The 211,286-nt window shown below is 37.8% G+C and overlaps 13 protein-coding genes and 2 long non-coding RNA genes across 28 annotated transcripts; 8 read left to right on the plus strand and 7 right to left on the minus strand.

Moving 5' to 3' along the window:
* The first annotated feature begins 7,132 nt into the window (after window positions 1-7,132).
* anxa3b (annexin A3b) lies at window positions 7,133-14,022 on the plus strand. Of its 3 annotated transcripts, XM_058790146.1 has the most exons (15): window positions 7,133-7,256; window positions 8,250-8,311; window positions 8,756-8,797; window positions 8,937-8,984; window positions 9,070-9,157; window positions 9,300-9,394; window positions 9,469-9,582; window positions 9,690-9,780; window positions 9,882-9,961; window positions 10,065-10,121; window positions 11,239-11,332; window positions 11,463-11,558; window positions 11,728-11,786; window positions 11,920-12,042; window positions 13,526-14,022. In XM_058790146.1, the coding sequence occupies exons 3-15, from the start codon at window positions 8,783-8,785 to the stop codon at window positions 13,586-13,588; spliced, it is 1,023 nt and encodes a 340-aa protein (XP_058646129.1). In that variant the 5' UTR covers window positions 7,133-7,256; window positions 8,250-8,311; window positions 8,756-8,782; the 3' UTR covers window positions 13,589-14,022. The 3 variants fall into 3 exon arrangements, with proteins under 3 accessions (XP_058646129.1, XP_058646128.1, XP_058646130.1); XM_058790145.1 differs by lacking the exon at window positions 7,133-7,256 and having other exon boundaries at window positions 8,169-8,311; XM_058790147.1 differs by lacking the exons at window positions 7,133-7,256; window positions 8,250-8,311 and adding an exon at window positions 8,543-8,681.
* Window positions 14,023-15,349: 1,327 nt separating this feature from the next.
* On the minus strand, window positions 15,350-20,117 carry paqr3b (progestin and adipoQ receptor family member IIIb). Of its 2 annotated transcripts, XR_009273117.1 has the most exons (8): window positions 19,958-20,117; window positions 19,274-19,472; window positions 19,041-19,203; window positions 18,740-18,895; window positions 18,329-18,526; window positions 18,131-18,221; window positions 16,316-16,460; window positions 16,095-16,233 (listed from the first exon to the last, which is right to left on the minus strand). XR_009273117.1 is itself a non-coding variant. In XM_058789553.1 (7 exons), exons 2-7 carry the CDS (start codon window positions 19,456-19,458, stop codon window positions 16,091-16,093), a joined length of 936 nt encoding a protein of 311 aa, XP_058645536.1. In that variant the 5' UTR covers window positions 19,459-19,472; window positions 19,958-20,116; the 3' UTR covers window positions 15,350-16,090. The 2 variants fall into 2 exon arrangements, 1 of the variants encoding a protein (XP_058645536.1); XM_058789553.1 differs by lacking the exon at window positions 16,316-16,460 and having other exon boundaries at window positions 15,350-16,233; window positions 19,958-20,116.
* Window positions 20,118-21,091: 974 nt separating this feature from the next.
* antxr2b (ANTXR cell adhesion molecule 2b) lies at window positions 21,092-32,077 on the minus strand. 2 transcript variants are annotated; one of them, XR_009273116.1, is made up of 19 exons: window positions 31,625-32,077; window positions 31,292-31,363; window positions 30,795-30,866; window positions 30,616-30,697; window positions 30,424-30,528; window positions 30,139-30,207; window positions 29,442-29,522; window positions 29,298-29,358; window positions 27,897-27,995; window positions 27,517-27,586; window positions 26,993-27,071; window positions 26,209-26,304; window positions 26,059-26,109; window positions 25,879-25,974; window positions 25,625-25,798; window positions 25,442-25,522; window positions 21,672-21,738; window positions 21,500-21,589; window positions 21,092-21,429 (listed from the first exon to the last, which is right to left on the minus strand). XR_009273116.1 is itself a non-coding variant. In XM_058789551.1 (19 exons), exons 2-18 carry the CDS (start codon window positions 31,768-31,770, stop codon window positions 21,700-21,702), a joined length of 1,473 nt encoding a protein of 490 aa, XP_058645534.1. In that variant the 5' UTR covers window positions 31,771-31,773; window positions 31,883-32,077; the 3' UTR covers window positions 21,092-21,589; window positions 21,672-21,699. The 2 variants fall into 2 exon arrangements, 1 of the variants encoding a protein (XP_058645534.1); XM_058789551.1 differs by having other exon boundaries at window positions 21,092-21,589; window positions 31,625-31,773; window positions 31,883-32,077.
* Window positions 32,078-32,253: 176 nt separating this feature from the next.
* si:dkeyp-41f9.4 (uncharacterized) lies at window positions 32,254-37,119 on the plus strand. Its single transcript, XM_058789552.1, has 4 exons — window positions 32,254-33,832; window positions 33,913-34,080; window positions 35,081-35,288; window positions 35,813-37,119. The coding sequence occupies exons 1-4, from the start codon at window positions 33,530-33,532 to the stop codon at window positions 36,553-36,555; spliced, it is 1,422 nt and encodes a 473-aa protein (XP_058645535.1). The 5' UTR covers window positions 32,254-33,529; the 3' UTR covers window positions 36,556-37,119.
* Window positions 37,120-38,632: 1,513 nt separating this feature from the next.
* rasgef1bb (RasGEF domain family, member 1Bb) lies at window positions 38,633-48,837 on the minus strand. 2 transcript variants are annotated; one of them, XM_058790268.1, is made up of 14 exons: window positions 48,547-48,837; window positions 45,811-46,000; window positions 45,597-45,719; window positions 42,843-42,980; window positions 42,271-42,495; window positions 41,507-41,581; window positions 41,295-41,387; window positions 40,927-41,029; window positions 40,726-40,805; window positions 40,031-40,126; window positions 39,836-39,931; window positions 39,629-39,752; window positions 39,193-39,265; window positions 38,633-39,064 (listed from the first exon to the last, which is right to left on the minus strand). In XM_058790268.1, exons 2-14 carry the CDS (start codon window positions 45,991-45,993, stop codon window positions 39,043-39,045), a joined length of 1,431 nt encoding a protein of 476 aa, XP_058646251.1. In that variant the 5' UTR covers window positions 45,994-46,000; window positions 48,547-48,837; the 3' UTR covers window positions 38,633-39,042. The 2 variants fall into 2 exon arrangements, with proteins under 2 accessions (XP_058646251.1, XP_058646250.1); XM_058790267.1 differs by having other exon boundaries at window positions 48,522-48,837.
* A 12,730-nt stretch (window positions 48,838-61,567) lies between these two features.
* On the plus strand, window positions 61,568-77,334 carry LOC131547842 (chondroitin sulfate proteoglycan 4). 2 transcript variants are annotated; one of them, XR_009273032.1, is made up of 11 exons: window positions 61,568-61,847; window positions 63,154-63,317; window positions 63,962-67,480; window positions 67,574-68,047; window positions 68,650-68,826; window positions 69,245-69,443; window positions 69,535-69,666; window positions 69,966-70,141; window positions 73,433-73,610; window positions 73,732-75,921; window positions 76,007-77,334. XR_009273032.1 is itself a non-coding variant. In XM_058788544.1 (10 exons), exons 1-10 carry the CDS (start codon window positions 61,763-61,765, stop codon window positions 75,813-75,815), a joined length of 7,188 nt encoding a protein of 2,395 aa, XP_058644527.1. In that variant the 5' UTR covers window positions 61,568-61,762; the 3' UTR covers window positions 75,816-77,334. The 2 variants fall into 2 exon arrangements, 1 of the variants encoding a protein (XP_058644527.1); XM_058788544.1 differs by having other exon boundaries at window positions 73,732-77,334.
* On the minus strand, window positions 63,169-82,233 carry snx18b (sorting nexin 18b). 2 transcript variants are annotated; one of them, XM_058788545.1, is made up of 3 exons: window positions 80,644-82,233; window positions 78,379-79,304; window positions 63,169-63,303 (listed from the first exon to the last, which is right to left on the minus strand). In XM_058788545.1, the coding sequence occupies exons 1-2, from the start codon at window positions 82,085-82,087 to the stop codon at window positions 79,057-79,059; spliced, it is 1,692 nt and encodes a 563-aa protein (XP_058644528.1). In that variant the 5' UTR covers window positions 82,088-82,233; the 3' UTR covers window positions 63,169-63,303; window positions 78,379-79,056. The 2 variants fall into 2 exon arrangements, with proteins under 2 accessions (XP_058644528.1, XP_058644529.1); XM_058788546.1 differs by lacking the exon at window positions 63,169-63,303 and having other exon boundaries at window positions 79,268-79,304; window positions 80,574-82,233.
* Window positions 82,234-83,697: 1,464 nt separating this feature from the next.
* arl15b (ADP-ribosylation factor-like 15b) lies at window positions 83,698-129,861 on the plus strand. 3 transcript variants are annotated; one of them, XM_058788548.1, is made up of 6 exons: window positions 83,698-84,131; window positions 103,750-103,894; window positions 104,128-104,187; window positions 108,655-108,863; window positions 125,634-125,742; window positions 128,203-128,369. In XM_058788548.1, the coding sequence occupies exons 1-6, from the start codon at window positions 84,024-84,026 to the stop codon at window positions 128,217-128,219; spliced, it is 648 nt and encodes a 215-aa protein (XP_058644531.1). In that variant the 5' UTR covers window positions 83,698-84,023; the 3' UTR covers window positions 128,220-128,369. The 3 variants fall into 3 exon arrangements, with proteins under 3 accessions (XP_058644531.1, XP_058644532.1, XP_058644530.1); XM_058788547.1 differs by lacking the exon at window positions 125,634-125,742 and having other exon boundaries at window positions 83,715-84,131; window positions 128,203-129,861; XM_058788549.1 differs by lacking the exons at window positions 104,128-104,187; window positions 125,634-125,742 and having other exon boundaries at window positions 83,713-84,131; window positions 128,203-129,861.
* On the plus strand, window positions 94,204-98,035 carry LOC131547846 (uncharacterized). The gene is made up of 3 exons (XR_009273033.1): window positions 94,204-94,667; window positions 94,746-96,308; window positions 97,143-98,035. It is a non-coding gene; the product is annotated as an uncharacterized LOC131547846 (long non-coding RNA).
* A 5,531-nt stretch (window positions 129,862-135,392) lies between the features above and the next one.
* Window positions 135,393-141,629, plus strand: LOC131548176 (uncharacterized). The gene is made up of 3 exons (XR_009273101.1): window positions 135,393-136,528; window positions 137,980-138,137; window positions 141,495-141,629. It is a non-coding gene; the product is annotated as an uncharacterized LOC131548176 (long non-coding RNA).
* On the minus strand, window positions 138,574-144,580 carry fstb (follistatin b). Of its 2 annotated transcripts, none has more exons than XM_058789274.1 (5): window positions 143,738-144,580; window positions 142,754-142,945; window positions 142,354-142,593; window positions 141,475-141,699; window positions 138,574-141,188 (listed from the first exon to the last, which is right to left on the minus strand). In XM_058789274.1, exons 1-5 carry the CDS (start codon window positions 143,820-143,822, stop codon window positions 140,950-140,952), a joined length of 981 nt encoding a protein of 326 aa, XP_058645257.1. In that variant the 5' UTR covers window positions 143,823-144,580; the 3' UTR covers window positions 138,574-140,949. The 2 variants fall into 2 exon arrangements, with proteins under 2 accessions (XP_058645257.1, XP_058645258.1); XM_058789275.1 differs by having other exon boundaries at window positions 142,354-142,572; window positions 143,738-143,822.
* A 4,585-nt stretch (window positions 144,581-149,165) lies between these two features.
* On the plus strand, window positions 149,166-151,269 carry LOC131548174 (molybdopterin synthase sulfur carrier subunit). Of its 2 annotated transcripts, none has more exons than XM_058789277.1 (3): window positions 149,166-149,853; window positions 150,022-150,146; window positions 151,130-151,269. In XM_058789277.1, the coding sequence occupies exons 1-3, from the start codon at window positions 149,842-149,844 to the stop codon at window positions 151,254-151,256; spliced, it is 264 nt and encodes an 87-aa protein (XP_058645260.1). In that variant the 5' UTR covers window positions 149,166-149,841; the 3' UTR covers window positions 151,257-151,269. The 2 variants fall into 2 exon arrangements, with proteins under 2 accessions (XP_058645260.1, XP_058645261.1); XM_058789278.1 differs by having other exon boundaries at window positions 149,189-149,853; window positions 150,025-150,146.
* A 151-nt stretch (window positions 151,270-151,420) lies between these two features.
* Window positions 151,421-153,871, plus strand: LOC131548173 (molybdopterin synthase catalytic subunit). The gene is made up of 4 exons (XM_058789276.1): window positions 151,421-151,537; window positions 151,639-151,792; window positions 151,888-152,011; window positions 152,819-153,871. Exons 1-4 carry the CDS (start codon window positions 151,423-151,425, stop codon window positions 152,903-152,905), a joined length of 480 nt encoding a protein of 159 aa, XP_058645259.1. The 5' UTR covers window positions 151,421-151,422; the 3' UTR covers window positions 152,906-153,871.
* Window positions 153,872-154,017: 146 nt separating this feature from the next.
* Window positions 154,018-182,979, minus strand: itga2.2 (integrin, alpha 2 (CD49B, alpha 2 subunit of VLA-2 receptor), tandem duplicate 2; the record flags this gene model as incomplete). The annotated part of the gene is made up of 29 exons (XM_058790213.1): window positions 154,018-155,239; window positions 155,325-155,441; window positions 155,780-155,869; window positions 155,951-156,061; window positions 156,315-156,425; window positions 156,533-156,643; window positions 156,764-156,866; window positions 157,906-157,989; window positions 158,108-158,184; window positions 158,261-158,350; window positions 158,670-158,814; window positions 159,542-159,624; window positions 160,450-160,709; window positions 160,801-160,964; window positions 161,347-161,477; window positions 161,555-161,752; window positions 164,547-164,690; window positions 164,779-164,924; window positions 165,399-165,537; window positions 165,617-165,696; window positions 165,845-166,010; window positions 166,111-166,261; window positions 167,338-167,486; window positions 167,586-167,713; window positions 168,359-168,473; window positions 168,681-168,775; window positions 168,922-169,031; window positions 178,845-178,968; window positions 182,934-182,979. Coding segments are annotated over 29 exons (3,564 nt in total), but the record flags the coding sequence as incomplete, so codon positions are not given.
* Window positions 182,980-187,777: 4,798 nt separating this feature from the next.
* Window positions 187,778-207,050, minus strand: LOC131548203 (integrin alpha-2). 3 transcript variants are annotated; one of them, XM_058789323.1, is made up of 30 exons: window positions 205,741-206,094; window positions 204,873-204,996; window positions 204,036-204,145; window positions 203,763-203,854; window positions 203,508-203,622; window positions 203,296-203,423; window positions 203,069-203,217; window positions 202,838-202,988; window positions 202,396-202,549; window positions 202,201-202,274; window positions 201,955-202,093; window positions 201,179-201,324; window positions 200,947-201,090; window positions 200,656-200,859; window positions 199,927-200,057; window positions 199,685-199,848; window positions 199,441-199,589; window positions 199,205-199,315; window positions 199,028-199,110; window positions 197,493-197,634; window positions 197,316-197,402; window positions 197,151-197,227; window positions 196,965-197,048; window positions 196,180-196,282; window positions 195,956-196,066; window positions 195,696-195,806; window positions 195,176-195,289; window positions 194,989-195,078; window positions 188,586-188,702; window positions 187,778-188,474 (listed from the first exon to the last, which is right to left on the minus strand). In XM_058789323.1, the coding sequence occupies exons 1-30, from the start codon at window positions 205,784-205,786 to the stop codon at window positions 188,388-188,390; spliced, it is 3,537 nt and encodes a 1,178-aa protein (XP_058645306.1). In that variant the 5' UTR covers window positions 205,787-206,094; the 3' UTR covers window positions 187,778-188,387. The 3 variants fall into 3 exon arrangements, with proteins under 3 accessions (XP_058645306.1, XP_058645308.1, XP_058645307.1); XM_058789325.1 differs by lacking the exons at window positions 187,778-188,474; window positions 188,586-188,702 and adding exons at window positions 194,291-194,669; window positions 206,905-207,050 and having other exon boundaries at window positions 205,741-206,054; XM_058789324.1 differs by lacking the exons at window positions 187,778-188,474; window positions 188,586-188,702 and adding an exon at window positions 194,291-194,669 and having other exon boundaries at window positions 205,741-206,095.
* Window positions 207,051-211,286: the final 4,236 nt, after the last annotated feature.

Below are 211,286 nucleotides of genomic sequence, written 5' to 3' on the forward strand. Positions count from 1 at the left end.
AACAAAAGTGAAATGAATGAACCGCAGGCTGATCAAGTGCCTCTTCATTTATTCATGAGGAAGTGAGGACAGGACAGGAGAGCTGTCAGTGAATAAATGGGAAAACAAAGCAAATTGCATTTGAAAAAGTAACTTGTAAGTAAATTTGGTTACACTTTATTTCTATAGTCCACTTTAGACATTCTACTAACAGTGCAACAACATGTCAACTAGCAGTCGTTAGAGTATTAGTAGACTGTCTGCTTAATATCTTCTAACATTTTATTTTGATGGGTCCACAACATACAACATTCAGACTATGAGAAACTTTAAGTATGTCAACTTATTCTACTAACCCTAAACATACCCTACAGAGAATTAGTTGCCATGTAGTTACAAAGTTACTTATAGTTAGTAGAATGTCTAAAGTGGACTATCGAAATAAAGTTTAACCGTAAATTTCTTGAAAATGTAAACGTAATGCGTTACTTTAGGCTACTTTAAAAAAGTAATCTGATTACGTAATCGCGTTACTTGTAATGTGTTACCCCCAAAACTTGAGTACAATGACACAAACTGTAGTTCGTGAAGAATATTCGGAACTCACAACTTTCATGGAATTTTTGTCAACTTTTTTTCTTTCGGAAAGACGATTTCATTAGCCAACAATCGGTATGTTGTTAAACAACAGCACAATCCATTGAACGCGCTTACTTTAGCTTCATTTTCATTCCTGTCATAAATTAAATATGGCGCAAACCTGACTAAGGTCTATTATATTTGGGATTTTAGTCTGTGGAAATAGTTTCCTTCCGGTTGCCCTCCATCCAACCTGAACGACCTAAACCTGCGCTATATGTGCAATTACATCCCGGCCCAGGGTGCGCTCATTAGATGAATCCTATTGAACAGAAACGTCTTTGAGTTTGAAGTGGTTAAACTGTCATTTCAAATCGTCTGGACCTTGTGATTACCGGCACGGGAGGAATTATATATTTAGCTTTAAGTCCGTAGCGATTTCCTGCCCCTGTCTTGATCCTAAGTGACTGGAGCTCTAGATACCCCCATCTCCACGGAGTCTCGATATCCCCGCGGGAGGACTGTAATCAACGGCTCAAAGCACGGAGAGACGCGAGATGAGGCGAGTGGGGGTCACGGCATAGGCCTGCATGCGCACATGCACAAAACTGTCTGTGCTAAGCGCGTATTATTCATAAGTCTTTACTGCACAAACGAGAAGGGAGGCACCTGCCATGCAAGTTAGTTAAAGGGACACGCGACTGGGGTGAGAGGCCTCTCGCTGAGCTCGTGATCACTAGTGACAGTGCCGCTAATGCTGAGGGGAATGAAAGTGGACTGTAGTTTTGTGTCGCGAACAGATTTAAAGATTGGTAGTGGTGTGACCGCTGTCTAAGGCCACCAAGATTTCTCAGCCGGTAGGATCTAAAAATACACTTTACTTCAGGAGTTTGAGGTGGTTGGAGTCTCACACATTGACTAAAAATAAAGGTTCCAAAAAGGGGTTTTCGAACGATTTTTGTTCCGAAAAGAACCTTTCAGTGAATTGGGGCCGGTTGCACAAACGGTTAAAAAGTTAGTCATCATTTTTTTTTTCCTTCGAGACTGGTCATAACTTTTTTAATTCGGTTCTGAAAAGGCAGATTGGTGTTATTTGTATTGGAAAAGTAAGACTGATTACCCCTTGGCAACTGCCAGTGGGTCAAACTAGTTCTTAAGACACAGTCTTAACATGGCGGCTAAGTTTATGCAGCTGGCCACAGTTTTTAGAACTTTTTTTTATTGTCTCAATGTGAAGAACATTTTAGTAATCTAAAGACACTTTTATCCACTGGGAAGGTTTCGTGGACGTTAAAGGTGCTTCACTGAACCATTAATGCCAATAAAGAACCTATATTTTTAGTGGCATAAAGTCTGGTCAACTTTGTAGCGAATTAACTGCCATTGTATTTTGTTTTTATGTGTCCTTCAGAGGAGGTTCATCTGAAATGACACCAGAATAATAGGCCAGCTTAGAAATAAATAAAAAAGGCAGTCATTTTTGTGTGGAAGAAATCGGCGCAAATCAGGAAAGATCTTTATATATCTATCAAGTGTATAACACATGCCAAGTTCTTAGTAAATCTAGCCTCTTTTTTGAATAAATCCAAAATTATTGATTCAATCCAATGACTAAAAATATCATGTGGTGCAACAATCAAGTAGAAAGTAATACCATATTTTCCTTACACTGAGTGTACACATCTTAGTCGTTATTAAAAAAACAAATAAAAAAGATTTTGTATGTTTTTCAAGGAAAAAAAAAAAATATATATATATATATATATATATATATATATATATATATATATATATATATATATTTAATATCATGAATGATTAATTCTTTATTAGTATTACATGTTAAGGAATCACATCATGACATTTTAAAAATGGAAATAACTTTGTCTATGCATAAAAAATCTAATTATGTGATGTTTTAGGTGATTTATTGATCTTGACAGACAGTCATAATAAGGGTCTGCGTGGTCCTCTCCATGATCATTTCCTGTTTTTATGCTTTTTTATTTTTTTTACATGTTGCTGATTTTTTTTGCTTTTGAATTTTAGTTAAAATACTTCAAGTTTTTCTTCATTGTGATATCACACTGTAAAAAGTGATGTTGACTTAACTTAAACAAATTGAGGAAACCCGTTGCCTTAAAATGATTAAGTACATAATAATTTTTTTTTAAAAAGTTAAGTGAACTTGACAATTCAATTAACTTATTTTTTTAATTATCATTTACTTAAAAATTTTAAGGCAACAGGTTTCCTAAATTTTTTTAAGTTAAGTCAACATCACTTTTTACAGTGCAGGATGGTTGTATCACGGTTATATATTTTTGATACATGCTCTTTATAGATACAAGTCTTGGTATTTTTTTTTAAATGTATTTTTAGATAAATGAATAAATAGGACAAAAAAATCCATATGTTAATTAGTCATAATGTGAAATTAGTCATAGGCTAATGCCCCCCAGAGTTCAATGTCATCAGAGAGCAGACTCATGATGCCTTACAGAACCTCTCTTATCAAAGGCTAAGTCACAAAGGAGAAGGATTAATGCATCTGAGTCCAATACATGATAAGCTTCATTAAAAAGAATTGTCTTTTCGAGGGAAAATGCACGGAGTGGACAGGAAGTCTACTAATCTGTAACCTGATGCGCAAGGAAGGAAGGACTCAGGAACCAGCCTTCAGAGCTTTCACCAATCATATTCATCACAGAACCCAGTCCAGCCTCATTAGACCACAGCGCTGCACTTAACTAAACATCTTTTCCATAAAATAAATGCTTCCAGGTTACCCTCCGAGCAGGTCGCGCTCGCATCTGATCTCAATTACCGCCGTGCAGCGGTCGAGGCCCGAGCCCAGCCAATGGCGCAGTGTTGGACCTCTGAATTCACCGGCTGAACGCGTCAACTGTGGCGTACATACGTCCTGTATGTCACATTAAACAATGGGGGCTGGGGGTCTTATTGAATAATTGGTTCCTCATGGGTTCTTTCTTGAGGAATATTAATTACGAGATGATTAAAACCTTTTTGGGGTCTTTGGGTGAGCGTTGTGAGGGGAAGTGAGGCCTAGTGCAGCGACGGTGCACCGTTTGATGGGTTTAACTGTCATTTTGGGAGGAGATCGGACGTTTAGTTTGTAGCTGAAGAGGAGGCATTTCTCGTAGAGGGTAGATAATTTCATGTGGATTGAGGTTTTGGCAGTGTTTCCTAAATTATTAGAGTCTTTCAGCATCTAATTTTTCTTACGGTCGCTGGAAATGAAGAAAAGAAAAGAACAACTAAGAGCTGCACTGCATATGCTTTCTGCTGGCACAGGAAAAAAACTTGTTTTCTCTCAAATAGGACGCCAAAATACCAACAAAAAAAAAAAAAAGCAGAAAGAGTTTGTTTGTCTATGTCTCCTGTGGTCCTTGGATCCTTAAAGATGCATATCAATCTTTCGTCTTTTTAGTCTCGCTGTGGTTAGTCTTAAAAGCAGCAAAGGCTTCATTTTAATGTGTTTGTTATGAAGGAGAATGAATATGCAATTGTAGCCTCCTGATTTAGGCAAGACTCCACCATGTGGCAACAGACAGAACAACAGCCTCTCTGCTAGTCATCTGTTATCATTTTTATAGGATTTGAGCAATTTTAGTATTTTGTTCTGATGCGAAGATGACTAAATAATGTTTTGGGGGTCTGTATTCAACAACTTTCTTTTTTTCAAAATTTGCTTACATTAGAGTTCATGCACTTTAATGGCATGATTAACAGTAGGTACAGTACATCGGGCTCACTTTGTACTCAACTGAATATTTTTTGAGGATATACAGTAGGTTAATAAAGAAAAAAACAACACAGTTCATTTAAAACACGATACAGTAGTGTGCCATAAAAAGCAACCTGCTATTAAAAGGCATATCATAGACTTTTTAGCTACAATTAAATCGTAAAACACTTTTGAAACATAAATCAATACATTAAGCAGCCAAAAAAAAGTACATAAAGAAAAAAAAACATTTAGGCATGAGATATTGTAGTTAATACATTTAAAACAATGTTAATTTTATTATTATATTTTAAAATTATTTTACATTTATTCCAAAACATGTCAACTTGCTCCTGACAAAAAAAAAAAAAAATCCTTTGTGTTGTCCTGAGAATACAACCTTCACTTAAAATCTATTCCATAATTATAGTTGTTGATTGTCTGAATGTCTGCTAGTGTGGTTTTATTGTTTTCATTATAACCCAGCTTTAGCAAAAATCAGAGTTTTCAAAGAGGAATATTAGTTTTATACATTTTTTTTATTGAAAAATATTTTTTTTAATACATTTTTGCCCGTATTTACACAAATTGTGAAATAATAATTGCAGAAGTCAATTATTATTATTATTATTATTATGTAGTAGTAGTAAGCATTATTATGGAAAGTATAGTAAAAGTTTGGCGGATGTATGTATGTTTGGTAGAAGTTTTATGTGCAAAAATGCTGAAAAACAGTCATTTTAAAAGTTCAATTCATATGCATTTCAGTATGCATTCATTCAGCAGATAAAATAAAATTTTATGAACACATTTAAAAAAAATAATAATAATTATATCAGAGCACTTTTAAAAAAAAAAATATATATATATATATATATATATATATTGGTTTATGAGTAAATGGTTTTGCCAGCGGCTTACGTTTTTAGTATAAACAATACAATATGAATACAAATACATTTTTTAAAAAGATTTTTGTCATATGTTCTAAACACTAAAAAACTCAACTCTAAAAATCCCAAATCTGATATCTAATTTAATATACTTTTATTTTTTTTATCTCAAATGTGCTTACTTTATCCAGAATAAAATTCTATATATCATATTTCATAAATGGAAGTAATTGACTCTGGATTTGGGATTTGCCTCAGCTATAGGGCACAATCTTCTGCGAGCACCAAGCTCTTCTGGGCTCTCTGGGACAGATTTGGTATCCCACAGTGTTCTGGATCAATCTGCACTTAAGACGTTATTCTGGCTTGGATCCTTCAACCCACAATTTCCTCGAGGGTGCTGCACTGGAGATTAGACTATAGATAAAAGAGGACTGGTGTTTTACATACACTCAGCTGTCCTCTCGTGAAATTGAAATATTAATGTATCTACAGCAGTGGTGTGGAGAACAGGTGATTTAGCGAGGCTGTAAACCTCAACAGCTCTTGACAAATGAGAGCTGAATCAGTGAAGCTATAGACTTTCATCAAGCTCTTTGCTTTTCACACTATATCCGTTTCTCGTTTCTCAGAGATTTCCACGAGGTCGGGGCTTTCGAAAAATAAAGCTCATTTTGTATTTTGCACAGTAATGACCAGCAGAGGGAGACAGCAGACAGTGTTAGAACCATGTCCCAAACTAAAATCACAATATATTTTTGTAATAACTGTAAACATCTGATCACAATAAAACTACACGATGAAGGTTTTTTGTTTTGTTTTTTTAACTAGGTTAAACTATTTTATTTAGACAAGATTTTTGTTAATGTCAGGTTGAGGCTAGATGTCTAATATAAGTTGTTTTAAATGTTTACATTTATGCATTTGGCAGATGTTTTTATCCAAAGTAACCTTCATTGCATTCAAGGTAGGCAACATAACTAATTATTTTTATTATTATTATTATTTAAAAAAGATAAAAGTAATAAAAAAAAAATGCATATAAAAATAATAAATTCAATTCAACACCCCCCACTATTTCCATTATTGATATTTCATGAATTATTTTGTTTTTCATAATTATTTATATTTTTAACATTCATTACTATTTATTTTTCTGAAAAGCCATTAAATAGCCTAAATTAAATACACTAAAAAAATAGATTTACTTTGAAATTATTTTCCACTCAGAAATTGCTAGTAAATTTCATAAAAGATTTTTTTTTTAAAATGCAAAGACACTGAATTGAAAGAAATTTTGCATCACACTATTTTCTTGTAAAAAACAAACAAACAAACAAAAAAACACAATTTTGAAAAATATTTTTTTACATTGTACAATTTGAATGTAATTAATATTTGTATGTTGTGCAAGATTAACTTTAATGTTTCAAAAAATGTATTCTTCTCAAATGAGTGTCAATAAACAGAGTCTTCCCATTGTGACAACTTACCCCGTACAGTATGCCAACATAGTTAACATGTTTAATGAACTATATTCTTTCTCCTGATAAATCTTTGCAACGATTCAATATCTTTTTGTAGCAGAGACTGCAGAAATACATTGTTTGGACACTTTTATGTTCCAGCAGTCAGCAGTACTTTTATGCAAGCATGTCATTTCCTGTGTATATTCCTTATTTATGTGTGAATGTGAATTGAGATGTGCTCCACATAAATAATATAACGGTTTGTGTTTGTTAAGAACTCATTTTTATTACTCCCTCATATTTTTCCATGACGTCAAAGTGATTTTTGTAACCCCACTATCAGATACTTCACTCTCATGTCTGCGTTTTGTCCTGAAGTAAGGATGCAGATGGAACCTGCGGGTAACCTGTTGCTGTTTGTTCTGTATGGGACGGTCATATGGTCGGTGGTCTCCATCTATCTTCTCATCTGTGTCTACCTGCTCTGCACTTCACGCTGTAGGATTCAAAAAGAGGAGAATCACATTGAAAACAACGACTTTGGAGACATCTTATAATGAGCTTGTAATTTGCTTACATCTGTCTCTGGTGAGTATTGTTGTTGGGCTTGTAAAGATCACAGAGTTGGCTACCGATTGTGACTGATCATTTAAAACTGATATCTTTCTTTCCTCTGGTTTTATATATTTAGAATGACTTCCACAACTTAATTGAACAGGAAAGGACTAGTTAAATGCATTCTTTGTATAGTTGAACATGAGTAAAATAAAGCTTATAGAGTTTCTTCATACTGTTATTACTTTTCAGGAAAAGATACTCTACATAAATGTTCATTTCTTCCCACCAAGATCTAAGACTTCATTAAAATGATGTACTCATCAAACAGGAACGTTCAGTTAGCTCATATAAACATATTTTAATTTTAATTTTATGACTGTGCTAACAGCTGCTGGTCCTGGCAAAAGACCCAAAGTTAATATTACAATCAATCAACTTCCTTGTTTGCACAGGAAATTATGAAGTGTTGTTTGATTTTAGTTAGGGTCACTTTCCGGAAATGAGGTTTCTTGCTCATTTTGGCATCAATATGCTCCCACGACTCACTAAACTTGTGTGTAGCCATGTAAAATATGGCCTTCGTATGTCACAAACTACAGTCCATTGAGACCAGGTCTAATGATCTCGACTTCACAGAAGTGTTTGTTCTGGGAACATGAGCTTTTCTTTCTGAAAACACGTATTTATTTATAATAGTTGGAAAAGAATATTAAAAAATAAATATTTGCTGAATGGAAATGAAACTTTATTTTCTACTACTTTTGTAATAATAATAACAACAAGAAGTTTCAAGCAATTTATGATGTTGAAAATATCATTTACAAGCTAAAATATATATATTTATAGGCCTATTTTAAAATACGCAAATGCAAAATAGAAGCCACAAATAATCTGAAATATTTGGCCCCCACTGCACATTTATCACATAGGCTTTGTGATTTGTGGCCACCTTGTAAAACTGGCGTGATACACGAGCTCATGATCTCATTTTGATCTCATATCCTCTGGTGTGTTTGGGTGTAGTCCACAGACACAGAGACCCGTGAAAGGTGTGGCTTATAGTGGACGGAGACGCTTTAGCAAAGGTAAAGTTGAAAGTTTTGTTCCTTTATCTCTAGAAACCAGTGTTAAAGCCAATCGCGCACTTACCAGAATAGTCGAGTTTGATGTTTTGTTTGTTACGATGTGTGTTGCCAAGTATTCATCTGTAAAAGACGCCAGATTTTCACGTTATGTTGGGTTTGCTCTCAGCGAGCACATAGTGATGTTAGCGGATTTTGTCATGCTCTTGTGAATCGCATATGAAATCGCATCGAGAATAAATTTTGCAATGTGACATGTAATCGGGATCTAATCCTCAATTTGATCGCATATTTCATTAATGCGTTAAAAATGCGCTGCGTTAGGAGAATTACATGCTGCTTAATGCTTTTGAAAACATCCAAACTTTTGTTAGTGAGTAAAAGCATATGTAACTAAAGTATCATTTAAATTTATGTGTAATATAACTAACTAATATCTGGTTACAGAACTGAAACCCACTCACAACAGCAGGAATGTCTAATGTATGGGTCAGTACGGCTGTTTATTTCATTTTTACATTGAACCATTTCAGGATAAAGTGACTCTACATTTACATTTCTTGCTCTGAAAGTGATATTTACTGAAGATGATCATTTTTCAGGAGACTTTCCTATTTTCTGTTTTCAGGATGATTTGGATCTTCTCTTGGACTCCCCCTCCTCTTTGACTGTAAATGTAAGATTGTGATTGTATACTGTTATACATTTCATATAGTAAGCTAAACAGGTTTGTATATCAACATGATTCATGTTTTATTAAGTCAACAGTACGTGGCACCATTAAGGAGAAGCCGGGCTTTAATCCAGGCGAGGATGCTGCCGCTTTAAGGAAAGCTATGGAAGGCATTGGTAAGTCACTTACCTGGGTGTGGACGTGAACTTACACTGCACACATCCAGCTGAGATGTTGAAATCCTGTTGCTTTCTGTTTGCTGGCTGTTGGCCTTATGTCACAATGAGGAACTGTGTGTTTGCGTTTGTAATTCCTCAGGCACTACTGAAAAGACTCTTATTGACATTCTGACTCAGAGAAGCAATGCCCAGCGCCAGCTGATCTGTAAAGCGTATCAGGATGCCACTGGGAAGGTAAAACACCAATGTTGAACAAACTATTGAAGGTTGTCTGATATTTAAAAACATGCGTATGTTTTTCATCTTAGACTCTTTGCGACGACTTGGAAGGTGATACACACGGACAGTTTGAGGATATTTTGGTGGCCCTGATCACTCCTCCTGCTAAGTTTGACTGCCAAGAGTTCATACGGGCTATAAAAGTACACAATGCATTTTCTTTTTGACTGCTAATAGTTTAGATGTCTGTATTTGGAATTTACCCAAGATTACGTCAATGAAGTTGTTAACGGACTGAGTTTGATCACAGGGTGCTGGTACAAACGAAAGCGTTTTGATAGAGCTGTTTGCATCTCGCTCCAACCATCAAATCAAGGCTATGTGTGATGCATATTTGGCTGGTTTGTATTTTTTAACGTTATTTTTAATTTTTTTGATATTTTTTACAATATTCTATGGTTCTTTGACACTGGATCTCATTTAAGTGTTGTCTATTTTCCAGAAACCGGAAGAGCTCTAATTCAAGACCTGAAATCTGAGGTGTCAGGGGACTTTGAAAAGTCCTTGTTGATCCTCGCTGAGGTTCAGTCAAATCAGTTTTTTTGGTCCTGCATCATATTTAAATTCATTCAAATAAGTGACGCAGCTGTCTCACTTACAATTTGTTTGTCTTTCTAACTAAAAGGGCAAGAGGAATGAAAGTACCAATGTTGACGTGGCAAAAGCTAAAGAGGATGCCAAGGTGAAGTGAAAACACTTTTGCTGATGTTTTATCAGGCGTATACATAAGTACAACCAAACTCAGCTAAGAATGAAATAAAAAACAATATACATCCACATACCACATAAGTTACTCTGCCCATGTACGCCTGTGTAATGAAAAGTCTTTCATCATTTATTCACCCTCATGTTGTTCCAAACCTGTATGAGTTTCTTTATGTCATGATAACTCTCGGAGAGTTTAGCATATACGTGATAATGTTAATGTGTTTGGTCTTCGCGGAATACATCTGCTCTGCTGCTGTACTGAGACTTGCTACTGCCAATACATCCACAGATATGTAGAATGTAGGAAATACTGCTGCTTCACATATGTGGCCCTGGACCACAAAACCAGTCTTAAGTCGCTGGGGTATATTTGTAGCAATAGCCAAAATTACATTGTATGGGTCAAAATTGTCGATTTTTCTTTTATGCCAAAAATAATTAGGATATTAAGTAAAGATCATGTTCCATGAAGATATTTTGTAACTTCTTACCGTAAATGTATCAAAACTTAATTTTTGATTAGTAATATGCATTGCTAAGAACTTCATTTGGACAACTTTAAAGGCGATTTTCTCAATATTTAGATTTTTTTGCACCCTCAGATTCCAGATTTTCAAATAGTTGTTTCTCGGCCAAATATTGGAAAGCTTATTTATTCAGCTTTCAGATAATGTATAAATCTCAATTTCGAAAAAAATTGACACTTAAGACTGGTTTTGTCATCCAGGGTCACATATATGAAATGACCTCATAGCAGATCTACACAGGTGGAGCTGGGGAAGGTGGAGGGTTCTGAGGAGCACTGCAACTGCTACAGCAAACACTGGCCAAGTATTTGAATGTTGAGCAGCAAGCTCATTGGCTGCTGATGTGACCGAAACCATTTAGTAGCGCCATGTGAATAATGATGTGATTATGTCAGTTAGAACCTGTCAGCCTGCGCCATCTAGAGTTTCATAACACTTCTTCTGCAGAACATGAAAGAAGATCCCATTATACTATTGTTCATTCAGTTGAAATCAGTGGGAACCAAAACGGTTTGGTTGCCAACATTCTTCAAAACATCATCTTCTATTTTTCCCACTGTGCAGATCTTGTACGAGGCTGGAGAGAAAAAGTGGGGAACAGACGAGAGCAAGTTTATCGACATCCTCTGCCACAGGAGCGTTCCTCAACTCAGACAAAGTACACCTGCTGGCTTAGTTTCATATCCCTCATTTTATAAACTGTTTTGTAATAATTCTGAATGAACTGTAAACTAAATGTGACAGAGTCATACATAAGAACTGTAGTTTAATGTTGTTTTATCTCTCAGCTCTGGTTGAGTATAAGAGTCTGAGCGGAAAGACCCTTCAGGAAAGCGTTGAACGAGAGATATCTGGAAGACTAGAGGAGATTCTGGTGGCTATAGGTGATTATAAAGGGCTTTTTATAATCTGGAGTTTGTTAAGGCACTTACTATTCCTCATAAAATGCATGAGTATTTTCAGTTTATGTTTTCAGTTTTGTTTAATTGGATTTTATTGTTTCGTACTTAATTTTGTTCTTGTAAAATCTAATTGAAAATGTCTCTGCTTTAGTGAAATGTGTGAAGAGCGTCCCAGCATACCTTGCGGAGCGTCTGTATAAAAGCATGAAGGTTAGAACTGTCTTTCTGTATTCAGTTCCCCTATTCTGTCACATTACAAAAAATGATGTACAATGAAACAAGATTCTACAACGCCTCTATAAGCAAACTATTTTTGAGCAAGAAACATCTGTACTTTTTTCAGGGTGCTGGTACCACTGAGTCTACCTTAACTAGAATCATAGTGAGCCGTTCAGAGATCGACCTGCAGGACATCAAGGCAGAATATAAGAAGCTCTTTGGCACTTCTTTATATTCTGACATTGAGGTAAGGAGCATTCATTGAGAACTTGTACACTGTACATAACAGATAACACTGAAAAAATATGCTGTAGAAACATTCACTAGTTCCAGTGCAAGTAAACGCATTGAAATTACATGTGAAATTTTGAAGTAGAAAGACTAAAATAGTATTTTGTTGTAAAAACATTCTCTGTAAACTTCAAAAAAAACTTTTTTTTACAGTGTAAGTCTAGAATGTCTTTGTCCAAAATCCTTTTCTGCTCCTATTCATGTGATTGTAACAAGACCCTGTTCCATTTTCGTACGTACACCTAATATCGGAACGGCTCTGGTTAAAGTGTGAGGTAGGCGGTAACTTTGACCAGTGTCTGATAAGGATTTGCAGATGAAATGATTGACATCCTCAGTGGGCGGGACTGGTGATTAGCCCCGCCCTGTAGGGCCTTGTGTGTGTTCTCTTGGCTAATGCTGCATTCAAGTCATGTGTTTATCTTCATATTTTCAAATTGAGTGCACATGATGCCACTATAATGGTGTGATTACCAGAGGGAGACTAGATTTTCATTAACCGAGTTGGGGCGTGTCAGTGAAAAAATGATGATGAGGATAATTGTATTGGTCGTAATTAAGTTTTAATTGTGTTACATTTATTCATTTGGCAGATGCTTTCATCCAAAGCGACTTACAGTTGAATGAATTTTGTGCACTGTTAATGAAGAATAATTCTAAAGCTCATCATAAATCACTAGCAGGTTTTTGAGGTGATGGGTTTGTGCAACTAAACGTTTACCATCATTCACTGTGGCTGCGCAAGAATTGTAAAATGCATAGAAAAGCATGAGTTGTACATCCTTTCCTTTTCAGTTTGCTTAAAAGCGTCAAAAAGCGTCCCATCTTTGTCAAAAAGTGAAAAAGGGAGAATTAAATATGAAATTGTCAAGCAAGTCCATTATTTTCTGACCAAAATCGCTTGTAGTCAGGACTATGACTTCTGAACACGCACAGTAGGCTTCTCAAGGCAGCATTTGGCTGATGCATTTTGAAGGGGTTCATAAATTGAATTAGTTAATTCAATTGACTGCATGACAACATCCAAAGTCATACCGATTTCTCTGAGGTTCAGCGTAAAACCAAATGCGAAAACATGTGAGTTTAACATTATACTGCAGCATTCGTTTGACCAGCATGTGTGCCTCTACATACTCTCTGTTAGACCATCAAACACGCTTTGCATTGCGACCTGACATCCCTATTGTAATCACAAATCTGCTGCTTTAAAGCATTGTCATGTTTCCTTTCCATACTTTACTGTTCCTACTTTACTACGAAGTTGCTTTTGCCCTCCAATCTCTTCATTTTTGCCACACTAAAACCAGTGCTTTTAGCAAAGATCATAAATATATTTCTAAATGATAAATAAATAAAGATTGTAAACATTTAGCAAGTGCAGTATGAGGTTAAATGTCAGTAGTCACATTAATAATGTCCTTTTTATATCTTTATTGTAGTCTGAAACCTCAGGGGATTTTCGTCAAACCCTGCTGAAGATCTGTGGTGAAGATGGGAAATGAATGTATCCACTGCCAAAGAAGAATACATCACAGCTGAAGTGCTATAATGTGAAAAAATGTCCAAATATAACTTTATTACAATTAAAATACTGTCAATAAATCAGAAGAGCTTTATGAAATGTATTAATCACTAACTTGATTGTTTATAATCATAGATAACTTGAATACTTGGTTTCATAGTAACCCTAATATAACAAAATATTTTTAGTATCAGAAAATGTATTTTAATTAGTCAAAAAAAAATGTTACACGCTATGTCTACATAATGAATGAATAGCTAAGTTACTGAAGAACAAACTTTTTTTTTTCTATGACATTTTGCGTTTAAGATGTCTTCAATGTGTAGTTTTGTCCCTGATCCAGCAGGTGACAGTGAAGTACATGTATTTGGTACCAAAGGGGTCAACGATTAAAATCTCAGTGGGACAACCATTTAAGAGACTGCTCATTTTGCCTTGTCACTCACTCATAAGTACATATAAAAACAGAATTAGGATGACATTTGGTCACAATTCAACTGCTGAAATTAGATTTTGGAGATTATTAATATCTAATCCCCCAAGACAATGCAGATTGTCATGAGAAAGTGATGTTTGCAGATGCTGCTAAAGCCAACAAAAGATTCTTAGCTCCTTTCACCAGTAAAGAAACCACTGATAAGACTTGAAACAGGTTTTAATTTGCTGTGGAGCATCTGTGAGGTCAACGACAGATTGTGAAATGATTTGAGGCACAGAAGTATGATTTTGTGGGAAAGTCATTCTCATGAGATATAATATTACACTTGGAGATAAAGTAAGACAGTATTATGAGCAGTAAAGAAATGTTTATGCAATGAAAACTGATTTTGCATACAGTAATTTGGGTTTTTATTGAAATTCATCGGAAAGCATGTCCAAATTAAGATAAGCATGTGTACAAACAGTCTGTAGAAGTGACTCAGATTTTTTTAATTACTGTTCATAATATACAGCTGTTATTAAGTCAAAGAAAACCTGACCTCTAAACCACATTCTCTCTTTTCAATTAGTCTTCAGTACAAGAAAAGAACAATGCCCTGGAAAATCCCTAATGCCACTAGAGTAGAACAAAACACTCGGATTAAAACAGATTTCAGTATGATTAAGATAATTCAGCTCTTTTATTATGCCAAAACTCCATGTATGATGGTGTCATTAAGGGATTAAAGACAGGCCATGACACAAGGTCAACTTTCACATGGCATACATAACATTGATTGTCCTGAAGGATTACGATATTGAAATAATAACTCACGAACAAAAGTTGTAAAATACAGTATACTGAATTGTGATATTCAGTTCTACGTAACGAAATCGGATTCGTTCTTTTGTTTATTGAACCGATTCTTTCACGAGTTCGACTGCATCGTTCAACTCAACATTTAGGTGAATTAAAGATTTCACTTACGAACCGTTTTTATACTTTTAACATAATTCTGAAATGTTACAAATGAAGCGTACTGAAAATATGTTTAAGACTTGAGTTTGTTAAACATTATTTTATGAACCTTATTTTTTCAACGCGGAAGTAAGCCGTTTTCTGTGAATGTGCGAGACTTCCGGTTTATTAGTCGCTGTAGGGAAATACCGAGAACAATAATAAAGTGCAGTAAACGGTATGTTTGCACTACAAACCAGTGTGTTCGTAATTAAGACAATACATTAAAATAACATGGTAAGACACAACAGTTTGCGATATCAAGCAGCAAAACAAGCAGTTTTGTACACAATACACACGAGGTACAAACCAGATTTTATTCAGTTTCACAATTCAGATAGATATTCATTCAGTTTACAGGCAGTTTACATCATATCAAATAAAGAAAATTAAACCACCAACAGACGTTTAAAAAAGATGAGATGGAGAAAGTATAACACCAAAGGTTTTGTAGCGGCCGCCTCGAAATATGTTCATAATCAGTTCAGTGCAAGTATAGTGATTTTGACCTATTGTTCACAAAAAGTACTAAAGTAATGCTTTCTTGGTCATTTGAATGCCCAATTTTCAGTGCTGCTTTATACATGAACTCAAATGTGTTTAATACATCAAACAACTCCTTTTACAAGCATTAAAAAAACGACAAAATTACAGTATTACCCTCTACCATAGAATTCATCAGCCACTGAACAGTGATAGTTAAGAGCATTTCAATCAAGGACATTCCAGAAAAGTGAGGCAACATATTATCAGCATGTATAGTTTTACAACCCCAATGATACTATGGGAAAAAGGCTCAATAGAAAACAAAATACATGAAGTAACAGACAAAGACACTTGATATCCAGCAGAGAATATGTATGAAACATTTGTTCAGGCAGAGGAACTCAACTGATTGCACGTAACCCTACAGCAGGGTGTTCGAAGGCAAATGAGAGGTAAAGTTTCATTGTTTGATTCTATTAGCACAACTTAAAATAATGCCAAACAAAAACCAAATGAATTTGTTGAACATAAATGGCTCAGGTGATTTTATAACAGTGTTTAACCATGACTGCTGTAGTCCGTGCAGGGCTGATTGTGTCTGTACTTCATGATGTAGATAGCGGTTTGGTGCCACCAGTAGAACATGACCACCACCAGCACATGCCAGAGCTGATGACTGGCTCCAAGATAGTTCAACTGGCCTGTGAGGACAGACATAAAAAGGTGGGTAAATATTTGTTTTGACAATGTATCAATGTGATTCTTAGAATAATAATTCATTACATTTATATAGCGCTTTTTCTAGGCACTCAAAGCGCTTTACATTGTGAGGGGGGGTCTCCTCATCCACCACCAGTGTGCAGCATTCACCTAGAGATGATACGAAGGCAGCCATAGTGCGCCAGAACGCCCACCACACACCAGCTTACTGGTGGAGAGGGGACAGAGTGATGAAGCCAATCAGTACATATGGGGATTGTTAGAAGACCATGATGGTCAGAGGCCAATGGGTGAATTTGGCCAGGATGCCGAGGTCACACCTCTACGCTTTTTTCAATAGACAACCTGGGATTTTTAATGACCAGAGAGTCAGGACCTCGGTTTAACGTCTCATCCGAAGGACGGATTCTTGACTAATTTGGTCAATTTTATTTGATTAGATTATGATTCATTAAAAAAACAAAAAAACATGTAACCAGAATTAGATTGGTGATCTGGATTAGATAGTTATTAACAACTTAAAATCTAACATCAGTATTTGTGGTAAATATGTGGTAGAAAGAAGGGTAAAAGATTTTTTTTTGTTTAAAGGAATACTTGTATTCCCTCTCAGGCCATCCAAGATGTAGTTGAGTTTCTTTCTTCATCAGAACAGATTTGGAGAAATTTAGCATTACATCACTTGCTCACCAATGAATCCTCTGCAGTGAATGGGTGCCGTCAGAATGAGAGTCCAAACAGCTGATAAAAACATCACAATAATCCACACGATGCCAGTCCATCAGTTAACATCTTGTGAAGTGAAATGCTGTGTGTTTGTAAGAAACAAATCCATCATTAAGATGTTTTTAACTTCAAATCGTTGCTTCTGGCTAAAAGTCCTCTATCCATAATACTGCATCTGAATCAGGAGAGAAATATGCAGCTAAAATGCTTTGATGATGGATTTGTTTCTTACAAATGCAGCTTTTCACTTCACAAGATGTTAATTGGAAGTTAAAAAGCACAATACGTAAACCACTAGAACAGTGTCTTATATTTTGCGGACTTTTGTACTTACATTATCCCAAATGTTTCGAAGAATGTTTAAATCCAGAGAAATAGCCATTTTAAATAGTGGCTCGTCCCTGGTCATTGTGTCGCCTGCCAAAGACATCATGCACCCTCGATTTTCGGTTTTGTTTTGTAGAAAACATGGAAACACCAAAGACACTTTAATATGTTATGCGTTTTATTAGACAGGCGTCGACCGCACAGAGTAGCATTATAACAGAACTTTCAAATGAATCTAGTATGATAAAACAGAGCTGCTTTACGAAAGGAGCAGAAGCGGTCGACTGTGGCATAATAAATGCTCCGCTGCTTTCGAGCCATGTGTCACGCTCGTTCAGTGGCCTCGTTTCGCTTAGACGGCTTTCAGCCTCACCCTGCTTCATATTACAACGTTAATAAATATTTAATACATTAGCTCATGCATGAACATGATTTCTGCCCGAGTCCCGTCGGATTGCATCAGCTGTGGGGATGAAGACGACAACTCCCATGAATCCACACTCAGTCACGGCGTCATCAAACTACGCCTTTGTTTGTTTTGAATATGCGCCCTCTAGCGGCGAAACTTACATATTGTGCCTTAAAGACTGGAGTGGTGTGGATTACTGTGATGTTTTTATCAGTTGTTTGGACTCTTATTCTGACGGCACCCATTCACTGCAGAGGATCCATTTGTGATCAAATGATGTAATACAAAATTTTTCCAAATCTTTTCACATGAAGAAACAAACTCATCTACATCTTGGATGGTCTGACATTTTCATTTTGGAGTGAACTATTCCTTTAATAAAATAGGCTACAGTAATTTAGTATAGAAAACATCACCTGGAAAGTATCGTTCTGGAATTTTACTGACGTAGAAAAGGAATGCTGAGGCGGCAATCAAATACATGATCATGACTCGAGGAAAAAACACCTGCAAAGAGATGAAAGTGATCAATATTAATAGTACCACAACCCTCGTTGGTAGAAGTGATATATTGCCATTTCCCTCCTCACAGTGTCTCAATGCAAATATATCACCTTTACGATTTCAGAGTCAAATCCTCCGTTGAGCCAGACCCAGTGGCAGGCTGGGATGATGCCGTATCCGGCCACTGAGCAGAACATGACAGAGCGCAGTTTCTTCCACTGCTGGGTGAGGTAGAGCGGATGAATCTGAGCCGCAAACACAGCCAGGATGAAAGCCAGCACCGTCAGCAGGTACACCTGCCTCCAAAACTGAAACAAACATCACGGAGTAATGATCAGCTTTGCATCACAGGATTATATTACATTTCAAAATACTTTCAAATATAAAACAGCTGTTTTAAATAGTAATAATATTTCACAATGCTACAGTTTTACTGTATTTTTGATCAGATAAATGCAGGCCCATAAAATCCATCCATCCTCAGACTTGAAGTCCGCTCTTATAAAACACATCTGTCATACACTGTTGCAGTAGAAGGCATAGAAGACTCCAGGCACATAACATCCCAAAATCCCCACGGATATTCCAGCATAGTCCAGAGCAAGCCAGCGGCGACACGTCTTCTCCGAGCGATGACAACAGAACAAGTGGTAGCCCACAGAGCAGAGCATGCAAACCTGACCATAGAATAAAAAAAGAAAATCCGTGAATTAATATGTAATACTTATTTGTTTCCGGTGTATTACACATGATTATCCAAGCTCTGTCAAAGCACAATAATAGAAATATTACCTATTTCCTACCGCACATTTTATATATTACCTGAAAGCAAAACAGTCCGATTGAATAAATGACATAGTCCTCTCGTGACGCCCCCGCAGATGGCAGAACTGTGGCCATGTCATTCACTCCCAGCGAGAAGAACAGCAGGAACCCAAGCAGATGACTCCAGATGTTCACCGTCTCATTGGACAGAATGAATATGCTGTGGGATATGAGAAATAATGAGTAAATGAATGGCAACACATCTAAACTATCAAAAGAGAAAGAAACACCTTTTGAGGCACAGTTTGGATGGCAGGTGTGCTCTGTATCCATCTGTGATGTATGGATTCTCCTTCAGAAACACTGGGATTTGTTCATAGGTGTATAATCGGATTCCTCTCGGCACAAGCACAGGCCAGTACTGATAGCTGCCCAGCTCAATGTAATGAGTGCTCTTGAGGATGCTCTGAGGCATCTTGGTTCATGTGGCTGGAGGAACAAGGCAAATATGTGTCTTATTCGTTTCAACAAGGCTGTGTCTCAAAACAGCTCCCTCCCTCCCTAAACACACACACAGTAGCATTAAAGCCCAAAAATCAGCTCCAACAAAAAGCCCTAAAAGCAGATCAGCAAGATAACTGTCAAGATTTAAACTAGGACAAACTGTACTACTGTTCGAGTTGGTTTTAATAACTTTGCATGTATTGAAATCTGTGGCTAGTAAGGTTCATTCAATTATAAAAGTCTCTATATTTTCCTGAGAACTAATATATTATAAACACAACCAAACAAGCAATAAATTACCGTATATTGCTCTAAAGATTTGTACATACATAAATGTTTAGTTTGTGCCGCTGATGTCTAACGTTAACTAACAACAACTGCTCTTTGCTAACAACAATGGCTCTTTAATGAGGATTAGATTAGGCTTTTAAATCCATTAGATCCCAGTGTAAGTACAGCAAACCTCTCACCTCCAGGTAAAGACCTGCCGTCTATCCCATTCAGCTCTATTTGTTTCTTAATTTCTGCTTAATAACAGAATATGAGCGTCATGTTGATGACCGGCGGTTAGCCGACCAGCTAAAGGCTAAAGAGGCGAGTGTGTGACATTAAAATCCTGCGACAGACACGCAATGCGACAGCTTCATGAATGATGTTTTTTAATGGAAAAAGCATATATATGCCAAAGAAATGAAACAATTAAAAAACTTAATGTTTTAAAAAGATGTTACAAAAAGGTAACATTTTTGTAAATGAAATTTTCATTTCTTTGCATATATATGCTTCTTCCATTAAAAAACATAATTCATGAAGCTGTCGCATTGCGTGTCTGTCACTTAATGTTTTAAAAAGATGTTACAAATAGGTAACATTTCGTATAGACTTTATATATATATATATATATATATGTATGTATTTAAATAACGTGTCTGATTCTCAACCCCCCTTTTACCTTTCAGCAAAATAATCTCTCATAAAATATAAGAGATTAGGATTATAATTTTGAATATCCAGACATTGTAACATGCAATAATCAGACATTATACAGTCTGTTGATTGTGTTTCAGACTAATCCCTACCAAACTATGATATTTCATCAGATGTTCACTACTAGGCTATATTCATATTCTATCAGACCGTTGTAAAAAAGTTTATTTTTAAGGTAATACAAGCTGTTTCATTATTACATAATAAATCATATGCTCAAAAGTGAACTACTATAATTTAATGTAGGCCTAATGCATATGCCATTTACATCATTAACAAACAATGTCACAATTTAACTGATGAATTGAATGTACCTGAAAAGAGTCACATGATCCTTCAGAAATTATTCATATATGCTGATTTGCTTCTCAATTATTATTGGACATAACTGTTCTTATTATTATAAGTATTGATATAAAGTTTATATAGAGTTATAAAGTTTCTGCTGCTTGATATTTTTGTGGAAATCATGACATTTCTTTCAATATTCTTTGATGAAGCGAAAATTCAAAATGATTTGAAATATAACAATAATCTGTTGCAACATTTGTCTTTTTTGATAGGCAATTTAATGCAGAATATTAAATATTAATTAAAGGTTTATTTATTTATTTTAAATATTATTTAATGTTTGAACTGTAATGTGTTACAGTTTCCACAAAAATTTTAAGTGAACAAGTGAACTACGATCATTTATTTAATTGGATTTATATGCAAACAGTGTCAAAACATGTAATCTATAAATATAAGAACAAAAAATGATATACACATCTCCATGAATTTACTGGATAATTAACATCTTTACTACTAATAATGAAAGAAATAACTATGGAAATGAAAATAATAATTTACATTTTCTTTTCTTGACAAACTCATTCATAATACACTCACAAGAAGGCACTGTATTGGTTTGTAACTAGAAAACCTTAAAAAATGAATTGTTATAAAAGCAGTGAATTCAAACATATTTAAAGACATGCAGAAAAAAAAAATCAGCAGGATAGATTTAAACATGTAAGAATTAAAATTCAAAGGTTTTATTCAGAAGTAGCTGCAGCTTTTCACACTGTGTCCATATAGATGTGGATCCCTCAATCCTTTTTGTCTGAACGTACCTGAAAAGTGACATTTATTGTGAATCCTACATCAGAATTTCTGGGCTTTCCAAATAGTATCTTAAAATTGACAAGAACTTACTTTAAAGTAAAGGACACATCGTGTTTGGTCAGTGAGTTTGAACTCGGTTGAATTTGATGCAGCGCCCCTGAAAGACAGCATGAAAGCAGGATGTTACTCTGCATTTACCGATTACAATCACACTCATCTCTTTACCCCATTATCTCTTATAATTGTGAAATATGACAAATCAAATCCCCTAATGTCTCTGCCTCATGTTACTAGCTAGCTGTCCTCATCGTTCACCCACCATTCACTGACTAGTCCATATCACATTAACTCGGTACTCAAGCTAAATCATCCACATTGGATTTTTTTAATGCATCTCATATGGTAAAAAATAATTGTTTTGACAATATTTTTGTCACGCTGACATGTACGATAATTTGGAATAATTGAGTTCAATTGAGAGAAGGTTTGATTTTAATTGGCGGTAAGGAAGCAGGAATGATGGAGGTCAGGCAGGTTGATCAAGCAACACTAATGTTTGACAAACCCTGTTTGGACAGATCTGGTACCATGAATGTAGAACAGGTACCAGTGTTAATAATTAAGCTCTATTTACAGCAAGTCTGAATCTTTGGTGTGAAAAAAACATGTATAACAAGAAAATGAGGGGTGCTTGTCCTTGAAAATCCTGCCACTGCATTGCAATGGCATTGCTATGCAGTCGGTTGCTTGGTGGCTGTTTATTGATCCAAGGGCACATTTTATCATTCAGCAGACAAAAAAAAATTTGCATGCATTCACGTCATACTTGGTATGAAAAGGCTTTAAGCACATAAAAATCCTAAAGATAATAAACAGGGAATAATATAAGAAAAAGATGAAAAAATATTTATATCTGTTATATATTTTTTAAATCTTTTTGTTATGTATTTTAAGAAGAAAAAAAATATATATAGACATTTTAGAAATCAAACTTGGTATGAACAGGCCTTAAAAACATAAAACTCCCATAGGAATTTTAGTAAAAGAATTGGTCCCACTTTATATTAGGTGGCCTTAATTACTATGTACATTTAAATTAATCATTTGGTGCAATGCACTTATTGTGTACATACATGTGTTTACATTGTACTTATATTTTTAAAAATACCTATATGTAATTACATCTGTAATTAATTTCTGTAATTACATTTATAATTACACTGTTGACCCATCCCTTAAACCGACCCATACCACCAAACCTGTCCCTAACCTTACCTGTATCACACCTCAATAACAGCAAAAGTGTTTTGCAATACAATATGAACACAATAAGTACATTGTACTTATTTTTTGATGTAAGTACATAGTAGTTAAGGCAACCTAATATAAAGTGTGACCAAAGAATTAATTAATATTTGTGCAATGATTTATAGCCAAACACTTCAACAATATTCTCTTTGTGCCCTAGAAGGACGTTCAGTTAAACTCAAACTAAGTGTGACAGTGCAATCAGTGCGAGGTCAGAGGTCACTTTTGGCAGTGAAGTGTCAGACACTGCCGACACAGAGTGCCACATCATGACAACTTGAACTCTGACAGTCAGGTCAACCTAATGAGTGTAATAGTGACGACTCCTCTCTGATGAGTGTGTGTTTGAGGGTCAGTTCATGACCAGTCGGAGCACCGCACACAGACGTACCACCGTAACGAGATGTATGACGAGAGTGTGATCTGGTCTGTCTGTGACAGGACTGTCAGCCTCGTTTGTGCAGCTTATTAGTACTAATGAGCCTTTTCAGCGGACCAAATGAGGGACTGAACTAAGCGGATGCATGAGCAACACAATGCTTCTGTTCTACAGCCTAGTGAGATTTCTACATAAGCAGCGTTTTAAGGCATCATAGGCTCCCCTGTTGGAAAAAACAGCATATGCTGGTTACTAAGTATGTTTTGAAGCATGGCTGCTGGTTTAAGCTGGTCATGTGCTGGTCCTAAGTAACTAGCTCCTGCTGAGGACCAGCTTAAACCAGCTCAAACCAGCAGCCATGCTTCAAAACACACCTAACCAGCATGTCCTGACCAGGGGTGCGTTTCCTAAAAGCATCGTTAGGCAAGTTGGTGGCAAGTTCCGTCGTTGGGGTTTCCCGAAACCATAGTTCAAACGAACATTTGCAAACAGCGTCGCAAACTTGCGTGTTTGTAACTACAGCCTTCGACCTGTGGTTAGAAGCATAGTTTCTTGTTAGCAAGACATGTGGACTTAAATAAATGATGCTCTTGTGCACAATAAGCAAGCTAACATGCAGTACAATCTATATCTTCCATTTTATCGAAATATATACATAAGCTCCGAAATTAGTCATCAGGTGACATGTTCAACTCAGCAGCTAGCTTTTGGATATTTTGATAACAAACTAGTGGATATTTTGCTAATAAAATGATAGTGCCAGAAGAATAACATGAGAACTTTATTACGTCTGATCTCTCAGTATCATCTCAATGCACTTTCATTACATTTTACATATACGCAGTAAGATGATTTAAGCATTTTCCAACATTTAAGTGTGGGGATGAAAAACTTTTGGAAAATGCTTTAAAAAGCTGGTATAGACTGACAGTGTTTTGTTAATTAAAACACTTTCTGTATCCGGATTAATGTAGACGTAGTCTGTTACCGTACCTCCTTTTGCCAAATTACAGATTGCTTTACAAAAAGAACAATCCCATAATGCACTGTGACAAGCTCAGTGAAAAAAATATGAGAATTTACCATTAAAGTGCCCCTATTATGGGTAACGAAAGGTTCATATTTTGGTTTTGGGAGTCCCCAACAACAGGTTGACATGCATGCAAGGTCAAAAAACACTTTAATTGTCTTATAATATGCATTTATTTTTACCTTACTTGTTCAACGACTCCCAAATGATTTGCTCAACAATTCATTTCGCTAATCTGCAGTGATTGGTCTCATTTTCATTTCATCATGCCTGTGTAATGCCTGATAAAGCAGCGTTTGTGAGCCTAGTGCTGCTTTGTGTACAGCGTTACCGGGGAAAGCGTTACCAAAAGTGGCACCTAGTGGCAAAGAATGAATTTGCATTTTCATTCAGACCAACTCTAAAAGACCCACAAGTGGGCGGGTAATATGCTAATGTTTCATGTTGAGTCAACATGAAACGGCTTGGGATTCATTTTTAAAACGACTCGTTTCAACGATTCAGCGTCGACTCTTTCTTTTGAGAGACAGTAACTTTATACACGGTGTACTTTCAGATTTAAAACTTTGCTGGATGTTTTCATTCACTTAGAGCTGTGTTACACACTGCATGAAAGGTAATTTTCAAAAATCCATAATAGGGGCACTTTAAAAATATACATATAATTATAAACACTAAGTATAAATATAAAGTATCAACAAAAAATATATTCAATTTGAAATTTGTGTTCTGTATTTTAATTTTTTTGTTTGTTATAGTATCACGTTATTAGCTTAGCAACATACACCAAATTTTATTAAAAGCTATAGAGAACTAGAGAATTAACAGTGACAACTTTGTAGGTGGAGTGCTATTTGTGTGACACAAATTTGTTGTTCCCTATGTAGAGCGTTCCAAATGGTCACTTATGAGGTTTCAGTTACATTCTGCAAAACTAGTACTTCCTTGTATTTGTCTTCACAACTACATACTGTAAAATATCAAAGAATATCAATTTACTGTTTTCTTCACTCTACAAATATATATATATATATATATATATATATATATAAAACTTTATTGATAACCAAGCAATTTAATTAACAAAAGCTATTTTCCTGTTGTTTATAATATACAGATTTGCATAAACCAAAGCCACCGTACCTTGTCATTTGCTGTGGGTCTCATGATAGCAACTCTGTCGTATTGTCTACGCAGCAATGCTAACACAGCATCAAAACGCCCCTAAAACATTCACAACACAGAAGCACAATGGCATTTGCAAAAATACATACATTACCACAGTCATCCAACAATGGAAAGCCAATGTGTTGACAGGAAACTTACTTTAATGGGCGTGTACCATTTGTCTGGGACTGGGGCCTGATATATTGGTGGTGGTCTGGGTGGGGGTCTTTTTACAGGCTCTTCAAACTCCTCCTCTGGCATTTTGACCACAGCATTTTTGGCTTTCGCTAACCGGGTCCCTTCCTCTGTAGAGCCCTTCTCACCCCAGCGAACCTGTGGATGTTGTAAGCTTCAGCGTATATCCATAGAACTTTTTTTCTGTTTTTTTGGATTGCATTGGATTGTTAGGTCACCTCCATCTGTGTGATGCCACCAGGCCCTCTGCCACCATAATAAGACGCATCCACCGTAGGCCATTTCATCTTCGGCAGAGGGTCCTCCTCAGGTTCCTGTAAGATATATACCATGCTTTTCAAGAAATCGTCAGTTCTCCAGATTCAAATTTATTTCAAGCCCCAATGTACTGTACCTACAGGTATTGGGCATGGAGGCGGAGGGCGAGATGGGGGTGGATCTCTGATTACCTGTCACAGGAGTAGAAAAACAGTCCGTATAAATGGTAATATCTCATTAATATACACATTTGTAGAAAATAACACAAGATGTGTATCTGTAGTGCTCACCACCATGCAGCAGAGAGGCCAGAACCACCAGAGCACAATTAAACCCAACAACACCAGCAGCACCAGGATGACAATCACTATCACTATCCCATCAGACTAGAAGAAATGACAAAATATGTGTTTGATTTAGAATCATAAAAGTTGTGTACAAATGTTGTTCAGCAAGAATGCATTAAATTGATCAAAAGTGACAGTATAGATATTTAAAATGTTATAAAAGCTTTCTATTTCAGTTAAATGCTGTTCTTTTGAACTTTCCATTCATCAAAGAATGAAAACATGTACACAGTTGTTTTCAACATTGATAATAAACAGAGATGTTTCTTGAGCAGCAAAATCAGCAAATTAGAATAATATGTCACATGATTACTGTTTTTGCTGTATTTTGGAACAAATAAATCCTTGGTGACCAGGAAAGCTTTCTTTTCAAAGCATTATTATATATAATTTAAATATATCTGAAATATATTTAAAAAATAAATAGTACATGGGGAAAAAGCTAAACAAAAATTAGAAATTAGAAACTAAAATAAAATAACTTGAAATACTAAAATTACTTAAACTGAAATAAATAATAAAATTTTAAAAAACTAATAAAAATAAAAAATGGAAAACAATAACTAACATTTAAAAAGAAAAAAAATTATAAATGAAAATAAAACGTTTACTCAAATATTACAAAAATACACTACTTTGGTTTAATTATGTTCCTATAACCAGATTGTTTATTGTGATATTTACTGACCTTTTTGGCAAATGTATGCAAACTGTATTGTGTACTTACACATGTAGTTGCATATATTGTGATTGGACTTGAAATGAAAGACTGGCCATTATTCAGACTAATGAGCACTTCGAGGGAGCTGTTGAGAGAGGGAAAGTCCGTTATTACAGGATTAAATGCCAGAGGCAGAGCATAGTTCATCATACAAAAAGACCAACAGCGCTGCACTAAAGTATTCTTTTTAAAACAACAAGATGAATGTCTCTTGAAAAGTATCTTTCATCTGTTCAAAACAAACTTGGCCATGACACAAAGCAAACGGTGGCTCATTTTGCATGTCTCTTTAAGGCAGAGCACTACGGCAAACAAAAATGTGCCGCCGTGACACACGCTGCTTTGTTTCAGCCCTGCACTGAGCCTGCTCCTTATCAGTTGTCTATTAGCTAAGCTATAAACAGAAACCGAGATAAAATCCCCCGGGAAAAGACGATGAACTCGTTGCCTTTGCATGTCGGCTTGTAACAGCTGTGGCTCTGAATGGAGAGCCACTGTTCTCCAACTGAAGCTGGTCCAATGCCACTTACTGTCCAACCTCGGTCAACACTGGCGCTGGACACAGCACGTAATTATCCTTCACTGCACTCGGCTTCTCATCTAGAAGGAAGAGAGAGCAGCATGAGATTGCCGTAAAATGCCAAATACAGCCTAAAACACAGAGGCTTTATTTAAGGATGTGGCTGCATGAAACTTCCCCATCGGCTAAAAAGAGCAAGAGCCTCTGGAGGCCATGCAGAATTTAGGACCTCTTTCCCTAGCAAATAATAATAACATTGTGGTTTAATGTGCTATTTATTCATTTGCTGAATGGGGAGGTGAATTATATGGCTTGTTTTGTAAGGCGTATCTTTGTGGATAGGGCGTCTTGTTATGTTTTATAATAGATGGAATGCATTCAGTGGCTTACTGTAAGGATCCTGTTGATTGACAGATAATGTGCAGACCACACCTTCTGAGGTTCTTCCCTGCGTGAATCCCGTTCCTCGCAAAACAATGTTGAAAGTTTCTAAACACAGAGTTTTACACTGAAATTAGTCATGATCATGAGTTCAAAAGGATAAAAAATCAGGTTTACATGGACCTTTTAGGCTGCATTTACACTGCAGGTCTTGATGCCCAATTCCAATTTGTTGACTCTATCCAAATTTTTTGACTTTTAAAAGTGACCCATATCCAATATCTGCATTTATGCTATACTCTTGGTGAAACAACCCAAGTTAGATGTTGACCCATAAACAGGGTTGCCAGGTCTGCAAAACAAAACCACCCCAACTGTTAATCAAAACTAACCCAAAACAAACACAGTCATGGTTTTTCTATTGTTTTCCCCTCCATCAAGGGTCCCTCAAAATCACATTCTGGGGTGAGGTGAAGATCACTTTAACATGCAAACTAAAAAACAACCCACAGCAACAGCGTAACACTGTGTCTACACTGTACATTCACATGATCACTTCATTCGTCAATCACATTACTTTTCTGGTGTTGCATGAATGCAATTGGCTAGGGTATTTGAATAAGGCGATCTGATTGGCTGACACCTTGAAAAGTTCTGCCTTAAGCAACGCCAATGGTGCAACACAACGTATCCACAATTCGGTTTGGCAACGCATAACGTCACCCTTTCAAAGTAAATGAGAAGCATAAACGCAGATGTCCCGTGTGAATGCACCGTAAAGGCTGTCTACACTGGACGTGGTAAAGCGACCATTACAAATCATTTGTACTTTGTGTCAGTACGGATCATAATTACAACGAGGCATCAGTTTAATGCCAGGGATTTGTTGCGTCGTACCTCACCACACAGCACTACTGAGTATAATGTGTTTTATTGTCTTTTGTTGCGTCGCATCACGTTGCGCCACTCACGTCCAGTGTGGACACGGTGTAAAAGTAGGCCATTCCTGCAAGAAAAGAGTCCACCTGAGTTGACGTCAGTTGCCACTGTCGTTTTTTCAATGACGTACAACTCGCATTGACTGGGGAATATCCCAGTGTTGCCATGTCCGCGGTTTTACCGTGGAATTGGGCTACTTTTACACTGTTGCTCTTTCAAACTATTTCAACAGAGAAAAAATGCAATTGGCCTAGTTTTAGGCTATTTCAATAGCAGTTGGGTTTTGACCTGTCAACCCTGGAATATCCACTTATATTGTAGATGCAAATGCATGTATCTGATTCATATCTGATTTATTTCAACGGATATTTCAACGCAATCCATGTGCTTTTTTTCCGGCTTACATGGGAGGAAAAAAAATCAGAATTGGGTCACTTGAACCATGTAATGTAAATGCAGCCTTAGACGTACCATTCACGCAAATGCTGGAGGGCTCAAGGTTAAAAATCTCTATACAGGATTTCTTTAAAATCTGTAAACACAAATACAAGTCAATTAGAAGGCAGCATACAAACCACATGTAAGAAAGCACTCTTTGTTTGTGCTAAACCTCACCGAATTTACAATGTTTTTGAGGGCCTGAAATCCATCCACAACAGGGAACACTTGATCTTTGCTGTCTGCAATATCTGTAAGCTATGAAAACATATTAAAACTGGCGTATTATGTCAGAAATTAGTTTTCTTTTCATAATTTCAGTTCACTGTAGCTGCCAATTCTTGGAGCAATCTTGCTACCATTTCCCAAGCCAGAATCAATCTCTTGCTAATGTAAAACGGGCCGGATATGTGCTCTGCAGAATGCAATTACACTTAGCATCCTGCTCGGACAAGCTCATCCACCAACATAAAGATAAAGGATCCCTCTGTTACACTAATGCTGTTACTAATGCACATGAAAAAAAACAATACCGTCATGACAGCAACATTCCCGTGACAGTGATGCACCAACAACTGATTAACTATAATAGAAAATAGATTATTATTTTTTATTTTTTACATTTTCTGAAGAAAATTTGTTTTGCTTGCCAGTGTGAAATGCACCAATCATGCTAGGGTTTCTAGCTGATTGCTTAATGATCCAAGTCAAAAGAGTCCACTTCCAAGTTTATATGATATTGTAGTCTCTAGATATAATATACAATGTAAGTCAATGGGATTGTCTGTTTGTTTTTGTTATTCAGTAGATTAAAATTGTACATCTTTAATATTTAGGCTACAGCAAGTTCCATCTCTCTGATGAACAGTCTTACCTGGTTTGCATCAAAGTCCTTCACGCCAACACAGTATACCCGAGCACCATACTGTCTCGCCTGATCAGCCTGAGAAAGCAAATGGGGAATTCATTAAATAGTTTATTAAAAAATGAATATGCATAATATTAATATAAACCTAGAACATGTCAAACCTATATTGCAAAACAAGGTGGAAAATATTAAATATCTCATAATTGTATATCAGTTCAAACATGCAATAGCTTCCATGTAATAAATGCTTATGCAATATTAATATTTCATATATGTGGTATGCTGCTTTACTTCTTTCACAGCAAGATCATGTAGATAGACCTCCAGCTTCCCATCAGTCAGTGCAATAATGATGCTGGATGCTCTTGCGCCCTGGGTAGTCATTTGTTCTAATACCTAAAATGTTTTTATTTGTTATGATCTCTGATATAGTAGGAGCAAAAAAGATGCAATGCTTTTGGTGATAATATATCATCTACTTACCTTTATTAACCCCTCATGCATGTAGGTATCACCAGCAGGTCTGATCTTGCTCAAACTTTGCAGACCATTATCAATAGCTGCCCTAAACACCCAGGCAAATACATCAGCTTTATGCTTTTTATCTGGATTTATACTAACAATATTACGGTATGACTCAAAACAGACTGAATGAAACACACCTGTCTCCAGTGAGAGGCAAGACTACTTCTGCTCTAGAGGAAAAGACTATAAAGGACACTCTCATTTTTGGGCTGAAGGAAGTAGAAACAATCAGTTAGGAAGTATAAAATCAAATTTACTCTCTGGGTGGGTAAGAAAAATAATATGTTTTCTGAAAGAGCCTGATATGTAACTTTATAGCAGTGCAGTGATTGGTGTAAATTACTACCGTGACACTATTTGAGGTTGACCATTGTGCCCTAACTTGCATTAACTAGGTCACCATACCACACACTAATCCAAACATACATTTTACACTGACTGAAGTTAAATATAGTCATCTAAAATTAAGTTTATATTTAGTTCCACACATGTGCAAGAGCTTGAGACTCAGACAAGTGGTTTGTACCATGCAAGACTATAGTGTGGCAGTGCTGAAGCTCTATATCCCAGTCAATAGCTTTTGGTATTTGTTAGTTGGTTATAAAGAAACAACTTTTAACTTATAGTTTCTTACCTAACAAAACGATTAGTCAGTTGTTCCACAAATCCATAGATCTCCATCCAGTTGTCAGACACACTGCCCGACCTAGAATGATGGTGAACATTTGGTGCATAACAAGATAAACAGGGCCATATAAGGGCTCCTGAGAGCTATGTAAGAAAGAAAAAAAACTGTAGGCTACCTAAAATACCAGGACTAATAATGAGCTCACTGGAGTTATTTTTATTGATAATATTTCAGTTAGATAAGTACACGCCGAAAGAGAGAGGTGTGCGCATGTGTTTGCACGTTTCATAATCATACAGTCTACAAAACATATAGACATGTACAGCAATTGAAACTCACCGATCCAAAACAAAGTATAAATCAAAGGCTCCGTGGCAGGACCCATCTTCTCCTTTCCCAAAGGAAGTCAGGAGAGAGATGCAGAAAAGTTGGAGGACCCAAGTGGCTTTAATGGCATGGTCGCTGTCTCCTCTCATTCCTGTCATGTGCTGCGTGTTGTTGTTATGGGAACAGGTCAAATCCAGTGATAGAAATGCAGTTGACGCGCGTGGATTATTTCACTCCTGCATGACTCGCACCACCGAACAATAATACTACCTTTAAACGCCACTCCTGCTGCGGTCTTCGGGAACTGTTATTCGTTTTCTCCCGTTTTCAAATATCCATGTGCTCCACTCCAGATTAATTTCATTCCGCGAAGTTCTCGTTTTTTATTCAAAGCGGGTCAGGTTTGCTTGATTTCAGTGCGCATGCGCTGAATGTGGAGTTGCGCTCCTTACACAACAGCGTGTGATCTTAAAAGAGCAGGGATCGTTTTGTTGGGACAAAAGAGAGCACCATAAAACGAATATATACGACATGAAAGGCAACAATAGCAGAAGGGTGCTGGCCATATAGGTAATTCCTACAACATTTGAGCTTTGAAACTTTTGAAACGTTTTCAAAAAGTACGGACCCTGTTACGGACCTGTAATATACTATTAATATTTTCCATTAATCAAGAGATATCATGCCACCAGATCTTATTTTATACTAGATTACCCTATACCCTATATACATGTCATGCTAAGTATACAACAAATACATTTACATATTTAAGTACTTAAAAATACCCTGCAGTTGTACTTTTGGCATAGTATTAAACTGGTATAGGCTACTTAAAGTCTGCTAAATTAGAACAACTCATTTTAATTCACTTGTGGAAGTAGTGCTGAAGTCCAACTAAAGATATAGTGAAGTATATTTGATTGTGCTAAAGTGGAACTATTGCAAGTATACTTCAGGTAGAGTTTAACTGCATTTAAAGACCATTTAGACCAATATCATGCAATCCTCATCAATAGTGACATTTTATTGACACATTTTAGGCTTAATATTAAGAAATGTGCATTGTGCACAAGTAGTACTCCAAATAAAGTTTTATTATAATTAGTAAGTCTCCAGCAACATGTCAATGAATATGTTAAAAGATTTGAACTATACTTAATACAGTATATTACTTTTTTACTAGGGTAGTGATGTGCTTTTTCCCCAAAACATTACAATCTCTGTTTACTTTAAAAGTAGAACTTACTTTTTTGAAGAACGAAAAATTAAGTAGGCTATATGAATAAAAATAATTATCATATTAACATTATGTTATAAATTTCAGAATATGCTGATTGTTATATAATTTGAAATTATATATATTTTACATTTTATTTTATTATATATTATATTAAAAAAAAAAGAAATGTGTTGGCTGCATGACCACACACGACTTAAATCATAAAATAAAATAAAACAAAACACAATTTTGAAACAGTAGCCTATTAAACACTTTAGAAAGCTCCAAATATATTTTAAAATGGCACAAAATTATAGGTCAAAAACTATAAACAGTTAATTTGAAAATTAACCGCAAAAATGCTTTTAAACAATGTAAATATGCAATAATCTTTAGATAACTTTATTTAATGTATTTGTCTGCATGCAAGTGAACACTGCAGTGGTAAATCAAAATGATTTAAATGGGTAAAAAATAGTTTTGGACCTCTAGGGTAGAGTTTAATTTTCTTTTTAGAAAGCTCACAGACTAGAATATTCAATGCATTCCAGAAAAGACCAGATAGATAGATAGATAGATAGATAGATAGATAGATAGATAGCGCACCTCTGCATCGGGCCTGTGTGTGAAGGCTCATAATAGCCTGCAGTCATAACACTGGTCAGTGATGATTTACGCCTGAACGCACTGCTGTTAATATGACAGTAATGAGCTCATCTCAGCGATCTCAGGTTAGACGTTTGAGCCAAAGATCGGTGCTCAGGAATCAGCCGCACATATCCACGATTAGCGACACTGACCCAGAGCGACTCACATTAGAGATAAGAGCACAGAGGGAGCAGGACAGGTCAGGAGGATCGGGGGCGGAGTCTCCTCATTGTTTCCCGCAGATAAATGATTGCGTTCATAATTTAAAAATCATCACTCAGAGCATCCATATGAGGACTCGCTTCAAGACACCGACTCAGCCGAGAGGATTTTATATGCCTGAGATTAAAATGGTAAAATGCGTTTATGATGATAATTAAAACTCTATTTAAAAATACAGAAAGTGAAATTGATTTTCATATTGTTGTCTCAGGGACCAGAGGAAAGCGCGCGTTTTCTGAGCAGCATCAGCACCTCTCGAACCGTGCCTGCAGGAGCTGTGCTCGGTCCATGTGCTGCGACACACACCTCCCTCTGTGACAGCGTCGCGTTCATCGCCTGCAAGTGCGCGGACAGACGAAAGACCGCCTATTTGCTGCAGGTAATTTAAATAAGTAAATGACTTATAGATCGGGTGAATATTACGCAGTGAATATTTATTAGTATGAAACTTAATTTCTCTCTCTCTGTGTGTGTGTGTGTATATATTATATATATATATATATATATATATATATATATATACACTGTAAAAAAAAAAAAAAAAGTTGAGCGAACTTAAAATATATATTTTTTTTTACCAGCTTCAGCAGATTTTTGAGTTTGCTCAACTTATTTTTGTGGGAGATTCTCAAATTTTTGTTTGTCCAAATAAAGTTCTTAGCAATGCATATTACTAATCAAAAATGACGTTTTGATACATTTACGGTAAGAAATTTACAAAATATCTTCATGGAACATGCTCTTTACTTAATATCCTAATGATTTTTGACATAAAAGAAAAATGGATAATTTTGACCCATACAATGTATTTTTGGCTATTGCTACAAATATACCCCAGCGACTTAAGACTGGTTTTGTGGTCCAGAGTCACATATACTTTAGGGTCTTTGCTATAAAGAATATATTGAAATTTTCACCATTAGTGCCTATAGGAAAAATAGTATGAACAAGTAGAAACAAGTATTTTTGGGAACTGCAATTATGTATAAACTAAACAAAAACATATTAAACACACGTGACAACTTCCCCAGACCTGACATTAATAAAACATAAAATAAAGGAAGATTTTCTCTGAATAGTATAAGTAGCGCTAATCTGTGTCATGTTAACCCAGCTGCAAAAATATGATATGAAATTTTACTTTCAATATAAGATACAAACACCATACAAATCCACTGCAAGAGAAAATCCGAATTTGTGTAAAAGCAATTTTAACATTACAAAGATATAGTCTTTGTGGCCACTTCACCATTTGACAGCTGTAGCCAATGCCTCCAATCTCAGCTATTATGAATTATGCAAATAATTTTTTGTTGTATTACAAATAGTTAATGTATTAATTTTCAGATATTAAGGACATGTTCTTTTGCACTGTTCAGATGGACCCATCAGTGTCCAGCAAATGTCTGCAGATGATTCAGTCAGCCAGGAATGCAGAGGAGCAAAATCTAGAGGCGTATATGAAGAACGGACATCTGTTTTTCAGAGCCATAAAGGATATTCCTGAAAACACTGAGCTTTTAGTTTGGTATGGGAGAGATCTAGCCAAACTGCTTGGCCTCAGCACAGAGCAAAAGAACACAAAAGGTTTGAATGCATTATATATTTATATAACCACGTTATATTAAATGCAGTGAATGAATAAATCAGTTAAGTGAATAATTCAATGACTCACTAAGACTTGTCATTTGTTTCGTTCATGAATACATCGGTGTTTTTGAACAAATTGGCTGAATGAATGATTCAGTGAATCACCCATACATGTTTCATTACCAAATGAATCAGTGTTTTTGAATTTTATCTAAAATAATATGTCTTTATCAATTATATTAAAAGCTGTTGTTATGAAACGGTAAAACCAGCGTTAGACCCATTTTAGGAAATTGTAATTACATTTTTTAAAAAACAAACCATAAGAAATAAAGCACATGAATCTGTTGAATGTCAATTCAATGATTCACTCATGTTTGTTTCATTCTTGATTTTGAGTCACTCAAAAATGAACGAATCAGTCTTAAACGAATGATTCAATGACTTGTCGCCACCTAACTGCCAATACATAAATGTTTCACTGTAACATAAAATGACTTTTTATTTGATTTCTCTTTTAGGTTTAATGTGCTCTGAATGCAAACAGAGTTTTCTCTTTCAATTCCCTCTGTTGGCACACAAGCGATTTTTCTGCATAAAGAAACCTACAAGTTTCTTGAAGAAAATCACCATCCCAGAAATTCGAAGTAGCAAACCTGCCACAAACTTCCACAATTTAGCACGAGATCTGGAGAACTGCAGGAAAAATCGTCCCACAGATGCAAAGAGCCCTAAAAGAAGATGTTCTCTTGAATCAGACACAGACGAGAGTGATGGCGAACCGTCATCTTTTGACACCCGTGGAGACGAAAAGGTATTAGTGAAAAGGTTTTGTGTTAATGGAGCGAATAGATGTTCCTGGTCATCCTCCAGTGAAAAGTCTTTCAGCGAGGGCCAAAATTCTCCATGCAGCCAACCACAATGCCATGACAGCTGCACAACAGACCCAGACAACCAGGATTTGAAGTCTAGTACAATAGTGACCAAGTCTGCGTTCACCACTAGAGTGTCAAACGATGTTCAAGGTGACAAGAACAAGAAAAGCGCGTTCACGCAACCACCTCCTCATATCCCGCTGATGTCAACCAGTCTTACCAACAACCGGACATCTATCCTCCCCAGCATTCTCCCACTCAGCTTCCACAGCTCCGCTTTACTAAACACAGATCTTCCAAAAATTTGGCTCTTCTTCCCAGTGCAAACCTTTGGCCCAAGGTCTCCCATCTGCTGCATCCACACACTAATCGTCTGCAGTCGCTACTGACCCCCTCTCTGTCTTCTCTTGGGATACCTATCCAGAACTGGTGCGCTAAATGTAACATTTCTTTCCATATGACATCGGACCTGGTGCAACACATGAGGTCCCACCACAAGAGAGCGCTGTCAGATGAGAGACAGTCGAGGCCCAGGGACGAGAGGCTGAAGTGTCCGATATGTAACGAAAAATTCAGAGAGCGTCATCACCTATCACGTCACATGACCTCTCATACATAAGCTTATATATATATATAAAAAAGATATTGTCTTTCAAATGTTTCTCCAACATTTCCTAGAACTAGATCTAAATAAGCATTTTAAGTAAAAAAAAAAAAAATAGTAATGTATGTCATTCTCAAATTTCATTGTAATTCTCATAAACATTGTTATATATTTTTACATTAGTCAATGCCAATGCCATCATCAGGAAATGTGGAGAGGCATCACTTTCTAAACATAAAAGTTAGTGTTTAAGATTTAGATTTATTAGGTATTTCTTCTATGTTAAATAAGTGTTTGAGAAGGCTTATTCAGGTATTGTATTTTTTTTTTGTATTGTTTTTTATATGACACACTGTATTTTACTTGTGCTGCCACTTTGTGATGCACGATATTTAAAAAAAAAACTAAATAAATGCCATTTGAAAACATCAGTTATTTGTGTGTTTTGTTTAATTGTGTATTGTGTCAGAAAACTATTTGATGCCATCATTTTGTTTACAAGTTTTATTGTCCCTTTTAATACACACACACACACACACACACACACACATATATATATATATATATATATAATTTATATATTTATTTTTTAAATAAGCAACATTTTTTGTATGCTATAACCAATAGCTTTTTAACTGTATAACGGCATTAAAATGTACTTTTTTGTGTGGGGGAAAATCCTAAAAAGCCAAACAGATTATTGGATTCATTTGAATGGTACAAAATTGTATCTAAAGTTTATCTAAATTGGTCACCTCAAGTTGTAGCATCAATACTAGTTTGGACACTAGGTGGCGCAAGAGTACTTCTTTATTTGCTATCCATCTCTGCATTTCACAAACTATTAGTTTTTTTTCAGCTGCTTACAGACATTTTTAAAGATTTGCCTTTTTTTTTTAAAAAAACTTTACTCACAAATCCAAGAATTGCACACACAAAATGCCTCACATCTCTTGCAAAATGAAGCACTGCATTCAAAATATCACAAACACATCTCAAAAGCAAACATTTGCAAACACCTTTGCCATAATACTAGGTTTTTTTTAGTTTTTTTACAATTGCTTACACACTAAAATGAAAAATAACACACAGTTAGTGAAACCTGACACTCAAAGAGCAAATCAGCACAACTATAAGCACATTCTCAGCCTAACGCTTTTTGCAAAACACTACACACATTGTTTTGCATGAAACTAAAAAGAGTTTTCTACATTAATAGAAGAAATGCATTACCTGTGATATGGATGAAGTGGCCATATCCAGCTATACGAAGAGATGATGCTAAGGTGGTAAATATTTTCATGAATGTGCAGTACTTGCTTGGTCAATATTTTAATATACTTGTAATATCTCACAAAAAAAAAAAAAAAGAATAATTTTACAAGAATATTTTACAAGTATTTAAGATTGAGCACAGCAGTGTGTAAGTGGTTCAAACACAATCCAACTGTATGAACCATGTGTGTGCCATAAAATTAAATTATTGTAAAGTTTTGAATGAAGTGTTTCGTTTTGCAAAAGATCTGATGTGTTCCGATTCTTGTGTGGATATGTGAATTGTGTTTAGTGTTTTGACAAAATGAGCCTTGTTTTTAAAATTGTGCCTAAGCAATCGTAAGAAAAAAAAACACTGTAATTACTGTTAGATTGTGTGTTACATAGAAAATTGTGTTTTGCAAAAAGTGTTTTATGAAATTGAGTCAAAGGCCGAGAATTAGTTTATGGTTCTGCAGATCTGGTGTGTGCTTCTGGCGTTTGAGTGTCAGGTTTCAGAAATCATGTGACAAGTAAAGATTTTGTGTGCAAGCAGTTAAAAAAAAAAAAACTAGCAGATCACAGAAATAAAAAACAAACACCCAAAATCAGCTTAATTCAGAGATCCTTTATAGGGAAACATATACACTGATCACATGAAACTATAATAAACATAAAAATATCTTTTTTAATGTTGTAACAAATATGTTCAGTACACAAACTATTAATACCACTCACCAAAAGCAAAAAACAAAACAATGTAACAGCAGAACAGGTCAGCCAGCGACATGCTCTTAATTCACCCAGGAGATCTATAGCATATTTACAACACATTTCATTAAGGTACTTGAGGTAAATGAGATGAGTATGTTTCCTTTAGCATAGTGTTACTGTCACAATGAGAATCCAGCCTCGATTTCACCAATGAAACAACAGAAAAGTGTAATGATTATAAAAGTCCTTCAAAGTCTTCAGTGCCATCGGTCCTTGTGTTAGGACACAATCCCAAATTCACCGTTCACATTCTACTGAGGGACGACCTACAGCAATGACAAACAAACCGCATATGAAATTGAGTGTGCATATACAGTAGTGGCTAGTCACTGTTGTTTAAAAAGTACAACTTGATGTCTTAAACAAGGGTTTTCAAAAAAAAAAGCATTCAGACCTGAGTGAACGGCGCGTGTCTCTCTCCAGATTGTTTTCAGGACCTTCACTCTCATATGAAGCGAGCTGGAGCTCTGAAACACAACAAATACATTTATTCCTCCCAAAAGCACTAGAAATGCTGGCAACACTTTATTGTAATGTGACCGTTACATATACTTACTATAGTAATAACAGGAAATTATGCATAATTACAAGCAACTAACCGTAAACCAAACTCTGTAGTAAGTACATGTAGAGAATTAATATTACTCAATACTTATTTGCAATTACACTTTAATGATGTTACCTTACAATAAAGGTGAAATATTCACTAAATTAACTGAAGCATCTATTACGGAAATAGGCATCTTTGTATGATTTGAATACTGAATTGTGATTGGTTCTTTCTTTTTTCAAAACACCTATTTTTATAGATGGAAGAAGCGACGGCTCACCATCTTCAATGAATACTGGTGCGCTGATGAGATACTGCAGGGTTTTCCTGTCCCTCTCAAAAGGACAGATCACCTGCCTCCAGGACAGAAACTCACTCACTTGCTTGGCCAACTCCCAAAATTTCTGTAAGATGAGTAAAGAAGAGATTTTCAAGCGACTACATAACCAAGCGATATAGCATTATAGAGTATTAAATGTCAATTTACCTCAAAATTGATTTGGCCGTTAGGCAATCTGTTGACACAGCCTTCATTCAGGAAGTAGATATCCTTTATGAACAAGCTGAAGAACGGGATAACAATCTGAAAGACAGGAACAGTGAATTCATATTACCGTAAATTCACATGCAATTCTTAAGTGTTAAAATTAAAATTTTGTATATATAAAAAACACAAAATTACCATTTCTTGGCTTGTGTGTGCTGTACTAGACCTCTGAGTTGCTCCCCGCAATGCAGTGCGGTAGTTGTAGAAGTTGCTAGATGGGTCCATTTGGTGCTAAAATACCAAAACAAACATTAAAATTAACTGAGTGCATAGAAAAACAAGCATAGTTTAAAGCATCCATATAGTGAAGTCTAAAAGTCTGAGACTACTAGTCATTTTTCCTAATGTAATTCCATTTAAAATAAAATTCATTTTTACAATGTCATTGTGACAAATTTGCTAATTTGTATGGTGATCATTTTCTCTCAATGTTTCGGTTTTAAAAACAACAATGTTGTGTATTTCCAAGTTTAAATTATTCAGTGGTATCATGCTGTGCGCACAGCAAACGTGAATCTAATTGTAAGTCAATGAAAAGATGTGAATTTGCACGGGGCAACACAAATGACACGAATTGGGCATCTTTCACGCAAGTTGAAAATGTTCAACTTCAGCAGAAAATTCGCATAACACGGTTTGCAAACCAATCAGCAAAGAACTTCTTGACAGAACTTTTGTCCGGTTGTATTGGAATTTTTTTTCCCGCAAGTAACGCAAAAAAACATCCCACGATTAAACTACAGTGAGTAATGCAAAAATTCGCTTCGCGTTAGCTGTGCAGACACCATTAGACCGTTGGACCCTACTGCATATCTTTCTCTCTTCCTTACCACCAAGATGTCAAACTTGTCCGTGTTGACTTTATTCCAGGTTTTCTTCAGTCTGGATACAGGGTTCATGTTCATCCCAGCTACACAGTAAAACATTGTTAATAATGTGAAATCACTTCAATGCAAATCAAGACTATGGCTAAGAAATTGTATTTTCAACATAGCATTTTAAAATTCATAGTTAATTCAATATGTACTCACTAATAATGGCCATTAATGAGTTGAAGTTGCCGATGTTGAAGCATTCCTGTGCCACGTCTATGAAGAACTCCAGCACTCTTGCTCTGTGTTTCTTCTTCACCGGCTGAAGACAAACCAGCAGAGGGCAGCATAGTGTCAGCGATTGCAAATCATGCGTGGTTACAAACAGCAGTGTTCTCAATAGTTTTTGCTTCAGGACACAGATTTTACATTGGAAATAAAGTAGAAAACCACCACCTTCGGATCATTCAAAAGCATTATACAAGTGACAGAGCAGTTACACAACCTTTGACGTCAACAACAGATAAGATTTTTGCCTGCTAGCACTACTTTGCTTTATTCCCAAAATAGAGGAAAGGTGTGCTCACCATGCAAATTTCTGTGGCTGTCAGGTAGCTCAGTCTGTTGAACCATTCAACGTAAGCCTCCAGGTTACTCGCTTTTCTTTTGCTGAAGAAACTCTGAAGGACAAAAGTTCAACTGTCATTGAAATAGTCAAGTTGCTTCTTAATCTGTGGCCATTCTGTTTCCATTTACAGTGTTTTACGTAATCTTTGACTACAGCTGTGTAGTACCTTACCTTATGGTTGTCCGAGGGTCTTTTCTGAGCAAATGCTCGAACAAATTCTTCAGGGCCAATATAACTGAGTCTCTCCTAGAAAACACGAGAGCAGGCTTAAAGAAGTAGTTTATATGGTAATAAAAATGTTCTGAAAACTTCTCAGGTTGTCGATGTAGATGATCTTATTTCTTCTCCAGTACATATTTGGACAAATTTAGCATTACATGACTTGATCCTCCAATGGATCCTCTGCTGTGAATGGGTGCCGTCAGAATGAGAGTCCAAACAGCTGATAAAAACATCACAATAATCCACACTACTTCAGTCCATCAGTTAAATGTCTTGCAGTGAAAAGTTACGTGTTTGAAGGAAACAAATCCATCATTAGGATGTTTCTAACTTTAAATCATTGCTTCTGGCTAAAATACAAGTCGTCAATCCATAATACTGCATCTGAATCAGGTGAGAAATATGCAGTTACAACACCTTAATGATGGATTTGTTTTTTACAAACGCACATCTATTCAGATCACAAGGAATGGTGTGGATTGTGATCATTTTTATCAGCTGTTTGGACTCTCATTCTAACGGCACCCATTCACTGCAGAGGATCCATTGGTGGACAAGACATGTAATGCTAAATTTCTCCAAATTTGTTCCCATGAAGAAAAACTCGTCTACATGTTGGATGGCCTGAGGGTGACTAATTTTTAGGTGAACTATTTAAAAGTGCAGAACATCAATACTGACAGCCAACCAGATTGAATCTTGCCATCACTCACCATCTCAATGTGCGTCAGCTGTTGGGCAAAGACGAAAGGGTCATCGCACAGGTTCAAAACGCACTCTTCTCTGCGTACTAACTGCTGCTTGGACTTGAGGGCGAGTGGTCTGTCGATGGCGGCAGCGGCAGCGCTGGATGTCGCCAGCGACTCTTCGTACTGTCCGAGGGTGGTCAGTTTGCGTAAGAGGCGCTGAATGAGTCTCTGCATGGCCCTCCGTGAGAGCTAGTCAAAAACAACACAACCATTTCCTACGTCAGCATTATAATATCCATTCATGTCTGTAGCCAAAAATACCATTTGGTAACTGTAAGCTGTTGTGTTGATATCACAGCTTGAGCAAAAAGGAAATACGTCAGAGGGTTTGAAGCCAAACAGCGTACATGCAAATCCAACACATTTGCATTTGGCTTCAAATCCATGTCATGCTGTTATCCAATATATCCATATATCCATACAAAAGCTGTTTAGAATTTAGCCATACGTCATTATTTATTCAAGATTCAACTCAAGATCAAGTTCAAAAACAAACAATAACATGATGAAATCAGGAAGGCATCGTCTCTGCTGACCTCATCTCCAAAGGCAAGACGATGGGTCATCTCTTTGAGGCTGCGCATCATGCGCTCATCCCTGAAGTCGTACGGAAAGGTCTCGGTCCATTCTGTGAGCAGCTGCACGATTTTCGGTGCTATTTCCCGTATTCTTTTCTGTTGAGTAAAGCAAGACAATTTAGCACTGAATCATCTACAGTTTGCTATAAGATAGTAGCTATTGGGTACAACTATTAGGAACTGATTGCTATTAGCTACAAAAACATTTGTTTACTAAATCTGACATTTTCAAGTAGGTTTTTTTTTAGTAAAGTGAATTGTTTAAACTGGCAATTAATAATTATTTTAATGCACAATGAATAGATTTTATTTATCTGTATAATATATGTATTGCTTTGGCAACATTGTGATGCTACACAGTCATGCCAATAAAGCTAATTTGAATTTGAATAAATCATATATATACACATATACACATATATATATATATAGAGAGAGAGAGAGAGAGAGAGAGAGAGAGAGAGAGAGAGATTAATATTAAGATGCTTAATACTTTTTATATATTATTACTATTATTCTTTTTTTTTTTTCCTCTTTGTTAATACATATATGCACTATCTGTAAGAAGCCCAGCTGCAATTGCTTTGGCAATACAAATGTATAGTTTTTGTCATGCCAATAAAGCACCCCTTGAATTGAATTTGAGTGAGTGAGTGAGTGAGTGAGTGAGTGATGGGTAGATTACTTGCAAATTGTAATCCGTTACTGATTCCAGATTACATGACAAAAATTGTAGTCAGTAACGTAATCCATTACATTTTAGGTAATATAATAAGATTACTTTTTGATTACTTTTGACCTAACTCGTTTATCACATTGATTTAAACAGGATAATCTTGTACCATAATGATGTAAAAATACAAAGAGTGAGAAAACATATTCCTTTCATTGTACGGTAATTAACAACATGAAGTGCATTAAACATTATATTCTGTCAAGGTTTCCCAAACTGGGGTTCGTAAAGAAACTGCAGGGGGTTTGTGAGTTTAATGAAAGGCTAACAAGTAACACTTTTTAACTTTAGTTAGTGTATAATGTTGCTGTTTGAGCATAAACATCTGCAAAGTTATGATGCTCAAAGTTCAATGCAAAGGGCGATTATTGTCTTTTACAGAATTGCTGATTGACCACCCCTTTAAAGTAAATATTAGGTGAAAGAGGTTCAGATGACAAAAAGTTTGAGAATGTCTACAAATAAGAAATAACGAGAATTTGTGCATTTTAATGAGTTTGAAAGACAAAAGCCTTTCAATAATACATGGTTAAATAACCTACAGAGTGATAATTAAAGTAAAAATGAATGTGTTCATCAGTAGTTGGTGCAATATTGAAACACTTCTCAAACCGGAAATTATTTTTGTAAATCCATCGGTCAAATACTGTGTCGCCACCTGACTAATGACTGATCTCTGTGTGAATGTCCACAAAACTGGACTTTCTGAGTGTATATAAGCAGTATGCCATTTTAGAAAGGAAAATTTAAAAGATAAAAAAAAGAGAGGAATTAGAGAGAATCAAATGAATCATTTATTGCCATTGTGTGAATAATATGTAATCATGTAATCAAAGTAACTGTAGTCTGATTACGAGTATTTTAAAGTGCAACTTACTCTAATTACATTGTATATTATTAAATTAAGTCATTGTAATTATTACAATGATTTAATTTTTGGAATCTGATTACGTAATCCAGATTACATGTAATCAGCTACTACCCAGCTCTGTATGCGTGTATATATATATATATATATATATATATATAAAAAAATGCATCAGCATTTCTAGCATGTCTTGTGGTGAAGATCCTCACAAATGCTACATTAAGTTACTTTCTGGTGCAATAAATGTCTAAAGTAGTTTGTGCTTGCCTAAAATACTATAGGGAATATATTTAAATGATTCAACAAATGAATTTAAAATAATAATCGATGCATACTGAAAAAAATATGGAAAAATGTTAATTAAATTGAAAACCAAAGAACTTATAGGGATAATTCAGAAAATTCTGTCATTTTTTTACCCTCATGTTGTTCCAAAACTGTATGAGTTTCTTTCTTCTGTTGAACACACATGATGATACTTTAAAAAATGTTGGTAACAGTCGCTGGTACCCATAGACTTCCATAGTATGAAAAAAAAAAAAATTATATATATAAATAAATAACGGAAGTTAATGGGAACTGCAATAACTTGGTATCTTCCTATGTGTTCAACAGAAGACAGAAACTCATACAGACTTATAACAATCTGAGGCCGAGTAAATGATGATGGGTGAAATATCCCTTTAATATATTTTCTATGAAACCAAAGATTCAAACCTCTAATGGGAGTGATTTATTTTTGATGTGTTGTGTCACATGGTGTTTGCGGGCAATTTGACAATCTGAGTTGTCACACAGGTGTGTGTGTATCGGCTATTTTAAAAATTATTCAAATATGGCTACAATCATTTTATTATGTATGACTCTTTTGAATCTTTTGTTCAAGTATTACATAATGTGAATGTTTTCGCACTGATGCCAGACTTATTCAGTCATTTGTTATGAATAATCTTATCTTTTGGTTTGCTTCCATCGAGTACCTTTGGCTGATTAATTCACTGGATTATCCAAAAACAGACATTACCACATGGTTATGCAATACATCCAAGTTATATTTCCAGAGAAGGTAACATTGTGGTGTAAAATGACTCATTTGGTGATATAAGATTACCTTATCTGTCTGTGGGTCGCCAACCCTGTGATGGTCCACACAGAGGTAACAAACACGAGACATGAGCTCAAAGGGATGCAGGAAGAGACGGGAACTTAGCAGGAAAGTGAAAATATATGATCTCTGAAAAATGATAGGAAAAACTAAAGCGTCAGTCAAATGTTGACATTTACCATGCAACTAATAATTATCACCGCGAAGGCTGTAAACTTACGTCAGGGTAATAGTCCACAGTCGGGACTAAGAGCTGTATCAGGGCTTCCAGAGAGCCGGACACAAGCTTATTATCACGGTAGTGCAGACCCCCATAGTTCTCCTCCACAGGTTGGCGGTGACCATGGCTGCTGCTGTAAGTGCTAGGGTTGAATTTGCTTGAATATGGCGTTGTCTGTGGCATTTTGGACCTGTGGATGAAAACATTAGTCAGCCTGTAAGAAAGTTGCATAGCAGCATCCCTCAGAAACAAGGTGTGAAATGAACACCCACCACCAGATGAACACAGCTACATGCAAACAGTCTGTATTTTGCTTATGTACTAGTCAAACTGCCACGACTGATTCCATTTGACAAGAAGTTGTTTAGAAACAACAACATGCTTGAAGAAACATAATTGAATTTTTAACTACATTTCCACCAAATGATTAATAGATTACATTTATTTTAACGTGCCATAAGAGTGTTTCTATTAAACATTTAGCTGCCGGCTAAAAATAAGTAAATAAGACACCATGACAAGGATAAACTTATAAACACACATTTCTTTTTCTTTTCCGATCCATTCTAACTTACACTTATGAACTTAAATATTAGTAAAACCTCATCATAGAAAACCATGTTTAAGCTGTTAACGGTCACTGGCCAAGCGGTGGGCCCAATTAACCTATTGTAAACGTTTCTAACCTAAACAAATTGTGTATCATTGTAAAGCTCTTTACATTTTTGTTGATTTTTCTTCTTTATTTCCTATTTATAGCTCGTTTGACTTCAATAATGTGCAAAGCGCTTTCTTTAAAAAGGGACCAAACTTCAAACCATTCAAGATTTACAGATTTCAGTTGGAAATGTTATTATCAGGTTTATGCTGAAACAGTTGGGACTGTTAACAGGTTAAGTTTAGTTGGTTGTAAAGGCACATATACTTTGTCAACATAAGCTAGTTAGTAAAACACAGCACAAACGGGGCAAGCGACACTTGACAACTCAGTCTGAAGCCTATACAGGACAGGCAATATTGTCACTAAAAGTTACAGAAGTGCAAAATGTGAGACACAATGGATGCAGAGTCTGTATAAACGGCAAATCTGCTAAAATATTTTTTTATTTACAATAAAATTAAGTTGCATGAACAAAATACCATAGTGTTCTTTCTTTTATCCATGATTTTATGGATATGCAGTTCTAAAAATTATGCAGAAAAGGTATCTTGCTCCAACTGAAGTGACCTGAACGCACCTGACGTTGTAATTACAACTTCCCAATTCGTAAATGTGAACTTCCCAGGAGGAACTGAACAGTTATCAGTGAATGCGGATGCTATAATTATTTGTACAATGCAGAAGTTGAGTTCTAAGATTTTAAAGCTATTCAAATTGGGAGAAAAACTAACTAAGAAAATGCAAAAGGGCATTTACTAATCACAGTGGATGGAGGTCAGAAGAAAAGTTAATTTCCCTCCTGCTCTGCAATCTCTAAAGCTCCTGTAAACTAGGTGTACTCTTAATTCTAAACACTTTTATTGGATTAAGGAAGAGTCTTGTGGTCAAGCAGGTTTAATGGCAGGAGTCTTTTCTTGAACCACTGATCTCCTTTACTGAGTTCAGTGCATCCTATAAGACAGCCCTACTGTTCTGCTCCATTTCGTGTAGAAAACACAGTCCTGAGGGATGAGATGCTCAGATAAAAGCCAACGTGCTTGTGGTTAAAAGCAAACGTTCCAAATTCTGAACTTACTCAAAAACAACCAATTTGACTGGCAACGATGTTTCTATGACAACAGTGACTCACTGACCAACCATGTTAAGTGCGAATCTTCCCTTTCGAACGAGTTTAGTGATTTTCCTTGTCGCTTATTCATTATTAAAGGGATATTTCTCACAAATTATAACCCTGTCATCATTTACTCATCCTCGTGTTGTTCCAAACCTGTATGACTTTTCTTTTTTGTGTGTGTGTGTGTGTGTGTGTGTGTGGAACAGTAAACTAGATGTTAAGCAGAATGACTTTCATAGTCTTTCATTGCATGGAAAAATAAATAAATAGATCAGCACCTAACATTCTGAATTTCTTTTTTGTAGAAAAAAATCATGGGCCTATATGTTTGGAGCAACAGGAAGTAACGTTACTGATTATTTTATTATATTTTTGTACTTAATTCTCCTGTAAATGTGTCGCTTCTCTGGGGAAGCACGGTAAACAACTTCATTGCAAACTTTTCTGGAACAGGTCATGTTCAGTGAGACAGTTTACAACAAAAATACACAAAATGCACATCCTTAATGAAAAGGAAGATATGGTAAACGTGTCCGTGTAAGTTAATTAAGACGAATCTGCCCTAACAACAAGCACTGACTCATCAGACCTGACTGAAAATCACAGATGGACAATGTGCAATCACTCTTACACATGTATGAGCAACACAAACCAAACGAAAACAAGTTCAAACAGACGGATTAAAAAAAAAAAAAAATCCCCACATCTGAAAAGTGAAACGCTTAAACTATATATGAATAACTAAACATGCATTAAACTAAATGTATTTTACAATTAAAGACTTAATTGTAAAACTATACGTGTATTGTTTGATTGCAAAATTACACATTCAATAAGTATAGAAAATAACAATTATTAAGCACAAGTGGCAGTATGACACGGCCATTCTACAAGTTTTTTTGAAAGACAGTGATTTACAAATCCCTGTAAACTTACCACAAAATAAAAAAAGTAAACGTACGAGAAAGTTGACGATATGGATATCCAAGGAGGTCCAACAAAAAGTCTCCCAAACGCGTGCACAGCCCAGATCAAGTTGCTTTCTTACAATGAAAGCTCGCTGATAGTCTTCTTATCTTTCTTTCGCGCGCGATACTAATGATCAATTCATTGTTAACGTGGCGCAAACAGATACTGTGTGATGGTCGATGGTCTCCATTGTTTTACTAATAATCCAGATCGTGTGCATGTGAAACTAATATCGCATTCCTGTAACACAGAAAGCATTAAGAAGGAAAACCGGAAAATGCGGTCTCGCCCACAAGAGAAGACTGACCAATCAGAGGCAGGAAGCAACAAATTGAAATTTCCCAGTGATCTTATTGGCCAGTGCGATGTCCATCAACTCCCTAGACGCGCACAAACCATTGACAAACAAAAACAGTCGCTTGTTTTTAAGCTTCAAGTTTACTGAGGCTGTCTGTACACACCCTACACTTGTTTCATTTTCCAGGATACATCAGTATTCGTTTATTTTGCCTCTGCGAATCGCTCAAATCTATACTCAGGAGGATGTAGTACTATATAATTTAGAGCATAATATAAACTAAGGCCAGTGATATTCAAATTTAAGGGTGAAGAAATTTCTGCTCTACTTGGGTCACTTGTGTACGTAGTAATCATGAAACAATATACAAACAATACCAGATTTTGAAGAGTGCAAAAATCAAGCTTTGCTATCTCATAAGGCCTGAAGAGTCACCAGAAGTCCAAAAATAGCATAAGGTAAGTGTTATGGGTACCAAGAAAGTATCTTAAATTAACACCTGAGGAAATTGTTAGGCAACATAGTGGATGTAGAATCTATCTGCCTACATACACAATGTACATAATCAGTGCTCACGAAATTAAAAAAAGAATAAAGGAGTTTTGCAGTGATGTTTTTGTAGGCCAACCTGTAAGTTAGTATCACCCTTTTGACAAAAACTCAATAGGGTTTTTTCCATTGGCTTTTGAATTATTCCAGAAAATAGGTTTTGTGACCAAGAAATGTTTATAATTCTTGCATGTTTTGTTCATCGTGATAATCTTCACAAAAGAACAGAACTCACCAGAAGTTAAAAGTAAAATGTGGGCTTTAAGCTACACCACGGTAACATGACTTCAACATCACCATTACTAAGCTTCCGCCAACTCTTTCAGTCTTTTTTAAGAAACATTTTCCCTGAAAGTTTGAGTTAGAATTGTTTGCAAGAGTGTGATTATAAACACAACGAGGCTGTGAAAGCAGTGTGATGGTGTTTAATGCCCCTGACAACCTCTGTGGTTGGATTTCATGTTGAATATGTAGAATATAATGTAAAAATACCTTGAGCTTGTGTTAACAGACCTTATTTCAGGCATTGAACTCAAAACTCCTTCAAAAAACCCACTGACCCAATGGTCTACAATGCTAACTCGCTAGCGGTATTGGTCTATGAGAATATGCCATCTATGCAAACACAGTTATTAATTTCAAACATGTTTCCAGAAAACGTACCCAGTCTGCCACTGCTTGGTCAAAAAGATAATCCCGCCCCAAAATGTACGTCATTTGTTGGACAAATGTTGCTGTGTGCAGTATTCCCATGGTAAAGGCTAGCTTCCCACTCTTTCCAGAACAGCTTATTTTTTATTTCTGTGGGTGTGGTCAGAGTTTTGTGTTACATAAAAGTTGAATTACATCAATGCAGAGGTAGGCAAGTCTCATTTTATAAGTAGGTGGATTTCATTTCGAGCCCGTACCTCAACAGCTCCACTCAACAAAGTGTCTGTAAGAATAATTCACCCCTGCGAGGCCTTTCCTGAATGATGTGCTTCGCCCACACCATTAAGAGGCACCTAATGGTGAGAGTTTGACTTGAGCTCAGTAACAGTGCTTCAAGCTGAAGCTCATGTTGGATTCCACCCACGGCACTAAAGCCCTGAAACCTTCTGGCCCCTGCAGGGCTTCAGCTACAGAAGGATGGTGTTATCACATATGGTGAACACACATATTCAGCTTACACCCACAAAGACTCAACCAACAGAGCAGAACCCTTTGGGAACTCCAGTCTTTTATATCTCCAAACTAGCTGTGATGATGTTGTCCTTTATAGACTGGGGTTACATAACCGGAATCTACGTCAGCACACACTTCACAAGAAAGTTTCCTTTGCTATTTTTTTCCTGCCAAACATGCAACAGCAGTGTTGTGACCTTTTAGATGCATATTAAATTTCCTGCATAAATTAGTATTGTGGCTGGACTATCTCTGTTGATATTCCTATAACTTTCACAGCAGTATAGTCAAAGCAAGTCATAGCAAAATAAAATCAAAATAAATAAAGCTTTACTAATTTAAGTTTTTTTTCATCTGCATCAATAGCCTCGTGGGCAGCGCACCAACATATAGCACTGTTGTGATTTGGGCATCCCGAGTTCGAGTCCTGGCTCGCGGACACTTCTTTAACACATCCCACTCTCTATGTCCCACTTCGCTTCCTGTCATCATATTGTCCTATCGCAAAAATTCCAACAATAAATCTTTAAAAGAAAATATTTAAATTATGTTCCAAATTTGAGGTTGATATCTCAAAAAACGAGGTTTCAGTAAGGTGCAGTACCAAACGTTTCCAGTAGATGAAATTGATTTTATGCAAACCATGTTGTTGTTGTTTTTTTGTATGGAAGCCCATTTCCACCACTGAATTTTAAAAAAATTTAAAAGGGAATTCTGACTTTTTTATCTCACAATTCTGACTTTTCCTTGCAATTGTGACTTCTTACAATTTTGAGGTGTAAATGAATTGTAAAGTCATAATTGCGTGACATAAAGTCAGAATTGCAATATAATTGAGAGATATAAACCCACAATTCTGAATTGTGAGTTTATATCTTACAATTTTAACTTTATTTCTTGCAATTGCGAGTTCATATCTTGCAATTCTGAGAAAAAATAAATCAAAAATCATAATTGCCAGAAATAAATATCAGAATTGTGAGATAAAAACTCACAATTACCTTTTTTTTTTTTTTTTTTTCAGTGGCGGGATTGGGCTTCCATGTTTTTGTGTTTACGTAGCAAGTGCCAAACCTTTACCAAGTTTCATAACATAAAGTAAAAAAGTTCTAACAAACTAAAATGTTAATTATTTTTGGGGTGAAAAATGACTAAAGAGCACCAGAGGGTAAAGAAAAAATAGGAATATGGTACCTAGTTGTCACCTGCTTGTTCTACTATACCAATACAATCGAAACAAGCAAAAATGCTAAACATTCACAAGGGAAATTCCATGTGACAATGGAAATGAAACCTGCAAGCCATTAAGGATGAGTGCAATAACATCTGTTGGTTCGACAATGGATACGCTTGAATAATGGGGGTGGGAGTGTGACTCACTGCTTTCCAGTAAGAAAGTGATTCAGCCCCCTGGTTCATTGACCTTCAAACATGGTGCCCTCTGTGTGCGACTGAATAGTTCAGTACCTCCCTCAGCTGTCCCCATATCCATGGTGACGCCACCGCCGCAAGTGTTAATGACCCCCATCTCACATGCACACACTCGTGAAGGTGAACTATTCATGTCTGGGTCGGCCGATGAAATAGTTTTCTGATGAACACAATTCTAAAATTGCCCCCCTCCCCTTTACAGTAGGAGTTTCCTGTAAATGTACATATGTGTGAATTTTTAAGAAAAATAATAAATAATGAATGTTTTTGTCAGCTAAAATAGACATGATTTGAGTTCTGTGGTAATTTTGTTGATGACTAATCGCAATTTGTGTGATCAGTCCAAACCATTTCGCAACAAGTGCCACTCTGTTGGAACAACCAACCCATTTTATACCTGCTTTGTTTTTGGTTACTTTGTCTTTTAACTGATAACTGTTTATGATTTTAAGATTTCTAGGTACCCCTTCCACCCTGCAACTTAATTTCTGTCTGATTTGCATTCCCAAAAACTAAAGGCCTATAAAGAACAAATTAAACAGATTCCTGTATAACACTTAAAACCAAAAGTAAAATGTCTTTTTCAGTGAAACATAAAAGATACTCATTTCTGTAATGAAACCATAAAGTTACACAAAATATTTTGAAGTCATTTTGTGTGGTGAACAGACTGAAATCATTATTGACTGAAAATTCAAATTCATCAAAATATAATATTGTAATATTTGCAAGCTAAATAATGTTTAATATTTATATTTGGAGCTGCAGGTGGCTGGAAGAGTCCTCAGAGGGAAAGGTAAAAATGATACAAACAGGATGGGCTGCAACATGGCTGTGTCCTTTACATTTCAGCGCTGTTGTGGTCCTCCTCCGCCTCCTACGTGATCCAAATTTGTTTACCACTTACTTTAAAGAGCGCATAGTTAGAGTGTAGTAACATTCCGACAGAGCCTCATTGTGCAGCCAAGCAGACAGATCTGTTCATTATGAGCGAGTGTGTGTGTGTGTGTATGTGTTCATGCTCAAGGGAAAGGGAGTGGATAGGAGTGCAACTCTTCAAGCTCGCATACATGCACACACACACAAAGCTGGAACAGTAAGTACAGCTGGCCAGGAAAAACAACAGGGGAGAGGGAGGGACTTTCAGGAAGAGAGGGAAACTGAAGGAGAGCAACCTCAACCAGACAGGATCTCATTCCCATAGTTTGATCTCTCTCTCCGTGTCTCATTCGCTCAATCTCTTTCCAACCCAAAGTGATAAAAGTAAGAAAACAGGGTACAGCTCCTGAGTCACAGCATGTAAAAACGTGTGTCACAATCAACATTCACTGGAGACACTACTGCTGTTGGGATGTTTGTTTACAGTAGTCTTTTCTGTGTACATTATCATAGCTAAATTTAACTTCCAAAAAAGTGATAAAATTACTCCCTTGTGTATTAGGGTCTCCTCTGTACTTTGGCCCAAAAACATAAACAAAGATTCCCTGTAAATATTCTAAGGAACAATTTCACAAAATTCATGACAATTAAGTATATTTCCTCCCCAAATTATTCTTACTGTAATGCAAAAAAATATATAAAATAAATCAAACACTTATTACTATAATTCAAAAAAGCTGTATTATTTTAAGTTAAAATGTCATTTTATTCTTTAATATGCAGAAACTGTTTAGTTTAATATTCAGCGATAATTATAAGTAAGCCATTAACTGAAAACCCAGAAAGTGTAACACTGCGCTCGTGGCACAATCATTATTCTGTTTATTTAAGCATCCTGACCACCACAACATGACAAAATTTTGCTTGACCAATAGCGTGAGTTTGGGGCGGGCCTGTCCGTTTGTTGACCTATGGCAAGCAGAGGCAGTGTTTGTGAGACTTAGCAATTCAGTTTGGTGTCTAGATGTACAGAAATTAAACACTTCAGTTTTAAATGGTAAAGTATTTATAAATCCGAGCAGTTTCTGTTGTACGTTTTGATTTTGATTTCTATTAATTAAATTTGAAATTAAAATTGTAAATTTACTATATAGTAAAATCACCATTGAGAAAAAAAAAACATAAAAAATGTATTAAACGTTCTTTTTTCGGCAAAATATAATTTTGTTTGTTTTTTGTTTTAGCGTGAAGTTTTAGCTTCACATATTTTTGTGAAATTGAGTAGTTTGAAAAAAAGGATAAAACTTAAATAATTGTATTATATGTAGCTCATCAAGGTTTCTACAGTGAGCTCTTTGCTTTTCAAACAGACTTTGAAATCTTGTCCTCTCATCAAGACAAACAGTCTGGTAACCTTATGTGGGCCTCAGCGGTACAATCACAGAAGCTGTGAGAGCGTCTACCGCAGAGCTCCTGCCAGCCAAGTCACCAGAAAAACAAACAATCTCCTGAGATGGCCTCAACCTTACACTGAAGAAAAACAGCAGATGACCTCACATGGCAGAGAATGGCTAAATTTCCTTTCTGCTTATTCAGCCACAGCGTTCGGTGTCCACTGCCGTAATGCTAATGGAAAGCAATGCTAATGGCTTTGTTATGGCAATGCGCTACTTCATTAATAGACGTTTGTGCTGATAAAGGTGTGTTGACTTCCCCTGGTGAGCGTCTCTGTGTTCGTTAGGGCCTCTGTATGTTTTTGAAAAGGCTTTTTAAAAGTAGCCCGCCTTGAGAGGTGGAAATAGGGCCAAAGTGGTAAACACAGCTGTGGCAGACCTCTATTGTCTTAGCCGCTCATACAGGGCTTCACGGAAAACACACAAAGAAAACACAACTAACACTGGACATTCACAGATATCAACTGGAGTGTATAATGCAAGATAATACTAGTTACGGTTAAAAAGGTTTGATTGCAAACTTTCTAGAAAAAAGGATGTTGAACGTGTTTCAGGAAGTGCGGTTTCCAGGTGGTGGTTATCATAATATGGCATTTGTTCCCGTATGGTTATCAAACACTCCCTTCCTGACTGTCTTCCCTTTCTGTTTTCTGCTGCACTAATGTCTGCCTGGTTCTCGATCTAGGAAGACCTCGGGCATCAATCAGTGAATCAATCACCTGATTTTGGATGACAAAAGACACACACACACACACACACACACACACACACACACACACACACACACACACACACACACACACACACACACACACACACATTTAGTGAGATAAAGAGCTTGGATCATCTCTTGCTCAGTGTTCCAGACAGACTGTTTTGCTGTGTGTCTTTGTCCAAAATCAGCACTGCAGAGATTATGCTCACTGAATATCCCTCCACATCCTCTCAGCTGGGATAAACTGCTTATAATATCAGTAAATCATTTATAATTGTTAGTATTCTATAATATGCAGTGTTTGGGATGAACATGTTTACCTGTCTACACAATTCTGTTACTTAGGTTCAGCATTTTGTAGAGTTTGTGAGTTGAGCTATACGGTTATTTCTGTTAGAGTGAAGGTTCCTTAAATATCCAGTACATAGACGGTTCTCATAAATAAGATTATAACCTAGAAAAACAACTTTTGAAGCAACTGTCACTGGTGCTTGTCAGTGTAAAACTACTGCCAACTTGTGTTGCCAGAGCATTGCTTAGCAACACCTTAGTGATGCAAAAGTGTAGTTAGCAGGGTCTTCTGAGTTACTAAGGTGTTGCTATGGAGTTCTGTGTGGTTTTTAGTCTGTTGCTAGTAGTTAGCAGGGTCTTATAAATCACTAAGGTGTTGCTAGGAAGTTCTGAGTGGTTTTTAGTCTGTTGCTAGTAGTTAGTAGGGTCTTCTGAGTTACTAAGGTGTTGCTATGGAGTTCTGTGTGGTTTTTAGTCTGTTGCTAGTAGTTAGCAGGGTCTTATAAATCACTAAGGTGTTGCTAGGAAGTTCTGAGTGGTTTTTAGTCTGTTGCTAGTAGTTAGCAGGGTCTTCTGAGTCACTAAGGTGTTGCTAGGGAGTTCTGTGTGGTTGTTTGTCTCTTGCTAGGTAGTTAGCAGGGTCTTATAAATCACTAAGCTGTTGCTATGGAGTTCTGTGTGGTTTTTAGTCTGTTGCTAGTAGTTAGCAGGGTCTTATAAATCACTAAGGTGTTGCTAGGAAGTTCTGAGTGGTTTTAGTCTGTTGCTAGTAGTTAGCAGGGTCTTATAAATCACTAAGGTGTTGCTAGGAAGTTCTGAGTGGTTGTTTGTCTGTTGCTAGTAGTTAGCAGGGTCTTATAAATCACTAAGCTGTTGCTATGGAAGTTCTGAGTGGTTTTAGTCTGTTGCTAGTGGTTAGTAGGATCTTCTGAGTCACTAAGGTGTTGCTAGGAGTTCTGAGTGGTTTTAGTCTGTTGCTAGTAGTTAGCAGGGTCTTCTGAGTCACTAAGGTGTTGCTAGGGAGTTCTGTGTGGTTGTTTGTCTCTTGCTAGGTAGTTAGCAGGGTCTTATAAATCACTAAGCTGTTGCTAGGAAGTTCTGAGTGGTTTTTAGTCTGTTGCTAGTAGTTAGCAGGGTCTTATAAATCACTAAGGTGTTGCTAGGAAGTTCTGAGTGGTTTTTAGTCTGTTGCTAGTAGTTAGCAGGGTCTTCTGAGTCACTAAGGTGTTGCTAGGGAGTTCTGAGTGGTTTTTAGTCTGTTGCTAGTGGTTAGTAGGATCTTCTGAGTCACTAAGGTGTTGCTAGGGAGTTCTGAGTGGTTGTTAGTCTGTTGCTAGTAGTTAGTAGGGTCTTTTGGATCACTAAGGTGTTGCTAGGGAGTTCAAGGTGATTGACAGGGAATTGCTAGGGTGTTCCAAGTGTTTACTAGGTGATTGCTAGGGTGTTTGGGCATAACTAAATGGTTGCATACAGGACAAAACAACCTACCCTCCACAGTCTCCATAACATTCTGGTCACTAGATATGGATCTACCCTAATGTAAGTGTTTAGTTTTTTTTTATATATATATATATATATATAAATTGTAAATCTGATATATTTGAACAGTAGTAGCTCACTTCTCCCGTTGAAAGCTGGGACAAATGATGTGCTTAAGTTTAGGCCTAATACTTACAATAATAATAGCAATAGTAATAGTGCCTCAGCACCATAAATATGCCTCAGGCTCTCTAAAATCTGTTATTGCCTCCATCTTGTGTGTCTCTTTCGGTCCAAACAGTGTAATTGTCTCTGCCCCTGGGATTTAAACTTGTAATCCTCCACTAGCTTCTGTTGGGGGGAGACTCACCTAGTGGGCGGGTATGGAAATAGACAAATGGGGGCTTTCATTAATCTCCTTTACATCAGATCCCTTTAGTATCAGCACAGAGATCAGCTTTTCCCTTCTCTATCACAGACATATCCATTCACCCACATGACGGCAAATGAAAAACACAAAAACGGGGATTTATTTGATATTCCAAACCACTAAATATCCAATCTCTCTGCTAATGTTGTTATCCTGGTTTAAATAGGAATTGACACACACACACACACATACACAGACATGTATGAAATAGGTCAAAACTATTCATTTTAAGATTTTTGCTGTTGCCCTTTCTCACAAGTGCTTCTCTTTCTTCATTATGTGTGTATAATGGATGCACAATGTAGTTGTTCATTCCGAGCAGTGTTTCGGGGGCCACCAGCTGGCCCTTCCCTCCATCAGGCGTCTAGTTTGAGAAGATCAGATGTCAGAGGAATTCCCCTGAGCACTGAGGCCTCTGTCTAATAGTACAGAGCCTTCATCTGCAGTGTCTTGCAGGCATGCAGATCCACGTTGATTGAATTTGAATGCAATCTAGAATATCAGTCAGATTGTGTTTACATGTTTGTTTGTGTTTGTACACATGCCATTGCTAAATGCTTTAGGGCAGTGGTTCTCAAAAATAGATCGCAGCTCTGTTCTGATAGGGTTGCAGACAGCAAGTCTGCAATACTAAATACATTTCAGGGGCATTATGAAGCCATTTTTTGAATATAAACCGCATGCTGAAATTGTAATGTAAGTTTATTTACCAAATATACAAAACACTACTGTTCCAAAGTGTGGGGTTAGTAAGCGTTTAATGCTGGCTAAGGCTGCATTTATTTGATAAAATCAAAAATACAGTAAAAACAGTAATATTGTGAAATAATATTAGAATTTTAAATAACTATTTCCTATTTAATGTATTTTAAAATGCAATTTATTCATGTGATTTAAAGCTTGAATTTTCAGCATCATTACTCTGGTCTTCAGTGTCACATGATCCTTCAGAAATCATTCAGGTTCAAAAGAATATCATTTATTTAAAATATTTATATATTTGAAACAATATAGAAGTCTTTACTGTCACTTTTGATCAATGTAATTCATCCTCGCTGAATAAAAGTATGAATATATTTAAAAAATGTACTGACCTCAAGCTTGTATTTCTAATATACAAGTACTCTACATATATTTTTTACAAAAATGTTACTATTCAGCCAATGTCATGTTAATAATTTTTCATATTGCTAAGGTGTGGTTTGTGATCATTTTAATGTGCAATTTTAAGGACACCACAGCTTTAGCGCAACCAAATGCTAAGCGATAACTCTGTGTTTATAAATGGTTAAAATTCCTCTTTAAATATACATCAAAGAGAACATATCAGTATTAGCAGGAGCGTTTTCTGTCTGGTTTCAATTGTTTTGCTATTGCACAATCCCAGACTTATTCCAGAGGCCTGCTGTCTACGTACACTCCGGATACGGCCTGTCTCATGGCAGTCAGAGCTCCAGAAAAGTGGATTGTTATGCAATCTGGTGTCAGCCTACACCATGATCCACGAATAAAGTATGCATGTAGCCCAGTTACTCGGTCCAGAGCAGGCTTTTTCCATCCACTGCATATTGAAATAATTAAGAGTGTTTGGAGGCCGACACTGATCTGTCAAATCAGAACTTGTGGGTTCTGGAGCAGTCTCAGGGACACTGCATATTTGGTAATCTCTCGAAAAAGTAGGCCTTTTGGGGGGAAAAAAACTGTACCCTTCTTTTTCGTTATGCAACCATTTCAGGGTCAGTAATGAGTTTGAAACAACCCTACTTGCTCTTAAAACTTAGCGTTACTTAGTTAATGTAATGGGACCTGAATATTTCAACTGATTACATCGTTTGTTAAATGTAAAACTTGTGTAGTTAAAGGAACAGTTCACCCAAAAATGGAAATTTGCTTAAAATGTACTCACCCTCAGGCCATCCAAGTTGTAATTGCGTTTACTTGCTCATCAGAACAGATTTGGAGAAATGTAGCATTACATCACTTGCTCACCAATGGATCCTCTGCAGTGAATGGGTGCCGTCAGAATGAGAGTCCAAACAGCTGATAAACACATCACAATAATCCACAAGTAATCCACACCACTCCGGTCCATCAATTAATGTAATGTGAAGTGAGGAGCTGCATGTTTGTAAGAAACAAATCCATCATTAAGATGTTTGAATTTTAACACTACTGGTCAAAATATGAGTCCATAATCCATAATAACACTTCCTCCAGTGAAAATCCCCTGTTGTCCTCTCAAATCAAAATTCACCAACATATTTGGACCATTTTCACGTGTAAACAATGCTTCATCTGTGCATATTTCTTTCCTGATTCAGGTGAGACAACTGGGAGAAAGCAATATTATGTATTATAGACCTGTCTTAATGATGGATTTGTTTCTTTAAACATGCAGCTTTTAGCTTCACAAGATATTAACTGATGGACTGGAGTGGTGTGGATTACTTGTGGATTATTGTGATGCTTTTATCAGCTGTTTGGACTCTCATTCTGACGGCACCCATTCACTGCAGAGGATCCATTGGTGAGCAAGTGATGTAATGCTAAATTTCTCCAAATCTGTTCCCATGAACATCTTGGATAGCCTGAGGGTGAGTCAATTATCAGCTAATTTTCAATTTTAAGTGAACTATTCCTTTAAGAACATGCTTCAGCAAAGACATATTTACATTTGTCAAAATAATCCATACGTCTTTCCTGATGTAGCGGTTGATCTCCACCCACCACAGCCAAATTAATGGCAGTAAACACATGGCCCAGAACATGCTGCTCTATATCACAGGATACAGGCCTGGCTTGTGTTCGTTTGGAACAATTATGGACATTCAAAATTAAGTGAATCAGTCAACAGTTTCTCCAAACTGCCCCAGTGCTGACCTAGCTACGTTCTCTTCGCCTTCATTTGGATCCCGGCCACTTCACTAGCACTCAAAAACAACAGGTTTAAAGCTTTGGCAATAACAAACATGTTTTCCCTGAACGCTATTTATAAGAGTGTTAAGATGATTCAGTAGTGCAGCTGAAATAACAGAACTTTTATGATTTTTCATGTTAAAGAACACGGCAGATGGAACCCCATATTAAAAGACAGCGGAGTACACAGTTTAGCCAGACAATAGGGAGTCATTATGGACAGCAGTTGGATGCGAGTCAGAAATGAAAAAGTATTGGGGGGAATTTTGCCCCAGTTAGTTCAAATGTGGGAGAAAATGCTGCTTTTCTTTTTCTTTTTAAATGTGTTACCTAACATTTGCTTTTCTTGGCATATCTACTTATGGCTGGGTTCATTTTGGGCTTATTGCCTCTGCACACACCATAGTGAACTGTAGCTGTCAGATACACAGTCTGTATTTGCTGTTTGAGTTCCCTTAAAAATATATACAGAACTGTGGATGGTATCAGGTAATACTATGGTACTGAGTGATACGATATTTATATACTGTGGAATTACTCTTAAGTACTTGAAGGAATACCATCCCAGCTAGTACAGCTCCATTGTTTAAACACCTTAAAAAAACTAAACAAAAAAAAAAACATTTTATCATGGATATGTTGTATCTTATGTATGTTACAGTATATCTTCTTGTATGTGTATTTATATGATTAAAAAGAAAATATAAAGGTAACAATATGTCAATTTGGCCTACTTATTGTTGGGCAAATAATGTTACATTTAATAAAAAAAGTTCTTTACTCACACTGGCCTGAGAATAAAATGTATAATGTTAATATATATATAATGAGAGAGTTTCTAACCTATAACCTTAGTTGTGATCTGTGTGCAAAGGTGTTGTTTCAAAGGGATTAAGAAAATTCATACTAAATTATTATCTCGATAAAGACACGTGCTACGAAGGAAGCAATATTAGTTTTAACACTCACTGAAAAGGTGAGTGGGTTAAATTATGTTTTAACACGTTATACAGTGTGCTCGCGCCCCCTCGTGGTCATTGTAAAAATAAATAGACTACAAACGAATAAATCAGTAAACGCAGATGTTGAATTGATGTCTATTTTGTAATATGCTTATTTATTTTTATTTATTTCACTAAAATGATATTATTTATATACTAATATTTCTACTTATTTTTTTAATATCTACAATGATTGAAAATGCTGGTACTTTTAATGTATGCTATATTTATAAAACATGCAAATAAACAAGTAAAACATAAAACAGTCTACATACTAAAAAAAAAGAAAGATAAATAAGGATGACAAAAACGAGCCAGAACAGATTCTGCAGCTTTAAGATTTCAGAAGCTTTCATTACTGCTACTAAAGTACAAGCATACCGAATAATATGTTCTGAGACTGTGGTATTTTCCTCCGTGAGAGTTATGAATATGCATGAAGGGGCGGGGCAAGCCGACACACGCCAGTGACGTTGTTTAGATGACAGGTTTGCAGGTACAGTGATTTAAAGTTAACAATGTTTTAAGGTCGCGCAATGGACGTACTTTGGGATATATTAAATCAGTAAGACATTTAAATTGATCTGAAATGCTATGAAACATGTGGATTCACATTTCCTTTGAGCAAAAGTTTTTGTGGCGCGTGCTTGTGCTTCTCTCTGTGACTGGCGGAGAGGCTTTCGGAGGTGAGTGTCAGCAGACCACGAAATATATAATATAACATAATAATCTGCTTATATTTCTATTTTGAGACTAAAAGAACCTATAGTTTTGTTTTCAGTAGTTAATACATCTATAGTTTCGTCTCCGTTGAATTTCAGTTTGGCTTTAATTATTCAGTTGCTATGGAACGATTATTCATGTAAATTACATTAAATATAAACAATAATTCATAAACAACACATTTGGAGATAGTGACATGTAAGGAGTAATTAATACCTCACTGTACAAAGTCACTTCTGCACATGTCTGATATGGGATTAGATATAATCCGATCTGTCCAAGTTAATTTTGTTTACTTACAGCATGAATGGAAACGACCTCCCTCAATCCAAAAACAGATCTGCAGTTCGATGCATTTTTAAAAACATCCTTGCTAGAAAGATGAGATAATGTTGCTTTAAGCCTTTAAAAATATGAACCCCAGTTTTCAGCACTTAAATACTTTTATGAGTGTAATTCTTCTGTTTTGAAGTTATAAATAGACTGCTTAAAGTTATGTAAACATTAATGTGATGTATCTTTATCCCAGTGTCCATGCATTAGGATGGATGCCTTGGACACACTGTTTTTTGAATAGGTGTTCATGTTTGCTGCCACTTTGTGGTGCATGACTAGTTCATACAGTAACTTGGATATACTTTTACAATCTGTCCCTCACAGGTTGAATAATCAAATTTGAGCAATCAAATTATAAAAAATTCCCCGCCCTACTAACTCAGTATGGTTCATCGCCAGTCACTGTGCTAATCCCTATTGACTCCTTTGACACAGTGCTCTAGAAATTAAGCAGTACTACTGTGCTCCTAAAAGGCGTTCAGCACATTAAAATGCATTAATTGAATTCTGATAAAGCATTAGAGGGTTGCAGACACAACAGCACTTAGTCTAAACTGCATTAGGCACAGAGCAGCAGCTGTCACAAAGCTGTTCAGGCCAATAAAAACTCTTAATTTACTGGGGGCAACTCAGATACATACACTATGCAAGAATAGTCCATGCACTTATGAGGAGAAACAAAAGCTGAGGGGATGAAATTAAGTCATTTAAATGTGTGAGTTGTATTTCTTAAACAGCAAGACATATTGCCCTCTGGCATTTTTTGTTTTAAGGAATGTGTCCTTTGCCCTTACTGTTGTAAACTGCAAAATGGGAAAAAATGTGTTATGTTTATGTATATGCTCTATTATGCAATAGTATTATAAAACATGTGCATCAATAGGGGTTCTATAACAAAAAGAAAAACAAATTCAAGTACAAATTACTTTGCAGCTTCTTTCTACGGAGATGGGTTTGTGCATTTGAAAGCAGTTGAGTTGTCTAGTCAGACGTCGTTCCATGTACGGTTTCGAACCTCTGGACCCAGTGGCCTGCTGTTCTTGGCAGCTGGGGAGACGGACTTCCTCTGGGTGGGGCTGCATTCTGGCAGAGTACAGGTGATTAATTAAATGCATTACATTTAAATGATTTTACTAAAAAGAGATCTTTGTATACAACACTATTTATAGGTATAGACTTTATTGTAGTCTGTAATTTGATGTTATATATAGAGTATGTATCAATTTCAGTGATATGTCAAAAACAGAAAGAATATTTTAGCATAAGAAAACAGTACAATCATTGTCTGAGATCACTGCAGTTTTGCAACTGCTGTAAGAGGCTGAGATTACTTAGTGAAATGTTGCATATGTTGATCAGTTCAGATGAATCGGCTAAACTACAGTATGTTGAAATCTTATATGAATACTGAGCATAAACTTATTCCCATCTATGGCAGTTACATTCATCTGACTTGTAATAAGGTACACACTCAATGCAGATATTCTTTGCCCACAGGCAAAAACAAAAGGCAAGTGATTTCTTGTTGCTTCCAGACAAAAAAGGTCTGTTCATAGTCTAAACCTCCACATGCATCACTGTATTGACAAGTCTTTTCATGCTAAGAAATACTGACATGGCGACTCTGTTGCCTGCAGTTAATGCAGTATGAGGTTTTTTTTTTAGCAATACTGGGAGTAATTACCTTTTTAAAAGATTACTTCCTACATTACTATAAAGATCTTCTGTCCATCTCTGTCAGGTGCGGATTCAGCTTGGATCTGGGGAACGGACTGTTCGTTCTGAGAAGGGTTTCTCCTTGAATGATCTGACCTGGCATACATTAGAACTTCAACATGATAATGACAACATCACGCTTACTGTGGACAAAAACTCTATAACATCTGCTAAGATGCCAGGACCTGACTTTGAACTGGATGTCCAGGATGGACTTTTTGTTGGTGGTGTCGGGGATCTGGAAAAATCCTACCTCTCAGCAAATGAAACTCCTTTTGGCTTTCGGGGATGTTTGGATGAGGTTCTGTTCAATGAGCATAACCTCCTGTCCTCCTTTAGGCCTTACTCTGGATACAAAATGATTCATGAAGTGTCGCTTGGTTGCAGCCCACAGTTTTCAGCCACTGTCAACGATTCTATAAGTTTTTTCAGTTCCAAAGCATACATGTCCCTACCAACATGGGATGTACCCCAAGAGGGCGTATTTGAATGTGAACTGCATACAGTACATTCAGAGGGGATCCTTTTATACAGCTCTGCAGGAAACGGTAACTATTTTGCCCTGGAGATCCAAAAGGGTCACCTTGTTTCTATCATTAAAATGGGTGTAACCAAGACAGCATTGCGTTCCTTGATGGTCGTCAATGATGGGGCATGGCACATTTTGCGGCTCTATTTGTCTCCTTTGAATCTTCAGTTTACTTTGGGTTTGGAGATGCACAATTCTAGCTTTGGGATAAATGCCAGTGCGTTACAGTTTACTGGACCTCTGTTCCTAGGTGGGGTCGATGTCAGCACTTACACAGAAGTCCGCAAGAATGGATTGCTCTCTATGGTAGGGAAGCGTATAAGAGGAGGTTCGTTTAAAGGCTGTCTTAGGAATATCAGAGTCAATTACCAAAGGATGGGCCTTCCAAAAGCATTGGTCACCAAGGATATTTCTGTTGGTTGTGAACCACAAAAACAGCTTGCACCCAGTACCACAAGTCCATCAGTTATTACCATAGATTCAGAAAATATCACAGATGCCCTACCTGAGATGGAGAAGAAAAACTTCCTTTTACTCAAGGATTTGGAAGTTCTTGAAGGTGGACGGGCACCACTTGAGTCTAAACACATTAAGATTAATCTAGAGTTCCGTAAACTTGGGATCCGTCAGTCACAGATTATGTTTCGTGTTGAAGAGCAGCCTGTCCATGGGCAACTCAGACTGGATGTTGACCCTGATCTGGGTGAGAACACCTTCAGTATTCTGGATCTCTGGCATGGAAGGGTCATGTATGTCCATGGAGGATCTGAGGACCTACTTGACTTTTTCATGTTTTCCATCCTCACCAACAGCAAAAAGGAAGTGCCTAGCTTTCTCAAAGGGAACCGTCTGCACAGATTTAACATCAGCATCACACCTGTCAATGACGCTCCTGAACTCAGCCTTCCTGAAGGCAGTCTCTTCATTCTTCTAGAGCGCTCAAGACGTCGTATGAGCACAGATGTCCTCAGGGTCATCGACCCTGACAGTAACTCCACAGACCTGATGTTCTCAGTCCTTGGAAACCTGAATGATGGTTCAGGGTTTCTAGAGATCGAGGAACAACCGGGCAGAGCAGTTAACTCATTTTCCCTAAGTGATCTAGAGCAGGGTAAAGTGAGTTATGTTCACAAAGGTGTCAAGAACGCCAGAATGGCGATTAGGGTGAGTGATGGGGACAAGTTAAGCAACACAGTGATACTCAGGATCATCGCTGTTCCTCTAGAACACAAGGTTGCCAACAACACCGGTGTAGAGGTAACCCAAGGTGAAGTCACCTTTATTACTAACAAACATCTTGCTGTGCAAGTCAATGTTCCCAAACAAGCAGTGGACATTCGCTATGACGTCACAGTGCCACCAATCTATGGTGAGCTTCAAAGGCTGCATTCGAGTGGGCAGTGGAAGCAAACAAGCACATTTACGCAAAAACTTCTGGAAAAGGAGCGTCTGCGATATCTCAGCACCTTCCATGGGACGCAGCAAAGTAATATCACTGACAGTTTCAAATGCAAAGCCACAGTCGGCTCAGTCATTACGGACGAGTTGTTGTTTTCGATTAGAGTACGCTGGATTCGTTATAGAATCACCAGAAATAAGTTGGAGATAGATGGTGAACAGAAAGTCACATTGACACCTCAACAATTCCACGTTGTTACCAAGGGTGCAAGACTTTTGGAAAATGACCTTCACATTCGTTTATTGACATTACCAAGGAAAGGACATCTTCTTCTGAGTAATAAGATTTTAAAAAAGAACTCAACTTTCAGCCAAGATGACATTACTAATCACAAGTTGCAATATGAGCTCTTAGAAAGGCCAGCTGATGATACAAGAGACATGTTTCACTTTCAAGTATTCTCAAAATTTGCCCTGTCAGGGATTCATGAGTTCAGAATCAGTGTCAAAGCAGATATTCATAACATAATTTTAAAAAATCATGGACTTTCTCTCTTGGAAGGGGAGAGCAAGGTCATTACTAAGGCAATGCTTTTCTCAGAGACACCCAGCTCTAGAACAGTACACTACACTGTTACCAGCAGCCCTAAACATGGGGTACTGAAGAGAATAAACCTCTCTAATTCCTCCGCCAGCAGTGACCGCATAATAGAGTTCACCAATCTGGACATTTCAGAGGAACGCATCTTGTATGTCCATGATGATAGTGAAACCACCCATGATGCACTTACATTCCTGGCCTCTTTTGGCTCTCTGAAAAATAAGTCCCAAGGCACGGAGGGTACATTTAATATTTCCATCCAGTTGGTTAATGACCAGAAACCCATCCGTGTTGTGGATAAAGTTTTCCATGTGGTGCGTGACAGCCAGCGGTTGCTTACACTGGAAGATTTGTGCTACCATGATGCTGACACAGACTTTGATGACAAAGATCTGCTTTATACCAGACGAAAGATCCCTATGGGTGAGCTGGTCCTGGTAAATGACACCACACACAAGCTTTATCAATTCCATCAGCAGGACTTAGAAGAGAAAAGAGTGCTGTTCATTCACAAAGGGGTGAGTTATGGCCGCTTTGTCCTCTTTATATCTGATGGGAAGCACTACACATCAACACTACTTGAAGTGTCGGCCCATGATCCATTTGTTAAGGTGGCAAACAACACGGGTCTTTTGGTCCAGAAAGGCCAGATGGCCAGTTTAGGAGTTGCTAATTTCAGTATCTCCACTAATATGGATGTCAGGCATGATGAAGAAATGGTCTTTGAGGTGTTTCTACCACCAAGCCATGGGACACTTTACTGCAATGATATAAAAGCAAATACTTTCACACAGCATGACTTGAAGATGGGTCATGTAGTGTATCATCACGATGACAGTGAAATACTGGAGGACTTTTTTAACTTCACCAGCAAGGTTAAAGGCCTCCGTTTGGATGTAAGTGTGCCAGTTAAGGTGTACCTTGAGAGTCATCAGAAGCCTCCAAGAGTCATTCACAATAACCTAGTTGTGGTGGAAGAAGGAAAGCCTGTCAAAATCAACGAGGAAATTCTCCAGGTTAGTTTTGCTTTATTAAAATCATTTTCAGATAACTTGGTCATGAAATGTACACTATTCTCTATTTAATGTGTATATGTGGGTGTTTTCCAGGTCGTTCATGAGGATAACAAACCTTTTGAGATTGTGTATACTGTAAAGGTGGCACCCACCTACGGTTTTCTGCGGATATCTATGCTAGAAGAAGATCACTACCGTGGCAGTCAAGAGAATCCCATCCAAAGCTTTTCACAGGGTGATATCAATGAAGGGCATGTTCAGTATGTTCAAACCGAGCGTGGATATGTTAATGACTCCTTCTCACTTGACATAACAAATGGTGTTCTAACAGTCCGTGACCTTGTAGTCATAGTGGATATTATCCCCTTGCACATCCCACTAGAGGTGTCCAATATGACCCTGATAGAAGGTTCTTCTAAAGCTCTCACTCAGGATATCATCAAAGTTGTGAGCCAACACTTTCATGGACTCCAGATCTTCTATCTTGTAACCGAGGGGCCTCATCATGGACGAATTGAACACTCAAGGATCCCTGGTGTTCCAATTCCGTCTTTCACAAGGGCTCAAGTGAGTTTCTGTTCGTCACTTGTTTACTTTGTTTCTCTTCACTCCCATACAACAAAGGTTAAAACAAGGCAATATGTATAATCATTATGAAAGGATAATATATGACCCTGGACCACAAAACCAGTCTCAAGTGTCAATTTTTCGAAATTGAGATTTATACATCATCTGAAAGCTGAATAAATAAGCTTTCCATTGACATATGGTTTGTTAGGATATGGACAATATTTGGACGGGATACAACTATTTGAAAATCTGGAATCTGAGGGTGCAAAAAAATCTAAATATTGAGAAAATCGCCTTTAAAGTTGTCCAAATGAATTCTTAGCAATGCATATTACTAATCAAAAACGACGTTTTGATATATTTACAGTAGTAAATTTACAAAATATCTTCATGGAACATGATCTTTACTTAATATACTAATGATTTTTGGCATAAAAGAAAAATCTATAACTTTGACCCATACAGTGTATTTTTGGCTATTGCTACAAATATACCCCAGCGACTTAAGACTGGTTTTGTGGTCCAGAGTCACATATTCACTAGTAGTTTTATAATAAATGTTGTTACAAAAAAGAATTGTATTCTTTCTTTTGCCACAGGCTGAACAGGGATTCATATTCTATGTCCATGATGGAAGTGAGACCATGGCTGATAATTTTACAGTGGTGGCCAATAATACAGATATCCGGAAGCAAAGTTTGCCATTTGTGGTTTATGTTAATATAACACCCATAAATGATGAACCTCCAATTGTAACTGTCAACAGAATTCTCAAGGTGAGGTTTTTCCTTTAAGCTAATGTGTAATCTTCTTATATGTGTAGTCTTTGTGAAATTAAATTGTAAGTTATAAAACAAATATAAAACAAAAAGACACCAAACCAGTAAAACATGACTGCAAACTGGATTTTTCAAATGACAGATTTCATCTTCTTCCCACAGACCCAACAAATTTGAGCACTAGCACTAAAATAGTGGTACATTAATCTAATATAGATGGTTTGGCACGTATTGTTTTTCTATTTTCATCATGGAAAAAAGCACTGGTTAAAACCAGCTTAAACTTTGTGGAGGCCTAGACTTTAGATGCCCACTTTGGCCAGCAGGAGGCTCAGTAAACACATACAAAATAGCCTCTGCTGGAAAAAAATAGTTTCTATGACCAGAACTGACAGCATCATGTTTCTTTCATTAGGTGTGGCAAGGTTCTGTGACCGAGATAACCACTGAAGACCTCAGTTCTGAGGATCCAGATTCTCCTCCTGAGAGCCTAGAATTCATCATCACTCCGCCAAGTAATGGGCATCTAGCCCTGAAGAGCGCCCCCTCCAGGCCTGTTCTGAACTTCACCCAAGAGCATATCAGTCATGGCCAGCTGGTGTTTGTACATAGTGGTTAGTTTACGTTATATAAAGTGCCCATAAGATTTGATAACCCATTTTCCTTTGATCTCTCAGTAGGTCTGTGGTATTTATGTTTTGACAGGTGCCCTGTCAGGAGGATTTCACTTTCAAGTCAATGATGGGCTGAACTTTGCTCCAAGGCAAATCTTCAGTGTTGCAGCCCAATCTCTGGTCATCAGCTTAGAGAAAAATCAAGAGCTCAAAGTTTTCCCAGGTTTGATTTTATTGTGCTTTATAGAAAATTCAGGACTTCTCTGTTGTCGCTTTCTTCAAATAAAACTCAAGTGATATTTTGTACTGCTGTTAATGCTATACACTTTTTAGTAGAAAGGCGTAAGTAAGTATGCCGTTCATATGAAGCAATAGGGTAGCAAAATAACAAGATATTGTAGCAGACTGCAGCAGCTGGACTGGATTGTAAAAAGTGAAACTCAGACTAGCCTAGTGATTGAAACAGTAATGGTACAGTTGTCTGTGTGATGTAAAGGATGTATTTCCTGTATCCTTCTACAGGGTCTTCAAAGTTAATCACTGAAGATGAGCTGCTGATAATTACAAATGACTTTGATGATATTTATGGCAATCGCACGATCACATACACTGTGACCTCATCTCCAAGATTTGGCAGCCTGATTTGGAAACAAGATGAAAATTCCACAGAAGAAATCTCATCCTTTACCCAAAACATGGTATTTATTAAATCTGATTCTGAGTTTAGTTGGCTGATGTTAAAATATGTACTTATTTTCAAAAGAATGGAAGTGTTCTTCAATTCCAGAGAGGAATTGGTGCAGGATAGGTGCATTGCTAAGACAAAAGCAAACTACTTTTGAACTAGCGAGTTCTGCTAATGTTTAATATTTTAAATGCTCTACCACAGATCTCATTCAGCATACACTCTTAAAAATAAAGGTGCTTCACGGTGCCATAGAAGAACCTTTTTGTCTAAATGGTTCTATAAAGAACCTTTAACATCTGAAGAACCTTTTGGTTTCACAAAACGTTCTTTGTGGCGAATTATAAAGATTATAAAAAGGTAAGAAAGAGATGGTTCTTTAAAAAGCCTTTGATTGAATGGTTCTTCGTGGAACCAAAAATGGTTCTTCTATGGCGTCGCTGTGAACAACCTTTTAAGCACCTTTATTTTTAAGAGTGTAGATGTTTTGAAGATATATATGATTTCAAGGATGTTTTTCCATGTTAAAACAATACAATTTTATGTAACATTATTTGAGCATAACATTAAGTTTTTCTGACAGAAATTGTATTGTGACGTATCTGTATAGCCAACAACTTAAAGTATTAGTTCACTTTCAAACTACAATTTCCTGATAATTTACTCACCCCCATGTCATCCAAGATGTTTATGTATTTCTTTCTTCAGTCGAAAAGAAATTAAGGTTTTTGATGAAAACATTCCAGGATTTTTCTCCATATAGTGAACTTCAATGGACTCCAAACGGTTGAAGGTCAAAATTACAGTTTTAGTGCAGCTTCAAAGGGCTCTACACGATACCAGACGATGAACAAGGGTCTTATCTAGCGAAATGATCGGTCATTTAAAAAAAAATAAAACAAATTATATGCTTTATAAACACAAATGCTCGCCTTGCTCTGTTCTGTGATGCGCGTTCAGGACTTCACGTAATATGTAATTATGTTGAAAAGGTCACGCTTGAGAGGTTTGTGTCGCCGCCGTGTCCTCCATCTGCCTAATTTCCTCCTCTGTGTATTCCGGTTCAAAAAGGTATGGAAGGGCGAAAACCTTTTAACTCCCTTTTTTTTGTAAACGGCGCTTGACTTAGTATTTTCACGTTCAACTTGTAAACACTGACTCGGTACTTCCGCCTACGTCAAGGGTGACCTTTCAACGTAATTACTAGTGCTGTCAATCGATTAAAAAAATTAATCGCGTTAATCACAGTCATGGACTGTGATTAATCATGATTAATCACAAATTTAAAATACTAGGATTCACCTGTAAATGTGTTGAAATAAAGAAATGCATGACAAACTAGTTTAAGGAAACAGAAACTTTCACACTTCCGCCAGGTATGAAACATAATCATTATTATTCTTTTGTTGTTATTCAGCCATTATCAGCCTTTAAACTGGCAATAAAACGTTTACCAAGCCACATCGCTTCAATCCCAGTATACATTTACCTAACTATTATCAAAAGTATTTCTAAATAAATACAACAAAACATTTTCTTGCGATCTTACGTGAAGTATTATGACAAAATGCATTATGAAGAAGAATTGGACCTGTTCTGCAGGTGCATTAAAGCTAACATTAGCATCATGCTACATAAGACAATTTATGAGATTAATAGTGCACTTTTACTCAGAACTCACTTCAAACCACCATCGAGGGTTTGTAATAACTTCCTTTTACGATCACATGTGGAATTTGGTCGTTTACTGTTGTTAAAATATGCTATTTATAGTCTTTTATATTGCTGCACAAATTAGCATTTCAGATGTACACATTCAACTCAAGAGAATCACATACAGACCATATCTATTGTAATCATGTGTTTATTTTCTTATATGATCTATAGTGGCTGTTGTCATGTTTATTTCTGCTGTGTAAAAGCCTTAACATGTATGCTCTGCTGAAACTCACGTTGTTTGTGATGTTACAACCGCCTCTCCGTTCAGGAATGTATCCCAAGTTGCCAGGGATACATTCCAAGTATAATACACATTAGTAAAAGGATCTATTTTAATTTTTATTTGTCTATATACACTTTGGGCGGCCGAGGTACATTATAAAACAAGCCTAAAAAAAAAAACCCCGCAACCCACGACTCTGTAGTTTTTTCCCGCGACTGTATTTTCAAAATAGCCCACTTGTGCCGCTGCCCTGGCAACACTGGTTCGCTGTACCCTCATCACACAATGATAGATAACCTTCCGCGCTGCGATGACAGGAAGAAGTTGGGGTCAAACCTTATCAAATGATTAATTTGCGTTAAAAAATATTAACGCGTTAACGTTGACACCCCTAGTAATTATGCATCGCAGAACAGAGCAAGGCGAGCATTTGTATTTATAAAGCATAAGACCCTTATTCATCGTCTGGTATCGTGTAGAGCCCTTTGAAGCTGCACTGAAACTGTAATTTTGACCTTCAACCATTTGGAGTCCATTGAAGTTCACTATATGGAGAAAAATCCTGGAATGTTTTAATCTAAAACCTTAATTTCTTTTCGACTGAAGAAAGAAATACATAAACATCTTGGATGACATGGGGGTGAGTAAATTATCAGGAAATTTTAATTTGAAAGTGAACTAATCCTTTAAGCAAGTCTGTACATGACTGCTGTATGTCATTTTCATGACGTCATCATATCTGCAGCCCAAATAATTTTTTTTGGCATCACAATTTTTGTTTGTTTGTTTTATATAAAGTTGAACCTATGAAAATGGTTTTAAAAAGCACATGGCGCCATAGTTTCATCACATTATAGTGTCACAATGTCCGTCTTTGTGCAGTTACTCAACTATAGTTGAGTGAGTTGATGAAATGCTTAGATGACATGAAGCGACCCGTGGTTAGCTGCATTGAAAACACATGAGCACACATATCCTACAAGTTCAAGGGATTTTGTCCACAAAACATTATTTTATTATTTTACATACGTTATTTTAACTTAAGCATTGCAGATTTGCTTTTGTGCAAACGAGTACTTTAGGAATTCTTGAATATTATTGCTGTTACTGTGGCAGCCAACAACAGCACAGCTTTACCCTGCACACATTTTTATATTTAGTTATGCAGAAAACGTTTCAGTTAAATTCATTCAGTCAATCTTTACACCATTTTAACATGAATTTCTATGGAGATGGGAACACAAGAGCATCCAAATGGAAGTTAGAATCCATCATGACGCCGCTCATAGGTTACTCAGGAAAAAGGTGGATATGATCATTCTAACTTCTAAATAAGCTAAATGACTTTATGTGTTATTTTAGGTGAAAGAACGTGCTGTGCTGTATGCACAGACTAAACCCGTTTCATGGACCACTACAGATTCCTTCACCTTCACTGCGTCATGCCCCCCAGCATTCCTCCAAGCTCATACCTTTAATATCCACATCTCCTATGAAAATACAGGCCCGGAGCATAGGAGTGCACTCTTAACAAATACTGGTAATGATTTCTGACTTCAGTTTTTTTTTTTGAAAAACAGTAAAAAAAATAAAAATAAAAATAAAATATATATATGATTACCTTTACATTAACAACACTAACATTCATATTTGTTATTTAGGTGCTGTTGTCGCTGAGGGTAGTAGTGTTCTCATTGATAAATCAAAATTGGATGCCGCAAACGTTTTGGGAAAATTAGATGAAGCGGAACGTAATTTCTATGAGGTCTGGTATGAAATCACCTCTCCACCCCACCATGGTACAATTGTTGTAGGTGAAAAGAACCTGACACATGAAAGACCAAAGTTCTCTCAATTCAACCTCCATAAGCATGGAATCATATACGTACATGACGACTCAGAGACCACTCATGATAACTTCACCTTTGACGTGTGGCTAATCCCCAATGGAAAGCCTGCTCAACGACCTCAGAATACAGATTATATAGTATCTGAAGTATTTAACATCACTGTGACCCCTGTTAATGACCGGCCTCCTGTGCTCAAGACAGGATCCCCTCGACTCAAAGTAGTCAAAGGGGACACTGTGACCTTGGATCCTGAGAACCTTTATGTGGAGGACCAAGACACTCCACCTGAGGAACTTTATTATACTGTAATCAGCAAGCCCAAAAATGGCTTCCTTGCTTTGGAGGGTCAGCTCAATAAGTCTATCAGCACCTTCACCCAAGCTGATGTAAATCAAGGAAGGGTGCACTTTGTACAAAAAGGGGAACTCTCATCAGGGGTCATCTACTTCAACATCACTGATGGATTCCACAGACCACTCTACAAGCTCTTCAGTGTAGAGGTAGAGAATATCACTATCAGTGTGGTCAACAACACCGGACTTACTCTATTGCAAGGCCAGACCACAGTGACTCTGACATTTGAGAACCTGGCCGCAGTGTCCAATGAGAGACATGCATCCATTAAGTATTTAGTTACAAGCCCACCAAGTCATGGGAGTGTCATGGTTATGGAAGAACGGGTCACACACTTTGACCAAGAGGACCTGCACACGGGCAGAGTATTTTATAACATGAGTGACCTGTCATCCCCTCAAGACTGCTTTGAGTTCATGGTCTTCACATCTGAGAGTAACCTGACCAACCAGGTGGTCAACATCACAGTCAAGCCACTGATCCACCTTGGAGAGCATGTCAGGATCCCAGATGGCATCCCAGTGAAGCTACGAAAGGATGTCCTGGATGCAACAGAATTGGCCTCTCTTAGTGCTAGCGATCCCATTTTTGAAATCCTCGAGCCGCCGAAACATGGAAAGCTAGTCAAAGTCACATTTGACCTTGGAGGAGCCTCTCACTCGGTGGAGTCCTTCTCATTCAGGGATGTGGAACAAGGCAGAGTGGCTATTGAGGAAAACATCAACTTCCATGGCATTTATGGCAACACAACAGCACCCAGGTACAACATCACAGCGGTCCATCCACTTAATGACTCATTTGTTTTCCTTTTGAAGGCAGCCAACGTCCAACCTGCCATGGGCGAATTTGTGTACCTAGTATTACCTTATGACCCCATTACAGGGAAGCATATGCTTTCAGAGCCGACCAAGATGCCGATGTTGAACAGAACAACAAATGCTATGCACCCTCCATCTCACATAGATCCATCAACAAGACCACACAGGACTGCTTCAAAGCTAAAACCTCGACACCGCTGGGGGAACCACACACGAAGCAGATCCACAGTTCCTCACGTGCCCCGTACCACTATGAGCAAGTTGGACCCCTCCCCGAAAAATACTTTGGTGAGGATGGAGTCTTTACCGAGACCTGCATCTGATCCCCTGCTCATCATCCTGCCACTTCTGGCCTGCCTCCTCTTGATTGTTATTCTTGTGGTTCTCATACTTGTCTTCCGGCACCGCAGGGAAAAGCGGGCCCACCCGGCAATGATACAGGATCTGACAGGGAACCCTGGTGAAGATATTTTAGCCAGAGGCCCGTATTTGGGTCAGCCTGAGAGAAGTCTCACTGTTCCTTCGGTTATAGTAACCCCTCTCACTCCGAGTTGCCCGGATAGTCCTGTTTTACAGGAAATACATGATGCAGCCTTGGTGCCAGCAATTGAACAAGCTGTGTCTCCATTTCTACTTTGCACATGGAATCCACTTAACCCTGATTCTGCCCAGCAATGTTCACCAGCAATACCACCCCTTAAACAAAACCAACACTGGGTTTGACTCAACTCTTTTTATCACATCCAGATGTTGCTTGAACCAATTTTTTGAACTATCATTGTGCATGACCATCATCGGAGACAAATCATAGCATTACTGGCAGAAGAAAGTAAGCTTCTAAGTTTCATACCATACATTGAGAAACTTAAATATCTAATCATACTCTTGCTGACATTTGGTTTTTAACCTTGCAGACTCTGAAGGTCTCTTGGCTTAGTATCAAGGGAAAGATCGCCAAATAACTACAATTTTAACATTAATTTTTTATGTTAATCTTATTGTTTCAGTTTTGTCCAGCCACAGCTTAGATGTTTTTGTGGTTTTGATATTTTTTGTTGTTGTTTTGTTTCTTACAAAACACAGATGGCCACTAAATCTTATTACAGAGTCAGAATATTTTGCAGTTACATTTTCCAGTATACATTGCCAGACAAAATGTGCAAAAATTGTACCTTCAGCTTGTCACTGGGCAGGACCCTCAAAGGTACACTTAAGGTACTAATATGCACCCTTTATGGGTAGATAAGGTACAAAGGTACACCTTTGAAGGTACTACCCTAGTGACAAACAATGGGATTTTGCACATTTCTTTGATAATGTGCTATGGATAGAACAAATGAACAATGTTTAATTCAGTTCACTGAATACAGTATAAACCAAATGTTATCATAAATTTAAATCCTTTGCCACATTTTAGAGGTCAAACACCACAAGTGTTTACATCTAATGGTCTTGGTTTTATAAAATACTGATATAGGTCACTATTCTACTTAACCCTTCATGTAGTAACAATACGTTATTGTTTTAATGATTATAGCATTGCTTAAATAATAAAGTATTGTTATTACATGTAAGGCTACAGGTAAGTGAAATAGGGAAGGTAAAGTTTAATTCAGTTTATTTGTTATTATATAAAGAGAAAGATATAGAATAACTACTACTTCTTTCACAGTTTCTCTCTAAATGGTTTTCAGAAAGCACTATAGCTTCATGCTGTACCCTAATGCCTTATGTTTATTTATATGGTCACATTTGCTGTAAACAAAGTCTGTCAGAAAGTAATGAAATTGAAGAGAGAACTGAAACTGCTCAAAGGTGCATTTTAAAGAAGTGTCTAAAATTAAAATATTACGCTGACCACAAAAACAAAACCACCCTCAGAAATATTGCACCATAATTTTTACATTCCTAGCAAGGTGGCATTAGCAGGAGATACAACAGAAATGTGCTGATACTGACAATCTGTGTTTGTTATCTTGTAATACCTATAATTTACTATGGGCTACAGATTTATGAATGTTTACATGTATGTGTGTATTTATGTCTGTGTGATAGAGAAAGTATCTCTGAGTTAGATGCATCAATGTAAAAATGATTGTCATGTATAAATCTATGAAATAATAAAATGCTTTTTTTAATATAATACTTTGGCCAGTTTTGAAATGTAACAAAAGAATATTTATGATTAATACAGTATATAACATATATTAGTGTAGTTAGGGTTAGGGTTGAATTGCATTACATTACTGGTAATTAATATAGCACAAAATGTTGATATGAACAGTGGTTCATAAAAACACAAATGAACAGTGTAGTCATTCTTTTTCTCCTTAGCATTGTTTTATGCTCAATATGTGTGGGCTTGTTAGTGATCAGGGTGTGGGAATAAATTCTTCATGATTAAGGACCCAAGTGTGTGGAAAGAGAAGCCTAACTTTAGCTCTGATAAATAATTCAAGCGCAGTGAGAGATTGACTGCTCCGGGCAGCTCTGGTTTTTCTCCCTACTAAGCACAGAAACTAATAATGGTACAATCTCCTTCAAGAGCTAGGTCATTTGATTGGAGCTCTGAGGCCTGAGTATGCTGATCTTCCTTGATGGTTGATTATGTTTCAATTTTTATTCTTTTTCAGCAGTTCTTAAAACATTTTTATATGACGGACCACTTAAAGAGTAAAACAAAAATTGTGAAACCCCTAATAACTCAAATCTACGGAGCCCCGCACATGACATGCAAGAAAAAAATAATAAATTGTGCACACGATTACTAGTTCGTTCCCTCGATTTCCGATTCCCTACTATTTTTTTTCTGCATGTCATGTGCGGGTCTCCGTACAAATCTCATGTGGGGCTCTCATTGGTCATCCTTTTTACCAGTTTGTTTTTGTTCTTCTTTAAAATGAACTAGACCACTACTGTTACTGAATTTACACAAGCCAACTATTCTCAAGCTAAAAATTTGGAATAAACACTACTGATAATATAACTGTTAGACTGACCTGTAACAGTTATATTATAAAATTTTTATAATGGTTTTGTTAAACCAGCCAATAACATCTGGCAGACTATTGGGAATCTTTCACGGACCACCAGTGGTCCAGAGTTTGAGAACCGCAGCTTCATTTTTAAAGTTTCACTTCAATTTTTCTTGCTCATACAGCTGGTAATGGTCTTGAGCTCTTAAAATGTATCCACTAAGCTCTCATTTGCTGTACTTAAACTAATTAAAATACTTCTGTTGTAAAAAAGTCTAAACTGAATAATGAAAGTGCTGGTAAACTAGTACCGTGAGGGATCCTCTCTGCCTCGTCTGGAATGTCCTCTAGATAAAGAGGGTTCAGCCCATGTTTTCTAGGTCATTGTTCCTTTGCACTTCTCCTCCAGGGCTGAGAAACTGTGTCTCGTCTTTCTCTTGCAAGCTCTTAATGTAAAACAGACACAGGGCTCTCCTTCAGAGCAAATTAGATAAAGGTTAATAAAATATAACTTGCAGAGACTGACAAGGATCATAAACAACCGTACTTGACAGACCAACACAATAAGACATTCAAATGCATAATGTATCTTTATATCTGTATTATAATTCATTGGAATCAGAGGGCAGTTCAGAAGACACAAATGCCTTTAATTAACATCACCACAGGTCCATGTCCATGGAATGAGTCCATTGACAGAATCGTCTCAGTACAGGATACGTAATTAAAATGTAATCTTAAAATTGTGGTTATGTTTCAAGGGTTTCAACTCAAATCAATTATGACTGTTATGTATAAACAGATTATATAGTATTCTACATTTTAAGGACCATTGTCAATTTCTGACACACATTGTCATCATTTATTGTTCTCAAAGCCACCCCAAACACTACTACAAGACAGTAAGTGTACTTTCATGAGTCTATAATAAAAAGGCTGCTTATTCGTTTTATTTCAGTTCTCTCACAACACTGTGGGAATGTAACATCCTAAGCCTGATCATACATGTCCAAGGCTTCCTCCAACTTGCCTGTGATTTTCTGAAAGAAGATGATCTGCTGCTGTAAGAAATGCTGCATCTGTGCCTTGAAGTCACGTACACGTACGCGATGAAAGTGCTGGATCTCAGCTAGCGTAGCGCAGGAGATGATGTTGCAGCGGTCGTGGATGCCTCCACCTGCAATGCCATCTTTTTCCTCCCCATGTTTCTGGCTCTCCTTGGCCTTAGTGAGGGCTCCTGGAGAAAGACAGAATGCAAAAAAAAAACAAAAAAACAAGGAAAGCAATGGTTTAGTTAAAGTATTAAAATCTACAACACCCAATCACATCTGCAAAAACACACATGCACTCTTTTGAACACATTAAACTGCAAGCTCAGACCAGTGAGGCTTCTGATTTATGGCTTACAGCTTCCTTTGGAATTTCTCAAGGAGAAATCAATATTCCCTGTGCACTATCTTGAAATGAACTCTTATTAACGTTCTTATTTCACATTCCTGGTCTTATTGAGCAGGATTCAGTGCATTTGTATTCCAAATAAAAAAATGTGATAACTTGCTCTGCCTCTGAAACAATATTTCGTTTTTGCATCTGGCTTCACAAATACCTTCTGCTTTTCACTCCTCCATTCTGATATGCAACGCCTACTTTTCATGATCCAATCAATTCCAGATGGAAAAAAATCCTGGCCTACATTTTTTTCTCACCAAATATCACGTTTCACCCTGGGATATTTCTGATTACGGAAGTAAAATAAGTTGTTAATGTAGTTTCACGTCGACGTTAAGAAGACAATCACATACAGTACATAAAATGTTTAGTCAAAAGATGTGTTTTTACATCCAAGGCATCAAAATAACTATATCTGTGTGTTAAAATGTAGTGTAAACGTTCACAGCTACCCTGTGCTGGGGCCCTAAGCTTAGGATTAGAGCCTTCAACACAAAAGCTTTCCCAGCATCAGTTGTTTTATGTAGACGAGCAATTTCTCATACAAAACCGCGTTAACTATTTGCATCATATAAACCCAGAGATATGATTCTACAGAAAAGAATGACATCAGTCAATTTCATGTCACAGTAAAGGAAAAACTGATTAGTCAGAAGTATACACTTCCCCCACTAAAGGGATGTGGGAATTACAACAGCATGGCGTCATTCCACCATACCAACACACATCTCAAGCTGCAAGAGCTAGCAGGCCTCATATGCTCCCTCTCTCTCAAACCAGGGAAAAATCAGGACATGTCATTTGACATACTGCTGAGAACCCGTTGCTATGTGCCATTTGCTATTAGGTATAAAAGTTCATTAATCCAAAAAGCAAACCGTTTTAGCAGCTAGAACACCATCCATCCATTTCAGTATGAATAAGTTTCATGAAATAGCAGTTTATGACTCTGATTTAGGTTTCCACTTAAATATTTATTTGACGTATGGTGGGTTGACTGGATAGTGCATCGATTCTTTAAGCTGATGGCATGCACATAAACTACTGACCTACTGACCTATATTCATTTTATGGCATGCCATTCTGACGAGTGGTATTTGAGCAAACACATGAGAAAAATCCCAAACCTTTCTGAACATGGATAATGTCTGGAAAGTTTGCAAGATGGCCCTGGTAAATCGCTAAAAGATCGGAAATTGGCTCCAAATCCTGACGGGGCTGCTCTGCAAAGAAATCCCCAATGGTCTCATAGACTTCTCCAGTGTGCGCCATGGCCTTGTTTAATGGCACTGAATATACTTTCTGGTCGAATTCAAAGGCCTGACTTAGAAGTCTGAAAGCCTGTCCAACTCTCTGATATTCCTTTTTAAAACCAGTGATCTGCTTTCTGGCAAATTCGTTAATAGTGACGTTGAGCTGTATGATGTTTTCGTCCATTTTTTTGGTGAATGTTTTGAAACCATCTACGTTGCTCTCCACCTCTTGTAAGTCAAGCGGTAAAGCTGGAGGACAGATAGTGAGGAAGAAGTTAGCACCGACTAAGTCGTCCTTCTCGGCCTTTCGCTTGCCTTGCTTCCAAGCTTTTTCGTCATTGCTGCTGCAGGTAAGAAAATGCTGGAAAACGTCACACTTAGATAAAATAGGATGACTTGTCATGTGGTTCATCCACCATATTAAACCTTTTCTCCTCTTTGAAATGAAATCCTCTTCGAATCGACCCGTGGCTTGTTTTTCAGGCAAGTGAGGAACCGAAATGACAGGGAATTTTTCTACAAGTCGCGCATAAAGCCAGTCAAAGTGCTTGTATCTTCTATTCACCTGGCTTTGAGTATGACTAGGCGTGAGTCCGTAGGACATATAGCTCTTCATGCCTTTGAATTTGGTCTGTTTTGTAGGGTCGTCAATAGTGCAAGTGAATGGATACGGGTTCTCTTGCCATTCCGGACCGTATTGGCCCATAACCACAATTATTTTGTCTCCATCTCTGACCAAACCTGAAGCTTCACCCAAAACGAACGCCTCACCGCCTGACTTTACAAAGGTTGAAAACCTATTGAGGTTTTTCCCAACTGTTCCTGTGCTTTTGGACTGTTGTGCACTACCACGTCGAGAAGCTGAGGTGCTTGTAATGGGATATCCCGCTTGATTCCCGCGTTTTTCAGGTGTTCCTCCGTGTTCATCCGTCGTTACGCTGTCTTCCCAGTCATCGTCCCAATCCTCGTCGCTTCCCTGGCTCGTCTGAAAACTGTGTCGCTGTGGCTGAAGATGTCCCTGGTAAACAGCAGAATGGGTGGGAGTCGATTCGTTTGAGGTGTCCCTCCTCTGAGGACTAGTTTGGCAGTAATAGTCCTGACTGGCGGATGTCCCGTTACCGTGTAGTGATGTGTCAGTCGTTATAATCTCCACGTATGATGCAGGGAAGAGTCCCGTCTCACCTCTGCTGTTCGTGCCCTCCAACCAACCATCGACAACCTCTTCACTGCACAGAGTTAGGAGTTCACTCTCTGTCACAGAGATCTCGCCGGGATTTTCAGCGATAAAGTCGTATAAAGCTCTCGCTCTGAGCGCCATAGTTGTGTGGAAACGCTTTGTAAACTCAGTTTACAAAGTTACAATGCACTCTCCTCCGCGCCGTCCCGTTAAATCAACCTCTTCGGGAATTTACGCTCTCTGTATTCTACCAAAACTCGTCGAAAACTTTTGAAGACATTATCCCGTGAAAACAGTTTGAAATTCCTCTCAGAAGAGTATTGAAAAGTGGGTTTTGTGTACGCCTGCCTCTCTTCGCTGAGTGCGCTCTGTGGTCCAGGGCAGAATAATCGAGGGTGGAGCCAATCAGAATAATCAGCCCGGGGTAACAAATAAACCCCGATACCCCTTCAAGGAGCAACATGACTGACTGTAGCCAGCATAGTCTTTTTCTTATGAAAGACATGTAATCTTATATATCCTTATATATGATTATTAACGCATCGTTACATTTTTATAACAACTTTGTTATCATGATATAATGACCAGTAGCCTATGTATAGCACAATCACTACCAGTATTTATTTATAACTATTAGAATGTTCACTAATATTTTTAGAATGTTAACTGAATACTGAGTAAAAAAAACAAAAACTTTCTCTTGTACTTTATATATATATATATATATATATAAAAAGCTAAGTATGTATAGCAGTATCGGTATCAGTAATTATTTATAACTAGAATGTTCATTCATATATATATATTTAACAATTTTAAACAGTTTTTTGTTTAACTGTTAACTGAATACTTAATAAATCATATTTCCAAGAGTAACATCTTTTTCGCTTGTACTTTGCAAAAAAAGAAAAACTTTTATAGTTCATTTAGCCTGGATTGGGTGTTAAGAAGATAATGTGTTGATTAAAAAGATTATCAACATACTTCATTGGCTGAAAATTTATAAAAGGCTAAAGGCCTAAATGGTCATAAAAATCACTGCGCCAAATTTAATATAATCTTAAATAGACACATTACTTATGAAAAGTAAAACACGAAAAATACTTCTCAAACATGTCATTACAGAGAATTTTATTCACTTTAACAGAACTATGCACTAAATGTTTATAATAGGTAGCAAATTAACCTTCAAACTCAATTTGTGCGCCTAATATTTAGGTATTTTTTACATTTATTTGTATGTGTTTCTACTTTCACCTTATTTTGAATACAGTCTAGCCTACTTTACTTGTTCTGTACTAACTTTCTAAATGTGCATATTATACTTAAAGGTAAACACAAAAAGTTATGCATTATGAAAGAAACTAGCAGCAGGTCACGCTTCTATGGACATAAGATCTCAGATTGCACAACACACTGCAGGTATCCTGTCAATCTTTCTGAAGCAAAATACATAACTTTAACCAGCAGAGGTCACCGTCAAACAAAAATCTGGCACCGTTAGTTCCTTGTCACGTGATGTAAAAGGACCTGTAGCCTCACAGTTTTTAGAGACGAGCTACTATCACGTGATCGCTCAGACGTTAGTAAAACCAGCACGTACCTTATTAATATTACACAAAGACAATCGTTACGTTAAAAGCGTCGAAAGAGTGGCCACTTATATAAGATATCGGCTTAAACAATTAAAAGGAGTAAGAAACGAGAAAGCACTTCAATCCATGTTGGATGAATGAACGTAATATTCAGCGTGACAGTGACGTCACGTGGAAGTCGTGATGCTCGAGCCTCTGTGGCTCGCGAACACACAACAAACAGCGCCTCTCTCCGCCCACACCATTCGCCGTACATACATCTTAGTCCGAGTTAATACGACTTAAAATCCATATATAGTAATGTTTTAGAATGTATTAAAAGCCTGAATCTTTTTTTTTTTTTTTTTTTACCTGGATTTGTTTTAGTCACATAATCGTGCGTGGGATTTACAGAGGAAGAGGAGTGCACAGCTAACGCTGCTAGCCGCTTTATTCATATATTATTTTCCACATCTGAAAGAAAAAAAAATCGAGACTTTTGGATGCATTCAATTAACACCAGCGTTTCATTTCATAGTCGCCTTATCTCAGGACTTCTGTTTTCTGGAGACAACAGCAAGACGCTATCGAGGAATTACATGGATTATCTGGTAGAGTCTTCTTTTATTTATTTTTGAAGATGGCCAGAATCTGTAGGATCAGGTGTTTTGTTTTCATTGCTGCTCCCACAATTTATGAACCTGGGTCGGCATTGCTTTTGAACAGTAATGTTTTGTTTGCAGCTATTAGAAATATAGATGGGTGAAGTCACTTACAGTTTGTTGTTTGTTTCGCTTAAAAACAAACCTAAGCCAATAGAGATGGGTGTTCAGAAAACATAGTTCTGAGCACTATTAAAACAAGGTCTTTCCTGATATACCAACCATTTTGGCCATCTCTTTTATGCTTTTTAGCTATTTTTGTTCTGCCTTTTTGAAAAAAAAATGTAAACAAGTATGTAAGCGGTTAGATCAGTATAATTTTCACATTAGATGTAATGTACTGTAGTTTGCTGTGAGATAAGGTCATTTATTAAGTCTGCAAAACTAATTTCATTTGCTGGACTTATCCGAAATCAGGTAACAAAACTATGCAGGTATTAAAGGAATAGTTTGTTTAAGATAGCGAATTCTGTCATTATTAACTCACCTTCATGTCCTTCAAAACCTGTACGACTTCCTTTCTTCTGAACACAAAAACAGCTAACAGAATGTCCAAGCTGCTCTTTTCCATACAGTGAAAGTGAATGGTATGGAAGCCCGTTTTCACCACAGGATAAAAATATATTGTCTTTTGTGTCACAATTCAGACTTTGTTTCTTGCAATTCCGAGGAAAAAAGTAAGAATTGCGAGATATAAACAGAATTGTATCATATAATCACAGAATTTTGACTTCTAGTAGTTCTAAATTTACATCTCACTTCTGAGTTTGTATCAGGCAATTGGTTTTTTGTTGTTGTTTTTGTTTTTTTGTTTCTGCCACAGAATAAAATTCAGATTTTATTTTATTTTTTCTGGTATTTGCGATCTTATCTCACAGCCACAATTCTGACTATTCTTCTCAGAATTGCTAGTTTATATCATGACAACACTAGTGCCCTTTCACTTTCATTTTGTGGAAAAGAGCAGCTTGGGCACTCTGCTAAACATCTCCTTTTGTGTTCCTCTGAAGAAATACAGAAGAATTGAGGGTCAGTAAATGATGACATAAATGGGTTATTTTCGGGAGACCTATATTTAAAGTCACATATATCAGTGATATAGTTAGATATCTGCATATTCACTAACACATTTACAGATATTTGTGTGTTCTGGTTACATTTGGAGCATATCGTTTGTTTTTAAAATGTAGACCCTTTAATGTGACCTTGTTACTGTCTATTTTAAATTTACTACAATTGCCTTTTATGAAATTTCTTTTCATCTAGATATTATAGTGACATAAACAGCCACTTATGTTGTGGTTATCACTCCATGAATGAATTTACCTGGGATGATATGTGGTCACAGATTACATCTAATCATTTTTATTTTTTTATAACATTGTTTATTATCAGCTTATTCAGCCCCAGTGTGACCTCTTTCAAAGTCCTTTTTTGCACCATTCGTGTTATATAATTTGCCTACAATACGCATTGGTAATAACAGTTTCACGGGAATGCTGTACTGTCGTGTTGGTGTCGCTCCACAGTGTGACAGTATTGAATTCCGGTGCCAGTAAACTTCTCGCACATTCAGTGCTTTGATACTTGACTTGGACATATGCAGCGAGGTCACAGGGGTGTTTCCTTTGGGATATTCCGGTCAGGATTCTCAGAATAGAACAATTTCCTCAAGAAACAGAGCTGAAAAGAGCCTGGAAGTGCTGGCAGTGTGTGGATTAAGAGCATGCTTGATTATGTAAGTATTTTTGTCCGGACAAATCACACTTTAAGGACAAGAGGATGTTGTTTCTCACTCAGGTTTTTCTTCAGTTAATGCATTATAAAATCGAAGGGTCTTGTACTTCTTGAGGGTAAGGCCTTATTATTTTTTTTCTAGAATGTGAAAACTGGGTTGGACTAAAACAAACCACATGTGCACACCAGCATATATTTGTAGTTAACAGGTTGTACACAACTGTAAACAGACTTTATGCCCTTTTCATCAACAGTTTGCTTAGAAAAAAAAGGTTTTAGCTTGGTCAGTGAAAGCTTTATCATTGTCAGCTCTTGGGATTCATGCCATGCACAGTTGGCACCCCTCTCCCCGAAATGGGTGGAGCTTAAATCTGTGCCTATGTAGTTGGCATGGAAACCATATCATTGTATCTACGTTTCTGGTATGTTTTTCCAGAGCAGCGCGTTTCCTTCACGCTTTTTATGTGCTGGACATCCGTGCCCAATGGTTTTAATGTTTGCTTTGAGTTCTAACTGTTCAGGTTTGAGTTCATTCTTCTGGGTGTCCCCATGGTTTTCCATTATTAAAGGACACAGTGGATTCTGTGCAGAATCTTAGCTCAGTTTAATTGTGGATCTGGCCTCATTTGGTCCAGGCTCTGCTGATTTAGAAATGAATGGGCGCAACAATGATCCTATTGTATTGTGTTCTCTTCCTTGACTCTTGATGGTTAATTTGTGAGAGGAATCATAATGTATTCAAGCATTTGTCCAACAGCCGTTTTTTGGTGTCCCTCTCATTAAATCAAGCCGGATTGCATACAGCTGCTGTATTTTTTTAGTCCTTTCAAATATTATTCATTTTACGGACAGCTGAGCTAATTTACAGCCAAACCGGAAGCTTTCTTTAATGGTTAACTGAGGGACTGAGGTCAGACGTCAGCAGAGAGTATGTCAGGTTACTAGTTTTTGGCAGTTAAGCATGTTTTATTTTTTAATTTAAGATAATTAGGCCTCATGTGTCTTTGCAAGGTAGTGTTTTGGAGACGGGACATGCGATTGACGGGGTGGAGGCATTATTTTAGATGTAGGCTAGTTAGCGGTTGGTTAGTATGGTTGTTCTGGTTTTCACATTAAAGGGTTAGTTCACCCAAAAATGAAAATTCTGTCATTAATTACTCACCCTCATGTCGTTCCAAACCTGTAAGACCTTCGTTCATCTTCTGAACACAAATTAAGATATTTTTGAAGAAATCCTAGAGCTTTCTGACCCTGCATATACAGCAATGCAACTACCACGTTTCAAGACTCAGTAAGGTAGTAAGGACATTGATAAAATAGTCCATGTGACATCAGTGGTTCAACCGTAATTTTATCAAGCTACAAGAATATTTTTTGTGTGCAAAGAAAACAAAAATAACAACTTTATTCAACTATTTCTTCAATTCCATGTCAGTCTTTGATGCATGTACACGACAGTTCTTTGTGCACAAGAAGTATTCTCGTAGCTTCATAGCATTAAGGTTAAACCACTGATGTCATCGTGTCACCATGTCATTATAATTTAATAATGTAATCTTCAGCAGAAAAAATCATACTGTACATTCCAATGTTGTGACACCTAAATTTGAATTGATTGATTTTAGTCACAGCGTGTTCACTAGAGAAAATATTAGGCTATACTATAGAGTTTGTATAATTTAGAAGTTAATTTAAAAATTACAGTGTGTGTAATTTACATGTTTGCATACAATTTTTTTTTTTTTAATTTGAGTGTTGATTTATTATAGTTAAAAATAAATAGTAATTAAATTTAAGTTTGGGCTCTGTTGTAAATTGTAACCTTATAGCAATGTAAAAGAGCTCACTATAGTTTAGAGCAGAAGCTGAGGTAGATTTTTATTAAATCTTTTTATTAAGAAAATTGTATTATAATTTAATTTATTTGAAGAAAGAGCAAGTTGTTCAGTAAACCATTGTTTAATTAAAAAAAGGCAATTGTTTGTTTAGTTTTTTGCCTCCTGCTGTACCAAAACCATACTGAACCGTGACATAAAATCCATGTTTGTGTACTGTTACACCCCTATATATATATACACACACGTTGTCAGAATTGTTGGTACCCTTGTTAAATATGATCAAAGAAGGCTCTGAAAATAAACCTGCATTATTCATTCTAATTTAATTTAATTTATTTTAAAAAAATCACAAAAATCTAATCTTTCATTGAACTAAAACAATTGAAAATGGGGGAAAATCTCATTATGAAATAAAGGTTTTTCTCAAATACGCGTTGGACACAATTATTGGTACCCCTAGAAATTCTTATAAGTAAAATATCTCTGAAGTATATTCCCATTAATATTTACAATTTTGAGCACTCCAGGGGGATTATGAACATGAAATTATCCAGCCATGGCTTCCTTTTTAGGCAAGCCTTAAAATAATATATTTCTGATGTGCAGCAAAAGATAATTGAGCTTCACAAATTAGTGAAGTGGCTTTAAGAAAAGAGCTAGAGCAGTGAAAATTCCCATTTCCACCATCAGGGCAATAATTAAGAATTTCCAATCAACATAAAATGTTACGAAACTGCCTGGAAGATGACGTGTGTCTATATCGTCCTAATGCACGGTGAGAAGGAGAGTTTGAGTGGCTAAAGACTCTCCAAGGACCCAAAGACTCAAAAATGACCATCCCTACAGTATAAATTCTGGCTATCTCTTGTTCTTTGAAACCACAATAATGGGGAAAACTGCTGACATGGCAATGGTCCACAACTCAATCATTGACACCCTTCACAAAAAGGGTAAGTCACAGAAGGTCATTACTGAAAGGGGTGGCTGTCACAGAGTGCTGTATCAAAGCATATTAAATGCAAAGTTGACCGGAAGGAAGAAATTGGGTAGGAAAAGGTGCACAAGCAACAGGGATGACCGCAAGCTTGAGAATACTGTCAAGCAAAGCCGATTCAAACACTTGGGAGAGCTTCACAAGGAGAGAACTGAAGCTGGAGTCAGTGCAACAAGAGTCACCACACTCAGACGTCTTCAGGAAAAGGGCTACCAAGCCACTTCTGAAACAGAAACAACATCAGAAGCATCTTACCTGGGGTGACGTCTGCTGGTGTTGGTCCATTGTGCTTTATCAAGTCCAAAGTCAATGCAGCTGTCTACCAAGACATTTTGGAGCACTGTATGCTTCCATCTGCTGACAAGCATTATGGAGATGCTGATTTCCTTTTCCAGCAGGACTTTAGCACCTGCTCACAGTGCCAAAACCACTTCCAAGTGGTTTGCTGACCATGATATTACTGTGCTTGATTGGCCAGCCAACATGCCTGTCCTGAACCCCACATGATATATATGGGATATTTTCAAGAGAAAGATGAGAAACTGTCGATCCAACAATACAGACGAGCTGAAGGCTCAATAGTGCCTCAGCAGTGCCACAGGCTGATCGCTTCCATGCCACACCTCACTGATGCTGGAGTTTGTGCTAAAGGAGCCCCGACCAAGTATTGAGTGCATAAATGAACATACTTTTAAATATAACTTTACATAACTTGAACTTTTCTGTTTTGCAAATGCTTTTTTTGATTGATCTTAAGAAATATTCTAATATTTTGAGAAACTGGATTTTTGACTTTCATGAGCTGTAAGCTCTAATCATCAAAATTAAAAGAAATAAACATTTGAGATATCAGTCTGTGTGTAATGAATGAATATAATATACAAGTTTCACTTTTTGAATGGAATTAGTGAAATAAATCAACTTTTTGATGATATTCTAATTATATGACCAGCACCTGTATATACTGTATATGTAATATTCTCATTTAGCAGTGATACAAAATGTTACAAAAGATTAAAAGATTTACTATTTTGAATGATCAAATATTTTGCAAAAATAGTAAGCAGCACAAATGGTTTTACAAACATTATCACAAACAATTGGCATATTAGAATGATTTCTGAAGGATCATGTGGCACTGAGGACTGGAGTAATGATGCTAAAAATTCAGCTTTGATCACAGGAATAAATTCTATTTTACAATATATTATACTAAACAATTGTATTTGATTTTAAATTGTAATAATATTTTACAGTATTACTATTTTACTAATAAATGCAGCTTTGCTGTACATAAGAGACTGAAAAATCATTAAAGTTTTACCGATCACAAACCTTTGAGCTGTTGCATTTTTTTTTCTTTCTAAATAATCAGTAGCCACAGCTCTGATCTCTACCAGGCATGTTTCCATCACCCATCATACCACCTGCCCCTCTTTAAGAGTATGTGAAATCTCTTTATCCTAAAGAGTAATGCAGCTTTTGGTTTTACTTAATGGACTTTTATTATCATAGCTCGTGGACATGGATATTGTGAGTGAAAATGGATCAATGGCAAATGGATTTTATGTTAATGGTTAGTGCTGTTCTATTGTATTTTATGACAGAAGGCAATGACTATTCGCTGTTCTTTTGGACTATTCTAGCGTGTTAAAGCCATTAAGCTAAAATGTCAGAATTATTGTGTGTTTGTTTCATTGTAAGTTGACGGTTGTATTTTTATGTGAAAAATCATATTGGCTCATGGAAAACATGTGTCCGGGAACATTGTGTTTTAATTGTTTGTTTAACTTTCACCCTGGTGAGCATTAAAGCTTTGGTTTGAGTTTAACTGCCAAAAGCAACAGCAGTAGTTGTGAACTCGGCTGTCTGTTGGAGCGAGAGAGCAAGTCAGGCAATTCAATGAGGAAGTCAGTGACTAGAGGTAAAGATCCAATGATTTACTGTTATAAAGACACTTTATTGGCTGCTGCAAGCACTCAAATGTATTTGATTTTCTGTGGTTGAATCTTTATTAATAGAGATAAAACAGGCCAGTATATGTTGGGTTTTGGATGGGATGCTGTGTGCTAATGAAAGATGGTTCTTTACTGGTAGGGCTGATTTGAATAATCTTCTATTGTAATCCCAAACTTGAACATGAACTTGTTGCCCTGTGGTTTTGGACTAAATTATGCACTGATGCGATTAAACAAGTCATCTCTGCATCTGTCTCTTGATTGCATAAAACCATTAAAGGTGCTGTATGTAGGATTGACACCGAGTGGTTGAACTAGGTATTGCAGTCCAAATTCAAAATATTGGAGACGGTTATTTTCACCCGGCCCCTCCTCCTCAGACTTGACGCACACACAGGTTGCCAGATTAACGACACCAACAGAAACGAGCGCACATGCCGATTAATGAAATTAAATATGCTGTCTTTTCCGCCAACTGGCAACCCGCGGTGCCGAAATACAATTGGGTAAACTGGCAGTGGGCGGGTTTCACAAACCATAACAAACACAGACATTCCGGGCCGGAATACACATTTTCAAAGGAGAATAACTGACTGTAGAATTGTTTTTCAGATGAACAAGTATGTTAACTTAGCATGTTTCTTATATATCTGCAAACATATTATGGTATTTTTATGCTTTAGTAGAGTCAAAATCCTACATACAGCACCTTTAAAGACCTTAGCATTTCACTCATTTGCAGTGCCAGTGCTTACGATTGAACTCGAAATCTATAACACTGGAGACCGTTTTCTGCTCTTCCTAAACACTTTATAATTAGCTCAAGCGTGTTAGATTTCCAAAACTCTCAGGCTCTCCAAAATTAGAGTGACCCTCTCCCTGGTGTATTTTCAAACTATCACAGCTTGGATAAAATTGAGAGGTTTGACACAGAAGCTCCTGAGCTCTGTTTATACTCTCGGCTGGTGAAGACTGGGCTCGTCCTGATTGATTATCTGCCTCACAGTATGTCATTGGGGCAGTAGAGCAAAATGAGTCTCATCTTCTCCAGGCATCTTTGGATTTCCCAGCTGGGTTTGGAGACTTCATGAAGTGCTCTATCATGTTACATATCTAGGGTACTTCCGTTAGGGTTGAGTTCCTGTCTGGTCTTCTTGCAGTAGGAGGTACTCAGTCCCCCTCATTGGTGTCTGTAGATGTCAGGAGTCTTGAACTCCATCTCTGCTCCACATCCTTAAGTCAAACCCATAGTCAGGAGAAAGCATTAGTGCATTGTGTATCAAAAAAGTGCTAATAATGAGAGTTTTGTCTTTTATGTTTTGTCAGGAGGTGACCTGAAAAGATCTGACCTCATATCTCCCACTGATAAAATCAACATGAAGAGCATCTCTCTGCTTAGTCAGGACTTGTTTATTATTTATTTTCTCTCTTTTAATTTTCTTATTTGAATAATTTTATGTTATTAGTTTAAAGTGTTCATGTGGCTGGCATATGGTAATGATGTGATCAAAAAGTGCTTTTGACATTTCTGAACTGTCACCAGTGGCATAATGAAACTAGACTAATAATAGACTAAATAATGAAGTTTATAATAAATAATGATGCTGCCAGCTTTCTAAAGTAATTTTTACACCCCCATATATTGGCTCCAAATCTCTGGTGAAAATTGTCATTTTTGGTTTTCGTCACTGTATATGTTTGTCTTTCTATAGAAAAATGCTAACAAAATCAAAAATTTGAGATGTGGAAGTTTCCGAAATTTGGTTGATTTGACATGGAATGACCCAAATGTGAATTTTGTCTGCTTTTTGGTTTTATCAAAAGTACAGACCGCGATACCATTCGGTACTGAAATTTTAAAAACGTCCATTTCCTGCTAAGCTTTGAGCGCTGTTGAGTGGATTCTTAAACAGCGCTGATTGGTCATTGTGTTCACGCGCTCAACAGATACATCTGTGATTGGCTTCGATGATCAATGAAGTTCTCGGTGAAGAGTGTGAAGCGATGATCATTGAAGCCAATCACAGATATATCTGTGACCGAATAGTATCGCGATCGGTACTTTTGACAACACTACTGCTTTTACGTAGCCTCAAAACAAAAAGACATGGGCTTAAAGAGGTCTTTAGGTTTGTCATTTGTGCCCTGTATGATCTAGTTTTAGTGCTAATGGTGTGTTAAATTGTCGGTTTATCAGGCTGATCTCTTAATGGATGCTCTGAGGTCACTAGTCACAGTGACTCTCATGTTTATTCAACAGGCTCAAGCCCTATTTGATTAGAAGGCCATGACAAGCTTCATTGCTTGAGGAAAAAAAAGTAGAGCGTTTAGTTGGACCACAGAAGCCCACAGGCGATGCACCTGTTCTTCTGTCTCAGCCACTGAAGGCACAGCCACAGACCACCCACACCTCGTTCACTGATCCTCTGATGCATATTGCACATAAAAATAATCAGCACTGGCTGAAATCTACAGTTTCGGTCTGATTGACTAGCTTTATGCAGCATCCAGGATTAAGGGCAAGTCTTTGTTTTGAATTAGTCAAAGTCTTGCTTACAAGGTACAGGGTAAATACAGTGGCATCAAATCTTCATTCTTTTACCATTCATGAGCAGTTTTTTGTCTAGTTCTTTCTGATCTGGGCTAGAAAAAAATAAGAGCTTGTAGGTTAAAACCCCACACACTATCATCACTGTGCCATTGACCAAGACACTTGCCCCAGGTTGCTCCAAGGTGAAAAATGGTCAAATAATTTACAGATTGCTAAGATTTTGCCAAGATAGTGAATGTAAGCATGTAATGATAAGCAACCTTGTAAAGAGCCCACCCTTAGGCTTGAGTTCTCTTTGTTTACCTGTGGTTTACGGTGTGAAACCAGTTAAGCTGTGTTTTTAGTGTCACTTTTGCACACTAAATGACCTTAGTTCATAGGCTAGGTTAAAGCGGTTTGTATCCAAAAGCATGCATGCAACCCAAAATATGCAGACATGGTTAAGCAGGTCAGTTTTCCAACCCAAACATCAGACTGGGCCAGAAATGTGATCTGAGTGACTTTGACTGTGAAAAGATTGTTGGTGCCAAACAAGGTCATTTGATTGTCTCAGAAAATGCTAATACCCTCAGTTTTTCACAAAATCTAGGGTTTTTTATATTCAGGGAACATATAATACACTGATATTAAGATACACATTGTTGTAGTAGAGTCAGGAGTGAGACTAGACGAGTAGAGCGCTATTCAGGAGTCCACATGCTATCAAGTCTAAGAAAATAAAAAATATGGTTATGGGCTTGGTATCCAATTCTGAGTCCAAGACCATATTTTTATGGGCTTTGTCTTGGTCTTGGTCTTCAAGTCTCAAGTCCGACAAGACCATGAAGGTATAGTCTTGGTCCTTGAGTCTTTTTCCAAGGTCTTGGTCTTATCTGACTTGAGAACCAAGACCATAAATATATGGTCTTGAACTCAGACTGAAGAATTTGTGGCCTTGCCCTTGTTGGACTCCAACAAGACCAAGACCACAAATTCTCCAGTCTGAGTTCAAGTCCATGTATTCATGGTCCATGCATGGTCCAACAAGACCAAGACCTTTGACATGGATTCAAGGGCCAAGACCATATTTTGGTCTTAGACTCTGGAGCATATTGACTTGTCTTGACTTGGACTCGACAGTCTTCTGGTCTTGCTTGCAGTTTTAGAGAATTCAGAGTGTGCAAACTACATCTATTCAAATTCAACTAATTGGAGGGTTGTCAGAAAGGCGCATTAACTGGTCTGAACCCTAAGCCCTGCATATTTAGGCTGGTTTTGGGGTCACCTGTTTTTTATCAGATGTGTTTAATGCGAGTGTTAAAATAACATTCATTCTTGTGTTTAGTTAAACAGCATGCCAAAGTCAACCAACTAGTCAGTTGTTGGATGACTAGTTGACCATCATGACTTATCCCTACAGAGAATTGAGTAAGAAATCATCCAGCAATATGTGTTGTGTTTTTCAGTACTAGACTAGTCATGATTTTAAAACCGGTCTCATTGCAGTTCATTCTGTATGGTACAATGAGAGGTTGGACGACAAATCTGGCAGACGGCGGCCCACATTGGAGACTGGCTGGTGTTGGAATGGAGACGCTATCCATGTATTCTGCGCGCTTCACTTCCGTGCTTTGATAAGCCAGGATGTGGCAGTCAGGTCGCAGAGTTCCTCTCGAGCGGGGAATATCCCACAATCCAGTATGGCTAGTGGGACCCAAGAGCTGCTGGGAATTGGAAGCCTCGTCAGACCAAACAGGATACCACTCCAAATACAGCCCATCAAAGGTGGGAACTGGGTGTAAATCATCACGGAATAGGAAAACAAAAAGAAACTTCCTGTATGAGCTCCCAGTGCACTGGGTTTTCAGGCTGCCCCGGCCATTCCAGATTCTGGGACCATAACTCAAGCCATCTCTCACTGGCCAGTCGCTCGCTATTCGGAAAGTCTAAATAAAATCCCCATTCACCGGTTATTTAGAGCACAGCTTGACCTTATGGATGATGTGATTGTTTGATGGTTCTTAAGGGCTGAGAATAGTGTTGTTATCTGAAGTGTTCTATCTGATGTTTGGAAAATGGAGCCTGTTATTCAACATGTTTAAATGCTGAAGGAGGGGTAACGGTGGAGATTTATAGCCTAACAGCATCAGAGCAGGAGCAGCGGGGGGAGCTCCAGCTTAGCTGGGCATTGTTGAGCCCCTTCCTTTTATCCTGCTGCAGTTTTAATACTGTGCAAATCCCCATGCGCTCTATTGACTCAGAACTCCACTATATGGAAGAAATTCACAGTGTATCCAATCACCTCGATGAATCAGCATGAGAGGCCGAGTGAAAGTTCTCAGTTTACTGTTTAGCCACAGTTTTTAATCCTTACTTTAAAATTGAGATAAGCAAAAATTGAGGGTACGATGAGACACTAACCATAAGTAACTTGCAAGGAAATGGGCCAGTTATGTAGGGTTTAAAAGCAGAAATCGGACACTTATATTTTTATAAAAGCATTTAAATACTTTTTTTTTCTGTTGAAGCTTTTGTATAATTTGATATGTAAAGCTGTTAAAATCATTTTTATAGTCGTTTTAAGTTTTGCGTTGCAAAGAAGTTGAATATATACTATGTTGAAAATGTTGTGGTCTGTAAGGGTATATTTTGGTTTTAGGAGTCCCCAACAGCAGGTTGACATGCATGGAAGGTCAAAAAACACTTTCATTGTCTTATAATATGCATTTATTTTTACCTTATTTGCTCAACAACTCCCAAACCATTAGCTCAACGATTCATTTTTCCAAACCCTTCCTTTGCGTGATGCTAATCTGTGGTGATTGGTCCGATGACCCAGTCTGTGATTGGTCTACTGCATGCAGCGCATGTTGGAAACGGAATGCCCATCACCATTACTGGATTATGGCTTATGGCTTATCAGGTGTTGATAATTTTATACACTGTATGAACATACAACATGGCTTCTTTACCTTATCAATTCGAGCCCAAGTCTGACGAGGAAGCATCCAGAGTTGCTGATGAACCAGAAAGTCAAACGCAAACACGACTGGAGCGACTGTCTCAATGGTAAGTGACAGTATTGTTTATGGCACTTTGACGTATATGTGTGACAGTCTAATTACTTGCTGAATTTATTTAGGTGCACGTGTGGGAACTGTATCAAAATGTCAAAGGAGGCTGAAAATCTTTGCTGCAAAGTATCAGGTTTACCCTCAGAGTGCAGAGCACAGCATCTTCTTGACATGATGCTATCCACAGGAATCCGCTACAGTGCAGTGTAGCAGAGGGGGGGAGGGGTTCAAGTTTTCCAGGGTCTGCGCGTGCAACAAGTGGGCGGGGCAATATGCTAATGTTTCATGTTGACTACATGCTGTATTTTGGATCAAATAAATGCAGGCTTGGTGAGCAGAAGAGACTTCTTTAAAAAATAACAAAATCTTACTGTTCAAAAACTTTTGGCTGGTAGTGTAGGTTTTCAACTTCAATTATGACTTCCAACAATTATGAAAAAAGATAAACGAGGTGAAATGATTAGTGTGTTGCTGCCGCATTCCATCTAGCACAGCTTTCTTTTATTCACAGCGGTGTACTTTTATTCCTCCTTACAAGTCCAAACTTAACAACCAAATCAGTCAAATATGTAAGTGTGACATGAGTTAACCTAGAACTAGTTTTTGGTTAAGTATTGATAATTATGAAACTTCCCTGATATTTAAAATGACTAATTTCATGAAAGACTTCATAACGCTGTTCATAACGCCTACCAGTAATCATGCTAAATAATCATGATTTCAGTATTGACAAAAATAATAGTTCATGACATTTCTGCGGTTATTGAGCAGCTCTAACTAGTTTACAAGTTCATCTGTAAAATGTTTCTTCTGCTTCATCTTATCACAGGAAGGAGTGGATGAAGAATGTTTTACACTACGGGATGACACCAGCATTGCTGTACTAATTCCAAGAACTTTCAACGGGGAGACAATGGAACAGAAGGCCTTACTACAAGCAGTGGATCTGTGTTGCAAACTTTTCTATGTGTATGACATCAACTACCCAAAGCCTTTTGCTCCCATTTGGGAGATTTTGCAGCACAATCTTTAATATTCCAAGATTTCCTTCAACACACTGCCTCCTCCTTAAAAAATTTTTATTTGGTGATCAGTAAAACCTTTTTATTTTACTGATCATCAGTCGGTCCAGCAGCCAGCAGATTTGTTTTTATTATTATTATTATTATTATTATTATTAATATTATTACATTTTTTTTCAACTACTTACATACATTGTCAAAACGTTGCCTATTTATTTTTCAAAGCTTTACACACAAATCCAAGAATTGCAAATGCCTCACATCGCTTGCAAAATGAAGCACTGCATTCAAAATATCACAAACACATCTCAAAAGCAAACACCTTTGCCATAATATTAATTCCTGTTCAATTGTTGTGTGTTACATAGAGAATTGTGTGTTGTGTTTTGCAAAAAGTGTTTTATGAAATTGAAAACTGAGTCAAAGGCTGAGAATTAGTGTATGGTTTTGCAGATTTGGTGTGTGCTTCTGCTGTTTGAGTGTCAGCTTTCAGAAATTGTGTGACAAGGAAAGATTTTGTTTATGCAGTTGAACATTTTTATTTGTTGTTTATGCAGGTTATTTTTTTATTGATGTCTTTGTATGTTATGTTTGTTTTATTTGTGTACTGTATTTGCACATTTGTGTATGTTTTGATATGAATGAATATGAGCTATATATATATATATATATATATATATATAATATATATTTGTCTGAATATACGCATTTGTTGGTTTTGAATTCTGGAAAATATGTTAGTTGTATGTGCACTTTTGTGTTTTGAATTTAATATTTTTACACATTCTTGTACATTTATGTTGTAAACATGAATTTACAGTACTTACTAAAAATGTTTTACATTTCAAAATATTTGTTAAAAATGTATTATTTGCATATTTAAATAAACAAAATATGTATTTGAAAAAAAAATTGTAGTTTTATAATGTAGTTTTATTAAGTTCTGAATTAATATAAATAATTAACTCAACTGTTGGGTAACTTTTAACCCAACTGGATTTTAACCCAATTCATTGATCCATAGATGGGAAGGTGCTATACCAACCCATAGTTGGGTTATTTTTAACCCAACATTTTTTTGTGAGCAAACTTTGCATGTATCTTTGCATTATTGACCTTAACTTGAACCCAGAATATTCCTTTAACTGGATAATGTCTGAAAATATTGTTAGGTTACAGGGAATCAGCATTTCCACTGCAAATCTCGACTTTTTATATCCCTTTAATCTTTTTTGAGTCTTAAACATTTGCCAAGCAAGTTGTCAACTTGAAGTTGCTTGTGTCTTTCAGACCTTGCATCTATGATATGATTTTTCCACTTTCCCTTACCTTTATCTTAGAACAAACAGGTGCCGCTTGCTTTTATTGTGCGCCAGCCTGTCTCTAGTGCGTTTCAGGCATGGGACTACCTCTTCCTCCCAGTCCTCTGATTGTGGCATCAATCACAGTTTAGACCCTTCCTGTTTCCTGTTGTTGGCCTTTCCAGCTGGCATTGGGCTTAGCCCGTGTTTACCTGGAAGCACTATCATAACAGCAATGTAGAATAAGATGGGCATCATTGGCATGGGTGGCTATTTCCACTTAGATGAAGATGCCTCTGGAGCCTTGCAGAGCTTGCAAAACCAGCCACAGTCCATTGTGACTGGACCTCCAGAATTAGTCTGCATTTTGGCTTGTGGATATAGCCCTTTGTACTGTTGTGGAAGCCTATGGTGATTATCAGTGATGTATCAGGATAGTCACCTGCACTACCTGTGTAAAGATTAGTCCATTGACGTTGTAATGATGGTGTAATTTGCTCTATGCATGATTAACTGGGTGAAGCGCGTGTGTTTATACTCTTGTGATACTCGCATGCCATTGAACAATAGCTCAACTTCCACTTTTGGTCTTATTTTGTTGGTTATTGGCACGACACTTCAAAAATACTTTTAAAATTCAACTCATGAATGCAATGACTCGTCGTTTCTTTGATGAATGAATGTGTTTAAAAATGACATAAAATGGAAATTTTCTGAATTTGTTACTGGTATTTTTGTGACCGATTAATTCATGCATGTTTAATTGTTTATTTTTATTTATTTATTTATTTTTTTGACTTAATTATTTTTAATCAATGTCATGGATCTTCCTGTGAAACATAATTCTTCTCTGTGGTGACTTATGCCGAATTTCTCAAATCTTTTCATTTACTCTAACTCTGCCCTTTTCATACAATCCACTGTAAGCTCACATTCAGATCTGCCTTTATGCAATCATGTAGAGAAACCAGTTTGTGACTTGTGTAAGAATTATTTGAGTGTAAAGCATATTTTAATAGAACGTCCAATTTTAAAAGATATTAGACGACATTATAAACTCAGAAAATATGCTAAAAGACTTTTTTAAAAAGGTCTCACCTGGAAATAAAATTAAATAAAATTGAAAGATTTTATATGATTTTTATCAGTACTATTGTTGTTACTTGTATGTTTTTGCATAGTAATTGATTCTTAAGAAAATGTTATATTATTGAAAATGATTGTAATTGTAATTATTTTCTAATAAAACTAAGATCCGAGTCATTCTGCACAATATATTTGAAATTTTATTTCGAAAATAATGAAAAAAATGTAAGGAAGGTACAAGAAAATAAAATCATTACTATATTACATATTAGTATATTAAATTAAAAAGCCATTTAAATGTAAACCCTTGTTGAAAATTATATAAAAGAATAGATTTTTAGAACCAAATTAATGTACGTTTTAAATCACATTTTTGAAGGTTGTTCCTTTTTTGTCTTTACCACTTTTTGTTATTGACCCTTGTAAGTTTAGACTTCAATTTGGTAACACTTTATTAATTGTTTTCAAACCATAATTAAGGACCTGTGCACATCCCCATGCATGCTGACAATCAGAGCAGCTTTCCATTTCTAAGCAACAAATTCTTCAAAATACACCACTGCATATGTACTTACTGCCTTTGTTTAGAAACCTAGATCACCAATTACAGGTCTGACCTGTTTTACTTCAAAATGCATTACCGTCTCCTTCCCAAGATGATGGTCTGCATGATAGAGCACTTATGCAATCCTACAAAGATTACTTCGGCTATAGTCTTGACTAAATACTTTGCATGTTTATCTTTTTATTACACCTCAGAAGACTGAAGAACATCAGTTTGAACAGGAGCATTGTTAGTGCTGCCATCTTGTGTCTGTTGAAGTGCTTCTAGCATCCAAAAGCATATCAGTTTTGAGGTAATGTTTTCATGGACCCCTGCAAGCTATATTTTGTTTTTCTCTCTTTTTGAGAGAAAGCGGGGCAGTTGTTGTACTCAGGTGACAAATAATGGGTAGTATTAAAGGAATAGTTCACCTAAAACTACATGGCTTCAGAAAATTGATACATCACATGCCTGGTTTATTCTGCTTGAAGAGAACAGTGTAAACATTTTAAAATGAACTATTGCTGAATGTAAAAGTAGCTCTTCCCCCCCCTCCTCCCCCGTTTTGCTTTTTCTTTAAATAACCACACAAAATTAACACAGTAAACTGACATATTAGCCACTGACTTTGGGCTAGAAAGCAGAGCCCAAAACACATTAGCATCATGTTGGCTATTCTATTTAATAGAGAACTAAGACACACTTTTCCTTCAGAAAAAACTTGAAAATCTAGTAATATTATTTTCCCTGTTTGCTTGGACTTGGTTTATGTCAGCAGAGAAGTATTTCCGAGAATAGCAGGATATTCATTGGGAAAAACAATACAGGGCGAGACTTGATTTTACCCATTGGGAATTGACTGGATTGTGAAAAGTAAGACTCCTTACATCAGGTGGTTGGAAAACAAGATGGTTGACATCAGCCACCATCAGTACAATTCATTGGACAAAAAAAAACATTTTTGTTCTGTGGAATAATGGTAAATGATGAGACCCAATAAGCATAAAAAGACCAAGGGTATGTATTTAAATATGATCAGTAAATAGGATCACTTCAGATTTCTTGTTGCCTTTCAAAAGCAAAATTATAGTCTAAAAATGTTGCCCATGGGCACTCAGTCCACATTTCATTTCATGTCTTTCAGAGCCTTCCGAAAACAATGGCTGCTGGTATATCTGTCATAATATTGTAACATATTTAGATTGCTTGCAAAAGCATTTGATCAGCATAAATGGATACTTTTGAATGGCCGTCAGTGAAGGCAGATGCCTGTTGACCACAGCATGTTGTGGCATTTATAAGCGGGCAAAAGCTCGACCGCTATGTTCTCATTATATTTGATTGGTTTAAAGCTCTGTGTGTCCACCAGAGGGCAGCATTTGCTAACTGTACTCACAATCTGTCTGTGACCCCCCCATAGTCATAGTTTCCTCGCAGTCACATGTTCAGGCTTTATGATGTATGAATAAAGGAAATAATTTATAGACTGTCATGATTTCTCACTGTGTTGGTCACGGTTTACCCTCCTCTACATATTCCAGTGTTTGCTTGAGTGTCACATGTTCCAGTGGCACTTCTCATAATCTCATTTAGAGACTAGTCTTTCTTGCTTGATTTCACACATTGTGTGATTTAATCACTCAGAGCACAATTCATAGCATAGCAGACATATGGATTTCATTCAGAAAGTTAGTTGAAGTTGGATGAATTGTCAGAGCGCAGCTGTTAGGTTCTAGAAGTAAAACTCCCATTCATTTACTCTATATGGAAATTTAGAAGTCGTGAGTTATGTGGTTGTTAATCAATGGTGTATTCTTTTGTTGAATCCAATAGCTTGCATTATTTCAAGATTGTTTTTTTTTTTTAATTGTCTAACAGTGGGAATGCTGGTCAGAAACTACATTACCCATGATTCTTAAAAAAAAAAAAATCTCTACCAATCAGAGAATCAAAATCTTAAAATATATATCCATATTTTGCTATAAACTTAAAATATATTATTTCTATATAATCAACATCTGTAGATGAATAGTTTTACATTGTCATTTTTTTTATTGCGCATTGCTTCGTGGGATTGTTGTAGCTTTTGTAGTTCTTTTCCTCATTAAAGCTTTTTTCTAAGATTTTCAAATACTTTATTGCTTCAAATCAAAGTTTGTAATGTTGTGATTCTCCAAGTAGATGGTTTGTTTGATTCATGACTTATAACTCTTTAATAGTAACTTTTTTTTTAAATCGTTATGGGAAAGATGCTTCCAGTACCAAGGCCACTGAAAAAGTGGGCGGCACTTTTGCACTCTATATCCAACTTTTTGAGTATTGATGCAGACATTTAAAAATAAGTATTGCCACCTTAAGTACCGATTGATTGAAATGTATTTTCTAAAAAGCAGCAGTCAAAGGGACTTATTTTAAAACTCTAGCCATGCACCTAGATAGCAATTTAAGACATTGTAGCCAAAAAGTAGGCGTTTTTCCTTCACACAATGCCAGAATGCATAGCATGAAAAAGTTCAGTGAAAAAATGTAAATGTTTAAAAAGGAATTGCTAAAAATCGACTTAATTTGATTATTTCCCCTAATATTAGTGTGCTATGTATTTCTATGCTCATTAGAGTCTCATTTCGTTGGCTTAACAACATCTTTTTTGAGTTTTGGCCTATGAAGAGGTCCAAGTCAGTCACTTTTGAGGGTCTATCTGGGTCAGGATGCTATGTTATTATGAGCCTCTGTTTAGAGATACAGCTATACACAGCCAACCAGATAAAGACCTTCAGATGTGAAATGAACTTTGTAACTCAAAAAAAAAATCAGACAGGAAGGGAAGAATATAATACAAAATATCGGTTTGTTTTTACTCGAAAGGGGCTTGACCGTATTACTCAATGCAATGCCTCCTCCTCACACAATATGCATGTCAAACATGCTTTGATCTTCCTTGTGTAGACCGTATAGTAGGAAGCGTTTGATCTGATGTGATCGGTTTAAGCAGTATTATGGGCTTTCTTTGTGTGTGTGTGTGTTTTGGTGGTTAGTTCTACTCCGCTCTGTTGAAATTTATTGAGCAATTTTTTATTTGCTTTATCACTCAATGTCATGACGTCAACCGAAGGGCTCTGACAGCGGCTTACAGAAAACAGGGCTTTTTTTTGGCGGAAATATATAGGGGTGCTTACTTATCCCAGAAGACTGTGGTGACTTTCGGCCCATATGATTTCAATGGAGGCACTGTGCGGTAGACTTTGTTTTTTTCTTTTGCAGTAACTTTTCCTCAACCAGATGGTGTCAACAGATGTCAGATGTCTTTGAGATGTGTTTCTGTTTCTAGAGTGACACACGCATACACCCACAGCCTTTCTCGCGAAGAATCGCCAGTCGCAAAAAACGCATAAACACAAACATGAGGGGGACGTTTGTATCTAAATTGTTGTAACTTTTCTTACTTTCCTTCCTCCCCTTTCCCCTTCTTTGTCCCGTCTTCAGTGTTTCAGGACGTTTTGCTGTAAAGGACCTCCCCCTCCGAGACCAGAATATGACGTGGTTTGTATCGGTCTGACGGGTTCTGGGAAGACCAGCCTGCTCTCCAGACTTTGCAGTGAGGCAACAGACAACATCGTCCCTACCACAGGTCAGCCCACCATCATAGAGCAATACCAGACCCGTCCTGCAAACACAAACACAGATCTTTGCACTTCCTCTTTGCCTTCAGATACGCTTTCCCTTGTATTCAGATTTTGCCTCGTGATTGTCTTTTAAAGTGATTAAATCTCGGTCAGTGTAGCAATGAAGGTGTTTTAATGACTTCCTTTTATGAAATACTCATGGCTGCGGTTGTTAATCTTGTTCAACTTTTATTTGCAGGTTTTAGCATTAAAGCGGTCCCGTTCCAGAATGCCATTTTAAATGTCAAGGAACTCGGAGGTAAATGCTCTCTGTTGTTCTTGAGAATACTACTTTTATTTTTATTTTTTGATTTATGGGTCAATGACAAATAATATAAAATCACGACAAATAAAGTCTTCTAAAAAATATTTAAAACACAGATGCCAAGTTCTTAGAAAATGAATCTTTAACCATCAAATGAAAACAAGTTTCATGACATTTTATATGTTTTTCATAAACAATTGTTTTTGGGGAGTCACACCACATGACATTTTACAACATTTGTGCAACAGACCTTGTGTCTTGTACCGAAAAGGTCAAATAATTTGATATTTAAGAGACGTATTGTTATTTTAGTTTTTTGTGCACGTTTATATTAATAAGCAGTGAAGTAGTTTTCTTAAAATATTTTGTCATATACACTTGTGTTCAAAAATGTGTGGTTTTATGCTCACCAAGGCTGCAATTATTTGATCAAAAATACAGTAAAAACAGAAAAGCTTTCAACATCATTACTCCAGTCTTCAGTGTCACATGATCCTTCAGAAATCGCTCTAATATGCTGATTTCTTATTATCATCAAGGTTGAAAACAGTTTCCATTTTTATGGTATCTTGATTCATAGAGAATTCAAAAGAACAGTATTTATGCGAAATAGAAATATATCATGAATGTCTCTACTCTCACTGTTGACATGTTTAATGTGTCCTTGCTGAAGAAAAATCTTACCTACCCCAAACTTTTGAATAGTAGTGTAAGAAGTGCGTTCAAGTCATTGCATGTATGAGTAAATTAATCAGTCCAGACAAAAAATTAGCATTATGTAATTGACCCATTAGCGTATATCTGCAGACACATCTGTAACATTTTAAGCTGTTATTTCACAATTATTTCACGTGTGATCTTTTGAAAAGTAAACTTTGGCAACACATCACCTGACATGTCATGACGAAGATGTAATTTGACACAGATGTTACACGAGGGCCCGACCAGAAAGGACACAAACTCATTTCTTTGATGACTAATAGTTTTCTCTTCAAGGTAAATTGAACCCCAGGAAGCGCCAGTGCTTGGATGCGGCACGCAAAGGAAATGTTTCAGATGTCACTCGCTCAATGAACCCAGAGCCATCTTGGCCCGCGTTTCCCTTTTTGTATGAGCGATGGGCTGAGGCTTTGAATCTGTCTTTAAAATGAGTGAGTGATGACAAGAATAAGAGGGTGTTGAGGATGCAGGGAACCCGAGGGGAAGGGAGGGCTAGATGGGTGAGGAGGAAAAAAACTGAGATTAAACAGGGGCGTTTCCATCTAGGCCATGTGTATTGAAGCCTGTTATAGAAAAGCAAATGTCACCTTTTCAAAGGAATAGGTTCCCCAAAAATTGTTTGGATGTTGTTCTGAACTTCCGTCACCAAAAAAAAAAAAAAAGAAGTATGTACTTCCGTCAAACAAAAAAAGTTGACATGAAATCTAATTAACCCATCTGTTTTGCAAATGCATGTTATACAGTAGATCTTATTGTGAATAATTCATGCACGTTTCATTTTTACATCATAATGTCAAGACCCTCCTGTGAAAATGACAGACATCTCCCTGATGACACGTGCCAGAAATCTTCAATCATTTAGTTTGTAACGATATATTGTGTCACAATATATCACAATACAAAAATACAACAATATGCATCATGGATGGTGACAATACAAAAATAAATGTTTCATTTTCTCATGTTTTCAGAGATTTCATTTAAAATGTTTATTCTCATATAAATAGTGATCAGTACACACAAAAAGAGCATATCAAATATAGTAAACCCAGAAGCTCACACATTTGAGCTTCTATTTTTATGAATAATTTAATAATAAAACACAATATTTAAAACTTTTTAAACATATCAGGGACAGAATGTCCTTCACATAATTCTGTATTTTTAGCTAAGCGGGAAAATGTCTTTCTGGTTAATGAACAATACTTTTTGTTAGCTATTTATAATACGTCTTGAATATGAAGTAATTGTAAAAAATCAAAATCCGTTTTGGCTTTGTTTAAAGTACAGTCAGAGTATCATATTGCAAAATTAGTATTGTGTATCATGACACAGGTGTATTGTTCCACCCTAATATCAACTGCATGGAAAGAGCGACCAGCACATTCTTCAAAAGTTATTTTTTGAGTGAACTAATCCTTTAACAGAGGAACTGAGAAACAGGCCACAATGGGAGATCGCCTAGAAATTGATGAACCTCTGAATTCTCCTTGAAAAGCGGTATAATTATGTCCTGTTTTCCTTTTAAGCACTTTGGAAACCTTTCCTCCAGACCTCCAACGAGTTCAGCTCAGTGTCAGGGGCCTGCGGAGCGCGACCTCTTTTTCCCCAAAAACATCAGTCTAGGGTTACGGCTGGGACATTAACCTTGAACCTGACGCGGAAGGCTCATGTCACACTTTATTGATGGAGGTTGTGTGCCGGCTTGACACGCTGGCTCTCCCGCCGTTTCCGCCGCGGCCATCGAGACGGTTTACTGTTCTCGCGTGTTATTGCTTGGTCTGCCCGTCTGGCCCGTGTTTTGGGTCTGCGTGAGTGATGTCAGGAAGCCAGGAGACGTTCAAAGCACCGCGCTGTCTGCGTGCATTTCCCATCAGTGTCACGATGACACCCTGTGCGATCTGCCAGGTTGACAGACGCACCAGAGAAGGGAGCCCCACATGCTCACATTTACCATCTCGCAGCGACCATCTGAAAGCACTTAGCAGACTCTTTCTCTCTTTGTTTCTCTGGACCACAGCCATGATGTAATGATTTCTGCGAAAATGTGCTTTAGTTGCATTATCACATGAGATTGTAATGCACCGGCCCGTTGCTGATAAATGCTGTTTTGTTCCGTCACATTGTTTTCGTCTTAATGCACATGTTTATGCATTTGAAATGAAAGTAAACCGCTGCTTTTCAAGGCCCAAGACCTCCCAGCGTTTTGATTTTACTTTCACAGCCAGTAGATGGAGACTTTGAGTAAAACTATACAAAAGTCAAGCCACAAAGAAAGTGTTGATGCACATTTGAGACTGATGGGATGTTGTGTTTTGGAAAAGCCAGGCCATATAGGAAAGAAATATCAGGCTGAGTGATTATGCGTTAATAGTGCTTGATAAAATGGCAACAGCAGATCAAACGCCTGTTAATTAGATGAGTCAGCCTCGGACATGGCCTGTCTGTGAGGATCCCAAATATTTATTGTGAGTCACAAATTGTCTAAACATCTGCAAAAAACATTATTATTTCCTTGGCCAGCGTGTGCTATTGCTGTCAGGCTTGCATGTCAACGGTTGGAAAGCTGTTACCGAATACCGCAATGGATAATACCTAATGAGAACTGGAAGTATTACATTGTACATCATACACAGCAATGATATCGGGGAGGCGAGCTCTGAAACTCAGTCTGATAGGTGGAGTCTGTTCCAAACGTGAACCGAGACCTCTAGAACAGTTTTAGTGCTGATAATTTGGCGAGGCATGACTAAGAGCTCAATTTGTGGTGTGACAAAGGCTTAGAAGTTTGGAAGTGGAACCATTAAACTCGCGTCCAGTGTGTTTAGCGAAGGGAAAAAAGGATCGCGCAGCTGCTTAGTGTCAAGCAAACAGCTTATACGTCTTGGCCGAACTTCAAGAGCTTTGAATAAAGCTGTCGATTACTGTCTGGCATTGATTTAAGACGCCACCTTTTGGAATTGCATTCTGTTTATTATTTCATGCCTCGAGATGAAAACTGAGAAATAACGCTACTTTTTAGCACTCCTTGTCATAGGATATGATGCGCGCCAGGCATGCTAGTAATTAATACGACGAATTCCATTCGGGAGACTCACAAGGACGAGAGGTATAGACAAACTGGTCTCTGTTTTTTCACGGTTAGGGTACAGGCCCCGCAGTGACTCACTTTAACCAAAGCCATGCTGCGCTTGTGTGTCTTGGTGGCCACATTTTTGTACCCCCAAATTGCTGTGCACAAGAGAAACCATATGTTCACTGTAAAAGTGGGCCCATTTGAACTGTGCTGTAGACTGGCCATCAGAAGAAACCATTTTAATATGCTCTCAGGGTCGACTTTAAAGAAACACTGTTGCGTTGAGCGCTCTTCATTTGGACACGGCTTTTCCCACAGGCCTCCCCAAGTGAGAGTGCGAGTTGGCATGCGTTCTTGAAGTCATAAAAATACATAATGCAATATCCGCAATGATTTTTGAAAGGAGGTCAGGGTCCTCACCAAATGCATTCCAGCAATGTTCGAACTGATGCTGTGTCGAAACACGCTGTAGTCCGTTTCCCGATCGGTTGCCAGAAAGTTTCTCTTTGTGCTTTTTGTTTAGAGATTTGCCTTGTTTTCGCCACCTGATTTATGTCGAACAGGAAAACCACCTTTTTTCGGCGAAGGGGTTAATGTGTGTATTAAATGTTATGACTTCCTCGCTGCGATCCTGACGGTGTGAATTTATGTGTTTTGTGTTGCAGGAGCGGATTCAATTAAAAAGTACTGGAGCCGGTACTACCAGGGCTCTCAGGGGGTGGTGTTTGTTTTGGACAGCGCTTCGTCGGAGGAGGACTTGGAGGTGGCGCGTATGGAGCTCCACTCGGCCCTGCAGCATCCGCAGCTCTGCACGCTTCCCTTTCTCATTCTGGCCAACCACCAGGACAAACCTGCTGCCCGCTCTGTACAAGAGGTAACCCAATACTCGCTTAACACTTCCCTTCCTCACCCTGGCTAACCGCCAGAACAAACCTACCGCCCGCTCTGTACGAGCCGTAACTTTACACTCGCTTAATACTTCCCATCATCATACTGGCCAACCACTGGGACAAGCCTGCCGCCCCCTTTGTACTCAAACGAACATAATACTCGCTTTATACCTCCCATCATCATCATATACTGGTCATACACTCCACTCAAGTCAAGTGTCATCTCATGTCATTCCAAACCTGTATGGAAACCTGTATGAAACCTGTATGTAAAAGTCAGTGGGGTCCCAAACATGAATTACATTGATAAAAATAACATTTTTAAAAATATCTGTTTATGTTCATCACATATGTTCAGCAGATGAAAGCAAGTCGTACAGGTTTGTAATGATATTATGGGCGAGTAAATGATGACAGAATTTAAGAGGTTTCCTAAATCCAAAGTCCTTTTAAGGCAAAATGTTGTCTGCCGGCCTAGGCAGCTATTTCCAGTCATGCAGCTGCAGCTCATATATGCTTTAATCAGAATAGAACGAAATTTCCTAAAACTGTGTATTAGTGTTATGATAAACAACAATCTGACAACAATATCGTAAATTGTGTTTCTTTAGCTAAAATCACACAAAAACAACCCAAAAAATGGATGCCTTTATGAAAACTGTACAGTGGGACCATAGCCGCCATATTTAATGTTATGTTTTTTATTGTTTTTATAACTTTTAATTTGGCACACTTTCATAGGCAAGAAATGATGGAACTTTTCACGTGAGGAAGTTTTAACCCTTACATAAATTTCCTAATCTTGCTTTTTTTCTCCCATAAAATGTCATCGAAGAATGGTAAATGCGACCACATCTTTAGACCTTTGCTGAGATACAAAAATGTGTACCACTTTTGAGATATTTATTGTAAATGTTGAATGATTATTTCACCTCAAAATGAAAATTGCCATAATTTATTCACCCTCATGTCGTTCCAAACACATACGAAATTTGTTCATCTTTGGAACACAAATGAAGACATTTTTAATAAAACCTGAGAGAAACTTAAAACTCTTCAAAACATTCGTAAAGAGGACAAAAAATTAATTGGAGATTGATCCAAGTCTTCTGAAAAGACATGATCGGTTTATATGATGAACAGATTTAATTTAGGCTTTTATTCACATAAACATTGATCAGCGAGCATAAACAGACGCTCAACCTCACTTTACTTGATGCACAAGAACAAAACTCATTGGTTCTTTCAGTGGAAGGGCAGAAATCTCTCAGATTTGATTTAAAAATATCTTCATTTATGTTCAGATGATGAAAAAATCTGATGGGTTTGGGAAGACATGAGGGTGAGTAAATGATGGCAGAATTTTCATTTTGGGGTGAACTAACCCTTTAAATGATAACAACATTAGGCAACACTCCGTCCGTTTCAGAGGATTCGATTGTTGTTTGCAAACACTGACAGGCCGCAAGACATTCTCCCACAGATCTGCAGCACCCAGCTTACCCACTTTCTCAGGCTTTCCTGACAATAAGTCTTTGTATTGTTGGGAGCCCAAAACACTGGTGGTGTGGGGAAACACTACAGCTGTTGTCTCATCTCATAAGAGTGTATTCATTTTACCAATTACTCTATTTGAGATTCTTTCAAACATCATTTCAAAAGCAAGTGGCATCGAAATTAAGATGAATTGCTGGTCGCTGTCGGTAATAGCAAACAGTCGGAATGTGTGGCATGTCTCTGCTGTCACATTTCTATTTTAATGGTCCCCTTGTCACTTTTATGTTTGGAGGATTGAGTTACTCAGCCTGTGCGTCTTTTCCTGAATGATTTGGTGTCTGTGTGTGTTATTTGGCTGATACCATGCCTGTTGGTTTGTGTGTCCATGTGTGAACGTGCATGCGCGCACATCTGCTCCGAGTGGAGAAATCGGTCCACGGGCTGCAGGGTATCACCCAATGCACAGAGCGCTAATTAACTGGCTGAGAAGTGGTCCTGAGTGAGCAGTAAATATCTGCCTTTGGAGAATAACACATCCCAGTTCACTGATGTGTGTCAAAATGGGGCTTTTCAGTTGGCAGCGACACTCGCTCTCCTTGCTGGAGATACAACTTGGGTTACACAAGATCGGACCTGACCAGCTTGTTTTCCATTAAATTGCTCTCAATCGATTTCAAACTGGATCAGATCTCCTGGACCTCCTATGGGCATTTTTTGAAAGAAGAAAAGATCCACTGTGCAGAAAACAGAAAGGGAACTGGTCACATATTTTTTGGTCATTATAAGGGATAAAGTTGCTGCCAGCATTTTTTTTAAAAACCAAATTCACTGTTAAATTATGTTATGAAAAACTTTTTGGGTGTCAAATTACATCAAGCTGATTTTCAGCTTCACCGCTATTTAAATGTACCTTTGAGGCTTTATATAAATAAACCATAAAGTATTATTTTTTTTTTTTTTACTGTTTACTTGCCACACCGCTGCATTTGCTGATTAAGTCCACAAGTCTTCAGCCAACAGCCTTGCTGTTAAATGTAATCTTGAAATACAATCCTCCCTCTATACTACTTCATCTGCACATGCTATTCTGTGGAGACAGTTCAGATCGTTTTTCATTTTTGCCAGATATAAATTGCTAAACGTATCAAATGAAGGTCTGCATCGCAATGTGGTTTGCATGGAAGTGGCCTGTACGCCAGCATCAACCTGTTTTGTTTTAAATTTCAGGGTGTGAACTGTGATGGATCATCTGTCTTGCCCTGGATGACCATTTCATAATGCGTTTGATTCCAGTAAACATTTCTGGACTTCTAAGGTTACTAAGTAATCCACCTATGTCAAGAGTTTTCAAATATTTTATTGCCAGGGAACTCCAAATATGATGATCCCCTTGCGAGGAACCCCCTTCCCAAAATATGTGTGCAGCTGGGTATTTTCATGTATGCAGGTTCTTTTATAGTCTAAAAAATAGTAAACCTGATATTTTAAAGACGGCGTGTTGTTTGCAGAGATGAATGATTATGTTTTATTTCTATTTGTACTAAATCCTAAATAAATTACTACAGACTGGTGACAAGACATAAGACAACTTTGCCTTATTCTTCATAAATTTGAGTCTCGATTGCTTTTACTATAGTTTGTCTTTTGACATTAGCACGTAAATACTTTGATTTACAGTAGGTTGCTGTTATGAGATGAGTTTGAGATGATTGAGCATAGTTTTTTTGTTGGATTAGGGTTGAGCAGGAGGACTAACTAGTCGTCCTGCAACTAAATGGTTGATTATTGAAGTTTATCTGGATTTAAATGTTTAGCTTTAATGATTTTTAGCCACATTGGACTAGATACGACTAGTTGACTAATCATTCAGGCAGCCCAATGACTAATCAAAATTGAAAACATTTTCGCCCATCACTAAACAACATATGTAGTTATGAGCACACAGCTTGAGACTCAGTTTTGCTCAACTGTGTTTGAATTGGAATTGGTCAAGTGTAAAATTTCTGTCTTGCATATGATATGACGCAGGAGAAACTGAAAAAAATGTGAATTTCAAGAGAATCCATATGTGTTGACTGTTAGATTTATGCCCATGTTTTCCTCTGCTCTTTATGAAGATGAGACGAAAAAGCAAATTTAGGACCTGTTGAGATGTTTGAGTGTGAGAGTAATACAAGTGATTAAAAATGTGGCAGTAGGGACCTATTGTACCGAAATTGAATAAACCAATGCATGACTGTCTCAACAACCACATGAAAAATAATGTATAATTCTCTCCTTCTTGTGTGCCAAGTTGACCAGAGGCTGCAATTAAGGTTGCTTAAGGGGACAAATGTAACTATACAAAGCATATTTTGATGAATGCCATTTGAAAAGGAACGAGGAGTTTCTTTTCTTGCAGATCTGAAAATCTGTCATCAAATCACTTCACTGTTGACAGTCCAGAGCCAAATGGATGGAGAAAAGTTGTGACAACACAAAATTGATGAAGATCTAGAAGAGAAAAGCCAGTTAGGCAGTTAGTACCATTCAGTTAGCACGTTAACAAAAGACTAGGTCCAAGAAGTGTTGTGAGAGACCGGCTCAGTTCAGTCAGTACAGACCTGGAATCTGTGTCCTTCGTGGTCACACAGCAATCTGGGTCCGAACAACAGACCCGTTTGTTGTTTTCCTCGGGGGCTCGGAATTTGCTCAGCCGACATTGGCATGGTTTTCAGCGCTGGGTGCCAAGGCCAGTGTCTGATCAGCAGGAGAAACACCATTCTCCCTCATACCACACGCACACACACACTCACTCCACTGTCTGGGTGTCTGTCTGGCTTTACACCCCTTCCTCAGTCTCTCATGTTACTTGCTGTGGGAAAGATTGGTGCTGTCCATTTTTGCTCCTTCCCCCTCTCTTCTTTCTCATTTTGATTATGCAAAGATACTGGAGTCTTACGAACCCCATGATTTAGACCAGTGGCTCTTGACTGGTTTCGCTTCAGGACACAGGTTGACATTGGACATGAAGTGGCAATCCAGAATAGTTTGTGCAAAAGTAAACAAAAATGTCAAACACTGAAATGTATTCATATATTTATTAATGATAATTTATTATTACCAAGTAAATCACAACACACTTGTCTTTATACTTTGAGCAGGAACAGACTCTCTCCATTTTATGAGTTCTGTTTTGCTTGGCCACATTGCAAAGAAAAAAAGTAGTCAACTGTGTAAAATGATGACTTGAAGAGTTAGTTTACCCCAAAATTTAAATTAATTACTCACCTTCATGTTGTTCCAAACCTGTAAGACCTTCGTTCATTTTCGGAACAGAAATTAAGATATTTTTGATGAAATACGAGAGCTTTCTGACCCTGCATAGACAGCAACTCAACTACCACGTTCAAGACCCAGAAAGGTAGTAAGGACTTTGTATTCATGAAATTACGGTTGAACCACTGATGTCACATGGACTATTTTATCGATGTCCTCACTACCTTTCTGGGCCTTGAACGTGGTAGTTGAATTGCTCTCTATGGAGGGTCAGAAAGCTCTTGGATTTCATCTTAATTTGTGTTCTGAAGATGAACGAAGGTCTTATGGGTTTGGAACGACTTCATTTTTGGGTGAACTATACCTTTAAAGGCTCAGCTTTTTGCATCAACAGTTGACTGAGCAAATGCAGAAGCACCAATCCTCCTATGACTAATGACTGTTTTTCTGCATTTGCCAAATCAGTTAAGACTGTGAGGCAGACATCATATCATGTCGTTAATATTTATGAGCAAAAATGTAAAAGTTTCAATGTAACAGAAGTGCTTTAGATTGAAAATTACAATTTCTAAAAAAAAAAAAAAAAGAGACACATGCATGAATTGAAAATAGGGTTTCTATTTCAAGCCAACTTTTAAGCTTTATACTAAAGTAAATATAAATATTTAATCCTCGTTTCATCCTATATTTAACATTGTCTGGTTTCTTTGCATAGTTTTGCTCATTGTTTTGGAGATTGCGTAACCTGTCCTTATTGGCATTGTCTAATTTGACATTATTTGGCTTCGATCACCAGAAAAACTGATTTAGATAGAGCTACGATGCTTTTCTAAACCAGTCTTACAATTATAAGAAAATGTTGACTTTGTTTCAAACCAACACTCTAATGTTGACTATTACAGGTGTGTGTGTACTTTTTAAATCCCTTCCTCATGCTTAAGAGAAAGACTCTTGTATCTTTGAAATATGGTACCCCTGGAGCTCTGTGGTCCTCAAATGTAAGGGCTCGGCAGTTGAAACTCTACCCAACAGAGTCACAGTCACCGGTGTAATTTACTGCCCCCGTCTCCCCATCTGCTCTTTGGAAGCAGCTCCCCCCATGCGGTAATGGAAGGGGTCAACGTCTTACCTTTAAAAGAACCGCCCGGTTTCCCCTGCATGACCCAGACCCCCTCCCCTTCTCCCGTGGCTGATCTCACTGGGTTGTGATTTAGAGTAATAATAAAATTACCACGGCTCTGGAAGTAGACAGGGCACCCATAACATCTGGCTCTAATAAAGTTATGACTGATAGAGATGGATGCACACAGAACCAACATGAGTGGGAGACGCACACAGACCCCCAAGCTCCAGAACTGGACCTGTATCTGATGACAGATGTCTTCGAGTCCCGTCCACTAATGCATGCAGGTACCATTTTACATCACTTTCCTTGCAGAGAGAGCTGGAAAACAAACATGTTTGGTGTTTGGCTTATCTGCTCCTCTCGTGTCCTCACTGACCCTTTTGCTTTTCTCATTTTCGATACTCACACATCCTGCTTGCTCAAGGATACTATCATTCCTGGACATTGCTTGCTCGCCAAATTCATTTAGCTATACAATGGAATTGAATCTCAACATGTTGACCAACACCGACGTACAACATACCTTAAGGCACTTTATGTAACTGGTCCTGAGTGGTTTGTTGTGAATCTCCAAAATACATTGGGCGAGGAAAATCTTAGAGAAGTCCTCATTGCCATCAGGCGCCATCAATTGAATGTTTTCTTGGGGGAGGAATTTTTCCTCGTCTTGAAAGATGTGTTTGAGATGTGAAGACAAAGGCCATCTTGTGTGCTTGAAGGAGACTGAACTGTGGTAGAACTGTCTGGCTGGGTGGACTCTGTATTCTGTCTGGCCTCGAAAGAATCATGCTGGCCAGACGTTATTGTGTATCTCGGCTGGCAGCCTGACTCAGGGCATTCTGCTGAGAGAGGTCACTGGTGCTGCCACATGGAGTACTTCTGTCTGGTGGCATTGCCCAGTGTCTGAACAACCAGCAGCCGTCTGCTTGAAGACCATATGGTCATGGGTCCTGGATAGATGATGCAGTTGAAGTATCCAAATTCTTGCAGTCCAATTGTGTGGTTTTTGGACAATGTGCTGTATCGAGATTACAACACACAAAACAAAGAACAAGTTGTCATCGAGATCATGGTAAATCATTTATTGTGGTGTACAAAGCATTTCACAGGGAAACATCATGTGATGGAACATCTTATAGTTTCATGATGGTAATTAGTGTTCTTTCCTCTGCACTTTGAGCAGATGTGTTATGTACAGTCTGGCAGATGATGCCCACCGTCTGTGTAGAGCAGTCTGTACAAGCAAGGCAGTGCTGCAATAGCTCAGAAGCATTGACAGAGAAGATCCATGGGATGTGTCTAAGACACCACCATGTGTGAGCAACACAAACCAAGAGATAGTGCTGGTTTTTGGCTGCATCCACGTTTCCAATGACTTGAGCACTGAATGCTGATGTCTGATTGAAGGTTTTTTATGCAACTCAACATTTAGCATTTCTTGGCATATCTCCTCATTAGTCCTTCCTTAATCCTTTGCAAGTTCTCTAATGTCTCTTCAAACTGCGAGGACCGTCCGGAAAGTATCCGCCCATGTAATATGAAAAATATGAGATGAGAGATGCAATACGATGAAAACAGCCACAGCTATGGGCAACTGGTGATTGGCAGCTTCATCATGACAACACGCCTGTCTCGTGCAGAGTTTTTTGCCGAAACATGCTCTTCAAGTGACTCTCAGAGCAGTTCTGGAGATTATGTTGAGATTATGTACTCATATATTGAGGCAGCAGAGGCTGAAAACAACACGAGCGTCATGCGGACTTTAGCATGTGTATAGTAAACGAAAGTGTGCACAAGAGCCATTCATTCACACAGAGACGCAAAGAACATGCAAGATTCATATTAAAATAGTATTTTTGTCGCTTGATATTCACAGACAGTTCGTATCGCATTTTGATTGATTTACTCATCCAAAATTTGACAAATTCTGTGTCATTCTGCATTATACAGTAAATTCCATTTTTATGACTGGATTTTGTGATCCCATCTGCGTTTTCTGCATTATGGAAATCATAGGGCCCAACCTACAGTCCAAATTTGGCAGCCTGTGACTTCTGGCTTTTCCCAAAACTAAAATCACCTTTGAAGGAGACTGAGGCGCCATTGTCCTATGTACAGTTTTTCGTATCTTGTATATTCTTCGATAAATGTCTCTTTTTCATATTACATGGCTGGATACTTTCCGTATAGCCCTATATGTACAACAGTAGTTTTCAGTCCTGATCCTGGGTACTCAGTACTCTGCAGATTTTGATTGTCTCTCTTATTTAACACACCTGATTCTGAGATTAGCTTGCTAGGAGAGCATCATGAGCTGAAGTTTTTGTTGTTGTAGAGTTCAGAACTACTACTTACTGCAAATGTTAAAGGGGTCATGAACTGCCTTTTTTATTTTGTACTGTTCTCTGAGGTCAGCTTATAATGTTATCAAGATTTTTACATCAAAAAAACATAATTTAGAAGTAATAGGCTATTTCCTGTAATGTTTTGACCCCCCTCATCAGAACGCTCTGTTTGAATAGGCATGGCGGATTGTAGACTCAGAAGTAAACACCTACTGCTATGATTGGCTAACAGTTGTGTATGTTTGACAGCCTACATCCTTCATAGATGGATGCTGCTGTGAATTAGGTTAAAAATGTATAAATACTCAGTGTATTAAACAATCTGTAATAACAGACAAAGCAATAGTTACCACATAATAAAAGCAGTTACTCACACTTGTGTGGTGCGACATCGGATCCAATATAGTCGGCACAGCCTCGTCTTTTAGTTTCAATCTTTCTGAAAATCCTGTGTGAAATTTGCCTTGTTTGTAAACGAATCTGTGGTAAAATGAAGTTCTTACTGAAGCAGTCTGGCACTTTTGAAGTTTATCATTTGGTTTCTACGTTGACCTGCGTTTGTCACTCTTGCCATTTACCTACTGTGTGCGCGAATCGGTGGGCGGGGCTAAACAGGCAGCAATGTAGAAGCACAGGGCAACTTGATGGTTAACCTGGTGACTATACTTTATTTTTATGCACCCCGTTCCCTGACATAGTAGCAAAGTCATTTCACTCAGCAGCCATCTTTGGAACGCCTCTCGGGCATGCAAGTGCGGCTCCTATCTTTTTAAATGGAGAAACATCAAATTCTCCAAAACTTATGATTAATTTTCATATTTAAAATCACCAATGAATTTGACAAAACCTCATAAATGTTTTCTTTTGCTAGACCAGCCAGTGTGCATATGCAGTCCTAAGCACACGCTGACTGTTTCTTTAGTAATCAAGACTTTTAATGGCAGCTGCAGTGACGCAATGTCTTTACAGATTAACGATTGGCTCTTTTATTCAGAAGGCGGGGCTTCCTTCATTAGAGCGCCTATATTGAGCATTGCATTTTTTTCCATTCACAACTATACTAATGGCATGTCTTAGGTATTCTATAGTCTTTGATAGCAGACTCCTGATTCTAGACCGGCAATCATTTAGGGCTGGTACGGAACTGTTTTTTCTGATCCGCAGTTTTTCAAGAATGGGCACATGTCTAATTTGTTGAAAAGGAGCACCATACTGCTCATCTTGTAATAGACTAGACTATTTTTACTTTTGCAGACCACATTTGGCCTGCAACATCCACTCTAATTGAATCACGTCTCTCATGAGCAACAGTTACAATTGGTTATTTTTAACCAATTTGATTTGCAGTCTTGTGAGTCTGAACAGCAGGCCTTGCCTAACATTTGCGTTTGAGCATGTCACGCTAGAAGGGTGTGAACGTGTAAAGGAAAGGGAAATAGCATATGGATGACTGTCTGCTGGGGTAGTATCAAGATTTGAATTTTTGTCTATGAATCACCGCTGATATGGCCTGGGGCTCCTGGTTGGGATTATGTTTAGGTAAAGTGTTGTTGAAAATATCCAGGGGGCCAGGTTCAGCTCCTTTTAATATGTTCCTAATGCTCTGGAGCCAGTCTCAGTGAGTTATGAGAATTCTGAACTTCACTTCAGTCATCACCGTAACTCAAACACATGCTTACATAAGAGCTGGCCAACACTAGTCATGACGACGGGAAGTTATTGTTTGGGGTTGGCGGTCATGGCATCGGAGCAGATGGCACTTTTTCATCTCAGGTGCACGGAGTGATCCAGTGAGTGCAATACATTTTTTTCTGCACCAGATTTGACAGCGTAAACTATCTGAACTATCTGTCTGTTGCAGCTTTGTCTCTTTGTTCATGTTCTAGATTTGCAAAGACGTTCCTGTCAAGAGAGATTGAGCAATACTTAACGCACATGTATACACCTCTAATACATGCACATGTATACCCATATTGCTTGGCCAGCACTTTTTGTTTTGAAACTTGAACACGATTTTGGCTGAAGCTCTTGTTCTGAGCTACTTTGTCAGGAATGTTTCTTCACTGAGGAATCCCCAGCGACAGGGCCTTCGTTGCCCTGCATGAAATACTGTTCCATTTATTAATATGAGGAAATCTCTTCAGAAAGGGAGTGCAGCCTCCAGCATGTGAATAGAGGGGGCCCATGGAACTGCTGTGGTTTGCTGTGGAATGAGCCTGATTTAACACATGAATAACAGAAACTAGAGCTCCGCAAAACAACTGGACAGAGTCTCAGCAGTTGGGGGAGGAGGTGTGCTCTCCACCGTTTCTCTATAGCAGTCTGCTTCAACTCCATCTTTGGACTGAAAATTTGTCATGTTTTTCTCTTCGAAACTGATGAATATCACAATGCTTACACATTCCTATCTTTAGAAACTCACTGTGATATGATCCAAGAAACGACTCTCCAAATGGTAACACTTGCAGTATGCTCAAGAAATTAGCACTTCCATTGGGGAATTTCTCCCGTTTTGGGGAGCAGGGCTGCAGGTGGGTCTGTGTGTGTGGTTAAGCGTACGAAGTTCAGAGTCTGATGGATATCAGATGGATCATAGTTTGAGCGGGGTTTGTTGATGTGGGCTCGCCAGCAGGTCACCTGTCAGTGCCTTAGGAGGTGCATCTGTGGGTGTAAGTTCTTTCTTTGTGGGCGAGTTCCTCAAGTGAAGGTCAGTCTACACAAACGCACAGGGCAAGAGGACAACTGATTGGCGGTTAGCTAGTTTGACCAGTAAGAGACCTTGAGGTCCTGCAATGCTGCAGTTAATTAGCTCAATCCCAGCTCCGTTTTATCGTGTTGCAAATCCAGATGTGAACCGTCAAGCTTTACGCAAATTGAGTTACTGTAATTCTGCTCTATGACCAGGCAGACACATATGAAAGCGCACAGGCCAAGAGGCTTGTTCACGGCCCCTGACCTGGAACCTGTGAGCTTCTGACTTTGTGCAGGGGCATCGGTAGTCAGGTCTCTGACAAGGTCTCTGATTTAGTCACGGCTTGTCTCCAGTAAGGGTTTATCCCACTGACCCCGGAAAAGGCTTCATATCCAAACATGTCATAAAGAGAGATCTGCTGTAAACCAGGTGTAAAAGCCAATCTGTCTTGGAGAACGTGCAGATTTAGTTGGCGCCATGTGAGCCTCGCACATGTCCTGAGGTTAGCTTCATCTTGGATTTACCAAAGGTTTACATTTACATTTACATTTAGTCATTTTGCAGACGCTTTTATCCAAAGCGACTTACAATTGGGGAATACATAAAGCGATTCATCTTGAAGAGGCAATCATACAGACGAAGTGCTTGCAACACCAAGTCTCAGGCATTGTTCAAATAAATACAAACTACCAAAGGAAGGAATAAGTAAAGAGAATTTTTTTTTTTTTTTTTTTTTTTTTTAAGGAAGTTTAGGTTTCTCAGTAGGGATGCACACTTAAATTTGTGTAATCATATTTGTGTGCTGATACTATTATCCATAGATACATTTAGATATCCTTGTATTTTTAAGATTAATTAAGTGGTTAAATTGTCGACTTTGTCAATTGTTTTGTTTATATCATTTATTGGACTATATTCTGTTTTTCATTCTGCAAATCATTTTAATTTTCACATAGATATTTTCCTAACTGAGCCTTTTTTTTACCAGCTTTGATTGGATTTAAAACAAATGGATTTTTTCTGGAAACGTTGAGTTTTCACTGTGTTTTCGCCTCCCATCCACATGTAAACATTTTAGTTCACTGAAAACAGAGGTTTCGGAAAACACTTCAAAATGCTGTTTTCCTTGATATGTGTGAACACGTGAAACTAATTTTGGAACACATCAAGAGCGCTGTTTGCGCATGGCAACAGTTGTTTATAAAAATGTGCTGGAATTCGTCAGGAAGGATTTTTTTGTGGTCAGCTCTCTTTGATGACGTTTACAGGTCAGCCTACAATTGTTTAATGATCATACTGCTATATGGAAAAGTATGCATATACTGCATCAGTAAATTATGCATTGCCAAAATGTTCTTAACTCGTTGACACAACGAGGGGGGGCACTATTACACATCTCCTGATAGAGTATTGAATCCCTGAATCAAAACATGGTGAAGAAGCAGAAACAACTGTCTGTGTTTTGATCATTGATCTAAATTCGATTGAGTTGTAGTACAAAAATGCCATTTTTTCAGCATATATATGCTTTGCAAAATATGCATGTTTTGCAAATTTGGCATGTTCAGATATTCATATGACAAAATATTATGGTGGCCATGAAGGTTTCGGTAAAATGATCACTTTTTTTATTTTATTTTATTTTTTTAAGGCAGGCAGGATGTTTTTTTTTTTTAAGATTCTTATTTTTGGGTGTTTTTGCCTTTAAGATGGGAGAGTGTAGTGCAATATGGACAAGATATTTTTTTTTTCGCACTACGAAAAATGCTTTTCCATTTACAAATTTGTGACCCTGGATGACAAAACCAGTCTTAAGTGTCAATTTTCTATATAAAAATTTATACATCATCTGAAAGCTGAATAAATAAGCTTTCCATTGATGTGTGGTTTGGGTTTGTTATGATAGGACAATATTTGGCTGAGATACAACTATTTGAAAATCTGGAATCTGAGGGTGCAAAAAAATGTAAATATTGAGAAAAACGCCTTTAAAGTTGTCCAAATGAAGTTCTTAGCAATGCATATTACTAATCAAAAATTAAGTTTTGATACATTTACGGTAAGAAATTTACTAAATATCTTCATGGAACATGATCTTTACTTAATATCCTAATGATTTTTGGCATAAAAGAAAAATCTATCATTTTGACCCATACAATGTATTTTTGGCTATTGCTACAAATATACCCCAGCGACTTAAGACTGGTTTTGTGGTCCAGGGTCACATTTTTCATATATGTGTGAACAAGGTATAAGCACCACCCAAAGTCATTCATTCTGACCCATTCCTTCTGCCTAGTTTTTTCAGCCATTGCACAATTTAGAGATGATACACATTCTGCTGCATCAGCTGTCGTCAGACATACCAGCACTCTGTATCAATCTGTATCATCTTTTTAAGTACTTTTCCTGAACGTCACTGGCAGACCATCCTAAACCTCCTGTCTTCTGCGAATGTTACTTTTGCTTTTTCAAGTCTGGGTAGGTTTCACTGTGAAACAATAGACAAATATGGCTTTGCATTCCAAGATTGTTCTTGCTCTTCGAAGCAGCAGGATTGTGTAATTTTGTAGCAATGAAGTCCCAGACGGGGAAATCTTAATCAACATTCTTGGCATAATAGGAAAGCTTTGGCTCAAAGGATGTTTTGTTTGATTATTTAATTTATTTTTTTTCCTCTCATTGCGCTCTCAAAGGGAAGTAAAAAATTCCAACAACTTTTTTTGGCACCTTCCCGCTGGCTGTCAGTTAAGCTCAGCATTTTCCTAGATGTGACACTGATGCCATATATTTCAGTGCTGTGAGTGAGTTTAAACATGGAATCACAGGCCAGGCTTGACGAAGTTCTCCCAGTGGGGTGGTCTTTCTCCACAGCGGGGAGGTTTGGGGCTGAGCCAATCAGGTGACGAGACGGGCCGGCTTCCAGAAACACCGCCAAAACAAGAGAAAAATATAGTGTGTTTCTCTTGTGTTAGGAATGATGTGAGTGCAGCATTGGAAATGATTTAGCCTCTCAGCCTTCACTTTTCACACCTGTGCTTGTGGCTTACTCTATATTTATTCTGGGCTTCTTTAAGTCCCTCGAGGTCAGAGGTCAACGATTTGGGTACAAGCATAAATTAGGAGCTGGAGGGGAGAAATCACTTTGACAGGGACATTTTTGGATGTTTAGATGCTGTTGTTGTTCATGCGAAGGTCAAGGTTATTTTGGCATCATGCTTGTTCAACCTATAATGATAATTCTGTCACCATTTGCTCTTGACATTTTAAACCAGTATGACCTTTTTTTCCTCTGCACACACAAAAGATATTTTATGAATGTTATGTCCATAAAATGGGCCCAATTTTGTTATCCTGTGAGTTCTTACTGATGAATGTTTAGTAAAACATGCAACAGCCCCAAATTTAAGCCACATAAATTATTTATAGATTTCTTTGCAATATAAAACAAAAATATTGTACAAAGAGAAATCAGCAAAACTAAATAGCTTTTTCAATATTATGAAAATTTGAGTACTTGGTAGAACATGTTAATAGTTAAAGTAGAAAAATACACATGTGGTTACTCTGACAGGACACAGAAATTGCTCAAAAAGTGTTTAGAACCTAATGCAATGATATTCAGACATATTAAAGGTATAGTTCACCCAAAAATGAAAATTACCCCTTGATTTACTCACTCTCAAGCCATCCTAGGTGTATATGACTTTCTTCTTTCAGATGAATACAATCAGAGTTATATTAAAAAAGCTCTTCCAAGCTTTATAATGGCAGTGAATAGTGGTTGAGATTTTAAAGCCCAAAAAAGTGCATCCATCCATCATAAAAAGTGCTCCACACAGCTCTGCTGGGTGAATAAAGGTCTTCTAAAGCGAAACGATGCGTTTGTGTAAAAATATCCATATTTAGAACTTTATAAACCGTCATCTCCATCTTACGCGTGTTCACGGGAGAGTGGCGCACCAGAAAATGACGTAGGCGTAGTGTAAGCTCCAATAAGAAGCGACAAACTTGGAAGCGCAGAGGATTGAGCAAAACAAAACAAGGATTTGTAAAGAAAAATGTCAGAGTATTTCGATATAAGAGGAGACTGGTTTTCCTTTGCTGTAGTGTTGTCACGGTACCAAAATTTCAGTATTCGGTACCGATACCAGTGAAAATCTACGGTTCTCGGTACCAATTTCGGTACCACATGCTAATTAAAAAACACACTATTTTTAATAATAAAGTCAAACAAAAATAAAATGTACAAAAATCAATGCCATTCTTTATACTTATTTAAATTGTTTCAAGTTTTTCCGCAAGTAATAAAAGTATGAAAAACAGTAAAGTTTCACACAAATTTAATGTCTTTTTATTAATGAAATTTAAACATTTTATTTTTTTGGTAAATAAAGGGAATTTATTATTAAAATTAAAATATGAAAGAAATAGTGTGATTATTTCTTTAAAAATAAATATAATTTTTTTCAACAGTAGTACTAGTATCACATACATTCTACTAAATAATAGTAATATATTTCTGGCACAATGTCTTTAAGATAAACTTTTATTTTGACGGGTTGCCATGAATACCTTTAAATTTCTGTGTGTAGCTATATGATATGACGCTGGTTTTACTCAAATTAAACGGTAAAATGCTCGTAAAGTGACTCTCAGAGCAGTTCTGTAGATATTGTTTGTATTTTTATGTCCTCATAAGATGCTGAAATCACCGCGAGCGTCACACGCACTTCAGTGTATGTAGTAAAAATAAAAAAAAAACGCGCGTCTCTGCCATTCACTCATTCACACAGAGACTCCCAGAACATAGGGGGTTCATATCTGAATCGACTTTTGCGGCTTAATATTTACAGATACTAGTCCGTGTCGCTATTTGATTTAAGTGCAATGACCTACTTTTGATTAATTCATCCAAACTTTGACAAATTGTGTGACATTTCCGTGTTAAACTGTAAATTCCGTTGTTATAACTGGATTCTGAGATTCCGTCCGCAGAAAACGCGGAAATCATAGGGCCGTACGCGTCAAGAACCGGGTTGACCGGTACTTAAAAAAACATGGTACCGTGACGTTTTCATTTTTTTAGTACCGACTTGGTACCGAAGTACCGGGTCTTTTGACAACACTACTTTGCTGTAAACAAAACTTGGTTCTCACAAGACTAGTTTATTCTCACCAGAGCTTACGCTATGCCTACGCCACTCTCTCGTGAACACACATACAACAGTCAGTGGAAGCTCGAGATTACGGTTTATAAAGTTTTAAATGTGGTTATTATGCCCATATTATGTATGGATGTACTTTTTGGGCTTCAAAATCACGACCACCATTCACTGTCATTATAAAGCATGGAAGAGCCAGGACAATTTTTAATATAACTCTAATTGTATTCGTCTGAAAGAAGAAAGTCATAAACGGCTATGATAGCTTAAGGGTGAGTAAATCATGGGGTAATTTTCATTTTCTGGGTGAACTATCCCTTTAAGTGTTGTTTTGTATCCAGAACTTTCCAAATTCCTTTTGGGACCACTGTACATGTAACACCTGGCTGTTTTAATTTTCAATAAGATGGTTGTAGATCTTTTCTGAAGGGCTTCAAGCATGGAAATAGCTCTTGTTGAAATATTTGTGTTTGTTGCTTTCAATTGTTGCCTTGGAAATTCTGAAAACACAGAGCTGCTTATAATCAGAAGAGCCTTCCTTTATCTCATGTAATGCTGCGATCAATTCTGTGACATTACTGTCCCTTAAGTCTTTGTGTTCATCATGTTTGCTAATCATATTGCTGTAAAAAAAATCTTTTTTTTGCATTTTTCTCTCCTGTTACCTCTAGTTTTCCTCCACATCATCTACCATAGCAAACGCTGATCAGTGCAGTGCGCGCATTCCTGTCTCCCCTCCCATTTCTGCCCCGTTGAAAAGGACTGGCGCTAGTACTACAAGTTTGTCCTCATATTCCCCTGGCTAATACATTGGAATTTCTTGGCTGATACCTCATACTTTCTAACTTCAGTAGAATAAAGATCTAGTTGTTTTATTTTGGAACTCGTTTACAGGCTGAATATTTACAGATACAATTTATCCTGCGATATTGTTGGTCAATAGGGGAAACTTGTTCCAAAATAACAATCCCAGCCAAATGTTCGTTAAAAACTCTTGTTTAATCTGCAAACTAACAGTCTGATCTCATGATGGATCTTCAGTACAGTGCTAGTATATTAGTTAGATAATTACCTAGATAAAAATTGTAACTAGCCAGTCATGCTAACTCCAATACAGCATTTATTAGCATGTAAGCTAATGTGTTGCAGATTTGATTCATGTCTCATTTGTAAATGAGGTCAATTACAGCAGCAGTTCAGGATAACAGATTTTATATTGGACATCACATGGTGATCCAAATGAACCAACAATAGAACCAACAATATTGTCAATTTTGATTTTTATACAGCTTCATGCTCATGGCAACTAATAATTTACTATATTGGACATAGGGGGGGGCAATATGACCAAAATGTTTTATCACAATATGAGTAATTTTATTTCACGGTAATGATATATATCACAATATAGTTATTTTTGCTTTAAATGAGCTCTTTATGATACCAACATTTTTGATACCATGGGAATTTCATAATTCTTGTCACTCGTGTCAATATCACAAAAAACTAATACTAGCCTAAATAAATAAATAAACTCAAGCTCACTGAAGACAAATAATCAGTCAGCAATTAAAAATGAATAAATGGCTAATTACAAGCAATAGGACAAAAAACTACAGTAGAACAAATAAATAAGCAATGCTGCGTACATTGTATAAAGTAATCAAATATTATAAACACTGCATATTATTCACTGTGTAAATTAAATGTATATTTCTTCTTATTAAAGTTCCAAAAGTTATTTAGTCAAGAGCAGTGAGAGATGTTCTCTCTCTTGTTGTTTGATTAAGGGTGTGTTCAAACTTGTAGTTCGGCTCTCTTGGTTTGTTTGGTCCAGACCAAAAAAGAAAATGATACATTTGGTCCTGGTCTGCTTAGCGTTCACACTGGCATTTTGGACAGTGAACCTAAAGATACCAAACCTAAAGGCATAGTTGTACGTCCACAACCTGATTGGTCAGGTTGAATGACGTAAAATTCATAACGAAACTTACCGAACACTCCAAACAATAGGTGTGTTCGACTTGAAGCAGCGCTGCAGGTGTATGACACTTTAAATAGAATACACCTAATGCCGTCTGCTGGACTAAGCACGCTCGTTGCATGTACATGATTTTATTTTTATCACCTGCGAACTTTGAAGACCTCATAAAAGGCATTTTACCTTCTTGTTGCTGAGTGCTCGCAAAGTGTCGCATCTTGTCATCACATCCTGTTTTTGGTTCGTTTGGAAGCATTTGGTCCATGTTGCGTTCATATTTAATTCGAACCGCACCAGAGTTCATTTGGAAGCAGACCGAGACCCATCTTTTTAGCGGTCTCGGTCCGCTTGTTTGCCTCGCACCAGGTTTCGGATGGCAGTGTTCACCCTTACTCGAACAAACCGCACTAACAGAGCAATCGCACCAGAGTTCGATTTGATTGAACCAAACATGACAAGTGTGAACACACCCTAACATGAATGACAGACAGCAGGAATATTAGACTGCTGTCACTTTAAGAGCTGCCTGGATCCAATATACTGTTACACATGTGTTTTCTTTCTCAGCTCTTTTCTTTCACTTAAGACTTACTGTGTTTACGAGGATACTTGCAAAGACGGGCATTTTCACACAAAGAATAGTGTATTTAACAGTTCAAGGCCAATAAAGCAGCAAATATAACTCCGTTCAATACTTCTGTACTCTATGAGTGCCGTCTTCACGTGCACATGCTTCTCAGAAACAGTCTTTCAGACAGTGCATGCTTACAGCGAAAGGAGTTCTTTTGCAGCTGATTGCATTTCACAGCCTTAAAATCACTTGTTTTTAAACTGCAATGCTTAAAAAAACATACAAACAGTAAGTTTTCATGACCACGTAGCATAGCAACATGAGTGTGTAACCGTGATAGAGAAGATAGTCTAAAATCTCTATCGGTTGACAAATTTGTACCATTAATCGTGTCTGTTGGTATATCGCCGCCCTCTAATTGCATATTGTGGTTGTTACAAAGCTGGGTGCATTGATATAAAAATCTTGCTTAGTTGATAATTATTGTCATGTTATGATCAATAACTGATAAGTTTAGTCTAAAAAAAAAAATTAAGAGAATTCAGGCATCATAATGTACAGTACAGTGGATATTCATAGTGGACCTATCAGAATTAAACCAGATTAAAACACTTTTTCTTTTTTCTTTACCTCAATTTATAGTGTAAGATGCCTCCACCGAAGTAAGCTTTATTTCTTTATCACACAGATAAAGAAATACTTTGAGCTGGAACCTCTGGCACGAGGAAAGAGCTGGATTCTGGAGGGCAGCACGGTGGACAACATGGACGCGGTGAAGGAGAGCTTCAGTCAACTCATTCATCTGCTCGAGGAGAAGGACCACGAGATAGGCAGGATATGACCCAGGGACGACATCCCAGCATCCCTCAGACACTACCGAACGCCAACTCACCACAGGCCAGCACATCCCGGTTCAGCCTGGCCGTTGTGTAAACTACATTGTTACTTTAACTCTGTCACTGTGGTGAAACAAATTGAGCCATGGGAAAAATGGACTATGGTAAATCCTCACGTAAGGAGGCATATCTGCAGAAAAAGAAGGTACCTCAGCCCTTAAGTTTGATACCTTCTCTCAAACCACACGTATTAACCCAGATCAAGCGTTCGACACACGATTACCATTCACCGTTAAATGGTTGTATCTGTCCTTTTTAATACAGACCTAGTTGCACATTGCTACTAAATAGATGATGTAATCATATGCTTGGTCACGTAGGGCAACTGGAAGTCATGTAGTCCCTAGTTTGTTTTCTTAGCACAGTGTGCGAGTGTTTGCGTGAATGGGTGTTTGCGAGAGAGATATGCCAGTTTGTACTTAAAAGCCTTAAAGTGAGTGCTAATGTATTTGTAAAACAAACGTTTCATTGTGTTCTCACAAACGACAGTCTTTAGATGTAATTCAAATAGGCAGTCTTAAATATTTGTGGCTGTGAAGTGAACAGAAGAGTGATTCCTCAGTCGTGAATTAATAAATATTCTATAATATCTCTAAACTGCATGGAGCCGCACTTGATGTTTGGATTGGATTGGAGCTTTAGAGTGACTATAAATGCACATTTTTAATTTGGGATCATTGAGGACTCTGATGTTTTCATGACTTGGTCTAGTATTAGTTCACAGCTGATCATATCCAGGATTTTGCTCGTCTGTCTCTTTATCTTGGATGGTGATGGTTGACAAAGCCCTACTGAAACATATAACACCGTTTTGACTTTGTCTTTTCATCAAAGACACTACAATCACAATCAGCCCCTTTAGGTGAACCGTGACACAGCCTTTGATTTTGTATGCATGATGTATTTACCATGTGCTTGTTTGGATATCGCGTTATTTGAATTTTTTTGTATTTCTGTTGGCCCTGAATGTAACACACTCTCTCTGCATCATCACACCTCCTCTAGTCTCAATGTGGTCCCATTTAGTTTCTGGAGGAGGAAGGAATGCAAGAGCCCAGTCTGGTGTTAACCAAATCATTCATGTGCCACATCAGCCACACTTCCAAAAGCAAGCAAACACCTTGAATGCATAATCGTCATCAAACTCGGGCAACATCTTGGGTTTTATTTATATCTACTACAATTTTATACCCTCCGAACCAATTCAGCTGCCTTTTTGTAATTCAGATATTTGTACATTTGTTACAGATTAGTCTCTGGAAAGACATGTGCCTGTCTTTGTACTGGAAGATAAATAGTCTAGGTGGACTTTTAGCCATTTACCAAGGTGGCGTCACGTCATTCACATGTTTGACAGTGTTTATGTGTATTTATGCATAATTTCCACTGAGCGACATGGAAAATAAAGGCTGAAGAAGGACAAATATGTTGTCTTTCGTCATTTACTTATAGGATGATATCATGTTTCACATTTTTGACTGATGAATGATGGTTGAGAACAAATTATCTAGACCTTGACGCAGAGTTGTGAAGGTCTTCAAGGGTCCTCTCTATGATATCAGCTTTCTTTTTTCTGCTAATAATTTTAATGTATTAACAAAACATCTTTATTGCCTTTTTTCTAGGAAGAATGAGTAAAAGATCATGGAAAACTAGTTAGAGTAGTTGAACCAAAAATGAAAATTAGCCAAAAATTTACTCTCCCTCTGAGTTTGTTTCTTCTTCACTTACTCACCAATAGATCCTCTGCAGTTAATGGGTGCCGTCATAATGAGAGTCCAAACAGCTGATAAAAACATCACAATAATCCACACGACGCCAGTCCATCAGTTAACATCTTGTGAAGTAAAAAGCTGCTTGTTTGGAAGAAACAAATCCATCATTAAGACATTTTTAGTTTCAAATATTTGTTTCTAGCCTAAAATACGAGTCCTCTGTCCATAAAATTGCTTGCTTTCTCCAGTAAAAAATGTGTCTTGTCTGAATCAGGAGAGAAATATGCACAGATCAACCACTGATTATACAACCCTAATTCCGGAAATGTTGGGACGTTTTTTTAAATTTGAATAAAATGAAAACTAAAAGACTTTCAAATCACATGAGCCACTATTTTATTCACAATAGAACGTGGAGAACATAAATGTTTAAACGGAGAAATTTTACACTTTTATCCACTAAATGAGCTCATTTCAAATTTGATACCTGCTACAGGTCTGAAAAAAAGTTGGCACAGGGGCAACAAAGGGCTGAAAAAGCAAGAAATTTTGAAAAGATTCAGCTGGGAGAACATCTAGCAACTAATTAAGTTAATTGACTTCAGGTCTGTAACATGATTAGCTATAAAAGGGATGTCTTAGAGAGGCAGAGTCTCTCAGAAGTAAAGATGGGCAGAGGCTCTCCAATCAGTGAAAGAGTGCGTAAAAAGATTGTGGAATACTTTAAAAACAATGTTCCTCAACATCAGATTGCAAAGGCTTTGCAAATCTCATCATCTACAGTGCATAACATCATCAAAAGATTCAGAGAAACTGGAGAAATCTCTGTGCGTAAGGGACAAGGTCGAAGACCTTTGTTGGATGCCCGGTGTCTTTGGGTCCTCAGACGACACTGCATCACTCACCGGCATGATTCTGTCATTGACATTACTAAATGGGCCCAGGAATACTTCCAGAAACCACTGTCGGTAAACACAATCCGTCGTGCCATCTGCAGATGCAAAAAGGAAGCCATATGTGAACATGGTCCAGAAGCGCCGTCGTGTCCTGTGGGCCAAGGCTCATTTAAAATGGACTGTTTCAAAGTGGAAAAGTGTTCTATGGTCAGACGAGTCTGAATTTGACATTCTTGTTGGAAATCACGGACGCCGTGTCCTCCGGGCTAAAGAGGAGGGAGACCTTCCAGCGTGTTATCAGTGTTCAGTTCAAAAGCCAGCATCTCTGATGGTATGGGGGTGCAGAAGTGAATACGGTATGGGCAGCTTGCATGTTTTGGAAGGCACCATGAATGCTGAAAGGTATATAAAGGTTTTAGAGCAACATATCCTCCCCTTCAGACGACGTCTATTTCAGGGAAGGCCTTGTGTAATTCAGCAGGACAATGTAAAACCACATACTGCAGCTATTACAACAGCATGGCTTCGTAGTAGAAGTCCGGGTGCTGAATTGTCCTGCCTGCAGTCCAGATCTTTCACCAAATTTTCCTTTGTGTGAACTATTCAAGTTTTGCTTTCAAGAAATTCATTCTTTAGTTTCACTTTTTTTCTTCATGATATCAAGATGCTATCCCTTTATTTCTGACTTCATGTTCCCAAATTTATAAAAATGAATTTTAATTCAGAATTCAGATCCATTCATTTCACTGACCCATTTATCAATAAAGTTGGCTCCTTTGAAATTTCCCTTTGTTTTGGTCATCTGGATGGCTTTGAGCTCGCTTCTGACTAAAGCATAAGGAACGCCAGCATCTCTATGGGTCATCAGCACAAGAGTGATTAGTCATAGTGTTTCCCTGTCTATGGATTAGTCATCTACAGTCATTTCCAGCTGTCCTCATAACCCACAAAACTATGAGATGGAGGCAGTTTCTTTTCATTGGCTTGTAGGGATTCCCATAAATCAGACTTTGAAGTTAATATATCCATGTATCCAATAAACATAATGTATCCATGTCCATACAGGAGCTTAACAAAACCAGATCCAGCTAAAATGTCAAATGACACATTTATAGATGCTGGGGATTTAACAAAACAAAACAGAGTGGGGAGAAAAACAGCTTAAATGCAAGCTTCAGGCAACCTGGACCACAATCACTAGACCACATTGTTATGCTATGACTTTAAAGAAACTTTCTTCTAGTTTCAGTTAACAGCAGACATCCGTAAATATAATTATGCGCCTTAGTTTAACCTCGCTCTCATTTCTCCTTGACCAGAGGACAACTTAAGTAAGAACCAGCACAGACACTGACGATCAGTTAATAATCTCTAAATACAACATTGAAATTGTATGTGACTTTGCTTTCTGGGGGCAGACAGAAAATTATTCCTCTGATTTTCATATCTGACTGACAAAACCTGTTCTGACAGAATGAAATGCAAATGAAGCTGTTGAAAGAATGAACTTCTGAAAAATCCATCTTTTGGTAATGGGTATTGTGTCTGGCGAAGAGACATTATCGAAAATAACCTGAGACCATTTGAAATGACTCACTCACGCTATACCAGACGAATATTAGTATGCAGACAGATGAACACTTGGGATTAATCTTTCAACTTTAACCATGTCTGAAGAACTTCACAAAGCTGTCTGCAAGACAAACTTTCAATATTTTCTTCTTTTTCCCCAGTGTCAGTCTGACAGCCTTCCGCTAATCTTCTTAAAACGTCTGCTTTTTATCACACCTGTGCAACAGCAAAGTTTCAGAAAGTTTCTTAAATTTAGGTATTATTAGTTTCTTTTGCAGCTCTTAAAGGGATAGTTCACCCAGTCTTTCCTCTGTGAGACACAAAAGAAGATATTCTGAGATATAACTGTTTTTGTCCATATGAAAGTCTTTTGAAAGTCATTGACTTTCATTGACATGAGGGTAAAGAAAAATGACAAAAAGTAAAAACAGATATCATCATATCTTCCCCAGTTGGTTGATTATATTCACAATTGCAAAAAAAATTTTGTATAACACGTTTTCTAAAATTTAATGTTTTATATATGCAAATGAGACACTATTTAATTAAATAAGCACAGATTTTATATATTTCCAGAACAGAAATCTTAACATTGTATAAAGTGTTCAATTTTCTTGACATAATAGAGTCAAAGATATTTACAGAGGAGATTTTGGATCTCTTTTTATAACAGAGAATTATGGAAGCATAATGGAACAATTCAAGCTTTTTCCCCAGCTTTTTTTAACTGCAAGACATAGATTAAAAAAAGTCAGAATTGTGAAATAAAAAGTTGCAATTACTTTTTTTTATTCTTTATTCTGTGGAGGAAAAAAACTAAAAAATTCAGAAGAAAACAGTGAGAATTGCAAGATATAAACTCAGAATTGCATGAAAAAGTTGAAATTGTTATTTTTATTTGAGAAAAAATTAAAAACGGAATTTTGAGATTTTTTGTTTATATCAAACAAGACTTTTATCTGAGAATAAAAATCTGAATGGTCGCAACTGCCTTTTTTATTTTTTATATATATTTATTTTTTATCCTGTGGAAGAAATGGGCTTCCATGGAAAACAGTGTCAACAGCTAGAAAGGAAAAAAAAAAAAATCCATGTTTTTCAGAATGAAATGTTATCAGATCTGGCAAATGACATGAACAAACTCAGAATATAGATAAGAATAAATTTAAGATAAGAATTTCTGGCTCAAAAAAACTTATTTTGAGAAAACAGCTTTTAAAGATTACGTAACTGAAACAGAAGGCTATAGATGCAAATGAAATAAACACTTAGAAGTGCATTTTGGATGTTTTATTTCTACTGTTCTGACACAGCATGTTACGAAAGCCAAATAGCCCCCAAAAACCTCAAAATTGTGCAGGAAAAAACAATGAAACTCAAGAATCCCAGAATTGCCAATGAAAATGAGCTTAACTAGGCCATACTCACTCAAAGCAAAAGCACATGCGTCTGAAAAGCAATGACCCTTTTGCATGGCTTTTTTCCTTCACGCACATGAGATATGTGCAATTCCTATCGCCGCCGTACCTCCATGTTCCCATGACTGATTATAATGAGTTAGGGCTGCAGCTTGCATTGCCTCCATTAGTGAATGCCATTTTGCATTGTGTTGCAACACAAGGGTCAAATGTAAGGACAAAATGTACATTCTCCGCTTAACAACACTGGGACATCAAAACAGGCCCGTCTGGGGTAACGAGGCATGCATGCTCATTTGGGACACTTTCTCCATCAGCGAATGAGAAAACCTCTTCTTAGTAATGTTAGGACTAACAAAGATAGTCTCTAATAGCGGCTCTCTGTGATCTGGTTTCAAAGCCTCAAGCCAGGGTTTAATTGCTGATTGTTTTTAACGGCAGATTCGGTTCCCTCTCTGATTCGACTACGATTCTCTGTCGGCGCATTGAAGTTGGAGGAAGCGTACACCTCATTTGATGGCTCTGTGCATTCCATTTCCTTGTTAAAATTCAAACCAAATTTATACGACCGCTAATAGAGAACATTTCTGAAATGGCAAAAACAGTCAACAGCACATTAATAAGCGTGGATTTTTCATACAGGGCCATCAGTCACTCGCTCTGCAGTGGATCCCTGGTTTTAATAACGCTCTATAAACACTAAAGACAACAGACTGAGTGTGTAAACCAAGATAAAGGTCTGTGTATTGCGTGCATGAGCTGCAACAGAAACGCTCATCAAAAGTGGACAGAGACAGGCAGAAGAGACTGTTTTGACTGCTGTCCAGAGCGGCAGAGCTGTTCGATTACACCCCCAAGTACATTTCTCATTCTATTTCCAGGCATCTGTCGCACACAGAGTGTGCTAAACCTCAGCTGACCAGTGGCTGTCTCGCAGACATCGACTGACTCGCACGTTTGTATTGAACTTCTATGAGAGACCCAGCGGGGATCCGGCGGACTGGTTGCTAGAGAGACTCAATGAACTGTCAGGAAATGACCCACAGAGCTCCGTTCTCTCCAGACGGGTTCTCTTTAAACATTTTGTTTGTGCCACAGAACGCTTTATGCTTTTTTTGAGCACTGTCCTTTTGTACTGGTTTATACCTAGGGTGTCCTCGCATGAACTTGGCAGAAAACTGTAGACCTTTCAAATCAATGGTGACTGTTTGCACTGCAATACGACAATCATTTTCTTAATAAGTTTTTGTTTGTTTTTTACATTGTGATTGTTTTAAATTTTTTATACATTTGTGACCCTGGACTACAAAACCAGTCTTAAGTCGCTGGGGTATATTTGCAGCAATAGGCAAAAATACATTGTATGGGTCAAAATTGTCGATTTTTCTTTTATGCCAAAAAATCATTAGGATATTAAGTAAAGATCATGTTCCATGAAGATATTTTGTAAATTTCTTACCGTGAATGTATCAAAACTTAATTTTTGATTAGTAATATGCATTGCTAAGAACTTCATTTGGACAACTTTAAAGGCGTTTTTCTCAATATTTTGATTTTTTTTGCACCCTCAGATTCCAGGGGCCTCATTTATAAAATGTTGGGCAGAAACCATCCTAAATTTGATCTTACGATCATTTCTCAAATATGCTTAAGTTTGATTCATAGAATGAACGTACGAACAGAAAACGTGAGTATGCGTCTATTTCAGATGTGAAATCCATAAATCGCAAATGATCTTCAACTTGCGCGCAATTGAATGGTTTCAGCTCTCTGCCTTGTAAACGACTTCTAACTAATATCATTAACATATAAAATATTACCAATCATCATAATTTAGAACAGCGAGCTGCAAGAACAGCTTACATTTAAAAAACCTGCAATACTCCGACAATAAAAAGTGCGTACGTCTGCTCAGACCCTGACGTGACGCTAAGCACTTTTCCACGTCAAAGACCGTCTTTATAAATATGAGCGCTGGCGTGGATTTAAGCGTACGCACACTCTACGATCAAATCTGAGCGTAAGCACGCTTTATAAATGAGGCCCCAGATTTTCAAATAGTTGTATCTCGACCAAATATTGTCAGATCCTAACAATTATTTATTCAGCTTTCAGATGATGTATAAATCTCAATTATAAATCTAAATCTGGTTTTGTCGTCCAGGGTCACATTTACACAATTTATATAGGCTACTCAACTAATAGCCAACTTTATTGGGCAATTACAGATCTTATGCCCCATGAAGTGCACAGCCATCTTTAGAATTTTGTATTTGAATTTCCGATTTTGTGTTGCTCTATAGCGTCACTGTTAAAGCTGGTGAAGTGGATTTACTTATTGTAGAGTTAACAAAAGTAACAATGTGCATTTTAATGTTGGAAGCTGATGTCTTAACAAATGTCAGTAGACCAGGAAGATTTTAAAACGAGCAGTTCAGAAATTCGTACGACCGTAGCTGTGGAAAACAAGACCGAAATCAGTAACGATCAACTCATCCGCAGACTACTCATCAGTTCGTGAGTATATGATTCATCAAATAAATCACTCATAAGAGTCACTTGCGTGTTATTCAGGCTACAGGTTGTGTGTTTGCTTTTGCTTGCATCTCGCGAGGATAACTCGGCATCTTTTAGCAGTTATTTTACGGTAAACGATCTCTGTCTGCACACTATTTTCATTATACAAACACATTCACAGCTCGAGTAAAATATGAGTTCTTTTGCTTAAAATTCAGCAGGCTGAGCTTGATTCAGCGCCGCAAGAGACAATCGTTCCAAAACGAAATGCTTTTATTTTCGTGGAACACAAAAGTTAACCTTTTTGAAGAACAACTTGCCTTTTAACAACAGTTTGTTGAGACCTTAAGTGTCACGCTCCAAATAGGACTAAAAATCACTATAAAACTACTCTAGAACACTCGTATGTTGTAAATTATTTAGATTTTTGGAGCTTGACAGCCTGTGATCACCGTGAACTGCTGTTCAAGAGTTTCATAACGCTTCGACACCACATTAAGATAAATAATAACAGAATTGAAATTTGTAGGTGAATATCTAACAGGGAACGCTCTCAGAACCTTGAGCTAACATTCTGGCGCAGTTATTAAAGAAGTCATGAACAAACATTCTTCAGGTAATGTTAATAGAATGTTCATTCAAAGTTATCCTGTCTCTAATAACGTTCTTAAAACGTTTATGAAACGTTCTTCTGAAACATTTTAGTTGGACGTTCATCAAAGATGGTTTTAAAGAGCAACATTCAAGAAACATTCCCATAAAGCTTTCAAATAGAAAGTTCCCCTTAATCGTTTTAATGTTAACATAACCAAAGAACATTTTTAAATGGATGTTTTGAAAATTCAGAGATCATCCAGAAATAACATTTTCATAACTTAATGAGAACTTTAGCAAAACGTTCTTAAAACATATTTTGTTAACTAGGATTAATACACAGCATCTGAAAAAAATCTTCTTAAACATTTTTGCCTCTCAGGTATATTTATTATAATAAATATTACTTGACAAATAATAAAATTGCTAAGCGAGTAGGAAGAGATTTTTTTTTTTTGGTCATATACTGCAAAGTGCCAAAACATAGGCTAATTCAAATTAAAAGAGCACTATTATTGCATATTATTGTTGGTTTTTTGATTGCTTCTATTGACCTCATTTGTAAACCGGTTTAAATAAAAGTGTCTGCTAAATGATTAAACGTAAATTGTAAAACCTGACCATAAAACCTGACCTGACCTGGTCAATGGGTTTGAACTTCATCAGCATGACTATGGGAAAAAGTCTCTCCTCTCTCGTGTAACGTCAGCTGTTTCTTAACATTGTTATAGTGGCGGCCTGCTATTTTTTCCAAAACAAGTTAAAGACAGTGACACAGTGTTCACTCTTGATTACGATCTTCCTCATTGCAGTCATTTCAGAGATGATTACTCTTCCCTGTTTCTGAGCCATCACAGATGCTGCCCAGCAGGTATCAGCGAGGCCCGGGCGCCCATATTCCCCCATGACAAAACAGCCGTGCCCGCTGCTGATTCAGCTGCTCAGCGAGAGCAGACACAGATCATCCCTGACAGCACAAGCACACCTCACCTTACTGAACACGCTTCTTTCCATGGTAAGTTTATCACTGGATGGTCTGTTTGTAAAGAGCTTAACTTGGAGTCTAGACAGAACTGTTGTCATAAAACCTGTTAATTTGATATTTTAAGGCATCTGTGCACAATATCAGATGAAGAAAAATGAGTTCCCACACTGTCTGAAAAACATCTCAGTGGGTTTGAATTAACGATAAGCATCTAATGAAGCCTTGCAAAGCAAAGAGGTGGTGTCGCTCTCCTTTCCAATTAGCCGTCTGTGCGACTTCCTGGCAAATTAGTTTCCTCGCTGCAGCTCAGACAGTTCCGGTGGCTTCTGCAGAACTTGGATTGGCTTATGTGTGTGTGTGTGTGTGTGTGTGTGTGTTCAAGGCAATCTGCTTGCAACTAGCAAGGAATAACAAATTCCCACTTTAAGGATTCAAGGTCAGTTCATCAAAATCCCATCACCGAATTACAGATTTAAAATGGCAAGATTTACATTTCTATGAAGGTTTTGGAATAATACTTTTTCCAGAGATTAGTTTCGCTGCTGTACGTTTTTAAATCCAACCACAGTGAAGTAGGAGACATATTTAGTTCAGTTTTTACTTTTTATATTGCATCTTTACAAATGGCATCATTAACTTTATATACATTAAACATTCAAATACAAAACTAGAAATTTATAGCTGGATCTCTAAAATAAAAAAGACAAACAATATATGGCAAGAAAACAATGCTAAAGTTGATATTGTTAATTTTATACAACATATGATAAACTGGATTCCTCTGTCTGAGCATCCACATAAAAAAAAAAAAAAAAAAATTCCAAAAAGGGTATATTTTGATTTGAGAAAACACTAAAATCAACATGATTTCTGTAAAATAAAACCAATTTTTGGTGTCAGAGTGAAAACAAATCAAACATAGATTTTACTGACAAAGCTGTTTTGGTCAACTTTGATTGTAAACCAATCCAGATCTACAAGGTACATTTATTAGTGAACATTAGATTAATAAATAAAACACATGCATGTTTTGCTGCAGATTTCATTTGGGGAAATGACAAAAACTTTCCTTTTTTTTTTTTTTTTGCTTCACAAAATGTAACACTTTTCAAAACACATTTATCTTACATAGAGTAACATTGCACGTTATAATAAATAATATTCTTTCAAAGACGACAAAGGAAAGACGAGAGAGATCATTTAATCGGACTATAAATGTATAAATAAAAAAAGGCAAAAAATGTATAAATAAACATCTACAACAATAAGCATCTTCCACGTGTCTGTGGAAAATAAATAAGAGTACACGTCTGTACAATATGAACACGACTCTGTGCTCAAATGGAGTCCTGCTGTTGACGGTGGTTTATCCAGTCAGTAAGAGAGATACATGGCTATAATCCGTGTAATCTTCATCATCCTCCTCTTCATCCGTCTCTTCAGAGAGAGCTACGGAGGAATATAGCAGCTGCTGCATTAGTATAAAACACAACAGCATTCAGGCACAGAGTCTTACTGCATCTTTCTCCCAAAGCATCTCTAACTGATGCTTTGCAATTCACACAAGGTTGTGGGATCACAACTCAGAGAGGAAGGAGAGGGTGGGATTGAGTTTCTCTGTGGAATGGCGCCTTACCTCTGTCTTTTATTAGCGGAGACAATTTCTTGTATTTGTCAAGTCATTGTATAAAATCAAATCAAATCAAGCAAAGAGACACTATGTAATCCCTTCTTATAAACAAAAATATCGTTGTTTGGAAGATGATTCTTTAATACCACACACAGACTCGGCCGGGTGAAATATGGTTCTACTTTAGGGCATTAACAACTGATCATCTAAACATGTTCCTACTAAACATAAAATCACATTTTTCCCACATGAGATTTGTTATGTCCCACATTCTAACCATTATAAGGTTAAAATGAAAGAAGTGATATTCTCTAAAAACACATTATGTGAAGAAAGTCCTCTCTTCTAGAGGAATAAGTGGCTTTTTTCAATAAAAATACTTCTAAAACACAGAATATGGTTAGAAATTTGTTTTTTCACATTACGCAAAATGGACATAACAAACCGACAGTGAAAAAATGGAGTTTCCCTTTATTACACATGGACAATAGACAAAGGTGTTAGAGATGTTAGCTGGGGTCAGAAATGAATGTCCGTAGACAATCTTTGTCTCTCGGAATGGATTTTCTGGGCATATAAAACACAGCATACTGACCATTTCAAAAACTGCAATTAAAATATGTGTCAGAAATGTATCTATATATTAAAATACACATTAAAAAAAAACGTTCTGCCCTCGTATTTTATATTTCCAGGGCATTTTTTGTCACTTTCGTGCACCATAATGGCACCAGGTTTGCTTTTCTTTGTCCATCACAGAGGAGGTCAGCCTGCCATAGGGCAAAAACAACAAGACGATTCACAAACAGAGCACGCTAAATGAGTTTACGTCCCTATGCACTTTCCACATGACTCCGTCAGTCACGTTTCTGTCTCTGATGCGCAGACAGTGAAACCAAATCAGAGGAGCAGCATGTTCAAAACTGTCTCGCATCCCAAACGGAAATCCTTCCAGGCTTGACCTCAAAGATTTTGGCTTAACACCTCATCGATAGATGAGCAGAGGACAACAGCACTGTCCCGGACACGTCTAACATCTCATCGCCACTGAGTTAAGTCTTTGCGAGAGGAAGCCGACACAAGGGCAAAAACACGCTCTCTCTCCGACAGTCCTCGTGTTCCTTGTGGGGGCAATGGGAGGGGCAAGAAAGAGGGGTGTTTTCGGCAGGGGGAGGGAATGCGGGACATGGGTGCGGCCAGGTTTAGCATCCTCTACTTACAGTTGCAGGAGCCCGAGTGTTTGACTTCCAGGACGAGACCCAAAGAGCAGGCGGCCTGCCTCATGGCGCACTCGCTCTGGTAAGTGGCGTTGTCGCTGGCGCAGACGCTGTCTCCCGGACGACTCTCGGGACAGGTGTCCTCGCATACCAAGCAGCGTCCCCGTCCCGTCCGCTTGTCCCACAGACACTTTCGTCCCTCCCGGCATTTGATGTCTTCACAGGACCTGGCGTCTGAGGACGATGCGGAGTAGACAAAGAAAATGAGAACTGAAATTTTCTCAAAGTATGATTTCACTTTACTGTATATAAAACCACTTTTCAAGCCCCTTTTGGCTGTTAATTTTAGTCTTATTTCACTCCGTGTGGTTTGAGGAGGTATTAAATAACGCAGAAAAGCAGCAACAGTCAAAGCTACCCATGTGAAACATGAATGTGTTATTGCAACAGAAAACAGAGTAATGAGAACCACATGTTTAAGAGAGGATTGTGCAAGCACAAGATTTTGTCTCTTTCTCACCTATGCATTTCCCCTCATAGGCGACTCCAATGGACCGTCCCATGATGCACGTTGCCCTTCGGATATGGCAGGCGCTGGCGTACACAATCCCGTCGTTCCCGCACAGGTACTGATCCGGTGAGGTCACCTCAGGGCAAAGCCGGTTGCAGGTCACGCAGTAGGCGTTGTTGGTCTGGTCCAGTACACACGTCGAGCTTCCAGGACAGCGCACATCATTGCATGATTCTGAATGAAAATAATAATCTATCAATGCTGGCAGATTCTGTTTAACAACCTTTTACACCTGGTTACATGATACTGATGTGAAACTAGCTTAATGTTTTGTCAGCGCATAAAAGTATAAAATTCAGTTCTCTCTCTATATATTTTTTATTAAAAAGACATGAAATTATGCATGCTCGTTCAATTACTTGCAAGTTATCATTCAGTTCCTTTTAAATGCACATTTTAATTAAAGAATTGAGAATTCAGCCTTAGTTTTAGACTTAAAAAGTCAACGAGAAATAGCATTCGCAACCATTTAACTTCTGTAATGTGGTGTATTTCTGAGTGAAAAAGTATTTTTAATGAAAATTTGGGATTTGGATATCCATTGGTAATTGAGTGGATCATGAAAAGTGTGTGTTGCATAACCAAATGTAAACAAAAATGCAAGTTTGTTAAAAGCAATTCCTATATTATTCAGTAGATTGCACGGCCTACGTGATGTCACTGAAACAAAAAGTTGTTTCAGAGATGGAGCAAGTTACTATATTTAAATATATAAGATTGCAAAGACGTTTTTTTTTCTTTGCAAGAATGTACACGATAATTTGTAAGTAATTAAGCATTTAAATTTAGATTTCATTTTGACTTTGAAGAAAGTTTAAGTGACTGTACTTTTGCATTTTCCCTGGTACTGTGCAGTCAGGTCAGGGTGTCTCTTGCACTTGGCCCTAAGGAGGGCACATTCGTTCCGGTATGTTTTCCCATCGGAGCCACACACAGGCCCTTTAAAGGTGACATTGGAGCAGTCTGGGGCACATACGCAGCGAGGCTTATTCCGCTTGTTCATTTTGCACCTCTTTCCAGGACCACAGTCCACATTATCACAAGTCTCTGTGGAATCAATAAAGAAGGCTATAATTATTTGACACATCAGTTCTGGACTGACAAATGATCACACTGTTCATATATGTTCCTAACATTTCCTGTCTGAAATCTTCATAGGCTAACAATTCAAAGCCTCTTCCAGATCATTTCCAGTCATCCAAATGATGAAATCACTCTTATGTGGTACCTTTACAAGGTATGCAGTTCGGTGCACCGCCATTGAAGATCAGCCACCGGAAGAGCGTGTTATTGGGTACGTCCTCCTCGGTCCACGCTGTGCCCAGACGACCACTTCTACAGCAGTCTTCCCGACTCATCCCAGACATGTAGAGAACCTGGCATCTCCCGTTCTTGCCCTGCTGAAGCCAACAGTTGCCAGCTGGAAAGAGCCACTTTATTAGGTGCTGAATAATATTCTGCTCATATATCACTCATACCAGGCATGTAATTGAATGTAGCTAATTGAAACCAATTAGTGCCAAGCAGAGCCACAACTATTTTGGACACTGATGGGTACATGTTGGATTTTTTTATTTTATTCATTTATTTTTTTTACCTTACATGTCTCAAATTCCTACTTTTGGTCCCCTCAGTATTGACTATCTGGTTACATTTTAGTGCCAAGTTACGTTATGACTATAAAATAACCACAGATTTTGCTGGATCCAGGAAAATGATTTCAATGGTATTTTAGAAAGGCATCTCGGGTTTAAATTCCAAATGTTCAAAGAAACTTTCTGCCATCTGAATCCACTCAAACTCTTAAGAAACTCTATATTGTGGTTGTGCAAGCGTTTTTGTGCATTGCAAGGCAACATGCTCAGCCGTTTAGATGTAATGCCATTTTAAACATCATAAATGATAAAAAAATAAAATAAACAATTAAAAAATACCACACTTCCTATTGCACAAAGTTTAACATAACGTCTGAAAATATGAATCATTTCAAGATCAGACAGGAAGTGAATTCCCAATGAATATCTACTATAAATTCTTATAGGTGTCTTGAAAACAAGTTTACATCATTTTTCTTCGTATTTACGCACGAGAGGCACCAGCGCGCAACCGGACCGCTGCTCAAGTCCAAAACAATGCATGAATGGCTTTATCACTGCATAATATCCCTCATTCAGACTTTCAGACTGCACGCGAAGGATAAATGTCACTTTACCTTGTACTTTCTGCTGTTCCATCAAGTGCGCGAACCATATGAGAAGCGCGATAACGCCCTGGCGGAGCTGCGGTAACTGTAGCATCCTCAGAAAGAGTGGAGACGCGCGTTGGAGACAGACGGACTACAGACGGACAGATGTTCTCCCGATGCTTCGCACTCACTGACTGTCATACACAAGGAATCCGTCTCGCTTTTTAAATCTATATGGGGTCTCGAGTTGGATGCCTGTGGTGGGCGGTCTTCATACTTCATAGGGGGGTGGGGAGAGCATTGTAATAGATTGCCCACCGAAATTTATCAGGTGACATTTGGAAGTCTAGAAACTTTCTACCCTCAAGTGCAACATTATAATTTGGGGCTGAGTTTGGGGGGGATTTCAAAGAGTTGGATAACAGCAGAAAAGTGATCTGGGATCTGTTTGTGTTTAATGTGGAAAGAAGGCTGATTGTTACAGCATAACAATTATTTGATATAAATAATTTTTTCTTTCAACATATGCCAAACTTTGAACTTGAACTTTATGAAACAGAAATCAGTACTGAAAAATTGCAGAATAAATACTAGTTTATTTTGATGGGATAACCTTTGATTGTTGTAGGATTGTAAACATTCTCAGAAAATACAAATGTCTTTACATGTTAATAAATTGGGATGTGCCATGAGGCTAAAATGTAATATATCAAAATAACAGGGTTGAGTTTTATGCTTAATATTGTGCTGCTCTTGAGGTCTTGACACTACAAGGTATCTGTCATAAAGATTTTAATGTTGATATTTCTGCAAATATCCAGTTTGCTTTTCAAACCCATGGTAACAGGGTTGACTATTTTAGATTGTACCAGCCAAAAATCATAATACAATATAAGATGATGAAAAATACAAGTTCACAAGGATGATTGCTGTTATCATGATGTGTGTATATATATATATAGAATTGAACTGACCTGAACTGAATTGAATTGAGAGAGAGAATAAATACAAAATACGGTCCCACTTTATATTAGGTGGCCTTAACTACTATGTACTTACATTTAAATTAATTATTTGGTACAATGCACTTATTGTGTACATACATGTGTTTACATTGTACTTATATTTTAAAAAATACCTATATGTAATTACATCTGTAATTAATTTCTGTAATTACATTTATAATTACACTGTTGGCCCATCCCTTACACCTTAACCCACCCTTAAACCTACCCATACCACCAAACCTGTCCCTAACCTTACCCGTATCACACCTCAATAGCAGCAAATGTGTTTTGCAATACAATATGAACACAATAAGTACATTATACTTATTTTCTGATGTAAGTAAATAGTAGTTAAGGCCACCTAATATAAAGTGTGACCCAAAATACTTTTATTCATGTAATTTTGTTCATTCAAAATGTGCTTATTTGTTAATACAGCAAGAACTGGGAACAGACCAAAAAATGTTTAAAAATGAAATAAAGCTAAACACAGTAAAAGTTATAGTCAGTTTTTATATAATGCACAAAATGCACCCTTTTCATTTAATCATATTGGCTTATATTATGGCCTAACTAACAATAAAGAGCTATTAGATTACTATAAACAGGCATTTTTTTAATTACTACACTCTTTATCAGCAAAGCTGTATATACTTTACATCAAACCAGACAATATGAATAGAGACAACAGCATCTCTGTGCCGTGGGAATACATACGAACTATTAAAATTCTCTGCTTTCAATGAATCCAGACACTTTTCGATTAAGATGCGTTAATCTTTTAAAGTGGCCTATTACTGTGAATTGTGACGGGTAATAATAGACTGAAGGATACGGTTATTCTAATAATAGTTGAGACAGTTGTTTGGTCCTCCTCAGGGTCAAACCTGTAAATATAGCACAACAAATCTTCCTTCAAAAGGAAGCAATCAGGGTGTTGCGTTACACCCGTCTACACTACTAGTGACGCGACGTGACACGACAAACTCCTGCTGTGAAGCTGCTGATGTTGCACACTTGCAGTGTAGATGAGTGCTTTAGCTTATCATGTTTGCACTTGCAGTTTAGATGAGGTGTTACATCAGCGACACAAATACTTATCAGACACTAGTGCTTTATTTGCTACTAGTCACTATTACAATACCGACAAGTAACTATTCCATTACTTCTAGTAACACTTTTTTGTAACTGAATTTGAAGTATGTATTGTAGTAGACTACCATGCAATAGATATATATATATATACACAGATGCCTCATTAGTGGCAGTTTCTATTGGCCGCTATATGTAAGCTGTCCACCATATTGGAGCCAGTGTTGCCAAGTCTGCGATTTTCTCACGGAATTGGGCTTCATTTATGCTGTTGTTTTTTAGTCTGTGGGAATGTGATTTTGGAGCTAACATGGCAGGGCTAGTTTTGAGCTGTCGCTGGTTTTCTTATGCAGACCTGGAAACCCTGATTGGAGCGGTCAAAGTATGTATAAACATCTATATCTACAATAGACAGATTATGCAGATTTTTGTGCTAAACTAACATAATACAAAAAGACAAAGGCATTAGCTAACACAAAATTAAAAAGTTACCATAGTTTAAAAAATACATACCACATTGCTGGTCCTGCAGATTTGCTTTATTCAATATTAAGAAGATCAGGCCCTTTCTTTCGGAACATGCTTCACAACTCCTTGTTCAAGCTCTTGTTCTGTCCAGGCTGGACTATTGCAATGCTCTCTTGGCAGGTCTTCCAGCCAGTTCTGTCAAACCTTTACAGTTCATCCAGAACACGGCAGCAAGATTAATTTTTAATGAGCCGAAAAGAATGCACGTCACACCTCTGTTCATCAATTTGCACTGGCTACCAATAGCTGCTTGCTTAAAATTCAAGGCATTAATGTTTGCCAACAAAACCACCTCTGGCTCTGCACCCCTTTAACTAAATTCACTACTTCAGACCTATGTGCCTCTAGAAGCTTACGTTCTGCAAGTGAACGTCGCTTTATTGTGCCATCCCAAAGAGGCACAAAATCACTTTCACAGACTTTTAAATTAAATGTTCCCTCCTGGTGATCCAGGCAGCTAAGTCCCTAGCCATCTTCAAGAATCGATAACACTAGGCCTCTAACACTAGCCTGCTATATTCTTTTTCTACTCTATCTGTTTTTTTATTATTTATTATATAATTTAAAAAAACAAACAAACCTTGCTACGTGTACTGCGTTAAGCTAACTGAGACTTGTTATAGCACTTGCATATCATTGCTCTTTTGTTGATTTTGATTGCTTCCATCGTCCTCATTTGTAAGTCGCTTTGGATAAAAGCGTCTGCTTAATGACTAAATGTAAATGTAAATATATGAAAACACAAACCAACACACCTGTGAAAGGTTGTCCCATTTCTTTAAGAAATTAAATCTTGGTGTTTTTCCAACCAGAGGCTGTACAATGTTGTGGCATCTTGGAAAACTCGTTGACTTTTACAGTGTTTGACGACACATTGACCGTTCCAAGATGGCAGACGCGTCGACATGTCTAGAGTGGTCAAATGTGGCATCTATCTATACATATCTATGGTACTATGTATGTATACCAGTTATAGACCTTAATTGGTTTAGATGCCATATTGAATTTGACATGGATGAAAATGAGGCTGTGAAGGATAAATTTACTGTACCAACAATGGCACACACAAAGGTCCTAGATCATGTAATTCTCACAGTTTTCAAACTGTTTTATGGTGTACTTGTCTACTGAAAGATATTTAATCAGCTGAACAACATTGCAGTCAATTGAACACACTGTACTTCTTTCCTTTGATTTTTTAATATGGTGCTACCCTGACTAAAGTTTATTTTAGTTTTACTAGTAACAATTTATTATATAGCCTACTACTTCACATAACTTATTTTTAGTTACGCTTACTGGTATCTACTATCTGTCAGTAGTAACATTTTTTTACATACATGTACTCACTATTAGATTATTTTGTCTATAGGTAAAACATAGTAGTAGGCCTACTGGTAACGTAAAACACAGCCTTCTAGTTTTAAGAAGTAAATGTTAAATTGGCTTGCCAGATATGTCTGGGTTGTATGCCGTTACCCTGCTGTCCCTCTTATACTCACTATTAGATTATTTTGTCTACTAGTAGGTAAAAGCAAAGTAAGCCTACTAGTAACCAGTGATGGGAATAATGGCGTTACTAACGGCGTTATTTTTTTTTCAGTAACAAGTAATCAAACGAATTACTGTTTTCCACGTTACAACGCCGTTACCGTTACTGACAATAAAATGCGGCGTTACTATAATTTATTATAATATTATTATCATTTTATTTTTCAGTTCATCTGAATGGATGCACGGTGTAGCTGTATTTGACGCATAAACTCTAGTGTGAAGGCGCACGACTCGCTGTCGCTTTTGTCTCACGCGCGCAAAGAAAGATACAGAGCGAGAGAATCTTTCATAACATGCAGAATTGACGCGCTACATGTAAACGATATTCTCTGTTGTATTTTCCTGTCAAAATAACGGAGTTCCTTTGGAATTCTTCAGCTTTTAAGAACTGCCGGGTTCTCTTGTAGTGGGCGGAACTAATGCGCAAAGGACAATCTCATTGGCTGGCGCTCACCTATTATCGTCCCTGTTTTGATTTCAGCAAATCAATTCGAGCGAATGCAGACAACGTGATTAATATTCATGAACCCAGCAGCTCATTAATCCTTAGTACGTTTTATATTGTTAGTAGGATTCGTAGTAGTTTTGTTATCTTATCAGTATTATTTTTATTTTATTTTTTCTTTCCTTTTTTTATAGAAACACTAAATGACAAACAATATCTTAAGCACCACCACCAGTCCTAAGTCCAGCCAACATGACAAATATGCATACATGGTTATTCTAATTACTAAAGTTCTATCATCATATAATGCTAAATTATCATAATATCATATTATAATGCTTGACTGACTGATGCTAAGTGTCAGATATTTAAAAAAAACTGTGCCATTTTACAAATATAAGCTGTATATATATATATATATATATATATATATATAATTGGTTGATAATATTTGCAATAATATATTGAATTTGATAGGTGTCTCTCACATTGTCACATACAATGTTTTATAATAATAATTTATTCTATTTAGTGTCCATTTCATTCATTGAACATATTTAATATTGGGGGCATCCAAGCTATTTGACACATTTGAACATTTTTTTTTTTTTAAAGTAACGCAATAGTTACTTTCCCTGGTAATTAGTTACTTTTATAATGATGCAACTCAGTTACTATCTCAGTTACTATTTGTGAGCAGTAACTACTATAACTAATAACGTTTTTAAAGTAAATTGCCTAACACTGCTAGTAACATAAAACTGATACTAGTTTTAAGAAGTAGGCTAAATGTTAAATCGGCTTGCCAGATGTGTCAGGGTCGGACGCCGTTGCCCTGAAGTCCCTCTGTCGGAAAATTGGGAGAAATGCACGACTCTGCAAGTGTCTCCTACCACACGTTGTTAATAACAATGACTGTGAAACGGGACATACGTTGCGCAGCTGTGGTTGCAGATGTCACTGGATTGATCGAATGCCACACAGAATTGTCTTACTGAACAAAAACAGCCATCGGCTGTTTAATAATGGCGAAACGAGCGTTTGATCTATTGTTTTACATTTTTTTTCCTGTATGCTAGCTTTAATGGTTATATATGCGCAGTTTTAGAGTCTCTAAATATAGTAACCATTATGAAAGTGAGCCTATATTATATTTAGGGACCTAAATATGTACCGGTAAGGTTGGTGAATGGCTCAGTTTGATATGTGAATTTGGAGACATCTGCTGGTGAAGGGTGGAATGAAATGCAGAGCTAATTTTAGGAACGGTTAAACATCGCTATTTCAATGATAAAAGCCCAATGAAGAAGAAGTGCGAATTTATAAGATGTAATTTTAAACGGTCACAAGGTTGATTGAGTTCCGGAATAAACAGAGCGTCACGTGTCTGTTTTCACGAGTCAGCTGACCTGAAGCAAGACCAATTGTATTCGGGCTCTCAGGAAGGCAAACCGACGCACGCGGAGAAGGGTTGAGGTTTATTTGTGTCCAGCCGATATACATACATGAATACCGAGGTAAGTCTGCTTTTCAAATCGTTTATACAATTACATTTTCTGATCAACCTCCTGCAAAGCGAAAATACAAAACGATATTTACGTAACTTTAATCAGTCATGACATTCAGTGAGTGTTTTGGTAAGTTTTATCTGACCATGTTGTTCTGATAAATATGTACACGTTAAGCAGGTGTCGGTTCTGTACTTTGCAAAAAGTGCCGAATTTACGGGACTTAAAGCAGAAAACATCACGGTTCCGTCAAACATATCATCTCTACAGCTGTGGCAGCATTTGGAGACCAGACATCCGAGGTGAATTATTACTTTAACTACGTTACCTTTGTTGGACTTTACAGATATTAAACTACAAGTCACCAACGCGATACTGTCTCTCAGTCCACCAATCAGAGACGTAATAACAGCAATAACAATAATTATGAAGTATATTTTTACACGTAATAAATATTTTACATAATTTACATATTGACGCAAAAATACTAATTATAGCCGTATAATACTTATTATTAATAAATATTTTTGATATTTTATGTTATATATTTTTATGAAGTTGGTCATTGGAAAGAGAATGTTTATGACATGTTTATATATATATATATATATATATATATATATATATATATATATATATATATATATATATATATATTTATAAGATATACAGTATATTGAATGTAATAACACTGGGCATTATATTTGCAGTGTAAATATTTCATTCATACTTTGCCCAGATTTAAAGTAATTTTATGTGAAATGTATCGCTCTACAGCATATAAATAATGCTAAGAATAACAAATTATCTACAAATTACTGCTTTGTGTTATTTTCCAATTTACAAGAGCAGAGGTGTCCAAACATTTTTAATACAAAGGATGAAAAATCAAGCTTGATTGAGGGCCATGGACCAAAAGTATATTATATTAAAAAGTAATAAATAATTAATTACACTGATATTTTTGAATGTCTTATATTTTTTAAAATCACATTCACATATACTGTTTTTAACATTTCAATGATTGCAACAACAGCAACAAAAAAAATATAAAATAGTAATAGAAATGAAGATATGCTTTAGTGGGTTTTACCACATTTTTTGTTCTCCTTCCTCTTGTGATATGGAATGATCCATAAATGCCCAGGGGCCGAATCAAAGGTCTTTGGCCCCTGGGCTCTGGTTTGGGTGTTTCTGGACTAGAGCATCTGTTCATTTTTATTTTAATTTCTATTGGTTATATATCCTCATGTTTCATTCAGAAGATGTGTGTCCTGTTCGGCAGACTCTCTGTGTTACGGGATCAGGTGGTTCTGGCCGTGCGCCAGGAGTACGTGCCTCTGGGAGAGCAGCCCTTGACCCTCAGAGACGGGGACGAGGTGGCCGTTATACCGCCCCTTAGTGGAGGCTAAAGAAATTACCAAGGTGGGTATCAAACCAACACCTCTCTGTCTTTGTTGCTGTATTTTATTTTTTATGTATATTATAATAAAACATTATAAACGCATATCAATGTTTCATAGTATACTTTATATTACAATTTATTATATAGAAACCTTTTTTTTTGTGTGTACAGGTATGGCTGCAGATGGGGGTCAGGATCTAATTATACTCACCACTGACAAGCTTTCTGCTGATAGTGTTTCTCAATCTGTTACGTGTCCCTCCTGTGGTGCTGTATCTCTGTTTATTGGTAAGTCTTTGTTATGCTGTGTTTCAATGGATCATTGCTTCTGTTTAGAGTTAGCTTTCTTACAGCTACATATTAGTTTTGTATGTGATCTCCTGTTTCAGGAACTACCAGAGATAATTTTGAGGGGAAGAAAGTGATCCGGCTTGAATATGAGGCATACAGTCCAATGGCAGAGTCAGAGCTCAGGAAGATCTGCAGTGAGATCCGGACAAAGTGGCCCAGCGTCAGACGTATTAACATACAGCATAGACTTGGGTGAGTCTCAGAGCTTGTTCAGATAATGGAAGTTAATCACTTTAACATCATTATATCTAAAGGATATTTTCTGCGTTTTCCCACCGTGTCCACAGTGTGGTTCCTATAACAGAGGCAAGTGTTATAATAGGGATCTCATCACCGCACAGAAGTGATTCCCTGGAGGCGGTGAAGTACTGCATCAACACACTCAAAGCTACTGTGCCAATCTGGAAGAAGGTCTGCATAAACATGTAGAACATGAATAAGATACAAAAAAAAGACCTTTTGAAAGGGGGTACTGTAAAAATTTGTCAACCTTGGGAGGTCAGATTAAATGTGGCACATTTAAAACCGATTTGTATGATACTATTAGTCTAGTCTAGTAATAAGCATTAAATAAACACTAAAAAGACATGGATGTTACAACTTAAGAATAAATTAATATAACAGCAAGTTATAAGCAAGTCATTTTTGTTAAACTTACATTTGCAATAAGTTATGGCCAAATTAATCACTTTTCCTGACAAACTTGGTAAGAGGGTTGAATAGTCAAGTTGATAAATCTAGTCAACACAACAATTTGTGTAAATAATGATAACATGGATGAGTTTTGTTTGTCTAACCTTCATAAGTGAACATGAAATGTTCCTCTAAGAAAGGTAAACATTTAATCATTAGAATTAGTTAGATAACTGTTTTTAATACAATGATTTAAAAATAAATTTAGCATATTGTCAAAATCATGACTTTAATATCATGACTTGTGGTTGTAATTATTGGATATTTGATAAGATCAAAATCTGGGACAGACTCAAAAAACAGACATTTCTCATATAAAACCCTCTTATACTTTAAGTATAATTATTATCTTTTACGTTTTCAAGTAAACATAATAAGGTTATAACACCCTGTTTGTGGAACCCTTCCTTTTTTTATAATAACTTGTAACTTGTAATTATTGCCATCAAAGTGTAAAAATTTATCTTCATATATTGCATTGCACAATTGTTTGGAACATGTTTGTAATTATTTTGTTCTTTTCAGGAAATATACGAGTCTGGGGAGCCGTGCTGGAAAGAGAACAAGGAGTGTTTGTGGGCGGATGCTGGGAAAGATCCCAAACAAAGTTGAACTGTTAACTAGCAAACGAGCTACAGTAAATCTCATGAAGCATCAAGAGGTTTTTATTGAAAAAATACAAAGCTCAAAGTTTTCTTGTAACACCTGATGAAACAAAGATTTTAATCAAATGAGCATATTCTACTCTTCACTTGAATAGAAAGTCTTAAAAAAGTACCAGTGCAAAATCATTATGTAAACATTAAGAGAAATCTTTGTCGTCTATGATGCCTTTGATTAGACGGGCCTCAAAGATTTCCAAAAAATGTCACATCACAACATCAGTAGAAGTTAAACCCTGAATTCATGTAGCAATATACTGACAACACTTTCATATACATGCAAATATGTTTGACATTTCAGAATATTTGACTATATATAATGCTTAGATCATTTGTTAATGCAGTAAAATAGTTTGAAATGTCATTACACATTTGCGGATAACATTAAGCTGTATTTGTTTATAAATGGTGTTAGTAATAAGAAACAATGCAGACAACACTTTTTAAAAAATTAACATCTTGCATTATATAATGCACATCATTTGTTAATGTAAGATTTAATGTAAAGTTTTTAAAGTGTTTCTTATTACTAACTTGATTCATGTGTGCAAGTAGTCACCATAATTCATTTTCTCGTGCAGTGTTAGTCCATTTCCCTGATGTGTTGCATACAGTGGCACTGCTTACTACTGGAGTTATTTGCTCATGTTTACATAGTATGGACAACAGTGGCAGCGGTAGATTTACAGAATCAGACTTGGTTGACACCGCCTGCTTTACCAGTGTATTGCTGCTTTGGGCATAAAATGTTTTTGTGTTTGCATTTTGTTATTGCTGAAATGGTCTCACTACAATTTTGTGAAGGCATCTTTTCACTGATATAATTTGGAATATATGCCTGGTATGCTTTAGAAACTTTGGGAAAACAATTTGGGAATTGTAGTATTCAAGTATATAAAATAAATGATCAAATGTGTTCAATGAAGTTAGTCAATGACTCAAAGGTACATTTACTCATATGCCACCAATTATCTCTTTAGGACTAATATGTATGTTAGGGTATGCATACATCTTAAATCTTTGGCAAGGTGCGTGACACGAATTTCATCATCAGCTGTACTGTACGCACATTCAGCCCAATTTTTCTTAACCATTTGTGCAATATAGTTATGGGGAGTCAACGCCTAAAGCTGATTCCTTGACTCTAAATAGCCATAGTCTTGGGGTCAACTCTAGCACAGGAATCGACTCGTTGTCGACTCCGTTGCTGTGTCTGAAATACCTCACTCATTCACTAGTCCCTATATAGAGCTTGCCAGTTGAGTGCACTATACGGCAAGGAGTGAACCAAATGAAGTCAGGAATTCGGACACTGACTGCACTGGATTGATACAGAAACAACTTTGTCACGATGCCCTCTCCCGGTCATTATATTAATTTGAAGAATATATTCTCTTTTTTTTTGCATTTAAAGGTGCAGTAGGAGATCTTGGAAAATGTTAACTTTAGCCTGATAGCACTGAAAACGAATGTCCCACCCTCCCTGCAATCGCCGTCCAAAGCCACGCCCCTGCACGCATATACACTCACAGACCAGAATACCAGAGACAACATTACTAATACTACTACATCACTACTTAACATTACTAATAGGCTACATCAGCGGTTCCCAATTCCAGTCCTCGCAAAGAAGCGAGTGTAAGGAGCATGTCAATCGGAACACAGTTCATGCACAGTAGCGTGATTAGGCACCACGCAATTGCGTTGAGCCCCGCGGAACCATTTTTTTGGACCGGTGCGTAATTGAGTCAATACCGGAGCAACTTTAGTTTAAATGAGTACAAAGACATTTTTATCACTCATAACTTCTGAAGAGAAAAAGCGCAGACACTGGACAAGGATGACTCTTTCTAGTGCACGTGTCCAGCGCCTGTGTTCGCACACGCTATCAAATGGAGGATGCTTTGAAAAGCTACATGCTTTTTCACAATAGTCAAAAAGATCTAGCTGAATACTAACTACTCAGGAAATTAATGGAAGTGGCAAGACTGCCAAAAAGATAAATCAGCATTCAAGTCAAGCAGGGGAAAAAGACATACGAAAGATGAATGGGTTTTGAATGCCAATATTTGACTTGCTGTGCTGAAATAAATTTGTAAAAACCCAGTTTGCTCTTTCTAGCCCTTTTCTGGTTATTAGTGTCAGGGAAGGAAGCAGTGATATTGCCAAATGAGTCTCGGCAGATTTCTTAGGGTGTCTCGCTGTTTTCCTGCAGTTCCTGATTTTCCGTTCCATTCTCAGCTGCGTTCATCATCGGCTGATACTTCCTCTTGAAGAATCCAAGCTGAACGCAAACAATACATGGATTTTTAAAGAAGACAATGACAAGATGTAGACCAAATAAACATTAAAACAGCAAAATAAAGTACCTTCCAAAGCAATGCGACGGCAAGAGCCAATAACAACAGGCCGCCGATAACACTTCCTATAATGGCGCCCACTGGAACGTCCCCTTTAGCTCCAGGTTTGCTCACTTTGACTTGAACCTGAAATCAAGTGTTCAATTGTAAATTTAACCTACATTGGGTAATGACTGGTGATCCCATATGGCAAAAAATATTTTAAATGTATGCAAAATATATGCTGTAAACAGTGAAGCTCAATGAAATATATTTTTGAAATTGAAAATATATGTAGTTTTAACCATCATATACCAAAATATATTTAAAAATGTATTTCAGGACAAGAAAATACATTTCCAATTTTACAGTATAGGCTAAACAGTTAGAATAAATGAAAAATTTTCATGCTGGTTGAAATGTTTTTTGTTTTGTATAGGATGTGTCACATATTTAAGGCTTGATCCGGCTTGATTTGACTGTACCTGCAGGTGTTTCTGTTCGATGAACAGCAGCTCCGGTTGAGACGTCTCTATATCAGCTCTCACAGAGAGCACGGTGTACAGGAAATCAGCCTGTAATGAACAAACAAACACTGTTAACCCCAATATTAGCCCAGAGTGATGCAAGAAAAGCACTGAGATGAGTTTATTTACCATTGCAAAAGTACCATTCCATATGTTTGTCGTTACATTCACATAATAATCAGTCTTCTCCTGGCCCTTCAGGACGCATTGCACTGAGCGGCATGTGGTCGTTTTGCAGTTCTGTGGATGGTGAACAGATGATCAGTATGGATGGAAATGAAGACATCCTGTTATTTGTAATCAGAGACAGCATTAGTCATCATGCAAATCAACTTCATCTAGATCAAATTAAAAACATTATTACACAAATAATTATTACTGGGTACATACATACTTAATTCATTAGTACTTCCTTTGTGTGTCAAGATCAATAACAAAAGCAAATGTTTTTGGCAGTCAGGAATTTTTTAGATGAAGATCCGCAAGCACTGACCAGTTCATCTGTTCCTCTAAAACTCTCCTCTTTGAATCGGGCTGTATAAAGTTTTTCGCTGATCTTAAACGGGTCGATCAGTTTACTGTCTGCACAATGGATTTTTTCAGCCTGTTTGTAGGAAATATCATGTCAAATCATTTCCACATGCACAGGCAATGCGTTCGCTCATGTTTATGATGGATTGTGTGTAAAAATGTGAGGTTATGGATCCTCACAGGTGAGGTTTTAATGCTGGTCGTGTAGAGGAGAGGATTTCCAGCTCTGGTGCTGTTGGGCAGAGAGACAGTGAGGTAAACCAGGCTGACTGGGACAGTTCCTGTAGAAACCTGGAGAAATAAATACACTCACATCAGCACTACCATGAACTTCATTTTCAAAGCAAACCAACAGATGGTGGTAGTGAACAGCCTGAAGGATTCATCCGTTTCACCACCACATGAACTCACCTTTAAATTAAAGTTAAAATCTGGGCCGATGTCCTTGAAATTCCTCACTGTGGTTGTGAAACTGTGCTCTTTTTCAAGTAAGTAAACATCGATGTTTGATTCTCTGAAGAAATTAAAAAATATATAAAAGACATTAAGTGAGAACTTTTAGTCAAACATTCTGATGGGTTAAAAGTTTTGTTTAATAACTGGATATCAAGTAGAAACATTGTTGGGGAAAGCTACTAAAGTAATGCAATGCAATATTGCGTTACTCCATCAAAAATTAACTAATTGTGTTACTTATCTACTTTTTATGGAAAGTAATGTATTACATTGTTTTTGCCCAGCTCAGGTGACAGAAAGTAATGCAAAAGTAAAGTAACTTGTGTTATTTATTTGAAAAAGTAACTTGCATTACTTTTCTAGTTACTTGAAAGAAGTAATCTGATTACGTAACTCGCGTTACTTATGTTACCTCCAACACTAAGCAGAAATGCACATATATTTTAAATAGAGGTTTTGAAAGTGATGTATAATAAACGATTTCTGATATAATGCTCATATTAATTACAAAGCTATTCAGGATATTTCACAAGCAATGTTCCCATACTTCCCACACTTTCTAACAATTAATAACCCAAATAATTGTGAGGTCAGTGATATATTTTTGTTTATATATATTTTTATAGTTTTTGAAAGAAGTCTCTTAATATACAGTAAAAACAGCAATATTGTGAAATATTACAATTTAAAATAACTGTTTTCTATGTGAATTTATGTTCCAGTGAAGCACAGCTGAATTTTCTGCATCATTACTCCAGATCACATGATCCTTCATAAATCAATCTAACATGCTGATTCGCTACTCAAGAAACTTTTTTTCCCCCTTATTTGTTATTATTTCTTCTTGTTATCAATGTTGAAAACATTTGTGCTGCTTAATATATTTGTGGATTTTTTTAAAGATTCTTTGATAAATAGAACAATTTAAGTATTTAACAGTATTTATTTGTTACTTTTGATCAATTTATTGCACCCTTGCTGAACAACAACAGAAGTATTAGTCTAACTGACCCCAAACGTTTTAGCAGAAGAAATAGCTATGTAGATGGCAGAATGCAGAAAACTGAAGAATTGCAGAGAGGTGTTTCATGTCTGACCTGCTGAGGATGATCTCAGAGTTGTACTGGACAGGAATGGAGACAGAGATCTTATTATCAGCGGGAGTTTCCTCTGTGCTGTCACTGCAGTGCAAATGAACCAATAAAACAATGATTTCTGCAATTCTCTAAATAGCTTTTGTAAGAAAGCATCTGCACAGCGATGAAGTTGTTAAAAAATGACCTGGGTAAAACAGTTTACCTTAAAGCTTCAAAGACAACATTGGCATCTTTTTGAAGCTGATTCAAGTTAAAGTCAAAATTGACCACAAATGTAACCTGTGGAAAACATACAAAACCATTACAATCACATCAGTCAGATATGAACATTAATGCTCACAGATGTCTGTCTCACCGATTGGTCGGTCCTCAGCGCTGGATAGCTCACTTGGCAGATGAGTGTGTCTGATTCTTTCATCTGAGTGCACTTCACCTCCGCTCCTCGGTCTGCAATATCAGATTGAATAAGCAAAACATAGCTGTTTTTCAATACAGAAATGTGTGTGTGCCATGTAAGCAAAATATGCAAATTATAGGCCTATTGCTTAAATTATGGTTAGAATATTGTATATGCGAGAGTTTGGTGAGCCATACACAGTAAATTTCCCGGTGTTAAATCAACTGAAAGAACTGGTTCCCATATGTACACCAAGCGGTGTTGATTTAACACCGGGAAATTTACTGTGTAGCCTCCCGCCCCAGATCCTGCCCAGTTTTGTACTGCTGATTTTAAGTAATCAATGTAAGTGATGAATAGTTTGCATTACCTGTGGTGTAACAGAAGCGTAGAACAGGTTACTGGAGTAGCTGGCTGACACTCGTGCATTGTATGCATTTTCCTTCCTGTTCATTACGGTCACAGTGAAGGAGAGTCTTCTCCTGTTCTGGCTGACCACCAGTGAATTTTTGCTAGAAATATTAAAAAACACTTATATACCAATTATACATACTTGTATTTTTACACAAAAGATTGGATAAACGGATGTGTTGCCAAAAAGTTTTGCAAATTAGAGACCAAATGCACATAAAATTTCTAGTGCTGTCAAATGATTAATCGCATCCAAAATAAAAGTTTTTGTTTACATAATATATGTGTCTGTACTGTGTATATTTATTATGTATATTTAAATACACACACATGCATGTATAAATTTAAGAAAAATATGTTATATTTGTATATTAAATATATTTATATATAATATTAATTATATAAATTTATATAATATAAATATTTTCAAAATATATACTGTATGAGCATGTATTTATATATACATAATAAATATACACAGTACACACACATATATTATGTAAACAAAAACTTTTATTTTGGATGCGATTAATCGCGATTAATCATTTGACAGCACTAAAAATGTCACATTTCCTAACAAGAGATGGTTCATTAATATTTTGTCCTGTTTTAAGGTCCTTGCACACAGAGTTCTTGTGAGTTTTCATATCCTTTCCTATGAAAATGCTTGCTACGGATGAGAAAACGCAGAGAATCGAACCTGATACAAATTTGTTTATAACAGAGGAAAGTTTCGGAGGCAGTGTGTGAATGTGATTGACAACGTAAAGTAGTATTTATTTTTTAAAGTGCAAAAATTTCGGACTCATATGCTTGAGGAAATCTTACCCAAGAATCTCTTCACTCTGCACAGTCAGTACCAAGTCACTGAAGCAAACGTCATCTTCGCCACAGTCCTTTGAGAACGGGATCTGGGTCAAACCAAACCAAACCCACAATGAGGATTTATTCTGCATTCTCCTATTATAAGTCAGGGTTTTTAAACTGGTGTCCAGGGCAGTCCATGGAAAATTTAAGAGATTAAAAAAGTATTTTAATAGTGAGAAATATTAGATACATATCTATAGTTTTGTTAAAAATATATATTTTCTAGATCATTGTTCATCTGTCCTTAGGATGTATGTACTGAATGAATTTGTGTTATATCTTTTTTTTAATTTGTATATTTCTCGAGAGTATTTTGTTGTCTGTTTATCCTGCTCACTAGTTGTACGTATTTTCTTAAAAAAATCGCTTTGGAATAATATTTTTATTAAAAAAGCTTTGCAAATAAATTTGAACTTGAACTTAAATTGTTTCTTTTATATACAATTAATGGGATATCATAAACAAACAAAATAAGCATTAAAAATAAGCATTATAAAAATAAAATAATTATATATATATATATATATATATATATATATATATACATACATACTGTATATATGTAGATATAGAATTTATTTAAACTTTAATAATATTTAAAATAGAAATATGCATTTATTATTATAACACTATTTTTCCTCACATAGCATACTATAAATGGGTCTGTATTAATGAAAACATAGCTGTCTTTATATGTTAGAAAGCGGGTTGCTCATAAATGGGATCATCATATTTGGCCATCGTAGTTTGAAATTTCCTGACATAGTTGATGTAATTCTTTAGATTAATTGTCTTTCTTCTTAACACATGTCCTTCACAGTAAACCACAGGCACTTCAAACTCAGAAATTTGCTTCTTGCAACACTCACAAAAAACTCCCACGCAGTGGGACTGAAGACATCCAAAACGGGGTTGGCGTCTAGATAGCCGAGGACCACATCCACACGCAAAGCAATCGAGTTGACGAGGTCAGGGGTCTCCTGCACATAGACGTCATGCTCTTCACATACATCCTGCGCAGACACGCTGATGTCCTTCTGGACGACTCGATCCAAGTTGCTGAAGTGACCTCTAGGACTGACTCGGGATGACTGCAGGTCAGCATCCAGGGTCAAGTTGTACTTAATATCTGTTTTTATAAAAGAAAGTTCAAATGCATCACTTCCTAAAACAAAATGCGTAAAAAAAAATACGGCCCAGATCAGAATCGGCATCCTTACCCGCTGGCCCAAATGGATTCGCTGGTTTAAATGTTGCACTAAAACACACTTTAGCCTTGAAGCAGGACACCTGCCTCCCGCTATAGCGGCACGGTTTACTCAGGATACTGATCTTGTCAGGGGTGAAGGAAACCTTGGCCGTGACCACTGCAACTCCTCTACTCCTAAAACCATATGATGAGAGAGGTCAAGAATGCATCAATTAAAACGCAGCCCTTCAAGTGATTTATGGCTTTTGGAACAAACAGAAGAGTCCCACAGAAAGCTGATGCTTAGAGGATTGCTGAGGTGAAAAATGGGATTCCAGAAAACAGCTGGAGCGATCATTTCCCTGGCCACAAACACATCTACATATCCCACCATGACTGAGGCCGTCCCTGCAGCTGTTCTGCACTTAACTCAATTGTTGAAGGTGGGCCGTTAATGAAGTATTACAAGTTAACATGGTGTTGTGTTGCATGGGACGGTCTAATCGAGCAGTTTTATACCCCCACAAAGTATGGAAATCAATTGGAGAAATGAAGGCTGATGTGTTTAAATTCTCACCAGAGTTGGACCACTTTCCCAAAAGCCCCCACCGCCACATCTGGGATGGAGTCTCCGTTCATATCTCCTCTGCCATCCAGAGAGCGGCCGAAGAACTTCAACGCTGGGTCTAGTTTCGTTCCAACAATTTTCTGAATGTGTAAGAATATTCAGAATTTGGACACTTGCTGATATATTTAATGTGTATTGAGGTGAAGTTGGGTTCTACCTGTGAGCTCTGCTTTCTGATGGTTTTTCTGTCTCCATAGTAGATGTAAATGGCACCTTGGCCATTGCCTTCCAGCGGAGCGCCAACCACAACATCACTGAAGCCGTCCAGGTTTAGATCGGGGACGGCAGTGATGGCCGTCCCAAACCGAGCATTCTTTTGAGAACCCTCCAAGAAACCCTGGTTACTCAAGATACCCTATTAAAAATAAATAAATAAATAAAAACAGATACAGTATGTTGGTACTACTAACATACAGGCATTAAACGGTTTATTAAATGCATTTGTAGCATCAACATTTTATATATTGCAAGCACAGCTTTACAGTAGACTACATACTCTTTCATTTGTTTTATTTTAAATTAACCAGCTAAAAATAATTGAGTTCAAACTTTTGAGTATCCGTACGGACACTTACGTGGCATTATGATATTTATTACAATCATTCTTTAAAACAATACTTATTATATACACCATCATTCAAAAGAATGGGGTCAGTAAGGTTTTTTGAAAGAAATTCATTTCTTTTGAATTTTATTCAGCAGGGACACATTAAATTGTTCAAAAGTGGCAGTAAAGATATTTTTAATGTTGCAAAAGATTTCTATTTCAAATCAATTCTGTTCTTTTGAACTTTCTATTTATCAAGGAATCCTGAAAAAATATATACAATGAAATATAAAAAATATGAAGTAGCACATCTGTTTTTAACATTGATAATAATAAAAAATGGGTAACACTTTAATATAGGAACCAATTCTCACTATTAATAGTTGCTTATTAGCATGTCTATTATTAACATATTAGCTGTTTATTAGTACTTATAAAGCACATATTCTGCATGACCATATTCTACATCCCTAACCCTACCCAATACATACAGTGAGGAAAATAAGTATTTGAACACCCTGCTATTTTGCAAGTTCTCCCACTTAGAAATCATGGAGGGGTCTGAAATTGTCATCGTAGGTGCATGTCCACTGTGAGAGACATAATCTAAAACAAAAAATCCAGAAATCACAATGTATGATTTTTTAACTATTTATTTGTATGATACAGCTGCAAATAAGTATTTGAACACCTGTCTATCAGCTAGAATTCTGACCCTCAAAGACCTGTTAGTCTGCCTTTAAAATGTCCACCTCCACTCCATTTATTATCCTAAATTAGATGCACCTGTTTGAGGTCGTTAGCTGCATAAAGACACCTGTCCACCCCATACAATCAGTAAGAATCCAACTACTAACATGGCCAAGACCAAAGAGCTGTCCAAAGACACTAGAGACAAAATTGTACACCTCCACAAGGCTGGAAAGGGCTATGGGGAAATTGCCAAGCAGCTTGGTGAAAAAGGTCCACTGTTGGAGCAATCATTAGAAAATGGAAGAAGCTAAACATGACTGTCAATCTCCCTCGGACTGGGGCTCCATGCAAGATCTCACCTCGTGGGGTCTCAATGATCCTAAGAAAGGTGAGAAATCAGCCCAGAACTACAGGAGGAGCTGGTCAATGACCTGAAAAGAGCTGGGACCACCGTTTCCAAGGTTACTGTTGGTAATACACTAAGGCGTCATGGTTTGAAATCATGCATGGCACGGAAGGTTCCCCTGCTTAAACCAGCACATGTCCAGGCCCGACTTAAGTTTGCCAATGACCATTTGGATGATCCAGAGGAGTCATGGGAGAAAGTCATGTGGTCAGATGAGACCAAAATAGAACTTTTGGTCATAATTCCACTAAACGTGTTTGGAGGAAGAAGAATGATGAGTACCATCCAAGAACACCATCCCTACTGTGAAGCATGGGGTGGTAGCATCATCTTTGGGGGTGTTTTTCTGCACATGGGACAGGGCGACTGCACTGTATTAAGGAGAGGATGACCGGGGCCATGTATTGCGAGATTTTGGGGAACAACCTCCTTCCCTCAGTTAGAGCATTGAAGATGGGTCGAGGCTGGGTCTTCCAACATGACAATGACCCGAAGCACACAGCCAGGATAACCAAGGAGTGGCTCTGTAAGAAGCATATCAAGGTTCTGGCGTGGCCTAGCCAGTCTCAGACCTAAACCCAATAGAGAATCTTTGGAGGAGCTCAAACTCCGTGTTTCTCAGCGACAGGCCAGAAACCTGACTGATCTAGAGAAGATCTGTGTGGAGGAGTGGGCCAAAATCCCTCCTGCAGTGTGTGCAAACCTGGTGAAAACTACAGGAAAGCGTTTGACCTCTGTAATTGCAAACAAAGGCTACTGTACCAAATATTAACATTGATTTTCTCAGGTGTTCAAATACTTATTTGCAGCTGTATCATACAAATAAATAGTTAAAAATCATACATTGTGATTTCTGGATTTTTTTTTAGATTATGTCTCTCACAGTGGACATGCACCTCGATGACAATTTCAGACCCTCCATGATTTCTAAGTGGGAGAACTTGCAAAATAGCAGGGTGTTCAAATACTTATTTTCCTCACTGTAAACTAACTACCTCACTAACTATTAATAAGCAGCAAATTAGGAGTTTATTGAGGCAAAAGTCGTAGTTAATGGCTTGTTAATGACGAGAATTGGATCTTAAAATAAAGTGTGACCAAAAAATGTTTCTTAAACAGCAAATCAGTATATTAGAATGATTTCTGAAGGATCATGTGACACTGAAGACTGGAGTAATGATGCTGAAAATTCAGCTTTGCATCACAAGAAAAAAATACATTTTAAAATATATTACAATAGAAAACAGTTATTTTAAATTGTAATAATATTTCACAATATTACTGTTTTTACTGCTTTTTTGATCAAATAACAGCCTTAGTGAGCATAAGAGACTTCTTTCAAAAACATTAAAATATTGTACCAACCCCACACTGAATTTGGTGGTATTTAGTGAAAATAAATCTCTTTTACATCCTCTTTATTAGTAGGTTGTAGTGTGGCTAACTACAGGAGGAAGAGGAGGGCATCCACAGAAAAAAATGGAAGAAAAATAAGAAAAGCACCTTGGTAATGGTGAAGAGGTAGACTCTTCCTGTTTCAGATTTCTCCTCGCTCATGTACATCGGCGCTCCGACCAGCAGCAGATCCGTCACACCGTCAGCGTCCACATCAACAGGACAGAGAACGCTGCCAAAATAAGAGCCGATCTGCAAACCACACACCACAATGATCTAAGACAGGACTTCAGTGTGTAACGAAGCTAAAGCTCATTAAAGATCACAGACAGACGAGTACCTGATCTCCTCTCTGTGAATCTATGATGACCGGCTGATTCTGACTGTTCAGACTGTAAACTACAACCTGTCCTCTGTGAACGGCACGAGGAGCACCGGCCACATAAAACTCAGACGAGCCGTCGCTCACAGATGTCACAGAGTATCCTGAACACGTGACGGGGGAAAATAATCAAAATGAGAAAAAAAATTATTTATACGCATTTTGTTTCCCAATAAAATGTCTTGGCATCTACTTAAGACACACATCATATCTTGAATATAAAGTATATTGTTCTTGTTCTATTGCCATAGTTTTTCAAAATATGAAAAACAAGTGAAACAACAACAAAATACACTTACAGTACATTCCACATACACTGTCTTCATATTTTGCAGTTGTATCACGTTTTAAGGATATCTTTTATCTTTTTCAAAACAAAGATGTTTTGATCATTTTATAGTCGATTAAAGCAAAGATATACCAATTAAGAATATGACATTTTGTCCATGATTTAATCTAATTTGCTACCTTTTGGTGAAATATTTCAGTGTTAATGTAAAGATAAATGACAATTACGATATTTCAGTTCATTATATGCAACAAAACTGACTTATCTATACTACTAGTATAATGCTTACCAAGTAATGAACTGTGGTTTCTGTCATCCAAGACTTTCTCAAAAGCAGTTTTGGGCAAAACATCAGATTTCTGAGCAGTTTGGTGCACAACGGTGCCAATCCAATTATATGCTCCAGCTGCTCCCAGTAAGATCACATCCTACAACCAATAGTCAATGTAAACCACCAGGAGGAAAACCTCTTAAAAAAACATTAATGGAAACATATAGAGCCGGAACCTTATTTCTGGTCTGGTGTGCGCTGAATCCGACTTGGGACATTTCCATTTTGAAATTATCCCCAGTACCTTTTCCAACACCTAAACAGATAACACATCAGTGAAATTAACAAAGAAAACGCTCATTGACATAATACACATTGATAAAGAAACCCATGTCTGTTACTGTTACTTTTAAAAAGGCTTTTATTTATATACAACATGTAGTGAAATCAACATAATTACTGACCTTCAATGTTGAAGATTCGATCTCCGAGAGTCCCGACAATCTCTATGAGCACTGCCTCCTCAGACACATTGAAAAAGTATTTCTCGGTTGGATTGCTGGCTATTGACTTAATCTCAGCGATGAGTTTGCTTGTGTCAATGTCATTCCTTATGTAATATCCAAGCACCTAAAACATGCAAAAATCCATTTCTTCACAACATAAAAAACCCCCTGAAAATTAAGACCCATATATGAATTCATGACTGTATATCTTTTTTTTCACTAACCGCAATACCAAAGCGAGTGATATTTTGGCTCTCGCAGGCCGGGATAACTGTGTTCCTCAGATTTCCATCGTGTGACTCTCCATCGGTTACCACCACCATCACTTTAGTGGCCCCGGGACGACCTCCATTTTTGGCTAGGAATGCATTCTTTCTATGACAGCCAATCATACAACAGACATGCACACCAAACCACAAAATGAAAAGAAAGTGTTTAGTGTAAAAACTGTGTAAAACTAAAGCGTAAGAACTATTTCAGAAATACAATGATAGTGCATATATATATCAACTTTGGGTACTTTTTGTTCAGGGATATTTTTCTACTTATTTACCTTATTATTATTATATTAAACATGATAAAACTGTATTGCAAACTTTTTATTATGCCTTCATTATTTATTTTTTGCAACTTTTTAAATGGCTTTTATGCATACTTTTATTTTTGCTTGAGGTATACGAAATATAAGTGATACTGTATATGAAGCAAAAAAAACAAAAAAAAAACAGGAACATATAACTTGCAAGTGTAATCACACTCTAATAATGCCAAGTTATGCAAAAAGTGCAAAATATTAATAACTAACTAAAATAACTAAAATAATTCTCCTGTAATGTATGTATATCCAATGTTAGACACACAATTTAAATGTAAAGAGTGTGTTTAAGGAGAGCTCCTCAAAGTGTCCATATTTTAAGAAACATATATTCATAAGCTGTTATAGGAGGCCTTGTTCTGTACTGTATTTCAGATGTTAGTCCCAAGTGATAGTGTTCAAAAGGGACGAGACGTCATCTGACTCTACATGTGTCATCAGAGAAACGCCAAGAGTATAAATTTAGTGAAGTTATTAACGTCATTTCAGGAGGAGTACACCCATCTAATCTTCCAATTAATATCCAAGTATACAAGATAGCCTCTTACCACTTCTGTTGTTAGTTCTTTCGGCATCCCTCCTCCTCCCCATATCCTCCTTTTATGCATATTTATTTATTTATTTATCTTTCTATCTATAGGGGGCTATCGGAGCTTGAGTAGAATAATCTCTCTGATCCCTCCATTGCAGACATCGAGCCAAATCTGTTTACCACTAATGCTAATGGTATATGGGCACACAAACTTGTGAATTAGCACATTGGGGATACGTCTCCAGAGACGAGACCCCAATAGGTATCTTAAGTCGGGTGTGTGGGGGAATTTATACCACATTGCTCAGAAATAATCATGCATACCTTGCAAAATCAATGGCTTTGAAAGTATTAGTCTCTAATCCTTGTTTCTGCTGAATATTTGAAGCTGCTTTTATCATGGACTCTTTTGTCCGATGGGAATTCAGGTAGAACTCGAACGAGGTATCAACAGCATACTGCATCACAGTCACCTGTTATGAATGAAATAAAAAATATTTAAACTATAAATATATATCTAAATATATATATATATATAACGTCTAAAATGGTACACCAGCTGTCTGACTTGCCTGAGTGCTTTGAGGTCCAATATCTAAGTTTCCCAACAGTTTCGTGAGGAAAGCAACAATTGGTTCCCATGGGTATATACTGTTGGATCCGTCCAAAACTATGGCAATGTCCATTAGACTGCCACAAGCTGTGTAGACAAGGAACGACACAAATGTTAACAATTTGCTGGAGGGATAGTTAAAGGGATAGATCACCCAAAGATGAAAATTCTGTCATTAATTACTCTCATGTCGTTCCAAACCCATAAGACCTTCGTTCATCTTCTGAACACAAATTTAGATACTTTTGATGAAAACCGAGAGCTTTCTGACCCTCCATAGACAGCAACACAATTACCACGTTCAAGACCCAGAAAGGTAAGGACATCATTAAAATAGTCCATGTGACATCAGTGGTTCAAACGTAATGTTTAAATACTTTTTGTGCACAAAGAAAACAAAAATAATGACTTTATTCAACAATTTCTTCTCTTCGTAGCTTTATAAGATTACGGTTGAACCACTGATGTCACATGGACTATATTAACGATGTCCTTACTACCTTTCTGGGCCTTGAAAGTGGTAGTTGTGTAGCTGGCTATGGGAGGGTTAGAAAGCTCTTGGATTTCATCAAAAAAATCCTAATTTGTGTTCTGAAGATGAACAAACGTTTTACGGGTTTGGAACGACATGAGGGTGAGTAATTAATGACAGGATATTCATTTTTAGGTGAACTATCCCTTTAACGTTGAACAGTAAACTTTCATAGAGAGGACACAGAAGTGCGTTCATACTTTGCGCAGCAGGAGAGAAGGCCGACTGGAGCGTAAACTGCGGGCTCACTTCAGCACAGACTCCTGGGTAAAAGTACAGACTTCCACAGAGCTGAGCCCACAGAGGACCACACGTCTGAAACACAAACATAATGTAACATAATATGAGTACCAAGCACATGACATCCTACATAAACCACTCAAATGCATGCAGAAGAACTTCATTTTTAAATTTATAAAATAATATAACTTCTTATTAATCATTTATAGACATACAGGGAACTTCCTTGGTGTAGGTGCCAAAACAGCATGTTAGAAAGTAAAGAGAAAACAACACTCTCACCATAAACCCGCCGTTTTTGGTTGTTGGAATCAGAGTGAGACCGAGACTCATATTGATGTTGTTGCTGTTGGATATGCTTGGCACATTGACAGAATCTGAGAGCACATTAACCACAGTGATCTTCAGCTTTACTACTTAATAATTCTAAAAGACTTATTATTAAAATCCAAGACTTTGCTTCTGAACTTCACAGATACTATCTTGATGTCGACACTGGGAATGATGGGAAATGTTTGCTTACTCTGAAGGTTAAGTGACTGACAGCTGGCTCCAGGGCTGTTAATATCACACTTATAGATTTCTCCCTTCCGATTCTGAGGGTATCCTGTCCATGGTGAACCCACGAGGAGCCTGAGGAGCAGCGAGAGGTGTTAGATCAGTACTATCATCCCGAAGTACAGGATAAGGTGAGGCTGCTGAACACAGAGCAGTTATTAAGGATAGTCTACATGATAAGATTGCAAAAACAGCGTTTAATGACCAGTGGCACAGTAGGGTGTATACTTGGAAGCATATCTGAGATTACATGTGTGTAGGTGCACAGGGCATGCATTATATCATCTAAACACACCCACTAAATTACACAGAATATCACTACTAGGTTGCCATCATGTGATAAGGTGCTCTGCCCAGACTAAACACAGCATTCCTCAAACACTGACACACAAGCTCAATCACTTCACATCCTGTGACAGTAAAAAACAACATCAATCCTCTTATAGGCACACTGCACAAACCAGGTTCAAATGTGTGTGGGGTATATATTTACATATGTATGTATATACATATTTAAAAAAAATGTGTAATATAAAAATTGCAAAACTTTAATTAAAATTTAAAATGACAATACAAAAAAAAATTACATAAAAAATACACATTACATAATATTATATATAATATTATTATAACTGAATAACTGAGAACATTTATAAATTAATAATAATAATTAAAAAAAACTATTACAGAATGGGTAACAGAGTTGCAAATTTAAGCTATACTCAGTAGGACCAGGCTAATTAGAGAATAACTGATTTTAGCTAATAATAATAGTTGTTGATAAACAGTAATAGTTTTTGATATTAGTTTTTGATAAATATTTGTTTACCATAAATTACAGTCAAAAATCAATAATTTTGGTTAATATTTGAATTATTTAGATTGACAAATAAGATCAACACAATTTGTAAAAAAAAAAAAAAAAAAAGAAAAAAAAGAAAGAAAAAAAGTGAGAAAACAGAATGACGTTAACTTTTCTTCAAACCATGCTAGTGGAGTGGTTTATTTCCAATCCCCTTCTCTTCTATTATAAAATAAATATTTAATCATAGTTTTCTTAAAACTAGTGTTGCAGGCAATGTCTGTAAAATAATCAGAACCTGTAGAAATTATGTCAGTATGATTATAAGAACTAATGTTTCTGTATTGTAAGATAGTTCAAGGCTGGCTCCTCATACTCTATGGCTCTTGGAAGTGTGTAGAACACTGTCTTCAGTAAACTCTCTGTCAACTAACTGAACTTCATATTTGACTCCTGGTCTTCATTGAGCATACTGGTCTATATGGTTTAACTGTTATTCGATCATGACAACTCTCAGAATATTTTAGCATGGTAATGGATATGAAATTGTTAATGTATTTGGCGGAATAGATCTGCTACGCTGCTGAATTGCTGCTGCTGCTGCTGTTTATTGCTGTAGATTATTGATGCTGCTGCAAAGCAAGTACAGGAACTTGGTACTGCCAATACATATGCTGACACATATGCTGACACAATGCTGTGAGTATTTAAGACATACTGTTGCTACACAAATAGCATATATATACAGGTGCATCTCAATAAATTAGAATGTCGTGGAAAAGTTCATTTATTTCAGTAATTCAACTCAAATTGTGAAACTCGTGTATTAAATAAATTCAATGCACACAGACTGAAGTAGTTTAAGTCTTTGGTTCTTTTAATTGTGATGATTTTGGCTCACATTTAACAAAAACCCACCAATTCACTATCTCAACAAATTAGAATATGGTGACATGCCAATCAGCTAATCAACTCAAAACACCTGCAAAGGTTTCCTGAGCCTTCAAAATGGTCTCTCAGTTTGGTTCACTAGGCTACACAATCATGGGGAAGACTGCTGATCTGACAGTTGTCCAGAAGACAATCATTGACACCCTTCACAAGGAGGGTAAGCCACAAACATTCATTGCCAAAGAAGCTGGCTGTTCACAGAGTGCTGTATCCAAGCATGTTAACAGAAAGTTGTGTGGAAGGAAAAAGTGTGGAAGAAAAAGATGCACAACCAACTGAGAGAACCGCAACCTTTTGTCCGCAGCCCAACCCAATCCGCAGAGGATTGTCAAGCAAAATTGATTCAAGAATTTGGGTGAACTTCACAAGGAATGGACTGAGGCTGGGGTCAAGGCATCAAGAGCCACCACACACAGACGTGTCAAGGAATTTGGCTACAGTTGTATTCCTCTTGTTAAGCCACTCCTGAACCACAGACAACGTCAGAGGCGTCTTACTTGGGCTAAGGAGAAGAAGAACTGGACTGTTGCCCAGTGGTCCAAAGTCCTCTTTTCAGATGAGAGCAAGTTTTGTATTTCATTTGGAAACCAAGGTCCTAGAGTCTGGAGGAAGGGTGAAGCTCATAGCCCAAGTTGCTTGAAGTCCAGTGTTAAGTTTCCACAGTCTGTGATGATTTGGGGTGCAATGTCATCTGCTGGTGTTGGTCCATTGTGTTTTTGAAAACCAAAGTCACTGCACCTGTTTACCAAGAAATTTTGGAGCACTTCATGACCAGCTTTTTAAAGATGCTGATTTCATTTTCCAGCAGGATTTGGCACCTGCCCACACTGCCAAAAACACGAAAAGTTGGTTAAATGACCATGGTGTTGGTGTGCTTGACTGGCCAGCAAACTCACCAGACCTGAACCCCATAGAGAATCTATGGGGTATTGTCAAGAGGAAAATGAGATTAGAAACAAGAGACCAAAAAATGCAGATGAGCTGAAGGCCACTGTCAAAGAAACCTGGGCTTCCATACCACCTCAGCAGTGCCACAAACTGATCACCTCCATGCCACGCTGAATTGAGGCAGTAATTAAAGCAAAAGGAGCCCCTACCAAGTATTGAGTACATATACAGTAAATGAACATACTTTCCAGAAGGCCAACAATTCACTAAAAAATTTTTTTTTTTATTGGTCTTATGAAGTATTCTAATTTGTTGAGATAGTGAATTGGTGGGTTTTTGTTAAATGTGAGCCAAAATCATCACAATTAAAAGAACCAAAGACTTAAACTACTTCAGTCTGTGTGCATTGAATTTATTTAATACACGAGTTTCACAATTTGAGTTGAATTACTGAAATAAATGAACTTTTCCACGACATTCTAATTTATTGAGATGCACCTGTGTATATATATATATATATATATATATATATATATACTGTAACCCATAACAAATCTATACAGGTGGAGCTGGGGAATGTGGAGGGTTTCAGAGGAACTCTGAAAGTGCGCTCAAAACTGCTCTACACTGTAAAAAAAATTCCGTAAAATTTACGGTAAAAACCGGCAGCTGTGGTTGCCGGAATTCTACCGTAAAAATACCATTATCTGATATAATGTTAATATACCAACCTATTGAAGTACTGAAATCTGAAACACTAATAACCACCAAATGCAGGTGATGATGAGAAAGTCACATGATGAACCAAAGCCCATCACAAGCAGCTTTTAAATAATGACATATATAGAAGGTGCACAGTGTCATTCACACAAACACTAAACACCATCATGGTGAGACTCATTCAACTGAAATATGCAATAAACATTAATTTAACAACATTAGATGTAACATACAACCCTAATAAACATAACTGATAAGAAAAAACAAAGAAGAAACATAGTTCCTCCTCGGGAACTCGAGCTGCGTCACAACGCTTTGGGAACGCCCCTGCGTTGAATTTGCTGTGTAATCTGTCCAATGGAAGGGCGCGACGTCATAGGCGGGTGACGTCAGAGACCAGGAAGCATAAAAGCACGTGCGGCAAAGCCGGCGTCAGCCTTCTGTCATTCAGAACCGCGCTCTCTGTGTGTCTGTTTCTCTGTTGCATGCAAAAACAAGCACTTTCACAGAAATACACAAAACTGCACTCGATAAGACACTACACTGATCTGCATACAGAGAGGCTCAAAAAGAGAGCGTTGCCTCTCGTGCCCCCCCCCGCGGCGGGGCCAGAAACAGCGCTACTCATCTGGGGCCTCGAAGTCGAAGCCGGATCTGAGGTCCGTACTTACGGCCAGGAGGTCCCAGAAGAAAAAGTCCTGACACATGGGGGTGCAGGACTTCGGAGGGCAGACCCCTCTGGGGAAGAGAGATATTACATGGTGCCCATCTCTCCCCAGTGCCCTCGACACCCCTGAGGGGGTCTATAAAACGGATAGTTCGGGCCCCGCTTGGCGGTGCGCCGTCACAGGAGTCCGAGCTGCCGCCTCTAACACCAGAGGCCAGCCTCGAGAGGCTGGTTCCCTTAGTAGATTATTTAGCAGCATGGAAACGACTGCCAAATGTATCTCAATGGGTCCTGCAGACTATAGAAAAGGGGTATCTTGAATCGAATTCAGTTCGCTTTTTCACCGCCGCGCTTCAGCGGCGTGACTCCCACGCTGGTGGGCCCCGAGCAGGCTCTGGTTATGGAACAAGAAGTGAAAACCCTATTAAAGAAGGAGGCCATCGAGGTGGTTCCTCCTCACGAGAGGGAATCCGGGTTTTACAGCCGGTATTTCATAGTTCCCAAGAAGGATGGAGGGTTGCGTCCGATAATAGATCTGCGTCAACTGAACCGCTCAGCCAGTCAGCTGAAGTTCAAGATGCTCACACTGAGGCAAGTCGTGTCACAAATCAGGTCCGAGGACTGGTTTGTCACAATAGATCTAAAAGACGCATACTTCCACGTATCCATCCTTCCATGTCACAGGAAGTTCCTAAGGTTCGCTTTTGGGGGCAAAGCATACCAATATCGGGTTCTTCCCTTCGGTCTAGCACTCTCACCCCGCACGTTTACAAAGGTAGTGGATGCAGCACTAGCTCCATTGCGGCTTCAGGGCATCCGCATACTAAATTATATCGACGACTGGCTGATTCTAGCTCAGTCAGAGACGGAAGCGGCGAGACATCGAGATGTCGTCATCGCTCACATGAAACAGTTGGGGTTGAGACTAAACGCCAAGAAAAGTGTGCTTTCTCCGGTACAGAGGACCACTTATTTAGGCGTGGTGTGGGATTCGACCACGATGCAGGCACGAATGTCTCCTGCTCGGATCGAGTCGATCCTCGCGTCAGTCAAGAGAGTGAGAGAAGGCCAGTCACTCACTGTCAAGCAGTTTCAGAGATTGCTGGGTCTGATGGCAGCTGCGTCCAATGTGTTACCATTTGGCCTGCTATACATGAGACCCCTACAGTGGTGGCTCAAAACCAAGGGATTTTCCCCGAGGGGAAACCCACTGCACGATCAGGGTGTCTCGACGATGTGCGAGCCCTAGACATGTGGAGGAAACCTTGGTTCTTAAATCAGGGCCCGGTGCTGGGAGCTCCGTGTCGCCAGTTGCCGTTAGCGACGGATGCGTCTCTCACCAGTTGGGGAGCAGTCATGAGTGGCCGCTCAGCCCGCGGTCTGTGGAGTGGCCGCCATCTCCTATGGCACATCAATTGTCTGGAGATGCTGGCAGTCTATCGAGCACTGAAATATTTCCTCTCAGACCTGAGAGGTCACCATGTGTTGGTGTGCACCGACAACACAGCGGTGGTCTCTTACATCAACCACCAGGGGGGTCTGCGTTCGCGCCCATTGTACAAACTGGCACACCAGATCCTCTTGTGGTCCCAGGACAAGTTCCTCTCACTGAGAGCACTGTATATTCCTGGGTATCTGAATGTGGGAGCAGACGTACTGTCGAGACAGGGGCCGAGGCCCGGGGAATGGATGCTTCACCCCGAGGTAGTGAAGCAGATATGGAGAATGTTTTATCAAGCAGAGGTGGACCTCTTCGCGACTCGAGTGAATGCGCAATGTCCCCTCTGGTTCTCTCTAGCTCCTCCAGCTCCCCTGGGACTGGATGCTATGGTACAGGCATGGCCGAGGCTTCGTCTGTACGCCTTTCCCCCGATCGCTCTGCTCCCGGGAGTTCTGACGAGAGTGCGCCGAGATGGTGTTCGCCTGCTGTTAGTAGCCCCGTTCTGGCCGGGCCGAGTATGGTTCTCGGACCTGATTTCCCTCCTAGACGGCTCTCCATGGGAGATTCCCATCAGGAGGGATCTCCTCTCACAAGCAGGGGGCGCCATTCTGCACCCCCGCCCGGAGTTGTGGAAACTGTGGGTGTGGCCCTGAGGGGCACAGCTCATAGCTTCTGGTCTCCCAGCTGAGGTAGTAGAGACCATTCTCCAATCCAGAGCTCCTCTACGAGGAAAGTGTACGCCCTGAAGTGGAAATTCTTCACTTCATGGTGCAGAGTTCGCCAGCAAGACCCTGTTAACTGCCCAGTTGGTACAGTTCTCGAGTATCTGCAGGCTAGACTCTCTGCAGGGGTATCCCACTCCACATTGAAGGTGCATGTGGCGGCATTATCGGCTTACCACTCACCGTTCGATGGAAACACAGTGGGCAAACACCCCCTGGTGACACGCTTCCTCCGCGGTGCACTGAGGATGAGGCCGCCAGTGCGTTCTCGTGTCCCCACGTGGGACCTGCCGGTGGTGCTAGAGGCTCTGTGTAGACCACCTTTCGAGCCCATTGAGGAAATTTCAGATCGTCATCTTACCCTCAAGACTACGTTCTTGTTAGCGATCACTTCTCTAAAGAGAGTGGGTGACCTTCAGGCCCTATCAGTGGCCCCTTCTTATCTCGACTTTGCGCCCGGACTGGCGAAAGCATTTCTGTACCCTCGGCGGGCTACACCCCTAAGGTCCCCACTACTGCACCACGGCCAATAGTACTGCAGGCCTTCCATCCTCCTCCCTTTCGGGACCCAGACCAGACGAAGCTTAATTGTATGTGTCCTGTGCGAGCACTTGATACATACGTCCACAGAGCTGCCCTGTGGAGAAGGTCGGACCAACTGCTTGTGTGCATTGGTCCGCCCAGGAGAGGTCTCCCAGCTACCAAGCAGACTATCAGCCGGTGGATTGTCGAGACAATCACGGCCTGTTACGAGTCTTCTGGCCTCCCCTCGCCTTTGGGGGTTAAGGCACACTCCACTAGAGGTATGGCGGCCTCCAAGGCCTTCTCTGCAGGTGTCCCTATATCAGACATCTGCAACGCTGCGGGTTGGTCCACCCCTTCTACCTTTGTCCGGTTTTACGGCCTAGACATCGGTACGACCCCAGGTTCTTCAGTCCTCTCGTCCTAGTCGTTTATGTTGAGACATACACACAGGGCAGGGACTTGTAAGTCTGGCAGCGTAGGCATCTCGTTCCCAAAGCGTTGTGACGCAGCGTCTCGTTCCCTCAAGGAACCATGGTTACATGCGTAACCTGGAGACGTTATTTCAAAGAAAAAACATCAAATTCAAAGAAAATTTGAAATGCAACGCAGGGAATATTGGGAAAGTCAGTTTACGGTTTTCCCCTGTAAATTTTACAGGAACTTACCGTTAACCATTTAACATGTTTTTACTGTAGCATTTTCACAGTTTTTTACCGTTAAAATCACGGTCATTTTTTACAGTGTAGTGAATGTTAAAAAAAGCATTTAAATATAAAGCAGTAAGTTCATTGGCTGTGTATGCAACATCAGCTTGTGCCAAGTAGTTTAACACTGTGAATATCGTCAATTTGCGTTAACAACCTGTCAGCCTGCGACATCTAGACTTTCATGACAGAATTTGATATTTCCCCTACATAACAGTACTTAATGAGTGTCACAATTTCAAAGAATTAAAAAAAAATTTTTTATTATATATTTGGTCATTAAAATGAGGTAAAAACTGTAATTACAATAATTTTACAGTATTACAGTATTTTGAATATCAGTTCAAGAGAGGTCAAATGTTGAGATTGTTCCACGTTGTTGCATAATTTTAATTGCTGGTTAAGGGGTTAAAGGGATCAATAGCTTACCCAAAAATGAAAAATCATCATTTACTCACCCTCAAGTTGTTCCAAACCTGTGTGTCTCTTTCTTCCTTAGAACACAAATAAAGATATTTTGAAGACCTTTTGTGTAACCAGACAGTTGACAGTTCCCATTGACTGCCATAGTATGGTTTGGTTACCAACATTCTTCAAAATATCTTCTTTTGTTTTCAACACAAGAAAAAAAAACCACATACACAGGTTTGGAACAACATGATGGTGAGTAAATGATGACAGATTTTCCATTTTTGGCAGAACTATCCTTTTAACTACCTACTTATCATGTCAGGTTAGTTTTAATTAATAGTTTTTAATTCATAGTCTTTCATATAGTTCTCACAAAGACTTCTAATGGGTAAAAAAGTAATGGGATTCTGTGTAGGGAAAGTTCAGGGGATTTTTGAAAACATGACGTACATAAGTACATGTGAGTAAATAGATACAAGGCATTCTGATGAAAAGGACTGTGGGTAATAATGACTCATTGTCTATAGAAATGGTTGTTAGGGGTCTCTAATGTGTGTTTTGTGGGAGGTCAGACAGAGCTTTTGCTGGACTCACAGTGAGAATGATGTCACCAACACCCCCCAAAGCAGCCCACGCAAGAGCAGGAAATGCCTCATCTCACCTGATGCACAACAGCAAGATTCTTAAGAAATACATGCATTTAAAGACTGTCTAGACAATGAGGATGACCATAAGCGAAACAATAACACATTGGGAGCACAACAAATAACATGAAGTGACCCAGAATTCCCTCTGTGCTGCAATTATGGGGTTAGCAGATGTTAGGAAAGTTGTGCCCAGTGTTGATTCAACTTTTCTTTGTGCTTTAAAGGAAACGTTGTATATTGTACCTACGTACAATGTGTGACTTATTGCTGGCTTTGGGAACATGTATAACCATGTAGCTGCTATGTGGGAATAAGAGGAAGACCTTCATTTTCCTGCAGATAGATGCTACAGGAACTTGGCCTCTTTGTGATCTCCCGGATACGAACCAATTTAATGGCCACAGGAAGTGTGTGTGCTGTATAGTGTGTATTGAGAGAAGTGATACTGTGGGGGAAAACAGCTATCAGAGAGTGTGTGCTGCTATACGTACACACATGCTCAGGGCAGCATGCCACAGGCCTGCTGCTCGGGTCATGTGACCCATTCAAAATCAAATAAACACTTAGGCATATATCCCAGTTTTTCTAGTTATATTTATCACTATTGTTCCTCCTGTAGAATACATGTGTTTGTAAAATAAAGAGTTTTGTTTGACTGGCATAATGTAACTTTACACAAATTGAATTAGAACTATATAATACAGCGTTGCTACATGAGTTAATTATTATTCCCAATAAACTAAATCCAACAAAAATTCCAAACATTGCCACAATTCTGAAACAAACAAGCAAACAAACATTTGTTATCAATTATTATTAGTGTGCAAATAAAAATAATGGTTCTTTTTATTATTAATGTTGAAAATTTATTTTTATTAATAAGATACATTTTTATTTAATAAATAATATTAATATTTCTTTTAGGATTTTTTGATGAATAGAAGGTTCAAAAGAATAGCGTTAATTTGAAATAGAAATCTTTGTAACATTATGTCTTTACTGTCACTTTTTACCAATTTAATGTGTCCTTGCTGAATTAAAATATTAATTTTTTTTTTAATCCTTTTTACCCCAAACTTTTAAATTGTATTGTATCATGGTTTTCACAAAAATATGAAGCAGCAAAACTGTTTTCAACAATGATAACAACAATAAATGTTTCCTGAGCAAATCATCATATTAGAATGATTTCTGAAGGATCATGTAACACTGAAGGCTGGAGTAATGTTACAATATATTCAGATAGAAAACAGTTATTTTATATTGTAATAATATTTCACAATATTACTATTTAACTGTATTTTTGGTTAAATAAATTCAGCTTTGCTGAATATAAGTGACAAAAATGGTAGTTTAAGTAAGAAAACAAATTAAATGAACACACAATTTCAATTATATTTTTTGTCTTACCATTTTCCTTGACTGTTGCTGAATTGTTGAACAGAGTAACCAAACTGTTCTGCTGCCAACTGTGAGAAGATCTTAGATCCAGAAGTCCCCACATTAAAACCTTGAGCTTTATCGATGCTGAAACCTGTAGAGACATATGCAAACATCAGTCTTTTGTCTTATATACAATAACATACACATATTATACTAACAACACTAACAGAAAAATAAGAATAAGGAAGCAGAACAATATCTGGTCTGATAATCTACATTATATCCTCTGTTTTTCTTTTCTTTTTTTTTCATATGCAGACAAGCTACAGCATGAACGTGAACCTATGAGAGAAGGAGTAAACAATATTTACTCACATATTTACAGAGATGAACCTCACGGTTTTGTGAAAGAGCTTTATGGGTCAAATGACACAAGTATGTCATTGATAAAGGAACAACCTTTTAAAAATCTATTTGTTCTAAAAATATAATCTTTGTATTCATGCTGGTTTAATATGGGTTTAGACTTTTAAAACTTTTTAAAGACAAGTTTAAATGTAATGATTCATTACACTTTAAATTATGTGAGTGCACACATCTTAATCATTATTTTCAAAAAAGTTCTTAATATACTTTAACAGTCTCAGTTATGTTCCTTTGCACCGATACTGAGGAAGTATTCAGTTGACTTTGAGTTCATTTAGAGAATGTAGAAACATGCCTGAGCAGAGCTTCACTCTGATGAGTCGAAGCTCCCTGTGCATCTTTAAACATCTTCATCTGTCTTGGTCATCTGGTCTCTCTGTTTATTTTTATGTTATCATTTTAATCTGAAGCAAAGTAGAAATGACATAATCTAAAAAATATGTGTGATCAACATGAATGAAGTAACATATAGTACATCCTCTATATGAGTTCTCCATTCATTACTTAAAGAGACAGGCACACAGTCAGCACACAAAGACAGCTTTTAAACAGTGTAGTGAGCAGCAGTGCTGATGGACACATGAAACGAGACAGAGGATGAATTAAGTCATGAACAGAACTGAACGGAAACAAAGGAAGGAGAGGTCAGACTGTGGGGTTAAAGAGAGAGAGAGAATGTGCTTCCAGTCCGGTGCCCTCATTATGATCAGTAAGCCAGTTTAGACACTGATCTTTGACACCATTCAGAACAGACAATAACTACAACACTTTTGCCAAGCATCCTACACCATTTAACCATGATGTTTTGACCACTGTGTGGGTAAAGCCACATTTGTTATTAATGATAATCTGAATAGGCTACATAATTATTCTACCAAGTAATATAGATCACTAACTTCAGGCAGTTTGTGGTTGCCACGCTCTCCAAAATAGGGAATAGAAGAAACATTTTTAGTTCCCCAAAGAACCTTTCAGAGAACAGTTGTTAAAATAACAATCTTTTTCTGTGTGAAGAACATTTTAATAATCTAAAGAACCTTTTGCACTACAAAACACTTTTTTTTTTGGTGCAGTAGGCTAACTGTTATTTTTAAGAGTGCAATTAATTTATATATTTAGTCAGAATCAATCAGTCTGAGTTGTTTGTTCTTCTTGAGATCATTAGTTTACTTTGGTGTTTACATAATTTTTGTTTTTGATTGAAAATACTGATATATATACACAGTAGTATATATATATAGAGAGAGAGAGAGAGAGAGAGAGAGACAGAGAGAGAGAAATTTCAGTGAACATAATATTTTAGATCTTCAGTCAAAATTAAAGCCTCCTCTTTTCTCTTCAAATTATGTTTTGTTGTGTTTGTCAGTACACCGAAAAATGCTTTTTGATTTTACTTTTAATTTTAGACATGCTTTTTTAGATGAACTTAGGGAGTGTTTACACAATATAGTTTTCACCAACAACATTTTTATGTCATGTTCATTTACACAACAACAGCGTTTTGGGGGACTGCAAATGCAAACCTTTGAAAACTTTTCAAAAGTGCAATCCACCCATATCTAATCATGTTCATTCTACTTATATTAATTATGAATCAGTGGTGTACAAACAGCATTCATTTTTGTTGGTCTAAATTAAAACAATTACAATTGAGTCAATTTATCTGCATGTTGCTCTTGGTAATAATGGTGTCTTAAAGCACCTGAAACAGGCTTCAGACTGCTAAAAATAGGGTTATAAGGCTTATTTTGAACCTCCCCATGAGATCTCATCTTGATACTTCTCATTCTGAGACTATTGGGTGGCTAAAAGTAGAAGATCGAGTGTCTCAGATTCACCTGTGCATGGTACATAGGACTGTGCATGGGGTTGTCCCCAAATATTTGATCAATTATTTTAATAGAGTGAGAGATGTCCACAGCTACTCCACAAGGGGCAGCCTTACTGATTCTGTACTTCCTAGAGTTAAGAGTAATTTAGGTAAAGAGTCCCTTTTTTATGTAGCAACAAGCTTGTGGAACAACAAGCTTCTGGCTTGTGCCAGGAAATCTAAAGATGATTAGAAGTTTAGGAGGTTTTAAGAAGGCACTGAAAAAAGGGCTCAGATGCCAATCGTAGTATGACAATGTTTTTTACTGTTTTGTATTGATAGATCTATTTAATATATATATACACACACATACATATATATATATATATGGATGTGATGATTGATGCTTGATCTGTTGCCTCTTGTTCTTGCTCTGTCCCCCCCTGTGCTATCTTTTTGTGGTTACCCCTGAGGTCTACATGTGCTTTAGTTAAGTGACTTATTCATATTTCATGCATGCAAATACAAATAAAAATAACAATTATACACTTACTAGCACTGACATTACTAGCAATGAATGAAGCGTCTATCATATCATACACCACAGTTCACAGACATCAACCAACAAGCTGGCCACAAGCTCTAGGCTACTCTTGCGCACGATGGAAACCACACAAACTTCAGCAACGGAAACTCTGAAATGCCCAGAAACTGAACATTAAACCATAACAGGCCTTTCCCTTTACTGAAAACACATAAATAACACCTAATCTCAACGTTCAAACCCTAGATTCAGTCATGTGCAAAGCCTCCTCTCTTCAGACCTTTAAGTCTCAACTTAAAACTCATCTATTCACTTTGTTCTCTAAATAACTCTTCTGCCTCTCTGTTTTTCTTTTCGTCAACTTTCATCATATGATTGCGAGACCTCTTGTTGTTAATTAATTGTAGTTCCTTGTTGTCAACACTTGTTTGTATGATTGTTTCTTCTGATTGTTTGGTGTATTATGTTTGCCAATTGCTTGTATTACTTTGTAAAGTGACCTTGGGTTCTTGAAAGGCGCTATAAAAATAAAACATATTATTATTATTATTATTATTATTATTATTATGATGGGAACTAAAAAAATCAACTGTACAGTTTCAGTTTACCAACCAAACTGATTCATGGACTTCCATTTTACAAATTTGAAATTGAATGCAAATGACAATCAAACAAAATATTCAAGAATTGCATTGCTAATGTAAAGGACGGTCTTAAATAGGTAAATCTGTTGCCTTGATTTTGTACAGTAAAAAACTGAATAATACATGAAATGTTCTTTCTAATAAACATTTATTGCTTTCCAGACCTGGAGTTTTTTGATGGCTAAATTAAGTGAAACTGTCAAACTTGGCTATAACCCAATATACATTAAATATGCAGACTGAGAATTTATAAACACTTAAATACATATTCGTGTAAGAGAATGTTAAAATCTTACAGAAATGTACTTAATTTTTTTGGTTTTTTAAATAACCCCTTCAACGTATAACCTTTTTGTTTGTCAAAGTGCTATCACCAAACTACTACATGATAAAATACCAAAATGTGTGAAAGAGCAAAGTTTACATCCACATCAGTTTATACAGTGAACCACAAAATGTTCCTCACAGACCCATTTAAAGGAAACAAAAAGCCTAAAACTGCTAATGAACTTTTCACATATGCACAAAAACCATTCATCTCCTATACAAAGTATTTTCTCAAATGCACTGAGCTTGACTTATTTACATCGCCCACAACACTTCAGCTGTAAGTTCAGCGTTGTTGCCATTCAGTTTTACAGCACGACAGTATTGTAATACAAATAAACTTGCATGTTTGTATAAGTACTTACACAGAACAGCAAGAAGTACCTGCAGAATATTCATTTTAAGTCCACAGTGTCATCCAGCATCGAGCTCTGCATCGAGCTCTGCATCCAGTCCAGTGTGAGTGTGAACAGCGGAGCAGCGCTGGAGCTGGGCGGAGGAGGAGGAGGAGGAGGAAGAGGAGGGCGGATTGCTGTAACACCTCAACTCAGCTCACACAGACTGAACACAAGCTCACACCTTCAACCGCAACCATGTATGGTGAAAGTACTTCGAACACGTGAACATTTCGCCTATCAATTGCGAGGCTGAAAATCAAAAGTTTTTGCCAAATTTATTGGCGCACAGCAAATAGCCTACTTAGTTATTAGGCCTAGATAAAATTGCTACAGATCAACAACAGCTGCATTGGTAAAATTGTGCTAAACGTTATCTTATGGAGATTAAAATTAAAAGCTGAAAGTGTAAACGTATAATTCATATGATGAACTGCAGATGTGGTTACTTTTGACATGATGCGTTTCCACAGATATTAAGGCTGCCTTCACGTGCTATCGGAAATTTCCTATTTCTCACTAATGAAGTCGTGATTACGAGCTTGTCGTATTCAAGTGCTTTAATGTCGGAAAGAATCAAATGTAGCATCCTATTGGTTGACAATCATATAAACATTCACCGCGCTACACATGCAGTTCGCTGACAATTCTGGTATTTCGGTCAAATACATGCTTATTTCACTGCTTATAAAACACACAATATGCTTCGCATGATTGTTCATATCTAGCCTATAAATACACTACTTTAGCGTCAAGACAAAGGGATGTAGTTGCTGTGAGAACAGCATTGACAGCAGCAATGGTTGTTCCCTCCACCATGTTTAAAGTTTATCACCCGCCCAAATCGGAAATCAAAATTATTTCTGAATTTCCCAGTAGTAAATACGACTTGAGAGGCCGTTCACATCCAATTTCCGATTGGGAAACTCGTATTTTCGATAATTCCGATAGCACGTGATGAAGGCAGCGTAACAAAGCTAACAAAAAAGGTCCCCAGGACGTCCCCTAAACGGCCTCTGCGAACGTCCTCGAAGATGTCCTCCGGGACGTTTAGAGGACTTTCGCTTTAAGTACTCTGAATGTCATTTTATTTTACTTTTAGGCTAATCAAAGACAACAGACACGTTGTATGGAGCAAAATATGTTTATTTTATTTGAACAATTGTAAAGTTGCGGTGCTCTTTCCGTGTGTGTGTGTGTGTGTGTGTGTCTGCGTCTGGTTGTCAGCTGTGGGTTTAGTCCGATGGCAACTCTTCCCGTTGTTTTATAACCTAAAACAACAAAATGAACACATTCATTAGTGTTATGATTGATTTAATATGTCTAGGACTACCATTTATCCATTGAAAAAAAGATTTGTAACGTTGTTGTTGACAATTTGGATTTAGACCAAGCGGTCCGAAATTTAGCGCACATATGAAGATAGGCCGTCCCAAATGGGCTTTTTTGCTCATATAGGCGTCTCAGTGTGTAATTTTACCACATGGAAATTCAATATTTAAGTTCAATATCTGTCAATATTACATACGTTTAATCATTTCTGCTTTACATGCTAATGTTAGCTTCAAAAGTGTTCACAGCCTGAGCAGCCGTAACAGTTACACGACAGACAACTTCAGCAAACGTTTAACGTAAAAAGGTAAACTTTTCATAAAATGTAAGCATTACGAGATACACATTGGTTACAGTAGCTAATGTCCACAAATATAAAAGTATAAATACCTTTTCGACCGATGAAAGTTGCCATGGATACATGCTGGTTGCCCTAAAGTGATGTCATTATTTTAAAACCTTATTTTCTTCATGCATGGGGAATGCATAAACCTAACTGTAGCCTATATGTTCAATTATATTATTGAAGGGTATCATGATTTTGATGTTTAAATGCTGAAAACAGACTCCTGATTTGATGACATTTTTAATTATAGAAGTTACTCCTATTTTCTTTTTCAAGAAATGAAAATTATCCATTTAACATTGACATATTTAACTTTTTTTTTTTTTTTTTTTGCATTTTGCATTCTATTATCACAGTTAAAAAAGAGATTTTGTTTTAAGGAATAGGGTGAAGTCAGCTAAAATGGGCCACGTTTTGGTAAATGACTTATAATACCATCAAATAAGCTATGCATGAGAAATAATGATATTTTTATAAATTAGCATGGGTCTCTTAAATATGTATATGTTTTTTAGACGTCATAAAGTATAATTGTTTTAAAATTAAGATAGTTAGAGTATCAGCATGTACCTTCTTGAGCCACGGCACAACATTAAGGTAAAATGGGCCAATAATAAAAGAGAACAACACAGGTAATTTCTGCTGAAATCATTTTATTTTTAACAGTAAATTGACACTATGGTCTTTAGTGTGCCATAGCAACAGCACCATTTCATTAAATAGAAAGTTGAATGAATATTTCATTAAACAATGCAATTAAAAATGAACTGATCATGTTGTATAGGTGTGTTTTTCTGTGCATTGGTGCCTTTTGTGTGCATGTACACTACCAGTCAAAAATTTTTGAACAGTAAGATTTTTAATGTTTTTTAAATAAGTCTCTTCTGCTCACCAAGCCTGCATTTATTTGACTCATAGTACAGTAACATTTTGAAATATTTTTACTATTTACTACCGACTCCAAGCTTTTGAATGGTATATTGTATAATGTTACAAAAGCTTTTTATTTCAGATAAATGCTGATCTTTGGATCTTTCTATTCCATCAAAGAATCCTGAAAAAATTTACTCAACTGAATAAAAAAAAAAGTTTCTTGAACAGCAAATCAGAATATGTGACCCTGGACCACAAAACCAGTCTTATGTCGCTGGGGTATATTTGTAGCAATAGCCAAAAATACATTGTATGGGTCAAAATTATAGATTTTTATTTTTTTATTTTTTTTATGCCAAAAATCATTAGGGCATTAAGTAAAGATCATGTTCCATTAATATATTTTGTAAATGTCCTACTGTAAATATGTCAAAACTTAATTTCTGAGTAGTAATATGCATTGGTAAGAACTTAATTTGGACAACTTTAAAGGCGATTTTCTCAATATTTTGATTTTTTTGCACCCTCAGATTCCAGATTTTCAAATTGTTTTATCTCAGCCAAATATTGTCCTATCATAACAAATGGAAAGCTTATTAATTGAGATTTATACATCATCTGAAAGCTTAATATTGAAAAATTGACACTTATGATGTTTTGTGGTCCAGGGTCACATATTAGAATGATTTCTGAAGGATCGTGTGACTAGAGTAACAATGCTGAAAATTTAGGAATAAATTACATTTTAAAATATATTCAAATTAAAAGTTATTTTAAATAGCAAAAGAATTTCAAAATTTTACTGTTTTTGCTGTACTTTGGATCAAATAAATGCAGGCTTGGTGAACAGAAGAGACTTCTTTAAAAACATAAAAAATCTCTGTTCAAAAACTTTTGACTGGTAGTTTATGTGTATGTATTTTTTTTTTTTAAGACTAGATTTTGTGTGCATACATATCTAGGCCTATAAACCTATTTTCACCCTCAATTTATGTGTAAAAATGTGTGTGCGTATGCAACCCATTTTAGCTGGAAATTGTGGCCCATTTTAGCTTAACCAGCCATTTCTACCTAAAATGACCTTTTTCACACAAAACCGAAGTTTATTTTTTTAAATTAAACTTTTTTTTATTTATTTGAAAGACAAAACATTGTTCATAAACCTTTGCTTTGTTGGTAAGCATACTTAATATTTAGTACCCTTATTAGGGATGAATGAAATCTACTATGTGACTCACTTACCTTCCTAGACAGCAACATAGTTTTGGCCCAGATCCAGACCACATCTGGCCCATGTGAAATCCATGCGGGCCAGATGTGGGCCGAATCTGGGCCAGATCTGGGCCAAAACTGCTTGCTGTCTGGGTTACAATTTCTCTGACAAGCTTCATGTAACACTCTGCCCTGCCCACCTTAAGAAACTCAGACCAATCAAAATTATTGTTACATGTCAACAAGTTGAAGAAACAAGGTCAGTTATTATGACTATAAAAATTAAGAGATATGACGCTACAATATTTGACCCATTTTAGCTGACTTCACCCTACCCTTTAAAATCCAATATGAGTTTATATTTTAGTTCAAATAGTTCACTTTGTCTGAGTTGCAAGGTGTCAGGTCTGATAAAAGCACACGCATGGGCGACTGGATTTTTCAAGTGTTGTTATGGAAATGGCAGATGAGGGCCGAAACAGGGACGTTCGCAAACTGGCTCGGACGAATGTCCTCCGCCAGCGAACGTCAAAAAGAGGACCAAATGCGGACGTAAGTGGACGTCCTCAAAACGTCCGCCCGCGAAAGTTACAAAGCGGACGTTCTGCGGACCTAAACGGACGTTCGGAACGTCCCCTGTACTATATATCGTCAATTTAGAAAAAAAAAAATTAATTAATTACATCTATCTATCTATCTATCTATTTTTGTTTACATAATTATTTAATGTTCAATATCTCAAAATAATAACAATAGTAATAATGATAAGAAGTAGTAAATTATAAAATAGTAAATAATAATAATCCCAACTATGACAACTTTTGATTCTGAGAACTTTGGAAATGTGAAAAACAAAAGTTGTTTTAAAAGGTTTAAAAGTAATGACATTCTGACATTTGAAGTGTGACTTAAGATGTTTAGCCTCACTGAATACTGAAACAATAAGTGCTTTGGTAAACACAAACCTAATAATCATTAATCTCTTTAAAATATGCTTATTCCAGAATAGCCATAAAGAAGAGGAAAAATAAGAAACTAGGCCAATAAAAACAAAGTTTAAAGAACATAATTTAATCTTCCCCCGGGGCTTGAAGAATCACAACAGTAAGAGTGATTCATAATAAGTATTTCACATCGAGGAGTTATAACCACAGTGTGTGTGTGTGTGTGTCATCGTACTGGGTGTTTGTGCATGAGCGAGGTAAACGTCTCCAAAACACTCAACAACAGGAAAAATCAGAACATTAATGAAAAAGAGAAACTTCAAATGATGTATTTCCAGAATTATTTGTCATGATTTAACTGAGAACCAACCAAGTACAAACTGAAGCAAGTCAGAACGAGAAGGAAGCAGGAACTGACAGAGTCATAAATTTTAGACATTCACCCCACCCCATGTGTCTTTAAGGAGACACATCCTGGCTCTCATGCGTGTACCAACTCATTCGTTCATTCTTTTGAGGCCTAAATATGAGTGAGCACCGAACGAGCAACTGCATGAGAGTCAACAGTTGAGATGCTTTAAAATACAGTAATATTATCACAAGTCAGACCTCCTGGCAGGACACGAATGGCAGTAAACTGAATATCAGTTATTAATCTGTACATTTCGAGGTAACGTTATTTTCATGTAGTCACAGAGGTGAGCGTGTATGTCCCGTTCATGCTGGATTCTCACACAGACCCTCTTGTTCTGCCGGATCCGGTTCATTTCCCTGTGGCAACGACTTCCTCTTGAAGAAGCCAACCTGGTGGGACCATCAGTATTGTATATTATTACAATAAAGCATTTTCCTTTGTCAAAATTACAGTGTATTAGTATAGTAGTTGCAATTCATGCTAAAACAAAGCGCTCATACCTTCCATAGGATCACCGTAGCTAGAGCCCAAAGGAGGAGACCGCCAATGACACTTCCTATGATTATACCAACAGGAATATCTCCAATCGCTCCTACTTTACTCACTGTAATTTTTATCTGCAGCAGAGTCAAGAAAGATTAGATAAAGCATATCACCACACCCATATATATATATATATATATATATATATATATATATATACACACACACACACGCACACACACACACACACACACATAGTAGGGTTGTTCCGATAAACGATGACTTGGGATAGTTCACCCAAAAATGAAAATTCTGTCATTAATTACTCACCCTCATGTCGTTCTAAACCTGTAAGACCTTCGTTCATCTTCGGAACACAAATTAAGATATTTTTGATGAATTCCGAGAGCTCTCTGAGCCTCCCATAGACAGCAATGTAATTAACACGATCAACGTCCAGAAACGTAGTAAGGACATCGGTAAAATAATCCATGTGACATCATGGGTTCAACTGTAATTTTACGTAGCTACGAGAATACTTTTTGTACGCAAAGAAAACAAAAACAACGACTTTATTAAACAATACGTCTCCTCCGCGTCACCCTATAACGCCATTTTGGAGAGTATCCACTGAACGTAAACAGTGTATGCTGTTCTGTGTCAGCTGCACCACGCGGATACGCTGTTTTTGTTCAGATCAAAGTGTAAACAATGTAAACAGCGTAAACACAGAACAGCATACGCTGTTTACGCCATTCCAAAATGGCGTTATAGGGTGACGCGGAGGAAACTAATTGTTTAATAAAGTCGTTATGTTTGTTTACTTTGCATACAAAAAGTATTCTCGTAGCTTCGTAAAATTACAGTTGAACCCCTGATGTCACATGGATTATTTTACCGATGTCCTTGTTACGTTTCTGGACGTTGATCGTGTTAATTACATTGCTGTCTATGCAAGGTCAGAAAGCTCTCAGAATTCATCAAAAATATCTTAATTTGTGTTCCGAAGATGAACGAAGGTCTTACAGGTTTAGAACGAAATGAGGGTGAGTAATTAATGACAGAATTTTTCATTTTTGGGTGAACTATCCCTTTATGTATTTTTTTATTTAATTTTTTTTAAAGGAAAACTATTCGACAGTGTGGTCTGTTATATTGTCAGGTTTGGACGGAGAGGCAAACACAGGGTTAGTGGGAACACACTTCTTTTATTTCCTTCCCACAAACATAAACTGATCCCGAAGGATTTCAAACAAAACGTAACTTAAAACAAAGGGGTCCTTTAACTCAGTGACTTCGTCCAACTCAAAGTGACACTTTTGTGATAGGTCGGTCGGTGAGGCTTACAGGACGGAGGATCCAGGCAATCCAAGAGGTGAGTAGGGAAGTGAGCCAGGCTTACGACCTTGATACCAACCAACGCAGGATTGTGGTGAGTGACTTGATATAGCGAGCAGGTAAGTGATGACAGGTGGTAATCAGTACTCCGGTGATTGCGACGGGTGTAGGTGGTTGGTGTGGATGATGCTGTGGGCGGATCTGTGACAGTACCCTCCCCACGGGCGTCTCCTGGCGCCCGGGACCGACGGCGAGGGCGACCACGTCCTCTTGGGGCAGGGGCGGTCGGGTACGACCGGTGGAAGTCGGAAAGAAGCGAGGGTCCAGTACATCCTCTCGGTTTACCCATGATCTCTCTTGGGGCCGAATCCTCCCAATCCACCAGGTATTGGAGTCGGCCGCCCGTCGACGGGAGTCTAGGATTTCTTCGACTCTGTAGATGGTCCCACTGGGGTCGGCCTCGGGAGGAGGAGGTGCCGTGCTCTGCGGAAGGAGGGAGAACGGGATTAGTGAACGGTTTTAATAGGGATACATGGAAGGTAGGTGAAATGCGGTAAGTTGCTGGGAGCTGGAGCTCGTGGGTGACTTCGTTTATCCGTCTTATTATAGGGAAGGGACCGACATAGCGAGGGCTTAGCTTCTTGCAGGGCAGGCGGAGGCGAATATCCCGAGTGGAGAGCCAGACTCGGTCGCCGGGGCGGTATAGGGGCGTGGCGGCGCGATGGGTATCTGCATGTCTTTTGTGCCTCCGTACTGCCCGCTGGAGATGGACATGCGCCGTGTCCCACACTCTTCGCTCTCTCGAAACCAGAAGTCAACCGCCGGGACTTGGAAGGCTCTCCGGTCCAGGGAAGAGCGGAGGTTGAAATCCTAACAAGCATTGAAATGGGGTGAGACCGGTAGTTTCTTGCCGCAGTGAGTTTTGGGCGTACTCGGCCCAGGGTAGGTACTTGCTCCAGTGGTCCTGGTGGCGATGGCAATAGGCGCGCAGGTAGCGCCCAATCTCCTGGATTTTCCGTTCCGTTTGGCCGTTGGTCTGTGGGTGATACCGGAGGACAGACTGACAGAGACTCCCAGTAGCCGGAAGAAACTACGCCAGACCCTGGAAGTGAACTGAGGCCCTCGGTCGGAGACAATATCTTCGGCAGGCCAAAGTTCCGGAAGACATGTTGGAAGAGAGCTTCCGCGGTTTCGAGGGCTGTGGGTAATCCTCGTAAGGGGATCAATTTGCAGGCCTTAGAGAACCGGTCGACCGCATAGCGAGAATGGTGGTAGATCCGTTGGAGGGTGGTAGGTCTGTGGCAAAGTCAACTCCGATATGGGACCAGGGCGGCGTGGGATCGGCAGGGGACCAGTTTTCCTCGGGCAAGTGGACGGGGGTCGAGGTGATGGCACAGACGGCACAGCCTCGGACGTAACGGCAACGCGTCCTGGTTCATGTTGGGCCACCAGTACTTGTTCGAAGGAGCGAGAGAGTGCGTTGTGGCCGGGTGGCGGATCCCGGAGGCGTGTGTAGAGAGTCCAGAAGGGGAGGCGGAAGGTGGCTGGTATGTACAGCTTCCTCTGGAACTCCGGCGGAGCAGGCTCAGATTGAGTGGCAGCACGGATCTGGTCATCCACCTTCCATATGATGGGGCAAGCGAATATTTTGGGTGGCAGGACTGGTTCTGGATGTTCGGGTGATGGGTCGGGCTGGTGCAGGCGGGACAGAGCATCGGCCTTGAGGTTCTTGTGGCCGGGACGATAGGTGATAGTGAATTTGAATCGAGTGAAGAAAAGGGCCCAGCGGGCTTGTCGGGGTTTAGGCGCTTGGCTTCGCGAAGGTACTGGAGGTTTTGTGGTCAGTAATCACTTCAAGCGGATGTTGTGCGCCTTCTAGCCAGTGCCGCCACTCCTCCAGTGCTAGTTTGATTGCCAGTAATTCGCGGTTCCCGATGTCGTAGTTTTGTTCTGCTGGGGACATCTTCTTGGAGAAGTAGGCACAGGGTGAAGCACTGGAGGTTCGCCTTTAGCTGCGACAAGACCGCGCCAATTCCACCGTCAAGCATCCACTTCCACCACGGCGTTGATTGGGGTTTGGATGGGTGAGTGTTGGGCGGTGCAAAGGAGGACTTTAACCTTTGGAAGGCTTGCATCGCTTGAGGCGTCCAGATAAGGGATTTCGGTTTTCCTTGGAGGAGAGAGGTTAGAGGAGCTGACAGATGGCTATAATGGGCTATGAAACGTCGATAGAAGTTGGCGAACCCGAGGAACCGTTGGAGCTCCTTGATAGAAGATGGTTGTGGCCAATTCTTTACGGCTTTCACCTTGGCTGGATCCATTTGTACTCCATCCGCGTCGATGATGTATCCCAAGAAATGGATCTTTGTTTGATGGAATTCACATTTTTCGAGCTTGAGATACAGTTGATGCTGGCGGAGGCGTTGGAGAACTTGGGTAACATGGTCTTGGTGCTCCTCGAGGGTGGAAGAGTAGATCAGGATGTCATCGATATAAATGAGGGTGAATCGGTTGAGCATGTCCCGGAAGATCTCGTTCATGAAGTTCTGAAATATTGATGGAGAGTTCGAAGGCCATACGGCATAACCTGATATTCGTAGTGCCGGTGGGCGTGATAAAACTGTCTTCCATTCATCTCCTTTCCGTATTCGGATTAAATTATAGGCGCTGCGGAGGTCGAGTTTGGTGGCTTCGGGCCCCACAGTTCTTCTAAGGCAGCTGGGACCAGTGGTAAGGGATAGGCGAATTTGACTGTTTGTGCGTTGGCGTTCTGTAATCTATACATGGGCGGAGGCCCCGTCCTTCTTGGCGACAAAGAAGAAACTGGAGGCTGCGGGAGATGTGGAGGGACGGATGAACCCTTGCTGTAGCGCCTCTCACATATTCTTCCATGGCGATGCGTTCCGGGATTGAGAGGGATAGACGTGACCTTTAGGCAGTTTGGCCCCGGGTAACAGGTCAATGGTGCAGTCCCAGGGTCTGTGCGGAGGAAGGCAGTAGCGGCCGTTTGCTGAACACGTCTTGGTAAGGGAGGTAGGCTCTGGGAATCTTGACCGAGGTAAGTGTGGTAGGGCTCTCACGGTGGTGGAGTTGAGTGGGAGAGATGGTACGGACTGGCGGTACCGGGAGACTGGGGAGACACTTTTCAAAGCAGGAAGCACTCCAACGAAGGATTTCTCCCGAACTCCAATGCAAGTCTGGATGATGTTTTACGAGCCAGGGACGACCCAGCACCACATCCACAATGGCTTCCTCCAAGATAAGAAAGGAGATTTGTTCCTCGTGAAAGTGTCCAACGCGAGCGTGACCTCTGGAGTGTGGTGGCGTACCAGCCCTTTGCTCAACGGTTTGCCTTGTATGGTGGAAATCCGGTAGGATGTAGTACTCCGGAGCCGGGGTAGTTGGAGTTGAAGGAGGCTGGCCGAAGAGATGAAATTTCCGGCGGCTCCGGAGTCAATGAGGATTTTAACTGGAAAGGATCGGTTCAGGTAAATGATTAGAGCATCACTATGTGGAATCTTGGAAACATCAGGGTGAAGATGGACCGTACTCACCGTGGAGTTCGGGGCGAACGGGCAGGCTACCAGGGAGTGACTTCGAGCCGCAGTACATACAAAGATTGTGGGTTCTCCGGCGGGCCCGTTCCTCCGGAGATAGGTGGTACCGGTCCACCTGCATGGGTTCCGGTACAAGTGGGACCGATCCTTGTGAGGTGGTTGCTGGGGTAGTCTCCGAGCGACAAGCATTTAACTGTTGTGAAATGTGCAACGATTTCTGGAGAAAGCCCTCCAAGCCCACTGAGTCTTCAATAACAGACATCTGCTGTTTTATGGAGGGTGCAAGACCCGTCGATAGGCGGCGAAGTGCTGTCTCGTTCCACCCACTGCCGGCGGCTAGAGTGCGAAATCTTACGGTGTAATCATGGATGGACATGTTGGCTTGTCGTAACTGAAAGAGCTCTTCGTGAGCGGAGATGGAGGAGGCTGTATGGCTGAACACTTCACTGAAATGGTCGGTGAAGGCACCCAGTGACCGCACGACGGGCTGTGTGAATTCCAGAGCGCCTCAGCCCACTGTAGGGCTCTTCCGGACAGCAGGGACATGATGAAAGCTATCTTTGCCCGATCGTTCAGGAATTGGTGAGGTTGAAACTCAAAGTACAGGGAACACTGAAGCAAGAAGCCACTACAGGTGGCCGCATCGCCGGAGTAGAGGGTAGGTTTGGCCATTGGGCACCCGGAAGGAGATGGGATGGCGGAGGAGGCTGGAGGGCTTCGGAGAGCGTGAACTAGTTCGGTGAATGGGTCCGGTGTTGGAAGAGCTTGGTCTTCCATCTCAGTTTAACAACGTCCAATTACTCCTTTTGAGGGGTTGGTATTCTGTCAGGTTTGGACGGAGAGGCAAACACAGGGTTAGTGGGAACACACTTCTTTTATTTCCTTCCACAAACATAAACTGATCCCGAAGGATTTCAAACAAAACGTAACTTAAAACAAAGGGGTCCTTTAACTCAGTGACTTCGTCCAACTCAAAGTGACACTTTTGTGATAGGTCGGTCGGTGAGGCTTACAGGACGGAGGATCCAGGCAATCCAAGAGGTGAGTAGGGAAGTGAGCCAGGCTTACGACCTTGATACCAACCAACGCAGGATTGTGGTGAGTGACTTGATATAGCGAGCAGGTAAGTGATGACAGGTGGTAATCAGTACTCCGGTGATTGCGAACGGGTGTAGGTGGTTGGTGTGGATGATGCTGTGGGCGGATCTGTGACATATATAAGTAAACATAATTAAAGACATTGAACTACTTAATTCCAAACTTCCGCTTCTCAAGTATGTAATTTTAAGAATGTTTAGACTTTTTATGGGAAAACATAACAAAAGTGCTTAAAACAAACATAATGGTCAAAAACCAACTTCCCAGTTAGTTCTGCTGATGAACAGAATGGCTATGTTGATCAACCAACAAGATGCGCACCAGATTAAACCAGCCAAGCACTGAAAATCACTCTAAGCCAAGCTGGGGGGTTCAGCAGGGTTTATCATATCTTAAACACAACTGAAAGACAGGGGGATGAACTGACCTCTTGTTGTTTGTGTGTGACGACTATGAGATCAGGCTGAGATGTTTGTATTTCAGAGCTTCCAGCCACTAAAACTGTCTGAAAATCAGCCTGGAAGCAAATAAACATGGAGTTCGGAATAAAGCATGGGCCAAGGGCAGATAACAGAAATATTAGATAGACATCAAACAGTTCAGAAGACACTTACAAAGGCAAATGTGCCATTCCAGATCCTAGTGGTGATGTTTACAAGGTAGTTGGTCTTCATCTCCAGATCTTTGAGGACACAAGTCATGGTTTCACATTTTGCTGCCTGACAATCCTGGAAATGAACAAAAAAAAATGTACTGTATTATACGCTACCATTCAAAATAGTGCGTGGGGTTGGTACAATTTTTTAAATGTCTCTCCTGCTCACCAAGGACGCATTTATTTGATCAAAAATACAGTAAAGACAGTAATATTGTGAAATATTATTATAATTTCAAATAACTGTTTTCTATGTGAAAATATTTTAAAATGTAATTTTTCCTGTGATCAAAGCTGTATTTTTCAGTGTCTTCGGTGTCACATGATCCTTCAGAAATCATTCTAATATGCTGATTTGCTGCTCAAGAAACATTCATTATTATTATTGCAAATGTTGAAAACCCAGAACGCCCATATTACAGCATGTATAATATAATATAAACACACACACACACACACACACACACACACATACTGACCAGTTCTGCTGTCCTTCTGAAGCTCTCTTTAGTGAAGCTGGCAGTGTGTGTTTTCTCTCTGATCTTCAAAGGGTCAATCAGATGGCTGCTGTCACACCGCACATTTACGACCTACTCAGCAGAAACAGAGATTAAATGTCCTGGTTTTTCATCCCAGTTTGGTAATTACAGTATAAATACTTGTGCAGTGAAATACTTTATTTGTAAAGAAAATAATTATTAACATTTGCTAATATATTTTAATAGAGCGTTATACTTACAGGTGCCGTTTGGACTGAAGTCACATATAATAAAGGATTTCCAGCTTTGGTGCTGGTGGGCAGTGAGACGGTCAGATGAGCCTGATTGATTGGGAAAGTTCCTGTTGAAACCTGCAGAAAGACATGCTTCAAATAACTCTGGCATAGTTCACATTGGTAACACTAGAGGGAATTCAAGACATATTAGTTTAATGTGAAATATATATATCTTTTTTTAAACTCACTCGTAATGTTATGTCGAATTCTGGGCCTATGTCATCAAAACCTGAGACCGTATGTTTGACTTGATCCTCAGGACCAATGCCACAAAAATCCAAGTTTATGTCTCTAGAAAAATTATTGAAAAGAATAAATGGAACTACAGTTTTTACAGCCTTTGTTTTCTGTGATAGAGGTTAAGGTTAATATACAGCATATAGCGGTCTAAATTTTGGAATACTTTTTAATGTTTTTTTAAAGTCTCTTATGCATTATCATAAATTTCGTGTTATCAATGATGAAAACAGTTGTGCTGCTTAATATTTTTGAGGAAACCATGACACTACAATTCAAAAGTTTTAGGGTAAGTAAGATTAAAAAAAAAATGAATAGCAAATAATACTTTCATTTAACAAGAATTAATTAAATTGATCAAAAGTAACAATACAGATATTAATAATGTTACTAAAGATGCTGTTCTTGCTCTGTTCATCAAAGAATCCTGAAAAATGCATCAAAGTTTCCACAAAAGTATTAAGCAGCAAAAACTGTTTTCAACATTGATAATAATAGGAACCATTATTACAGGAAAAAAATTACATTTTAAAATGTATTGCAATAGAAAACTTATTTTAAATCGTAATAATAATTCACAATATTACTATTTTTACTGTATTTTTAATCAAATAAATGCAGTCTTGGTAAGCAGAAGAGACTTCTTTCAAAAACATGCAAACTTAATTATTTCAAATGTTTGACCACTTTTCGAACAGATAAAGGTTATCATCAGAGCATTACTTTGACCTCTGACCTGGTGAGGATGATTTCGGCATCGTACTGGACTGGGATAGAGAGAGAGACCTTGTTATCAGATGTCACTTCCTCCTCACTGTCACTGGAAACAGTTATGTAGGGTTATTTACAGTTAAACCAAACAGTTTAGAACAGTTTTTAACACAGATCTAGAACAGATCTGTGTTAAAAACAGCATTTTTACCTTTGCACTTCAAAGTTCACAACAGCCTGTTTCTCTAGTTGATTCAAATTGAAGTCAAAGTTGATCTCAAATGTTACCTGATGATAGAAAAAAAAAATTATTAAAGAAAACGAAAAGTGTGTATGGTCACACACACACATACACACACAGACGCTTTTCTCTTACTGTCTGGCCAGGCACCAGGGTCGGGTATCCAACTCTGCAGTCGAGTGAGCCTGGTTTTGAACTGCATTTCACTTCTGTGTTGTCTCCCTGCACACACAAGCAAGAAGATTCACATATGCAATTTCTCATACACAAACCAGCACAGACTTATGCCAGAACACAAAATGGTGGCCTTACAGGTGGTGTAAAAGAGGCGTAGAACAGGTTACTGGAAAAGTTAGCGGACACTCTTGTGTTGTAAGCATTTTCCTTCATGTTCGTTACTGTCACGATTAAGGACAGTCTTCTTCTGTCAGGTCTGACGAGAAGGGACGATGAGCTGCAAAACACAACAAAATCTTTTTACATTTCAGGATTCTGGTTCTTTTAGAGCATAATACACCTAGCCCTGCTATCAGTAATTTATTATTTTTAGTTGACTCTTAAAGGGACAGTTCACACTAAAAAAAAATCTGTCTTTCTCTCCTAGAGATTCCCAAACGTCTTTTTCAGCAGACACTATTTGACTTTTTACTTGAAGCACTATCTGATATTTTAAATTAATTTTAATAATTTAACATCACATTTACATGTTCATGGTTCTCTGATGTCAGTTAACGTAACTTGACATTCATATGAACAAATAATGTGATATGCTTCAAATATCTTTTTTAGTACATGTTTTATTTAGATTTTGGGCCGGATTTACTAAACAGGGCAATTTAGCGCGAGAGCACAATTCCAAAACAGCGCCAACATCTCATTTCCATTATGACCAACACAATCTACCAGGAGCAGCGCAAATTAGCGTAAGGATATGTTCAGATTCGGATAATGTGTTCTTCTGGCATTCCAAATAAATGAATACATCTGGATATACTATGCACTCTCTGTTCTCTGTGCCTAGTAACAACAAATGCAGCCATTTCAAGCGCAAAATAGATTAAGATTTTTTGGGCGTTAAATAAAATTTTGGGCCGTTTTTTTTGGGGGTAAATAATGGCGCAAATACCAGTAATTTGACGAGTGCAAACGTTAGTAAATCGCATTGCGTGATTAATTTGAATACTCTCCTCCCATAAATTTTGCGTCTGAAAGGGAAACTCCTACAAATGCATATTCAGTGAGGTCAGGCGCAAAAATAACTGTGTCCACGCCTTTTCAGCGCTGATTCTTCACTGCGCGTCTTTAGTAAAGCCTGACAGTACTATTTTAACGCCAACAATTTCAAATGATTAGATTTACTTTTTATTTTAAAATTATTTATTTATTTTACATTTTAAGTAATTATTACTATGAGATTACTGAATTATCTCCTTGGTCTGGCCTTCATACAAAGTTCATACATTTTAGTATTATTTATATACTATCACAGCATTTATTGTTATATTTCTAAGTTTTATATATTTTTATTTATGTTTCCAGTTTTAATTTTAGTTTAAGGTTTAGTCATTTTATGAGGTTTTGACATTTTATTAGATTCTCTTTTATATATATTATATATATATATATATATATATATATATATATATATATATATATATAATATATTTATGTATATAGTTTTAATCTATTTCTATTTACATTTTTGTTTCAGTAATTTTAGTACTTCAACTTTAACTTATTTCAGTTAGTTGGAAAGGCAACATTTAAATTTGTTTTCATCTTATATTTACATTCTTAGTAGTTTTACCATTTTACATTTTACTTTCATTGTGTGTGTGTGAGGTTACCTAGATACATTAACAGCTTTCACAGTCAGCTTCAGGTCACAAGAGCATTTTTCATCAGAGCCACAGTCCTTTACAAAAGGGATCTAAGCAAACAGGAATACATTTGAGACAGATTAGAGAGAAACTTTTTAAACAAATGAAACTGATGCCCTTAAATCAATTCAGAGGGAATCTTACAAAAAATTCCCACGCTTTGGGCTGAAATGCATCCAGGGCAGGGCCCGTATCTGGATTCTGTGGACTGATGTCGACTCGCAAAGCAATTGGACTAACAAAATCAGGAGTCTCCTGTTACAATAAAAGCAACGATGTAAAATGATCATTCAAGCACTTTTAAATGAAATGAAGCTAAAGGGCAGTGAGTATTGTTATTCTGAACAGCGTGAGGATTGTGGTAAGCGGCAAAAACTCACCTGCACATAGACATTATGATCAACACAGCTTTCTTTATCAGAGACGCTGACAGATTTCTGGATAAGACGCTCTGAGTTGTCAAACTGGGCTCTTGAAGTGGCTCTAGATGACTGCAGGTCAGCGTCAAGAGTCAGGTTGTACTTGATATCTAAACAAAAGTGTATTTCCATTCACTTCCATGGAGATTTTTGGAGAAATGAACATATATATGAGATACAAAACATATATGAGAGACAACCTTACCTACTTTACCCGCTAATATTGTGGGTCTGAATGCTGATCTGAAACAGACTTTGGCACTAGCACATGACACCATCCTTCCTCCAAACATGCAAGGTTTATTCAGAATGCTGATCTTCTCAGGGTTGAAGGAGACTGTTGTTGTGACAGCTGCAACTCCCCTTGACCTGATATCACAATTACTGTATGAGCATCACGGTTTCATTATGATTTATAGATCTTAAACGACTAGACCGAGACCTCACCAGAGCTGCACTGCCTTCCCGGCCCCTCCGACTGAAATATCAGGGATCGAGTCACCGTTCATATCACCACGACTATCTAAAGAGCGTCCAAAGAAACGAAGCGCTGGGTCCAGTTTGGATCCAAGTATTTTCTGCAGAAAATAACAAGAGAGACAACAAAATAAGACTTGTTTAGTATGATGGGAAATGACAAATAAGATTCTATGATTAAAATATAAGGAAAAAATATTTTAATGTATAGTTCTTAGAAATGTATTAATATTGGTATCATGTGGTTTTAAAAATTGTTTACACCATTTTTAAGAAAGCTATAATTTATTAAATATAATTTAGTTTTTTTTAACAAATAATTAATAAATGAATAATTCATTATTTCATATTTTTGTGTAGTTGCATCACAAGACATTTTACAACCTGAAATAATCTTTCCTGGTCATAAAAGATCATTTTTCTGCATGTAGATTCACCGTCTTTCATTTAGTGGACAAATGTTTTTAAAACGTTAATAAGCAAAATATTATTTATTTTATTTCAGCTAGTTGAAAAAGTGAAACATTTCCCATTTTCTTTTAATTTAACCTGATGTACTAAAATAACTAAAGCAGCAAATAAAAATTTAACTTTAAATCTTAACTTAAGTTAAAATAAAACAAAAAAAATATAATAAAATAAACTAAATATATATATATATACAGTATTATTATTATTATTGTTATTAGTGTGTTCTACCTGTGAGCTCTGCTTTCTGATGGTTTTTCTGTCTCCATAGTAGATGTAAATGGCACCTTGGCCATTGCCTTCCAGCGGAGCGCCAACCACAACATCACTGAAGCCGTCCAGGTTTAGATCGGGGACGGCAGTGATGGCCGTCCCAAACCGAGCATTCTCCAATGAGGAGGCTCCCTCTAACTGGCCCTGGTTGCTTAAGATGCCCTGAGAACATCAAGAGGCAAGATGGTCAATCTTTTTAGGACCTGCTTTGAGTGAAGATTAGTTTTATGGACAGTGAATCTGTTTCACCTTGGTAATGGTGAAGAGGTAGACTCTTCCTGTTTCAGATTTCTCCTCGCTCATGTACATCGGCGCTCCGACCAGCAGCAGATCCGTCACACCGTCAGCGTCCACATCAACAGGACAGAGAACGCTGCCAAAATAAGAGCCGATCTGCAAACCACACACCACAATGATCTAAGACAGGACTTCAGTGTGTAACGAAGCTAAAGCTCATTAAAGATCACAGACAGACGAGTACCTGATCTCCTCTCTGTGAATCTATGATGACCGGCTGATTCTGACTGTTCAGACTGTAAACTACAACCTGTCCTCTGTGAACGGCACGAGGAGCACCGGCCACATAAAACTCAGACGAGCCATCGCTCACAGACGTCACAGAGTATCCTGAACACGTGACGGGGGAAATGCATTTGTTTAATCACAAATACAGTAAAAGCAGCACGTTACACTACCATTCAAAATTTTGGGGTCAGTATGATTTTTAAAATGTTTTTTAAAGACATCTCTTATTCTCAGAAAGGCTACATTTATTTGATAAAGATACAGTAAAATATTAATATTGTGAAATATTATTATAATTTAAAACAACTCTTTTCTATGAGGATATATTTTAAAATATAATTTATTTTTGTGACGACAAAGCTGAATTTTCAGCATCATTACTCCAGTCTTCAGTGTCACATGATCCTTCAGAAATCATTCTAATATGCTGATTTTCTGCTTAAGAAACATTTCTGATTATTATCAATGTTTAAATCATATTTTTGTGGAAACTGTGATTTCCATTTTTTTTAGGATTCTTTGATGAATAAAAAAGCATTTATTTGTAATAATTAAATACAATTTTTGATCAGTTTAATGTATCCTTGCTGAATAAAAGTATTCATTTATTTAAAAATCAAATCTTACTGACCCCAAACTTTTGGAAAGTAGCATGGATATGAAGTTACATGACCTCTATATTTGCTTTTGTTCATTAAAAATACTTTACAGTTCATTTTCTGGCTGGCTCACCAAGTAATGAACTGTGATTTCTGTCATCCAGGATTTTCTTGAAAGCGTTTTTGAGGAAAATGTGTGATTTCCCAGCTGTTTGATGGACGACGGTCCCGCTCCATCCATACGCTCCGACAGCACCAAGCATGATCAAATCCTGTGGGATAAAATGCCACCCCGTCATGCTTTCATTTCTTCTGAATCAGTATCACATTAGAAACTAGTTTGACTACTCAATCAGATATGTTGAAAGATTACTGGCACCTTCTTATTGGTCTGATGTGCGCTGAATCCAACTTGGGACATCTCCAGTTGAAATTCCTGACCTTGACTGGTGCCTCAAATCAAACAAGACAAAATACTTATTTTAATTTATAGCAGTTTTAGGTAAAAAAAAAGTGACCTGTTGTCACTAGATGAACAAATTCATTATTCACTTGGCATATGTGGGCGATTTACCTTCAATGTTAAAGATCCTGTCCCCCAGAGTTCCTGCGATATTGATTAGCGCTTGCTCTGATGACACATTGAACATGTAGTTCTCTGTTGGAGTGCTAGCGATTAATTCAATCTCCTCTATGAATTTTTTAATGTTGGCACTTTGCTTGAGAATCTGTATAAATTCATAGATGACAGTAATACGTCAAATTCAAAAATGATGTTTGTCTTGTAAACAAAACAAAACAAAATACATTTAATTCAAGACATACTCTAAAAATAAAAATATATAAAAACCATAAAATTAGGTACTTTAATATGAAATTTTAAACAACGAATACTTAAAATGGTTTATTTTCTTTAATGAATCTCACTACTTATTGAATTTCACGTATAACAGATAAAAATGCATTATCGTATCTTGTTCATGTAATGCTTTTTTTCATGCTGATCTTTGACTCACAGCAATGCCAAAGCGAATGATGCCATCTCTCTCGCATCTCTCAATGACCTCTTGACCTTTATGACCATCAGTAGATTCTCCATCTGTTACCACCACCAACACTTTAGTGGCACCGGAACGGCCACCATTTTCTGGTAGGAAAGCTGTTTGTCTGAAACACAAACAATGTTGTTTTTTTTCTCCCCACAAATAAATAAATAAATAATAATAATAATAATAAAATAAAGATACCTGACATTGTCAAGTGCTTCAAAAGTGTTGGTTTCTATTCCAGTTTTTTGCTCAATATCAGAAGCTGCTAAAAGAACTTTGTCTTTATTTTGGTCAGAACTAAAATGATAAAGAAAGGACAAATCCTCTGAATACTGCATTATACTGACCTAAAAAATAAACAAAATCACAATTAAGTCATATCATATAAATCAAAGAATCAGAATAAGGTAAATAACAGTACTTACTCGAGTTTTATCTGGTCCGATATCGAGATTTTCCAAAAGCTTTATGAGAAAGTTTCTAACATCATGCCATGGAAATATACTGTTTGATCCGTCCAAAACAATGGCAACATCCATTGGCCCACCACAAGCTGAATGAGAAATTCAGATTAAGAATGACTAATTTACCCTATTAAGTATTTTGTACATTTCAGACAATACAAAATAAGATGTACTTTGAATGGCAGGAGAGAAGGATGACTGGAGCGTAAACTGTGTGCTCACTTCAGCACAGACTCCTGGGTAAAAATACTGACTGCCACACCGCTGAGCCCACAGAGGGCCACACGTCTGAAACACAAACGTACCATCAGCTTTCTACAATTTAATCCATAACAGAGTCTCTTGAGTGTGACAAGGACTGAATGAATATTTTCAAACAGGAGTAAGATCCCGCCTCCTGATGGTGACACAGTGCTACTACAGCATACCAGCAATGTGTTAGGTTTAGCTATTGGAGTGAGAGTCAGGCCCAGACTCATGTTGACATTGATGCTCTGCACACCATCTATGCTGATAGAGTCTGTGAAGACACAGATATATTTTCATGACAAGTGGGAAAAATTTAAATTCTGTTAATTGTATTTTAAAGGACTTAAAAAGTATTGTGGTGTCAGATAGTTTAAACATTGGTGCAAAAGCCCATGGTCATACCACAATACTTTTTATAAGTGCATTATTATTTAAAATAAAGAGAAATTTACCTGCAAGGTTTAGTTTCTGGCAGGTGGCTCTTCTGGAAGCACTGTCACACTTATAGAGATTTCCTTTTCTATTCTGAGGGTATCCACTCCAAGGAGAACCCACCAGCAGCCTAAGCAAAAATAACCATTTCTCTATGCAATCAAACTAATTATGCATGCAAATTATTTTTTGCCCATGCTTATGATACATTTCCCTATACTTGGGGTATATTTCGACCAAAAATGAAATCTTCAGGCAATTCAAGATGTTGATGAGTTTGGAGAAATCTAGCATTACATCACTTGCTCACCAATGGATCCTCTGCAGTGAATGGGTGCCGCGTCAGAATGAGAGTCCAAACAGCTGATTAAAACATCTGAAGAATTTGTTTATCACAAACACGCATCTTTTCACTTCACAATATGTTAATTGATGGACTGGAGTGGTGTGGATTACTTGTGGATTATGGTGATGTTTTTATCAGCTGTTTGGACTCTCATTCTGACGGCACCCATTCACTGCAGAGGATCCATTGGTGAGCAAGTGATGTAATAATGAATTTCTCCAAATCTGTTCACATGAAGAATCAAACTCATCTTTCATTTTTGGGTGTATTATTCCTTTAAGATTGGTAGAGTGCCAAATAATTTTCCTTTAGAATAAACTATGACAATTCCTGGTTTTCCGGACAGGAATTGGTCATTAACAAAGCCATCTCAAATTCCCCACTGTAATACGTGAGTGAACTGTGACTCAATAGACAGAAACTGTGACAGAAACAGACTTCGGATCCACAATGTATTTTTATACATTTTGAACATGTTTCAGAAAAATGTCTGGTGTGTGACATATCTTACCATTTTCCTTGATCATTGCTTATCTGTTGTACAGTGTAGCCGAACTCTTCTACCGCAAGACCTGAGAAGATTTTAGCCCCTGCAGTTCCCACATTGAAACCCTGAGTGTGAGGAATACAGAAACCTGCGGGGAAAAGTTTGACATTCTCAGCTATGATTTTAGACCCTATTTTGTTTGGCAATATATATTCACATACAGTATATTTAATACGGTTCTAGTTCTACAAAAAACTTTTTGCCATGAGACATCTGACATTGGTAACCCTATTCTTTGACCAGCAGTATATCGGCATATTTGTGAGAAGTGAGAACCCAACCCTTTTTAGACTTTACACCAAACACACCTTCACAAAAAACAATGGGACTTATTATACACACATTTATCAGCATGAGCACAGATTTATCATGTACAATAGTATGGATTCCAAGAGTGAGTGAGAAAATGAATGAATAAATACATTTACCTGAGAAGCAAAATTGGTCATTAATAAATACCGGTAGTTAAAATTATTTTTCAAATGGCAAATAGGTATTTTTCAGTTTAGTTAGGCTAGATTTGTGCAATAGAGAAATGTCATGAGTAGAAAAAATAATAATTCAACATACAGTATATTTACAATTGTACAATTCATACAAAATAAATTGTAGCCTACATTTTAAGTTGATCTTGTTTAAGGAGGTTAAAGATATTTTTACTGACAGTAAGTGTATAAAACACTTTTTTAATTATAAATCATTACCACAAAATCTTCATTTGTTGCAGCTTGAAAATATTAACATGTATTTCCACCCAAATGTAAAAACGTCATGAAAACTATGAAGATTAATAACTTGTAAACATCATTTGGTAAGCAAAACAAGTACTTACTCTGCAGTAATATCAGTAGTATCACAACTTTTTCCACTTTGTCCATTGGTGGAGAGATTGTTAAGAAGAAAGAGCAGATAGTGATGTCTCCAGTCCTACTGTAACTGTTATAACGAAACAACCTGAACTATCCCCATAACTCAGAGGATATGATGTCATAGCAGCGCTCCCGTAAGATTTGTATATCTTCCTTTGATGTTGACATTATGCAACATGCCGACCACAAGCAACTGACCAATGACCAAATAAGGAAACTTGTGGCTTTTGAGTTGTCGTTCAGTTGATGTAACGGGCGTCACACCTTTTATTTGACACTTCGTAAGAATCCAAATGGAAAAGGAAAGACAGGAAAGATCAACTATAATGTTATAAACTATGGAGAAGCTATATAGGACACAATTTAGACATGAAATCATATTCGAAAAGTGAGTCAAGATTTACAAAACTATTGAGATATAGTATGCGCTGCTATTTTCCTGCGTTCTGCTAGACTGCGCGAGGACAGGTGGGCGAAGGGGCGGAGTCACAGAGCTGAGGAAGTCATACTCATCATGAGTGTGTCCCCAGCAGACCATGACACACACACACACACACACACACAAAACAATGATTAATACAAGACTCCTGACGGGATTTTATCTCTCAGACTGGGATGTAATTGAAGAGTTTACCTTATTGGCATAGTTTCAAAGTAAACAGGAAATGTTTAAGCAGTATCACAGACAGCTTGCTCAATTCTGCTGAATTCTACTAAATTTACTCGTCAAGATTTATGATGTAGGCTAAGCCACAACATCTGGCCAGTGAAACATGTTTTTAAAACATGGTGTTTCAGATGTTATTTAGGAAGCAAGAAATATTGATTTAGTTTTTTTTGCCTGTTATCAAAATCAATTTATCCATCTATCCACCTTATTTTTAAGAACGGTCGTGTGCGAGACTTCTGGTGTCGTTTGCTTCCGTTTTATTTTATCTGTCCCAAAACAGTCCATAATTCTGCTTAATTTATATTCCAAACTGTTATTTGTTATCATTTTATTTTATTATCATCTCCATAAACACACAATTTTGTAGCATAAATCGTTTTACTGTTTACTTTGTTATTCTTCTATTGTGGCTAAATCTTCACATTGCACTACACTGATGTGGTCAAGAAACACTTACCAGTAATAAACTTTAGCTGGACTCATACAGCAATTGGTTCCAGTCTCAAATTTGGCAACAGGTGACTGCCTTAAAGGGATAGTTCACCCCAAAATGAAAATTCTTTCTACAGTCATTTGACGCGTGTTCTACACATATGTGCGCAGCCCATCCGGGTTCTCCTCAGAACGCAGCTCCTGCGTCAGCAGCACCACACACATGCAACATGCATGCATCTTAATTTGTGTTCCAAAGATGAACGAAGGTCTTACAGGTTTGGAATGACATGAGGCTTTGACTTTGATATGTTTGTGGAGTAAATATTTTTACATGGCTTTTATAAAAATGCCGGTAACTGGTGTTTAGTATGTGTTTGGCCAATCAGTGTACACTGTAAAAAAATAAAATAAAACCTGAAAAATTTACAGTAAAAAAATAACAGCTGTGGTTGCCGGAATTCCACTGTAAAAAATACTGTAGCAACATTTTAGGTCTTACAGTTTTAACTTAAATTTACAGTTAAATACTGTAATTTCATTAACTGATATAATGTTAATATACCAACCTATAGAAGTACTGAAATCTGTTTTGTACCTTTGAAATACACTGATAACCACAAAATGAAGGTGGTGATGAAAAAGTCACATGACGAACCAAAGCCCATCCAATATTATCCGTCTGCAATACCGGAGGCCGCACTTTCAGGACCGCAGTTGTAGGACCGCAATTCTAGGACCCTAGTTTTTTGTGACAGCGCCACCTACATTTACATTTACATTTAGTCATTTTGCAGACGCTTTTATCCAAAGCGACTTACAATTTGGGGAACACATGAAGCGATTCATCTTGAAGAGGCAATCCGACAAAGGAAGTGCTTGTAACACCAAGTCTCAGGCATTGTTTAAATAAGTACAAGCTAGCAAGGGAAGGAATAAGTAAGGAGAAAGATTTTTTTTTTTTTTTTTTTTTTTTTATGTGTAGGTTGAAGTCAAGTAGTGTCGAAAGAGATGAGTTTTCAGCTGTTGCTTGAAGATTGACAGGGATCCAGTACTCCGAATATGGGTGGGAAGATCATTCCACCAGCCAGGAATGGTGAACGAGAATGTTCTGGAGAGTGATTTTGAGCCTCTTTGTGATGGTACCACGAGGCGTCGCTCACTAGCAGATCTCAGACTTCTGGAGGATGTAGATTCTTAATAGTGAGTGCATGTAGGCGGTGCTGAGCCTGTGGTTGTTCTATGAGCAAGCATCAGTGTCTTGAACTTGATGCGAGCTGCGATTGGTAGCCAATGCAATGAGATAAAGAGAGGTGTAACATGGGCTCTTTTGGGTTCCTTGAAGACCAGTCGTGCCGCCGCATTCTGAATCATTTGTAGAGGTTTGACTGTGTTTGATGGAAGTCCAGCCAGAAGAGCATTGCAGTAGTCCAGCCTAGAAATGACAAGGGCCTGGACAAGAAGTTGTGCAGCATGCTCCGTCAGAAAGGGCCTGATCTTTCTGATGTTGTGTAGTGCAAACCTGCAAGATCGAGCAGTCTTTGCAATGTGGTCTTTGAAGGTCAGCTGGTCATCAAAGATTACACCAAGATTTCTGACCGAAGTTGATGGGGTAATTGTTGATGAACCTAACTGGATCGTGATGTCATGCTGTAGAGTTGGAGCGGCAGGAAAGACAAGAAGCTCAGTCTTTGCCAGGTTGAGCTGGAGGTGATGTTCTTTCATCCATGCCGAGATGTCTGCCAGGCAACCTGAGATCCTTGCAGCTACCGTTGGATCATCTGGTTGAAAAGAGAGATAGAGCTGTGTGTCATCAGCATAGCAGTGGTAGGAGAATCCATGTGCCTGTATGATGGGACCCAGTGATGTAGTGTATGTGGAGAAGAGGAGGGTCCAAGAACCGATCCCTGAGGAACCCCAGTGACCAGTGTATGTGCTGGATACCTCCTCCCAGGCCACCCTGAAAGACCTACCAGTGAGATAGGATTCAAACCAGCGAAGTGGAATTCCAGCGATGCCCAGTGATGAGAGAGTGGAGAGGAGTATCTGATGATTGACAGTGTCAAACGTGGCAGATAGATCCAGCAGAATGAGGACTGATGATTTGGAATGGGCTTTTGCAATTCGCAGGGCTTCAGTGACCGAGAGAAGTGCAGTCTCAGTTGAATGGCCACTCCTGAAACCTGACTGTTTAGCATCCAGTTTGTTGTTCTGTGAAAGAAACAATGAGACCTGGTTGAAGACAACACGTTCAAGTGTTTTCGCTATGAATGGAAGGAGAGAGACAGGTCTATAGTTTTCTATAAGAGAAGTGTTTAATGTAGGTTTTTTGAGCAGTGGGGTTACCCGAGCCTGCTTGAACGCAGTGGGGAAGATGCCTGTGAGTAGGGATGTGTTGATGATGTGTGTGAGTGTCGGTAAGAGCGTGGGAGAGATTGCTTGCAGAAGGTGCGAGGGGATTGGGTCAAGAGGACATGTTGTAGGATGGTTGGAGAGGAGAAGTTTGGATACTTCAGCCTCCGTCAGGGGACAGAAGGAGAAAATGGGAGGTTTAGCAGTGGATGTGGTTGGTTGGGGGTCCTGTGTGCGTGGAGGTGAGAACTGATCACTGATCGATCTAGTTTTGTCTGTAAAAAAAGTAGCAAAGTCATCAGCTGTAATAGAAGTGGTGGGAGGTGGTGGAGGGGGACAGAGGAGAGAATTAAATGTTCTGAAGAGATTACGCATGTCTGGAGCGCTGTTGATCTTGTTGTGGAAATGTGAGGATTTGGCAGTGTGGACATCAGCAGAGAAAGATGAGAGCAGAGACTGATACCTACTCAGGTCCGACGGGTTGTTTGATTTGTGCCATTTTCTCTCTGCCGCTCTGAGTTTAGTCCGATGTTCACGAAGAACATCAGATAACCAGGGGTTAGAAGGGGCAGTCCGTGCTGACCTAGAGGAGAGAGGACAAATGTCGTCTAGACAAGAAGTTAAGGTAGAGCATAAAGTTTCAGTAGCTGCGTTTACATCCAGAGATGAGAAATGGGTAGGTGAGGGAAGAGAGGAGGATACTACAGAGGAAAGATGGGAAGGAGAAAGGGAGCACAGGTTTCGTCTAAAAGTAACCGTTAGGGGGGTTGGTGGCACACGGGTAGCAAAATGTAGTGTAAATGTAATGAAGAAATGGTCCGAGATATGTAGCGGTTGTACCAGAATGTTATCTGCAGTACAATTGCGTGTGTAAATTAAATCAAGTTGGTTGCCTGATTTGTGCGTGCTAGTAGTGGTAAGGCGATTGAGATCAAATGAAGCTAGGAGCGAGTGGAAGTCTGTAGCATAAGGCTTGTCTAGGTGAATGTTGAAATCACCAAAGACTAAGAGTGGAATGCCATCCTCCACAAAGAGGACAACAACCCGTCCAGCTCCTCTAGGAAGGTGGCTAGAATTTGTCCAGGGGACGGTAGATTACCACAATCTGGAGTTTTATCGGAGCTGATACAGTAATGGCATGACATTCAAATGAGTTGTAATTGCAAAGGGTAGAGTGGGTTGAGTATTTCCAATTGTGTGAAACGAGCAGGCCAGTACCCCACCCCGGCCAACTTGACGCAAGTATGAGAGAAAGAGAAATTAGTAGAGAGCAGCTGGGGTTGCTGAGTCTTCTGGACGAATCCAGGTCTCAGTCAAGCCCAAGATGCTGAGAGTGGATTTTAAAGAAAAGGCAGAAATGAAGTCAGCTTTGTTGACGGCTGACTGACAATTCCAGAGACCCACAGAGAAAGCCAGAGGTGTAGTGGAAGATGTAGAGATAGGGCGTAGGTTAGCAGTATTACGTTGCCGTCTGCGAGTGATGTTAGAGCGTGGCTGAGAGAGAACCGGAATGTTTTGGAGACACATGATAGAGGTAGAAGGAAAGAGGATAGGAGAGCAGAGTGAGGAAGGAAAAATATCCTTAAGTGTGTAGCTCGGTGTCGGTGCTCGGTTCAAGTCGCACAGGAAAAAGTCGCAGGTCTTTACACTCCTCGGTCTTCACACGAGGAGGCTGAACGCTTCCGCTGACGCGCACACACCTCAAACAAATACACAGTCTAGAGTGAAAAAAAGCTGTGGTCGCTTTTAATTAGCACAACCACCAGCCAATAGCAGGGCAATGGCTCAAATCGAAACTAACACTTCCCACTTAAGTGCAGGAAAGGAATTTAAGCTAAAGGGCAGTTATTATAATGACCAGTAAGTGCAATCAAAAATATAAACCACAACGAAAAAGCAGAATAGAAATAGGTAGGAAACGAACTATTCTTTCCTAGCAGCAAGGAATTAATTTAAACAACAGAGCTAAGAATGAGTATTAAAACACTTACGCACTGCCGTCTGTCTCTTCTGGTGACTAATCGCCTTCTCCCGGGGTCTAACAGTGCCCGAACA

The sequence above is a fragment of the Onychostoma macrolepis genome, chromosome 10 (assembly GCF_012432095.1).
Source record: "Onychostoma macrolepis isolate SWU-2019 chromosome 10, ASM1243209v1, whole genome shotgun sequence".
In the NCBI taxonomy this organism is placed as follows: Eukaryota; Metazoa; Chordata; class Actinopteri; order Cypriniformes; family Cyprinidae; genus Onychostoma; species Onychostoma macrolepis.

Bases quoted from the DNA above. Each gene is read 5' to 3' on its own strand.
- si:dkeyp-41f9.4 (XM_058789552.1), top strand. From the start codon at position 33,530: ATGACAGTAATGAGCTCATCTCAGCGATCTCAGGTTAGACGTTTGAGC. The intron at 33,833-33,912 runs GTAAAATGCGTT...TTGTTGTCTCAG, and splicing joins ATATGCCTGAGATTAAAATG to GGACCAGAGGAAAGCGCGCG. The intron at 35,289-35,812 runs GTTTGAATGCAT...TTTCTCTTTTAG, and splicing joins AGAGCAAAAGAACACAAAAG to GTTTAATGTGCTCTGAATGC.
- LOC131547842 (XM_058788544.1), top strand. From the start codon at position 61,763: ATGTGGATTCACATTTCCTTTGAGCAAAAGTTTTTGTGGCGCGTGCTT. The intron at 63,318-63,961 runs GTGATTAATTAA...CATCTCTGTCAG, and splicing joins TGCATTCTGGCAGAGTACAG to GTGCGGATTCAGCTTGGATC. The intron at 68,827-69,244 runs GTGAGGTTTTTC...TTCTTTCATTAG, and splicing joins CTGTCAACAGAATTCTCAAG to GTGTGGCAAGGTTCTGTGAC.
- antxr2b (XM_058789551.1), bottom strand. From the start codon at position 31,770: ATGACAGGAATGAGAGGAGACAGCGACCATGCCATTAAAGCCACTTGG. The intron at 26,110-26,208 runs GTGAGCACTACA...CTCCTGTGACAG, and splicing joins GGCCTCTCTGCTGCATGGTG to GTAATCAGAGATCCACCCCC. The intron at 25,799-25,878 runs GTGACCTAACAA...CAACATCCACAG, and splicing joins GTGGCATCACACAGATGGAG to GTTCGCTGGGGTGAGAAGGG.
- LOC131548203 (XM_058789325.1), bottom strand. From the start codon at position 205,786: ATGGACAAAGTGGAAAAAGTTGTGATACTACTGATATTACTGCAGA. The intron at 199,849-199,926 runs GTGAGGTCTCGG...TTGTGATATCAG, and splicing joins GGGAAGGCAGTGCAGCTCTG to GTCAAGGGGAGTTGCAGCTG. The intron at 197,403-197,492 runs GTAAGGCCACCA...TTGTGTGTGCAG, and splicing joins ACGCCTCTTTTACACCACCT to GGAGACAACACAGAAGTGAA.
- snx18b (XM_058788545.1), bottom strand. From the start codon at position 82,087: ATGGCGCTCAGAGCGAGAGCTTTATACGACTTTATCGCTGAAAATCCC. The intron at 79,305-80,643 runs GTTTGGGATTTT...GTCTTTCTCCAG, and splicing joins CATTATCCATGTTCAGAAAG to GAGCCCTCACTAAGGCCAAG.
- anxa3b (XM_058790146.1), top strand. The intron at 8,985-9,069 runs GTAAGATTGTGA...TGTTTTATTAAG, and splicing joins CCTCCTCTTTGACTGTAAAT to TCAACAGTACGTGGCACCAT. The intron at 12,043-13,525 runs GTAAGGAGCATT...TCTTTATTGTAG, and splicing joins CTTTATATTCTGACATTGAG to TCTGAAACCTCAGGGGATTT.
- rasgef1bb (XM_058790268.1), bottom strand. From the start codon at position 45,993: ATGCCACAGACAACGCCATATTCAAGCAAATTCAACCCTAGCACTTAC. The intron at 41,388-41,506 runs GTAAGGTACTAC...TTTGTCCTTCAG, and splicing joins GACCCTCGGACAACCATAAG to AGTTTCTTCAGCAAAAGAAA. The intron at 40,806-40,926 runs GTGAGTACATAT...TTTACTGTGTAG, and splicing joins CTCATTAATGGCCATTATTA to CTGGGATGAACATGAACCCT.
- LOC131548173 (XM_058789276.1), top strand. From the start codon at position 151,423: ATGGCTGCAGATGGGGGTCAGGATCTAATTATACTCACCACTGACAAG. The intron at 151,538-151,638 runs GTAAGTCTTTGT...CTCCTGTTTCAG, and splicing joins TGCTGTATCTCTGTTTATTG to GAACTACCAGAGATAATTTT. The intron at 151,793-151,887 runs GTGAGTCTCAGA...CCGTGTCCACAG, and splicing joins AACATACAGCATAGACTTGG to TGTGGTTCCTATAACAGAGG.
- arl15b (XM_058788547.1), top strand. From the start codon at position 84,024: ATGCATTCAATTAACACCAGCGTTTCATTTCATAGTCGCCTTATCTCA. The intron at 84,132-103,749 runs GTAGAGTCTTCT...TCCCGTCTTCAG, and splicing joins GGAATTACATGGATTATCTG to TGTTTCAGGACGTTTTGCTG. The intron at 104,188-108,654 runs GTAAATGCTCTC...TTTGTGTTGCAG, and splicing joins AAATGTCAAGGAACTCGGAG to GAGCGGATTCAATTAAAAAG.
- fstb (XM_058789274.1), bottom strand. From the start codon at position 143,822: ATGCTACAGTTACCGCAGCTCCGCCAGGGCGTTATCGCGCTTCTCATA. The intron at 142,946-143,737 runs GTAAAGTGACAT...GGCTCTTTCCAG, and splicing joins GGAACAGCAGAAAGTACAAG to CTGGCAACTGTTGGCTTCAG. The intron at 141,700-142,353 runs GTACAGTCACTT...ATTTTCATTCAG, and splicing joins GTACCAGGGAAAATGCAAAA to AATCATGCAATGATGTGCGC.
- paqr3b (XM_058789553.1), bottom strand. From the start codon at position 19,458: ATGCCTCAGAGCATCCTCAAGAGCACTCATTACATTGAGCTGGGCAGC. The intron at 18,527-18,739 runs GTATGACAGATG...TGTTTGTTTCAG, and splicing joins ATGCCTTCTACTGCAACAGT to TTTTGGAGGCAGGTGTACCT. The intron at 18,222-18,328 runs GTGATATATTTG...ATCTCTTTGCAG, and splicing joins TTGACTCTGAAATCGTAAAG to GTGTTTTTTCCTCGAGTCAT.
- LOC131548174 (XM_058789277.1), top strand. The intron at 150,147-151,129 runs GTGAATTATTAC...CCTGTTCGGCAG, and splicing joins TTGGAGACCAGACATCCGAG to ACTCTCTGTGTTACGGGATC.